The sequence below is a fragment of the Glandiceps talaboti genome, chromosome 15, assembly GCF_964340395.1.
Source record: "Glandiceps talaboti chromosome 15, keGlaTala1.1, whole genome shotgun sequence".
In the NCBI taxonomy this organism is placed as follows: domain Eukaryota; kingdom Metazoa; phylum Hemichordata; class Enteropneusta; family Spengelidae; genus Glandiceps; species Glandiceps talaboti.
The window spans coordinates 19,756,033-19,987,150 of NC_135563.1; the positions used below are offsets into that span (position 1 = coordinate 19,756,033).

The 231,118-nt window shown below is 34.5% G+C and overlaps 7 protein-coding genes across 20 annotated transcripts; 3 read left to right on the forward strand and 4 right to left on the reverse strand.

Moving 5' to 3' along the window:
• Window positions 1-5,081: 5,081 nt before the first annotated feature.
• Window positions 5,082-142,686, reverse strand: LOC144446168 (myoferlin-like). Of its 14 annotated transcripts, XM_078135904.1 has the most exons (54): window positions 142,479-142,686; window positions 142,263-142,318; window positions 141,805-141,896; window positions 115,687-115,792; window positions 112,890-112,962; window positions 99,000-99,038; window positions 92,846-92,966; window positions 90,097-90,349; window positions 88,800-88,997; window positions 81,095-81,135; window positions 68,525-68,607; window positions 64,900-65,003; window positions 64,051-64,119; window positions 63,560-63,603; window positions 61,924-62,003; window positions 58,059-58,159; window positions 57,269-57,685; window positions 56,347-56,453; window positions 54,043-54,213; window positions 51,018-51,219; window positions 50,754-50,906; window positions 49,963-50,109; window positions 48,559-48,588; window positions 45,602-45,682; window positions 44,225-44,304; window positions 42,545-42,659; window positions 41,390-41,492; window positions 40,506-40,630; window positions 36,353-36,373; window positions 34,409-34,582; window positions 33,689-33,743; window positions 33,161-33,238; window positions 32,452-32,633; window positions 31,935-32,084; window positions 31,489-31,749; window positions 30,797-30,965; window positions 26,142-26,231; window positions 24,017-24,111; window positions 22,306-22,347; window positions 20,210-20,242; window positions 18,761-18,796; window positions 17,423-17,527; window positions 17,054-17,179; window positions 16,739-16,894; window positions 15,577-15,668; window positions 14,616-14,786; window positions 14,213-14,358; window positions 13,607-13,835; window positions 13,271-13,366; window positions 12,763-12,901; window positions 11,399-11,498; window positions 10,940-11,121; window positions 9,708-9,817; window positions 5,082-9,351 (listed from the first exon to the last, which is right to left on the reverse strand). In XM_078135904.1, exons 1-54 carry the CDS (start codon window positions 142,570-142,572, stop codon window positions 9,171-9,173), a joined length of 6,504 nt encoding a protein of 2,167 aa, XP_077992030.1. In that variant the 5' UTR covers window positions 142,573-142,686; the 3' UTR covers window positions 5,082-9,170. The 14 variants fall into 14 exon arrangements, with proteins under 14 accessions (XP_077992030.1, XP_077992034.1, XP_077992042.1 ...); XM_078135908.1 differs by lacking the exon at window positions 99,000-99,038; XM_078135916.1 differs by lacking the exon at window positions 54,043-54,213.
• Window positions 142,687-143,705: 1,019 nt separating this feature from the next.
• Window positions 143,706-145,564, reverse strand: LOC144446309 (normal mucosa of esophagus-specific gene 1 protein-like). The gene is made up of 4 exons (XM_078136057.1): window positions 145,520-145,564; window positions 144,962-145,050; window positions 144,431-144,497; window positions 143,706-143,821 (listed from the first exon to the last, which is right to left on the reverse strand). Exons 1-4 carry the CDS (start codon window positions 145,562-145,564, stop codon window positions 143,735-143,737), a joined length of 288 nt encoding a protein of 95 aa, XP_077992183.1. The 3' UTR covers window positions 143,706-143,734.
• Window positions 145,565-146,420: 856 nt separating this feature from the next.
• On the reverse strand, window positions 146,421-150,770 carry LOC144446777 (normal mucosa of esophagus-specific gene 1 protein-like). The gene is made up of 5 exons (XM_078136611.1): window positions 150,658-150,770; window positions 149,879-149,939; window positions 149,070-149,158; window positions 148,443-148,500; window positions 146,421-147,442 (listed from the first exon to the last, which is right to left on the reverse strand). Exons 2-5 carry the CDS (start codon window positions 149,936-149,938, stop codon window positions 147,353-147,355), a joined length of 297 nt encoding a protein of 98 aa, XP_077992737.1. The 5' UTR covers window position 149,939; window positions 150,658-150,770; the 3' UTR covers window positions 146,421-147,352.
• Window positions 150,771-154,758: 3,988 nt separating this feature from the next.
• LOC144446310 (catenin alpha-like) lies at window positions 154,759-165,705 on the forward strand. The gene is made up of 15 exons (XM_078136058.1): window positions 154,759-154,893; window positions 156,286-156,432; window positions 156,936-157,094; window positions 157,638-157,760; window positions 158,066-158,245; window positions 159,107-159,238; window positions 160,337-160,483; window positions 161,206-161,436; window positions 161,986-162,115; window positions 162,490-162,699; window positions 163,262-163,459; window positions 163,932-164,135; window positions 164,418-164,612; window positions 165,191-165,365; window positions 165,681-165,705. Exons 1-15 carry the CDS (start codon window positions 154,813-154,815, stop codon window positions 165,703-165,705), a joined length of 2,337 nt encoding a protein of 778 aa, XP_077992184.1. The 5' UTR covers window positions 154,759-154,812.
• Window positions 165,706-166,113: 408 nt separating this feature from the next.
• LOC144446964 (uncharacterized) lies at window positions 166,114-170,222 on the forward strand. The gene is made up of 7 exons (XM_078136827.1): window positions 166,114-166,257; window positions 166,688-166,892; window positions 167,515-167,743; window positions 167,994-168,159; window positions 168,551-168,650; window positions 169,036-169,236; window positions 169,969-170,222. Exons 1-7 carry the CDS (start codon window positions 166,171-166,173, stop codon window positions 170,118-170,120), a joined length of 1,140 nt encoding a protein of 379 aa, XP_077992953.1. The 5' UTR covers window positions 166,114-166,170; the 3' UTR covers window positions 170,121-170,222.
• Window positions 170,223-170,450: 228 nt separating this feature from the next.
• LOC144446311 (uncharacterized) lies at window positions 170,451-181,334 on the forward strand. The gene is made up of 7 exons (XM_078136059.1): window positions 170,451-170,547; window positions 171,072-171,618; window positions 172,278-172,307; window positions 174,656-174,920; window positions 179,019-179,119; window positions 179,520-179,709; window positions 180,673-181,334. The coding sequence occupies exons 1-7, from the start codon at window positions 170,451-170,453 to the stop codon at window positions 180,865-180,867; spliced, it is 1,425 nt and encodes a 474-aa protein (XP_077992185.1). The 3' UTR covers window positions 180,868-181,334.
• Window positions 181,335-190,992: 9,658 nt separating this feature from the next.
• LOC144446312 (D(1) dopamine receptor-like) lies at window positions 190,993-192,234 on the reverse strand. The gene has a single exon (XM_078136060.1). It carries the CDS (start codon window positions 192,232-192,234, stop codon window positions 190,993-190,995), a length of 1,242 nt encoding a protein of 413 aa, XP_077992186.1.
• Window positions 192,235-231,118: the final 38,884 nt, after the last annotated feature.

The following is a 231,118-nucleotide window of genomic DNA, read 5'->3' on the forward strand; positions in this document are numbered from 1 at the left end:
AGAAATTATCGACCATCTGCATTTTATTATTTCCGCAACTTAAAATGGCCGACAGTGGTTGGGATTTGAAAATACATTTTGGACGGAGGTCAAAAAATACAAACAATCCAAAGAATGAAAATTATTGAAAAATTAAAGGGTGCACTTTCAATGAGTTTTTCGTTTCATTCTCACACACCTCCTAATCTGATCTCCGCAGAGCACAAAAATGTACTGAGTCGACAAAAAGCACAGTCGATATGCCTAATTAAACCATCAGCATCGGCCATGTTGTGTAAACATCCAGTGTACCCGAACGTGGAAAAACCGAAATAATCAATCAATCACAGTATGCTATTTCAGTTTCCGAATTATTTACCTAATTAAAGTTAAACTTAAAAGAACATTAGACACAACACAGTCCCTTTCCAGAAGTTTTTAAGAATATCATACTTTTGCAATTTTTAAGTCTCTCGGCATATACATTTATCATATCATTATGATAACAAAATCAAAATTATGCCAGAGAATAATGGGGGGGGGGGGGGGTGAGTATCGGGATAGACAATGAAAGAAAATGTAACGACTGCATTAAATTCTCGAATAATGTATGACACCCTACCTGTTGGTATCTTTTCCCGTCACCTTACTGTTTGTAAGCCAGTAACGTTTATTAGAAAGGTGAAATGGTGATGTGGGGTTTCATTTGATGAAATGCCTCCGCTGTGTAAACAGGGTGGACCTCCATGCAAATCTGAAACTTTCGCACTGGCACGTATTTTAACGATTTACTTGAACAGATGATTGCACCGCTGTTAACCAACCAATCGAGTCTTCTGGAAGCCAACCATATATATAGTTTGATTTGTGGCATGGTGGTTTGTCCCCATGACCTGCGGTTTCGGCGACAGGTATGTCAAAAAATGACATACCGATTGAATAAGACAATATCTTTTGGTAACTTACTCGACAACTTGTAGTTTTTATAGTGAAGGCAGAATTAACCCAAATAAAACAAGTATGTAAATCATAACAAAAAATCTTAACTAGTATACATCATGATTCCATTTTACGGTGAAAGCTGTATTTTGGCAATAAACCAGGCATGTACATTTTATACGGTCAATATCAGTTCAATCGTGGCCAGCACGCACCGTGCCATTTCTGAATAACTTCCCACAGCCATGTGTGTGTACCAATCGCAGGATGGTACTAATGTGGCCAAGGGCATGTTGTATTGAATACTAGCTTGACATATACGTTTATTTATCTCTATACTATAGTCGTGTAATAATTTGATAGATATACATTAAACTGACAACAATCGCGTACCCTGTAACGGAAGAATGGTGTCCAGGAGTGCGTGACGTGTGTAGGAACTAACTACCCATCAATCAGTCAATCAATCAATCCACTAACGACAGATAGAGCCCGCATGTGTTGTTCAATGGCAGTGGGCATCTAAGCTCCTGACTGGATTAGCTACTTCACTACGTTCTATACAACAATTTTTACCAAATTTGGCTGAATAGCAGCCATTTTTGATTGTCATATAAGAGATTATTTGTACAGTTTATACTTGCGTACTATAAATTGTCATTCTTGTACATAATTCTTTCAAGTGTTATATTGCTAAATGTAAAATTATCAGCTCATGCGACGTAAAAAATTAACGTTAAGCATTATTTTCCACAAACTTTTCCTGACTGGTATTTCTAAACTTGTTGATTTACGTATATTGTCTGAAAACCAACACAGTAATGCAGCCTACGGTGTGGATTAACCATCCAGCGCCCCTGAACAGAACTTTGCCTGGATTTTGGCGCTCTACAAATTATTTTGATTGATTGATTGATTGATTGATTGATTTCAATTATCCAATGAAGCTGAAAGAATCACTTGAATTATTGTATGACTTGCCTCATTTAATCCGACATTTCCTGACAGACATGGTGTAGTGAAGATGTATGTGTTAGGTACGTTGGTTCACACATGTTCTTGGTATGTTGGGTCATCACGTGCTGATTGTATCACGCCTATAATTCAGACCATTAAAATCCACAGATGTTGTACCAATTGTAATGTAGTAAATAATGCATAAAAAGTACTTTAAAAAAAAAAAAATGATTTTTGGGGGTTGGGTTATCGATAGGCAAGTGGTTAAACCACTTGCATTGTCTGTTACCACTTCCACTGGAGTCGGAGTTTAAAGTCAGTGACATTTGGGTAAAATAGTTTATAAAGTTGGCCCACACAGCCACGGTTCCATAGATATAAAGTGAAAGTAACCTTTAAACGAAAACGAAAACGAAGTGCCAATGTTTAGGTGCGTTGCTAGTGAAATTCCAAATCAATGACTATATAATCCCGTGATGTCCCGGCCGTGACGTCACAGTCCTATAGTTTTGGTTTCGCTCTACTGTACCTCACATAACTAGAGGAATTCTCTATAGTTGCCCGAGACTGTACTTTACAGGAGTTAACAAACAATCATAAAAGGGGAGGGTTGGGGAATTAAACCCGTTCTACGGCGTAAAATGTGACCCTTCTCCCGATTCCATTTTATACGTACTCCCTCAATTTCCCTTCCTTTAAAACTTGACACTCTTTCTGTATGGGTTTAATACCATCAGACGTGGAAAGGAAGACAAGGCCCCCTAACTTACACTTGTATTGGAATGGCTGCGCCCTACTTTTAAAAATGTGTCAACGTTCCATCTTATCCAAATAAAGTCTCCAGACTCAACACAATGGCTAGAACTAGATCAATTGTATTCATTATAAACTCGGGAATACAATAAAAGTACAAATGAAGTGTGTCCTATATATACCGGATTATTTGTTTTTTGGGAGGGCAACATGGGCGAGGTTACCGGTTTGTATTGTACTAAAACTCTCAACGTATAAGATACTCCAGCCTATGATCACATCAACAGGTGGAATGCTATATTTAATACATACTTCAACATTCAAATTAAAAGTTGAAGTACGTTGGCCCACACGAAGGTTGGTCGACGTTTCTATCAGCCAATCAAAAAACAAAGAAGTATCAATTAAAAAAGAAATACACACAAGTGATGTTCGGTATTGTCAAATATATCCCTCGTCAGATCAGTGCAGTCACCCCTTTTATTTAGTACCTTATTGCCGGTACCATCTATGGAGAACCACGCCGTACTCGATGTCACTCGATAAAGTTTAGTGGGTTTAAACGTTTACCTTGAAAATAAGATGTCCGTGACATGCGCCACAATAGTAAATTACGACCGCTATATGTGTTCAAAAGCTTTTAATGTCAATCCGACAATCGTCGCGGTATACCTCTGACGTTACTATCCTTCACGGAATTTGACCATTTTATACATTTATAACTCATAACTTTTTGGACAGTCTATTTGAGATCGAAGAATTTTTATTGGGGACGATATATCGATCTAAACTTGTTTATATATATCGGGACAGTATATTGTGAGCAATGGTTTACTCCACAAGTGCCCATAAACCTGATATTTTACGCTCACCCTAGCTCTAGATATGGATGTATACGCTGTGGGGTTTCGACACGTCTTCTTCCCTCCAAGACGTGTGGAAACCCCACAGCAGCGTATACGTCCAGGGCTAACGCTCGCCCTATCCTTTGCAGACAGAGTTGCTACGTTGGCGTGTTACCATGTATGGCTTACTCTGGGTGAAAGGCGTACTGTCAAGTTGTGTGTATTGTATTGAGACTTCGAATAGATGTGTATACCCAAGTCTAGGAAAAGGATAGCTAATGACATAGTCTCCAATCTGATTACATGTAACATCTAATGTAGGAATAGCACAGGGGACTCATGCCCAGTTTTGTTCATGAAAGCAAACAGACAAACAAACAAACAAACAAACAGAGTATGTAAGTGCAATTATGGCTACTTTGCATATAGGAAACCATACAGTGAAACATTCATTATTATTGATACTGATTTGTGATTACTCTAATGTTGATGTTTGTCAGTACTTATTGTTTGTTTGTTTATTTTCGTAAACAAAACTGAGCCCGACTCCCCTGTGGGAATAGGGCTAAATTTCCTGTCTTTTATTTCCTTCGTATCTTTAGTTTTTTATTTTGTCCTCTTAGAGTGATCGCCTCTTCGTAGGTCAGTAACTTATAGAGAAAGGAAATTGAGGGAGGGAGGGTCACTTTTTAGGAAACGGAATGGGGGGAGGTAACATTTTACGTAGCAGTCCGACTTGATTTCCCCCGCCCCCTGTAATTACTGAAGGCTCCCTCAAACCCTTACAAGCAGGTCATGTAACGGTCTTTGCTGTAATGTACGACTATGTGTACCTAAAAGAACCAGTTCGGATATAGTAAAAAGTTGGTCCAGAACAAAAGAATGGCTCCACTGATAAGATAACACTAATGCAAGAATCTGGGATTGAAATTTTAGTCTTTACTTTATGGCAATATATTGGGGATAATGAGGTGGACTGGAGATATTGACCTTGGTTCTGAGGTTGTCAGTTGTGTGCTCATCTAGTCTTTGGGAGTTCCATCCTTCAGCTCAGCCAATGTTATAGACCCAAATACAGGCAATGATTTAACACAAACACAGACTTACTGTGGTGGTAATAGTGGGAAACAACAAATACCTTTAAAAACTATCAATGTGGTGGGGGTCTTACTAGAGAAAAATTCTTCGTCTTGAGTGGGATTAGGACCCAGGACCCCCTGAATACTAATTTTGAGCTGTAACAACTATGCCACAGGGAGATGGTGTTAAAAAAATTAATTGAGATGTTTGAACTGGGGAGGGTCATAGTTTACAGACACAAAATTGTGGGGTAACTTTTTAGCACAATGGACTGGGGGGGGGGGGGGGGTTGTCACATTTCATGATTTATAAATACTGAAGGCGCCCTTAGTAACACCATTATATGTCGTGAAGGCTATTCACACACCACCCAACCATTCACTCTTGTTATAATGCTGTCATATTTTTTTGAGAAAAAACAAACAAACAAAAAACCCAGTAACATGTGACATCCACAGACAAAACGAGACGATGACAAGAAAAGACAGATCCACACTTTATAAACCAAGTCAGAAATAAGACAAAGAATTGCTTTAATATGTGCATATGTTATTGTTTATTGATAAGAAGTAAGTCTTTCCTCACAGTACAAGGAAAGATAGATTTTTGTACATTGTTAGTATAGATATGTGAGCATAACATGTTAATTACAAAATATCAGTTTTCTGTTACATAGTTAGTGTCTAGCAGTATGTGCAATAGAAAGATGTTAATTTGAAAGAAAACATACTCATATCTACAATATATTTTGACTATCTTTGTGTGACCACCCCTTTTTCATGACTTTAGTACTATTCAGAACAGCAAGGCTATTCCATACTTGATAAAATATGGGGGTGGGACCGATATAAACGGACACCATTATTCAGTCAAAGCCTCTTTGATTTTCTGTCCAAGATGATGTACAGTAAAGTGTCGTGAACTGGAAGATAAAGAACACTTGTTGCTATGCAACTGGCACACAAACAGTACTTGTAAGGATGCAAATATCCCTAAACAGGCAGATATAGGCTATTCACTGCTATGCAAACAATTCTAGTTATAATGCAATTATCCCTCAACTCTGTACAAATAATTATATATACTTGCATATATAAGATGCATTTGAAAGTATCAATGCCTCTAGATATGACAACAGGTTCAAACTTGTCAAGACATACTACATGTAATAGAGTGTCACAGATATTGAGTAAATCTAGGCACATACTTGATCATTTCTAGACTATGGCAGACTTTTACAGCAGTTATATTTCTTGCAAAATATTACAGAATTTGAGAAAGGTTGATAGATTATTAATATTTACAAGATTTGAATTGTTATTTGCCAATGGCATGTACATTTTAGACACTCTGTTATACACCATGATAAAATTTATGGGCAGTTGACAGTAAATGGGTGTGTGTTTTCATGTAGAGCTATTCTTTCCCACACTGTGTTCAATTCAGCCATTCAGTAGTGTGTACTGCAGCCTCTAATGTGAATATCAGAATAAATGGCCAGTAAATAAAGTAACTATTCATACAGCATGAAAAACTAACCTACATTATTCCTGTTCAGAGGAAAACTGGACATTTTTCTACTTTGACAAATAAATGATTTGAGTGGAAGGCCTAACATCTATGCTTGTCAACAATTGTTTCAATCATTCTTCCTAAGATCAATTAGCCAATCATACTGCTTCAATCAAGCAACCAACCAATCAAATGGCTTCAATTAACCAACCAACCAATCAGATTGAATCAATTCATTTACCTATTAAACTAATATCATTCTCTAAACAGTTTAGTTACTTAAATTTTGTAAATATCTTAAGATTGTTCGTAAATTAAATTTGCTTTCATTGATTTTTTATTGATATCTGTACATGAGAATTTATTCAAACTTTTAAACACCTGAACATAGTGCTCCAAGTTTATGATTATGTACCTTGACTAGACTTCAAAATCTAAAACTGAAATACACAATACATGCTATTTCTACTCTGTTCTATGCAAAATGTAAATGTGTTCATGATGCTGCCAGCCAGTCTGTCGATTTTAAATAAATTGATTTACAATTCTGTACAACGATTAGTATGCAACAGTGGTCGTTGAAATTTTGAAATAATTAGAAAATGGTATTTTGTACATAGCTAACACGAAATTAATAAAATATGACAATAGTATCATGCCAATTAATCTAAGATAACAGCATTTAATTGCTACTAAACGTACAAACTTTGTGCACTAATCAACTAATTCTCTACCTGTGCTACCTTAACTTAACAGCTTGTAAACATCGTGTATGAACATATAAATATATGAAAAGTATAGAAAAAGATTTAGTAAATGAGATATGATAGAAAACAGTTACACTAAAGTTTGAAACGATTACAGTATATTAGTAAAAAGTGCATAGAAAGAGGCTCAAGATGCATGTTGTTTCTTTACTCCAGTGATTGAATTCAACTTCAGCAGCCACACACTCCTGATACAATGACAAGGTAAATTGCATGGGAAAATTTCAATATTTTTTGCACTTAATGCATGGCAGATGCATGCAAAATAAAATGTCTATCCGAACTGTAGCGAAACATGTTGGATTTTGTTGAAAGTGCACCTGATAAATATTAATGCTAGTGTTGATGTTTGGTGCAAAATTTTCAAGCAGAAGTATAGGAAGAAACATAGCTTCCATTCTAACTATGTCTGATGTCAACCTCACCAAAAACTTGGCTTTTTGACTTCCAGCACTCAATTTCATCAATACACTACACTACATTCACATGGATTTCACTCACAAGCTCTTGGAAAGAGAACAAGTAAATAATTTCTTGAAAACTTTTAATAAACTAATTTCCCATTGTTTTCCATTTCATAACTTTGATGCATAAATTATATCAACATTTCACTTGTCACAAATGACATCATACCTTATATTAATTCCATTATTCTATAAATACGATGATTGGTCACCATTTCACTCACGTTGGATAAATAACATCACTATTTCAATTGAATCTTACATCGACGGCAAATTTGCCATTTTTCTCGATCCCAAACTTACATTCCCACTTATTCTATTTTAGATCACAGACATACATATCACAAGTGTACAACAATAATATGTTTGGCAAGTTAGACTCTTTGGTTGTTGATATTTTCAAATCTGAAACCTGACATGGATGTTTACTTACCATACATTCTACTCTAAAGTATCATATACCTCCCATACAAAGTACTCTCAAAGGTCATATATTTCAACTTCACCTTGGACCAGTTTCTGGGGCAATTTGTTGACCTGATTATTGAGATACTTCATGTTATTTGACCATGATCCACTCCCTCTATGCAAACATCTAATAGATAACTACCATCTGATAATTACTGATAATAGAAGCTATTTTTAGCTAATACCAATAGTTACTGATTATTTATAACAAAATATTTTGCTAGTGATCAGTAAAATTTGACTGAACCACCACCCCCTCATAAAGATAGCAGAATAGTATTATCAGTGTGTATGTGACCTTTGCACAATTTGTACATGGGCATTTTCAAAAAGTTTTGGCTATACAGTAGGACATATACTTCAACCATATCAAATAATAACAGCAGTCATGCAAATGTTTTAAAGTTAACTGAGATTATAATTGGCACACATAAAACTCCTGTTTTGGAATGATTTTTGCAATTAAGTAAACTTAATTGTAGAAAAACAAAACTTTTATAACTGTATTCCCCGTGATTATAACTTCAGAGATACTTTCCCTGTACCATATCATACCAATATTATGCTTTTTTAATAGGCTGGCTGGATTACTAAATATAACATACAACTATACATATCTATTGGTCTGAGGACAAAGTATGGTGTTTGAACCATTGAGTGGCCCACGTCTGCTAATTTGGTAGGGTCAATGCTGAGAAACTAAATACTAAACTTTAACATTCAATGTTTACAGTTATGCAAAGTTTTCTACCCAATCCTATCTCTGGATTAACATATATATGCTAGACATCAATTCATAGAAGTTCACTTTTTCACTCTGAAACCTCAAACTACCTGCTGCCTTTAATTTTCATTTTCATAAATATCCGACTATCCTCTCTGGCTTTTTTGTCCAGTTTGAAATATGACAATTTACAACTAGACTTGTTCTTACACTGTTGCCATGGATACAATCAATCAAGCACACTGAATTATTGCCACTATTTGTCGATAGAAGCCCTTAACAGAATTCATCAAAATTCATCTACTGATAGTTGCTTCTGGGGTCAAAGGTTGCAGGAAGATGTTTGAGGTTTCAGACCACAAATTTACATTTAGTTTTATTGCAAAAAAATCTCAGAAGTTTTCTCAAAATTTCTACACACTCACCTTGTATTGTTAGTATAAAAAAAAACTGACCATATTGTGCAATACTGGTAATATTATCAACTAAGTATATTTCAGCCGTGATTACATATATAATTATGATTTCAGAAATGGCGCATTACGCAACAGAAAAAGAGCAATTGATGTTGTTACCGACATTACCATGGCTACAAAGCGACAATCTTATGCTTGTACACAAATTATTCATTCTATAACAGATCAACTTGTTGCCATAGTGACATTACCATGGTTACAGTGAATTATACTCCTACAATCTTGTTTGCCAGGGCACCAGGGAATGTATAGAAGAAGAGGATGAGGATGAGAGCCAGGAGCAGAATAATGAGGGCACCAATGATGTACCACTTGAATCGTCCCCACAGGATAAATCGTAGACTTTTCCATGGTGATGTCAACCAATTGAAGGATGTTTGTGGACGACTGCACAGAAAATAAAGGCAATTGTAAGGGTATGATCTTGGCACAAATACTTGCAAATTTTTTTTTTATTCAATAAGGCCACATGCTTCTTGAAACAGATAGGAAAACAAAATCACAAAAATGATGTCACAATTGTACTTAATTTGGTTCACTGAGATAGGGGTCATGTTGGGGTCATTCTTACTTTGCATGTAATGTTAGGGGTTCATGTAGGGGTCATATTTTGGTTTATCAAGATATAGGGTCATACTTGGGGGTCATATCTTGGTTCATAAGGATAGGAGTTCATGTTGGGATCACACTTTGGTTCATCTTTGGGTCATCACGGTAGAGGGTCAAGTTGGGCCCATACTTACTTTGGTTCATCTAGATGGGGGTTCATATTGGGGTCATCCCTAGCTACACCAGCAGGTTTTTCTTCTGCCTCTTCAATTGAGAGTATTTCTAACTCCATCTCTACTTTACCCTGTAATCCAAACACATAAATCTGTCACCAAAAGACTAGACCAAACAATACGATAACAACTGATTTGATGTAACCCAGTCATTGTCTTTCATATCATTGCCAAATTCATTTAGTAAAACTCCACCTGTCTTTGCCAGATGTGGTGAAGTATTTGGCAGAATACCAGATGAATAACGATAACTGGTGTTTATCAACACACACCTCAAGGACACTATAAGTCAGATAAAACTAAAATATATACTAGTTTTAATACCAATGACCCAAATACACAACATAAGAAAAATTACACACATGGCAATCTAGCCTCATCCTTTTAAGAACAGTTAAAAAAGTTGTGGTCAGAGCTGTTTAAATACGCGAGAGAACCACAAATTGTCTTTGATTGTTATGGTTTCATTTTGTTGTTGTGAACTATGTTGGAAGGGCATCATAACAATAACAGAGTCGGAAAGTAGGACATACTCCATCTAGAGGTTGATTTAAAGTCAAGGGTACCATAATATGTTTTGAACTTTCAAACTTTTAAGTCATCCGTTTCTCTATAACTGTAATAAAGGACCTTTGTACTGTGACATACACAAAGTTTGGTCATTTTCTAAAAGCCCACATCAACAGGAAAGAGGGCTATCAAATCTACAGCTGCTGAGATTCAAAAATTACTTTCCTTTAATAAACTTAAAAATATCAACACCTGTCGCTTACAAAGTTTGCAGTGTTGTCAAAATGACTACATCACTATATTTGTACAAAGTTGACTGACAGACACTTGAAACATTTCAAACCTGGTAACGGCATAGTGTCTGCATGGAATTTTCATTAACTTCATAGGAACACTCCCCCTACCTACTTTACTCACTTTCAAACCTTCTAATGACATAGTGTCTGCTTTGACTACTTAAAAAAATCTGGTACTGTGAACCTCCACTTCCACGTCTTGTAATGGTGCAGTGTCTGTGTGAAATATTCTATAACCCCATGTAACCCCTCCCCCTCCCCCCAATCCAGTAAACAGTATACTGTCTGCTTCAGTACTTACAAACTCTCTGGTACTGGAACCACTTCCCCCACCCAACATTTTAAAAACCTACAACAGTGTGCACTGTGTCTGCAATTAATACTCACAGCTAATTCTCTAGCACCAGTTTCCTCATTCGCACATGGCCAGAATCCTTTGCTTCTCTTGGCCTCAAACAATGACAGCATTTCTGGAGCATTGCCTTGGGCATCAGGTAGCATGCTAAGTTTACATTTGCTGGCTGACTTGGCAGGTTTAGGCATATGGTTCAAGTTCAATTCCAGTGTTCCTGAAATCAAAGAAATACTCTTTACAACTGACATTTTTTTCCTGAAAGTGTACCCTTTGTAAAACTTTCTCAAAAACTTTTTCAGAATACTTTGTACAACTGTGGCCAGCATTTTTCAAAACATTTTTTTCTGAACATTTGGGTAACACTTGCTTCACTAAATAATCACTACACAGGATCAACTTTATATAAAACACGCACATTGATATTAACCTCATCTTGTTTGGGTGATTGCACTTTTCCTTTATTTCATGAAAGATGAGGATGTTTAACTCACCTAAAAAGTCATCAGGTGAGAACTGGTCGTTGTCCCAGATTTGTATAACCAAAGTTGGGGGAAGTCTTTCTTCAGTTTCATCTAGACTCCAGAAATGTTCCTTTAAAAAATATTTGATATAAATAAATGTGGTTTAGTTTTTATGAAGGCCTGTTATATATATATCTATTTGTTTGTATGTTTGTATGTGTGTATGTATGTATGTATGTATGTATGTGTGTGTGTGTGTGTGTGTGTGTGTGTGTGTGTGTGTGTGTGTATGTCTGTCTGTCTGTCTGTCTGTCTGTCTGTTGTCGCAACACTCATGTGGGGTAGTGGTTAAAGTGATGGACTTTACATACATACATACATACATACATAGATACATACATACATACATACATACATACATACATACATACATACATACATACATACATACATACATACATACATACATACATACATACATACATACATACATACATACATACATACATACATACATACATACATACATACATACATACATACATACATACATACATACATACATACATACATATTTTAATGAATATCTGAAAATAGTCTAAAAACCCTGACGTTCAAAATTCTATAAAACACTACACCAAAACATACATACAAAACATGTAAATGAAAATAAAAGTACCTCTATGTATTAGACTCATGCCACTCAAGGATATATGTTACGTAATGTGTGCATTTATGTTTTGAAAGCACATAATGATTACGATAACTTGATTGTAGCGCAGGATTGTCAGAAACACTTGAACAGTAGACAGAAAATACTCTACTCTACTCTACTCTACTCTACTCTACTCTACTCTACTCTACTCTACTCTACTCTCTAGGCTTAGGTTTTGAAGTCCATGACTTTAACCACTACCCCACATGAGTGTTGCAACTACATCATACATACAAACATATTTCAATGAATATCTTTAAAGCCTAAAATTTTTTTTTTAGCAGAACACGAAAAGTTATCTCACGCTCACAAACGTATTATCTCGTTCGCTTAAAATTTTTCTTCTTTTTTTCTTTTGACATCTAGTGCACACATCACATATATATATATATCTTTGCTTTTGTAGATGGCACTAATGGGCTTTCATAAGTCTTACTGCATTTAATTTAACAAACTAAAATAGCAAATTGTTACTTTTTTTCTATATAGAAATTGTTTTCTCATGTTGGATTTACACTTATTTTCTTACACATTTTCCCATTTACTTAGTACTAAATTAATACATTTGCACTGAACTTCAACACCAGAGGGCGCTGTACTTGATTGACACTGGTGGGCACTAGTGAATGGCAAGGAGAGTATGTTTCTTTAAAAATTAAAATGATAATAATAGTAATACCTTCTTCTTGACTACCATGGTTTGTTCTGGTGGAATGTAATCGAAGGGAAACACAAATCTCCAGTTGAAATTGCCTTCACCGTCCAGTGAACGATAATGAACGTCAGTCTCTTGTTTCTCATCCTGTCCCATCAGCCACCTATTTGGCAAGAAAATAAGCATTTCAGCTATTGGATCATTGGACAGATTTATTTGCATATTAATCTCATCTCTGCAGGTGTAAAGGTACAGTTATCTATACACACTGTACATTGCACATTTATGATACCCATATCAATTCTTTCAGAATACATCATTCACTAACGCTAAATAATTTCTATCTGTTACTCTAATAAGTTTATTGTCAACATTGCATGTAATAGAAATACTGTAAAGGTGTGTTGACTGAAGAATTTTTTCCAACAAATTCAATAAAATCAATCTGTAGTCAAGCAGATTTTGTGCTGTTGTGCTTACTGTGTCCAAAAAATCTCTCAATGTTTGCAATGACTTGGCTGTAATAACTCACCCTTTGACATAAATGTCACTCATCTTCTCACCCAGTAATGATGTCTCCTCCAATACTACATCCTCAGTGTTCCAGATGATACATCTCAGTTGATATCTACAAGATGGAGTCCATCATATGTGTTTAATACATGGCTATAATCATACACTTTACGCTACATGATCTACAATTCTTTCATAATATATCAGAGCAGTTTTGAGTATGATTTTCATTTTATCAAGAGAATGCTAAGAAATTACAAGACACCTTTGTTACATTATTCAGGAAAATCACAGTGTTAGCCAGATACAAACCAATGAAGAATTTCACATGGATGACTGTCTGATGACCACTTACTTCTTTGGCTGCCGTGGTGTGATTTCACATGGTGGTCCAGGCTTTCCTAGTTGTATAGGGAATACATCTACCCACATTTGAAGTTTACCCTGTTCAATATTTGGCAGGAGTGGACTGAATAGAGGTCTGGTTTCTATGTGTTCTTTTACTAGTGGTTGTTCCCGTAGTGTGTACAATGCCAAACGTTGGTCTGCTGGGCCTTGGTATTCATTATGGATGTGGCTCACCTCTGAAATAATCAATGTCATATGATCATTCAGACTTGAAAAAATTGTTATTGTGCAGTGCACTATATGTATTCGAAGTTCATTGCATCTCATACATGTTTGGGTACAGAGATTTTGTGTGTGTCACTTTTCAGTTACTGTATAGCTCAAATATCATGTTGTCCCTGACGACCGATCAATGTAACCTGGTACTTGAGTGTGAATGCAGGTGAATATGAGAAAATATGGATCACATGCCTCGTATATCATTTACTTACTTATTCCAAGATTCAACTGTCGAGACAAACTTTGCTAATTTCAATTTGCTCCTGAAATACACTGTATCCATATTTTCAATCACTTATTTTAAAGACTGCCACACTTTAAGACATAAACTTACCAAAGTCAGCTAAGTTGTACATTTTGCCTTCAATAGCCAGACTGTTATTACCATAGTAACGTGGTCCTCTCAGTAAATTGGATTTACAGTAATCTTCAAGGATTTGTTTGGGTGTTTGGATATCACGCCATACATTTGGACCAGAACTGTATACAAGAAGATGATCAAACGGTTGAAATCATATCAAAATCATAAATAAATATTTTCTCATTTCATTAATTTCAGATCTAAAGAGTCAGGTATCAATTTCTAGTCCACGAAATCTAATGTTGTTTCCAAATATGAAAGATGTGCACAGAGGTCTCATGAACAGAAGATATATAGAATATCAACGAATATCAGAGTATTAAAGTTGACAATCTGAGAGAACGGTCTGCTGAATGTAATGATACCGGTAACTTACGTGTTGTATGTTCTTGGTAGACCACATGTAGCCCTACATTTGGTGAGTAGTCTGTTCTCCAAGTCAACAGTGGTCTCCCCTATCACATCATCACTACTAAGTCTATCATAGTCCATAACTGTTACCTTCAAGTCTTTGTGGACAGGTATCATGGCTTTCAATTCAAACATTCTGTTGTCATAAAAATATCCATGTTAAAAAAAAGTCATAATTCTACTACAAAACCAGTGTGACTATAGAGTTTCAATTGGGAGGCATGATGTTTTGGACATCTCGTATGTTTTTTTTTTGTTATGAATTACATAAACAAACTATATACACTGATAGCATGCATGGACATAGAATGTTACATTTTATCTCACTGTGAACACAAATAAACAGATTGTGTTTAAATCTTCCTTGTTTAATCTGACAGAGATACAATGTATCAGTTTATGTGCTTGTGTGCTATCAGTGTCTGTATTTTGTTTTAGGTAATTTGTAACAAAAAATATGTATGTAAAATATGAAACATTGTCCCACCTATTAAACTGAAACTCTATAGTCTCTCTGGTTTGGTAGTACTTTCTTGTATGATCAAGAATGGAGAAAAAACTTGGAAAAGGCTGGTTTATGTATTTCTATGGAGATGGGGGGTGGGGTTGCAGTATTAACATTGTAATAATGGGAATAATTTGTAGTAAAACTTACACTTCTGTCTGGCAGCAATACAAAATAGATATTGAATGAAATAAATCACAACCTATGGATTGTACTTTTCTTGTTACAATTTTTCATTATTTTATTTCCATTCCACTCTGTATATATTTTTGATACTTTTTTAATAAAACTCATTCACAACGACAGAATGTGACAAAAAAGTATAAAGATTTATTTTTCAGCACAAAATGGATGTCAATAAAGAAAAAGATTTCTAAAAATAGCATGAGTATTATGATTATTGAGTGAAAAATGAGCTTACCTTCCAAACGTAGGATTAAGAGTATTGGGTATGTAGTTATCCTGATCTTTGATGTCCTTTTTACCAAGTTTGATTTTGATGTAGGGATCAGCCTGTAGTCAACACAAACATACAAATAAACAAACGAACTGTCATTCCTATCTGCCATCAATTTCTGTTAGCTCAGTACTTGCCTTCAAATGACTATCTACATATATATGCCTAGTTGGTTGATTGGTGCATACAGTAATTTTAACTGACCAAAAATAGTCATCATTTGGTAGATCAAATGAATTACAAATATTATAATGCACAAGAAGTTCAACTTACTAATTTTAATTGTTATGATGAGATCTTTGTATATGTCAGACTTTGTTTGTCACTTATTTTCTGGTCTTGCTTATCGTACAATAAACCTAGTCTATTGTTGTTCTGGGTACAACATCACTCTCAACATAATGGTGGTATATCTTATACCATGTGCAAGCCAAGTTGAATATGTTTGAACAAAAACTACTCAAGTCACTCTATGTCACGACAGCACATTTCCATATCATTAGCTCTGCTGAGCTCGAAATATAAGTCAAAACATTTAAAATCGCCTGCGCTAGCTGTAACCGGAGTTTTATTTTTTGATCAGAAAACTAACAATAAATTTGTTAAATAAAATACCAATAATTAGACATTGTACATGCTATAAACTCGGGGTCAATTGTATCAAGAAATAGTTTAGGTGTAAAAAAAATAATTGTTTGGTTCCGGTTACCCGACCCCACCTAGTTTTTCACTGCTGATCCTAAACTTTTTTTTGAGAAAAAAATTTTGAAGTCTCAGGAGAAATAGTGGATGCGGAAACTGACATCAATTCAAAAAGACAATATAAAACTGTTCTTCCAATCTGTAATGGCTGTACATCTGATAGGAAGAAATAAATAAGACCATTTGAAAACAATGGAACACCTGAACTAGACACTGACACATGAAAAAAATAAATAAAATGAGATAAGAAATCTACCTACCCCACCTTTTCTAAAATTGAGCGTAACCGGAAGCAAACTATTTTTTTTTATTTGGCCTTATGAGTAGGTCATTATAGCTAACAAAACAGTTTTAGAAAATGTTACAGTTACAGTTAGTGGAGCTCTAAGTGATAACCTCACAGCATTGTATGCAAATAACTTACCAATCCTGATGGATCCTGTGGTTGGAGGTCTACTGCCTTGATAACATAAACTCGGACTATACATTCCACGGGATCACTCTTAGGAAGGTATCTAAGATGTCTTGGAGGTAGTGGAGCATTGGGATCACCTGGCAATGGATATAGCCGGAATGTTCCCTGGAAAACATGATACAAACATTCACATTAGTAACCAGTGTTTCATCTGTTTGGGATCTTGAAATGTCAGTATCTTGCATATGGTACCTCTAAGATAAGATATGTTGACTATTAAACCTTGAATATGGTACCTCTAATATAAAGATATGGTTGACTAACCTTGAATTCACCAACGATGTCTGATTCTTCATCTTCTTTCACTTTACCACGTTTCAACTCAAAGCTGTCACAGAAGTCCTTAAAGTCGCCATTATTATCGATCTGTTCCAAGGGTTTCTCATAGATCTATATAAATTGTACAATGTCAATGTCAGAGAGGGTGTATTTTGTAATACCACCATGTTTAATCAAATTACTTTGACAGTAAGTTTGAGGGTAGATATACTATAGCTGAACCTATGATGGGTGAGTTAAAGTATGGCATACTCTGGGTATTTGCATGAGTTATTGTTATGGTCTCTGCAGCTGTACTTTCAAATCTACCCCCCCCCCCCCCCCCCCCCCCCCCCGTGTATGCTGACCACCTACCTCCACAGTATCATAACCCTTGTCAAGATAGTCACCACTCTTGTCAGTCTCACCAAGGGATGCATAGTATTTGGACCACCAATCTATCTCATCTGTGAGAATCTCCTGGTAAGGTGAGAGACAAACAGTATTAGAATACTAATAGCAGATCACACTCTGCAGTGAAAGAAGACATGGACACACTGACACAAAGAACGACAGAAAAACAGGTATGAGCAGAGAAAAGGAAAGATAACATGTCAACAACCACTTCACTTTTTTTTAAACAGAATACTATCATGTTCAGGAAGTTTGCACCACAGTGCCTGACAAAAACAAAAGGTGGAATTATTTCCTACTACGCCGTTGAGGGCGTATGACTATAATCAGAAAGATAATGATAACATTTGGTTGGTGGAGGGGCTATGATTTGGTTGAGGACTATAATGCTATTTCGGTCACATAGTATTCATTATATTACTGTTACAGTGAAACACCTAAAAGTTAAGATAAAATACAACACACAGTGAGTACATTGCCTTCATAATTGCAAAACTGATACACATAATATCTACTATATTCACTTACTACCTATTCTAAACATATAAACATACTGAATATATTGTAACACAATTACAACCATCACAGCATTTATATATTTTGTTGCCAAATACAATGTAAAGGTATCAGCACCATGTTCAAAAATACAGTTTTTAAACACCAACAATTGGAAACATGTTATCCTGGTTATAAAGCAAATGCTACATAAAGTTCTGGAATGGTTGCAACAATGTACAGTAATAATTGCAACACAATTGAAACATTTAACAAGTAACTTTCATCCTAGCAACAATGTAACCTTCACAACTACAGTACTACAATTTTACAATTACAACACAATACATGTTGCCACTACAATTAAAACCATTGCAACTGTTTCATTCTATCCTGACAACAGTTTACCAGTGGTTGGCCAATGAAATACTTTTCACATTGTTGAAAGAAGACAATTGATTAGTCTTGGGAAAAAAATCATTGCATTTATCACACTTTGCATGTACTGACACTGAAGTGACACACACATACCAAATGTAATACAATGCATCTATTTATCTGAATTGATTCACGCCTCTCGTTGGCACCATCAATGAATATTCCAAAGCCCCCAAAACTACTTGTAAACTGTTGTCCAGATATATATTAACAGGAAGTCAGGGCTGCGATGCTTATAATAAATATCACTTCTAAGTTCTCCTTGTAGCTAACACCAATGCCTAAATTACAGCTCACACATAGGAAGTGGTTGTATCATGAGAAATAAGAGATAAAAGACAGATCAGATTGGAAGAATACACAAACCACATTGAGAAATCTCCTAGATCGTGATCGAGAAACCTAAAGGAAACAGAAGTAAGGTGGAAAATAATCAGTTATAAGGAGACAGAAAAGAGCAGAAAAGTAAAGATACACCACCCAGAAATTTAAACAAAACAACCCCAAAATATATAGATATCAAAGTTAAAACTATCACAGCCAATCCAATGCAGCATTTCAACAAAATGCATACCCAAGAAATACATCCGTCCTCCAGTCTCTACATTTTGTTATTTGTGACCAATGCTACATGCAATAATACCCCATGTCAAACAAAATTTTAAAATCTTTGTGGAACAAATTGAGGCATAAAGAAGCCCATGGATATGTGATACTCATTGAAAATCAAGCCATTTTTGTAATTATTTTCTGATTAAATAAAATTTGTCAAATTCAACAATGATGCAGAATTTCAAGTTTGTCTAAATAAACAGGTAAACAAATTTTCAGTGAAATAGATTGGCAGTGATACACAATGTAAATATACATACATATTATAAATTCATATCATAAATGGTAATAACATAAAGTAGTGAACATAAACAGGCAAGCAGGCAGGTGAGCTATGGTAATAAAGGCATCTTTGTTGTGAACAAAATCCAGAATATGTATAAACAAACACTGAACTGCATTACACCAAACACACAAATACACAGACAAAACAATAACTGGGATACATAAACACAGTAATGATATAAAAAAACACATGAAATAAATAGCAACTTTACAAACATTCAAACATTTAGATATCAAATAGCATCCATAAGTCACAAGTTAATTAAAATCTGATGTAGTGGTCTGCTATTTTCCACTATTACCTTCAGATTTTGCTTGAACTATTCTTTGTATTACATGTTCACATTTTTGATCTCCGTCATCACCCCTGTAGTAGGGTTGGGGTGGGGGTGGGGGTGACCATGGCAGAAATGAGAACACATAAATTGATACAAGCAAAAGCAAAAGTAATAGATCAAAGCCAATACCTAGCTGACCACTACATTTTTAGTCAGATTGTTTTACTTTGGTACAAATTGCATGCTGGGATGTGCAAAATATAATAAACTTCTCTTTTAATAGTCTTATACAATGTACATCAAACCTTAATACAAGATAATTATAAAACTTGCATGCTGGAGGTAAAGAATATAGGATAAACTGGGGATTTTATCTCTGAATTATAAATTATTAAAAAAGTGGATGATAAAAACATGGTGTCTTCATGGGGAAATACAACACAAACAAACACATGAACTTTGAACTCTGAATCAAATGCAGATATGACAACATTTAGAAGTTTGTAAGCAGGCATTGTATACAAAAAATAACAGGTATGACAAATACTGTATAATTTAGTCAAAATGCAGGCAAAAAATTCATGAACAATGTGAATCGCATAGCAATGAGGATCTGTTGTCATGACAACCATGGAATTACCTGATGTTCATGTTTCTCGTTGGATACTGACAACTATTTTTGTTTTAAAAGAGGGGGGAAAAAAAGGGAAATAAAGGACGCAGACATTAAATCTATACACAGGCCAGAGAGTAATGGGATAGGAGTATTGTGAACCCACAAAGTGTCTGTCACCACAGATCTACAGACGAATCATTTGAGTTACGTCAACTGCTGAATTTACGGATGAATCAGCTTTAGCATTTACTTACAGATGAAAGTGTTTTTTAAATTAGATTATGACCATTGCACAACTTTTCTCTATTTTATCAACTGTGTACATTTTGTAAAAGTGGCAAGGCTCTGAAAATTTCCATGACAATGCCAACAAGTCTATTGTCTATCTTTTCACAAAAACTCAGCTGAATAAATCGATACACTGTATCACATCACATACACTTGTGATGGAATATGATACAATGTATCACTATTATCAGAAATGATTTTGTAAAATGATAAAGATAGCCATAGAGAAGTTGGCACCAAAGATATTTTTGAAATTCACTCCAGTGGTATATGGATGTAGAGAAAGAAGAGAATGCAAGATAAGTTCTGCAATGGTTGTATCTGGTGTTGTATTCTATCGTTGGGGGGAAATAAAAATTTGGTAATTGTTCATTTTTGGAAAATTAAGTTTATTTGCTGCAATGAATGATGATGCAATTTCCACCATCTTTAGCAAATAATACTGAAAATGTTGAATGCATGCTATGCGGTATATGTGAAAATTCCATGATAATTCCTAGACACACATTGTGGGCTCACTTGGGTATGACACAATATATGATGTAATAGTGCATGACGTACAAATTGGACATTTGAATCCAATAAAACGTGAACATATACAATACATTCAGATGTGCAAGAAAGTAAATATAAAGTGAGTGGAATACAGATATCTCTTGACAATTTAGATATTTGTCTCTGATTTGCATGTATCAACACCCATTTTTAGATCCTGATAAAAATTGTCAAGAACACCTGGTGTGACATCTGATAGGGTCATGGAGGTTTTATTCATTCATTGTTTGAAATAGCAAGGTTGATTGGCTTATTTAAGTTACCCCTGGTTTTATGCTTACATGGTTTGAAATAGCAGGATTGATTGGCTATTATCTAAATTACACCAGGTTCTTTTCATCTGGAATGGCTTGATACATAAAACAAATCTGAGAACTAAGAAGTCTAGTTGTCTGGACACTGTAATGGTGTGTGGTGCATAGTGTGAAGGAACCCATAGTCAGGCTAAGTTGAAATTCACCAAATTTAAAAAAAAGTGAGTCCTGTTATATAGAAAATGTATATTAGGAGCAGTGATTTTGATTAACTATACAATTGATCCTGATTGGTCAAATCCAAGCAAACATTGGCCAATCAGTGGTTTTCTTGTCAACATAGTTCACAAGTAGATTTTGGCAAGCAAACTAAAGTCCACTATGGCAATAATGCCACTGACATTTAAAATTAAAATCTGGCAATAGGTGAGAATTTTTTTTTTTTTTTTTTTTTTTAGCGATGAATGACGTTTAGGACTTAACTAGAAAAGTCCAGAGAAATAATTTTATAAATCGTGAACTTCATACCAAAGGAAATGTATGATGTGAAATCAGCTATATTATTCTTCATATTTATACAAGAATATTTTCACCTTGATTATATATTATTGATATTATACTAATATATATCAGAATTGTTAAAAAAAAAAAAGAAAAGAAAAATTTGTCAACATAGCATTATAAAGGTATAGATTTTTAAAGTACGATTTGTAGCCTCTGTGAACCAGTACTGAGAATGTGACTAAGTGAAGTACTGGTTGGAAGTATACTGTGTGTACAAGAAAACTGTAGTTTATCTTAAAAGTGAAACATAGATTATGGTGTGCTTTCTGTTGTAGCAGCATATAGCTTGCATGACATTAACACTGAGCTGGGACAGACTTAGAACAAGAAGTAACGTACGATACGGAATTTGAGCATTATACGAGACATTTTGTAGGTTGCACGTGAGACAGTAGATAACAACAAGTGACCGACACCTTTGTAAAAGGGAAACTGTAATGTCTTCAATGGTATACAAACCTTGAAATTTTTTACTTTTTTTTTACCAAATCCTAATTTACCCTAAGATTTCAGGGTTTGATTGAAAAAACAGACAAAAATTAGTATTTTTTGCAGATGAATGATCACCTAGAATGATTTGGTCATGCCTTAAACTAAGGAAATCATATTGGGAGGTGGCAAGCACAAGGGAATATCATGCTTTTATACAGCCGTAACCACCCAAACCATAGTACCCTTAAGATGCATATTGCTATTTATTCATTTTCACAGGTACAATAACAGTGATTAAGTATCAAAGTTAAAAGGTTTGAAAGAAATCTAGCAGAACTAAGTCCAAAGATGTTGCCGACTGGAGTAATTTACAGTGTGGAAATAATGACAGCTTCATGTCCATCTGATCACTATAATCTCTCATTTTTACTGAAACACCTTGCTTGAAGGATAAAATGCTACTGAGAAAACACCCAAGTGCTTGCTAAGTAGGGATAGACCTTCTATACCTGCAGAAAGGGACCCTAATAATAGATATACTGTTAACAACCCTTCACATGCAATAAAGTGACACCACATTGCTAGTGAGTGTCTGTGATTTGCTGAGGCATGCTGGGATGATCAAATCGATGTATTGTGAAGATTGACCGTATTCAGTGCATACATATTACCCAAACAGATCTTAGCAATATCCTTTAACCACAAAAATGTATCACCAAATAAAGAAAGCAGTTATATCCTCTACAAATTATCGTGACAAAGTCACAAGTGTGACATTTCCCTTTGTTACAGTCAAACTTTAAATTGTTGAAATGTTGAGAAAAAAACAATGATTACAAAGAAATAATGATTTGGTGTATATATTTGAAATTATGTGTTTGATGGATATTTACAACAGGCAACAAATGAAAATAAATTATGGGAAAAAATATTCTGACAAGTCATAAAGACAAAGTCCATCAGATAAAACATCATGTAATAAAATTCCAAAAATTTTTACACCACAGTAACCAAAGTAGCTTGACTACTTCAATACATAATTTTACCAGATTGTAGAATTATACAACTAAAAAAGTTACCAGCTTTCCTAAAATTGTTATCGCTAAGTTCAAACTAATCATAAGTGTTATTGCAAAGGTCTGGTGAAATTGTTTGGTATTGAAATGGTCTAACTACTTTGAGTTCTCTGACTGTTGTATGATCAGTCTCGATTTATATTCTCATGTTATACGATCTGCACTGACATGAATGTTGTTAATTGTAGACTTTCAGATCTAACGTCACTATCTCTAGATTCATGACTGTATCATCTAGTGGTCATCATGAGTAGAGCTTCATCTGAATTGTCAGTTACATGTAAACAAGTATTGAAATTGCTGTCCCATTTAGGACAAACCTGATGATAGGCGGTAATCAAAGTCACAAAGTATGACATTGAGATATGCAGCTAACATCATTATTGTCGGGGTTCATCATAAATTTGTCATCACAAATGTATTTTTGGTAAAAGCATGACTACACATGGTTGTTGAGAATACCATACTTGTCTTACTACACAACTGTCAACAAATAAGCATGTAGTCTCTGTACAGAGGTACTATAATTTTAAGTAGAATGTTGCCACTTTAGATGTTCATTTTGGACACAGATTAATAGGGTTATCAATATTCGGATAAAACTTTACCAAATGTTTGTTACTATGGGGTGAATGCCATTCTGAGGCAAAGATTCAACTTACCATTTGCTTCTTAAGGCCTTTCAGTGGACCTTTTTGCTTGTCATCTGGCACATCCACAATGTGATCCCCACTTCCACTGACTGAGCCTTCAGCACCTAGAGGAAAGCATAGATAGCAAAATCCATAAGGAGGCCATGATTGATTCAACAATCTCAATGTTTCTGAAATTCAATGATTTCATGCAGGATAACACAAGGTGGCACAGGGTACATCATTACATCTTGGTGGTGATAGTGTTTTCAATGTGTAAATAATCACACACGACACAATAACAAACATGTGACAGTGCCAGCTAAAAGTGTGAACAGGTAAAAACACCATCAACATCAAACAATAGTCATTTTCACCATAATATATTAGAAATAACATATTCCAAACATCTCCAAAGATATATAATAACAATGCAACAGTACAACTTATATTGCTATCCTACAGCCATGGCAAGAAATCTGCTAATGTTTGATGAACAAGTATATTTAAAAGGAGCCATAATCAGCTGGGCAGGATAAGAAAAGTCTCTTTCTTTGTCAAGCAAAATGATTGCAACCAGATGTATCAGTCATTTGAATTTTGTGATCATCTTTTTTTGTATTAATTAGGCTGTAACTATCCATGGAGAGATTATACAGCCCATTGCGACAGCTTTTGTTCATTTTTAATACACAGCTCTATGTTACTCTTTTAACATGTTTGATCACCAAATGACACCAGGTTTCTTGCAACATCTGTATCAATCATTTGCATAACATTTATAATCCTTATCTTGATTTTACATTTATAATAAATTATAATATCAAATCAGGATCTCAAAACACATATTTGACATATTTTGAATATTACTAAGCATTTTCAATCTTTGTTCACATGATAATATATTCAATCAACAAAACTGATTTCTATTGATAAAAAAAGTTAACAGATAACCAACTGTGCCACCAACAATAAAAGTGACAATAAAACAACAAATTTACATAATAATTTATCATGAATTTAAAAAAACATTTTTTATATAGTTTTCTGACACAGTATACAAATACATAAGTATTAGCATGACTTTATATCAAGCACTGCACTACATTTATATACATTATATTATATGGAGAAAGAAATTACTAGTTAGTTTCATTATTTGGTTAGTATTGTGAGATATAAGTATCTACTTAACCATGCATTATCAACTACAAATGGAATTAACTACAAGATAACTATAATTGCATGTATCTATTACAGAACAATAAGACTGCAAAGTGTGCAAATACTGTTGGAGTTACTGCCTCACTTCAAGCATACAGTTAGACTGCCAGTCGTGTATTGAATAGTAAGATTGGTCAATAGTCATGTAATACTCAATCACAGCTCACTTATTGAGTTAAGTTACCTTGACATCAAACAAACATTCTGTTGTAAAAGTTGAGGTTTTACAATCACATCAGAATACATGTATTCTGACTGTTCTCATTTCATTACACTCCACATAGCATGAGAGTATTTTACAGTTAGCCAAGTTGGCATTTCAAAAGATACCTTGGATTTCCATTCAAATTTTGAACCCTCAAATTAACACAGGTCATTATGTAATGGTCTTGGTTAAAGATACAAAAAAAGAGAGAATTACTTTGAATACCTCAAGTTTGAAAACTCCATCTGTTGACAAGAATTAACTTGATGCACATTCCTCTAAATATTACAGTAATGAGAACCTCTGTGAGTGTGTGTCTATATCGATCAAATTATTGTAGACTAGCATTCATATGCTGTCTGGTTTACTAAAACTACCCAACCCTGTTTACAACCATGCACTTATCTGTACACAACCCTAGGTACATGCACGTTTTCCTACAGTACTCTTCCAATACATGTATATCACATCATGTCTTCCTTATACAGAGAGTGAAGAGTACAGAGAACATAGTCTGATTAGTATTTTAGTATGCACACTTGAAGTGTTTACCAAGTTTATTCTGTAAAGGAAGACAGTGGAACAAGAACTGTGAGACATTAGTAATTGTTATTTTGTAGAGAACTGGACACCAAGTTAGGGAGAGTGTTACTAGCAATCAGCAAGCCATCACTATACCCTGTAACTGTGGACCACTTAAGCTTCTTGTTAATGTTTTCCACTGACCTCCTGATGCGACCATGAGCTTGACTGACTCGTCCAAAGCACTCTGTAGTTGCTCTGTACCGCCTTCACCATCAGGTGAAACTTCCTGAGCTTTATGTTACAAAAAGATCACAGCACAGAGGAAAACGAGAGGTAAATCAAAGATAGGGAAAGGGTGGGAAAGAAAAAAACCATCACCATTACCATCATAAGAGTGCAAGACAGATTACAAATCAATCCAAAGGTGTCAAAAGTTTTCCAGTTGATAGTGGAGTAGAAGGATAAATTATAAGTATAATATGGAAAAAGAAAAAAAACAACACTGGGGTTAATGGAATGAATAACTGCTTTTCTTCCTCAAGGAAAACAAACAATGGGTAAAAAAGGTCAATGGGTTATTTCACCTTAAACCCCACCTAATATTTAAATTCATATAATATCTCTGATACCAACGCTGACCATGGAATCCATCCAAACTACATGATATTTTAGAAATTTAGTCACACATACAAATCATGTATGTAAAGCCAACAATCACAGCTAAGTTTACAAGTTAATTTCTGTTTGGGTTTTTAAATGAAAAAAACATTATAAACTGATTTAAGTGCATGTTTACAGCTCTAAATAACACAAAAAAATGTTGCCCCAGTATATCAAAATTTGTGTTTTTATTCCTGGAAAGGGTCTGGGAATTTGAAACTATACTTTGTATACACCATACAATAGGACAGTATGGATGGATTCCAGGCTATATTCCATCCAGGGAAACTGAACACTACTACCAGATAATACTTTGTCATAAATAACACTCAGCTAATACTCAGGGTGATAAAAATATCAAATGATATTAGTGAGTGGGGAACTGTTTTAAATGGTGCTATATGAACTGTGTATTTGTTTTAGTGGTTTTTGTGTTTTGCAATCATGAATGGTTTATAAAGTGAAGTGACTAGAGTGATGTTAGAAAACAGATATTTTCATTGGCTTGGTTTCACTAATTTGGGTTGGCCTTTCAGAATTATAACGAAAAGATAAAATCTTGTCAAGCTCTAACTTATTTCCTTCAATGTAACAATTGTCTTTATTTTGTTTTTCCAAAATATCACCACTCATGCCTTGGAACTGTGAAAATGTGTCTCTCTGGCCAAAGAAATTGTGTATATTCCAGTAAATCAAGGATACTTTGAAATACAGTATGTTTATGTTTATGTTTATGTTTATGTTTATGTTTATGTTTGTGTTTGTGTATGCAGTCTGGAATAAGTTTTAACTGAAGTGTTCATCTGTAATTGATGTATGCTAATATGTTAAGTATTAGTAACCAATAAAATACATGCATTACAAACATGTAACATGCAGACCTGCTGCAAACTGTTGCCATTACATCAAAGTTGATCAAGTACAACAAGGACAAATTTCATCTAAATTGGTTCACCGTAAGACACTAAGTTTAATCCTATTATCATTTGACATACATCATCATTAGGTTGTGTGTGTGTCATTCTGTTTATAAGATTTCTCAGTGTCATCAAAAGAGAAACAAGACCCAACTATTAAATTTGTCCTCTCAATGTTCTAATGTTAAATTCTAATGATAGGACCAAGTCAGGTCAATTATGATGAGGCCCTTGCTTCTCTGCTTCATCCCACATGAGTCAATACTGTTCTTGTCCTTAATTGTCAGGTCCATCCTGTTCAGGTTCTGACACTTGTCAGGTGCATCATTTCCTAAGATGGATCCTGGTTCCATCCTATCCAGATATAACTTGTCAGGTCCATCTTGTCCTTAGATGGACCCTGGTCCCATCCTCCCCTGTCACACCAATTTGTCGAGGTCCTCAGTTGACAGGTTAATCCTGTCCAACTGCTAAGATGTTGGTGCCATTCTGTCAAGGTATGGCATGGGATACTGGATCAATCTTGTCCATTTATTAGTTGTCAGATCCACCCTGTCTTAGTCCTTAAATACCAAGTCTTCATCTGTCAGATTGATCCTGTCCAGGTATGGGATACTACTACTAGGTCCATCCTGTTCGGTTGTAAGGGCCATTTGTTCTGGTCCATCCATGTCAAGTCTTAGCTGTAAGGTTGATCCTGTCTTGGCTAAAGCCTGACAAAAGGCATGGGATACTTGGTCCACTAAGTCCATTTATCCTGGTCTTAGACGTCAAACCCTTCCTATCCAGGAATCACTTCTAGATTCATCCCATTAAAGTGGCCTTGATGTAAAGATTAACCTGTCCTGGTATCAGTTGAAAGACAATTCTGTCTGAGACATTGCATCTCGGATCCATCTTGACTGTCCTGGTCCTTACATCATCAACTCTGTCTTGGTCTTGCATTCATTATATGTCATATCTGTCAGCATTCTTTGAATTTACCATGCATTGAGATTCATGTGGTCTTAGTGTCAACTTTCATTTGATATCCCCTTTTCTTAGTTACTAATCTGCATTTATCATTACATTATATAGTTATATATTTGGTAATAAACATATTTTTTTCCTTGGTATATTTTTGGGAGTAAAACAAATTTCCTATATGACTCATGTGGTAATCATGACATTTATTGACACTGTTAGTAATTAAAAGGTTCATAAACACATTTTCATAACTATACTTGATAAAGTATTTCATTGAAACAAGATTATGAATCAGGGAACTCAAATGCATAATTAATAATTTTATTCAAGAACTCATCCACATATACTAAACATAAGACAAAGGTGACAAGTGCTAATTCAAACAATCAAATTTCTTCCTTATGTATCTGGATTATCAATTCCATACTGTATTTATAACCATTGTACGTCAAACGATGTGATCAAAATACCATAATTATTCACCCTATTTTCATCATATCTACAGCCAGTAAATCTACCAAGTGTCTCCTTATAGACAGTGAACCTTGAAACATCGACATAATAAAAACTGAACACTGCAACTCATGATTACTATTTTACATTCCAATACATCATCGTGGTATTACAAAGAAAATTCAACATTGTCACTGCTAGGTGTCCTTCAAGTTTTGGCTGTTGCAAGTAGACAAACCAACACATTCAAACAACTATCATAAAACTCCAACACCTGTTTACTACAGCACTCATTACAACAAGAACATCTAAACACATGCTACAATGTATATAAAACTACAATAGCACTACTGACAGTAAAAGTATATAAATACACAGCACTACATTAAGGCAGTCAAAGCATGAATTAAAAATCAGTGCTAAAACAAAGCACTTGCATCTATATCAAAATCTACTAGTAAGCAATAATAACAGCAGTACTTCATGACAGCAAGCATGCATGTAACAAGTTGTTAAAGCAGATGTACATTGGGTTAGTATGCAAATTGAGTTAGTTAGTTTACATATAGAGGAGAAGAAAGTTTGTGTTGTGAATTGTGAGTTCAGCAGTGACTGTTTTGGTGTTAGTGTGTGCTTGTTTACTCTAGCTGAAAGCTAAAATATTCACTATCAGTTCACACACTCACAATTAAAACACAAGTCATTTTGAATTTCGAAATATTCAAAATACGGTGGTAAATAATCTGTGTATGCAATATGGTAAATGTGAATTATGATAGATCCAATAATGGCATGCGTTATGTTTAATAAACATGGCAATATGGATGAGTATGGTGTCATTTTTCATCAATGTTATTTTGCTTGAAATGGTTAAGATAGTTCTTGACAATATGTAACTGTGAGATGATAAATCCATTGAATCTGAGAACTGGTCTAAACTGGTCTAAACTCTAGTAGATGCCATATTGGTTTTCATTTCTTTGAGGAGCCCATTGTATTTCTGAGCCAAAGAAACATTTCTTTGAGTTTTAGATTTTGTCTTCTCAATGTTTCCTCATATACTTTATCAGTAGTCAAGAGACTATCCGTTTTGTTTGAATCTGAAGTTAATCTTCACCCCAGGTCTTACTCAATGTCAATGAGGAACTGAGATGAAATTCCAAATTCAAAAGAAGCCATCCACTCGGTACTTTAACATAATGTCTTTGTTAATCAATCACAGAATGAGTTATTTTTATTGTGGACAGTTACACAATGTCCAAATATGGCACATTTGTCAGATCAGGATGCTACTTATACATTTTTTTTACACAAATTCGAACAGTTGTGGTTTAATCATTTCAATTTACATGAACAAGTTTTGGTTCATGATTCCTCAATGGGCTAGACATGGGGTAAAGATATCTTCAGATTCAAACCAAACATAGTCTCTAGATTACTTTATAATAGCATAATTTACTAAATATGAAACTACATCATCATCATCATCATCATCATCATCCATATTGGTTGTAGACATTACATAAGAGTACAATGCACCTCAATTCTTGATTTCACACAAATCAATATAACATACGTCTCTAGATCTTATGACATTTTAAACCACAATCAGGTTCTAAAAATGAGAAAAAATAAAGGTCCATCCATCTTGTATTTAAGTTTTTAATACCGACATTCACTTTTTCCTAAAAAACATTTTTAATAATCAAATTCAAATATCAATAAATTTGAGAATTTTGTGATGAATTTTATGTTTTGTTTTTTCTAAGACGTGCATTGTACATCTTATCTTACCTTAGCACCCAAACACCTTTCAAGTTGAATGGCAAATAATATATGAACAGAGAAGACAATACTTACTGTCAGGGGGAATTGGGTCCTCTATGTCCAATTCTTTCAGAGGTTCAGTGCGGAACCTTTGAATTGTACGCAAAACAGATAAACCCACAATTGGTTTGCGACCAAAAGCACGGTGATCACGCACAATGATGTTCATTGGTGGAGTGTACAGTTCTTCCTTGGGCAACATCTTTTCAGAAACAAAACATACAGAAAAGAAATGTCACCTATCAGAGTTTAGAGTTAAATAAAATATGGAAGTGTCTTAACATGATTGAATATCATGCCAATGGCGGCCCACAATGTGCTCTTTTTAGATCTGTTTTTCTTTCAGTTTTAACACTCACAATTATCAGTCAAAGTTGTGGGTTGTGCATGCATATGTTGGCAGCACTAGTAAGGGTTAAGAGAGTTAACTTATAAAGGGTGTAAAGTAAATAAAGATTGATTGAATGATTGATTGATTGATTGATTGATTGATTCATCAATTCTTTCTTTTGTTTCTGCAGATTTCATTTTACTTTTCTCCATTGTACAACGGAAGACACAACTGCATTCACAAAACTAATTTCTTGTGAACAGAGAAAGAAAACAGATTCAAAATCATCTGAAAGCATACAGCTACAGATTCAACAGTTTTACAAGCCATCCCACCCTACCATGTTAATGAAAGAGTAATTTTGCATAGTACATAAAATGTAGTGTTATCTTACCACATCAAAGAACAGTATAGGGTCTGCGAAATTAGGATTCTTGACAGTATTCTTGATCTTCTTAGACTCTAGGATAGTACCACCACATTCAAATTCAATACTTGGTGATGTGACACTTGCTAGCTGATATTTCTTCATGTTTCTGACTCCCCAGCATAATACCTCTATGGCTGTTCTCTGCATGACTGGTCGGATGCCACTTGGTACGCGGTACAGTTTGCCTTCCATTGGTGGCATGAATGGCAAGTCACCATTCTCTTTCTGTGTAAGTATACAGGTATAAAAAATTATGAGTGTATGGCTTATTCCAGTGTTGCTTTACTCCATTAAAGGCCAATACTTCAATCCCAGGTTCTTGCTTTAGCATTATGTCTAGCAGAGTTATAGAAAATGTTGGCCTTGAGCATAAGAATGTTCCTTTTTTAGACAAGATTGAGCATACTTACCAAGAATAATTCAAAGGAAACGAGGACCTCTCCAGCTTCTTCATTACCTCGTCTTAATGAATACCACATGAGTCTTGGTACTCTAGGATCATTGCCTTCTAGTTTAACCAATGGCTTTACCATCACTCTACCCATGAACTCTGGACTTCCCTATTAAATAACACAGTTTTAAGTTAACAGATTGTAAGTCCATATGTGTGTGTGAACTATCAGACAAGTTGTACATATAAGAGAAATGACATTACCTTGCTCGTTACATTTTACATACACACAGACACACTTACACACACACACACACACACACACACACACACACACACACACACACACACATACATTCAGACAACTTCTAGTGATGTGTTCATTATCTTTATACTTCTTGACTAATTTCTATCGTTAAGGTTTACAAATTACTGTGTAATCTGTCAATTATAGAATTATTAGGTGCTTTTATGCATGAACTTTCATATAATTTGTGAAACACTTGGGTATGCGAGTGTAGATTGGTCCAACTTACCAGGGCATCCCAATCAAAGACTTCAACCACAATATCTGGTGGATTATCTGCTAATCTCTGTGGATCTCCATAAATCTCAAGATCATCTATGATCAATGACTGATCCCAGCTTGGACACAGTGTCTTCTTTTTTATTTCTGTCTTCTGACTACGTGTCATCAAACAGACATAGGCAAAGGGATCTAATAGAGAGAACACAATTTGTGTTATCAACCATACATAGGCATAGGGATCTATTAGAGAGAACACATTCAATTTGTATTATCAAACATACATAGGCATAAGGATAGGGATATATTAGAGAGAACACAATTTGCATTTAATATACTATAGGCATATGAATCACATATGTGTCACTTAACACAGTATACAAATATAAGTCTGTAAAGTATGCTGTGATGGGGGCGCCCTCACACATTCAAATACTGCCCACCCACACTATGTAAAACTTAGACATATTGATACAAGCTGAGCTAGCTGTGTAGGTGAACTGTAAAAGACACAATGTAAAAGACACAATCAAAAACATTCGTGTAAAATCCCACATCAGTGTTAGGAAATCTCCATATACACACTCTTAAAAATTATGGTTTGCTAACTCATAAATAGTCTTTTACATTTCATGTATCAATTATGTTGGATAAGGGTATGTAAATCTCAGTATGAAGTGTACTGCAGAAGTCACAAGATCAAAATGCTGTAAACTTACCAGAAAAGCTGTCTGAATCCATTGCTAGTAATCCTCTACCTTGATACACATAGGCTCGCAATTGGTATTGATGAGGAGCTAAAATGACAAAATACACAATGATCAAATTTAATGTTTATATACCATGTTACAGTTGAATTTTCACAAATAAATCTATTTCTGTGTAGATGTATCTTATTTTGTGGTGAGGTCTTCTCATCTTTGGTAGTTTTTATTCATACAGAGGTCATCTAACTAATTGACCTGGTTTGTTCAAGTCTCAATCAATATTGAAGTGATCCTGCCTTGCCATGAATATTCAATCTATTTTCTTTTCTTTTAAATGTCCACTTCGGATTAGGATTGAAATTTGACTGAGAAAAACAGTTATCTGTCAGAGCTATAGAAAAACTTGATCCTGAACAAATAAATGATCCTATGTAATCCTTGTGTGGGATTGACTCATGGGCCTTTAAGGAATGGATTCATACCTAGAAAACTTCAGGTAATTAAGATTTCTAACTTATTTATCAACAAGAATCACTGTACCTTTGTACGTCAGGAAGATTCTGGGTGAAGCCATCACACTGCCTTCAGCATCTGACTATAAACATAAATCAAAATCAAAATTACTTTTGAGAATTTGACTGCTGAAAAACATACTGAGAACTGGTGATAGATTTCAGATATAATACCAAGTATAACCCAGGTTGGATGTGTTCTAATAGACGATGTGGGGTTTTACTTCCTGGTGGTTTGACATTACGACAATGCATGTCTACATCATGGATCCGTGGTGTTCAGACGGCGAGTCAGAAACATTCAAAATTGCTATTATTTTCACCACTTTATCTGAAGTTAGGGGCTTGTGCAATCCAACCACATCCCCTCATAGAGGTTACAATGCTTTCCTGGATGTATCACATGAAAGTAGAGTTTTTATCATATCATATGTTGAATGATTTACAGTTAATTTAAATTTAATATGATATCTCTCGGCACTGATGCCAAACTAAACATAAAATGATACAAACTTAGGACTTTTATTAAGATACAACCAAAGACAAAACAAGTGAAATTTGTCATCTGACATATTTTACGAGAGTGATTTTATGACGATGTATACATTCAAGTAATATAAACTGTGCTAAATTTACAACTTGAGGAGACATTGTATATTCTACATTCGTTTCTTTATCATCATTTTTGCTATACTGTTTCCATGACAACCTAACAAACACTTTCTGATGAAATACCTGAAAATCTTACCTGTTTCTTTTTGTCCATAGAGAAAACTGCTGATGCTTGTGCCCCCTCCGCAATCATCTTTCGATGCCATCTACGACGTCTTACTAAATCCATACGTCTCTCCTTAGTGTGGAATTTCATTGTAAACAAAGGAGCATATTCCCAACCTTCTGCAAGTTCAGCTTTTCTCTTCTCCTGTTATTTCAAGGTTAATATAGAATAGAGTCAATGGATTTGATAAAAACACACAAGTTTATATCTAGATTTCTAATCAGATTATTACGTGGAACTTGGTGAAAAGTGGGCCAACGTTAACAGTAGTAAACTTCAATTATTTAAAATACTCATCATCTTTAATATCCAAAAAAGAAACCCCTCATTGAAATGTAAATGCAGAACTCACATGTAATTTTATTTTACTGAAGAAAAACACTGAAAATGAGATTACACGTACTTTTGGAAATATTTACATAGAATAACACAAAATGGCAATAAGATGACAAAGTTACATTAATTAAATTACAAAGTTTCCACCGAGACTTAATTTCTTGATTTTAAAAGAAAATTACTGATGACATAAAGTACTGTGTATATATTCCATATGTCCTGTGTTGCTGTACAGTTTCAGATTGTAGAATTAAATCTCAGTGAAATGTTGTAAATTTATATACTTACCATCACCTATTTATCATAAATTAAAGATACATGAATTATGAATATATTATTTCAATAACTGTCAGAGTGATACTGCCATTGTTAATGACATTTCATTTCAACTCAATTTTTATTATGTTTTTTTTTCCTGACAAGTATGTATAGTAAACACTTGGTCAGAATGTAGAACAGTGGACTAGCTGTACAAAAGATGCATATTTGTACTAATGCTAGGGTGTTCAAGTCAGATTTCAATAGTTTAGACCCCCTAACATTGTTGGAAAGAAATTGACACTGTTCTACACTAAGAACAAACACAGTTGACACAAAGTACATTTCTGTCCCCAATGGCAACAACACAGTTGACACAAAGTAACTTTCTGTCACCAATGGCAACAACAGTTGACTTTCTGTCACCAATGGCAACAACACAGACAGTTGTTATTTACAATAAGAATGAAGGAAACATTGAAAGTGAATGAAATCATATTTATGCAAGCACAAAGTTTTAATATTCAGACACGAAAACATATATTGACGGCAATGACATAAACTGGGTGCCATTGGAAAGCATGGGGAAATAAACCAAACAATTCGCAAAGGATAAATTTGGGATAAAATTATGGAGACGAACCACAATAGTTACGTACTAAGAAAGTACATTGGATGAACCAATGGTGGACAAACGTATGAACCAAATCAAATGACAATACACCAATGCAATGACCACCAAATTACACAAGGGATTACATAATACCAAATGTACAAGAAAATGAAATGGGAGGTTGCACAAGGTTAATAAAGAACATCAAGAAAAGGGAAAAAAATAAGTACAGAAAGTGAAAATTTACAATATAATGTAACGATAATTATTGTAATGATCCCACCTGAGAACTGCATTATGGAAAAAATGAGAATATTTCAAGTTGACATGAGAGATGACAACACCATATATATATATATAAACAGAGAACCAGTAAAGTGACCAAAATGACACATGCCACACATAAGAAATATTTAAAACCAGTGAAGGGAAAGTAAGAGTATTTGTGAAAAACTTGAAAATCAGTGAAAGACGAATAAAATAGTTAAGAGATTTGATATGAAATATGATATGAATCCCATCACCTCCTCTGCATCAACCTCAGTGTAACTAACTGTGGCCCCCTCAGATATCGATTTTCTACCACCAAATGGTGAACTTTCAGTGTTAAAAAGTCCGCGGAATGGTTGCATAAACTGTTCACCCCCACTGGATAGAAAGCCTGACAGAGGCTGCATCACTGATTTATTAGTACTATCTGTCTGTACCTCCTCCTGTTGTTCCTTTTCCTGGTAGTAGTAGTAGTGGTGGTGGTAGTAATAGTAGTAGTATGTAGGCAGGTAATAGAATAGTGGATAGGAAGATGTGTGTTAGTATGTTAGTTTCAAGCAAGTTACAAAGCAATTACAAATGTGCTAGATAGAACGATACATTGTATCATTCTGCCCTAATCTGATAGGGTGGCATGACAAGTCATATAGACTATACATTAACATACACTAATACATTAATAGCAGTATAACAGGGTTTAAAGAGACATTAAAGCTGAGTTTACATGTTATTGTTGGCAACCTTTGCTGCATATTTTAAAGGTACCTATTCATTTAGTGAAGCTTACTTCATCATTTGTGGCTGGCAGAACTTAAAAACCTGGTATTCAGCCACAATATGGACGATTTGGTGATGTAATGTAGTATACATATAGTATTGAGGAAATCCATAGTATTCCATATACTGTGTTGTTACCTGAAGACTGTTTTTTAATGCCATCAAATGCATACATTAGCATGAACATTACATGAGAATATAGTATATCAATGTTTTATGTCTTCAACTTGCCTAAGTCAAAAACATTGTAAGCTCAGCTTAATGCCACACTAATACTATTAGTAATAGCAGACTTCCACACTATTACAAAGATGAATGTTAACTATTCCCAAATTACCAGTTCTCATAATGTGTGATTATAAATGTATGATGTTTAGAACTAGATGAAAATGATAGGCCATGTATGTTGTGGAAAACTTATTAATTATACCAAAGTAAACAGTTATCAAAATGTCTAGGAGTGCATCATTTTAGGTTTCAAATTAGAAAAATTTTTGAATAAGTTTTTCACATAATGAATAACTTAAGAGGTTCACTAGTAAATACTTATCTGTGATATACACTTGAAGGTCTTGGAACAAGAGAATTACAGGCCTGGGGTGAGGTGGCAGAAAAACATGGGTGGGGGAGGTGGCAGTAAAACATGGGTGGGGGAGGTGGCAGTAAAACATGGGTGGGGGAGGTGGCGGGAGATATTGGTAAACTTCTAGACCATGAACTACAAGTTCGATACCTTGGTAACATAAACTTTAGGAACTCAAGTTCACTTTTCAAATAATAAGAATTTTCAACAGTTTACATCTGAACATTGTATAAATTTCATTTTCTCAGTGTTTCTACGAGACAATTACTTTTTTTGGAGGATTTTGTAGGAGTAACTTAAAATTCCAAGACATTCAAGGATGACATATAAACCATGAACACAATACTGAACAGTCAGCTTCACCAAGCTAATTTTAAATTCTGAATGCATGCACACTTTAAGAACTTTTTACCCAGTCAGTCAGTACATCACTATTTGTCAGGGTCACGGGGTAGATTCAAGAGCTGACGCTTTGGACAGATTTTAAACTAACAAAAACACTAACAAACATATATAGTAATAGTTTTACAACAATAAGACTACCAATTTCAATTTTACATGATAGTGTCAATACCAACAAAATTGCATACACTCATATAGACTAAGAGTTCACTGCAGGATGCATGACACAGTAAATTTTTGCTTAGTTTTTAGAACACTGATAAGAGTGCACGAATTAGGGACCTTCCCATACTTTTTTCATGAGAAGTTTGATGGAGGACACTGGTTGAAAGTATGAAATATGATTCACTACTAACCAAGTACAGTAGTTTTTCTTTTTGACTAACTTTAACCCTCAACAAACAGAATGTGCAAGCTTCTTGGGTGAAAAGGTTGGTTAAAACTGAAATATTACATCTTACGGTTGATGTCATGCATGTTGTGAAAAGTTATTACTGATCTGACTATTATGGAGAGTATCAGTACCATTTCATGGAACCATAAAGTCTTTTAGGCCAAAAAAAATATATCTGGTTCTGGTCAGGGTAAAGTGGTGCGACGATGCGAATTTTTTTATATTTTTTGACACTTTACATACTCTGTTCTATCATATTTATCTCTTGAAAAACTTTCTTTTTCTTCGAAGCAGTTTAGGCTTTGTATTTAAGCAGTCTTGGCATGTATGGTAGATTTCAGCTGCTTGTTCTCCTGATATCAGGAATAAATAAGGAACGGGAAAGCAAAAAATATCGGAAAAAAGGATCGACCCAAGGGTATTCAGGGCACGCACACTCTGACCAGAACCAGATATTTTTTGGCCTTATCTGGTTAATTTGTGATGGTATGAAATGAGTTGTACTTTACTATCCCTATAGAGATGAAGACAGTCCACTCAAAACACAACATCAAACTGCCCGAGACCACAAACTTAACCGAGAAATTCCTGATTCAAGCATGAATTTCCCACACATGAAAAATGTTTGTCAATATGCAAATATAAACAAATCAAACTGTAACCCTAAGACATACCAGTCTTCAGTTTGACTAGTCACCGATGCTATATTTGCCTAACTCTACCATTTTCCTGTCAAACTGCCTAACTATAACCATTGTCATAGTTCTACCTAACTCCACCCATACATGCAGCAATAATACATGCACGACTGACAAGGCACAAAACAATAGCATAACGTAATAAACATTACATGTACATACAGTCTAGTACAAAGAATGTCACAAACATAATTGGGGGAAAGAAAAGGAGAAAGAATGGAACAAACAAATCAGCAACAATGCATCAACATGACAACATAAAAATACGACATGACATACACAACTCAGTATTTTCACATCTGATACTATTATTTGATGGAAAATTAAAAGCTTTAAAATAAATGCATATGTGTGTGTGTGTGTGTGTGTGTGTGTGTGTGTGTGTGTATGTGTATGTGAGTGTGTATGTGTGTATATGTATGTGCATGTGTGTATGTGTATGTGCATGTGTGTATGTGCGTGTGTGTGTATGTGTGTATGTGCGTGTGAGTGTGTATGTGCATGTGTGTGTATGTGCGTGTGTGTGTATGTGTGCGTGTATGTGTATGTGTGTGTGCGTGTATGTGTATGTGTGTATGTGCGTGTGTGTGTGTATGTGCGTGTGTGTGTATGTGCATGTGTGTGTGTGTGTGTGTGTGTGTGTGTGTGTGTGTGTGTGTGTGTGTGTGTGTGTGTGTGTGTGCATATGAGTGTGCACAGGTGATGTGGAGATTCTGATCTTCACCTGCACACCTCCAACTACATGTACACAGTATGATAAAGTCACATGACGAAAATAACCACAAATTATAAAGGTCATAACAAAACCCACAACAAAATGACAACTGCTTGTACTTCAGCATATAAATCTAATAAAAGTGATGCAAAATGGACTATTTGTTAAAAACTTTTTCTAGACGTAGTAAAATTTCAGAGAAGATAAACTAATATCTAGCGCAGTTTCAGACCAAATATCAAAACCTACTGAATACAATTAGACATAGTTTTAGACAAGATCTCGGACTAGAATGATTTTAACTTTACATTGACTAAACACCTTACAATTCTGTCTTGTTTGCTAGTATTCAAAATAGATAATTTGATATGTATTGTCAGTGTAAGCAAGGACAGAAGAAACTTCTCACTGTCTATGGTATAAGGGTATGTAAGTAATGGAACGAAAAAGGGTAGTGTTCTGGGTTATACAAAAACATAATGCAACAAGTACAACATAGAGGGAAACATAAAAACATCATATTGTGAATCCACTGCAAAAAGAACAGAATCATCACAAATAATGTACATTGCACAATCCAACAATAACAATATAAATTATACACATACATGCACCCAATCCCCCGGTACCCTGGGTAGAAGGAAAATTAGCACATCTATTGTCCTATTTTATTGGTCAATTCAAATCATGTGACCTCCATGTGACATAGCAGTACATGTCACATATCTTGGAAGTGACTACTTGATAAACAAAACATATCTGAAAGAGTTATTTTACAGATTTAAAAAATAAATAAATACAAGCATACAAGAAAACATAAATCAAACATATTTTCAATTTGCATGCAACATAAACTCATAATGTATCTCTCTTGGGGGTGTTATTTATTGAGAGGATGTAATGTTCTATTGAACCAAACAGTTTGCAGCAAAGTACCTCTTGAGGGCGCTGTTCATTAATGATATACTCTTCTGAGACTGACAAGAATAACTGAAAAACAATAAGCAATAACAAGACTTACCATCATAGCCTTGGGATCAATAGACAGTGTTCGGGCTCTAACCCATCGTCTACGTCGACACAGATGATAAGTTTTTTCAACGGGGGTAAATCCACCAAGAGTGAACTCCACACAATATTCAAAGCCTAGTGAAAGAGAACAAACAAGAATAATTAATTTTTGTACAGTACAATACCGAAAGACAGGAATTTTGATAATCTTAGGAACATGAAAAGATTACGTTTTATAGTTTTCTTCTCCTTTTTTTTGAAGAATCAGGGCTTTTAACAACAGATTTTACCATTTCTGTTACCTGTGGAGTAACTTTACTGTCAGTACTTTTAATATGATTAGAAAAGCATTTGCTCAGGTTTTTAGGAAATTGACCGGTTTTAAACATTCTGTTATTCAAAGCAACCGTGCATTGTTTGTAAGTTTGTATGTCTGTACTTTTGATGAAGTTTTAAGAAAAAAAACAAGTGCTTTTTACCAACGAATTTCGGCATCTCAAAACCCGATTATTGCGAGTGTTTTATATAACACCTTTGTCACCAAAAGTACTTTGTGGAATGTGTGGGGCCAGAGGATTTTTTAATCCGTCTTTTTTCCCCTTTTCTATTTTTTCTTCAGTATATGGAATTTTTTTTTTTTTCTATTCCGAAATAAATAAATAATAATAATAATAATAATAATTTCTCTAGTTCAATTTATATTCCTAAGATTCAAATATTAACTTCATCACACCTTCTAATCATTCAAAGTTATACAATAGTCTTTAATTTTTAATAAGTACACTCTGCAGATTAAACTTTTATTGTAAGAGTTTTGATTTTATCAAATCTTGGATTTCTAAAATTGTCAACTCTGTGCCTTAATTTCATTCTTATTGTACAAGACTGTCTTACCATCCTCATCAACACCTCTATTTAAATCAATCTGCCAGTCATCATCCCATTCCCAGCCTTCAGGTGCTTCTATTTCATCTCTAGGGGTGATAGCATCACCTCTCTGAGGGGAGAGATAATAGAGTAAATAATTGGATTAAAAGGTGATCAGAGCTGGCTACGTACAAATTCTACGATAATATACCTTGGCAGTCTTCTGTATGTAGATCTGACTTGTAATGTCAGGTATTGAAAGAATGGACTAGTATTTCAAATACTACATGGTAAAAACGTCTTCGTTGACAACATACATTGAACTTACACATTCACATCGACTTTTTACAACAAATATGGCTTTCATTCAGTCTTGCAAAGGTCATGAAATAAAGTGATGTACACAACTGTACTACAGTTATGAGTATCTGACAGTTGTGCCAGGTTTGTTTGAATCTGTTCTATGTATGTCAGCAGTATACACGAACACTGAATATTTTGGGTCATTTTACTAAAAATATGGGGTAGGACTATAGGATGAACCATACATTATTTTGATGAGAGTGACTGATAAAGCAATTAAGCAATAACCCCCGCCGAAGGCGGGTATACACGAGATTTTGGTACAATTCGCGACATATAGCACGAGCCGAATGGCGAGTGCTATATGGAGCGAATTGTACTAGCTTCATTTTTGTGAGTACTATTCTTATGCTAGTTTAGGGGCCCATTTTACCACTGCCAGCCGTGGTAAAATGGGATTTTACCACAGTTATTATCCAATCAGAATGGCGCATAGTAGCATGATATAATATAATACCATTTATACTTCTCCTAATAACTGATATTGACTAACAAGTGAGAATTCACACAATTTTGAAAGTGCACGTACATTAGGTAGACAGCAAGATAGTGTTATTGGCTGAGTTCATTGTTGAAGGGGAAAGTCATAATTTTAGAATCCAATATGGCCACCCAATAACACATTACCTCTATGTGAAATAAAAGTATCAATTTCCTTAAAAAGAAGATGAACCTAACTTTTTTCTTATTATTACAAAAGGACCAGGAACAAGCTTTCATATGATAAAGTTTTGAAAGATTTGAATAACTTTGATTTCCAGACATATCACGCCTTGATATGAGGCACATTTTACCCTAAACACACATAGCTGTACTTACCACATCTGTATAGGGAGTTGCTGCTGCCTGCCATTCCCCAGCTGGGTATCTCTGCTGGCATTCAAATGCATCTTCAACAAATCTTTTATGCCCTGCATCTGTGTCAAAGGTCAAACTGAAACAAACAAGTCATTGAAAATGACATAGTCCCCACTATAATTGGGTTTTAAGGAATTATCACTACTCTGATCACGCAACAACATTTGTGAATCTAAAACAAACAGACTTAGATATGTTGTGTGTGCTTGTTGGACATGGAATATGCCTCCAACAATAAATGAATGGTTGGGTATGGGGGATCATATCATGATGAAAATGGAGTCTGAGTTATGGCTTTGGACATGGAAAATTCACAAAACAAAATGGCTGCCAGGCAGCCATATTGGATCTTATCACGACGAAAATGGATATGCACATGTATGTTATAGAACACTGTCCTAATACCAACTTTGAATGAGATCTGTTTAAGCATGTCGAGTTATGGCTTTGGACATGGAAAATTCACAAACAAAATGGCTGCCAGGCAGCCATATTGGATCGTATCACGACGAAAATGGATATGCACATGTATGTCATAGAACACTGTCCTAATACCAACTTTGAATGAGATCTGTTCAAGCATGTCTGAGTTATGGCTTTGGACATGGAAAATTCACAAACAAAATGGCTGCTATGCGGCCATATTGGATCGTATCATGACAACAATGAATATGCACATGTATGTCATAGAACACTGTCCTAATACCAACTTTGAATGAGATCTGTTAAAGCATGTCCGAGTTATGGCTTTAGACAGGGAAAATTCGCAAACAAAATGGTTGCTAGGCGGCCATATTGGATCGTATCATAAAACAAATTGACGTGCATATGTATGCCATAGCATGTTGCCCCTGTACCAAGTTTGAAAAAAATCCGTCCAGGCATCTCCAAGAAACGGCTGCGGACGGACGGACGGACGGACGGACGGACGCACGGACAGACGGAACCCAATCCATAAGTCCCCGTTCCGGACTTCGTCCGCGGGGACTAAAAATATCGCAAGGCCAAAGGTGAAGCCAAACAATAACAACAAGGAATTGACTCTGATATTATCTGGAATTTAACAGAATTGAACGTCAATCAAGTGAGATTTAGAAACAAAGTTAGCAATGTACTAGTTGGTATTGACAAAATTTGTGTGACACATATGCTAATGAGAAACCCCTTGTTACAGGGGCATTTGAAGATAGTAATAATAATAATAATAATAATAATAATAATGTTAGTTTTTAAACAGTGCTTTCCCACTGTGTGTGCAAAATACTCTAATTATTACCCCTGGTATGAATCTATAATGACACAGTGGTCCATTATACTTCCTCAACTTCCTGGGAAGCATGCAATCCAGTGCAGCCTTACAAGCGTATAGGATTAAAGCATTCACATTGCAACCTCTATCCTACCAGGTCCCCAATTATACAGCTGGGTTGACTGGGGCACAGTCGTGGTTTAAATCTTGCACAAGGACTTATGGGGAGATGCAGAAAAGCAAGAGTTGAAGGATGACATACTTTCAAAATTATTGTTTCCCAACATTGAATGAAGTTTACACCATCAACCCATACACTTTATGAAAGGTTTTCAATAGGATCAGACAAACACACTGTAAGACAACCACTGTGATCAAAATGTAACTTTTACCTGAGTTCAGGACTAACAAACCAATCACCTTCCCATCTCCAACCAGGTGGATTGTCAAAACTGTCTCTGTCTAGACGCATCTAATAACATACGAAATCAAATTTTCATTATTCTGTGATCAAGGTAATCATTAATTCATCATTCTGTACAGGCACACTGCAGTGATATATATCTCAAAGGGCACTAATGGTAGAACTTTGTTAAAAGCCCTAGCAGCTTTGTTTACTTCAATATTTTCCTACTGTTGAAAAATACATTAAAACTACATTGAAAAGAAAATCAATACTTGTAATCAGCTGATACCTGTCTAACATTTACCTATGGTGACATGGAGAGTTGAAATATGTTGGTGCACAGACCTCATTGGAAATTGACTGCTATGAGTGTTTACAAGCTAGTCAAGACTACTCACACGATACAATGCCACCACTTAATATGCAAGACATGCAGTAACAGTCCTCTTGCATGTGATTTTGATGTCAACAATTGATATGTATGTAGACAATGTAAGTAAATATATATTTGCAGTCTTATTGTTTGTTAACTCTCAATATTTGCTACCACAACTCCACTGCTTCAATTCAAGGCAATGCTTGTTGAAGTGACTTTTGGGGTTTTTGTCGAGGTAGTTATAATTTGCTATGATTGGTAGCATGGTACATCAATGGAAATTTATGTCTACAGATATCTCTTTCCCCAGGTGCCAGGGTTTGAAACTGGCATGCAGACTGAGTAAAAGCAGACATTTTACCCTCTCTCTTACTACTACTACTACAACTACTACTACTACTACTAATAATAATTTGGATTTTATATAGCGCCTTCCTACTCTGTTCTCAAAGCGCTTTACAATTATTCCCCCCTGGTATGGATCTATAGTGGCACAATGGCCCTTAATACTTCCTCAACTCCCTGGGGAACATACAATCCATTGCAGCCTATGTAAGTGCATCAGATTAAATCATTCACATTGCAACCTCTATTCTACCAGGTCCCCAATTATACAGATGGGTTGACTGAGGCACAATCATGGTTCAAATCTTGCCCAAGGACTTTAGCAATTCAGAAACAATGGCAGCGATGGGGCTCGAACCTACAACGTGCAGATTCCAAGCCAGTCACTCTAACCATTCACCACCCATCATGACTCCACAACCTGCAACCTGCAGATTCCAAGCCAGCCACTCTAACCATTCAACCATCATGACTTCACTTACAAAATGAGATGCATACCATCTGTAAATGGGGCTACAGCAGAATTGAGAGACGACACTTTGTGGATGTACTTGACTACTAGGACACTCCTGGTAGTTGTTACTGTGCTAATTCAAAACTGTATTATTCTGTTCAGGCACATAAAGAAATATAACTACTTACATTTCCAGTGGTATCTGACCATTTTGGTCTTGGTACACCCTTGGTGGTCCAGTTTCCAAGCACATTGATTTGGTTCTCATACTATGAACAAATCAAAACATTGCAAATTAATAATTATTTACTACATGGAATAGTACCCTCTGTCCAACTCTTCTGTTGGACTTTTGATAATTTGTTAAGAACTGGGATTAAGTTACTAGTAATAAACATACACAAAGAACTTCTGTCATGCACATTACCAAATACAAAAAGACAATTATTACTTGAAACCATCAGTGCTGAGAAAATTAACTTGATATAGAAATAGAATATCATAGATGCTATTGGTACTACCTGATAGACCAATCTATCAATCAATAGATAAAAAAACAACACAATCAATCAATCAATCAATCAATCAATCAACACAGCAAACTATCAATCAATCAATCAATCAATCAATCAACACAGCAAACTATCAATCAATCAATCAATCAATCAATCAATCAATCAATCAATCAATCAATCAATACAACCAACCAATCAATGATATATTAATCTCTTTGTCCCTTCCTCTTTCTTTTAATCTTTCATCCCCCACAGATATCTCTTCATACATCTGTCTCTTTTCTCTCTCTTCATCTATGTTGTTGATAGTTTAGTATTACTGAATGAATTCCCAATGATGCATTCAATCATTTCTCATCAAAACATACAGTATAATATCTCTTACTTCATGAACAATTCACTCAAAGCCAGGCAAACTTTCTCTAAATCATAGACATCTTGACCAGCAGGAATACCATTCTGTAAACTCTTACAACTGGAATACACTGCAACTACACTCATTCAAATAACATATACTACCACATTTCTCATCACACATAATTTTTATTTTGCAACGATATGACAATTTGTTCATAAGCTGCATCAACTCATAGCAGCTATCTGTGACAATTTTCAAGTTCGTAATTCAAATATGTCACCTATCTATATACACAATGATACAATAATTTTGTGATGAGAATTACTATACGGAGCTGTAGAAAAGATATTACAGTTAAATGTACAACATGAACAAGGTGGATTAACATTCACAGTGACAATATCAATTTTACATTCTAGACAGACATTTGTCAGGTGTTCTGAAAAAGTTGTGTTGAGAAGTCTTCAGTGTATTAACATCAAGACTTTGCATGACATTAGTGAGGTGTGCATGACATGCTGCATTTCAAGAGGACAGTGAGACTGGGGGAGGAGTAGAGTGATGCATGTGATGTGTTGTTGTTGTTGTTGTTGTTGTTGTTGTTGGGTAATAAAGGTGCATTTATATGGTGACTGTACGAGGTGATGACTGTAAAAATAACTAATCAAATCACTTCACAAGTGTTTCACAACAAATACCTGATATATTACCACACAATAGGTACATTATCAAATATACATCATATTTTGTTAACATTTTTTTTAGAATCAAACTTATGACTGCATCTTGCTGGTTCTGCAGTCTTTTTTACTTGCAAAGCTAGACTAGGATAACAACTGAAGTGCTGACGTCAAAAACAATGTACTGATTTTCTGTAAATATACAAATCTGTACACCTCGAATTGTGGTTGGAATTATACATACTTTGGAAATTGTATGTTTCATATTGGAAATTGTATGTTTCATATTGGAAATTACATATTTGGAAACGGTACATGATCTAAATTTTAAGCAATTATTTTTCCTTTTGATAGAAAGTTTGGCAGCATTATCATTATTACAGGGTGTGTCCATTCAAAGTATGGAATTCTGAGTTAAAGTCGGGTTACACATTAGTCACTAATATCTTGAGTTTGCCCAACTTTTATCAATGGTTTGATAAATAGACATAATTGTATAGAAATGGTCACTTTCAACCATCTTTGTACGTGTGCAAGCAATGGCAAAATATGATATGAACACACAATATGGTAGAAAACATTTGGTAGGATTTTGTTTGAACATTTCCAAGTGATGCAAAAATGTTACAAAAATGATAGTCTGGCTTGAGTAAAACAAATGTACACATTTGATTTCAAGATACTATAAAAATACTCAGTAAATTTGAACAGAAATAGTGCATATCATTTAAATAGTGTAATTCAATAAAAGAAGAGAGAAGGATTGTCTATCATTTTGTAGAGGCAAATTTTAAAATACAAAAATTATTCAACATGCATTACTTGGTAGGGTGGGGGGGGGGGTTGTAGGATGAATCTGGTGTCATGCAAATTATTGTGAAGATTTACGAACTCATCTTTTGCATCGAAATAATGTGCATAAAAAGAGTAAAACTATTCTAAACATTCTGTATTTTTGCACTAAATATATCAAGTAAAAAAATAATATAACATATGACTGGGATATACAGAATTGCAGTAGCTATGAAAAGATGGAAGCTATGAAAACATATTTGTACTGTATTACATTCAAAAGCAAGAGGAAAGACACAGCCAGCAAACAAATTGTCATATAACAAACAAACAGACAAACAGAAATCTTGAGTGACATATTTTAGATATTAATAAGTAGACAGTGGTTGTTAGCATCAAACAATTAAAAAATTCACAAAAAAAGTGACTGTAAAAAGTACCAAAGCAGAATATGAAGGAAAAATGTAATTAATGTATAAAATAAAGGCAGAGATTAGACTGACGATGAAAGCCACAGAATTACAGCACACTACATGTTAAAACACAAAATGTTAGTTAACTTACAACTTCTGCATGCCGATTGATTTGAGCTTCGGGCTAAAACAATGATGCAGAGTGCATGTAATATGTCATATTGCAAGACACGATATGGCACATGTAAACATCACATTACATGCAAAGAAATGAAGAAAATGACAAAATAACAACACAGCAAAAAAATACAAACAAACACATACAGCGATGCAAGCTATGAATACAGAGATGTAAAGAAGACAGCTGCTAGTGTTAAAAAAACTTACAGTCTCAGCTAGTACTGAAACTTCTGTGTCCTTTAGGTTGCCAATGGGAAATGAATTAGTACCATTAATATAATATTTTATATCAAATATTAACAATAGTAACCGAATTTGTCATTAATTTAGACAATCGGAAAAATATAAATGAAAAAAAAGTAGAGAGAACGAGACATAAAAAATGAATCCTTTGTTCAATAATGTAAGTGTGATATCGGCATGTTAGAACACTGAATACAGACTGAAAGACAATGTCATATGTGAGTGTTTTAACAGAAACATGTATTTTGAGAGAATGTGAAGAAAAAAGAACAATGTATGACTTTCTTTCCTTCAAGAAAACATTTCATGGGCATTAAGATTTGTAGAGAAAAGAATGATACAATTGTATTTCTGTCAGGAAAAAGAAACATTTTCAGAAGGTGTGAAAACTTGTATTATTACATTAAAAGGGATATAATACGGATTGAATATAACCATTAAAGTGTTGGAGAAACGATGCATATTTACAGAGATATTTTGATCTGCTGTCGGTATTATTGTAGGTACATGTATTTGAGAGTTATTGCTCCACACATGATGACATTATGGCCTTGATATATATAGACCATTAACAACTCTTTGTTGTAAACCACAGCCTCTTTTCCAAGACACACCACCAAAGAGGTCGTTATTTTGCAGTGTAGCTGAAGAAAAAACAGCTCTGGTTTGCGAGAATGCAATAACTTTGTTTGACGGTTACTCTAAAATTATAATGATGTACAGTTGAACACAGAATATGGATAAACTTGATCAGTTTTTAATTTGGAATTAGAATCATGTACAATCATCTACGGCCCATGATTCAATCCCAGGTTCTCCCATGTGTTAAAGTTTTACTGTTATTTTCTGAGTGGAGACACAAGGATTACATGGTTATTCTTTTGTTCAGGTCCAATTTTTTCTATAACTCTGACAAACCAACTTTTCATCCTATCGTCACATGGGCCTTTAATACAAGTTGACACACAGGTTTGCATGTAGGGGAGATATTGTTCGAGCATATACACAGTGGTGGTCTCATGAAAACAGTATTGTTAAAGTTAGGTAAACCAATGACTTTTACTTGCTTTGTTTGAAGATTGCACAAGAACAAAGGAGTTGATGAGTTAAGGCAAGAACAGATACTGTGAGGCATAGACAGAACTATTTTACTGTATGTATGTATGTGATATGTATGGTTTGCTTGACAAACAGTAGCTGTTGCATCTAATATGTCTACATTGTATGATGTTTTTTTTTGAATATTGTAGGTAAGTTATCTATTTTTGGGGTGGGTTGTTAATATTTTCAGTTGTCTATTTTTGGGGTGGGTTGTTAATATTTTCAGTGGTCTATTTTTGGGGTGGGTTGTTAGTTTGTTCTACTTACAGTCTCAGCAAAGACAGCCATCACACCTTCACCATGCTGTGCAGCAAACTGTTCGCCATGTTGTTCCAAACCTAACCATAATTTCAAACGTAACATCGCAGGAATCTTCTCTGCTCCCAGAGCAGAATCTGTTTTGGCCCCAGGTTGCTGTAAATAACAATTCATTTGAAAATGAGTATTATGTTGAAATCAATCAAAATATATGATGTACATGATATGTTTGATAATGAACAAGACACAGGTTTCATGGAGGACTAAGTTGTATCTTTTATTCAACGTTAGAGCAATGTAGAGGCGTATGTTGCTAGCTAGGTAAAAGCTCACTTCTACCTCTGTTGTCATAAAACTTGGTGTATGGTTTAATCCATATGTGGTTATTCAGCATTTTGAAGGAGATGGTCTCCAAAAACATCTCTTAACTTCTAAGACTGTTTCTGCCGACTCAGATAAACACATTCTTTGATGTGGTCTTGTCAGAGAGTTAATTGTTCTGTTGATTCCCAAACATAACTTTTTGGATCAGGAGTTGTGTTGGACATCCACATGCTAAGCTTTTAATGACAACAAGAGTAACATATTGTAACTGAACAATGTACTCCAACAGAAGTATTACTTTCTACCATATACTCAGACAAAAAAAGGAAAACAATATCTGAAGACAGCATAAAAACAAAAAGATAATTCTAGTTAGGTATTCCAATAGGTATGACATATGACAATGAACAGTTTCATCTTTATTTCACCTTTCCTCAGCATAACACAATAAGAGAAACTGAAAAAAATGAACTTACCTTCAGAAATACGGTTCTGAATTTATTGCAATACTTTCCAGTAGCTTCTGGGTTAGGAGAGTAGAGAACATCATAGGCAGGAACACGGAAGTAAGCGACACGTTTCCTAGCACTCAGTAACCATATAACTACATCAGGCAAACTGTTTTGAGGCTGAATATCAAATATATAATGAAAATGAAGTCAGTACAAAAATTAACTTGTCACAACACGGGTTTAGGAGAGTAGACTACATCTGTGTTTGTGGTATAATATTTTACGTACCTCAATCGTCATACGTCGGAGACTCTGCAAATAGCCCTCTACCTCATTGACAGCTTCGTTGACATCTGTAGCATTCTCTCTTAGTTTGGTTGCATCTTGTTTGATTCTCTGTAACTCCATCTCTCTCATTTCCTGTCTTCTCATGTCCAGGTCGTTGGTTTTATACTTAGTTGCAGTAGGGTCAATTTGTGGCATGGGTTGACTGAAGCATAACAATGATATACATTGTTAATTTATACAAGCCTACAAGTACACATCTAAATGTCCTATAGGATTCCTATAAGATCAATAGTATTCCTTGACTATTGACTTATCCCATCATGTCCTACAGGACTGTCCTATAGGATTCTTATAGCAATGAGACCAACAATGCATAATTCTGAGAAGACTTATTTCTGTACAGAATGCCATTTTTAAGACCTACAGTATGCCAGTTCAAGATTTATATATCGAACTATATCCCATAGGACTATACTTTAGGATCTGATGGGAAAGTAGTTGAAATACCATAGCACTTTAAAGGAATCCTACAGGAAAACGACCACACTAGGACGAATGATTGAACATATTGTGAGGTCTTATAGGAATCCATTAGGACTTGTTCCTATGGAAATCATATAGCTATTTTTTTCTTTACAGAAAGCATTGATTTCACAGCATATAAAGTGACATGCAATGACCTCATCTGGTAACCTTTAACCTTTACAAGCTGTACAACTGATATTAGTGAGATAACAAGCATGATGTGACTGTGTAATGGCTATATTTATGAAAAGAAACATTCATACATTAAGTAATGAAGCATTTACCACTATTAACTCTACAGTGGACCAAAATTACAATTACATGAACTCTGACAGGAAACTTATGTTTACAGTCCAATGTTATATAAATGTGTTGTTGACTTTGACAAGTCTTTGTCCATTGATTGGTCACCTTAAATGACCTTGAATAGTTGATGACCTGCTAGACCTCCTAGACAAGTTCTGATTGGATTGAAGCATTGATGACCTAAAGCTGTATACTAGACAGGTTCTGATTGGATTGAAGCATTGATGACCTAAAGCTGTATACTAGACAGGTTCTGATTGGATTGAAGCATTGATGACCTAAAGCTGTATACTAGACAGGTTCTGATTGGATTGAAGCATTGATGACCTAAAGCTGTATACTAGACAGGTTCTGATTGGATTGAAGCATTGATGACCTAAAGCTGTATACTAGACAGGTTCTGATTGGATTGAAGCATTGATGACCTAAAGCTGTATACTACACAGTTTATGATTGGATTGAAGCATTGATGACCTAAAGCTGTATACTACGCAGTTTATGATTGGATTGAAGTGTTGATGACCTAAAGCTGTATACTACGCAGCTTCTGATTGAAGCTTTGATGACCTAAAGCTGTATACTACGCAGCTTCTGATTGGATTGAAGCTTTGATGACCTAAAGCTGTATACTAGGCAGTTTCTGATTGAATTGAAGTGTTGATGACCTAAAACTGTCAACTACACTTTTTCTGATTTGATAAAAAAGTTTACAATAGCCTGAAATGGTAAGTTTCACCACCAAAGTAAAACGTTTATGTGTCAAGTGAAATCAACTCTTCAATTCTCATTAGCATATTCATAGTACAACACTGAGAACACTGTATTAAAATTATTGTCATATTTCTACAAATGAATGTGAAAACATGATTGGTTCTATGAAGCATACAGTGAAACAAAATGTCCTTTCTATCAAAGGACTAAAACTTATGTATTTATTTATGTATGTCAAGTTAAGAACCTGCTAACATTGCAGTCATCACATTCTGCTTTCTGGCATTGTTACAGACCATTCCATTGGTCAGGTACAATCATAACTATGTATCAAAGAAACACTAACTCTGATTGGAAGATTTGCATTGACCTCACAAGATCCACACAAAACATAGCAATACAAAAAACACTCAAAAAGTTAGTATTGAAGTCAAACTTACATTCACACAAATTAATTTTCAAAACATTAGTGTTGAAGTCAAACTCACATCCACAAAAATTAATTCTCAAACAGAACAATTTGCTCTCTCACACTGAATTCTACACAACTTCATTTTCATTGCCTCTACGCATGGCACAGGATAGTAGTTACATATATGGCAGAGGGCAGTGTAATTAAATTTTAATTTTACACATTACGCTTTTCAGTTTAATACACAATAAACTGTATATCTAGATGCCCGGATAGGTGATCAATCCATTTAAAGTCATTATGGATGGAAAGCTATTCCAGACATCTGGAATTACTGTCGTTAATGGGATTAATGAGTGACAGTCAATGGAAGTATGCTGTGGAATGATGTAAGGTCGGAAGTACACAACGGAATGATGTTAGATAAAAAAAATTAGAGGAACTGGGAGTCACTGACGGCGATTTGATGGCTTGGTTGAATGATTGATTAGGGACGGTAAGGAAATAAGGAGCACTAAAAATGAATTGTACCGTTCATCTCTTCATTTGTAAGCTAAATTTCCACTATCATTTATAAGATGCATTTTTTAGTTTGGTATGGTAAGACCTTTTCTACCATACTGAGTGTTACTTGTTGAATGAGCTAGGTTTTGTTAGTACAGTACTACTGGTATATATTTTCCTGTACGTAATATTTAGTGTAAAAATCATCATGTGATATTATTACAGAATACAGTTAAAGGTGCTGTGTTACAAGGGGAAAGCCACTGCTGAAAATAAAGGCATTTTTCATAAAAAATTGGGTTTGACATCCTTACATTATGTGCGATTACCGAGAAACACCAAGTTGATCAACTGTACTAATGACTCTCCACAACCCAAAGTTCATGAAAATGTCTTTATTTCCTGCATTGACGTTCTCCTTTCAGGATATAAAAATGATTCCCAGGAGTAACATCATTTTGTCATGTTTTCAGTCCAACAGCTTGCTTCCACTGACATGAACTTTACACCATGAATGAACATTTATATTAATTTCATTAGTATTGCTGAAATACATGGTTAAAATACCCTTGGATTTGAAGTACAGGAAGTGTAGGAAAGTATTTGGCCTTGACACCGTCTCTCACTTGGGTTGCTTCTCGACAGATTCTAGCCACTGTGTCATTGCGTAGTTCTTGTCTCAGATGATCAAGTTTATTTGATTTGACTGTGGTTAAGTCAATCTGTGGCCATTCTTGGCTGAGACAAAAGAAGTCAACATTACGTCGTACGGTTAATACAGTTCTGTGTGAGGGCAGGTGAAGAACAATGACCATTTGTGGTCAATGATACGAATCAGGTGTATGTTAGGGGGTGACAGTTGATTGGCTAACCTAAGCATAACTCCCTAGCTGGAATAAAAATAACTCTTCTGTTCATTATTAGTCCATTGTTCTATATATTGCGTAAGTATGTATTTACAGTTACCTATTGATGTTCACATTAGGACAAGTGTCTAGACATTTTTTATGCAGGCTAGGCTGGTAACATTTTTGTACCAGATCAGACAGTACAAAATTAACTTTATATATGCTGCCACATGTTTTGCCCAGGAACTACTGGGACAACAGTGCCATGAATTATTTTTGTATCAGTAGTTATACTGTACAAAGATGGCTTGAATTATTTTTTGTGAATATGTTTGGTCAGTCAACATCTGAATACTGCCTCCAACTTCTATCAATATTACACTATTTAATAGTCAGTGACTTTTAGCTACAAATGACAAAGTCAACCATATGGTCCTTTTGACTTTTATTTCTCTAGGAGTCTATTTCTTAGATACACAGGTTTATCATTGCAGGTAGTCCACATCATGCAAATGCTTACAATAGCTTATTATAGTGTCGAAACCAATAAATAAGTATGTCATCTCCTTGCAATACTTTTAACTGGTAAGTATTAATAGTAATAATACACATATATTGTTATAATTACCCAATATATAAAATTTTGATGCAAAAGTAGAAAAGTCGATGAGTGCACAATTTGAATAGTTGGAGAAATCAATCTTTTTGTAAATTAGATTTAAAAAGAAGATATTTTTGAAATTTTATTTACATAATTATCAAACAGGCACTAAATAAAAGTTTCTGCGAAATTAAGATATCATTTTCATTTATCATCTTGGTTGACTTTTCATAAAATCACTTCAAAACTTGACAACTGACTATAGAAGCTAAATACTGTGGTTTAAATAGAAATGCCTTAGGCCTAAGTTCTGACTTGAACTCTGACAAAATTAACACATGAGCTGTACAACATGCACTTAGCAGTACAAAGAAACACCTGATATTGAAGACATTCTTCATGAAATTAACAGATTTTTGAGATGCAATAAAATAGACATGCCTGGAATAGATACATGCCACAAACTTAACACATTGGTAGAGTTGAGTAACACCTACATTCTACACAGCCATCCGTTATAATTAGTAACAGTGTATAAAATATATCAGAAAACTATGCAAACTGCTTGACAAACTGCACACAGTGTTACTACCATAACATACAATTACTTATAGCTTTGTCAATACACTGCATACCAAGTCACTATCTGTCTTTTAGGATTGTAAGTTTAGTTTTATATTGTTAGACATTGGTGCAATTATTACTGACATTTCTTTTACGGTTTACATGTTGTCATCATTTCACGTTACAGCAATGGTGTTAGTGTGATTGGGGTGAGATTATTATATACTGGTCAGTTTGAGCAGGAAAATATCCTACAGTAACTATATTTATGTAGTATAGGATAAAACATTGCATGCTGCTGAATTCATCCAAACAATCACTCGCATTCCATCAAAATGTGATCTTTCCTTCACTACTCAGCTGAGCTATCAGACAGATTATTGTGGTGTATATTGCTAGGGATTGGAAAATGGGACTGTGCATGAAGCCATTAAAACTTGTTATTCAGTTCCAGCCAATGGCTATACCTTGCACTGCCAGCTGATGGCTATCACCTTGCACAAAGATGAGACATCAACAACAATTTTGCACAAAGGTGACACATCATTTTACAGGACTGGTATACATCACATCATTTTTGTCATCTTGTCAAACATTTTCATGAAGCAAATATCCTAAACACACAGTAATGTATGCATTTATTTCATCACATAATTTTCATTTTACTCTGATATACACTTTGCTATTATCACTACGTCAAAATTTCGTGATTTTTCAAGTTGCAAAATAAATTGATTGTAATCATAAACTGGAATAAGTTTTCAGTACATTTTATGTCATTGTTGATATTTAAATATATATACTGGTGAAAATACTTCACAGTTTTTGGCTTTCTAAAGACAAGAACTATGCACTCACCTGCAGTCCTTTATAAGGAAGTCGAGAAGGGCTATGATCTGAGTTGCAATTTCTGCAGTGGGAGCAGCTGCTCTGATTGCAATTTGTACTTTCTTTAAATTAGATTGCTGTGAAATAGTTACAAAAGAACAGAGACATTATCAAACATGCCAAGATTCAATCTAATACTATGATATAACTCTTTCTGTAGTATATGTTTCAATTCTATTGACAGAAGGTGTTCTTTTTTTCTTTTTTTGAAATAATATGCACATGTGAACAATAGCCCTCCAGAACATACGTGATGCTCCAGTAGGCCAATCAAATGGTTCACTGCAGCTCAAATGATGACAAATAAAAAGAACCATCAGTTATGACCTAGTCTTGCACAAGAGCTTTACTCTTAGTAGCTAATATCATGAGAACAAAATGCTACTTCAGCATAAGTCTAAATTTAAGTATAACCTTCTACATGTTCATGTCTTTTTTTTATAAACCAATGTACTGGTATAAATCTTACCTTAGTTTAACATCCCCACCCCAATTCAAAATCATAACCTCAGGTATAAATACCTGACAGGGATGTAGATATTAAAGGGCTGGTAGCTGGTAAAAACAACCAGTTTCTTCACAATCTTTTGCTGGCTACTTTTTCAGAAATTTGTTTAAAATTTCTTTATTTCAACCAGCTTCTTTTCATATACATTGTAAGCTAAATCCCTTGGGGTAACATCTACCCAAACCCTACAATCCACTTTACAGGTGTATCAAAATCTGAACTAGTCTTTCCCACATAAATTCATTTTTAGAGTTAAAATGTTGAAATTTAGTTTTAGTTTTGGTTCTCGGATCAAAAATGTGACACAGACAGTTTTGGTTCTAGGATAATAAATTTGATGCGGACAGAATAGAATCACCAATCAAGTATTCTGAGGAAACTTACCAATCTTTCTACCATCTTCAACAACATGTTAAGAGGTTCCAATCTGAAACTGATATCCTCCCAACTTGAGTTAACGATGACACAAGGTTTGTTATCTCCCCATGGTAGAAAATAGTAATTACAGCCGTCAAACACTGCATTGGTTGGTTGAGTTGTTGAAGCTTGGGGTACAACAGTTGTATCTAAACGGTTGCCATAGTTACCAATACTTAGTTCAAACTGCACAGGACCGTCGGTAACACTGATCATGGTAGCTTCAGCAAAGGCACCGTAGAGGAGGAACTTTCGACGTCGTTGAAATTTGTGAACTGCTAGGACATCATGGTTATGAATTTCATCAACAGGAATTTCTGGATACTCTCCAAGCTTGGTTTCCAAGGCAACCAAAGCACGTCCACGGTATGCAACACCTTCACCCTGTCAAAACAAATCAAATTTTGAAAAGTTGTATCGCAGTTTAAATTCAGCAAATTACATACACGTTAATGTATGTGTATGTGTTGCAACAAGATTACTGTGAAGTATTGATAGCAAGTTGATAATTATGCAGAGTACACCATTACCTTTGATTCTTTCCTTGTGACTTTTCAATTTGCAGTACGTTCTCAGTCTCAAAATTTGAGATTGGTGTATTACATTTACATATGAAGCGGTTGTAAAAGACATGATCATATCATTTTTTGTCTTTCTTCTGTGAAATCAGCTAAAATTTGTCTCTAACCGAAATATTACAGTTTACAGTAGTTGAGCAGACCATACCATTCACTAGGAGGGGGTGGGAAAAGCCTACCTTGCCAAGATTGAGGTCTTCATACTCATCGGGCAGATCTGAAAACTCTCTTGTTGAGCCATAAAAATTAACGAATGTTGGTCCAAATGTTGGTAGAAAACCTAAACAGAAACCAAGGGACATAATCTTAGAAACAAGTTGACCTTGAGCTCTAAGACGACTATATGAAGTGACCCTTTAGATATTTAGAGAAAATTACCCATTTTTACTTTATCATACACCATATTCCAATTACCTGTCTTCGTCATTTTTTAAAGTGTCACAATAGGGCACCCCATATTTGGAAAAATGAGAGCTAAAATCACATGGCAGTCCATGAAACAGTCAACAAAATGTGGCTAAAAGAACTGTGCAAGTTCTGATCTGAAACAAACTTAGCCAATTTTTTTGATCTGGTTGAGAATGACATCCACTTGCTGTGAAATTTTGGGAAATGATGAGTTTTTCCAAGAGGTACTCAACTACACTGTATGGCTTTCACTTCCAATCCAAACACTGCTTCTGGACATTCTTTTGTCTGTCTGATAACCACAATATGGTGTACTGTGTGAACTTACTACAACCATTACAGGGTGCACTATATCATTAAGGACAAAACTGTGGTTCAGTTTATTTCACCTCACCATAACAATAGTTGGTTTCCTTGGCAACTGTTTCTCACTATGATGATCATTTCGGTGAATACTGGTTTGAGATTTGAACTACTTTTATTTTGAAGAATTCATTAATGTGTATGATGACTACAGAAACTGACATTAGATTATACGGATTTTATGGAAAATAAAATGTTCATGAATACTGCACTTTTGCAACTACGGATTCAATGTTATGATTCTATTTTGCCTCACATGGAAACTGGACATAATTAGGTAAAGAAGGTGGTGATACAAGTGCACAGTGTAATGCTTTGTAATGATCAAATTCTGAAATTTGAAATTAACACACATACCAAATGGAATCCTTCTACAATGTTATATTTACAAATGATTTGTAAACATAAAATTTTAGAATGATTCCAGAATAACAGAAATTTCACCACTAAGCAATCGTGGAAACCATTCAACAGTTTCAGCTCTTAGAGTTAGAGAAAAGGTACACTCAATGGATAGCACATTAATGTTATTAGTATTTAACAGTAGAAATAATACAGATGGGCAGATCACTAATCTTGTTCAGATGAAGTGTACAACAGTCTTCACCCTTATGAGTGCTGCCAACACGTGCATGCAAATACCACAACTTGGCATGATACTCAGTGTGCAAGTCATAGTGATCATGATCCTTACGAGTATTACCAAATGAACAGCCACAGAACCAGAAATTGAAGGAAAAAATCTTCAAGTATTTCTAATTTGCCTTGCACTAACTGATGTCACATTTACAGCTTTATTGATGGTCTCAGTTGACCAGGTCTATGGTAATGATTTCATATTCTTGTTAGTAACGACCACAGTAATGACTTCACAGTCTCGTTGGTAACGACTATAATCTCTTTTCACTCTAATTTTCAATGCTGGTTAGAAGACTTTTGGTAGATCGTACATCAAAATCACAATCATTTGGAATTTCAATTTTCTATTTTTATCATAAAACTATGCAGTGTCATGTATTGTTATGTTAGTAGACTCCATGGTGGTAATATCTAGACAAAACTTTGTCATTAGTGCTGCTTATGATAATAGCAACATAGTGGTGAAGTAAACACTTGATGTATATAATCAGCTGGTTTATAAGTGAAATCAGGAGACCTTGACTGGAAATCATTATTGTTCTACACGGAAAGCTCTGTTTATAAACTGTAAGACTGCTAAAACTGTCATCACCAGTGATCATAAAGGTCAAAGGTCGCTAGTACAGTAAAATTTAGAGCCTAATTATTCGAAATCTGTGAGAGCTACCACAATACTCAAAAAACAATTTGGAGTCCAGTCACCAAAAATCAGCAGAAATTTTTGTTTTGAAAATGTGATATGCATATCCTTTGCCGATGACTTGGGGAAAACATTCAGTCCAATTTTATCTTTTTTCCCACCCATTTGAAATAGGGTACATGTATGTTGCTTTCATTAATTTTAGTACAAAGCTGTTGAGTAAAATGATAAATCCCAAAATGAACTGCTGACATGGTTAATCCTAATCTTGCCACGGCCATTATCTTTTATATTAGAACTAATTGAGCTGAGGAGAGTTAATGAAGCAATTTATAATATCTCACACAGCAAACCACTCAATTAGGTGTGACCACCACCTTTACCATTTAGAAATAAAAGCAAACTCTATGCTAATGAAGTTTCTACTTTTGCATAATAATGTTATGCATTATTATGCAAAATCTGAAAAACAGGAGACTAATAGTAAGTCATTGAGTTAGTACAGCAACTGCACTATACCCTCATAGGTAGCCAATATAGAGGGGTTACATTCTAATATGTAGCAAACATAGTGAAGGGGGCTATAATACCCTCATATCTGGCCAACATTGAGTGAACTATTCACACAGATGTATAGCCAACACTGAGGGTTATACTACCCCATATCTGGCCAATATAGAGGGCACCAGGCCCTTATATGTAGCTAACCCTCATATTTGGCCAACATTGAGTGAGCTACATACAGGAGCAATGTCTAGCCAACACGTCGGGTTAATACTACACAATAAATGGCCACTATAGAGGGCGCTATACCCTTATATGTAGTCAACACAGAGGGTGCTGTTGCTGTTAAGGAATATTCTACAGGACACACTGCTTTAGCTTTGTTAGATAGTAACTGCTGGTTAATTTTTAAAAGACTGTAAGATACGTCGTCTTTTCAGCCCTATCAGATAGCTGATAGTGTGGCTAGAGTGTCGTATCTCGCAGACAACACTTCTACTTCTTGTATTAAAAAGCCAACAGTTTACTTATTTAATGCTTGGTTATGTTACCTCGATCATCTGCAACAAGATTTAGCAAAAATAAAATACTGCATAAGTATAAAACAAAAAATCTTAAAGAATTCAATGTTAAATGCCTTTAGTAGAAATAAAACACAACAATTCATTATTTAAAATAAACACTGCCCTCACACAACACAGATTAGAAACATTTCACATACAAAGCAGACGTGTAAAATAAATGTTTTGTTCTCCGTTTTAAACAAATTGTTTTTGCTAAGGTTGGAAACCTCGGTAACAGAAAGGGAGAAAGGGGTAAAAATGGCAGTTTTCCCCATAGAGTCTATGGTAATTTTGTTTGGGAATCCAGGTAAAATGACATGGGAACCTAGGTAACACAATGGGAGAAAGGGGTAAAAATGGCAGTGTTTCCCAATAGAGTCTTTTTGATTTTGTTTGGAAACCCAGGTAAAATGACATGGGAACCCTGGTAGGTTTTACCTGCTTACTGCCCTTAGCAAAAACACTGGTATGAGACCCAGGTAAAATGACATGGGAACCCTGGTAGGTTTTACCTACTTACTGCCCTTAGCAAAAACACTGTTTAAAACAGCATACATGTTTACGTGTATATATCACTTTAAAGTGTTGCTAAGGAACACCATGTGTAGTAATTCTACAATAGGTATCAAGGTTACCATGGAAAATATGATTTTTAAAAATATGACTGATCAACAATAACGTTGTCATAGTATGGTAACAGTTCTAGTGACTTTTCATCATATTGTCTCTATAGCAACATATTTGTGTGAATTCTGTTATTAATTTGAAAACATCAATGATTTTGATTCATCTAAATTTTAGAAATATGTTCCAAGTAGTTGACAGCAACAAAAACAGTGCTGGAAAGTTTGCAAAGTACTATAATATCCATCAAGAATTCCTTATCTCAAATTTGATGGTTTCCAAAGCATTACTAAGGTAACTTACCATCTTCTTCTCCTGGTGACGATATTGCTGATAAATCCACGTTAACTGTACCAACAGTGTCATCAGCTGACAAACGATCCCTATAGAGAAGAAAATAAATAAGATAAATATTCTCTCTCTCTCTGTCTCTCTTTCTTTCCCTCTCTCTCCTCCCCTCAGTGTGTAACACTCTTTCTTTCTATTAGGGGGCACACAACAACAAATCATTTAGTTTAATCTACTATCAAAGCTTACTCCATGTCTTTTTTGAGTCTGTTGTTTATTCTGCACATCTCCATCTCCCCGGTGACACGATGCAATGCTTTTATCTAATATCCTACTCTGCCTGAGGGAGTAGAAATCTTATCCAAGGGTATTCTATACAAATATTGTTTTTTTTCTTTTTGCATAAATACCATGTCAAACAGTTCATATTATCTTTGTCATCATCACATGGGAATCAACTCTCAGTTTTATTCAATTTTGACTGTTGAGATACCGTGCCGTGACTTGTTACTAGGTGACTTGCATAACTATAACTTTACCAGCATAAGAAAAAAATGAAAATTGAACACTTTCTGATAAAAACGGTTAGACTTTAATAAGAAATCCAATTTTATCATTTCTTATTTTGTAGTATGTGTGAGAAATTTAAATTTAACTTGGGGCAATATCTTTTCTTAATTGTTAAAAAGTGTTGATTCCCCAAGAGTTTTTCTAGCATTCACCACGTCAGTGGCTCCAAAACCGTGTCTCAGATTTTTGATTGCGTCTTTTGTTCGAAAGTAAGACGGATTTAGATGAGACATACATGGTTTATTTGGACACTATTTATTATTATTTATATATCTTCGTTACAAAAACAGATAGGAAAAATCTGAGACACGGTTTTGTAGCCACTGACGTGGTGATAAACACTGTGCGTCGTTTTCTATTGTTGGTCGAAATTTGAAGGAGCTAATTTTTGATGAACCAAACATGCAAATTATCACGTATGTAGAGGTCACGTGATCTGAAGTACATAAAACCAAATTTTACTAATTTCATTGTAAAGAGTGGATCAAGAGCTTTCAGAAAATGTATAGTTATGGATGTGTATAATCATTACTTTCTTAACTGCAAACCAATATCAGCAAGGGACATTGAACGTGGTCTATAACCTTAAGGCTTTAGAAGTTGTGTCAATGAACCTACTTATATAACAGAACCCTATGACATGTCGAGTGCAAGTGTGGTGTACTCGGGGTATTTGCAAGAGTGCTTGCAGTGTTCTCTGTGCCTGTACTTGCGAGTGAAAGTGCAGCAGAAAACACTGCAAGCATGAGTGCAAATACCCCTGAGTACCCACACAGGAACTCACATGGAATGGAGTCCTGTTATTATTACACATGTTTATCTGAAATGGTCAATTTCCATAAAAATGATAAAAATCATACAGTGCAATCACATGATTTTGTATGTAGTGAAGGATTGCATCCTTATTTGCATATCATTTGCATGCAGGTATGCAATAATGTTTTCAGTATTGCACTGCAGTGAAAATACCATTAGAATGCGATTACACCACTGCAAGTAATCTCTGGTATCTCTGGTACATACGTAATAATCAATGTTACTTGGGGGACTTGTATAGTTTTGAAATCCAAAGTTCACTTACCAATCTCGAATCATAAACTTCATTCTTTCACACATTGATGGAAACTGAAAAATTTGAAAGTTAAGCAAAGTAATTAGTGTACACATATATCAGTTTCCAGACTGTGAAAGTACTACATTTAGTAAACGATAATGCATTCAATTTGACTCTTCAAAGTGTCGTCAAAATTAACTGACTCCATTATTGAGCTGGCCCCCATTATATCTACTAAGCCTTGTTAATAAATAAGATTTACAACGGTACGTGAATGATAATCATAGTCATTAAGTTTTATCAGTACACAGATTCAAAATCATCAACAGGTACAAATGGCATTATTGAATTGTACCAACTATTACACACAATAATATACTCTTCCTTGTAATGTTAGGACACTTAACACCCAACTACACATTTACGAAATAAACTTGTAAGAATTTTCCAACATATTTCTAATCCCAGCCTGGAAAGCTCACTGCAAATATTACTAAAACCACAAGTAGTATACTTACTCTGATAGCAAGTCTAAGTTCTTGATTCCATTCTGGGTGATCGTTGGTATATATGGTCTTACTTTTCACCTGTAAACAACATAAACAGCCACATTATGAAAATTTAAAGCCATGGATTTATGTGAGTGTATGAACATTATCAAGACTATTGTACTGTAAGATGGTTTACTCTGACTTATAGTAAAGTCTACCTTGTTGTCCTTGTTGTTCACTTGGTGAACTTGGATTTCCATGACTTGATATATTACTTGCTAATTAAAGTTTGAATAAACCATGGTGTCTCATAGTGACTTATCTTTGTGTAGAATGTACATGGCAATGTCTTGTCTCTGTGTTAAGTTTAAATGAAGAAATGCTGTGACTCATATCTTTGTGTTAAGTGTAATTGAAGACATGGTGTCATTGTATTACCTTTGTGCTAAGTTTAAATAAAGAAATATTGTAAGGTATTTTTGTACTAAAATTAAATATAGAGTGATAGTTTTTATGTGAGTACAAAAAATGTACACTGCCTAGTCTGTGTGCCAAGTTTGAAAGGAAACGGTATCTCATCCCTGTGCCAAGTTTGAAATGAAACAGTGTCTCATCTCTGCCAAGTTGCAATGGAGATATGGCTTTACATTAATCCCCCTTTTTTTTGGGGGGGGGGGGATGTATTTGTTTGTACCCAAAAAACTACAAGTTGGGAAAACCAGGATTTAAAGTTTGAGTGCATTCATTCCATGAATTATGGACAAATGTTCCCTTGATAAGAATAAGCTGCACATATTTTCCCAATCTCTATCTTGATAACTTTAAATTCATTTTGTTCATCTATAACCCGTTAGTGTTTACAATTACAGTACTTACATTTTTACCAGCAAACTGGAAAACAAAATATGGATCCACCAGTTCTTTCTGCTCCTCACCAACACCAAGAACTTTCTTGACACCTTCAAAATAACCTGGATCCACTGCAAGAATAAATGTAGATGAACAATTTTAATCATTGTTCTACTTCATTGTGTACAAACAAATACCTGAGGGAGAAAGAGGATTAATTCTTCACAAATATAGTTTATACTGAACTATATCCATTTGATAATGAGTCACATTGTATAACCTTGTACTTGACACCCGCCATTCTCTGACTTGATACCTCTGTGGATGAACAGTGGTACACATCACACTTTCACTTAACACCCTTCCTATGAATGTACAACCAAAAGTGACAAAGTAACAACTCTGTACAGTCACACCATTCATCATTAATTCACAACTTCTAAATCAGACAGTACCATATAGTTACTTTGGAATGGTAATTGGAAACGAATGTGATGTTTTGATAATATCTTACTCCGTGTCAGTAATTGTCCCCGACTTTTTGAGTCATTACTCTGCAAGTTCCCCCAAATTTGAATTTGTTGATGATATCTACTATGTCTACTAAGGTCCGTAGTACATGTAGATGAATTGAAATGCCACATTCTTTTCCAACTTACCGTTCCAAAGTAACTATATTGTACTGTCCTATTGAGTTTTTGAACCATGAGCAATATATTCTCCAAATTCTAAATCGTTTACTATGTGATGTCAAAACAGTTCATTTTTCATTTCTAAAAAGTCTCTTTGTCACCTTACTATTCCATTATGACATCAAATGTACATTTCATTATATTGTAAACAGAGGTGACATCCTAGTTTTGCACTCTATAGAACCAATTAATCTGATTAAAAATCTGATGTGGTGAAAGTGGCTAGATTTACCTCTTTTTCCATCACTTTGTGTCATTTGTTTTGTTCCAAGTGAAGGCTGAGATCATCCGGAACAAAACAAACAACACAAAGCCATGGAAATAGAGGTATAAAATCAAGACATCTAACCACTTTCACCACATCAGACTGTACATTGTAATCAGATTGAGAACCACCCATTTCATTACACAACAACATTCAATACTATTATAATATTTGCAAAGAGTTATATCAGACTAGGAATACAATTTAGATGAAGTAAACAGTTGTCTGGCAGAGGTGTAGAAAAAGTTCATCCTCACCAAAGGTCCTATTCAGATGTAAAGAGATATCTTTCCAAAGTGATGGATACCTCAAATTGAAGGATTTTATTCACCATTCTAATAATCTTGGACTAAATACATTAATTTTATTTTTCACGCCTTAGTTATAAATTCCATATTTTCAATAATTAATTTCTGTATGGTTGTCAAACTGTAGTTTTGGAGACTGGGTTGAACAGGGAGAACTGTACTTCTTGCACTTTGAATGATAAATCAGAACTCAATGAGACTGTAGTAGTCAATATACAGATGACTATATAGAGATTGTATCTATAGTTACTGAGTTTAATACTCTGTAGAGAATTGAACAACACATTGTATGACATAAAGTAGTCATCCAGTCGGCACTTAAGTATGAAAGATGTAGTGTGTGAAATATGAACTTTGATCTGAAATACATCTCTGCATCAGCACAAATTTAGTGAGTGAAATATGAAATGCGTGGAACCGTGAGAAATGTAAAAGATTCAGTATGGATAATGCAATAAGTTTCAGTGAATTGTTGCAGAAACAGCCAAATGGAAATTTCACCTAGGTATATAGGTATATAAATATAACTTTTCATAAAGCCACATACGCAATGACTGATGGCTCAAGTTTTATATGGTCTGCATTAATAGTTACAGTTCTTCATTCTTATTTTCATTGTAGAGTTCTGATTCTGTTAAATTTGGAGTCAGAAACTCACACACGGATTGCATCCTAATACTGTATGCTACAGAAAATGGTCTCAATTGACAAATACCAATGTTACCTGAAACTTGTACTGCCCAATGACAGTGTGAGTATTACATATTTCATAATTAATTATGAAATATGGTTTACTAATTAAAACTGTATGGTGACAATGTTTACCTCTAGGGTAGGAAGTGATTGTTTACTAAATTGTATGGTGACAATGTTTACCTCTAGGGTAGGAAGTGATGGTTTACTAAATTGTATGGTGACAATATTTACCTCTAGGGTAGGAAGTGATTGTTTACTAAATTGTATGGTGACAATGTGTACCTCTAGGGTAGGAAGTGATGGTTTACTAATTTGTATGGTGACAATGTTTACCTCTAGGGTAGGAAGTGATGGTTTACTAATTTGTATGGTGACAATGTTTACCTCTAGGGTAGGAAGTGATGGTTTACTAAATTGTATGGTGACAATGTTTACCTCTAGGGTAGGAAGTGATGGAAAAATGTACAATACATCTGGAAATTATTCCCTAATGCTGTTCTTTGTTCAGCTGAGGAAAGCTAAAGGGGCCTTGTCACTACGCGTTTAAAATGAGTCTAAACCCTTTAATATGCCAATTATTTTTCTGCTGAATGAATAAAAACATTGGACAATAATGTAATCATAGCACTGGAAGCTTAATCATGAAAAAAAAGTTGTAAAATAACGGTGATTTTAAACATATGACTAAAGCACTGCAATACCAATGATATAAATGTGTGTTGTTATGACACAGAACAACCAGAGTATAAAGACAGTATTTTCTGTTCAAACATTTGATTTTGGCTTGCACATGGTAGAATATGGCATGTTGATATACTGTGGATTGGAGAGCGGTGGATCTAAAAGCAATCAATGGATGGGATACTAAGACAAAGAATAGAGTATACGCTGTTGTCAAACACATCAATAATTCATTTCCTATAATATAGTTTGTGCATGACTGGGTTTTCTACTACCAAGATGAGTCAGTGATAGCAGGTGAAATTTCAAGCTCAGACAACGAGAGGAAATTTGTCTCTGTGTTGACAGTGATGCGACTGTTTACAGCAATCAGAAACAGCTTTCATATCGTACATGTTGGAATGTTTTGTGTTGAAATATGACAACTGACTCATACTTGTATAAGAAATAATTTCCCTCATATATGTTTCTAAGGTTTAGACCGACAAGCTGAATCTGGTGTTATATGCATAAGGTCAAAGTTCACTTTCAGATAAGTCCCTTCGGGTATTCCATTCATCACTTTGTCATTGAGCTGATATTTACAAGACTCCAACCTCTACAACTTACATCAAATATGATGAATCAGTCGGAACGTGACTAGGAGACAGGTGTTTATTGCACAGAATGCCCACTGAATACTAATATAAAGGGGTCATATTTGAGTAGGGGTGCGCTGACATGGGATTTGGGTAGGGAGGGGTGGGGTTACAATGAGTCATGTTGCAATGAGGACAAGATTGACTACGGCATTGTGAGGGGGTTGATGGGTTGCGACAAGTTGCATGGAGTTGAGACGGGTTGGATAGGGTAGGGATGGTTCAGATAGATGGATCAAGATTAGTGTTCATGGGAATGTCTCAAGGTGGGGAATGGTAGATCCACGATACGTTTGGTGTAATGGAATTACTAAATTATGTACTGGGACAAAAGTATGACAAATTAGTGTAATTTAATCAATATGTACTTACTCTGTGGTATGTCTTCAGCTCTATATGCACGCAGTATAAATGTTCCTTTCCTTAGCTGGACACCAGCTGGACGCAACAAATTACTAAAATAAATGGAAAATAAAGAAAACATATTAAATTTAATTCCATATAATAATAATAATTAATAATGATAATGATGATGATGATGATGATGAGATGATGATGATGATGGCGATGGTGATGACGATGACGATGACGACGACGACGACGACGATGATGATGATGACGATGATGATGGTGAGGAGGAGGAGGAGGAGGAGGAGGAGGATGGTGGTTGCGGTGGTAGTGATGACAATGATGATGATAATAAATAGTGGTAAACAACGAGAAGCAACACCTTTCTTTAAAATTAAGTACCGAGTAATGTTGGTGATATTTTGACACAACACAGTTGTATCATAAACAAACATACATTAACATTAAAAGGTTGGACTTTGCACAAAAAATTATAACCGTTACACTGTGTTTCTCTCTAATAACTGTGGTTCAACTGCAAAAAAATTGCATTCAAAGCCATCATATGGTTTGTTCATTTGAATGTTTTATTGGGTCTTCACAAATATTTTCATGTTCTATAAAAATGAGAGCAAAATAATGTAAAATTGAACAAGCTGTCAGAATGTATAATTTGTGTATATAATGTTATCAGAATGTTAATCTGAATGTCAACGTGGTCTCTAAATCAAAACGATACCATATAGGAAGTAGAATATCAGAATGTTGGAGTAGCAAACTATGAAATGGGGTGGCCTCTTTATGATTGTGGCAACTCAGCAAAACGATCACCAAATCAGAATGACTCTGTCAAGTCTAGCATTACTGCAAGAAGGTAAGACAAGACATAAATTTAACAGACAGCTTATTTTTACGACGTTTCAGCCGATACACTTGAATACAGCAGTATTGATTGTATCAACAGTTATTTACGACAACAACTAGCAGTGAAGCTATTTGTGTAAGGAGTATTTTACAATCCCAATGGGACTACAGTGATCAATACTTGAAATACAACTTTTTATAACAGTGTCAAGGTTGCATAGTTTACAATCAATGTCTGAGATTGTATGGTCTAGTTTCAAAGTTTGAGATCAAGGTTATAAGGTTTGATAGCAGCAAAGATCTGATATGTATGCAGAATCTCTCCCCACTGGAGTAATATTCGTGATAAACTGAGGTGTGATCAGAGTAGACTACTACAGATTTAATTTACGGCTTGGCACTAAATCTAGTTACTGACAACCAGGATGCTACCTACTACATGCAATAAAGACAGCAAGTTCAATATACTTTTGTTGATGTCTTTCTATTTCCATTGTAAACTATGATGCTGATATAACTCTATTTATTGCCTATCACTTCAAGTCAACGTGTTTCCCTACTTGTTTTGTTTTAAAGTTTTTAATCCTGAGTCAGAGAAGGGTACATTTCTTAAACTTGAAACATATTCCTGCAGATATTTTTAATGGAAAAAAAACCATGTCAAAACACCTTTAAAACTTCAAATCTTAAATATCCAACATTAACAAATGTACCGGTATTTGACCTTACTGTGTGGTATACATACTGAGGCTTCTATGTGGTTTAATGTGTGTTTGTGTGTGTGTGTGTGTGTGTGTGCATGCGTGCGTGCGTGTGCATGTGGAGTATATTTATGTTGGCATTATCAGTTTTTTGTCTGTTTAATGTCAGTTGTAACAGTGTCTTCATCAAGTCCTGGTGACATATATCAATTCATAAAAGCTAGAGGACAATGAAACTTTCCCCCTCATAATTCTACCTATATATAGTATTATAATTTTAATATTGTACTGCATTACATTTCTACATATTCCATGTACATACAAACAGACACACATTTATGATTTCTAACACAGCATTATGTCACATAAACCAATATATAATTACAATCTACTCATCACAGGAAACAACCAAACTTGTTATCAATTACACCTCAGCGGTCCACATTGTTTTCCATATCTGATATCCGAAAACAATTCAACATTTTTTTAATGCTTCTTTCTGCAAACTCTTACACTAAAATAAAGTAGTAACATTTTGTATATCAAAGCCATCATAATTTACAGGTTTCATGGGAATCATCCAGATCCTGTTAAAATTGTACACACCCTTTATCAGTGTCAGACAACATGAATAATTTCATACAGGATACTCATCTATTCTTGTGCCTGAATTCATATTGGAAGATAACATAGAGAGATAAAGAGTTTGAAAATCAGCTGGGAATACTTTAACACTGTAGAGGTCATACTCAAGGATTTACACTACATTACATTAAACATGTCGTTCTGACTGAAAACAAAACATTTATCATCTAAGTATTATTCATACTGGTATGTTGAACTAGAGTACATCAAACGGAAGTCAGATTATTGCATTTGTTTGTATACAAGTTGAAAGAAACAGGATTAAATATCGTATTAATAAATACAGTTTCATAATCTTTTTCAGTCTTCTCTTTTCAAAAATATTGCATGATTACCCATTCCTTTACATCTTGATTTTTAACTCAGAAGGGTTTGTATTTTCTTGAGCCAAGTAAAAGTACAAGTTTCATTCTTATATTTCTAAGGTGTGTACGACTTTTAAGCACTTTTTCCTTTTTGATTTTAATACAGCTGATGTGATTTTTTTGTTTCTCTTGTATGTGTTTTTAATACAAATACTTCAAAACATGGTTTTCTTTGAGAGGTGTATTATTTCTGAGCAAGTTTGGTGAATTTTAGTTGTAAACAAATGATTTCCAATATTACCACACTTGACTGCCAAGAATGATGTGCATGACTTGACCTCAGTATAGTTAGTGCGCCCTCTATCACACACAATGGAGATGGCTGTCACTAATTTCCCATGGGTTAGCATGCTATTGTGCTTCAAAGGGTTATCATGTGTCACTGTATGGTAAACAATACCCTGAATGTAGACAACTATTCTTTGTACTGACAACATTCTATTTACTTAGCTCGTAGAAATGATTTAATATGCCCCTATGCGACAGTGTCTGTATGTATCATACTGGTAATGGTTCTTGATGTTATTTATGGAATAAATAGCTTGTAGAAGTAATTTAAATTTAACCCGATAAATACATGTGTAGACATGTTTGACAGAGTCTTTATATTATTAAGTAGTTTCTGAGATACCTTATATGCTTTTATTTACGATAAAACCATTCCATTTGCATACACAAAATATTAATATTCAGGAGCAGACATTTGTGTTGAGTCATACATTGATCCCTATCCTGATTCAGAAACACTATTTGAAGAGTTGATGGCTTTCAAGAAAGTCACCATAAAAGAGGCCCCTTCACTAAAATTTGTAAAACCAAACTGACATGCACACGTATGCCCATATTGTAGTATCTAAGTCTACTTAACAAGGCTGATATTGGCTACAAGCTACTATGCAACAACTTCCATCACTTCCAATTTAATAAGTCAATCTACAGTTGTTTTCCTGACTAACCTGTGTCATTTTCCAGGACTTTCTGGTTTCATATCCTATCAAGACAATGTCATTGACGCTTTATGAAAGACAACTTTACTTATCTAAAAATAACATATTCATATTAATTTATGACAATTTGTCAAGAAATCATATTTTTCATTAGTTATTCACTTTGTTCCAGAGTGTTCAAGGGTTGGAAATTATAACTGGTCTTGCAAAAGTGATAGCCTAAAGAGTCAGCTATCTGGCATGACATAGTATACTGTTCTGATGAATGACATTTCAAGCTAGAGAGCCAAGTCTCTGGGCTACAAAAATGTTATGTACTCCATCAATGCCAATGTTGGTTATGACTTCATCATCATTCCACAACAGGTTACACTGCACTGGTCTATCTTTCTACTATTCCTTGTATGCAGTTTTGCTAAACGCATACAAGATTTTATCTGGGTTTCACGTTTTAATGCACATTTGGTGAATCAAATGAAGCTGAAAACAAGATAATCCTTCACATTAATATACTAGTATTTGCAGATTATCTATATTGTACATAAATGGAAGCTAAATTGATATCTTGACCTTATTTTTACGACAGACACCTTATTTTTACGACGTTTCAGCCGATACACTTGAATACAGCAGTATTGATGGTATCAACAGTTATTTACGACAACAACTAGCAGTGAAGCTATTTGTGTAAGGAGTATTTTACAATCCCAATGGGACTACAGTGATCAATACTTGAAATACAACTTTTTATAACAGTGTCAAGGTTGCATAGTTTACAATCAATGTCTGAGATTGCATGGTCTAGTTTCAAAGTTTGAGATCAAGGTTATAGGGTTTAATAGCAGCAAAGATCTGATGTGTATGCAGAATCTCTCCCCACTGGAGTAATATTCGTGATAAACTGAGGTGTGATAAGAGTAGACTATTTACAGCTTGGTACTAAATCTAGTTACTGACAACCAGGATGCTACCTACTACATGCAATAAAGACAGCAAGTTCAATATACTTTTGTTGATGTCTTTCCATTTCCATTGTAAACTATGATGCTGATATAACTCTATTTCTTGACTATCACTTCAAGTCAACGTGTTTCACTACTTGTTTTGTTTTGTTTTAAAGTTTTTAATCCTGAGTCAGAGAAGGGTACATTTCTTAAACTTGAAACATATTCCTGCAGATATTTAAACAAAAAAACAACATGTAAAATACCTTTAAAACTTCAAATCTTAATATCCAACATTAAAAAATTTACCGGTATTTGGCCTTACTGTGTGGTATACATAGAGAGGGTTTCTATGTGGTTTAATGTGTGTGTGTGTGTGTGTGTGTGTGTGTGTGTGTGTGTGTGTGTGTGTGTATGCGTGTGTGTGTGTGTGTGTGTGTGTGTGTGTGTGTGTGTGTGTGTGTGTGTGTCTGTCTGTTTGTCTGTCTGTGTGTCTGTCCTTCTGTCTGTATGTCTGTGCCTGTATATGGAAGAGTATGTGTGGTAAATACATGTGTGGGAATGTGTACAAGTATGTGTGTGCATGTGCATACATATACATGTATGTGTCTGTTCTACATGTGTGTATGTGTACAATGAAACTTTCCCCTCATAATTCTACCAATATATAGTATTTTAATATTGCACTGTGTTACATTTCTACATATTCCATGTACATACAAACAGACACACATTTATGATTTCTAACATAGTATCATGTCACATAAACCAATATATAATTACAATCTACTCATCACAGGAAACAACCAAACTTGTTATCAATTACACCTCAGCGGTCCACATTGTTTTCCATATCTGACATCCGCAGCAATCTAACATTTTTTTAATGCTAATCTTTCTGCAAACTCTTACACTAAAATAATGTAGTAACATTTTGTATATCAAAGCCATCATAATTTACAGGTTTCATGGGAATCTTCCAGATCCTGTTAAAATTGTACACACCCTTATCAGTGTGAGACAACATGAATAATTTCATACAGGATACTCATCTATTCTTGTGCCTGAATTCATATTGGAAGATAACATAGAGAGATAAAGAGTTTGAAAATCAGCTGGGAATACTTCAACACTGTAGAGGTCATACTCAAGGATTTACACTACATTACATTAAACATGTCGTTCTGACTCAAAATAAAACATTTATCATCTAAGTATTATTCATATTGGTATGTTGTACTAGAGTACATCAAACGGAAGTCAGATTATTGCATTTGTTTGTATACAAGTTGAAAGAAACAGGATTAAATATAGTATTAATAAATACAGTTTCATAATCTTTTTCAGTCTTCTCTTTTCAAAAATATTGCATGATTATCCATTCTTTTTCATCTTGATTTTTAACTCAGAAGGGTTTGTATTTTCTTGAGCCAAGTAAAAGTACAAGTTTCATTCTTATATTTCTAAGGTGTGTACGACTTTTAAGCACTTTTTCCTTTTTGATTTTAATACAGCTGATGTGAATTTTTTGTTTCTCTTGTATGTGTTTTTAATACAAATACTTCAAAACATGGTTTTCTTTGAGAGGTGTATTATTTCTGAGCAAGTTTGGTGAATTTTAGTTGTAAACAAATGATTTCCAATATTACCACACTTGACTGCCAAGAATGATGTGCATGACTTGACCTCAGTATAGTTAGTGCGCCCTCTATCACACACAATGGAGATGGCTGTCACTAATTTCCCATGGGTTAGCATGCTATTGTGCTTCAAAGGGTTATCATGTGTCACTGTATGGTAAACAATACCCTGAATGTAGACAACTATTCTTTGTACTGACAACATTCTATTTACTTAGCTCGTAGAAATGATTTAATATGCCCCTATGCGACAGTGTCTGTATGTATCATACTGGTAATGGTTCTTGATGTTATTTATGGAATAAATAGCTTGTAGAAGTAATTTAAATTTAACCCGATAAATACATGTGTAGACATGTTTGACAGAGTCTTTATATTATTAAGTAGTTTCTGAGATACCTTATATGCTTTTATTTACGATAAAACCATTCCATTTGCATACACAAAATATTAATATTCAGGAGCAGACATTTGTGTTGAGTCATACATTGATCCCTATCCTGATTCAGAAACACTATTTGAAGAGTTGATGGCTTTCAAGAAAGTCACCATAAAAGAGGCCCCTTCACTAAAATTTGTAAAACCAAACTGACATGCACACGTATGCCCATATTGTAGTATCTAAGTCTACTTAACAAGGCTGATATTGGCTACAAGCTACTATGCAACAACTTCCATCACTTCCAATTTAATAAGTCAATCTACAGTTGTTTTCCTGACTAACCTGTGTCATTTTCCAGGACTTTCTGGTTTCATATCCTATCAAGACAATGTCATTGACGCTTTATGAAAGACAACTTTACTTATCTAAAAATAACATATTCATATTAATTTATGACAATTTGTCAAGAAATCATATTTTTCATTAGTTATTCACTTTGTTCCAGAGTGTTCAAGGGTTGGAAATTATAACTGGTCTTGCAAAAGTGATAGCCTAAAGAGTCAGCTATCTGGCATGACATAGTATACTGTTCTGATGAATGACATTTCAAGCTAGAGAGCCAAGTCTCTGGGCTACAAAAATGTTATGTACTCCATCAATGCCAATGTTGGTTATGACTTCATCATCATTCCACAACAGGTTACACTGCACTGGTCTATCTTTCTACTATTCCTTGTATGCAGTTTTGCTAAACGCATACAAGATTTTATCTGGGTTTCACGTTTTAATGCACATTTGGTGAATCAAATGAAGCTGAAAACAAGATAATCCTTCACATTAATATACTAGTATTTGCAGATTATCTATATTGTACATAAATGGAAGCTAAATTGATATCTTGACCTGCAAAAACATACAGTAAATTTAGTCTATATCATTTAAATTTCACCTAACAACATGGAAATGTTATGATAAAAAATTAAAAATTTTAAGTACATCAGTTTACGTCCTAAAGATAGTGTAGTCCTGTTGATTAGTATGACTAGCAGGTCTTGTCCAATCATTTCTACTATACAGACTACTATCAAGTATCTCTTGGGATGACACCAGTACTATGATAATTACAGAGATACAGATCCGTTGATCATCACTGGCCTATGTGATGGCTTATTTACATGTAACTACTACTACTTCAAGGTCAGTATTAGAATATGCTACAACAGAGCTGTCAGCAAGGATATACATTCATTAATCAGTCTAAGGATTTACACCTGTTTAAGGAACTTAAAGGTAATATCATTTGGTCATATCGAGTAGGTCTACTTTTCATATCAAGTAGACTTGATATACTGAATTCCTCCTCCCCATGTAACCCATGTAACCATGAATATATATCTTTCTTAAAAAGGGGAAGGCAGGACAAACACCCCCCCCCCCCCCCAGCATATCTTGCACAGCAATGGCTAATCAAATTACTTTGGATGAAATTCACTGAAAAGTTCCACCACCCCCCCCCCCCCCCCAAAAAAAAACACACACCAAAAAACAACAACAACAACAACAACAACAACAAAACAATGTGAATGTGTTCAGGAAAGTCTGGTCACACCAGCTGCTAACAATATTATATGAGATAAATTCTCAAGAATCTTTGAACCCCTTTCTTTGTTATCAGAATATAATAATTAAGGATGTACATGTCTAATTAACCACAATAAATGTGTAATCTCTATCACAAGTTAAATATCAAAGTAGTATATTCTACTAATTGTGCTGGGAAGCTCTCATGTGAATCTTTAGACTAATTAATGTCTTCTTATTTTTACAGTATAGACACTAATAGTTGAGATCATTTTGCTAACTACAATATTGTATAACTTCTCTACATAATGAGGCCCTATATAGCTACACATTTCAATGTCATTTAGGAGATAATATGCCAACAATTATTATGACATAAATTATAACTGACAACCAAGTGTTGACAATGTCAATTAATTTCTGCTGTCAGACACTTTTAAGTTTAGGTTGACCTGTTTTCAGATATTATTTTCACAATGTCTTTCCATAGTGACATACAAATACTTTACATATTGGTTAAACACTGAACTGCCATAAGAAATGAAAAACCACTTTCTATTAATTCTTTTAAGACCCAAATGTAAAGTCTATTGGCCTATATGTAATTAGTCCTTGACCCAATTTTATTTATCTTGATCCAATTTTATTTATCTTGACCACTCTCAGCATCTGTTTCTCCATGAGAATTGCTTGGACTACTACTTTAACTTTAAACCCATTGTGGGTGGGGGTGGGGGGTGGGGTGGGGGTAGGGATGGGAGTGGGGTAATTAAACATCTTGTGACCTGTTTGCAATGTCTTTATTTGTACTTGAATTTGTCATGACCCAAGGTTGATTTTCTTGACCTACTTCTCTTGACCCACCTTCAGTATGTTTTCCTTAAGAATTTTTTGGATGTGTATTATGTCTAGTGACCCATTTGTATCCAATTTGTAATGACCTACATTATAAATTCTTGACCTATGGTAATTTCACTTGACCTACTGTCAACATCTGTTTCTTCCTAGCATTTCTTTATTCATACTTTCACTTTATCCGAGGACATCAGATTAGATGTCTGGTGACCCCATTGCAATTTGTCAATACCCAAGGTTAATTTTCATGACAATATATCTATCCACCCTGTATCTACCCTGTAGAAATGTTATTTGACCTACTTGTATTTCATACCATCCAATTTTGATTCTTTTTCTGGCAAGCCCAAGTATCACACCTGGCTCTTTGCAGGAAAGGGACATTGTCAGAATGAGTCCTGACTTATTCCAACTGCAAGCAGGACTATTTATTATCCACACTGTAGAAATGTCTAATTCCATGTCATCAAATGTTAATTCTCTAAACCTAGTAATTTATCATACAGTTAATAACTCATAATTATATCTCTGCAATAAATTTTAGCCATCAGCAATAGTTAAATTGTGAATTAATTCAATTTTTGTGTTCCAGGGACCTTAAGTCATAATTTGTTATTGTGACTGTGTTGAGTTCTTGACATGAATTATAAAGGTCGGAAATGAGTCTACTTACACGGGATTATATTCGTATCATATTACATTATTTTACTACAATTTACAAATTGTTTATCGTGTCATCAGAAACCGGAGATATTTCAGACGAGGTTATAAATTTGTCAGAAACAGCTGTACTGAAAATGAAAATGAAATTTTAGCGGAACTAGTAAGGTGATAGATTACACATTACATCAGACTTGGAAACAATTATAAAGTGACTCTGGCCAAATAAAAAATATGGGGTGTTTCCAAAAACCCGACCGACCCTCGTTTAGCCCTGACCCTAAACACTTTTTTTTGCATACAAAAAGGTAAAATGATAACAATTTACTTCTATTTCCATGTACAACTTCATGCCTTTGCCTCATCTGTAGTCACTTTTTTTAATCGTATTCCAGAGAGAAGCCAGATCTTTTAAGACTACAACTATATAGTCTGCATAATGTGTTTTCAGCTATTTAACTTATAATTGTCTTCATATACTTCATTTATACCTCATCAAAGTTTCATGGCAGCATTGTGACCAACGAGTATTTTATCTTGGGGTCGAAGTAATTTTTAAAAGTTTAAAGTAAAATAAAATTCTGATCTATACCTACCTTATTTTCTGAAGTCATGTTATCGGAAACAAACTTTTTTTATTTTGCCTCAGTATAACATGCAGCAACAAAGTAAATGCCATGAGGTTATACTTGTAATGAATGTACTTGTTAGAACACACCATGAGTCTAATGAGACTCTATTCACTTCAAGTCTCACAAACAGGACAGTATGCATTCCAGGCTACTAATCGGCAAATTAAAGCCCAACGCAAGGAAATCAAGAGATGGTCAAAAAATTAGACAGCAAATTTACAGGTTGGGATGACATGTTTTTTAATCTAAAACACTGTAGGTTCAGATCCAAAGGATACCTATCTAAGTTTAAAGGCCACATAGCAGCTATAATTTCAAATATGTTTGGCTATACTTCAATTCATAATTTATTTCCAACTTGTAAATATTTCTATTATTCAAAACGTGTTTAATTTTTCATGTTACTAAAATTGAAATTACCGAGTCTCTATTTATCGTACTATATATCCTGTGATGACACTGCTGAATTAACATACAGATAAAGAAGAGACCACCCTCTCTCCCATGTCCAACCTCCCAAACCACCTACCCACCTTCCCCAACTAACCACCCACCCCATCGATGTTCACAATACATATTTTTTCTTTGATGTAAAATTTGGGAATTTCAAGGTTACTGACTCATCAACTATGTCCATTCGTGGTAACAGCTTGGTAACATTCAAGGTGTTTTCATGAAATGTGATGATTAATCTGCATTATTGCAGATGTGACAAAAAATGAATCGTTGCCAAACAATGAAGCTTACAACACAGCCTGATGACAAGTAGGAAACATATGGAAAGTTTGCTATTGTTCAAACAATACACCATTATTCTATGACATTTCCATATTTCATAGTATCATACACAGTATTAAGTCCTTCCCTCTCATAGATATTGATATGAAATGTTTATTGACAAACATACATGAACCAAATCAAGCTAATATGAATATGAATATCAAAGGATTGTGAATTTATCAAATTTGATTTTTGAGATGAGTTTCCAAAAATACATGAACCATATCAAGTCCACTTGAATATAAATATTAAGATGAATATGAATATTAAAGGATTACGAATGTCAAATTTGACGTTTTGAGATGAGTTTCCATTTTCACAGCAAATAGGCAAACTACTATTTTGATTTCAGAAGGCAAGGGTGATTTGGTAGACATTTGTCCCTAAATATATTTACAACAAGATACAAACGATAGCTTAAAATATATCCCTTTTAGTCAACCCTACTTTTAACATTATCAGAAGGCAAGGGTGATTTGGTAGACATTTGTCCCTAAATATATTTACAACAAGATACAAACGATAGCTTAAAGTATATCCCTTTTAGTCAACCATACTTTTAACATTATCTGTTAAGTCAACAGAAAGCCAGTCTGGTATATATATCCTGCATGTCTTAGGAAGCAGACAGTATGGAGTCACTGATAAACTTTGTAGATTTTCCAGTTACCCTACGTTCCATATATCAAATTACTGAGTAGTATCCGGCATGACAAAATATGACATCAACTTGCAGTTCACTAGTTCTATTCTATTTATATCGTAACATATACTCAATACACCACCTGACTATAATTGTGATAATTTATCACGTAATATACCGCCTTATTACTTATGATATTGTAGTCATGGTACAAAATATTAATTCTTAATCATATATCAACATCTTCTCATTCCACCTCTTGCATTACAATTAATGATTTTGTCGTCATGGTACTAAGCTGCTCGCCATAATTTGTTTTCTCTACGTCAACCATCACCTTATGGTAAATTCATGACTGTTGCCATGGTAACAGTATATTTATGTAGCACTTAAATGTCTTTTCTGTTCACATTCTGCTGGTAGTTGGGTTCGGTGTGGAGCTGAAACTAAATATCAGTTTCCTCACGAAACAATGCGGTCCTTACATTTCTTTTTAATTTTAACCGGTTAAGAGAAAATTACTCCACACCATTTCAAATGTACTGTTTGAATTTTTAATGATTCATGCCAAATAATATTTCTCTTAAAATTTGCATGCTTTCTATGACATCCCAATACAAGTTTTCAGCCAATTACATTTTTTTCACGTGTACTAGAATACAGCATGTCAATTTTTTTTTTTTTATAAACAAACTAAAATGATGACTGCCAAATGTAGCATATGTATATTACACTATTATGCCATTACTGGGTAAATGGTATACTTGATAACAAGTGTGGTGTGTCAAAAACCACAACTTGCAAACAAAATATAGTAATTAATTCAAAACGTGTGTGTGTGTGTGTGTGTGTGTGTGTGGGTATGTGTGTGTATGTATGTATTTATGTGTCGGTGGGCGGGTGGTTGTGTGTGGGGGGGGGGGGCAAATAAACATCAAAATTGACATGAACTTACGATTCTATGTCATCATTATCTCCTTGTGACTTCTTGAATGTCTGTAAGAAAACGATAAGATAAAATATTAACAGTTGCAATTATTGTTTGTTTGGTTGAGGTAGATATATTTTTTTCTAGACTACAACAAGGCACTATACTACAAGGAACCATCTGTGGCATGCATAGCAGAAAACAGTGATGGTACCCTAGAAAATGTCAGATTAACGTGTAAAGGAAGATCTATTACTCGGAAATATCTATCTACAAACTACACTAGCAGCTGTAACTGGAGTATTATTTTTCTTGATCAGACAACCAACAATATACCATGCACAAACCAGGTTCAACAAAAAATATGGAATATATACTCTGGTCGTTCTATGTCACAACAATGTGTGTCTACCTCATTAGTTCTGCTGTGTTCGAAATATCGGTCAAAATGCTCAAAATTGCTCTTACTTTCCCCGATTTTTTTTTTTACATTGCTGGCGCTGGTATAATTATATTATTCTCCAATATTTTTCTTCATTCAGCTGGAAAACACTCATGACCTAAGGGTTGTCAGTACTTGTCTAGAGACTCATAGTGACAAGGGTCCTTTAGGTCACTTGTATTTTCCTTCACTAAACGAAGATAAATATTGGTGAAAAGTATCTCAACATATTCACTGGAAATTCTTAAAATGCTGAAGGTTGATTGTATCCATACATAGTACAACAACAGACTGAAATCATGATCACATCTGAATAGTACACTGATTTTTTGTGCAGACCCAAAAATATCAATTTGATTAGATTTTAACTTTAACATATTATGTGTATAGCTACATACATATGTTTACCTGTGAATGATTCAATACTGTTCAGGGTGTATATTATTATGATTATGTCATTATATCTTACAAAACAGTTTTTAAAAAATATTCTAATAGTAGCTAGTGCTGTTTTCAGTTATTTACAAACACCTTATCTTGGTCTCTATTTTTCATGAATGTGTGTGAAATCAGGTTTGCTCATAACTGATAACAAGATCCAAAAAGTGAAATCTTGCAAAAGATGCATTATTTAGGTATGATAGCAAATCAATGCTTGGCTATCAGTTTACCAAATACAGGTACGTTTCTAGTTAAGTCGTAGGGTGTTCCAAACACACGTTTATTTTTGATATGGAGCCGTTGTTTATATTTCATATTTTATCTTTCTGATTTAGAGGCCTGCTATTGTACATCCTGTGAGTCTGTGGGTGGTACTAGTTATGCTCACGTAAGCATATTTCCCATTGAATTCATTGTAACAGATTAAGAGCTAAATGTCACTTCAGTTGTAACACCTGTACATAACATTCATACAACCTTTACTATATATGGTTCTATTACACATCTTAATCTATTTGACTACGTTTTAAGGTATTTAGTTCAATTAAACATCTACCATAATTCACTTTCCTACACTGTCAGGGCTTGACATTAAAGCTGGTAGACTGGTAGCCCACTCCCGCTACCACTGATTATGTGATGATTTAAAGGATGGAAGATTTACGAACAAAAAAGTATTTTTATTCACACACATATTTCCAATCGAAAAAAATCTGTTTTCAGTTCAGGAATATAGGACTATTGGGCTACCACTTTCAGAAATTGGTAGCCCACTAGGACTACCAAAGAAAAAAAACTTAATTTTAAGCCCTGACTACTGACAATAACCTGCATACTACACAAATATCACTGTGATAGTGAACAAGTGTGGCTGAGTCACAGATGCAGCAACATACACAAACATATGTTACGTTTCGCCCAACACTACACATTATTTTATTGATGTTTTAAATTTCATTTCATTATTTATATTGATTGTCAGAGATATTATTATTTTATATCAAATTACAGTTATCTTTTTCAAAACTACTGTAACAGTAGCAGTAATTGTAAGTATTACCAACTATACTATTAATCGCTAAGGACAACCACCTGTGTTATATTTTGTATTTATCTGCTATTAAATCCTCTTTTGTCAAATTGTAATGCAACATGTTTAAAACATAAATGAATTTAAATACCTTATTAAATAATTCAAGTACTAGTATTACTAAATCCTATCCATACACTGTACAGGTGCAGCCAATGAAGTTGTTTTTTACCAAAAGCTGGTCATACACATTTTTCAGTTGGTGGGCAAGTTAACAAAATGAGAGGGATATCACTTGATATCACTTCTGGATTATGCAAAACTATATTTCAATGGCCCAGTTTGAATAAGGAGTAAAATCTACATGTGAAAAACAGTCGTGTGGAAGAATTATAGAAAAAATTGGTCCTGAACAAAAACAATGACTATATGTGCAAACCTTTATTATTGACAACCAGCAATAATTTTTTCATGTACACATAGATGTGAAACACATTGAATTTCATGAATTTTTCATGTACACATAGATGTGAAACACATTGAATTTCATGAATTTAATGTAAACATTTTTTTCATGTACACATAGATGTGAAACACATTCATGAGTTTAATATAAACATTTTTTTTTTCAACGACTGATGAAAATTTGACAAGTATTCATATATAGAATGGACTAGTGATGGATGGACTCCTACAATGTAGCTGGATTGCATCAGTGGACTATCTACAAAAGGAGAGTATGTCATGTGAAAACAGTGACATATTAGACTTCTAGGTACAAAATAGTAAATGTCACTCTTTTGAATAAAGCACATTAGGAAATTAATTTAGGTAAAGGATGACTCCATTTACAATTTGTCATTTAATGAGACATCTACTTTAGCAAATTAAACAGGAATTGCTGGATAAACAGAATTGCTCTTAATCTGTGACACACCATCTGCCTACGATCCAGTCATGTGGGAAATCTTGGCACTAGCCTTTCCTCTACCACACCTGGTATTTCACTAGTAATCACTGGTATTTCACTAGTAATCATTTACTGTAAGGGTTATATGATGTAAACATAATTACCATATCCAATCATTGCTGAGGGAAATCATAATCTATTTTTAGGTTTGAATAAATGGCCACTAGCGAAATACCAGGTGTGGGCTAGGGAAATGCAAGAGCTGAAAATCCCCACATGGCTGTAGGATTCTAGTGTTAATACCAATGTTATGATGACTGGGCTATAATATCATTTTCACTTTACATAGAACATTATTTTGATAATGCCATTTGCATATCAGAGAAGTGGGGCTTCATTTTGTTCATAAACAATTATGCATCAAAGTTTGTTTTAATTTCCTTCAAAGATTCACTTGCATAGATTATTCAACTGATCAATTACATTACAAAACTGATGATATTTTCATCCTGTCAGAGGATCATATTTTCTGTGTGTTTCTCACATCAAATTTAGGCTCACATATAAGCTGTGAATTTTTACAAAATAATGACCTTTCGTGGTAATATCATTCAATGCAAGACTCTGTGTACGTGTTTAATATAATTACAAATAAATGTAAATTTTTACTCCTCCAAAATTCTCAGGTTGAACAGGTAGAATTTATTCAATTATTCTGGTATTTAGGATTATATTAAAGTTTAAATCTATTTACAATAAGATGACTTGTATTCTTAAACAGACAGTATGTGTTTAAATAGTGCTTTTCATTCCCCCCCCCCCCCCCCTTTTTGTTTTATCTGACCAACAGACCAATTATTTCAAAGGTCTTAAACAACAAAACATAATTTCAAAAGCTTAGAATATTTCTACCATCATGTTTAATTCATGTCAATACTGATAAATAAGGATAGACAGATGGTCATGGTATAAATAAAGATTTTGAAAGCGTCAGCTTTCTAATCTTTTTAATTTGGAATTTACTAGAAATAGTATCCGATTAAATATATTCTTTACAAAGTATACATATACATGTATACAGTTTATATTATAAAATTTATACAGACAGCAGTTGATATCACATTACTGCGTTTCCATGCAAACACTCCACGCAAAGAACATCTTGGTATATGGAACATGCAGTGTCTGTAAACTCACATGCCACTCTCTAGACTACAGTTATAACTTATACTATATAACCATGCAGTGTCAGTTTGCACATAACGGACACACAACTACCTGGTGAATGATTAATACATGGGTCATTTGTTTGCAAATGTGCAGGTATGTCATTATCATTGTGTTTCCATCAAGTAGATTCCGTGAATCATGAATTCCATGTAAGATCTAATTACTTAGGAATTAATTTCCTGGAATACACTCTTTACAGCTCGTTTTCCAGGATAATACATCAGGAATTGATTAATATTGGTTTATAGGAAAGGGAGCAGCTTTCCCTGGATCAAGTATAACCACATTTTAGTATGTTCAAGTACTTTAGATTAAAGCTTCAACGAAATGAGCAATATATCAACTTGAAGGCTTTCAACGTGTTTCCAGCTGAGTTTAATTTAAGGTTGAGATGGACTTTCATTTGCTTTTCTATGTTTTCTACTCAATTTTTCACAATAAAATCATGATCAATACACTATGTATTACTTTTTTTTTATTGACTATATCTGATGTGATGGTTTGGATGAATTTCTTTGTAATTCTGGGGAATCTGTCCAGTATCCAAAGACTTGTGAATAAGATTTCTTGCTTCACTTAATAACCATTACCTATTCATTGAAAGGTCTTCACTGAATCTAAAAAGAACTGTAAATTAATCAACACAATCCAGAATACACCCCAATTTGTCTTATGCCACATAGGGATAAAATGGGATAAATCCAAAAATTAATAAAACCTTCTCTTATGTATCTTTTTCTTATCTTTCATTTTTTTCCCAGTTTTCATAATTTCATGCTGATATTCGTTTTATGATCTCAGTTGCCTGAAACTCTGAATGGACAAATTTATTTCAATATGCTAGCACTTCTGTGTCTTTCATTTCAATCATATTTTTAAAACTTTACGATGGATGTAAATCATCTTTACCTTTGTAAAGATACTGGTAGTGGGAACTTGTACGGCCTACACAATGGTTAAAAATTTATGACTTTTGGAATAAAAATTTGATGACAACCAACTCTGGAGCTAACAATAGAATAAACCTCCTACAAAGGTCAGGCTAACCATCAATTCATTAGTTGTGGTTACAAACTATGTAACAACATAGTTTACAATAATGATCGGCTGATATTTATTTTTATATAAAAAATTCATGTTTTTACATATTTCCCATGATGCAACATTCAAGATGGCAGGTTTGCAAGTTCCCTATTCTTGCCTAGTTTAAATTTATTTCAAAGGTGATGGTGTCAGAAGAATAACTTTTCTTGTATAACTTATAAACACTGTATCTAACAGTCAGGTAAAGTGAATGCGTGCTAAGTTTAATTAAAATGGCCATTGAGATGCAAGGTGAACTGTTTATTGCTTGTCGTGTTGATATAAACCACACACCAGTAACTTTACAACCCACTAGGATGTTTGGTCAAGTGAGTTCACTTTAATTTACTATGCATCTGACAAGTACAACCATTCCACATTGAGTAGAATTGTTTGTAGTCGCTTCAAAACTTGATTCCACAAAGGTACACTATTCCATGTCATTTCAGGCAAATTATCAAAGTATTCATTTTGAAATGTCAAACTTTGATTTGTGTTGCTATTGACAACTGAGGACAAACAGTATTCATTTTGAAATATCAAACTTTAACTTGTGTTGCTATTGACGACCGGGGGTAAACCTGTCTTCCTAATCTCACAAACCAAGCTTTGTCATGGTAAAGGGTAGGAAAACATTGTCCCAGTGATGTATATTTATATAAAGCTTTGAATACCGTACTTGAACATTTTTTCAATAGGCCAGTTTACTACTACTTTGATAATTCTTAGTTTGTACTTTTTTCCTATTGTTTCTTGAAAATTTCAAAATTTTGATTCACATTTTATAAATTATATGCTGCATAAGTATTTTCTCCAAAATTCATTCATACCTAATCCCACAATTAAAGTGCCATATATGGTAATTCAATAGTATGATTGGCAACTTGATCTAAATCACACCATATATGGTCATTTCAAATTTTGACTGTCATCTGCATTTCTAATAGCACCATATATGGTAATTTCAAACTTTGATTGACACATGCCTCCCCATTGGTGACATATATGGTCATTTCAAAATTTGATTGACACTTGCCTCCTCATTTAAATGAAACAGTTTTTTTCAAACAATGCATGAAATAATAAATATCTTTGGACCATGTATAAAATACCTTTTTTTCTGAACTAACATTTTGATGATAAACATTTCTAAAATTAATTACAATGTTGGAAAAAAATGACAATGACATTAACCTTCATATTTAGCAACATACCCCTGACTACAGTTGACAGCCAACGAACACAAACATCGACCGGCATGAGAACATCAAGGTGAGTTGCCATGGTTACAATGGTTTGGGTAAGAACAATTGAAATTAGGGGAAAACGGGAAACACAGGATAACAAAACAGAAAATGGTAGAATACATCTGGTATATGAACCTTACATGCATGCGGCATGCAAACAAGAAAAGACTTGATATGATGATATATATACCAAACAATGTACCTCGCTACTCTAATGGATTTCACCAATAATTGTTGAAATTTTGAACGTATCTTTTTTTAAAGGCACCATCAAATAAACTCTTTGTTTGCTGTCTACACACGGACAGGTTTGACAACAGATTTACAAAAGGAGAAACACATTTCGTTTGTTCAAAATTTCCACACAAGGTCATGTATTTCATACTATTGTAAATGGAAAGAACATTAAGAATAACTACACATATATCTAAATAATTGTTTATGACAATCAAACATTTTGACATTTATATTTCAACAGTGTAGTAGATTTCAACAGAAAAGTGAATTTTACATGACATGCTAGCATTGTGTGTTTTTTTCTGTTTTTTTTCCCCTGTTTGCCTGGTAGGTTTTGGGAAATTGAAGGACGACAAACAAAGTATTTAATTGATGGAGCCTAATAATTAGACTGGAGATACGTTGTGCCACTTCTCACTAATTGACCCACTCTTTGAGTGCTGGCTAACACAGACTTATTCTATAATGCACATATACAAACACTGCCATTCACAGCATATCCATTCCACAATGCGAGACAGGCAAATCAACAACATTCAGCCATAGACAAAAACTTAAAATATGACAGGGTCACAGTACATAACGTTTGACATATTACAATACATTAAATACATTCTTAAAATAAAGAAAGCATAAATATGCAGCGACAAAACTATAGCAAAAAATGATAAATGAATACCATTGTAAAATTATAATCTAAGAATTATATTACACCGTAAAAACAAGCAAATGAAAGTGTCCACGAAAGCTGCTAGCATGACATAATTCACACCAAAACTGTCATTAAAAACACATGTATGATAAATGTTAGTACATAAATAAATTTTTCATACTCAAAATTAATCACAGAAATTGAAATTGTTCATGAAGGATGCATCAATCATATCGCAATTTTGCAAGTGATAATAACACATAAATTAATAATTTATGCAAATGTAATGATTAACATAATTTATGCAAATGTCATGATTAACATAATTTCTGCAATGCTTGGATCACAATACAGTGAGCAGTATAGTTTTGACATGAATTTATGAAATAATTATAACTGACTAATATATATTTAATACACAAAAATGTACATTAAATAAACACAATAGATTTTTGCTTACAGGTGCTTCATCTCCAGCGCCAAGGACACAGATGCTGATTTTGATGTAACCTTTGACCCCAGCCTGAGCTTCGTCTGTCCCAGTCAGAAGTAACCATTTGTTAAGAAAACAATGGTCTTCTTGTTCGTATACCATTCCAACATCAAAGTTAAAACTACCAATCAAGGCATCACTACGAAGCTTTCTAGAGTTGAACACCTGTGGATTTCAAAGAGATTCATTAGAGATTTGTGATACATGTGTATGTGAGGCTAAAATTACCAATCACTAAGGAGTTATCTATAGTTGAACACAGGTGAATTAACATTGAACCCATGAGGGATGGCCCTCCCTGGACTTCTTCGGCGACAAGTATTGATATACCTAAAGAACTATCCTGTATAAACAAAGATTATTCTTATAAAAGATTACATCATTGTAGAGTTAATTGCAATATACATGCATGTTCACAAAGTTAAAACTACCAATCAAACTGTTACTATGACATTTTCCAGAGTTGAACATCTGATTATACCATTTGTGAGTGAAGTTCAAAATACATGTACAATATACTCTGGTCATTCTATGTCACAACAGTGCATGTCTCATAACGTGTGTGTACATGTATGTGATTGGTTCTGTTGTGTTCAAAATATGAGTCTAACATTCAAAATTGTCATTTCTTTCCCTGATTTTTCTTTGATATTACTGACACTTGTGTAATTATGTTAAACATCTAAATATCAACAGATGACTCTCATTTATTTTGTGATCTAAGTATGTAAGTTAAAATTAGTAATTACTCTTGGGTTTTCTAGAGTTGAACACCTGTGAATGTTAACAGACAACACTGTTAATACTTTGCGATACTGTACAGTATCATGTACAGTTAAAACTAACAATCACTAGAGATTTCTCGAGTTGAACATCTGTGAACATCAACAAATTAAACCATTTGAGAATGCTTAAAAAGTCAGGAAGTGCTCCTAGTATTTCTATGTTAACAAACTTCACTATACAAGATTTCATGATCTTGTTCAGATGTCTTTCAGAAGTTAAATTTCTGTCTTTCTTTCATTTTTTTGAATAAAGTATACCCCAACCTAATACTTTTTTAAAAATAAATGTCCTGAATAATTTTCTGAAAATAAGTGGACCCCATCCTGCCTACTTACTACATTCTGATATAAGTGGAACCCCTCTTCCAATAATATTCAGAAAATGACAAACAATAGAAATGAGAAAATTCATGCTATAATTCCATTTTGTGTGCCTTTCCACAAACATGAAATATGATTAAAGTAGTAATTCTCCTTACCTGCACAAGGATCACTTCATCAAACAACTCAGCAGGACTCATGTGAAAGTTGTAGAAAAAGATTTCTTGCCAGACTGGCGTGTTTGTAGAATGTTTAACACGAGTCATCTTAGTTTGGTTAGATACAGTAACTTTGGCAACGGGATGAATGTTGGCACCTTGGAGTTGTCTTGCGTCCCATACTTTCACTCTCACTTGGAAATCCTCAGGTTTGGTGGATAGCTCCTTTCTTTGAAGTTTGGACTTTTTCCGTCTGAAATCAAACAAGACTATGTGAGTTAATCCTCTGACAGTTTTTTAAGTATCATTTCATAAATTGATGAGTAAACCACTTAAAATGTTCTAATCTCTGCCAACACAACACAAAAATGTAGATCTGGAATGTTAGAGGTGTTATCAGTACACATACCAAAAATGTTCTACTTTAAAGATAAACTCCATAAATCGATATTATTCCTACATATAATGGGGACATGACAGTCAAAAAATTTAAAAACAGATTTGTAACAAATCAACTTACAGATACTGAGAAATATTAAGATTAATTTATGTCGGAAGTCCAAATATCTGAAATCACAATTTTCTTGCAAAATCTTCATCTGTATGGGCTACAAGCTAACACTATAATTTCTGTCACTAATGTAATGACATAAATTGTCAGATCGTTTGCATGGTCACACTTGGATATTGGACAACACCCAAACTACCGGCCAAACAGCATATTTGCATTTTCTCTAATGGTTTTGACCTTCATGGCGTATCAGTTATTTTCAGTGTCTTTGATATTAAAACATGATAAGGATAAACTGTCTCTGTTCCCCAGTCTTTTACCAGGATCCAAAACAACATTTTAGTACACTGAATGAGAAACTTTTGAAGTTTCACCTGATTTCACCTTTCTGTTATTTGAGTTCCTAATCCTTGATACAGTGAAATACTTACGCTTCAGATTCAGTGTCCGACATTATGTCTAGCTATCCTTACACCAAATTACACAAAAATTTGCATTGTTACCACTAACTACAACATCCCCAAACTAAATTCACAAGCGAACCAAAATCCACGGCATCTACAGCAACACATCATATTAACTTGTAACAGTAACTACTCCCAGGGACTAATGAATCCACCACCGGTTTCATGTTTATTTTAAATGGTGTAATCATGTGATCTATAATTTGCACAGATGGGGAACGTTCCATATATAAATACTACAGTTTGTTTATATGTCAACAACCATTGGACTGGATATGAATACATTCATCAAATTCATCTGTCAACTAGTCAGGTCATGACCTATGAAGTGACGTCAGTGTGTCACAACACAGGATGCCACCAATGTCATGTACTCATACACAAAAGCAGCCAGGGACTTTCCTTGCATTTATGGTCACAGTTGCACCTGGTTGACTTTTCTTTTGCACAATTCCAGATTTTGGAGGCATGCTTTGTCATGGTAATGAACAAGACATTATAGTTGTGATGTCATCACCAGATGTTTTCCCATAAACCCTTGCAGTGAATCCCCAAAATGGCTGAACACATGTCAAGTGCAGTTGGGCTTCTTAATACAAGATTTCAAAGTTCAATAGGTCATTTCAGAGAACCTACACTACTACCAAATTAAAATTTAAATTCAACTACCAAATTATATGAATTCAATATCCGTCCAGCAAAGAAGAGAGTTTTTCTGTTCAAAAATCAATTAACTGATAAACAATCTCTATCCAAAAATTGTTCTGTAATTATCGTGGGGTGAACACTACATCTGTCTCACATTACATATCTAGGGGCAAGTACCTATAATTCAGTCAGACATTGATGACTATAGCCAAAACAGTGAATATTAATGTCATTCAATAACATTGCCAATATAAAGTAATGAAAATTCCTATTCACAGAGTTAAAACAATGTCTTGGAAGCAAAATTTTCAGGGATGTACTACAAAAAATGTGGGATTTGCTTCCAAGAATTTTTTGACTCTGTGAGTAGAATTTTCTTTACTAAGTATGGACCCAGAGTCCATGAACCTTCATTCTCACATTGCCAATATAATTTATGATATTTATTGTGTAACATATGTTTCGATATTTTCAAAGATATTATGATTTAATGACCAGACCATCATAAAAAGAGAGTAATAATATTATTATAGTTTATGCAAATTACAGTCAGATATTTTGTGTCATTTCCGGCTAAGTTTTATTGTTAATATTTCATTTCAGGAAATTAATATGGAGTAATTGTCACTATTTTGGCAAGTGTTTATTTAGCTAGAATACAGCCGTGTTACCATGGAAACCTTTCAAAAGTAGTGAAAATAAGTTTTGGCCACATCAACCAGATGAAAATAAATGCCTTGAAAATATAATATTTCAAAGTATACAAATAAAAATATAACTTTACGTTATGCAAAACATTTGGACATTTTTACCCTTTTATGTCAAAACTTAAATATACAAACTGAATAGGTATGAAATTTGTAAAAACATCAGAATGTTATTAACTAAATGCTCAGGGAGTGCACATTGCATTATTAAGAACTTTTGCACCTTTATGAAAGTTGTAGTTTTTGTGCCACTTTGGGTAACATTGTAAATCTTTATAGTCTTCAATTTAAAGAAAGAAAAATGTGCTGGTGCACAAAAGTTGTAAAAAATATCAGTCGTTTAACAACTTTTCAGGGTCTTTACATTATCAATAAATGTTACACCTTTATGAAAGTCATGTCAGTTTGTAAATAATTACCTGCCAGATCCACCAACTATACCACCTCCCCCTCCGCCGCCGCCACCACCTCCACCCCCTCCATCAACCTCATCCATGTCCCCATCTTCATCACCACCTTCCATGTCTGATGCATTGTCAACTACAAATCAAACACATTTTATCAAAGTTAATGTCATTCTTAATTAGTTACAATGTTATACATTATAGCCAATTAGTATCAATGGAGGTCTTCAGATATAAGTAGCCCTAGAGTTTTGCACACTTCTCTCTCATCTGTCAACTTTTGATGCTAAGAGTATCACAATCCAGCAAACCAATCTGAAATATGTTGAAACTAGGGAGCCAATAGATTTTCAGGCCACCTAGGTTAGTATTATTGTTAAACTGTGGACACCACTGAACCTACACTACAACGGTCCACTCAGAGATAAACAACCTTCAATATCTGACAGATGAGGAATAAGTTAAAGAGTCCAGAAAATCTAGACCCCTTGAGTTAGTCAAAAAGTGTGCACTTTTTATCAACTGTCAAATCTATGTTTCAAGCATCATTCTTGCCGACTTGACAGATGATGAAGAGTCTAGGGGGTTTAGAAGGGTTAGTACATTGACCCCAAAACACAAGTGATCCTTTAAAGTGCCTGAAAACAAACTAATGCAAATCAAAAATGAAAAATTAAATTGGCATACAGCAGGACAAGTTCATGTATATTTTACAAAGTAGCTTACAACATGCTATAAAAGACATGACTAGGTGTGAGTACATTAATATTCATAACAGTACAACATACTTATATTTCATAATTTAGTACTATATTTATTGAAATTACTACTTTTAACAGGATATTGATCCTCTACCACGACCATGCATTGTAAAGAAGCAAGCACACAGACTAGTCATATTCAAAAAGTGCTGTCTAACTAATACTGACTACATGCTACTAGGCTGCAAATACACTTTCACACAGGCTTAATCTAAATATTACTGTGGTATGTTAGTAGAATTTATAAATTAATGAAATTGTTAAAAGAGAAAATCACACACATAGTTCTACAACTATTAAACACTCTTACAATGTAAGGTCAAAGGTCACAGGTTTACAACTATTACAAATCAATTCACTTCAAAACCTCTCGTTGATATAGAAGTTATAAAAGAAATAATGAATGGATAAATGAATGAACAAATGAATGAATGAATGAATGAATGAATTGATGGATTGATGGATGGATGCATTAAACAAATTTTGGGTAAGTTTTGGTCAGAAGGATATGTCCTTAAATTATGGATTGGTAAGATGCTTCAAAATGTTCATCTCACTTTCAGGTTTACTACATTTTCTCTTAGTTAGGAAGCAGGGTGGGAATGGAAAACTTAGAACTCGCATAGTTGTTTACAAGTAACACTGAGAAGCATTTGTTAGGTGGAAGCGTAGTTCAACTTCATCAAGTTTATAAAGTAAAGCTTATGAACAATTTCTTAGTATTCAGTTGACATTTCATCTTTAGTGGTATCTTGTATTTTGATATGAACAATGTTCAAGAGCTTTCTCTCACTAAAGGAGTGGGGGATGGGGGTGGGGGGAGCAATATTAGACTTAGTTAGTCACCTATACAAAAGTGTACGTACACCACTGTTCTGGCCAATTGTCTCTTATCATGAGGTTTTGTAACTGAATAGTCAAGCAGAACTTTAAAGGAAGGAAAGACTTGGTATATTGAAGTCTGACATCAAGTATAATATTAGAAGAACAGGTGCAAGTTCTACAGAAGTGGATAGGGGGAAAAAGACTTTAAAGAAGTGAAAGTTTTACAGGACTGAGTCACATTTATTGGAAAGAGGATTTCAAGAAGAATAAGATTTACTACGAACTATTCACACTGACTGAAGAGTTAGACAAGTGTATGTTCACACAGAATCAATTCATATTTATTGGAAAAGTTGGGGGGGAGGGTTGTTAAAGAAGTACAAGATTGATAGGATTATTAAGTTTAAATACCAAGTTACATTCACATTCAAAGGTATACTTTATAATTCATACCTTCACCTAGGCATTATTAGAACCAGGAGAAAAAGGCAGAAAAGACATGAAACATTTTGGTTTTAGTATAAAAGACAATGTTAAAGACATTAAGTGTTTATTTCATGCTGATGCCCCTATCTCAAATCTTAAGTATATTAATTAATTACTTAATACTTTCCAAGATATGTATATGGATTGCCTCTTAATTATTATTGTAGTAAAATACAGTAATTGCTATTAATGTGTTGCTATTTGATATCCACATTAAATGTTCAAGAGTCATACTCAGAAGTAAACTTTTACAAAAATGGTGATATATGGCTGAACCACTTCTCAAATACACTGACTGATAAACTTCAAAGGGTGGCTGTAAACTAATTCCGTTCTATATTGTTTGAATTTCAGACCAAGTGCAAAGTATTGATATGGATGCACACTAGACTATAAGATACGCCATATTGTATGGGTTGACCGATGCATAAGGGTTGAGGGCACCCAATCACGGCGTACCTTATAAACTAGATGCACACATCTACAGTTGTATAGCGGTTCATCACCACACTAGGAGCTTCAACAGAGATTACTTGATGCGTTTTTCATTGATTTTGCTTTACTGAATGTGACTCTTGTTTGATCATCAAATGGTAACACATTAATAGAAATCATTGTATGAGATATACGATTTGTACTATTACGCATTAATTAACATCACAGTACAAGTAACAGGATTCAAAATGTGCAACAAGAACTTTGATAATGATAAGATTGATGAAAACTTTCATAAAATTATGATTTGTGAATGAACATGAAAAGTATCAAAAATCTATACAAAATATCATATGCATGTAAAATTTGAGAATAGCAAAAATTGAAATTCAAAATTGCAAAAATTGGAAATGGCAAAATTTTGAAATTGAAACTTGCCTTCATGCACATGGTTCAAAATGGGTGATTACATGCATAATGAATTTCTTAAGATTTTTTTCATCTTTAAATAAATTTGTTGATTAAAATCTTATCAATATGTACACTTGATTACTTTCAAAGATACATTCAATTGTATATACTTTAATTTGATATTAAGGACGTTTTAGTTCCGAAAAATTAAAAATATTATTTTTTTAAAATATTTTTTTCTGACTCATTATCTATAAGAAGAAAGACAGGTTCTTGAGACTCAATACACACAAAAGTATAAGCACTTAGCTGAACATTGGTGCATCCAAGATATAGACAGTAAGCTAACAGTTACTTTTTCATTTTTTGTACTTGCATTGCAGTGAAAATGCACACCTGTCACAGTTAGTTAAATGTTGGTAATCTGAATGCATCTCATAGTTACTGTGGAGTATTACTACCAACACATTTGGAAAGTTCTTTGAAAATTTTATTTAATGCAAATATTCAAAGCTAGTGATCAAACTGTTATTCTATGCATAATAATTAACAAGAATAGTTTCTCTGTATTGGTTTCAAGGTGGCTTTCAGAGAGAGAAAAAGAGTTCTTCATGTACCAGAAATTAAGATAGGGATAAGTGGACAGCTATGTAAAATGGTAGTATATGGACAATATTGGTCAAATGTGGGTTCATATGATCAAAATGCAAATGAGCCACAAATTTTGAGGCAAATAGACGTGCATGTAATTTGATCAAAAAATTTGTTTCTGAAATATTTCAAGATGTAGTGGTATTTGTACATGGACTGTACCTTCGTCATGATCATGTGTATCATGATCTACCCATAAGGAGATAATTATCAGGTGGAAACAAAAGGACACACACAAAAAAAGATACACAAACAAAAGACACACACAATACAAATGTACTATTAGTACTAGTAATAACATCAACAGCATACTACTATATTAGTGTACTCCAAAAAAAAATCAAAGTATTGGAAATATGCAAAATGAAGAGTAGTATTAGCAGTTTGTTTCATAGTTATGGAAAATATATCACACAACACACAAGCAGAGATGAATAAAATTAAAGTTGACAATTTTTGAAATATAGCAAGTCTTTGAAGTATATACACCATAGCCACCATGTAACAAACTTTGGTAGAAGTAATAGTCAGCCTCAACAATATATTAGTATGTCAATCCACCATTATCATGTCCTGATAGTGAAATCATCAAAAGGAATAGGCATGTAAACATTTACATCTCAAGTTTTGTTAAAAGGCGGCTATATATGTGTGTGTTATATATATGTATATATATATAAACCTAAGGAAGATTTTTTCACAATGCAACATAACCTAATTCCAGTGTTCACAGCAGCTGTTTCATATGATATACAGTCCTGTCCGGATGGTAAACAGCTGGTTCTCCAGCTTCCTTGTCATGGAGTTGCTATAGTAACACGCCATTCATATGGTATCCATAATTGTATGACAGTTTTAATGTATCGGTTTTGTTTTCTACTATTTGTTGCTATCTCATCCATGAAATAGGAATGTAAGATGTTTGGAGCCTGGGGTTTCAATCTCATGCCATGTGGACTATTCACTGTTGGATCAATTAAACTTGTAATACATACTGTTGGCCATATTCTTTGAATACCTTACAGATATCTATCACTCTTGCTCTTGGTAATATGACTGTGTATGTGATGACAAATACGTATCAATCCTAAAGGCTATGGTAACATAAGCTACAATTCTACCATATTTCATTGGCAACAATACCAAAAGCTGAAACGGACTACATGTACAGTCCAAGTTCAGATCCTAGTTTCTAGGCATAACTTCATTAAAATAATGAATCAATACATTATGATAATGGTTGCCTGATTCCTTTTCCTGGCTCGCCAAGGTTGAAACAGTTAAGTCATTAAATATTCAGCAGTTTCCTGGGATTTTTAATTTTTTTTCCAGAGTTTTGTTTTCAATAAATGTCACTTCCAAGAATATTACTTGACTGGTGCTAGAAAGTCGACATGTCAAAGAATGGAAATTTTAACATCTTATCGTGGATAATTTCATAAATTTCATTTTCCAGGCATTTCCAGGAATATCAAAAAGTAAATTTGGCAGTAAAGGAGCCTGAAATTCAAGGACTTTCCTGGAAAACATTAGCCCTGCAATTATATGCTTTTACAATTCGGATAATTTCCTTTCTGCCTACATGAAATATAAATATAATGACTTTTGTGTTTTTATTGATATATCAAAACATACTGTATCAATAACAAACTTATTCCTGACCAAGGTCATACATTTCAAAAGTAAAAGAATAATTAAAACAAGGCATGAATTAATGTACTCGGCATTTAGCACGATAAATTTGAAAGGAGTCCCTTTAACTTGTCAATTAAAAAAGATAAAATTGAAAATGTCCATACACAGTAATATTACTGGCAAGGTTGGTCCTTTAAATATAACTACTGATGATACACTTATGACAGATGAACTGACTATATGACACCCTTAACCTGTTTCCTGTTAATAAACACTCGCTTGATCAGGATGGGCTTGAACAGTTTCAGGATTACATTATACATTTCATCTTTAGCATATGACATGTATTGTTCTCATCCCCCACCCTCAAAAAGTGTGTGACCATTACTCATGATAAGTGTCTTTTGAAAAAAGATGAAATACACTTGTGTGTGTCATACACTTGTTAATGGTAAGGTAGTTCTGGGTTGTATGATTCCTGTGGTCAACCACTGTCACATGACTAACATGTGACAGGCAAGGTACATGTATATATGACATGGCCGACTTTACAAAATCAACCAGGTCATTCACCATCACATGGTCATCACATGACAGACGTGGTACAGTAGACAGGACTGACTCTACTGTCACATGATCACCATGTGACAGTACACCAGACAAGTGTGATTTTCCAAAGTCACTCTGTATCAACAAAAACACATGCTAATTCTACATGAAGTAACATATTTGTATATAATCTATGTTAGTATGAGGATAACTGGTATTTGAGTCTAAATGATTTGGGAGGAATGGATTGGAATTAGTACTTGTTAATATAAGCAGTTATAAGGAGAGCTGAAATTAAATTAGAAAAGCATGCTGAAAAGAGAACTGAAGCAAGCATGGAGCAACATTGACTGACAAGAAAAAAGTACACAATTTCTACATAATACTGAGAATAACAAGAAGAAAAGTTTTTATACCATCATCTCCCACCACAGTGACACCTCCGCCAGTATCATCTGTACAAACAGAAACATTTGTGAGGTATAAATCAGTGGTCACTTGACAGTAGAAATTTACAAGAACACAGTAACACAACAATGGTTATATATCAAACATGTACATGTATACATTGTGGAATTTATTGATGGGATGACAACTGAACATAACTTGAATCACAACAATGGTGAAGTACATACAAAACAACGAATCAAAAGAAAAGAACCACATTGAATGAATGAATTTGGATGTACATGTAGGTATAAGGAGGATTTTTTTTTGACAATCAATACAATGCTGCTTAGAGCAGTTAAGGTTATTGGCACGGGACAGCAGGATAAAATTATCACATCTTTAACAAGTATATACACATTGCAGGCAGTTTTTACTCCAAAGAGTAATATAAAGGCAGTAGTTACTTCAAATTGTCAGTATATGATATATCCAGAATTATGGCATTATGCATACCACCGGTATGTACCAGAGTATCTACCGCAACACCAGAGTATAGGAACACATTCAAATTACATTGCTGTTAATATATATGCAAGTGGGAAGGATACATAAATTGGGGAATTTTAACATCAAATTTACAATATTTGGTAGATGTAAATTTGGGTATATTAGGATGAGATTGGTACTATTGTCATAATGATATAAATGTGATGAACACTTCACTGTGACTCACAATACGTGTACATGTACAGTAGCCATACCTCAGCTGCTTGACATTGTGTTCATAAAATCTACAGATAGCCTCTGAGATAGAATCACATACATGTACACATAATGTGAAAACTACATCTGTTTCAGTTTAAAATATGAAAGTATCTGGGGAAAGGTTATGACCATGGGAACAGTTATAATTAGTGAATTTTAGTGAAGGCATGGTCAAATATGACATCGCACTGCAAAGAATAAAACAGCTGGTAAAAATCATTAATTATGATAACTCTTAATTGTTGCATTACATATTCAGAATAATGAAAATGTGACCTCAGAATGCTTACCTCTCAGTATAAATATATTCCAACCCTATTAATAATATTAGTCTATTTTCTCAAAATTTTAAGAAAATAACACAGAGAAGCAATAAGAAAGTTTATTCATCATAATGTAAATTTGTATATTGCAGGAGAGTTTTAGCTCTTTCACCACTGATTCCCACTATTGCAGGAATATGCAAGCACTAATACAGTGCTGGCTAATGCTATACAGAGCCATAGGGATGGGAGTAGTGGAAGGGGTAGGGGAGTAACAGTGCTGACTAATATGCTATACTGGAAATGTGAGGGGGAGGGGGGGGGGCGGTAACATACTTGTGTAGAGTGTTAATGGATGCAATAGAGAATTCCATTCTCACAAGCCAAAGTATATTTTTCTACTCAAGCAATGTCTTGGATAGTCTGTAAGATACAGACATTCATGCCACGCAATCAGCCAGCACTCAGGGCTGTAAACAGGATATATCATACACTCTATATCTTGGGCTGTGTCCTCATTGTAAGAGGCTTGTGGTTTATGACAATGTAGAGAACAATACTATAGTAGCTAGAACTTGGAAGGGGGTGTGGCAGTTCCTGCAATGTTCTTTATGCAGTAAATATACCACCAACCAGTCTCAGTGATAGCAACCAAATACACAATCTATACAGCTAGTACATATCATGTCCTACTTGTCAAACTTCAAGAATAGATTCATTTCACAAAGTACAACAGATCAAAGGTCTTTAACCCTAGAGGAATCATTAAACTAACAGTCAATTGATAAGTCTACACACTTTATGGTTTCGTTATCAACTTCTTAAGTTTTTCACCATCATGTGAACTCTTACAAGGAGCCCTTGTACCCTCCTACTTGCAATAGAATGTCTTAACTTAACCTTGGCATACATTCTCCACATATTATGTAGGTCTGTGCTTCCATACACAAAGTACAGTACAGAAGAATTTCAATGAAGTCACTTGCCCGAGACATTTGTTATCGTTGTACAATTGTTTCCCACCCACCAACCTACATGTACAGTCCATTTATCAAGTCACATGAAGTAGAAGTTGATGCTTACAATAAATTGAGAATGGTTTCAAGTGAAACAGAAAGGTAGAATTTATTTGAGTTCCCAAGTATTTTAAAACTGTATATAGCATATAGTAGGTTATCATCTATACGACATTGTATATGGTACATGCAATGTCATGAAAATCAATGTAAGTTTAAATGACCGGTTTCCACTCCTCAATTCTGTGGTTTCCAACAAAAAAAGTACTTGAATTCCTAAGTATTTTACTGTATATAGTGAGTTCCCACCCACAATACATTGTATATCATATGTCATGCAATGTTATGAAAATCAATGTAAGTTTAATGACCGGTTTCCACTCCTAGATTCTGTGGTTTTCAACAAACAAACTTACATTAAATTTGAGTATTTTACTGTATAGGTGGGTTCTCACCCACACTATATTGTATGTCATGTAATGTCATGACAATTCATTATACTTTGACCAATTTTCACTCCTAGATCATACGTTTCCACACATGAATAAAAGGAAAAATTAGGGTGAAACCTGTTAAAATTCATGGCACCATACAATACAGTGGCTCTACAGTACTGCTGTATACTAGACATTATAAAGGTGACACTGCATGTACATGTATTACAGGATCAAGCATTCATCAGGCACTCAACATACTGATAAAGGGTAAACACCCTGTTTTGTTATTTTTATGACCCTTGACACACCACATACAAGTATAAATGTCAATAAATTTCACTCCTCATTTACAGTAAGACATGCCTGCCTATTAATAATTCATAAATCAAGATGTTGGGGCATCGCATCTCTCTAAAATAACTTTCGAAATATTTCCAAAAAGTTTGTGAAAAGTTTACATGAGTTCAACTTCTAGAGACCATCGGTTTGTATACCTCTAGAGGTCAAGTTGTATGCAAGTATTATTTTAAATGTTGTAGTGTTGTGGTAATAAACTGAAATATTTACAGCAGGTCTCATTTCTTTACAGCAGGTATATAGTGCTTGAATGTGTAAAAGTTTAAGTACCTCCACGTCATGAAATAGCATACAGGGTCAATAGAAAGAACAATCAGGTCTTTATTGTACAATACATTGAACCAGGCAGAGTTAAAAACAGTGAAATCTACGTAACAGTCTATGCTCTCATGGAATGAGCTACAGTGTCTTGAAATAGATATGGTACTCCATGACCTTGTATCTGCCCTTCGGAGTGCAGTTTCTAGCCCTTAGATCTAAATGGGGTCTGGGATTTTTTCGAGCTAAAGAGTCTAAAACAAGAGAGCCAACACTATATTATTTTTGATTTTGCTTGGTCTAAAGTGTGGTCCGTCCTTTACCAAATCATAACTATGTCATTAATTGCCCCAAAATGTTGCCTCACGAGGACAAAAATACAAGTGAGAAAACTACATTTTACAATCCACCATTTTCTTAAATATGGAACTACTACAAATATATTTTGGTTTAAAATTTGATCTTCTAAAAACCTGTAATGGACTAAAATGGGATCTTGAATTTTGGTCAAAATAGGTCAAAAATGGTGTCTGGGGTTAGCAGTATTGGTCACACACCCTTAATACCAGAGCTGGCCACTATAAGTGTGTGTGTGGAGTTTCACTAGCTCCCAAAAGGTCAAAAATTATCACACAACTAGATACTAGGCTAAGTACATGCTATGAATGATACAATCAATCAATGCAGAGACTACACTAATAATATATTCACATAGTTTAGTTTAGGGAATGTAAACACGATAAAATTCTTCAAGAAACAATGCATTTTTTACACTAGTACAAAACATATGGACTACTAACAGTATAGAAATGTATCAACTTCAGCCAAAATAAATCATATTTTGCAGAATATTTAATTTTCAAGTTTGGCGAAATCAACCACATGCAAACTGTATCCTTATCTATTGACACTGATACTTCTTGTTGACAATTGTGTCTGTCTTTCAGAAATTTTGGACATTTGTGATAATGGTCATAGAATCTGACCCATTCCTGGCCCACATGAACATACATGTTAAAAGGTTATAACGCAAATAGGATGCACCTCAATACAATGTGTACACTGTCACACCAACTTGACAGATAATAGCAATTAAAGGTACCCATATTATTACATAAAATAATAGTAATATTATATTCATTGTGCATACATGCTGGTACCTATACAAATCTTTTATAACTATCAAATTTCAATGTACACATATTATTAAAAATGTAGTTGTTAACCACAATTGATCACTTAGCTGTCAAACCAAATCAAATTGAACATTTCCATCATTCCAAAGTTTCACTAGTTTTCTCATAACTATGCCAACACACTAACTTCTTCATGTGATATCTACAATGCATTCAGATTCACATGTAACTTGTTGCCTTGCTTTTTTTGACAAAGCATTGTCAATGAGTTTTTTGACCTTTCACATGTAAGGCCAACCATCTGAAAAATATCAATTACTGCTAAGACTAAAGTTTCTGTTTTCAACATGCAAGTGTTATCCTCCAACACTAGCAATGCACTTTACATTTTTTTTTTAATAGAAAGCCTCGGCTCTCTTGGCATTTAACCTAAAACACAGACACACCCATGGTCTTGTTGTCATCTCATTAGGGGTAAACCACTTTATTTCAGGGGTGGGCTAGAGGATTTTTGAGAAACAAAACTTTGTTGTAGGCTAAAAGGGAAATAATTATTGACAAACTCGAGACAGAACAAAACTTGGCTTCCAGGGTATGAGCTAAAATATTTGTTGTGCTGTTATAAGGAAACTAGCTACAAATGTCGAATTCCAAAGTAAATGGGTCTCTGGCTGGCTAAAGGGCTAGACGAAGATTAGACAAGGCTACTTGACTTCACATACTGACTTGTTGTTTTCTAGTCTGGATGCCAACATGGTCTCTAACTAAGGTGTAAATCAGCACGATACCGTATAGGAACTAGACTAGACTTTTTCAAGCCAGTCTAGCAGTCTCTTGGCTAAGAAAACAGTGATAATGGCTGAACAACATAACATATCTTAACCCCATGCTTACATATAAGACTTTATCTGGATTATTGACATCCACTATATGAGTGAAGGAACATAAATGTTATGCAGACCTCATGTCCCAAGTTATAGCCTACTTGGTGTATAGTTAGAGACATCCAATAACCTCTAGAAAGTCATTTGTCATTGAACACCACCATGATTTACAGGGACCATTAATGCAGACAATATTTAGACTATGCATGTACAAGACCAAGTAGCAATATATTACACTATTGTAGTTTGGAGAAACCACACAGTCAAGAAGGTCACTTATTACAACCACAGAACATGTATAAATTACAATCATTAAATATAATATTTGACTCATTTGACCAATACTAATTGGCTCCAGAAAACTCTCAGGTATTTTGCAATTCCCATTCTTGTCATGATAACAGCAATGAAGGCCATATTGACTATAGTGTCAGCCCTCACCCCACCCAAAACCATACCCAAACCCAAACCCAAACCCAAACCACTTCCCAACCCCATATATCTCATCTGCTTCATTCATACACAGATTGCTAATAACTTCAGAGTGTTTCTTCTTAAAAAATCCATGTATATACAGAAGATTTAGTTACTTTTTTGTCTTTATATTTTTAGTGCTATAGATTCTTTTGTAGTCTAAGTTGTGTATCTTGCTGATTCAAAGGTCAATAATTATCATTACATTTAATTATTATCACTTGAGTATACTACATTCTCTTTGCAGGAACAAGACTGCATTACAAATGATTTATAGTGAAACCTTTTCTTCAAGCGACACAATTTCACACCTGTTCTTTTTTTTAATTACAATATATTGAGAATGATTTCGCAATGAGAGGGCAGTCATGCGTACTCTATCCTGTTCATCAATTTCTGATGAGAATGTGTCTGTTTTAAACTGTCATTACATTGCACCTTACACATTTGGTTTTCTGACCTCTGACCTCTGACCTGTAACCTGTGCTCATTCCATACCCACAACTTTTGAACTTGATCAACCTACAAAAGCAGGGTTCAGTGAAATAAAATTCCAGGACTTTTTTATCAGTTTTCAACTTTAGTCATACTCCAGGAGTGTTGATCAGCAAATTACATTATATCTGTCAATGCATGTTATTAAATACATATTTCTTACTATTTAATCGGCACTTTACAACAGTAATGTCACTTGTTCAGTCGATCAATTTTCAAGGAGTTTGTACGAGTCAATTGTACTTTCCCAGAAGTTTCCAAAAAGTCCTTTCTAGGAGTATCCAGGAGCCCTGCAAATGGCACAAGTACATGCTTAACATCTATTTCCTATGTCATTGTCAGTTTTTAGAGATTGTAGGTGAACACTACAGAGTTTGGTGAATCACAAGAAGTGACTGGACTGTATTATGTCAGTGCCATGTCAAATTAGTCACTGTGGTGCCTACTTTGCATGTCAGTTCTACACTTGTACACATTCCATTGCAAATTCATTCAATACAATAAACAGATGAATATAGGTCAGATCCCTTGTGGCTCATCACATTATTACAACATCATTTAGTTCTCTATAAATGTGGCTGGTTCAATGACAGTCACATGTCTTAGTACATTTCTTTATGACTACAAGATTATAACCACAAATTTGACACATGTGATCATACTGCTGTTACTAAAGGACATAATTCTTCTCACAGCAGACTACTAAAACATATCCAACACAGCTGTGTTTTATACTATTAATCTTAGTACCTTTTACATGAACTTTGGTATTCTAATTTATCCTTTGATATATTACTCAGTTTGTCCAAATCATTAATTATGTAAATTACAATGTAAAGTGTACATGATCTGTTTAACAATTTATTGTACCTCCTGCAGACTTCATATCATCCTGAACAACGCACTCAACGTTATCAGGCTGAGTCAATTACTACTGTGATACGAGAAGATAATATTATGTTGTAATATATGCCTTACATTTTTTAATTTACAGATGCAAATATCAGACACATACAATGACAGACAGACAGACAGACAGACAGAGACACACAGAGACAGACAGACAGACATGCACACAATGACGACATACACATACACACACATATACGCATGCACGCACAGACACACGCACACACACATACACACAAACACACACACATTACATACATACATACATAAATACATACATACATACATACATACATACACATACATACACACACACACACACACACACACACACATACATACATACATACATACATACATACATACATACATACATACATACACTTAATGCATACAAGAACAAATAAATTTTGTCTTGTATTTTATTTATTTATTTATTTATTTATTTATTTACAGAGATTTTAATAATAATAAGATCATACTCAGATAACCTGTTTAGGTAAGTGCTAGAGTCGTCCACAGGGCTTCTCTATATGATTACAGGGCCAAAATGAGAAATTAATTTATCAAAAAAAAAACAATTAACTTTAGTTCAATATGTTTCTCTACATCAACATAACAAGTTGGGTCATAAACGTTCATGTGTGTTGTATTGTACAGATCGTTTTAGTCTTTCATTTGTATTAACCACAATGCTTGAAGTTCACTTTTTCAAAATATCCAAAGTCCATGGGGAAATATTTATACATATACAATGCCAATAGTTCAACTACATTTTGTTTTGACATTCAATTGCTTATCTTAAATTACATCTCTCTATTTTCTGCATACACAGATAACTCTTGAGAATTTGCTGGAATGTGCTCTGTTCCTGAAATTACACATCCAATTTTTAAAATTTAACAAGAGGAATGATAGTAATTTCAGTTATCATTATTTATAATTTTTCAAAGTAACCTTTGCAGCTCCAATTTTCTTTTTTTAAATATCTACTTATAAATTAATGCGTTGCACGAGTCACGCATGAAATCCTATTTTAATAGCGTTAATGGACCTCTACTGTCGGTGTACAAAACAGTGTCACCAAACAAAACTCTAATAACACAGTAATTACACAAAATAAACACATACTACTATTGAAATTAGTATTCTAATATCTGAAGCTTATCAAAATGATATATTTTCCACAAAAAGCACCATGCATCGTAAGCCAAAATACGCATAATTTTCTTTCAAGCAATGTCCTGATATTTAACACTAAAATCTTTTAAAGGTTGGTGATAATGAATACTAGGGTAAATTTTGACAGTGAAATCTTTTAGTTTTACTGAATGGCAAACTGTTATTTTATTTATGCCTGGACTGAATTTTTTTACTGACTTAGGATTGTTTGTACATATGATTTGAAAGAAAAGAATTTTTATTGCAATCTAAAATTGTGATTCATCATTTTGGCAATAGGACTCTAAATTTTATTTTCACCACATGGAAAATACTTTCGAATTTGTGACTTTTGTGAACGTAAAGATGAACACTGATTTTATTGTACTCGAAAAGGCAAGTTATAGTCCAGCAACTTGGCTATCTAACTCAACATACTGGCTTGACAGTATTAGCCATAGACTTAGCTATCTGACTTGACAGTATAGCCCAGAGACTTGGCTATCTGACTTGACAGTATAGCCCACAGACTTGGCTATCTGACTTGACATACTGGCTTGACAGTATAGCTCATAGACTTGGCTATCTGACTTGACATACTGGCTTGACAGTATAGCCCAAAGACTTGGCTATCTGACTTGACATACTGACTTGACAGTATAGCCCAGTGACTTGGCTATCGATTTGACATACTGGCTTGACAGTATAGCCCAAAGACTTGGCTATCGATTTGACATACTGGCTTGACAGTATAGCCCAAAGACTTGGCTATCGATTTGACATACTGGCTTGACAGTATAGCCCAAAGACTTAGTTCTCTGACAACATACTGGCTTGACAGATCTGACAAATAACACTGTCAACACAGATATAGCCCAGTGTTTTTTCTTGAGAATGACATTGCCAAATTAGGCAGCCAAGCTCCCTATCTGCAGCAGTTATGTTTTTGATGTATAAATTGACACAAATATTTTTCAAAGTTCAAGTACACATTAGTATTCTAGTCACTTACACTGTAAAAACTAACAACACACTAATAAATCAAATACAAGTTTATGAGCATGTTTCAATATGGAAATCCTGGATACACACAGGATAGTATTCTTTAATAGACTATTAAATATAAGAGTCTCCTTGCAGGAAGTTGATGAACAATGTCTACATATCAAATATGGAGTAAGTCCATACAAGCACCTGCTAGTACAACCTACATGTACATGGTCAATCCTATGTCAACAATTGATGTGTAAATCTCACCAACCAACCAACCAACCAACCAACCAACCAACCCATGCCAAGATGTGAACATGGTATCAAATCATCTCTGCCACCATAGTTTGAGATTTGATGCAGGATAGCATTAGACTACATGCTAACAACTAATGTGCAGCATTCCTTCAATTTTTGAAACGAGACAAAGTCAATATTCAATATTACATGTCGCCAATGTCACCCAGCATTGCCAGCAACTGACTTGTGAAATATCATCATGCAATATCTGTAGTAGTCTAGTTCCTATACACTATCATTATGATTTACACCTAGTTAATAGAGACTACGCTGGCATCCAGACTATATCAGCAACCAACATTTGAAATCTCGCAAACCAGTGCCAACATATAACTGATGGCACAGTGTAAATTCTCCCTCAAGTTTTTAAAAATAGCATCACAAACCGTAAATGTTACACTCTTTCGTCAATATTACACTTTCATGTGACCTCGTCAATGATTCAGACACATATAAATGAAATAGTACAGCTGAGAGTTATAAGACGTCCCTACAGACTCCAAGACAACACACAGAAATGCCGTAATGCTCAGCTTGACATAACACCTGTACAGGTATCTAAGAGATAAATCTGATCTGAGAGAATCAATTCCCAAACCACTGACACAGTCATCAATCATACATCGTCCCCTGACTATAACTTTCACAATTTCTTCTTGTGCTATTCATAAATTCCATATGACTCTACATGACACCTTTGACGATGATCTAATGGACTTGAAGGGAACAGACAGCTTTTTGCATGACACATAAATGCAAAAATTTTTAGACATTAAACTGGCTATATTACTCAGTAATGCGAAATGATTAATCATACCATGAAAACTATTACCAGAGTAAACCAACTATTATAAACAAAAGTTGTACATTCAAGCTCTTTCACACAATATACAACTTATATAATAAAAGATTATCACCTCCAGAGTTGTTACCTTGAAATTTACATGGTATGCCAACTCATATTCCAGAGCCATAATGATTATGCAATTGCCAGTAAAGTGGATATCTTGTATACAGTATGCAAACTCATACTCAGCTATCAAACTCATATTCCAGGGCCCATAATGATTATGGCCTTGTCAGTAAGGTTGATATATGGTTAGTAAACTCATAATCATGGGCTATCAAACTCATAGTCCTGGGCCCATAATGATTATGGCCTTGTCAGTAAGGTTGATATCTTGTATATGGTAAGCAAACTCATAATCATGGGGTATCAAATTCATAGTCCAGGGCCCATAATGATTACCGCCTTATAAGTAAGGTTGATATCTTGAATGTAACATAGTATGCAAATTCATAGTCATAGGCCATTAAACTCAAGGGTGACATCGTGAATGTTATATGGTCTGCTTATATCCAATACTTCTATTCAATGGCTGTACTTAAATAGTATCACCTTTCCAGTACGGATAACTAATATCCAGTATGTTATGAATAATATAGAAACTGCCTATCACTATGCAAGTAATTGACTTTGTTGATGGATAGCTAGATAACTACATAAATTTTGATAGCATTTTAAATAAATAATAATTCTGATAAAAATGTATATTTAATCATTGATGTATCATCTACCGGTACTTCATATTTTCACGTACATCGAAACTCAGAGGATGTACTCCCTAGGACATTTACAATGTCTAGTTAAATGTCAGGGAAGGACTTTTGACATTCAGAAACTACAATTATTACCTTTCAAGTCAAATATATGTTGTTATACCATTTCACATCATTTGAATAACAATAAGTTTCAAATACAGTTTTTGATACATCAAAAGGGTGGAAAGAAATTGCTAGATTAAGTTATTTCTGACATCAAAAATTGAATACATAGACACTCAGGTCTCACAGATTACAAAGTAAGTTATTTCATCAGATGTCAGAAATTGAACATAAGACATTCAGTTCCCACATAGTTTGCGAAATAAATTTATTGCACCACATGTATGAAATTGAACACGGGATGATCAGCTCCAACATAGATTACAAAATAAAGTTATTCCATCAAATATACAAAAATGATCACGACACACTCAGCTCCCACAAAATAAAGTAATTGCAGCTCCCATACACAACTGTAGAATATAAAATAAATTTATTTCATCAGACAACTACATGTATCATGTAGTTAATTTTAAATTCACTCTCCACATCTACCTGACGTTGTATTCATGAATAAGGATTAACATACACATACACAGTGCTAGATGATCACTACTGAAACGTTGAATGATTTATCTCACAACCACGCCATGATTTACCCACCACTATTCACTGACTTTCAAATTAAATGTTAATTGTACCCTGTAACTTTTTATTAGTTGATTTCTTTGAGCCAATCTTCAGAATTTATGTTCTCACTAGATTGGTGATTTACTCCTGTGTAAAGTCTCACAGATGATCAGTTTTAGCTCATAGTGGGTTGAATCATAGCGTTACTTCTTTCCACATTGTGATCAGTATTTTAAGTGGTGTTTGAATTCGGACATAATTGTGGTTGATAAAACTGATAGTAAATGGTGACAGTAGTCTAATTCCTATACGATATCATTGCGATTTACACCTCCACTCACAGTGGTTTAATAGAGGCCAAGTTGGCATCCAGACTATGATGACAGCAAATCATGTACAAAATCCTATTTTCATCCACAATCAAAACAAATTACGGTGATAAAAGTAAACCTATCAAAATCAAATCAAGGCTCAATTCTATATGCCATTAAAAGTACATCAAAATATGTACATGTACTGAAATATTCTGATTGGACATGTTGATATGCGAGGGAAAGCCATGATCAGGTGTATACCTGTACATGTATGTGGCTATTAGAATCACAAAGCTATAATGCTACAATGTATGTGTTTGATTTGGGAACTCCAGTACCAGATGACGAAAATCTGATAAAATTTGTAAAGATTTTCATGCTATGTACCATAATTATAGTAGGGAACTTCAGTACCAATTGGGGGAAATGTAACACTGGCATGGATTTCCATACATTGTGCTGTACTTTTACTTAGTGAGGAACCTCAGTAACAGGGAAAGAAAGTTGATACAAAATGCATAGATCTCTGTATCATTGAATCATAATTTGGAAAGGAACCATTGTAGCAGATAGGCGGAAGTCTGGAAAATTTAGCATAGATATTCATATACATGTATAATGTACCATAATTTTGGTGGAAAACTCTGCTATTAAACAGAGAGAGAAAGATCCCGGTATCATGAATAATAATTTTGGAAAGGAACGTTGTATCAGGTCGGGAAAGTCTGGTTAATTTTGCGTAATATTCAATAACATGTACCATAATTTTTGGTGTGGTACCCTTGTCAAAAACCCTGTGATTTTTACCAACTTAAAGGCCAACCTAAGATAGAACAAGTTGTTTTATTACAAGGTGTACAACATATACATGTAGGAAACGACGGACATTAAAAGAGGAGGACTGGAAACTGCGGCATGACATAAAAGGACTTCCTTTTACCATGATTACTGAAATCTAACTGTTATGTTGACACCTAGATATTGATAAAGGAAGATGTTACTAGTTATCCAAGCCTACACTTCCGCTACTAACTTTTACTCAACTTTAAAAAGTGTGGTATTTGTCACCGAACTAAATACATTAGTCTAGACACGGTCGGTAGATTTTAATATCTTTTCAGAACTTGAGATTAAGCCACAGATAACCTCTAGATTAAAAAATCAAAGTGTTGTTAAAACACAAGACAATGTGTTACACGTAACTTTGGCTAATATTAAGTCAAACGTCAACTGACTGCTCTCATTTGCGGTAATATATGTTTTCCAAAGGACATCACTTCAGATATGCTTCACAGATAATGCAGTTTCCAGCTTTTCTCATCTTCTTTCATCAATGGGATTCTAAGTCCCATAATGAACATTCCAGATAATTGCACCATATGATATTACATCAACAAAAGATGATGAAGATTGTATCTACAAACACTATTTTACCGATGAGAAAGTAATAATTTTGTAATGGAAAAGCATGGTCAGCACTATACTCAGGGCAATACATACATTGCTTGTTATTAATTCCATGATTCCTTGATAGATGAACACTGTTTGCTGTATTTATTGCATGATTCCTTAAACTGCAATGACACTGTTTGTTCAGAAGTAGGAGATGTGTCACACTGTCAGATCCCATCATACCCATAATACCTCAAGGTACTGGGACAGACATGGCGCCTGACTGAGATTACACAGATGTGTAGTTTCAAGTTGTGACCAACTTAAAACTAACAGGTATTTGGGTCACCAGAGACTTCCTGCTATATTGAAGGAGATACCTGTATACACAGTAAATACATACTAATCATGGCTTAGTTGAAGCTGACAATAAGTAGCTAACACTGAGGTCATGTCTGAGGTCACATGAGGAGAGAGATTGCAAACTGCAAAAGAACAGAAGTCATAACGATATCTAAAGTCGATCTTACCTTCATCTCCACCACTGTCACCCATACCTGCTTTCTTTGGAGGCTCATATTTCAACTGGAGAGTTAAGTATGCCTACAAGCAAGTCCAAAAGAAAGAAAAATCCATTATACTTCAAATAGATCACAATGATAAATTGTCTACAATCTTCGAAATTAAAAAATAAACCATAAGTATGGGCAATGAAAATATTCAGGTTTTTTGCATTAAATTTTCTATCCAGTTACCTTCATTGATTAACCTGAAAGATCCAGATATTGTTTCCACTTACAACTACCGACATCAGACTGTGTATGAATGGAACCTGTTGCAAACAGTACAGTAACTGTACTGTACTAGCCTCAACTCTGTACTGTACTAGCCTAACTCTGTACTGTATATATGCACCAGCCTCAACCCTACTATACTAGCCTCACCTCTGTACTGTACTAGCCTAACTCTATACTGTACGCACCAGCCTCAACCCTACTATACTAGCCTCACCTCTGTACTGTACTAGCCTAACTCTATACTGTACGCACCAGCCTCAACCCTACTATACTAGCCTCAACTCTGTACTGTACTAGCCTAACTCTGTACTATATGCACCAGCCTCAACCCTACTATACTAGCCTCAACTCTGTACTGTACTAGCCTAACTCTATACTGTACGCACCAGCCTCAAGCCTACTATACTAGCCTCAACTCTGTACTGTACTAGCCTAACTCTATACTGCATGCACCAGCCTCAACCCTACTATACTAGCCTCAACTCTGTACTGTACTAGCCTCGATACTGCACTAGCCTCAACTCCAGGTCTTATTCTCAATTCTGGAAAATAAAACAGACAAGCACAGACAAAATACTAGTTATTGAATGAATCCCTCCTGATAAAGACTACTGTTGTCAAACAGCTGTCATTTTCTTCATAAACATGAACTGCTACATTTATCTAATAATTACGTACAAAAATGGAAATAAATGATATCATATCAAGCATTCACTATTCAAATTATTGCTCCATTACTTTTTGTGAATGACAGGGTATGTTTATGCAGATTTATGACATTTATTTTAACATCCACACTCGCGCAAAAAGTTACGATTTAATGTTGATGTAAGGTTTCATTAATGCCGTACTTTATAAATACATGAAAATAATATGACCATTATAACAGACGACAGTTCCTTACATACAACGATATATCAATGTATAAAAACTAGTAAAACTGTCAACTACTGGTATTCACCAATAAATTCATCTCATGTGTTTTCATCAATGTTATCTATCTTCATGATGGATTGACGGCACACTCAGATACTTTCTGATTTACTGCTGGTAAATATATACAGAAGCTGGAATTGAATTCCACTTTTGGCTCTGACAATTTCAGTGCATTCTATAATACACTGGTAAACTTACATTTTACTGTGTGCAAACCAAGCTGTACACATTCCAACAAAAAATACAAGATTTACTTTCTGGTTGTTCTGTTTAATGACTGCACACTTACGTCATCGTTTCTAGGGTGCTCAAAATATGAGTTGAAACTTTCAAAATAACCATACATTTTTCCCCTCAATTTGTCATAAATTCCAATGAAGGCTTTCACAGGTATAATCATTTTATTCCCAACATTTTTTCTTCATTCAAATGGAAAATCCTCGTGACAATTTGTGTTGAGTTGCTTGGATAAACATAAAATATTAGAGAATAATGTTATGACAGATTCATACCTGGATCACAGTTTATGTTTTGTTACCAGTAACATTTATCAAGACCTAGATTCATATTTTTCCTGAAGTATCTGTTACATTGCCAATAAATTTATATAATTCACTTTTCACTCCGATTGTTTGTCTTTTGTTTATATGCCAGTAACTTGTAGAAGCCAGGAGAGATTGAAATATGGTTCAGATATTATATCTTGCTACCAGTAAATAATACAGAAGCTATGAGGAATCTGTACTTTGCTCAGGCAATTTCTATTTGCTTGTCATTGGATAAGTTTATGTCTGACTCTCATTGAACCATGTACACATTAACAGCTGATGAAAAACATATCAAAAATATGGAATAAAGAATCAACACATTAAGTTCAGAACTGCTATAGAATTTCTATTGTGTTATTTAAGTAAACATACATATGTTGTGATATGATTCATGTACAGCTCATACAGTGTCTTTGGTTGCAAAAACTTAGGTACTCTAGCAGATTGATTTCAGTTCCTGGAGTCTGTTTTCATATAAAATAAACTTACAGATATCACAACAAATTTACCTACACATGTAGAGTTTGCTATTTGACCTTGAATACGGAGGTCAAAGTCAAAGGAACTCAATGTGAGAGTCCCCTCCGGGTGGTGCCCACTGGGGCTAGATATCATTACTTGAAATGTTTGATAACACAAATTTGCCTATTTGACCTTGAAGACTTTCAAAGTCAAAGGGCAAGGGCTTAAAAGAAAGCTCATATTTGATAATGTGGGTGTAGGCAATTGAATGGTGTCACTACGAATTCAACATCCAAAGTTATGATAGATATTGTGAAATTTAATGACAAATATGGCTGTAATTCGGCCAAATTTTGATTCAGTACCAAAAAAGTGACCTGCATATCCCTCACATACCTTTGTGCCAAGTTTGTTTAAAATCAGTTGGTGCATGCCAGGGATATGAGGGTGAATGCAAGCATGGACATATAGTCATAGAACCCAACTTACTAGCCTCCTCCTGGCGGTGCCCATTGGGTGCTAAGAAACTTGATATCATATTTCAATATTGTTGAATATTATACTAAGTACATACAAACACTTACCTGTGTGGCACGTTTATTGCCATCAAGTAGATTGACATTAGCATGGGTTGCATGACTTTTTGATTTAATAAGATCTTTTAATGGAACTCTCGCTGTTCCCAGCAATCTACAGAGAAACAAAAAAAAAATAAGAGAGAAGAAATACGTTATTAACATATCAATGTAATAATTCAAAAAGATAACATTAGAACTGTGAACATTGATAATTTATAGCAGTTGTACAGGTACCCCTACTGCATTACTTGTCTCATATGAATGCTTCTTCAGGAAATGACAAGAATCTCCTTTGAATTTTAATAACCATACCATAATGTACATGTACTGGTGTTGAGTTGTTCGTATTTGAGGTGGGGATTTAGTAAGTGCAGGTTTTGCCCCAGGAATTGTTTATATTGCAAAATTCATTGATGCAACATGTTTCTTACATGGATACAATCATAAATAATGACATCAGTGTGTCATCCGGTGGGCCATGAGGGACAGTCTCTCTGAAAACAGGAAACTACATCACTGCCATTGATGCCAAGAGTGATGAGATCTATACATCACACACATTGCTAATTGAAAATACTTGTACTTAGACATGTACTAGTCTGTGACCATCAAGTGATATGAAATACATAAACATAATTTGCATATTTGACATTTGTCATACCATGCTAGGAAATATGGAATATGTATTTACAGCATTGGAATCTAACATACTATAACACTCATTTCCTATCAGGGGCCATCAAGCAACATGAAATACAAGTACATAGACATGTACACAATAATTATTTTATGTGTGGCATTTGTCACATTTTGATAAGAATTATTAAACTTTAGAATATGTACAGCATTGAAATCTAATTGAAAATACTCGCACATATCAGTGACCATGAAGCAATATGAAATACATAAATCTATAATACTTTTTTCATTTTTCATATTTACAGCATTGAAATCTGACATATACTATTGAAAACACTCATATTTCATTAGAATCCATTGGGCAATATGAAATACATACACATGTATACAATAATCTGTATGTAAAAGTATACATTACTGGGACAAGCCATTAAAGAAGCAAGTCCACTTGTTATCAAAGAGTACCAATATTTACACATGTGATGATGGGCTCTTACATAACACAAGTAAACAGTGTAGTTCACAGCGTAAGATCATTTCTAAGGAGTGGGTCAATTGAGGCAAACCTTATCTCCGTCTTATATCAGTTGTTATCAATTTATTAGGCTATTATAAGTAACACTACAAACAGCTTTAGAGATGCAAACAACTTTTATGACACCCGTTTTGTTTTCGTCAGGCAAGCCCGCGGGTTTGTTGCACTTGTATATGTATGACTTTTCATGTTGATGTACGCTCATCTATGTACATGTATGTTACTGTACATATCAACACTGATATATAAACTTTTGAGACACTATACACTATTGATAATTAGTAGAAAAACTGAAACGTTCATCAACACCTGTCATTGCCTGTGGACTTGTTAAGTTTTGTTTCCACTAAATATCAATGATGTGTCAGCCCTCAGGGTTTCTTCTGATAGATATATCGCCGTCGCTAGCGACCTCCGATTGACTTCACAGTGAGCAGAATAGCCTGAGGGGTCTAGCAGGAATACTAAAGTTTTGATGTCTATGTATGCAGAGACTTTTTCATATTATGCTCAGAAATTTGGAGTACAGATTTAAAGTACTGAACTTAAAGTCTGACATACAATGTCATGTATGGCTAATTTGCATGTCTTAATTGACAGCAGTAAATGTAATTGTCAGTACCATCAAGTGGTATGAAAATATACATACATGTATACACAAATACAATAATCATAGTACAGACTCAAAATATACATTAACCTAGGCTCAAGGCTTGTAGTTGACGATAATATTAGCCCAAATCAATTTTAAGATAGTCTAGAGGCTATCTGTGGCTTCAATCTCTTATCTCCTCATCTTGAGATTTGAAGCCACAGGTAGCCTCTAATCTAAAACCAACTACCCCTTGTACAAACGGTGAGCCTGGAGTCTAGGGTAAATATACATTTACAGCATGAAAATCCTGCCATGTTTATTTAAACCTGATTATGATTTTGCATAGCGACATTCAACCCAAATTGAATCCAGTAATCATGTATACATCATAGCTCAACCCTTAGAGTTGGTTCTAATCACATAATGATGCTATTGACATCATCTCACTGGGGGGAAAAAATGTAAAACCTAATATTAGAATTTGTGCTTTCTTTCTGGTCAAACATTCAAAGTAAACATCTGCTAGTGAAATGCTGGGTGTGGTAGGGAAAAGGCAAGATTCAAAAATATACACACGACTGGGTTCGATGCTAATCTCATCAATATTTCTTTGTATTAAGACAAATATAATACTGTACATTGTTGATCAACTACCTGTACTATATTCCTTTTTTTTAATTATTAACTTTTCTATTCTTCTTGTATTTTGACACCTTTGTAATTAGTTAGTTTCACAAAGAGCTAACTAAATGAATAAATTAATTACATAATGTTTTACAATTGAAGACATGGCATTAATATTGGTAAACTGCTTTCAAGTAATGCTTTTAAACCTTACAATGGTTGCTGAATCTTAATGATCAACAGTACAGAATGATTCAAACTTATTGAAAAAGCTTGCGATGAAAGGTGCAAATAAGTCGAGGATTCGGACTTGAATTTTAATTCAGGTTCTATTCAGGTTTTTATATTTGCGCATTTACTAACAATTGAAGAGACCTGCTAAAAGACTTGCACTCCTTTCTCTACCTTGCACCATCCATTTGGAGTAGAATGCTGATAAATCACCTGGGGAACATGTGTAGATTTAGTCTACTTCCTATACGACGTGTTACAATTACTACAATCATCTCCACTCATGCATAGGGAAAGTCGTTATTCTAGCACGGAAATCTGTGCTACCCTCACTGGACAAAGGGTAAATGACATATGTCAGTAGTAATCCTTCACAAATTGACAGGCAGTTGCAATTGGTTAGTTCCCTCAGACAATTGAACTCCACCTCTCCAGTCTGCAACTAAATCATGTGGGGATGTGATAATGTCATCACGTTTATATAAATGTAGTCTAGGGTAAGCACAGATTTCTGTGCTAAAATAATGACTTTCCCTACACATAACGTGTCGTATAGGAACTAGACTAGTCTAAGACTTTACCTACTTTACATACCACTCTTGATAAAACACTGGATTATACACATAAATTGAGAAGAAAGACACACAAGCTATCAATCAAACCTAACCCTCTATAACAATAGACATATTTCAAACTGCTAATTCATCATCCTAATCAAGTACACAATTTTGCAATTTGTCAAATAGTTGAAACTCAAAACATGTCACTGTAGGTTATCTTTATCATCTACTTGTAGATTATTTTGACATATACAGAGAAAATATACATTTTATATTATACTTTATTTACTTAAATAACTACATCAACACATAATATTGTTGACTTTTTAAAATACAATTATTACTCTAAACACATATGTCAAAATAATCTACAGTACTTTGTACATTGTATTAAGTTTTAAAACGCCCACAGATCCAACCTGTTAGTGTACTTACATGTACCTACCACTCTACCTACATGTACCTCAGTAACTAGTCTATCTGTTAGACCTTGGATGTTCTTCCAATTGAATACGACACACGCCCGAACATCGCTATCGAGGATGGAACAGCCCTCACTGCGAACTTTGTTCGCTTATAGTATCGAAAGAAAGCTGAACGTCTAGCAGCAAGACTACTCAGTAACCTGTTTGTCTGCCTGCATGTATGCATACAATGTACACACATACACACACACGTACACACACACACACACACACACACACACACACACACACACACACACACACACACACACACACACACACACACACACACACAATAGTATTCTTCCACAAGAAGAATCCATTATAACATTTGCATTTGTCATGTCAATGACGCTTGACTTTGTTAAATGCATGCTGACATAATGGTGTCAGAAATGTAAATATTATTAGCCCACACACTCCCTATAGGAATGGGTTGTTGGCTGGCTGACAAAAAAACGCTTCAAATCAGTAAAAATAAAATAACTGGACTTAAAGTTTAGAAATGTCTTCCCTTCCTAGGGGGATTTAGAGAACTACATGTACGTAGGATAAGTGGATACTTAGGAGAAAAATGGAAATATATATAATCTTATCAATTTTAGTAAAAATTAAAAATTTAATGAAACAATTAACAAATACACTGTTGCACAATAAAATATACTTTACTATGGAACGGTATTTAAGAAATGAATGCAATCTTTCGATTTGTCTACTACAGATATTGATCATATATATTTTTATTTCCTACATTTTATTCTCCTATTGATTCTTGGGACCATGAACAATATATTTGCCAAAAGACATTGTTACTAAGTTAAATATTAGTAAACTCTACACTTAATAGGGGTTTTAAATATGTGAAAGCTATTCTAAGGCTTAACTAAAACAGATACTGTAATAATGTGCAATGTATATTTTTATAGATACTGTGTTACAATGCTGGGGCAATATATGAATTATTGTAATGCTGGGGTAATATATGAATTATTGTAATGCTGGGGTAATATAAGAATTATTGTAATGCTGTGGCAATATATGAATTATTGTAATGCTGGGGTAATATATGAATTATTGTAATGCTGGAGCAATATATGAATTATTGTAATGCTGGGGCAATATATGAATTATTATAATGCTGTGGCAATATATGAATTATTATAATGCTGTGGCAATATATGAATTATTGTACATCCTTAGAATTTTAGTAGACCTCACAACTTACAAATTTTCATACTCATTTTATTATAACTATTTCCTTCGCTAAGAATTTGTAACTGCCTAACAGGAAAAGCGGATTGAAATTCAACTAATTCAAATGTCAACACTTTCTATTAGTAATAATTATTTCATCAAATTAATTGCTTTGACAGCATATCAATACTATTCTATTTCTTTACCCTTTTCTATAACTCTGCCTTCATTTTTTGCATTAAAAATGATTGTTTTTGAATATCCAATATTTCATATACTATTTATTATCAATTTACAAAATGTATTTGAATGTTTTATTGCAGCCACACTCTGCAGACAACTGTTTCTGCCATCCAATACATACAAGCACACACCATTTGACCTTGCCAACCATCTATCAATTGTTATCATACAATTCACAAAATATGAATTAAAAGTTACAACCTATAAATAATACATTATCATTCCTATAATAGTAAACGTACTATGCTATTATTCTGAAGTGTAAGTCTGGTTGAGTCATCAACATGCACCTGATGCGATTTAGTTTCCCCATGGGTTTCTCTAATCTTATGCGGAATTAGTGTACATTAAAACTGTGCTTCTAGGGAAAGGACTCGAAAATTCTGCCATATTTGATCTTAAAAAGTAACTATTTGGATTTTCTGTTTTGAAATATTTGTCTTTGAGTATACGCTATTGATTATTTCAATATTTTATGGATTTGTATATTCAGTGGGGTTTTGCAAACAGTAAAAAAATTTAAAGCTCTTATGTTTACAATGGATATATATTCAAAGTCTACTAAACATACAATACTTTACAAATCTGGTACATAAACACCATAGAATTGAGATTATGGGGATAATTATGCAATGTTTGCTTAATATTTTAATCATTTTATTTACCATAATTCCATTTCATATATAATATAGTACCTATACATGTACAGTATCCATCTATGTCAGTATCTTTTATTTACCATAATTCCATTTCATATATAGTACCTATACATGTACAGTATCCATCTATGTCAGTATCTTTTATTTACCATAATTCCATTTCATATATAGTACCTATACATGTACAGTATCCATCTATGTCAGTATCTTTTATTTACCATAATTCCATTTCATATACAGTTCCTATACATGTACAGTATCCATCTATGTCAGTATCTTTTATTTACCATAATTCCATTTCATATACAGTTCCTATACATGTACAGTATCCATCTATGTCAGTATGTGTCATAATTGTTTGGAATACTTCTTCAGGATGTGGATCACCCTTTGCGGTTATTTTTTCATCATGTTTGCTTACATTGAATGTTCTTCTATTACTTCATGTTGTCGCCATTCTTAGTTTACAGAGAAAGGTGGCAAAATAAAACATTTTTACAAACAAAAACAATACCAAGTGGAATTTATTTCACGGCACAAGCTGAGTTTACAAACTTTTTTACTCGAATGAAAATACAGCATAAAATTCTAAAGTATTCTAGTACGTCCATGTATGTCGTCTACAACATGACAACTGTCATTTGACATTGTTAGAATGATTTATTGCAGAGCAGGGATTTCCTTGATATTTTATATACGTATAAAAAATCTATGTCACCAGAACATTTATAAGTCATATCTTAATATCAAGGTTGATTGCAGTCAATTGCAAATAAAGGTTTAATTATACTTTTAATAAGTAGAGTCCTGCGAGTGCCTTTTATTTTTCTTTGCAAATATTATAATGAAATTATCAACACTGGAATTTAATTTATTGAAACACTACATGCCAATCATGAAATGTGGTGGAAATAAATTCAACAAAACAAGTCAAACCATTTTGAGTTAAAAAGAGTGAATTTTCTTTAAAAAAATATTTTTTACAAAAATTATGATGAAATTATGTCAACATACATTCAAATTTCAATAATTGAAAAAAGACACATCATTGATGAAACATGATGAAAATATATTATATGAAAGAATTCAAAAACTGTCTGAAAACTGAAAAATAGCAATGATTCTGATATTCAGGGTGGATATGCTATTATAAGTAGGAGCATCAACTAAAGCTATTTTGACACATTTTCTAGCCAGGTTTCCTAAATGGGAGACTAAATTAGCAAATTTAATTTACAAGGCAGACAATGTAAACGAAGGTACTCAATACATATTACATTCCTAGACAGTTTACATCACTGACCAAAAAATTAAAATATTCAACAATTTAATGGCGGAAAAAGAATGTACAAAAACTATCCTATTCATATGTAAATTAGTTGGTATCCAAGGAGACCAGATTCATGAAACAGTTCTCATAGTCAAAGGTCTTCAAATTCGTAAATTATCTAGAACATAATGTAGGTATTTCAATAATTTATGTTATGTGAAGTGGATAAATGACCTCGAAATATTTCATCAAATATTAATAAAGAATGCACATCTTTGCATAATCTTGTCATAAGTGATTTGCATGTTATCATTAATTTTAGCAACAGCTGTTAGTTTTTAGGATAGCCAGTATGTGGCGCCCTTTCTTGTTTATTTCACAACAGGTAAATAATATTGACACGCTGCACAACTTTACTAAGTTCATCAGACGACCAAAAGTCACAACCAGGGTTTATTTAAAATTTGGTGGATGAAATAAATAGTTTTTAATCAGTTTTTATATCGCTAAAGCTATATTCCTAACGGACATGTACATTGTATGTTTGTTTGCCCATATAAATTTGTATGGATTTATGAATTTTTCCATTCATAATATTTATAATCATACATCATAATATCATAAGTGTGGAAGTCATAACTCATATTCATTCCTATGAGGCAAGTCAGATGTAGTGATGTAGTTTGCAGTAAAATTTACTATTTCATTCTATGTCAGTATGGTTTAATTGAGTCTTATTAACCTGATAGTAGTGAATGAAATTTCATTTCATGATGAAATTTAAACTTTTCAAAAAAAATTCCTACTTCATCCAACAGAACTGAAATTTTCTGTCTATTCCTGGACATTTCCATTTAAGCAGGATGCAGTACTATAAACAACAAATTCAAAGTTTTGGACAACCTGCAATCTTTCACATTTTGAAGAGAGAGAAAAAGTTTGCCTGGAAGGTATGGAAGTTGGATATTGGACCATGTACATGATCAATATACCGACATGATTACATATTTAACTGTGTTGTTCATATCATAAAGACAGTTTATAAGGAAATCAGGATTAGAAACAGCAGACAATTCTCAGTACTTACAATGGTATTTCACCTCATACTAAAGGGTCAAAATAGAACAAGGTCGATTTATTCTCATACGCACCCTATAGTAATGTATGTATTAGCAATGTATGTATTAGCGTGTAGAGCGAATGTTATGGTGTTGACCAAGAAATTGATTGTTCATTATTTTTATGATGCATCTAGGCAGTATTATTCTATTGCAGGTACTGAGAATTAACACATTGCTGAATATAAAATTCCTAAACTTGTATGTCATATGACAAAAAGTGTATTTATAAACTACATTAATTTAATAATCACTGACATGGTGGTTGAGATTTATAGGTTTTTATTACTATACAAACTCCCATCCTGACTATTATTAACTAATCTGACAAAGACGTCCAATTAGTTTAGTTTATTTCTACTCTTTATGTAGCTATTAAAATAGGTTACAATTTTTAGCTGAATGCCTTTCTCTTGATCTGATAATCGTCTTCAAATACAACAGGTTGAATGCAAAGCATTGTAGAACTCTAGATTTTACTCATTGTTTAACAGGTATTTTCTTAAATGTTCCATACTCCATCCATCCATCCACACTACCCACCCTTTAATACAAATCCATCCACACTACCCACCCTTTAATACAAATCCATCCATACTACCCACCTACCCACCCTTTAATACAAATCCATCCCATACTACCCACCCTTATCTGTGGTCTTACAATACCCATACTGTATGTATACTGTACTTCGGTTGGGTACACTATTTGTGCAATACCCATACATATCCTTTACATTGGTGTACCCAAATGAAGTACAGTATACTTACAATAAGTACAAAATAACATTCATTTATTTGGCACAGATACTGTACAGCTAGAAGTTCATGGTCCATTACACACAATTATTATTCAGTTTGCAGGTTCAGTTGTGATGATAATTTGGCTGTAATTCAAATGTTAAATGTTGTATCTGGCTGTAGCATATGGTTGTAGGGAGATATAAAAACTAATACTAATACTAGTACTAATACTAGTACTAGTATGGTGTATAATTTATTTCAATAATTTTCAGGATCATCAAGCATGCTCTCTATAGTTGCCATGGTCTGAACTGTGTAAAGCATTTCTTCATCTGTAAGTGTTGTGTCATATGGTTGTCAAGCCTGACACATCATGTGTACTGGCATACAGTCGACTCTAAGTACTTCTTATCTCAATTCAGCCACAGGAAGGTAACACAGTACTTTCTATACAATGGTCACCATACACAAACACATGTAGGTACTGGAAATATCGATGGCATCATACATTATAATATACATGTACATGTAGTTGGTAGGCAAGAATTGTCAACATATTTCTTTATTCTTTTGTCATACCGTGGCATTATGTGTCTGCTATATATCTATCTAATTCAATTTAATCAATCAATCCAAATCAATCCATCCTTCTGTCAATCCATACACTTACTCAGCAATCAAACCCATCCATCTTTCATTCACCTATACACCGATCCATCCATTTATCCCCTTCCCTCCAATGATTGATTGATTGATTGATTGATCCCTCCATCCATCTCTATCCTTTCATCCACATATAAACATCAGTCATCATTCATTTCCTGTATCACTCATTTTATTAATGAACACTGTCAGACTACAAAGACACATTTCCATAATCAGACACAATATGACAAGTTATGTAGCAATAAATAATAAATCCATACATTAATTTCAAAATCAATCAACAAATTCATAGAAGTGTAAGATAAGCCCAAGTTTTATATGTCATATCAAATTTCAAGCCATGATTATTCATCATGTATAAAATCCACTGTGAGTATGATCATTCTTTAAGAACATAATTAGAATTCAGACGACTCAAAATTACATGGTTCCGATTACTCTCAATTTTAGAATAGGTGGGGTAGGTAGATTTTTTATTTTATTTTTTTTAGAGATATTTTTTTTTCATATGCAAGTGTCCAGTTCAGGCAGTTATGTTTTCCATATGGTCTCTGTGTTATTGGTCTCTTCTCATCAGATGTACAGCCATTACAGATTGGAAAAACAGTTTTCTATTGTCTTTTTAAGTTGATGTCAGTTTCCGCATCCACTATTTCCTGCGAGATTTTCACAATTTTTGCCATTTTATTATTATTTTCTCAAATACGAAAAAAGCGTGAAAAACTATGTATGGTCGGGTAACTGGAACGAAACAATCTTTTTTATTAAGTGAATATTTGACATAGATGTAATATCTCATTAGCCGACTATTATTAATGTAACATAACATATACACTCATACCCAACTTATAACACTACATCGCCATGGTTCAATGTCACATACACATATATAATTTAAGGAATCTACATTTTTTATTAAATTTAAAAGGTCAAATATTTCTACAAATTAGAGCTGAAATATGACATATCTCATATTAAGATGATAATTGCATGGTTATCATAATACTCTACATGTCACGTTTGTTTGTTTGTTATAAAGTATGCAGCACTGAATATTATGAGTATGTATAATATCATGAATTATGAAAATATTACACTCCAGGTGGTGACATACACAGGTGTTGTTCTCTGTTTATTTTATATCATTTATCTGTTTACATATCCATTCATGCATTCAACAACTGTTTTTTATGTACGAAGGGGCTTAGCAAGAGTATTAGGAGAAGTACACAAAGTCATATGAACACATACACATCAGGAAAACAAACAAATATAGGAATAATATCTGGTAGAAAAAAGAACATTCAAATGATAACAATACTACTACTAGGTGTTTGCATGTATGGTTTTGTTGTACATAGCTTCCACAGCAATTTACAACCCATAACACCAGAGTAAAGCCATTTTCTGTATGTACCACAATCGTTTACAGCATTCATATGAATTGTAAAAGTATATCTGACCACATTAGAAAGGCCACATGCTAGGCTTGTAAATAAACCAATTGAATTAGTATACCTTTAAACCTGATATGAATGCCATAAATGAGTGTAGCACATAGAGAAAGTGCTTTACTTCAGTGTTACTTGTTGTAATGATAAAGCATGCACATCAAACCAATGCAATCATCCAGTTGACTATACCACGCCCAGGCACACGTTGTCCACATAAAGTGCTCATTGATATCTGTTAGCTTAGTGATTTTGCTTTGATTTTTTTTTTCAATATCTTTACATTTCTGCAAAGGATATATCATAAAAACTTTACAGCCAACTTTACATCAGTAGTACAGCATGTTATACATGTCCTCCTAAAGTGAAAGTCAGGCCCTTCCGTCATACAATCAGTCTGCAAAACCCATATAATGATCATTCATAGTATCACAATACAAGTGTTGTCAAATTACTATTCCCTATTTCACTTCTTTTCTGATGGTGGCAAATCCAAAGGGAATTCAACCTAATTAGTATAATTACACATTGAATACTATGCAGTTTAATCTCATCCATTGATAATTTCTTTTTTTTGTTATTTTTTCAAACTGGAAGTAATTTTTTCTGTCTCAATTCATCTGTATGTACATGTATGCTACATGAATGAACAAAATATTGTGGACGTATCCAGTCTGTAAAATGTACAGGTCTGCATTTACACTGTCTACAGTTGCTGGGTTGACACCATACTATTTGAAAAGGGTGTGACATTTTCAATTAAGAAAAAAGTTGAAAAAGACAACGATTAAAGTGTATATTTTTCTACGTTGTTTCTTTTGAACTGGAATTGAACATTGAGCCTAAAATTCTTCCAATGGGAGTGGTTAGCCGATATTAACTACAAATTTATAACACTGTACAATGTATGGCTATTGAATAGTATCCATTCATAACAAATGGCTAATTTGAATACAGCAGTAGGAATACGCATAAATGTTATTAACATAATATACATGTATTATTATTAAGTTCACCCCACATTTGGCACTAGATGACATAGCCAACATTCCAGGTTTTTGAGCAGCAATTCATTTTCATTTCCTATTAAATGTTCTCAGCATTATTCAGTACTATTGTACTACTCTACGGTATCAATTTTCCATCAATTAAAAGTATTTGTGTTTGATTGACAGCTTTCTATTTAATATAATTTGAACAGTTTCAGTAGTAGCAGCAATATTAACATGTAGCCACACGTCTATGATATGTTGAGTGAAAAGAATCTCTATGGAATGAAATCATGTAGGCTGAATCATATTATGCTATACTAGTATCATGTATTTCATGTCACAACAGGTTCCCAGTCATTTTACATGTGTTCAAAAATTATGGTGGATGTATGGAAATCTTTTGCAAATTTTTACCTGATTTCCACCTTTCAGAGTTACATAATAACAACCTTTATTCATTTACTTCTGCCAATCCATGACCAATCTCATTAAAATCCAATGTAGTATAAGTTTGAGGCTGTTTGTTCTTTTGTGAGCACTTGTTACATACATCTGACACAATACCATAGGTTTTCCAGAACCAAACAAAAGCACTGAGTGAATTTACTCAACCAATGAAAAGACGTAATGTGCCAAAACATACAGGTACAGTACTTCAGAATGCTCTGTTTGAAAAGAGCATGAGCGCAGACAACGATGTTATCGTTATTGTTTGGTGGTTCCCTTTCTTTCAATTTCGAACACTGAGTGTTATATTGTACGATGGATTCTGGTTGGCTACTTATAAGTACAAGATTGGGTTCGTGAAAACCTATGGTGTTGTGTCAGATGTATGTAACAAGCACTCTCAAAAGAACAAACGACAGTAAACGTAACAGCCAACATGTACACTACATCGGATTTTAATAAGATTGAGTCTTGACTAGTCTAGAAGCTATCCATGGCTTTAAATCTGGAGATACATTGCATCTTTCATCACAAGTTGAAATGCATGGATAGCCTCTCTATAGACTAAGTCCTGACAATTCTAGCATTATCTCCAGGGGAGAAGACTATTCTATTCATCTGATCATTTCCTTTCTAGTTTCCATAACTAATTCTTTTCAACTACATCATACAGGGGAGGGGAAGGTTCAACCAAGATAATGAAAGGTTTTACAATATTACATACTGAAATTTGTTGAAAATTAAAATTTGAAAAATATATGAAAAGATCGTTTGATAACTGTCAATTTTACTCATACAACAGGCCAAATATATTCATTTTTATTATTTTTTTATTTATCATAATATATTTTTTTATATCTAGAAATAGTGCACAGACCATGTATTGCTTGCTTGTCTTTTCACATGCATTCTTCTTGTAAAGAACCATAAATTATTTATTTCTGAAGAATACCAAACTAAAATTTAACTACCTCTTCAGATCATGAAAAATTAATAAGTTTCAGCAATTAACTGGAAAATAGCCATAATAATAACCTTGTGAATATTTAAATAAGCCGCTGTCATGGCCAAAATTCAATACGAGTCCTTGACTTATGACTAATTAATAAGTTTCAGGATTATCACATATTTTGCTAACATATTTTTGTAAAATTGATCTAATAACCTTATTAATATTTGATTAAGCTGTTACCATGGGTAAACTTTGAGTTGTGAATGGCACATACAGTGATGTATCTCTTTGCATAACTTATATTTCACTTATATATGAGGTAGTTACACATCTCCAAACACTTAAAATACACATTAAGAAAGAGAAAAAGGGAAAAAGACAGGATTTACAACAACTTGGTATCGAAAACTATCTACAAACTTTACCAGAATCCTTATTTACATGTATACTGAATAATTCTTTAAGTACATCGCCCAAGAAGTCAAGTGAGGGCTATCCCTCATGAGTTCAGTGTTAATGCAGGAGGAAACCAGAGTACCTGGGGAAAACCTGCGTTGTTCGGTAGAGTCAAACTGAATGACACTCTTCTTACTTACAACATGGTAAATTAAATCAAACCCTGAAGAGGTTCGAACCCCGACAGCAGTGGTAGGCAGCAAGTGGTTTAACCACTTGGCCACGGACACCCTAACTGAATAACGAACACCCTCTTTCAAAAACTTCAAAACCTTTGCATAAACGCTGAGAATGCAAAGGTACATTGTAGATGCACACAAACCAGAAGACTGTCAGTCACTTAAATCTTGATTCACAATTATAAAAGTAATCTAACAAAACCTATCAAATTATTGACTAATTCTAAATGGAATTCACTAGTAATAATTGCTGTAAACATCATTCACAATAACTACTATTCAGAGGTTTCTCATTATATGACATTCCATTTTAATGAAACTTTTCTATTTTGGGATCTTTTAATCTCATAATTAACCAATCAAAAATGACAAGTCACCCAGTTTTTTTTTTCATTTTCTTAATACATAATTTACAAAGGAAGACAGAATACAACTTGTTGGTACAGCTGCATATACAAAACTGTAATCATTACTGAATTCTCTCAAGTTTGCTTCTAGCTTGACAATATATCACCAGTGGCAAGTTTGAGAATTTCTTTGACAGTACTGGACAGTACCAACAAGTCCATAGTCTACAAGACTATCCGTGACTTCAAATAATCTCTCCTCACGGCTAGCGCAATGAGGTGCTGAGATGAAATTAAAAATTCAAATGAAGTCACCCACATGCCATTTAAATATTATGTAACTGCCCCCAGTAGACACTAACTTATCACTGGGCACAATAGCTGTGACATTCTGTCTTTAGTAATTACAGAATTCTGCCCAATGATAAGTTAGTGTTTATGGGGGGGGGGGTTTACATAATATCCAAACATGGTGCATTTGTCAGATCAGGATGCTTATTTGCTGTTTTCATCATTCTAACAGTTGGGAGTTTACTCATTTGCATGATCACTTTGGTCCATGATTTCTCATTGAGGTACACAGGGTGAAGATAGATCTTAAGATTTGAAGCCCTAGATAACATCTAGACTAACAAGCCCATGACTTATTAGTTTGTTATGATACTTGTGAAAAGGAAAGATAACTAACTTCTGTACTATTTGAAGAGTTGTATTTATCTAACTGTAATAAATAAATAAACGTGGTATATTTGAAGAAATTCAATCATTCAACCTTTGAAATAAATTAATCTATAATGTCATACCACACAACTTAAGTGTTATTCTATTTTCAGACAAATTCCATGAAAGGGATGACTTTCAAATACTTCTTAGTCACCACACAGCTAAAAGTGAAAATCCACTCGGCCTTTTGACATCCTGTTTCCTTTGAATGTACAGACTGGTTGAAGATTAGATTTCACGATAAAAGTATTTTTTTACATGTGTTTATTACTTTCTGTTAAAATATTGCCAGACTAAATACATGTGTAACATTTCTTATAGTAAAAAAAGTCTACATGTATATAGTGAAACTGGACGATTTTACTTTCTAAAGTAATGCTATTTTGGTAGTAAAACCTGTGGGTTTGTAAATTGATAGGGCTTTTAGTAAGAGGTGAACACCCTGATGGATGTTGTGTCCCATTCCCCTATCCACAATTACACATGGAATGAGTGGGTAGTTTATGAAGTGTTGACACCCCATCTGTTTTGTGTCAGTTAATCTCATCAAACATTTATCAGCAGCTGGGAGTGTCACCAGTAGATTCAAGAGTCATTTTCAAAAGTGACCACACTGCTTGTCTTTAAATGTAACCTCAAAGGTTAAATTGTGGTATGCTATACAAACTCAATTTATAATCACAATATTCCATTTTCTTTTGACTACAAATTAAATGTATGAAATTCTGATGGCCACAATAAAACAGAAACATGAAGTGTTTTTATCTGTCTTAGTCATACACTTTCATTTTTAATGAAAACAACCATATCTGGACAATGAGGACATAACTACATGCCATGTTTACACTAGTCTACATGCTACATGTGGTATTGTAAAGAGAGGTCTGGCGATTTGAAGCATGGATAGCACTAGACTATGTGTACACATGTTCTAGTCTAACACAATTCCTTTCCTTCATAAAAGCTTTATGCATTGTACCAAAGCCAAGACAAAACATTCATGTACAACATATGACAGTAGGTACGTGTACAGCTAGCATGCATATATAAATACTGTAAACCTTGATATTTTCATTACTAGAAAATTTGGGTGATTTTACAGTTTTCAGATAGTTTTCAAAGACTAATTTTCACTAATTACCAGACTGGTATACTGTGTTCATGTACAAGAAGGCATTTCAGTCACTACTTATTTTCATGTTTTTGTTTTCCAGTAAAATTAGTGAAAATTAGTTTTTTAGTGAAAATTTCCAGGTTCACAGTATACAGATATAATACATGCACAATTGGTGTTAAAGTGTATTAATAATAATATTGTCAAACACATGAGAATGAATGCCTAGCCTGTCTACATCACTGGATCTGTAGTCTAGTTCTTATACAATACCAGTTATGATAATTTATATCCACTCTCTTGTATAGTCAAAGTTAGAAACCCCATGCTGGGCGAAGTGTAAATGTCACATGTCAGTAGTTACCATTACAAATTTGCAGACAGTTGTAATTGGTTTCTTCCTTCAGACAATTGCTCATTAATAATAATATTTAATTAGTACAGCTGTTTTAACTATTGCATGAATTTAGCATGTAATCGAACTCCAACTCCAGTCTGAAACTAAAATCACATGGGGACGTGATAATGTCATCATGTTTATATGAATGCTGTCAGGAATAGCACAGATTTCTGTACTAGCAACTTTGACTCATGAGAGAGTGGAAGTAATCATAACTTGTGTAGGAACTAGACTTCTGGATCTGCTACACTTGTTTGTTTGACAGCAAATACAGAGTAATTTGGAATATACAGCGGAAGATTCAAACAGGTAGACATGTCAAACATACACCAACAAAAACAAATCTAACTTTCTCTCAATATTCAATTGACGCTCTTCTGTACTTTTTGAAAATATCGAAAGGAAAATAATATTTTTCAGGCAGGGTTAAGGCAACTAAATGTACCACGATCACTAATAATACGGAGTTCATGATGTGTTTTCTCCCCTAGAAATAATGATAAAGTCCTAGAGTATTTGCATAACAATTCAATGCATTGTTATGTTAACGTGGTGTTAGTGAGATCATAGGGTGGAACCTACTACATGTAAATTTGAATTCATACTATCTATCCCACAGTTTCACAAGTGTGAAGACTTATATTGTACATACATACATACATACATACATACGTATGTACGTACGTACGTACGTATGTATGTATGTATGTATGTATGTATATATGCATGTATGCATGTATGCATGTATGTATGTATGTATGTATGTATGTATGTATGTATGTACGTATGTAATTTTCTGTCAATCTACAATGAATGTATGTGATTACAAAATACTCTTTATCCACAGCAAACCTTCATCTTTTACCACAACTATTTTCAAACCTCTGATAATCCAGATTCTCCTACCAGCTATTATAGTTATTCTATTGTAATGGAGACATAAATGTAAATGCTATACCTTCATTTTTACAATCTGTATTTCTAAATATACATTAATCTGATTAAAATGTAACAGATGTACGTGTTCTGACTAATACTGGTACACAACACTCACAAACAACAACACAACCTTCAGCTATTGATTACGCCAGTTGTGAGCTAAAAAAAAAGCCTATGAAATCACTGCGAGTGAAAACTTCAATATCCTAAGTTATGCAGAATATAATCATGCACAGAATAAACCAGGCTTTGGAGTAAATCATTGACTCAATACACATGGTTTAGTGTTTATTTCCTCTTGATTTTTTTTTAACATGTCTTGTGAAAGACTTTCTGAGGTGCTTTCAGTTGAAAGACAGGAGTGTTTCACCCCCAATCACACAACTCAAGAATGATGTATATTGTTACTATACCTTTAGAACAAATTGTTTGAAAGTGGTTCCTGTTTTGTTATATTGAATTTATTTTAAAAGTCATTTGAATCTACAAATAATATTTTTACAACCCTACAGTTGGTTTCTGTTAGAAATTAGTAATGTTTTGTCTTTATTTTTTGCAAGGCATGAAGAAATCTAAAACAATAGAGCTTACATTCCTGTTCAATGAACTCTGTTCTGAAACTAGGCTGGGTTTTTGTTATTCAATCATAATGCAAAAATGGGCCTTACACTGTTGCTGATCATAAAATACCATATGGACAACCTTGGCTAAAACCTGTTGGTCAAGATCAAGGTTTACACATGCTGACAGTAAGAATACCAAACTTGTTTTTGTACATTTATTTAAACACTACAAAATCCCCAATTCATGATTCATTATCAGATGTCCAAGAGAATCACTGATAATTTTATCCATTATCAAGGTCAAAGGTCAAATGTGTTACCTGGTTGCATGTCAAAAGCTCTTGGAATTGAAGGCCATTCCTTCCTGTTAGGCCTAACAAAAAAGTGTGTGGTTCTGATTATGCTCAAGTTTAGAATAGGTGGGGTAGGTAGATTTTTTATTTGATTTTTATGTATACATTTTTTTTTCATATGTGAGTGCCTAGTTCAGGTAGTTCTGTTTTCCGTAGTTTTCTATATAGTCTCATTTTTTTGGTAGTTTCTTCTCATCAGATAAACAGCCATTACAGATTGGAAGAACAGTTTTATACCGTCTTTTCAAGTTGAAGTCAGTTTCCGCATCCATTATTTCTTGCAAAACTTCACAATATTTGCGATTTTATTTTTTTCTTCTCTAATATGTAAAAAAAAAGTTTAGGGTCGGCATGAAAAACTAGGTTGGGTGGGTAACCGGAACCAAACAATTTTTCTTTTAGGCCTTATCACTAACACATAGGATAAAGAAAAGTGCTGTAACAGATACCCTGGAGGAAATAGTTAACAGTAATGTGTAATTTTAAACTTTTGAACATGACAGGCCAAGTTTGGATGAACTGCATGAAGTTTGGCCTGACACCAAAACACTTGTCTATGTACACTGTATGTAAGTAAACACATTGTGACAAGATAACAAAGATTGCACAACACACTTTTAGAGATAACCAATGTTGTACTAACACATAAATGTATATGTATTTTACAAATTCTCTTGTTCACAATGATATACTAGACAGACATTTACACACAACTATGTTTTTGTAACTTGTGGTATGTATGAACTCAAGTCAACCTGCAGGCAGGCCTTGCCATCCATGGTGAGTATACAGTACAGTGACTGTATATGAAATAATTCAAACTTTTGTGATGGTGAACTTCTTCATAAACAATTCAAACACTGAGAAATAGTTGACAAATTTGGTGGTGTTGGACTTTTCAGAGTGGACAATTTGCTTCCTACGTAAACAGACAACAAAGGAAAAGCTGTCATTTTATTTTATAAATAACAACCATGACAACCATTAGTGTTACTGATCAAAAACCAACAATGGCATGGGTCTTTGCTAACTATAAAAACAGTTCATACCAATATTCAGAAAGTTACTAAACTTATAAATAAGCACACAAAATAATTCAACTTCATTGTCATTTTTATTATATAGAAACCCTTTTTTTCAATAAACTCATACAAACACATTCCATTAAATTTACTATTCATATGGTATCTTTTGTTCCATTTTACAATAGTGCCGACAATATCACCTTTACTAAGTCGACATAATGAAAGCTTACTTACACCAATTCCCATTGTAACTTGAAAACTAGTTAAACAACTTTTTAAAAATGTTATTATGATTATAATTTTATGAACAATACATGATAGGTAACATTATTATAATGTTTCCTGCCTTACTATTTCATTTCTGGTACTTTATTGTCCTACATAACTATATTCATTCCCTTCTCTCTTTATATACATTTTAATGTCAATACGCATTCCTTTTGTATAAGAAAACGGCACACACAGTGAACACAACAACACTGCCATATTGTAAGGCTACATTATTACAGGCATGTGCCCCCGACAAATTTTCAACTCGACCCAATTTCCACCACAACAAAAAAGTAGCATTATTACATTTTTATTATTACTCAAATCATTAATGAACGATATAATACATATAATATTATGGTAATCATGATATTCAACCTGGTCCATAATAATGGTTTCATTATAGGTCTGTATCACACCCATTTAGGTTAGAAAATGATTGTCTGTCATGTCACATTCTGATTAAAATCTGATGTAGTGTACATGTCACGATTTCGTTTTGGCTGTTACGTTTACTGTCATTTGTTACATACATCTGACACAACACCACAGGTTTTCCCAAGCCACACAAGAACGCTGAGTAAATTCACTCAACCAATGAAAACGTGTAATACACTGAAACATACAGGTACAGTACATCAGAGCGCTCTGTTTGAAAAGAGCATGAGCACAGAGTGTGGACACTAAGTTATCATTATGGTTTGCTCGATCTCTTTCTTTCAACTTCGAACATTGAGTGTTATATTGCAAGACGGATTCTGGTTGGCTATTCGTAAGTATGAGCTTAGGTTCGGGAAAAAACCTATGGTATTGTGTCAAGATATATGTAACAAGCGCTGACAAAAGAACAAACAACAGTAAATGTAACAGCAAAAAAAAAAATTGTGATGTGTACACTACATCACATTTTAATCAGATTTAGAAAACGTTGTTCTTGAACTATGATCTTATCTGAAACCTTATGGCTTTTTTTAGTGAGATTTATATCAACATTTTTTTTTTAAATATGAAATAAAAACACGGCTTCACTGATAAAATAACACTTGTGTAAGACAAGAGTATAAGATTCAAACAGACTTATAGAGAATGTTTTAAATCATGACATTATATATTTTATAAGAATACATTTTTTAACTCAATTAAAATTCAAATAAATATGTGGGATTCAGACTTTGGCTTTAAAATAATGCGTTAAATTATGACTATTTCAAATTTTATAACAAAACTAAATTTTTAAAATCTCATCAACTAGATAAATACCTGGGATACAAACACTGGCAGTAAAATAATGTGTTTTAACTTTAATTACAACATTTCATATTTTATAAAGAAACTAAATTTTTCAAAATCCCATCATCCATTGAAATAAATATATCATGTGATTGTAAACAACCAGTTAAAAATACTGACTGACAAAGTGACTTATATGCATAATTCATGTTGTACTCTTTTTGAAATGGGATGAAAAGTACAATTTAGAGTCCATAACTAAATAGTTTCTTTTCTCACATACAATTCAGAAAAAGAATAATAATAATGTTCTAATTTTCAGTAAAATTCATTAAAAAACAATTATTCGTTAACATTAAATAAATAATTAATGTGACACACTATCTTCCAATATTGTAAAAAAGGAAAATTTCGAGGCCACCACAAAATGTTTTTTTTTTTATCATTATACAACAGAAACAAACACCTAATTGTGTTCTATTATAAAAATGAGAAATCTCATAAAAAAAAGAAATTATATTATAACAATCGTGTATTTGCCTGGTGTCAGTCGCCATGGAAACAGGGTACATGGGGAGGCCCATCTCTTAATTAACCTGTTACACATCAAAATGCCTTGAGGGTTACAATGCAATTCACTGATGTTACACGTTACAAACACACACTGGTTTTAATATTAGTGACTTTTTTTTTTACATAACAAAAGATCTCTTGTTTTGTATTTCTGTCATCATGTCTACCATTTCATGTGACACTTAGACAATCAATGTATTCATAGTCAAATGAAGGATGCCATCCTGGCCACTCCATTAGCATTCTCAGTTTCATTCACTAGTAATACCCTACTACACTGTATCACTTCTCATCTATAGTGTCTGATAATGTTGACTTCTTTCTAGATCTACATGTAACTGTAGAATGCAACGTTATCACCCAGTTGATGTGCTTTACCTTATTATCATTACAATTGTGGAATTCAAACTGTCTGACATAATGGCTTTTGTACATCATATAATACTAGTGCTCATCTTCATAGCTTTTATTTTGTACGTCTGCAGCTGCACCTGTATTCAAATTTGTCTTCCCTCAATGTTTATTTTGTCAACAATTATCTATCAATCTATTGTGATTGTTTAATGAGTTTTATCTGTCATTATTTTTGTTGTTCATTGTTTTCAAACAGGACATCTCCTGTGTCAGCTGGTATCAAATCTGTCTTCCTTACAATGTAAATCTTTCTATGGTGAAAGTGCAACTGATTGCCTATCAATTTATTAGTTTTTTTTACGATGTTCAGGTTTTTATTGTTATTTTTGTTTTTATTGTTTTTCACACACATCTACTATGTCAGCTGTTCTCACTATTTTCTTACTAACTCTAATCAACCAATCTATCATAGCTTTTGTTTGTGAGTTTTAGCTTTTTATCATTCTTAAAAGTTTTTTATGGTTTTTCTCAATAAATCTGTGGTGTCAGCTTTTTCCCAAATTTCTCTTCTTGAAATATGTGTCAATGTTTAATAACTTTTTAACATCTACTTTGTCAGCTGGTTTCAAAGTTCCCTTTCAGCAATCTTTGTTTTGTAAATTGATTGCTTATCAGTATAAATTTTTTTTATCAATCAAGTTTTTTTATGTTTTAGCTTTTTATTATCATTTAGTTTTTAGTTGAAAAACAACAGCAAATGTTTGTTTCCGATAACATGACCTCTGAAACCAGGGTATGTAGGTCGAGATTTTATTTTATTTTATTTTAATTTTCATCTTTTTTATCATCGTTTTTATTTTTTTGATATTGCCTTGACCCTAAAACAGCCAAAATGTTGGTCAGAATACCTCTTCTGTGATATTTTGACGAAATACGTACAGAATTGACTAGGGAAAGAAAACCAACGTGCATGACGGTCAAGATGACAAAAAGAAGTTCTTTTTGTTTAAATTTTTTTGAAACATTTAGGGTTGGCGGCTTAAACCAGAATCGGTTGGGTTATCAGAAATACAAAATATTTTTTTTTTATTTTGCATTATTGTTTCTCACACAGTAAATCTACAGCATCACCAATTCTCAAAATATTTTCTGACTCTTATCTTTGTTTTGTTTTACTTTCACTATCTGTTGTTGTCTTCACTTTCAATTGCTACATTTACTGTGTCAGCTGTTTCCAATATTGCCGTTTTTCTAATCTTTGTTTTGTCAATACACAACTGATGACCAATTAACTCTGTTTATGACTTTTAGTTAATTATCTGTTCTTTTTTTTCCCTTCATAGTAAATGTACGGCATCAGATGTTCTCAGATTATCTTTCCTTGATATCTTTGTTCTTTTGTCAACAAGTAACTGAAGACCAATTTATCAATCTATCATATCAGCTGAGCTGGTTATAACTTTAATTAACTATCATTTTATGTCTTCAAATGGTACATCTACTGCATCAGCTGTTTCCAAATTCTTCTTTCTCTTAACTGTTTTGTCAAAATGCAATTGGTTACTTTTCAATACATTACAGAATTTTAAGGAGTTTGACTCATTACCACCACACTTATAGTTTTGAGCGTTTTCAAACACTGCAACAATACATCCACAGGGTGTCAGCTGTTCTCAATTTTGTCTTTCTGAGATAATCTTTCTTCACTAAAAACATTCAACCTATCACTTCCGTTAGCAACCCCCTCTTTCACAATGCATTCTTTTGAAAACCTGTCATGGCAGAATTGATTCTATACATAGAACAGACCAAAACATGACTTTTAGTATATGCTATGCCAGATCTTATAATACAGATAGGCTGAGTATTTGACATGACAACATGTACAAGTCAACAATTTCAAATTCCTGTCATGTTTTTTCTAATTCTAAGTTCATTCTATTACACCAGCACTGGAGACAATGGTAATTCTATCATCCATCATTGCTGACAACCTGTACATAGGAAACTAGGTATGTATACCCTAGGGTATACATACATGTTAGTAGTCAACATAAAAGCATATCTTCTGCATAATTGATTATCATATACAATATGTAGATTAATTTATGGAAACTTTAAAGATATATTACACTTCTACAATACCCTGTAAATATTGTTAGGATAAAGTGAATTTCTTTCTTCAAGGTGCTCTTAAAAGATTAATTACTTAAATTTTTCACAAAACTAGCACGGATGTTGCTATAGTTGACGGATTGAACCTAGAAACTTGGCTGTCTGGCTGGACAATGCTATTCACTAAATTAGTCAGTAACTGTATGTCGAGTTATATACTAGTAGCCAACTCTGAGGACTAAACTCCCAGATTTACACAGGGTGCCGTTCCAGGTGTCAAAAACCTACAAATTTAGAGAGATGTTCTGACCCTAAGGGGCAACATCAAAAGTTCAATATGATATATCTAACTTAATTGCTTAAGTTAGGTCCCAGACCCCCCCCCCCCCCATCTAACTTAACTGACCTAAAATTGAAAATCGTTTCAGACTCATACTGTATACTTCCACTTTTAAACAACATACCAATATACTACTGAATTATAAATAAAAACAGAAAACCATTTTAACCGCGTACCGCTGATAAATCGGACCGAGTGTACGCAGTGTTATAGGTAAAAGCAGTCTTGAAATCGTACCAAATTTGCCAAGTATGACATTAAATCGTTTTTGACGGTTGAGAAATTAATTTGGCCACCCCCCACCCCACCCCACCCCCAAACTTAAGCAATTAAGTTAGATATATTATATTGAACTTTTGATGTTGCCCCTAACAATAGCATAACTCATTGTTACACCTGTAGGTGTACTTGAGAGGTGACATGTACCTATATATATGTCAAAACACGGGTTAGGTTAGGGGGTAGGAATAGGACTGGACTCCCTAGCATAAACCAGATTTGTGTCATCTGCAATCAAGGGACACTTGTTCAACATGTTTCCAACGACATCCTACATAGAGTTTTACCCTGAAGATAACAAATTAGCAGACTTGATTTTTGTAGATTTAGGTACATTAAATATTCTATGATTTACTTCAGGTATTCTGACTTACTTGGGAGGGAGTGGCAATAAAATTGAATTCCAATTCAACAAGTACATTCCTAACATTTCTGATCAAATGACATTCTTGTCAAATTACCTGCATCTCATTGACAACAATGTAAATACTAAAATTTAGCATGTTTCCTTGAAATATGATAGATTGTAGAATTATTTTGAGATAGTTACAGTATATATATATAACAAGAAACGGGTCAAATCATGTGTCACTCAGAGAAATCCAGTCAAAACAATCTCTCCACTATCATTTCAATATTATCATTTAAATATTTTCAATGTTTACAAGACAGCTTTGTCTTCAAACATACCACCCATTCATTTTTAATTTCCACCACCCCCACCCCACCCCACCCCTTCCCACTTGATGTTCAACTCAAGGAAGTGGACCCCACCCACCACCAGAATCAATAAAAAGTTTATGAGTTCCAGTCTTCAGATTTCTACTTGTATGCTGTTTCTCCCCAACGTACTCAAAACATATCACTGTCTTACTGTCATACTAAAAAAAGAAGAAGCAAGAAACTCTGACAAGAGACCTGTTTGTGACTAACAAACTATCACCATTCAAACACAATCAAATACAATAGTCCTTTAGAATCGGTTTGTGCACTGTGCCACTATTCAACCCTGGCAGGTCTTAACAATAACTATGATAAAACACTGCATTTTACAGGGTTATATAATATCAAGGCCTTAGGTTGTCTTTTTAGTGCAGTGAATTCTCAAAATTTTACGTTAGAAATTTGAAACTAACAATGAAGTGCTTTGGTAAAAATCTATGAATGTAATTTTACGGACTTGTTTTACAAATTTTAACTGATTTACCAACTCTGTTTTTGGTATTACATTAACATGTATTTTTGCTCAGTTCACTGTCACACCCAGATAGATCCATACATTTACATATGTATTTATTTCAATGCAAAATAAATTTGTCACCTTTTTAACAATTCACATATTTCAAAGCGATATATTTTCTTGTTGTTATCAGTTCCTCTGTATTTATTATTTGACAAAATATGTTTTGCTGTAAACAACGCCCGCCAGACAAACACATGTACACGTCAATATTTATAATGCAAATCACAACACGACCTACCTGTTGCGACCAATTCTTTCCCAATCTTTGACAAAAACTTCAATTTCATCGTGGGGTGCGAGGGCCTTATCATTCAAGTCCCATTCTAATTTCTGCAAAGAGAAAATGCAGCATTCGTGAAAAGCAGTTCTTGGAAGAAGTTATATACCCCGAGCACTGTGAGGTCATCCGGCCGTCGTCAACAAATATTCGATGGGCAGGCGAAGACACCCACCACTGATTTCAGTTGGTCACCCCGTGCCTTTGAGCTGTTTACAAATTTTTACATAAACTGATTTCATCTCTCACACCGTTATGCATTGTTCTTGAGGTGAATCGGTTTGTCGCATGTCAGGTGTTCACACTTTCTTCAAAGTGTTAATACACTTTTCTTCAAACGAAAACCGAAAGTGTTACAACATTTCATAGTACTGACACATACATGTGTGGAAATATCAATTTACTAAAAGTTGACTTGCCTGATTCCATACGGGGTTCAATTCCTCCTTGATAACTTCAGTTTTCTTTGAGCTTCCTACAGACGCAATTCACAATAAAAAGGTATTAGAAATGCGTTGTTGCCATGCATTAACACCCTTACTGTTCACCCAAATGTGTATAATGTATGGTGTACCGCGAGTTTCACTATCGGCCATTGAACCGACTATCCAAGTGGGATCTAATCGTGTACATACCTTGAAACACAATAGTTGTTTGAGGATCAATTTTCCCAAACTTCTCAACGTTAGGTAGGTTCGTGGCATTCGCCACGGTTACTTGCAGAGACATCTTCACTTGCTCCTGTTCATAGCTTCCTCAAAAGTAAAGCGAAATATCCCCGTCTTGGTTCTCTCCTACCAGCTTCCCGGTGCACACACCCACGTAAGCATATATCGCTACAGGCTGTGGTGGGACATGTATACAACTTTGCATATGAAGAACGGACTGTTCTATACTACAGAAGGGGAGGCAGCTACTACAAGCAGTTGGGGAATTTGAAAAGGCGTTAATATTATTGGTTCACATCCAGTCTTTTAATTAATTAACAACAGTGTACTTCAATTGGTACATAATTTGTTACGAAGCTATACCAACAGCAGATATCATCCAAATCAGCAGACGGGAAATGATGAACAATTCATTATAAGCTTTTATTTCACTTTTTCTCAAATTCAGCAGGTGGTTACTCGTTTTTCAACGATTCCACAGTTTAATCATTTTTCATTTGATGCCGAGATATGCATATACATTTAAAGCGATGAAAGACAAGGGAAATTGGGACAAACAATTATTGATGCAGTGGGGAATAATTTTCTTCTGAGCACGCAATCAGTTAACTTTCGTTCAAAGAGGGCGCTCTTCGTATAAGTATTTCGACATGTATTTCGACGACTCGAAGTTAAATCGTGTGCGACTGTCTGTCTGTCTGTCTGTCTGTCTGTCTGTCTGTCTGCTTATTGTTCAACAGTTGTCTGCTTCGGCCGGGAATCGAACCCGAGCCTGCTGCATGCAAGCAATGGTTCTACAACTGAACCACCGATATTCATTTTTATTTTTTTTAATGGTATCAAACACAAAACCTATGCTGGCTCCCACCCACAAATGTTATCCACGTTATCAAGAGTTACGATACGTTAAATCGTTATTCTAAAACCATTAAAACCATTCACAGTTGCAGCGGGTCTCACCAGAAATCTTCATACAGTAGTTTATTCTCTTTTCGCATTGTTCAGTATGTTACTTTTATTTGAAAAAAAAAAACTGTAATCACTGCAATCATCTCTACCTGTGCTGATCAATTGACAAACCCTTCACGTTAGACGAGATATACACAGAGATAACTGATGATATTGTTACCAGTAAATGGTTGGTTTTATTCAATGTTTTATTGAGATTATAACATCATATTTAACTGGTTCGACCACACTATGATCATCTCACATCTCAGTTCTTAGCGAGGGGAGTAGGCCTTTTCGATTTCACGTCGTAGTTTCAACACTTCAACGTCCGGTTGGTATTTCTGATTGACCGTCATTAACTGCATAGTAGGTAGAGAATAATAACAAGAAAATGGATTAGTTAACATCATGAAGACTGGATTTAAGCCCCCCCCCCCTTTCAAAAAGTGCACCATTGAACAGCCGAACTTTGGTCAAATCACAGACGAGGGTTCATCCTTTTAACGACATGTCTTGTCTCAGAATCACTGGACTGCTCACTCGTACCAGAAGATGATCATTAAATACGAGCGAACGATTGCTTTGAAGAAAAAATGTACTGATGATATTAGATATTTCCATGCCGAATTTGTAGATGACTGAAACGACCCTAGATACAATGTATAAAGATCTATAAACTTCACAGTGACACTGTTTTTATGAAAAAATACTCTTAGGAAAGACCAAAGTGCGAAAAGTATAGGTCATACAAATCTATATATCCATTCACCCTCAGACCATTATAGAAAAGTGGCCTGAGATTCATCGGATCCATTCACACAACATCGGATTGTATAAGTAACTTTGATTCGAGCCCTCACATGACCAAATCCATGAAGTTGCTATATATGGTGTAACGATTGTTGACATGTTCAGATGTATTGTCATGCTTGAAACGGGCTGTATGATGTAGGCTCTATCTTACCCACCTTCTGAGGTTTGGATGGGTCTACCACGTCCCAGGGTGCAGATAGTTTGTTGCTCCAACGGTTAAACCTATGGAGAATTAGGCATTGAACAATAATAATAATTACATGAAATTGAGAAAAAATTATCAAATATAGTAAAGGACTAATTAACTAGAGACACACTTGAGTAAATAGACTGACATAACATAGAAGCATGAGGTAATTGATTAACATTTTGCAACTAAAACAAAACTAAATAGTAATTTAACATTTACATAAAGTTGTCGATAAAATCCATTAAATACCAAAATGAAACAATGTGTATGATATTCATCGTCTTGATAAGGGTTTGCAAAGTCAAGATTGTTTTAAATGGCTAGGTACTTATGTATGGTCTATTTTCAATGCATTACTTTCTATTGATTCTGGTATGGTTAATCGTCATCCGCGTCACTGCAAAACCTAATCAGCATATCAATTGATTTCATCCAATATCGTATGAGATTGTTCATGTGTGCTTAAAACGATAATTTTTTTTGGTAAATCACTTACGTTACGTCTGGTTTTCGTGATAACATATAGTAGACATAACTGCCAGACATACAGCATACTGCACCCGTAAAGAATACCACGGGTATCAGCTGTAACAAAAATTTTAATATGATATCAATCATAAATATACTTCAATTACATGAAAAAGTTACTTGTGAGTGTGACTAAAGTGTTATTTTGTAATAAGCTATAAACTTTCACCTTATGAAAAGTTGTTATCAAACATGACTCGATGTAGCTTGAACATTTACCTATATCACTACATGTACTCAACAAGGTACACACACACACGCACTTACATACACACACACACACACACCCACACATACACACACACACACACACACACACTCTCTCTCTCTCTCTCACACACACACACACACACACACACAAATTTAACAAAGGCAAAAACAAAACATGGAACTGTCTGAAAGCTGGTACATTAGTTTCCACCGAATAAAATGGTCTGCAATGTATGCAGCTATTCATCGTCCCTTGTAACTTACAACAAATGATCAACAATGTAGCGCACACAAAAAAACATATCGTTAAACTTACCTCGTAATGTTTCTTCAAGAAAGCTAACGTTAGGAGTCTGCTCATTCTGAATGTGTGCTTCTTGAGTTATGCTAAATTTGCCGATGGCCTAAAGAAAATGCAATAGTAGTTTGTCCTTGCATCATCATAGACTGTCTATGCTTGCATCTAATAAATTAACAAAATCTCGCTGTGAAAACGACAGGATCAAATCTTGTCACAACTTGTGACGCACTTTTATAGCAGTTAATACTATCTCAGACAACTATAGTCAATTTTTAAATTGTAGTTCGTGATACTTTGCAAGTAAAAACTAACATGATCCAAGCAGGCAGGTATCGGTATAACTCGAATAACGATATAACTTGTAAGCACAGTAAACCACACAGAAGTACATGCATGTCATACTTACGAAATTCGACAAATTAGTTACATGTATTTATCTGCAAGACGGATAACACATAAGTTGGTCTATGGGAATTTTGCTGAATTGATTCTCAGAGTGTTTGTTTCCATTGTTTCATTGTGGCTCATAAGGAAAAGACGACCCGTGTTCGATTCGTTGCTACGCTGTATATAGCGCCCTCTATCGTCCGACTGTGTCAATTTCGGATGCTGGAACTTTTAAAATTCTTTTGAATACTAGTATATAGAAGAAACCTGCCTATTCTACTACACAGCGGGGTCTTCACTCGGATCAACAGGAACCATTTAAGGCACACAGTTTACTCATTTTGAGTGATAAGATAGTACCTCAGTTTTAAACTTACTCAACTGAAATCTTGCAAAGAAGTTCTACTGCACTTGACTGTGTTCAGTCATTTTGAGGATTTCCTGCAAGGGTTTATTTAGTTAACTTCTCTATACTCTTCACATCCGTCCAACTCATACACACAAAAGATAGAAACAGAATATAGTAAAACTGATTTAATCTAATAATAAAATGAAGTTAGTCTCCTGAGTATATGGTATAACATCCAATTGTTATAGTCCTACTACTAATACAGGCTTTGAAGGTCAATAAATCAAATAGTATGTTTCCAATAACCTGACTGACCTCTGACCCTGACTGACCTCCGACCCTAATTTTTTTCCAAAACAAAAAGATAAGAAATTCTTTGTGTTCTTGACCTTCATACACGTCTGTTTTCTTTCCCCAGCGATGTCTACTGCATCAAATTATCACAGAAGGGATATTCTGACTGACATTTTGTTTATTTTTGGGTTGAAGCAATATTTGTCAAATATAAAAACACTTAAAAAGATCAAATAAATTAAAGAAAATCCCAACCTACCTACCTTATATTTCTGAGGCCAAGTTATAGGAAATGCAAGTATTTTGTTAGCCCAATGAAAAATAAACAAGTAATAATTTTTTTGACTGTTTTTTTTTTTTTAAATTTGATTTGTGAATATGTTGCTAAAGCTGTAATGTAGACAAGAATGTTACAATATGTAATATTTCTTTAGGTTTGATTTTTTTTAACTTGTCCTGTTGTTATCTAATAATGTTGTGACTTGTCAAGTCACCAGGTGATGAGTTAGATTGTAACCTACCAACAATGAAAATATACAAATCACTAATATTTACATAACAGGGTAGTTTATTTCAAACAATACACATGTAACCAGGCAGTTGAACATTTGCAATTTGATGAATGGCAAGTATCATGAGAACAAATTTCAAAAACTTTTTTTTTCATCATTTTCATCACAATATTCTTTTGGAAAATTTACAATACAAACAAGGGAATATTTGCTAAAAAGTTGACAACAGTATCCCTAATTTCATGTTAACATATGAACATAACAGATTTCTCAACACACCATCATCTCTTCACTGTTAGCCTTGATCTAGTTACTGGGTTTATAGGCAGCATTCAGTTCATCACGCAATTTGGTAACTTCAGTGTTCGGCTTGTATTTTTGTGAATATGTCATGAACTAGAGAGGAGAAGAGAATAACATATGAATAAAGTGGATTATTCATAGTGACAGCTTACTGTATGTAATACACCATACTTGTAGTGTGGTTAGCCATCTTGTTGTCATTTTCAAGAGAAGTATCACACGAGGGCGCCCAAGATGAGGACAAAAATGAGAGCTATATGGCATGATGGTTGTACATACATGAAACAGTCAACAAAGTCTTACAAAAGTGACTCATTGAGGTTCGGAAAACTACTTTATGTGAAATGAAGCTAGCAGAATCTTGAACTGTTTGAGAATGCCACCAACTTGCAATTGCACTTTGAAACACAGGGACATAATGGTTTGTTTAAAAGGAGACTGTATTATACTCAATTATCATGGCCTTGTTATGAAAATGCCTTATATCCTGGAGTGGCATTCCCCAAACAACATAATATGTGTTAAGCTATGTTAGACTGACGACAGAGATATTTTCATATTTTATATTTTCTTCTTCCATCAAAATGTATATTCATATTCATTGCTACAGCCATCTTCATTCAAATGTATGAATTGATGGCCCACTGTGTACATTTCAAATCTTGATGTTCAGTGATCCACAGTAGTCCAAGCATGAACAAATTATAATTTAAACCCTAACTATTGTGCTAGTATTACAACCAGTGTAGCCATTACTGTAATCAGAACTTTGTTTTAACACTAACTGACAATTAACTTGGCTTTGAAGATGGCAGAAAATCTTCTCCTTTGATATCACATATATGTATATAAATTCTCTTAATATATACAGAACCACAACACACAGCTGCAGCCATATGCAGTCTGTTAGAAATATAACTTACTCTATGCTATCTGTTTTAACAGAGAAGACTTGAGTATCGTGTGTTCAGTGTGTATGACTATGTTGTATCCTGCATGCTGTGTGCTGTGGCCGTAAGTGTCTGTCTGTGGATGTATTTGTGGTACTTTGATAGTGTCTGTCATAAGGAGAATTACTTCAAATCCTACTCACTTTCTGCGGTGTAGATGGGTCCACTACATCCCATGGTGCAGATATGTTATATCTCCATCTATGTTGTAAGAAAATTAATTACTTGTAGGTTCAATACTAGATTATTTTAACAAATGTAGTCACCATTATATCACCTTTGATATAATTACCCCAGAATGATTTCCTGTTATAAGTCCCATATTATGTATGTTTCCAAAAGATTTTAAAGAAATAGTTCACACTAGTTGCATAGTATTAGTACATATACTACAAAGACAGTGAAGAAAGAGTTGATTTTGACATTTGACCCTGAAGGTCAAGATCTAAATCAAATCTAATGATACTACCAGAAAGACTATATCTGATCTAAATTTGTATATTCATGAACTGAGTACCAGTTTGTTAGTTTATTGTGCAAATACTGAAATAAATTCATGGGCACAATTGGATCAAATTTGATAAGGTTTATGATATGTGTAAGTTTATTATAGAATGTCACCTTTGTGCCAGGTTTGAAAGAAATTAGGTTATGCATGTAAGGCATATGGTTGGATATTCACACTCAGGTGCGTGTACAGAACCCATTCCAATAGCTCCCTCCAATTCTGTTAGCTTGTTTGGAGCTAACAGAATTACACATGTACTCACGTGATATCTGACTTGGTCGTAGCCATATAGATCATATAACTTGCTGCACATGTACCTGTGGCACCAGCCACAGTACACACTGGGATATACTAGGAATAGAGTTAACAGGATAGGTAGTGCATTTTCTGTTGCAAAGGAGGGGGGGGGGGGAGGTGGTGAGGGCAAGGGAGGGGGAAGATACTTATGCATTTATAACCATTCAACCATCATAACATACAAGTGATGTATAAGGAAGGAGTGGAGGGAAGGGGGGGGGGAGGGGAGGGGAGGGGAGAGGGAATATGCATATCTACTCATAACCATTCCACCATCCTCATTTCCAAGTTACTTACACCTGATAAATCTGTTCAGTTTTCAATTCAATATTTCTGTGCATATATAGGCATGATATATACAATTTACAAACAATAATTTTGTTTTTTAGTGTTGGAACTTGGACTGCTTTTCAAAGTCTAAGCATGGTGATTGTCATGAACAATGTTGGAGAACCACATGTATATTAATACAATGTTTTTAATTTTAACCATACTTGGATTTTGTCAAGTGAGTTTTCACCGTCTTTCTTCCCAAATCAAGATATTGAAATGTTGATACTGGCAGTTGTCAAAAATTGTACTGCAGCCATTAAAATATAAGTTGTCACTCGATCTATAAAAACGTTTACATTCAACACATTTCATTAAGGAAAGCCACTCTGGAGCAAAGTCCCCGAATCAAAGTTATTCAATTCTATCCAAATTTTTGCCATAGATGAAAGTTTGTTATGCAAGTGAGCATAATGGCGTCACTTTCCACAACTTTGAACTTACCTGTGGGTGGTTGATCAAGGGTCTGAACATGACCAGTCTTGTGGTTATTATTCCAGCCATCCTTCAGAAAAAAAAAAATAGTTAGCAAGTCAATGTAATATGTCATGAATGCAACATTAAAGGTGATGATGTATGCTTTTGAGATATAACTCTCGATTTCTGCCAGGTGTTATCCAGTGCAGTGCAGTGGTCCGGACACGACATAAATGCGACGTTGTCTCACTTGCGATCCGAAAACGACGTATTTTACCGTATTAACTATCATGGGATATCATTACATACAGATAACAAAGCAGTATTACAGTAAATTATTTCATATTGAGATTTGATATCAACATTTTGAGGAAATATTCGATTTACGTTGCCAGTGACACATTGTACATGTTGTACTTATATAAAATGGTTACATTAACGTTAGGCACTCTCTAATTTTACATGGCAACGACCTAAAGCTAAACATAGACGCTAGACGCTCACTTTGTAGATAAACATTTAGTTTACTAATTTGTACGATTACAAATTCCGACCTCTCAAGACCAATATTACTCTTCACAGTCGACAGTATTCCCAAAGTTTCACTACAAAACTGGCAACGGACCGGATTTAGGGACTGAAATTATGGGTGGTGCACAACTTTGAAAATACACCGAACGGTCTATCGTACGAGACGTCAACATCAAATTTTCGATTTCTAAATCAGTGGAGAATGAAACTGGTATCATAAATTCTCGCATATTCAAAAATTCTTGGACGGAAATTAATACAAATAATGGACTTACGTGGACTTATTCCCTCAGAAAATTCAAGCAGGTAAAGATTTGCGAACCAGTCAACTCAATGTATTTTAGTATCTCCAGACGTTCAAAATTGTTTTGACCCGATGAACTTTCTGTTGTTCTGTTTTCAAGGTAACCAAGTTGTTACAATGTTAATAAATGGCGTAAAATGTACACGAACTGAACACGTGCACCATATACGCGAACATATCTGGAAAATGAGGGATGCATGTCAGGGTGCAGTGATGTATAATATGCAGTCCACAAAAAAAATCACACACATTATTTGGTAAAATACGTTATACACGGTCACTTTATGAAAGAAAATGTTGATATTCATACTATTCTTGTCACTCATTATTTTTTTTCAAACTGTCAAGTATTATGATGTTCAGTAAACTACTAGTTTGAGGTAATGTGTGTGTGTGTGTGTGGGGAGGGGGGTCACAAGGCGGGACTGTGTAAGCACCGTCGGGCTCTAGTACAGTGAAGCTTGGTGCTAGAAAGAAAGAAGGAAATGTCCAGAAAGAATAAAATATATTGAATTTTCAATGAGAAAATGCTTGCTTGACTCTTGGTACTAACTAACACCTACTCCGTGTATGTGCGTGTGTTATAGGGAGCCCCCCCCCCCCTGATTGACAGGTGTGATATTGCGGTACCTAACACTAACCCCAACCTTAATCATTGTGGTAAATATAGTGAGTCAAAGTAAAATGTGACCCTCCCCTTATACACCAATGGCGACTGATGTAAATACCACAGAGTGCCTTTTAAGAAGGGTCAACAGATTATCGAACCAGAGGCATATCGTCACTTGCATGCATCCCTACACAAATCAACCAAACTTCAGGGAACACAAATCACTATCACCAACTTCCTTTATTGATTACAATGTACTAGGTATACAAAGTATGACAAGTTCATTGATCAAGAATACTCGTAATACCATAACAGCAACTAGGTGTACAGTTAATTTTGTGTAGACAATTTTATTGCATTTTTACAACGTTTTTCAAAGATTTACATACAAATATCACATGTAACCGATGAAAACAACAGACCTAGAAAATCACATGAATAACCTTACGTATTGCATTGAGACTCCGGATTGACACCTTTCTTAGACTTTGAATCCGTGAAATCCGTAAGAAAAACATAAGGGACACTGTTTATTGCATGCACCATTCTTATTTGAACATTTGCAAAATACAACTACATTTGATATAGGAACAGTTTAGTGATGTAAACGCATACTCTATATACTATATAGTTGGAGTGGTATGTAGGATCTACCGTAGGGGGCGCCCTCATGCATCCTTCACCCTCTTTCACTACCTGATAGACATGGCATGATAAAAATGCATTGCGCTTGAAGAAGAAGCTTTATATAGTTTATATTTTATGCTTCACAATTTCTTCGTAGATTGGTGTATCATTTTCAATGAGTTCCTTGATTCGTTGTGGCAAATTGTCGTCGTCTTGACTTGCCGATATGACTTGTGCCTTCTTTGGGGGTAAAAAGCAAGAACTTTCGATGGCAGACTTGAATGCGAACGAAAAGAATGGACTTTTATGCGAATCATGCCAAAAGTCAATGTTACCCGGCTTCCAATTCAGCATGCTTTCATAGAATTGAATTCCAATGGCTTTACAATATCTCTGTAACACATCACGTGGATTCTGTGCCAAATCATCGGACTCTATGACAACGGGTTTCTGACCTTTCTCGTTGACGATATGATTATACAAATTATACAGGGGTTGAAATGAACCCAAGTAAAGAGTGAAGTCGACGACATCTACTTCCAATAAACCCCTCTCCTTTAATTCAAGATTCATCTTGTACAGGGATCGATGTGCCAGACGTGGGTGACGTACAATAAAGGTATGTTGGTAACCATCCGGTAAGATCCCAAACTGAGATACGACATTCGCAATATCTTTCAGTATAACTGCTTCTTTGTCAGCATATTCCGCTTCCAATCTCTCTTTCACTTCCTTGTACGAATATCCAGGAATCGTGGACAATCTGGAAAATGGTCCCGGCATCCTGTCTTGACCTCTCATCGTAGCCAATAAGAATTCTTCGTGGAACATTTTGAAACTCGGAACAGATGCCATTGACAGTTCAAAGACAGTTGACCGTGCCCGGGGGTTACACCATATCACAATCCTCTTTTGGTCCATTTTTTTTTCTATATATCTTTGAGATAAATCGTGATAGGAGTTTAATAGTATGGTTTAATATACATAAGCCATATGAATTTTGAATTCTCAACGAAACAACTTCATTGTATGATTGAAATACAATATGGCCAAATTGTTTGTTGCCCAGAAATCAAAAGTCTAAGAAATGTGTGAATCTTTGTTATTTACATATTTACAAGGAATTTTATGTAAATAAACCTGTTAAACACTAGTCTGTAATTTACAGACATTCATGCATTCGGGTCACGCTATTAGCCAGCCTTATAGGGCTGAACAACACGACATATCCTTACATCTGCAGTCTAGATACACACACGTGATCACTACCCTGATGATCACATTCAGTCTATACGTATACACGGTTTCCCCATGTGTTGAAATCACCGTTCGATTACAAGTGACATGTATTACTTGTATTTTACCCATTGTATTTACAAATCACTTCTTGGACGTAAAATAACAAACTTTTTTTCAAACCATTTTTTTTCTCCTTTTTTTTGCGATTTATTGTGTTACAGAGGCGGACTTGGTATACGATTATTTCGTATTAATTTTTCATCTAAAACATCATAGTAAAGTTGATTTATTAGGCCTAGCGATTACAAATCCAAACTAAACCCCATTTTATCATACACATAGTCGTTTTATTAATCAGCAATTAAGTATATGAACAGTGTCGACATTTATATGATTGAAATCAAACTACAAACAATATAGTTGAGTCATGTAATACGCACATAGCATCGCCTGATCTTGTGTACCCAGAGATCAACCGAGGTCAACTTTTCAAAAGTAAGTTTACATATTGACTTGCGAGTCGTGACTTATGAATGATCCCAGTCCGGGGCCGACTAGACTGTAAGATACGTCGTGTTGTTCAGCCGTAACAGGCTTCTTAACCACGAGTGCTGGCTGATAGCGCGAATGTCTGTGTCTTGCAGACTAAACCTTCACAAAACATCGATCGTCACTCCTCCTGCCTCCATGTTATGTCTATATTAGCTAGTGATGACTAATTGTTTTTAAAAAAAAAAATAATTAGTAATAAGTGTTTTTAGATAACCACTTTGCAAATATCTTGTACAGGGACCATCCAAATATATCTCTAACTCACAAGTGATTTTCCAAAAAAAGGCACAACACCACTCTTTGCTGAAAGTGATTTCTGCTACCCCTATACAGTACACTGTATTGTTAGTTCTGATTGTACAAAAATGGTAACGAGTAATTTTCAACACAATGGAGTTACCGTCAGAATCTAGTCATACATACCTCTCCTCTTGCTCTTTGAAATCTCTGAACAGAATACTCGATCATTTGCTGTGGAGATACATGAGATACGAGTCTTGGTAACTTGCCTGGGGTAACCTAACCACAAATTAATGTCTGTCTTTAAATTGCATAGGATAGAATGACCCTTTACCCATTGTCACCATGGTAACGGCAATAGGTTATAAAATAGTGAAAACTACCTATAGATTAGAAAGAAGGTTATCATATTCTTTAATATGTAACCGGATACGTTGCATATATCACGTACTTATCAGCATCGTTGTACCAGGTATTAATCTGTCCCACATCATGCACATGCACTTTGTTCGTGTTAAATATTGTAAAACCACTGGCAGGGCCCCCGGGGCAGGGATGTCAAATGTCAACATAAGTTACGCCATTTACAAATCAGCTTACCAAACAAAAACAGACAGATCTTTTGCATGAGTGAGTGCGCCCTCGACGGTATTTTTCAAATTGGACTGCGCATGCTCATTGACTCCACCTGTTGATGTTGATAGTTTACATTTCAGTTGGAAAGTAATATTGCTGCTGTGAAATTTCTAGGAATACCACCAGTTTATGCAGTAATGACGTAGTGCAGGTGACATCTAGAGACGACTTGGCGTGCATTTCGTTCATAGGCATTGAGTGGGATGCTAAGATCCTGCCACAATGGACATGCCAAATAATATTCTGACGTCTCTTGTGCAGACGAGATCGATTGAGAGAGTTCTGGCACCCATAGCAGCACAGGTAATCAAATGGAAATGATCATAGTCCAATATAATACACAGTTTGTTGATATTGTGTAGTAGGCAGCTGACCAAGCCACTGCATCATTTTGTTACTACTTTGTATTTGCTTTTCGTAGACGGTTTCCTTTTAAATTTGTGACCCCGAATGAACCGTGGTCCCTAGCCATACAGGCACTTCAAATTGAGAGATCAATTTGTATGGAAAATGAAAACAATTGTATACACTATAGTCTATAATTTTTTAAAACAAATCCATACAGATTAATGCAAGTGCCTGTGTTAGCCCAATCTTTCAAATCAATCTGTAACGGTACCCCAGTTTAGACAAAAATTCCGTCCACCTTAATTTTAACAGATATGGCAAGTACATGTACTACATAAGGAACATGGAAGTACCACCCACATACTTCCATGATACTTGATAGGCCCTCAAACCACTAACGAAGGCCTGATTGTGTCCATCCTTGCATTGTCGATGTTTCAAATATGAAACCTAATCCTTACTCTCTGAAGTTTTGGTACAAATAATATACATCTTTTTTACAGTCAGTCCACTGTTATGCACTCATGCAAAAGAAATAAAGTTCACCTCATATTTTCGCTGTGGGGTGAGGGTGAGGGTCATAAAGAAAGACTTGCCATCTGATAATCATTTATCACACATCAGTATTGTATTGAGCGTTATCAAAAAATGGGGACAAAGCGGAAGAATTACATAAAATGTGAGTATTTCAAATGAAATCTCAGAGGTTGTGATTAGTCATGGGGCCATGGTGGTTAGACCCCCTGTTTTGACCATCATGCAGAGTGAGAGTTGGGCAGTGGGTTTAGGTAGTCCTGCTTGCAGACAGTGTACAGGATGTGATGATACTATGTCCCTCAACACCAATTGTCAGAATCAAGTTCCGAATTACTCCTTTTGCAAGCACGTGAAGGGAGGGACAATTGTCAGAATTGAGTCCTCAAGTACTCTGTCTGCAAGCAGGATTTGGGATTAGGTGATTTAAATCTTGTTTTTTTAGGGATGTTTTACAGAGTAATCAGACAAATGGTGTCAAATTTCTCGTCAGTTTTTAACATACTATAAAAACATATACTGTGCGAGGTCAAATGTGATGATTTTTTACTAAGTCTGTGAACATATGGGACACTCTTATCCATATGCTACAGTTAGAATATTTATAGTTACTATTGTACAATAATTTAGTCTGTATAATACATGTCATCATGTATCTGGTTTTTATGTGGTATCGACAAAATCCTTAGTTCATATAACATAATTAGATAGAACAGATTTGTAAAGATAGGATACATTACATATATGGTAATATCAATAACTGATGGAATTTTTATATCTTTTGATATTTTTAAATTTTGGATGTGATTGTAGGTGTCACAGTTGATAATTCTGAATGACAGCAGTCAGAGGAATGGAGAACTGTTACCAGATCTGGTTCCAAATGCTGAGGCTGTGATGAGAGCAACGGAGGATCTGATACAAGTCAGCCAAAAACTTGCTACAGAAACTGCAGATGAGGTAACGAAGGACTTGATTTTATTGTTGAGTAGATATGTATTTTATGCGACACATTTTGATTAAAACTATCTCAAAACTTAACTTCCTAAATGATATAGAATTGTTGATATTATGTGAAGGTAGGGTTTAATTGGACAATAATGCACGCCACAAATTTGTATGTTTTGATAATTTTGAGATGTTTCTATTTTTCATATTTCATATTTTTCATATCACTGGAAATTTTCACTGTTTTTAGTTGAAAATGTATATATAATATATATATATATATATATATATATATATATATATATATATATATATATATATATATATATATATAATCATAAACATACAAATTTGTATCAAACATAATGTCACATCATTATATAGAGGAAAAAAGTGAAAATATGTACATGTAATCATTAGTATGCTTTTTACAATATACAATGTCTGTTTATATGTAGATAATGTCTACTTGTCAGTCAGTCATCCGTATAACAGTCTTTATGTCATTACTGCAGGAATTGAAAAGAGAAATACCTAAAGCCTGTGAAAGCATAGGTCTTGCAGGTAAAGGTATGTTACTAGCAACACAACGTTTACACATGGAGGGACAATCAATGGAAGCTAGGAATGAAATGGTAAAAACAGCTAGAAATGTATTGCAAGGAACTATGAAGGTAGGAATTATACTTTTGAGCTGGGAATGATAATGATAAATTTTAGTGTGTTCACTTATAACATTTCCTTGAAAAGAAATAGAGTGCCTTGTTGGATTTCAAACTACATAACAAATTTAAAATATGTTTTCATATTTGGCTGTATGCTACTCAGAATTATGGACAATATATAATAAAGTGGCACAGACCAGGGTGTTAACATTTTGCATGGTTGTTATGCTTTCAGTTAAGAATTGTCATTCTTTATTTTGTGTAATGTTCAAAACATCCATATTTACATGTACATGTAGGTGCTATCAGATGTCATATGATATCCCCACCCCATGCTGTTATGCAACAAATACATTTTGTACATACAGTCCTATGGGGTACTAATACTATGAATAATGCTATACTGTCCTCATGGCTGGCCAGGCAATACCCTGTCAATGTAAATCCTCTTTCCCCTGGGGTGGGGAGTATTTGTTTGTACACAAAAAAACTACAAATTGGGAAAAATGAGATTAACTAGTATATGATACTCTTGTTAAATTCCAACTCTAGGTATTACTGGTGTCAGATGATGCTGAAGTCAGAAAGATAATCAAGGCATCCCATTGGTTACTAGACAGGTTGACTTTGCTACAGTCAGTGCAGACAATGAAAGCATTGGTTACCTGCTTCAAGGTAGGTAGAACAACAACACATCTGATTGGTTATGAGACAGGTTAATACAGTCAGTGCAGACAGTCAAAGCAATGGTTACCTACTTCAAGGTACTTTAAAGAACAACAGATCTGATTGGTTACTAAACAGGTTGACATTGCTGTATTCAGTGCAGCTATTGATGTCATTGGTTACCACATTGTCATAACCTAAAGCCTAGCATATGCAAAATCCCCCCTTTCACTATCTATGGTCTAAAAATACTATTTCTTTAAATCGTTTGACATTGTTTTCTTTATTGTCCAACTCATCACTTGTTTTTGTAGGGATTTACAGAGGCTTTGATGTTATTATCTAATCTAACTGACAAGAGACAGAAAGAACTAACCAACCCCAAGCAGAGAGAATATGTCCTCTCCGCTATGACAGCATTGAAGAAATCTGCCCCAATGCTAAGTACCGCAATGCAAACTTATGTGAAGTTTCCAAACAACCCACAATCTAAGGTAATTTTTCTTTTCAAATCATGGTAGTGTCATGGGTTATTTATTTACATATAAATTATATGTATTATAGTATGTACATGATCTACACTATAACCAAAATGATTGCATCACATCTACAATGTCAAGAAAAAGAGAGAAGAAATACACCGTAAGAAACACTGTATTGTTAAGCAAATTAACTCTTTGTAAATATCCTGCAGCAGAGATACCAATGTTGAAATGGCCATTGCATATTGATAGAGGTGATTCTGTACTACTGTATCATCTTGTTATGCTAACACATTCTACTAACCATTGATAGAAGGGATTCTTAAAGTTTACTACTGTACCATTTTGTTATGCTTACATACACATATTTTACTAGAATGAAATGTTAAAGAGTTGCATATCTGATGTTTTAAGTATGGATTTTTGAATTTTTGTGTAAGCCCCACATTAGTTTGAGTATTATGCATAGAAGTCAGTAAAATTAGTGTTAGTAGGGAGATTGTTCCAGATATGCGTAAATACTAATTTTGAAGGAATGAATGAGATAACTTATAAGGTATAGATCTGTTTTTACCCATGGAAGAAATAGGGATGTCCTCTTGTTACTCATTTGTTTTCCTAAGTTAACCAGTTTTTAAAGAACTTGATCCAGTATTATTAAGTTAGTGGGAAATGTTTTGCCCTAAAGTTGGAAATTTATACCTTATTTTGTTATGTTGTGTGATGGAACATGGCAGCATGTATTTCAGTTCATGTATTTAGAATTGATGTGTGATGGAAGCATAGACCCTCCACCAACTGATGGAAGTAACCCATAAAACTGATACTGTAGAACTCTATTAACTAAGCCTTTCTGGTTTGTCTCCTCAATAGACCAGCAAAGACTATGTAGTTGGTCAGGTGATTACAGCTGTGGAAGATCTAATCAGTGCTGTCAAAATGACAGAAAATACAGCAACAGAGGGTCTTGAAGAACCTGGCATGTTTACTACTAGGATTAGTAAGGTGGGTGTCGAGATCACTAGGTGTCAAGGTCACTGGAAGAAGACAAAAAAAGCTTCAGTGGAAACATATGATTAAAGTAGTCTACTTTCGTGATTTGAAATTGTTCCATTCAAGTAGTTTTGAGGCCTGCTCTGTATATTACTAAAAGGGGTCGGATTAAGATGACACTTATTATACTAGATGACTTTGACATTACATGGCATTCTCAAAGAGCTCATAGAACGCCTGTGCCATTTTAGAGAGAATTAGTACTATTGCAGATTGTTTATCATGCTGGGCTACGGTATTATGAATATACAGGAAAGAAATCTTATGACATGCACTACTGCTAATTATCTAATGAATTATAGTTTCGTGTGGCAGCAAATAGATATAAATATGAAATAGGGAGTTCAAGTGGCTTTCAAACTGTATATCAGTTGTCTGCAAGACAAGAACTCACCTCTTTACATGGTAGTGTCCTGTTTGTGTTGGTGTAGGTTGAGTTCCTGGTGTTGAATGTAATATCAGTCCAGGCAGTAGCACAGAGTAGCCAGCAAACCTGGGAGCAACAAGTAGTATCATTCAAATAAGTTCATCCTTCAGGCCTTGATGTTAGGAGAAGCACATGTCCACTGGTTAGAGAGTATTTACAGGTGTCTGATGATTGGGTGCATACAAACCCCACCAGCTGTTTACATGTAGCTGTCAACATGTAAATTAGCAACCTGTCATCACAAAAAGGTCCTTGACCTATAACTGTCATCACCATTGATCAAAAGGTCACTAGTACATTAATATTAAGACTATTTATTCCAAATTATAATCTCATGACACTTTCTAACTTGTGGAACTCACCAAACTGATGATTATTTAATCCGTGTACAGTATTCCACAAAGCTATAATAGACACTATGTTTTTATTATTTTCAATTCAAAATTTTCCAGGACACATGGAGTGGGATCTGTAATATATGTACATATATATTTATGTGTAAAAGAAATTTTGACCATGTATTGATTCCAGATTATGTAAATCTACACTCATTTTGTATGCCTAATGATTTCAAAGTGTATCCGATTTGTTTATAATTTTGTTATAATTTCTGGTCTATACAGGTTTGCAGGCATCTTTCCCAGGATCATCGTATGATGTTGAATTCTGACTTTGAAGCATTGATGGAATCTATTGTCAGGCATAGTATGGCTGTAGCTTCAGTGTCCAGAGAACGTGTCAGAAATCAAATAGTGGACACCTGTAAAGAGGTATATGTGTAGTGTGGTTTAGTAATTGTTAGTTTTGTTTTTCAATGATTATTTATTATTTATTATTGATGATGAAGTCAGATCCAAAAAGATACAATATGTGCTTTTATAAAGTATTGACATTATTGGTCTAAGATTTTTTATAAGAAACTCTCACGAAAACAAAAAGTGAGACCAGTGCTGCCAGAAGATGACACCCAGGTGACAATATTCCCATGTCTCCTTGACAGACGGACCTTGTTCAATAATGTTTCCATTTCCACTTATGTAATCCTCTGTAATTGTACATGATGTATGTGATGTAACAATGAGAGTCACACTGTAAGAATTGATCACAAAGCTGGCTTTATGTTGAAAGTCCCCTTTAACTTGCAAAGGAGTAACTTACTGGAAGTTTTTGTGATGGTGATTTTTGCCCTAATTAGTCTTCTTCCTTTGAAAAGCAAATGTTCACCTCACTTACTAAGTTATCCTCTGGTCAAAAATCTTGTTGAAGTAAAATGTACACAGTCATAATAAAGTTATCAGTTTGAGAGTAATTCTTCTATGACCTAATGCCTAAGACTACTGAAAGTGTAGGAAATCTATGATGTTATGATTTAAATGGAAAAGTAAATACAGGTAAAGTTTGCCGTCTGGTCAGTTTGTTTTCTCTCATTATTATCATACATTTGTGGTCTTCAAACTTGTGATACTTAAATAGATTTATGTGTTTGTTCTAGATTTTGAAACAAAGTAATGATATCACCAGTCAAGCCAAGTCTCTGAAAGAAAATCTAAACTTTCACCAACTGAAAGAAGATTTCAACAAAAGTTGTGATGTGTTAATTAGTGAGTTTAAATCACTAGAGAAACATATCAACCAATCACTGGGATACCAGGTTGTGGATACATTGTTGGAGACTACAGAACCATTCGATAGACTAGTGAAAGCAGCTGTAGTACCACTACAGGTATGTACGGTAGATGTTTAATATTGTATGTATGGTTATACTAGGTTGTGGATACATTGTTGGAGACTACAGAACTGTTTGATAAACTGTACTGGTCAAAGCAACTGTAGTACCACTACAGGTACATGTATGTAGGCATTCAATAGTGTATGTATGGTTATACCAGGTTGTGTATACATTGTTGGAGACTACAGAGTCATTTGATAGACTGTACTGGTCAAAGCAACTGTATTACCACTTTAACTTACTACAGGTAATTGTATGCATTAAATGCATAGTTCAGTGTACTTGCTAAGACTGGGAACCTTGGTAATAAAATGGGATATCAGGTAAAGTTTGCATACTTTCCTACACATTGTACAATGTATATCATTTATTTAAAAAATCGCTCTCCATAAATGTATGTGGGATTGATTAGGTTAGAGCACTTTGATACATTATAAGTATGTGGGATGTGAGGAAAGCAGTAACCACCACAACAACAACAAATCTGTCAGTCTAGGAGTATTTGTTCTAAACTTTCTCGTATTCTGTTATCTCCAATGTTAGGATAAATCTGTCCTTCGAGAGAAACTATGCATTGATATGTTACAACCTTTGGAAGAAGCCTTTCATGACTATTCTGATAAACTGATACAGTTTGGAGGATTTATTGCAGCTAGCTGTGCTGATAAAAGGAGTAAGTATTTATCCACAAGTTAATAAACTTGGTCAGCTGTTCTTTTCCATTACATGCTTACAATGGATATCTCAAAACTATAATTCATACCTCATTTGCAAAGTAATTTGAAGTGTTCATACTAACATGAGGAACTTGACATGTTATGATCTTATGTATAAAAATATCCAAGTCTTCTATTATTTACTGTGATAAAAATTGTGCTGCCCCCCATGCGTAGCAGTATTTGTGTTCTTTTATTTGTATTTGTTCCTCCAACACTATAATTATTTCTTGTGTTAAAACATCGATGTGACCTTCATAGACAAGTACAAGCAAAAAATATAAATCCCTCTAACCAATGACTGATCATATTACCTACGTTTGCATTTCAGAAGTACACTATCTACGTGCTGTACTCAACAGATTAGAATGCTTGGATCCTGAGGTATACCCTGCATGTCTTGTTGCTAGGAGGGATGTCCTGGATAGGGGAGCATTGGAACATGTCAAGTTACTAAGGAGAGAATGGCATGATGAAATATCAACACTAGTTAATATCATTGATGACATGAGTGATCCATACACTTTTATTGAGTTGTCAGGTAAAATAAGAATAACATATGTAGAGTTGCCTTTATCCTTGAATAACATTAGCTGAAATACATGTTTTGTGTTATTTTTGACACTTGTACTCTTATTTAATGTACTTTATGTGAAGTAGTGGATAACTAATGGAATGTTAGTTGATGTTGTTCACTTTATGTGCATAGTGGATAACCTACAATAACCTTTTTTTTTTGGGGGGGGGGGGAGAGCAATTTATGCTACATATTGAAGGTACCTGTACATGTGGTATTCTACATACTAAAGTATACTAAAACATGTAACTGTAGTACTTGCTATTGACGGAACTCAAACGGTTTTCAAGTACATAAAGACAATTTGAAGACTTGATTTAGTATATGTACAGTACACTAAAGTCTCAAGGAAATCCCTATGTCATTAACTAACTTAACAACACTAGAAGATGATTTCAAATGCTATTGAAGGCATACTAGATTAGTTTAGTTATGTTTTATGTAAGCCTTTTCACTTGAAAAGTTTATAAAGTTAGTTTGTGCCCCATAAAGTTAACATTTATATTTGGTTCAACTTATATTACAGAATCCTCTATGAAGTCTGATGTAAGAGAGTGCAGAGAGGCTATCTTGATATCTGATAGTGATATGTTAGCTACTGCTGCTAATCACTTACTGGGGAGAGGTAAACGTGTTGTACAAGTTGCCAACAAAGTAGTAGAATGTCATATAGATCCTATCTACAGAAATGGACTACAGTCTTATGTTAATCAGTTACAAAAAGGTGAGCTTTATAGTACATAAAATTACTACTGCAGCAAGGAGTGATGCTTAAATACAAGTCTCTAGGATCTTATTATCCTGGAATGTCCTGAAATTTCAAACCCTTTCCTGAAAATCCTTTAGTCTCTTAAAATTAAAGTCACTCCTGGAAAATGACATTTATAGATGATAAGCATTTTGAAATTTTCATTACCTGATAAATACAATTTTCAAGTAATAATGACAAATCAAATGGCAGTGTGATTGTTACCATGACAACTGGAAAAAAAAACTTGAAAACTGGAGATTTGAATGATTTTGTGTAAGTGAACCCTAAAGCCACTTTTTACTCATTACGAATAGTGATTCTTATTTAGCTTGAGATGGCTTTTATTTTATTGGTAATGAGAACTTGAATGTGAAAATTACCAAAATAATATTTATATATACAAAATATACATGTCCATGATATGCACCATCTGTGTTTATTTCAGCAATACCATTGGTAAAGAATGCAGCGTATGAAACTGTAAGTTTGATTGACAACTCCAGACTCCATGATAAGTTACGAGAACGATGTGAAATACTATTACTGTGTGTGTCCAGGGTTAAGGAAGGTTTAGATGAAGACACTCATCCTAGTATACTCAGTCCTCTCAGGAATAACGTCAGACCAAAAAAGAAACCCATGGTTACAGGTTAGTTAACCTTGTGTGATTTACTTAATTTGCAAGTTGATCTTGTGTCTTTATAGGCTATCTTTGCTGTGGGACATTGCATCATGGGAATAAGCAGAATAATATATTCGTGATTGCACAATGAATATTCATGAGAGATGTTTATCACTGAAAGAAATAGACACTTGGGAGTCATGAATTTTCATAATTTTTTCATTGCTGCCCTATGTTGAAAACCATTCATGAAAAGCATTTATAAGAAAGAAAAAGTTGCAAGCATCTGTGCATTTCTTTTACTTGTAGATTATCCTGATTACCCATCACCACATGATTCAATGAGATCAGGTGATCATAATATGTATCTAAGTAAACCTGTACCTAGTATACCAGATATAGCAGCTGCTGCTAATCCTACAAACATGTCTATGTATACATCCATGAACAGACCAAGGTCTGCCACACATCATCCTGTTACATCACCGAAGTCAGCTATCATTGGTAAGTTTAGATATGTATGATATAAATGAAGTATTTTATTTACAAATAGTTTGTTTTTGTCTACTTTTGCCCTTTATCATTAGGACAAAGTTATGCATTTGAAATGAAGAGGTTCTTTGTATTGTTGATATTTGAAGTCACTTCAGATATTAACTAATTATTAATTATGTTTATCAAAGTCCATTCTATAAGCATATTTCTTTCTCATTTTATTTCTCTTTTGTGTACAGACAAACACATACACATGTGCACACACACACATGCACACACGCACACAAGCACACTGAGTAAGCATGTCATAAAAATCATACTCTAGTGTCTTTCTCATTGTATGCCATTCATATTCAGACAATCACATGTACTGCACACACATGCATGCACACATGCATGAATACACGTACATGCACACATGCACATACACACACACACACACACACACACACACACATATATATATATATATACAGACACACCCCTACATATCCCTTCCATTCACACTTAGCAGAGCCTATCATAACGTTGTCCTACCTGGGGTTCATACTAAAGTCTTCTTCTGTATGATTGTCTTGTACTTCCAGCATTAGATGTGCCGGTAGAGTTTGTGAATCTGATCACAGATTTATTGAAAGCCATAGAGAAAGGAGATAAAATACAGATAGAAATGATGTGTGGTGTTATCCTGACTAGAACCAGTAACTATAAAACTATGGTAGATGTTATAGCTAGATTAAGTGAGGATAGTACAAAGATAAGGTAAGTAGAAAAAATAGATAGGCGATCTTTATCATTTTACTTGAAGCATGGCAGTTTTGATATTTTATTGTAACACAACAAATATTAGTTGGTTAGATAGCCCATTAGGCCACAGGATGTGTTTGTATCTTCCTCTGACTTTTCAATTCCCCAAAGTAGGAACTAATTACAATGGGCTCTGTCCATCCATCTGTGTGTGCATCCATATTCATCATTTCTCAGACATGCATTAGCCAGTTTCTTTCAAACCTGGTAGAAAGATGACATGGAACATATGTACCTCACTTTGTTTCATGATATATTCAAATTTGACAGAATAGCAGCCATATTTCTGGTTTAAAATCAATATTTACATCATAACTCAAAAACTGTCATATATAGAGACCCCATTCAAGTGTCTACCCCCTATCATCATGTACAAGCTTTCTTTTAAGACATTGACCATTCAGTCACATGTAAATATTTGAGTATATGAGGGGGGGGGGGGGGGTCTGTGTCTTCTATGAAGACTTATCTTTTAATGCTGTATAGACAAACTTCAGACACTGAAAGTATCTTACATTTTATCGTACTGTGTACATATATGTATATCAACATTACTGTCACTTAGAATAAACTTTCATCGTTATTTCCTTTTTATCCATGCAGTGCTCTCCAGGCCAATCTGTCTGAAATGACTGCAATTCTCCCGGAATTGTTTGAGCTTGCTAGGAATACATCACCAAAAGATGAAAGTAACAAAGCTCACTTGTTTGTACAAGGACAAGAATGGGCCAGGAAGGCCAGTATTTTATCATCAACCATAATGGACATCATAGGACCCTGGTCTACACCAGCTGAAGTTGTAGCTAACATTGCAAAACAGGGTGATACCAATCGCTTACAACCACATGTAAGTTTAGCTTTTTGATCCAAAATAGGTTATGGTAATTTAAAAGTGAAGTTTGACAGTGTATGTATTTATATAGTTTTAATATAGATGTAGCTGTTATTTCATGGACCACCATCTTTATGTGTATCATATCAACACAACAACATGGAAACTATAGATAATTATACAAATTAAATAAATGTATGATTGCACACTTTTCATTCACTCTTTGTTCAAATATCATGTTTTTTAAACCATCTGCTCAAATTTTCTTTGTGCACAAAGTTGAAAAAAACCTGATTTACAAGATTTTGATTAGAAAGAAGAGGGCGAGGGGAGACTGTGTATCTACTAAGTAATGCATGTTTAACAAATCGTACAGCTGTATGATCACAAGTACAGCACCTCATTTTATATAATTGATCAAGATTGTTTCCTCTTTTAATTTCAGATTGAAACACTGAACAATCACATCGAACAACTCCATCAACTAGTGTCGCTTGCAAATGAGGTGACAATCACCCAAGCAAGATTCCAAGCTCATAAAAGGTCAGAGTTGATGGAGCATGCTCAGGTACTACAGGCACATGCAAATGATTTGAGTAAGGTGACACAAGAATTAAACAGTGCAGCAAACCATGTTGTTTTGAATACAGGTATGGTATTCGTAGATTACTTCAAGTCATTACAATACAGTCTTGGTATTATTAGATATGTGTGTCATAAGTCCAATTACTCAAAGTAGCAATGAATGTGATAACATCTATATAACACATCATGTTCATAGTGATATAATAGCCTTTAGTGATTGGCTCAGATCGTATCACAATTTGCATATAGGGGTACTATTCGCATTCTATTTTACCTAGAGCAATTTTCATGCAGCACAGAAGTCTCTTTCGGGATTTTCTTTGATTATGAAAACAATATGTGCCTGAGAATGGTATGTGTTGTAAAAGACTTAGTGCCTGGCCTTATTTGGGCACTTTCAGCCTAGCTTAGAGAAATAGTTGCTACTCATGGTAATAGATGTCTACTAGTGCCCTCATACATGTAGCCAGGCAGTAAGTGAATAAGAGGAGCTGGTCCAATTTATATTAGATTAAAGTACATGTACCATCTTTTATATATCCTCTGTTTATGATCTTTGTATATTTGATTATGGTATTCAAGTGGTTATATCTGAATATCCATTGATATTGTACCTGTAACAATTTTTAAAAAACCCCAAGAAGATGACTGCTAACAATGATGATTGACTGATTACTTGTCTTTCAGTGGATAAATCCAAGTATACATTATTGCATAATAAAGTTCAGCAGTGGTCACTGAAATCATATGAACTCACCCATGCCCTTAATAACTTGAATGGTGGAAGCCCTGTCAATGGACTACAACTAGAAAAAGCTTTGATAGAGAACCAGACAGATGAAATTTACCAAGACATCAAAGAATTAACTAGCTATTCAGACAGGATAAGAGATTTGACTTGTAAAGTTCTTGAAGGGTAGGTGTCTGTTTTTAAATGTATGGTAACTTGTAATTAAAGTTGATACGACTAGTTCTAATATCTTTTAGTTTTCTTCACACTTTTGTTCAGCCCAGAAGTTCAGCGTGTGTGAGTTTGATAAATAGATTTTTTCACCCTGAGAATTGGACGCGCCTATACTTACTGCCCCATACTTTAATTTGGTTTATGTGTTTCTTGAATGCTAAAATGCTCAACTCTTGAGTTTTATGTATTTTTCTGCCATCAGAAGTACAGACCAGTCCAGAGTTGACTCTGTACATGGAGTGTGTGACTCAGTACAGAAACTGACAGAAACACTCAAGAGTATTGTTACAGCCACACCAGCAAACTTGTCAGAAAAATCCACCCTTAGTCTAGAGGCAGCAATGGTTCATAGACAGTGGGCATTGAAGGTATTGTAACTATTAACATATAGACAAAGTAAACATACAAAACTAATTATTTTGGAGATATAGAAATTTTACCAATACACATGACATAATTTGATAAGCTTAGAGATTTTGACAACAGAACTGTTTAATAGTCTTGTTCACTCAAATAGAGGATTTAAACTCTTAGATTAATGTATTGGACAGGTTATCAAGATCAACTTTTTGTAAAGTTCTACCAGTCAGTTTTTCACATCCAAATTTAAATATGAGTCTGACATTGGCCTCTGTAAATACATTATCCTATGTTTGATAGGTATACAAAACACACTGTATCATGTGCACTTGAGATTGTATGATGCATAATATACTCCCGGTATATGAAAATATGAGTTTATCAATAAATGTTTTACAGGTGAAATTACTTGAAGCTGTTCTTGATGAAATGAGCAATGAAATGGCCATACCAATAGACAGACTAGCAGGAGCTGCATTGGCAGTTAGCCAAGCCAAAGGTAGGTCTTATAGATAATATACATTTAGGGTATATGCCTTACTCTGTTTATTGAAAAGATGAAAGATTGAAAATTTGGCCACTGTGAGTGTTATTCAGAAACAGCCTTTGTTGACCAAAAGTAAGGGCTGTGATTATTGTTTGGTTTGTTGTCTCCTTTGAGGTCATCATGTCCTAGTATTTCAGGTGTGTGTGTGTGTGTGTGTGTGTGTGTGTGTGTGTGTGTGTGTGTGTGTGTGTGTGTGTGTGTGTGTGTGTGTGTGTGTGTGTGTGTGTGTGTGTGTGTGTGTGTGTGTGTGACGTGTGTATGCATGTGCATGCATCTATATGCAAACTGCATGTGGACTTAAACTTCTGACTTGATTGTGATATGTATACTTTTACAGGTAAATCCAGAGAGAGTTTACTGGATGAATATCAGAACTATGCTGATGAGTTGTCTGCCAGAGTGTCTAAAGCCAGACAGGACTGTAACAGAGCTATGAGAAGTGTACCATCATCTACACCAAAATATGCTGTGTTTTCATGTGTGGATACTCTCTGTAAACTGACTCCCCAGATTATTGCCAAAGCTAGATGCATTGCAGGTAAGTTGGGTAATGAAATAATGCTCAGTGGCAGTGCATTATCAAGTGTAGAAGTCAAAAACATCATCTTGGTGAATGGGTTTGTTTGGTGAATTGTGTATGGTTAATGTCCCACATTGTTAAAATAGTCTGCATATGTGAAAAAAAATCAAATGTGTAGCTCATTCAAGATATCCCATAGGTTGTAATTTTGGAACAGTTAGCAAGTTGAAAGCATCAGGGCTACATGTAAGTCTTCCCAGTAAAATTACCAACCTAACGCAGACACAAACACATACACATACACATACACATACACATACACATACACTTACACATACACATACACATACACATACACATACACATATACATACAGATACACATACACATACATACAGACACACATACACATACACATACCCACATGCACATATACATACACATACACAGATACACATACACATACACACATACATACATACAGACAGACACACATACACATACGGCACACATGCATGCATGTATGCGTGTGTATACACACACACAGACATGTGTATACATACATATATTCACATACTCACACATGCACATATACATGTAGACACACAGGCACTCAGCGATTTAACTTATTGATAATTATATTAGTAATTTAAAAATAAGAGTGTGAAATTTAAAAAATAAGGACATTAAAGATTGCATCTTTGAAAATGTAGATCTACATGTACATTAATTATTATTCTACTTTTTCAGATGATTCTGTATCGTCCTTGGATGAATATCAAGACTTGAAAAGAGAATGGGCTTGCATTGCTCTACAGCTAACAAGATTAATACAAGCAGTGCCTAATGCTGACAAGAAAGCTGTAGCAGGTATAGTCACCTTGCCAAAAACACTGACTTAATTAAAAAAAAATGATAATGCTAGCAGAAACTGATGCCATAAAACAAACTTTGCTATGGCTTTAAAGAATTTAACTAATGCTGCTGAGTGTACTTAGTTCTTATTGTGAATATATATGCTTTCTTTTCCAAGTTTCATATTCTGGAGAGAAAAAATTATTAAGCAGAAGATTACTGCAAAGTGAATACAAAAAATGTACCCCCGGTACACCATATTGGTAATAGACAGTGAAATATAGTTACTTTTGAACAATAAATTAGAAACAATTGCATTGCTTCAATTCATCTACTACTAACCTTAGTCATGCAGTGATATTAGTTATTCAGCCTTCATGTCTCTGAAACTGGCAGAATTACATGTTGTGGTTACCGTGGTGATACTCACTTTGCAGACATTTCCAAAACAAGTGTGTGATGGTGTCACACTGGGTTTAGTTAGGGTAAATGCAGGAAAGCACTTTTGACATATATGCAAGTATTGCTGTAGGTGAAGCAGTCAACAAAATAGTTTCTAAAATTATTATCAAAATTGATAAACAAATTAACAGAACTATTCAAACCAGCTCAGAATACAATCCAACTTAGCCTTAAACACTGGGAAAAAGACTAATATGAAAGGATGCTTATGAACTTGACTATTCTAGCCCTCACCTCATGTTCAAGGAATGGTTTGAAAAAGTACCCCTAGAGGCCAAATAAAAAATATTTTGTCATTCCCATACTGGAATATTGTTTATGTAAATATCACTTTCCATGTTAGGAATTCTACCTAGCGACGGTTTTTGGCCTCTTTACACAGTTATGGTTGAAAATCTTATTTTGGTCATGTAGGTCCAACTAAATATGATTTGATTAGATTTGATTCACTCCACCTGTCTTGCCCATGATTTGTTCCTGGGAGCATAGACATATCTTAAAATTCAAATTCCAAATACATTTGTGTCCCTTTACAGATGTATTAGCAGCATTCCAAATATTGAAAGAAACCACACCACAAGATGTGACTCAAGCACTTGAAACTAGCATACAGTCTCTCCCACCGGTTGTTATCCATTCTCCCACTAAAGTGCCTATTATACCACCACAATCTCCACAATATGTATCTCACTCTGTGCCCTTGCCTCACGCAAATATGCAAATAAGCACTCAGCTACGCTCTGCACCAATGGCACCAACAGCAACACAGTATCCAGGTGCCAACGTATTTAACCAGCCAATGAGAGTGGAGCATACACCTGTACATTCTGTAACTCAACCAATCAGAATGCAACAACCACAACCACAACCACAAGCAAATAGACTTAGTCCTGTAGAAAGAAGTAAATCACCAAGTGGAAACAGCAGAAAGAGTTCACTTGGCTTGGCAACCCATCAACCACCAGAGTTAGTATCACCTCCCAGGATATCATTGTCTCCTGTGTTATCAGCTAGAAGTGCAGTAGTTTCACCAGATATAACTCTTGTTGATGTTATCAAACCTGAAACTAAGCCTCTTGTTAGGTATGTATATCTACCTTATTTAGTTCAATTTTGTGACAGTTGTCACTTTTTGTTTTACTGTCTTTTAGATCTCACTACGTACTAGTCTGTAAGATACAGACATTCATGCCACACTATCAGCCAGCACTCATTGTAGCCTGATAGGGCTGAACAACATGATATATCTTACAGTCTAACCACGTACATGTATAATCAGGTATGATGATGTAAACACACACAGTAAAGAGACATCATCATGTTAGGGCTTGATGTTGGAAAGAGCACATGCAAGTGTGTATTTTGATGTTAAACTGAAATTGGTCTCTCGTCAGATTGAATTATTCACATTACAGTTTGCATGTCAAGGACACAAGGAATATACCACCTTTGACTAGAATTGTGTAGACAAGACCAGCAAAGCCAAGTTTAAAAACAACCCAGATTTAACAAAATGTTGTGTATAGTATGACTACACTTTCTACTCCTATAAATACTTGGTTTCACATTATGAATACATGTAGGTGTTGGTATTGTCCTCAACAAAAAACCTCAGATATTATTTAGAAAAATTATGTTACATTAGTGCACTTCTTATGTTGATGCCAAGTTACTTTGAGTATTGTTATATTATTGGATAAATCAATCTGTTTAAATCTATAACTGTGTTCAACTCTTTCCAGCCCACATAGAACAAGACCTCTGACAATAAGGTGAGTTCAGTTTTAATATTGATATTATGTTCAAGCTTTATCAATATGTTTGTAATATTCAAGAAATATTGTCACATTACTACCAGTAATTACTTGCACTGGTGCACCTACATACTACGGTAGTGATATTTGCACTGCAGTGCATTATACCGAAAACATTATAGCATATCTGTATGCAAATGATATGCAAATAGGACATGATCGTTCATTGTACATTAAAGTGCATGTATGCACATTATAATTTTTATGGAAATTTGCTGTTTTGGATAAACATATAATGTAATATAATAGAACCACATGCTGTGTAAGTTCTACTGTGGACACTCTGGGATATGTATATGATCCTGCTTGCAGAGTTTTCTGCTGCACTTTTACTCGCTACTCTTGAGAAATAAGGCCACAAAGAATACTGCCATCACTCATGCAAATATTCTTGCACTCGTGTCATGGGTTTCTGTCATAGCATTGGATATAGTAAAGTGTTATGACAACTCTCTACAGTTTATAGTAAATCATTGCCTGAACTTGTATATCATGTATGCAGTATACTATATGGATACTAGGGATAATGTATGGTAATAACAATACTTCTAACTGTAGCCAATTATATGTCATCTAAATTAGTTACTTTTCATACAAGAACTGTACAATACAGTGTCAGTACATTGTCTTGTACACTACTAGTATAGTATACATACATGTAGATTTCCTTATTTTGGAGCATATTGAAGATGTTCAATCTAGAAGTTATTACTTACTTTGCATACTTCTTATTTTTGTAGGCTACACAATAGACAATAGATCAACTAATATAATCCCCTGCTTGCATATTTACACTTTTTTTTTTTTTTTTAGAAAAAAACAATTCCTTGTAAAAATACATATTTACACTTGCACGTATTTAGCTGCTGCATTACTATAACCATGTTATGATTTATGATATTCAGTAACACTTGCTGCATGCCTTTACCTCTACAGTAGTACAACCTCTACACCACTGTCCTATCAATCTACCATCAGTACATCAACATACTATACTACAGATACAGACCAAGCCAGGCAGTCATCAGGGTAATCATGTCAATCTATGTACAGTGTCATGTGGTGGTGTCGTTTATCAGTGTTCATGTCACAATTTCTCCTGTACACATGGTTGCCATGGTACAAATTCTCATGTACACATGGTTGCCATGGGACAAATTCTCCTGTACACTTTGTTGGCATGGTACAAATTCTCCTATACACTTTGTTGCCATCGTATAATTTCTCCTATACACTTTGTTGCCATGGTACAATTTCTCCTGCACACATTGTTGCCATGGTACAATTTCTCCTGTATGGTTTGTTGCCATGGTACAGTTTCCTTTATACACTTTGTTGCCATGGTACAATTTCTCCTGTATGGTTTGTTGCCATGGTACAGTTTCCTCTATACACTTTGTTGTCATGATACAATTTCTCCTGTACACTTTGTTGCCATGGTACAGTTTCTCCTGTATGGTTTGTTGCCATGATACAATTTCTCCTGTACACTTTGTTGCCATGGTACAATTTCTCCTGTATGGTTTGTTGCCATGGTACAGTTTCTCCTGTGCATTTTTGTTACCTTGGTATAATTATTCATATGTACTAGGTCTCCATGTTTTACCTATTTCATAATTACCCTTCCCAGTTGTGAATAGAATGAAAAGCTTGTGCGCTTTGTGAATAACATTTTGTTGTGATGGCTACAATCTCAGTTTTAGTTGTTTGCTTTTGTTTGTTTGTTTATTTGTATTGAGTGTATTAAATCCTTGTGTACTTTATACATCCTTACACTGATAGTATTGGTGTTGTCATTTAAGATACTACTTTTGGAGCTGGTGAGACAGCATACTGTGTATATTTTGTAATTTGAATGAATTCTTGGAAAGAATTATAACTGATAACCTGCTGTAGTCCTTCCCCTCATGATGTACACAGCAACTTGAAAGAAGAAGGGTGGGCTTCTGTGTATAAGCAATGATATTTTCTCCTGATGGTGCTACAGCATTTAGCCCACTGCTTGGAGATATGGGAACTGTTTGGATAATTGTGAAATTCAATGGTGGGGAAAGTCATCCATCATGCAAGTGGAGTGGCCATATCAGGAAGGGGTGAGGGTGGTTAGTGGTGTATATACCTGCATACCGCCCACAGACAAATGCAAAAATAGAAAGATAGCCCGATTGATTGATTGTTGTTTGGTAGAATGCTTTGATCCACATTGAATGGTAGCCTACTGGTGATCTATATATTATTCTGTAACAGCTAGTAAATAATTTACCCTATTACATCAAAATGGTGTAATTTCATAATTTTCATTTCAGTGGAGGTCTTGACGCCACCCCTACTCCACCACCAAAGCCAGAATTCTCAGCAAGTGTCAGCAGTTTATCACCTCCTGATGGTAGAAAATGGGAGTCTTTCCTTGGAAACCGTTATTCCAAGTCACTAGCTGCTGCAGCAATGGTGTTTCAACAAGAAACTGATAATTGGGAAGATGAGAACAATGCCATTGTAAAAGTAGCAAAGACAATGTCAGCACAGATGTATGATATGGCTGATTTTACTAGGGGACAGGGCCCTCTCTCGGTGAGTATATCGTACATAGAATGTGATGTATGACTTGGCTGATTTTACTAGAGGACGAGGCCCTCTCTCGGTGAGTATATTGTACATAGTATGTGATGTATGATATGGCTGATTTTACTAGGGGACAGGGCCCTCTCTCGGTGAGTATATATATCTCGCGTGATGATGTATATGATATAGCTGATTTTACTAGCCTAGGGGGCAAGACTCTGTCTCAGTGAGTATATGTTGTGTGATGTGTGATATCCCTTCTAAAACTGGACTTGTTATTTACCAACAACTGTTGTTGTTTGATAGAGTCAAAGTGAACAACATCCTTCTTGCACATCTTTTCAAAGAACATTTCATGCGCTATTGAACAGAACTTATCTTTTGGAATTTGGCGCTATAGAAATTCTATATGATTGATTGATTGATCGATTGATTGCAGCCTGGCATGTTTAATCAATCCCTGACCAGGACCTGAACCTTGACCACATGGACATATTTATGTTGTATTTTGATGCTATGGTAACTGACCAGGTCAACATATGACCTTAGCTGACCTAGGTTCTCATGGCCCTTTGACCAGTTTGTTGAATCATTTAGTATAATGTAGATGGTTGAATTACATGGTTTCATTAATCAGATGGGGAAATCTTTGTCACGAATCTCAAATACCATGAAATGGTTTGGGTTAATATGTCTCCAAATGGAATCTTCTAGTGTAGTGTTAGTTAATGTTAACTTAAACCCCAATGTTTGAGTTCCACAGTTTTGGATTACTGCTACACAATTATCTCATCAGTAAAGTTTAAATAGGAGCAAGACCAAATATTTTTATACTTCTAACAGTTGTTTTTCACACCCAAATTGTAAATATCCTAATATAGCATAGGCTGTGGATGTCTCTAACAAATTTTGAAGCTTTGTATGCTAACTGACCTATTACCTGCCATGGACAACCAGTAAAGACATAACAGAAATAGTATTTTATTACTATTACATATTTATTTCATAAAAGTTCAGTTTTCACACATTATATTTACATAACAGTTAACAGTATGTTGAACATAGTGGTATATTTAACAGTATATGTTCATGTGAAAACAACAGCACATTTTCCCTTCTGTCTATTGTGCAAACACTTTGATACAGTGATTGCCTGTGTCAGCCACGAAAATATTTGGTGGGTCATCTTGTGTTACTGTTATTCCATGTGGACAGTCAAGCTTATCCTCATCACTATTAACATGACATATCAAGCAACCTGATGTATCAAATTTATGTATGCCTTCATTATCAGTGACGTATACATATCCTGATTTGTCCACACATATTCCCTGTGGATTTTGCAATTCATCTTTGCCAAATTGGTACAGATACTTGTTGTCTTGTGAATTGAACACCTGTACACAGTTCCAGTACCCATCTGTCATATAAAGTTGTCCCTGATTGCCAAATGCTATACAGTGGCATTCTGTCAAGTTTCCATCGGTAGAAATTGATTTCTTGTACTTCCCTTCCTGTGAGAATATTTTAATGTTTGAGCCTGTGAACTGGCAAAGGTTTCCTACGTACACATTTCCATTCAAAGGATTTATCGCAATACATACAGGTTTATCCAAGTTTTTCTCTCCAAAACATTGCAGTAATCCTTTGTCATTTGATACAACAATTCTTTTGTTATTACTATCGACACTAAAGTATTTGTTATCAGCTGATACTGCTACATCACATGGCTTGAAATCTGTCATTTTCAAACTTCCTTTGCATTTTCCATTGGTATCCATAACTTGTAGTCTGTTACTACCAGTATCAGCTGTGACAATATCACCAGATTTGGTCATGTTAATTCCAACCACCCTTCTAAACTTTCCATAAGATGACCCTGCTTTCCCTATGGATTTTATGAGTTCTTTCTTGACATGAATGTTGACAGGCATTCCTGGTAGTAGTTCACTTCCTACTCTGATTTCAAGTTTGTAATCACCTGCTTTGTGTCCATGTATTGTTGTAGTGTATGTACCATCATTGTTTGATATCACCTCACAGTCTTCCAAGGTTTTGTCTGGGTATGTATCATCATCATTGTTAGATACCATCTCAAAGGTTTCATTTGAGTTATTAAGCAGCTGAACAGTGACTTTCTGTCGTGAGACTACCTGTTTTCCTCTACAGTCTTTAGTTCTGATGATCAAGTTTACTGTTTCTCCTCTGACTAGGTCCTTTGGGATGTCTTCAACCTCACAATTTGATGCATGGACATCAGATTTTAAGTCTCCCACGACACCATGTCCAGCAAAAGTTCTAGACGTGAATTCTGTGAACACCATAGGCTCTATGTCCATGGTTTCCTTAATAGTCATGTCTTTGATCTGGCAAAATGTTTCTAGTTTTGTTGGTAGCATCTTGGCTGTATTTCCACTTTTTTGCAGTGTACTTAACTCATTATGCATTCTAGCCACAGTATCTATTTGAGTGTTCAATTGTTTGGATGTCATCTGTAGCTCCATCGTCTGAAAACCATACCCTTCCTCTAGATCACACACCAATCTCTTTTCTTCTTGCTTGACCTTTTCGATGACCTCATCAACTCTGTTTCGTATCTTCCTTCTCTCCTCTTCTAAATGTAAATGTAATTCACATTGTCTTTTTGTGATCTCATCCTCTCTAAATTTCTGTTCTTTCATCAAATGTTCAAGATCTTTACATAGTTTATTTGCTTCATGTTGCAAATCAATCTGTTTGCATTCTCTATGTGTAACTATGGTACATTGTGAACAAATGCGTTTTTTACAAGGTACACAATAAAAAAAAAGTTCATACTTGGTGTGGACATCGCAGTGATCTACGCTTTGTAGTCCTGTCTGTTTTGTGAACTTAATGGAGCTGTGTTCTGCAATGGACAACAGGTGGTGTTTCTGCTGGGTGTGGTCCTGGCTGTGTTGGACATGTCTGTACTTGCAGCCTTCACAGTAGAATTGTTGGCAATCTGTGCACGTATCAGTTGCTGTCTTCTCACAAGATTTACACCTGGTAGTGTTTTGTTGCATTTTTTCCTGAACTGCCATGATTTTAATCAAGTTGACCATAAAGGTGTTTGTTTTCAGTCCAGAAATCCTGCCATCCAGAAGTGGACATAGTTTCTTACAAATTGGACACTCCAGATTCTTATCATCTTTGTGAACTTCAACAGAGTACAAGCAGTCTTCACAAAATGTGTGTAGACATGGTAGAATTTGTGGTTTCCTGTACTGTTTATCACAAACAGTACAATTCAGAAGTTCCCCACTTATAGTATCAAGAAATGGGTCAAGATTTTGCTTTCTGTCAGATGCAGCCATGATGATGTCTGGTCAAGTCTTAGAATGTGAGATGATCCAGGGTAGTAAAAAACAGGACTCCCTGGTTACGCTGACAAGTGTCTATTATTTGACCTATGCATGGCGTACTGCTTTAGTTTTTTGAAGTAAAGAATCATTTGTGAAATGACCTAAGTGGCATCATTGACATTAGATAACCTCTCCATCATCAGTTAATGATTTTGATTAGTAACTTGTAAACTAAAATGCAATTGTAATCTGGATAGTATAAACCATACATCTGTGTTTAACTTAAAATACCTAAACAGTTCAGTCCACAGTGATGTCATGGCTTGGTTATCTTGTGTTTAATATATTTGTGACAATGACCAGAAACTCCAAGTTTAGTTATTCTGTGAAATAACAACATGTATCGATACTTGACAACAATTAAAAGAGATAATTGAATCCAACTTTGATCTGATTAAATACCAATTCCAGTGTGTGTTGTGTGTGTGTGTGTGATTGTGTATGTGTATGTGTGTATCTGCTGTCTGCCTGTCTCTGTCTGTCTGTCTGTCTGTCTGTCTGTCTGTCTGTCAGTCTATGTATCTATGTAGGTATCTGTGTGTATATTAGCTTGCATATGATTTCAAATATTTTTAAAAAGTGGACACGAGGAAAGAAAATAATATTACAATGTAATGAGAAGCCATACACTTTTATAATTACAAACTGCATCTGCTGTATATGACATTTTACTAACCTAAACAATCTTTGATTTCCTTTTCTTGCATGGCTTTATCTAATAAAGAGTAAAGAAGAAGTAATCAACACAGCTAAAGCTATAGCAGCTAATGGAATGGTTATAGTTAAGTTTGCCAGAATTATAGGAAAGTTTAGCTTGGATCAAAGGTAAAATTATCAGTCTTTTAAACTAATATTGCACAGATTTATCTTCTATTTTGATATTTTCAGTGTTTCGTCTTATAGTATTTAACAATATAATTATTTTTAACAATATGCCACGTACTAGTATTTCTATCAGATGTGAAACTTGACAAATTGTTGTGTTTGATAATATACCAGAAGAGCCAACAAATGATGTCAATCCAGCTGATTTTTAAAGGTCCAATTACACTTTTGACATTAGAAACACATACATTTACTGCAATTCACATACTGATGAGTTGATCCATCGGTTGACCACATGTACAGTGCACTTTTAGGACTATAAGAACAAATATATCTTATAGTACATATCCACCATACATACATTGTATATAATTCATGTCTCTGTCACACAATGTTACAGATTTTCTGAGGAGTTGTTACATTGTGCCAATCAGATTCCCTCCTATGGTAAACAGTTGAGTATTATCGCCAGTGTGAAAGCAGCCACTCCTGAGGATAAAACTACAGATGTTGTACTTGTCAAGAATGCTGAGAATCTTATGGAAGCAGTGATGAAAACACTGCAAGCTGCAGAAACAGCCTGTGTCAAAGTAAGTAGGGATAATCCATGGAAAATGCAAAATAGAGGGGAGGTCTTCAGAGAAAGTATTTCAAGGGAAAACCTATGGTATAGGCAGGGCTTGAATCTAACTTTTGGGTTTGGTTGTCAAATTTATCCAGGTGAACTGTTTCAGGTACAACTTTCCATTGGTTTCCATTGGTCTAATAGACTATTGCATTATAAATTTTGTAGGCAAAATATGATGTTATATTGACTACTGCTTATTTGGAGCCCAGTATAGGTATCTTCTCTATCTACTTATCACTAGATGTTGATGTCAATAAATATTTGGTCATTTAGAACGTACAATATATCAGCCATATCGTAACATGAAAATGTTATTGATATAAATAATACACAATTTTATGAATATGTTATTGATGTATAAGATATATGGGAGCATTCTCTATGATCACGTCGTCACCTTGGGACGTGATCATAAATAACTACATCTATCGCGAGTTTAACAAGATTGACTGTTTGCAGTCTAAAGCTCTCAGCTCATCAAAAGTATGTTGTGTGTATTGGTTAACATTTTAGTACTCATTTTATTGATGTAAATTGTCAAAGTATATTCTGCTAGCTGGCATTTCACTGAGTTCTTGCAGAGTAATGGATTCAACTGTGCGTGTATTATTTCCTTATAGTAACTACAGTTAACTTACACGTACATTATAAAATTGGTATGCCAAGTTTTAACAACATCATCCTAGACCCAGAATATTTTACAGATGTAAGGTGACATACAAATACACCTTTGGTTGTCTACATTCTGGGGCTACACTCCCCAACATATTTACGACTTTGTGAAATAAGTGAGGCATAAATCTAATCAAAGATTCAAACTATTGTTTGTACCCATTTATCACTGAAAAATTAAATTGATACCTTGTATTGTTTAAAATTGCATTTTCTGCTTTGATCCTTTAACTAAATGTTTTATTTTATGTAGGGTTTGAAGCATCCATCTGATGAGGATACAGGTGACGAGACACAAGCTACAGCCTTAGCTATTCAATGGAAGAGGAAATTACAGAGACATCGTATGATAGAGGCTAGCTCTACAGAGACTGATGATCTAGGATTAAGAAGAATTAATAGAAATATATCAGCTCCTACACTTAGAGAAATATTCATCCATAGATAAAAGAGGGACTAGGTTGAACATTACAATAGTAATAGAATTATTGTATAAACTTTAGTTTTGTACAACTCCTCACACTCAAGTAAAACGGTTGCATGGTTTGCCACAATCACTCATAGCATCCATATCCAGCGTAAAATGTTTCAATTCAGTCCAGTATGCGGTGTTTCTCTATGTAATCAATCTGTTAATAATGCTAGGTGTTCAAAGCATGTAAATAGTCAATGACTAGAGTGTAAGCATAGATACCATAAAAACATTGTCTAGATTTCACTGAGAGCTAAATCTGATCACAGTTGACAGCTATCATTCACTCAGTGTGATGTTTACAAATTGACTATGTTAGAAAGGCCACAAACTAGACTTTGTGAAAGTTATTGAAAGGGTATTGCTATAAATGAGTGTGACAAATACAGAAAATGCTTCACTTCAGTGTTAATTAAGGGTTGTATAAACCTCTTCCTCGCTGAGAAATTTTCATTTATATGCAAATAAGACTACAATATTATACAATTATTGCATAAACCATAGTGTTGACTGTCTTATCATCTCTCCTCCTCTCTGCCCTGTTGATTTTGACTTCTGATAACACAGATAGCTGAAAAGCAAATGATTTTTCATATTTGAGAATTGACCTTGTGTGAGAATTGATTAGAAATATTTGTTTATATATTTTTTATCAAAAATATTGATATTATATTAACAAAATGAATGTTACCTATATTATCAACTTCTTTGTAAACTCACTATAAAGTTGCCTGTCATTGGATGAGTTCATATTTAACAGTTTATGTATATTATTAGTCATCTCCCACTAGCCATCATATTTCCACTCAAGACAATACGCTACGTTACTTGTTGTCCATGTAGCTTTTCTGTTCAAAACACATTTCTCAGTAAAGGGACTCAGAATTTGAACATATCATAGGTATACATGAAATCGCTTTCAATAAATAAAATATTTATATCATTTTCCATTTGCTAAAACTCTAACAGCTGTTTTTGGATTTATTTAGATGTCAGTGATGTAAAATTGTAAAACACAAACCCAAGTTAATTTTCAGCACTTTTCAACTATCAATTGACAATCTTTAGAGAGTCTCCTGTTAGTGATGTTCTCACTACACCAAGTAAAGCCAAGTTTGTAGTAGACTATCTCTTGGAATTTTTTATTTGATTTGATTTCATATTTGCCTTGTCTATAGGACGACATCTCAGTACAATCACATGATAAATTATATATCTTGTCACATGAATAAAAATGTACTACTTTCATTGTTTTATCATCTAGTCATTAATAAGTTCATAAATTAGACAGTTTGGTAGATCCATTTATTTGATAAATAGTGACTGTTTTAGTAAATTTTTCTACGATATGTGTTCTTCCATGTCATTAATAACAATCCTTTTTATGTAACCTTTTTGATATAAATTATTACAATACCATGTATCTATTGATGACAATCATGTTAAAATCAAGACGTGTGTCTGGAGTTCATATCACAACAGAGAAATCTAATATATAAATTGATTTTGCAATTTCTTTATCTAAAGTTTTGGAGTTCTGTTTGTTATATTATTTGCTTTCTGTTTGCATGCTCACACAATCACACATATTATTATGACAAGAGCACCATGCGATTATAACTCAATTATAGTGATGGAGTCTAGACACAGGGCACTTAAAAATCAAAATATATACGATTAGTGTAAATAACATTTGTTGAGTCAAGAGTAAAACATACAATCACATACAATTATACTTTTAAAGACTGAGTTATTTAAACTTTACTGAGATGTTTTCTATAAGATTTTAGATTTGTGTAAACTTTATGACGATGATTGAAGACTTTAAATTTCTGTACAGACTAAGGCTGCTTTGGAATATATGCAACTTGGTTTACTATACAATCACTGTTATTTAATGATGGCTTGAACTCTGCCGCAGACTTTGCTATAGTTTGGTATAGGAGCATACAAGTCAACATTTGTGAATGGTAAATTATAAGTAATCTTTTACATGGAAACAAAAATGGTGAAAGATACTTACAAGTTACAGACCATGTCACTTTAATGTAGTCATGTACTTTCATTGCAGTGTAACAAATAATATAAGTAAGTATTGTATTTACTTTTAATCTAGGGAGGAAATACCACAGTAAGCTTGCTGACACTGTTGATCTTTTAGTGTGTATAGCAATACCATTATGAACCAAACCCTGTCTAATCCATTGCCAGGAAACCATTTCATAACCTCTTGCCAAGACTTCATTTATTTGAATGGTTTTCACCAGGGTTCATATGCTCTTGAAAAGTCATGGAAATTCCTAGAATTTCAAAGGACTCCTGGAAACTCCTGGAAAAATGCCATCAACTCCTGGAAACTCCTGGAAATATGCCATCAACTCCTGGAAACTCATGGCAAATCGATCGATTGAACGATCAATGTTACTGTCATAAAGTGTTAATTAGATAGGTTAGAATATATTCCACTTGTCAACACTCCTGGAAAAATGACCAAAGGTGATCTAAATACTCCTGGAAAACTGATGACAAACTTCTGGAAAATTCTGGAATTTTATTTAACCCTGATTCATGAACTGAAACTTTCTTTGATTGTCTGTGTATAGTAAATGAGAGGTTACATAGTTTAGTGTATTTTACTTTGTCAAGACTTTGCTAAGATTTGTAAAAATTTGATATATACAGTTATGTACATACTGTTTTTTTTTCTTCTGATATTCTTATGTTAGGCAGCTAACTGTTTCTTAAATGTTTGTATATTTTCATTATATGCCTAAGATTTTTGGTGATAAATTGTAACTTGTTTATATATTTTCTATTTTATTTATTTACTGAACTGTAAACATATCATGGTGATTTGACTTTGACTTTGAGACAACCAGATTTCACAATCATTTGGTGTTTTATGGGATCGGATAAGAATGATTTTAGCATATTTTTACTTGGTATGTAATTGACTATGGTAAGTCTTAAGTTTAAAACTGAAATATTTCTTAAAAGATGGAATAAATGGGAGTGTGTCTTACTATTATTACATGAAGGCTGTTTATTTCATGGTTATACACTGTATCTTTTGCAGGTTTGATTGTGTGGTGTTTGTAATGATATATATGTGTTTGTGTTGTCATGGCAAAGTGGTTAGCTTGTATGCCTACTACAGTCTGGGTTTGAACTCATTGTCAAAATCCCTGACTTTTTTTTTTCAAACTTTCTATTCTACGAATTCATAGGATTCTAAGAATAACAGATGTTGTTGTGTTGTTTTATATGAAAAACAAATATACAAATAAAAACAAAATAATTATGGCATATACCATACTAAGTATGAATAAAATGGACGGCAACAAAGCAGGTTATAGTAGCGCCACCAACGGCCATATTTTAAAGTATGCATACGCTTACATCAAATCTGCTCCCGGGCACTCCTATGTAATTCTATGTCTCTTACCGTAACACATTAAAATGATGGGTCTGTCGGTTAAAAGTAACAAAAAGTAAATATGGGTTCATGTTGGTGATACTTTCAAATCATAATTGTACTTTGATAGTCTGAAATGAAATAAAAAATGACTAATTTCACTAAAGTAAGAATGAATCTTTGAACCATGTAAGGTGACCCGTTTTCAGTCTGTCTTTTGAGATTTGAAGTGTACTCACAGTGTCTATTTTGACAAAATACAGAGTCGACATTTTTATGTCAATGTTTTGTCGCACATTCAACCCCGTCTGTGTCAGGTCTCTCTACACTTTCGTGTGATTATTTCTCTGATGCTAACTATTCCTGGCCAGATATTTCCCCCCTTTTTCGTCTCATATATTACAGAAAATACCGAGTATCTCTCTGGAAAGACATGTTGCTATTGCGCGCACATGTACGTCATACACAGTGTAGTGTCTGTAGTAGCCTATGAGTATGTGTAGAGGACTCGGTAGAGGGTACATGTGTGTGTGTGTGTTGTTATAAAATACGGTTATATGTTTATCCATAAAAAAATATGTAAGTAATAAGTTGAATTGTATTGAGTGTTTCTTTTGCCGTAATTTCAGGGAAAAGAACCCAGTTGAGTTATGATGACGAAGTACCAGATGTAAACTGAATACGTGGTTGTAATGTATCACTATAGCAACATCAACATTAATAGTTCATAGATACTAGACGAAATAACTGTTACCATGGTAAAAGTAGCAATATAAAATTTAAATACTTCTCCATTTTACAAAATAAAACGACTAAATTTGTAGACATAAAAAGCCGCTATTGTTTTCAGCTTTCCGATTGCAATAATTCTTTTATTTCAAACATAAGGTCCATTTCAAACTTGTCAATTTCCACTCACGATTCAATTTTTCATCGACTGCGGCAGATTATAGAGTGTATTGAATCCGTAGCCTGTTATATGTATTTTATAGAAATGTTCTAGCAGTCATTAATCTTGAAAGTAATGCTAAATTGGTTACCAAGGAAACGGATGGCCTTGGACCAGCTCATCTAATTTGGATAACGCATTAGTGTATATTGTAATAACTACCATATCTGTTAGCAGTTTGCAATTGTATTTGCGCCATAATGTTGTATTTGAAAGGTTTGTTTTGAAGGTCCATAAGTAATGTACACATTTCCGTGATGACAAATCCCAAAGTCCATTCTCTTTAAAACTTTGACGAGAAAATGTAAAGGTATCTAAATGAAACGTCATTTCACAATAACAATAACACCACAATAACAGTGGTATTTCCTTAATTTACTATTAAACGCCTTTAAATAGCTGTGGAATACACTCGTTAGTATCATCGAGAGTCCAATAGACAACTATAGTTACATTTCAATACTTTCATAACAAGAATAGGGTATTACATTCCTGACTTAAATGGACCATTTATTGCAAGAAATAAAGTCATGTTCGTAGTCATTGGGCCATTTCTTCATATCATGATTATATCATATATATTACGTACGAGAGTCGCCTTCCATTGCTCAGCATAGGTCGCCATGGTCACGCTTTTTTTCATCAAAGTCTTTTGTTCTTCTATTATATATACATTCTGCTGACCCCCCCCCCCCATGGGACAATGCATGTCCATGGCGAGAACCTTCACTAAACAGTAAATTAGGAAAATATTTCAATTCTGTACGTTTCTCGGCAATCGCTAAAAATGTTAGTCCAGGTGTAAAATTATGGAAATGCTAACAAGAATCAAAAGTTCACGAAAACTAGCAGTGCCAACCTAATGCAAAAATGTCGTCTGCTTTGTATTGGGCGCACATGCATATTGTCGCCTAGTTACAATCAGTTTTTCACATTAGTCGGGACATAGTCGTCAATTCACTGTCGAGACGTCAATTAGTGGGAGGGACAACGACTAGCTTCCTTCATTTTCTGATCATAGCGAGGATTCATGGATATTTTTGTTTATAGAATAGCTTACCAAGGAAAAATGAATGGCATTTGTGAACCCCCTCCCCTTCACAATTATCGAATGATTTATATGACAAGATATAATCGTCACATAGTGTATCTACACAACGTTACATTATATTTTCTACACAACGTTACATTATATTTTTTACAAAACACCCTATCCAACAGCAGTATAGTATTACATGTATGTACTGAGTAGCAAAATGGGGCATCGACCTTTCTTAAACTAAGTGTACCTGGAACATAAAACCACTGCAATGCTATAAGTATCCATCGATTGAATAAATGGGATAAAGATTGTATTTCATCACGTCCATTACAGTCTATGTCATGCAAAGGGTATGCTATGATCGATGCTTGCGTGCGTGGTAAATGTCCTTCTGTGTGTCAGTGTGTTAGTAGATTAAGTGAAGTGACATGTATTATTAAAACCAGATTAGGAATTATCATCATTCATGCATTCCTTATGAAAAATGAGATATTTTCTCTGTGATCAGATCGTTAACATCTTTTCATCTACATTAACTGCCTCTTACTAGATTAAACTCAATCATTGAGTACTTTAAAACATATGCATAAAAATATGGACTGGCTAATCGAATATTTCGCTTTCAATGACGTTTCGTTTCTTTTATTGCTACCTGTTGGTTGGCTATAAAATGATTGACTATCTCATATATATGCATTCAAAGGGTATACTTTCCGTTTGATATTTGGAATTCAAAATGTCTTCAACATTTAACGGTTGATAATTACTAATGATAGCATAAAAGATATTTTCAGTAAAACTGTTGTTGGAAAATCAAATTCAGATTTCTTGGAAAAATATACAAGGCCATTTATTTATATGGCAGTGTAGTTTATATTATTAAAGGGAAAATAATAAAATGTGTTGAGGTATTATATCGAGCTGGTGCTACAAATACTGCAGTGGACTAATGATATCGCAACCCTATAATGAAATGTCCACGATTAACCAAGTTAGAATATATTAGATTCAATAAAGCGTAGCGTATCTAAAATGACGGTATATGAATACATTGTTATGTGCAGCGGTTTGAAAGTCACACTTTCAATTGCTACACATTGTCAGAAACGTGCTGCCCTATTAAGCCTCCTTGAAGAAAGTTGTATAGCTTCTGTTATCATACCATTCACACACACATATCATTGAAATAAGTATAACTCGAAGAGGCAGAACTGATTGCTCTAAATGCAATTTGTGATCTATCATGGCAACGGACAATTTTGTATGCACACTCTCCCACGAAGCAGGAAACTACTTTCTGACATTTCGCATTAGATTCAAATATAGTCTTCTTTTGTAATGTTTGGTCTGATTGCCAATGAAATCGATGTCAATGGAAGTTAAATTGACGATGACGACCTAGAGTAAAACAGAGTTGAGAAAACACTTAAGCTTACTTAATGCTTTCTAACCGGACGCTTCAAACTAAAGCACTTTTCATAGTTTGTGTTGTTGTAAAGATTCCGAGGAAATCTGTCATTTAATATAGATAGAAAGCTGATTCTAAATTCTCATTTGACATCAAGGATCTATAAGACGTCCTCTTCCTATATGGCAATCATCTGTAAATAAAGACCTACCGCAACAACTCCATTGTGCCAATAATTTGACTGTTTTTAAGTCTGGTCTAAAAACTCATCTCTTTTAGAAAATCCATATTGTGCAAAGCATCTACTCGTATTTCAACATAACCTTTTAGTAATTGATTTTTGACGTTCTTAAATTGTACTGTTCATTTTTTCCTCACGTTTTTTTTGGGTTCTGATTTGAGTGATTTTTACTGTACCCTTTTTTACTTATGTTTTACGATTGTGTTGAAAAGCAACTTGAGATTGTTTTTACATGGAAGATGTTTTTTTAATAAATAAATAAATAAATAAACATTATTATTATTGTTATTATTATTATTATTATTATTATTATTACCGGATAGGTGAATCAAAGTCGAACTTCGAATCTTCACTTGTGACGTCACTGAAAATGTCTCTGAAAGTAATGCTAAATGATAAGCTCTGAGGATGAGACAACCTCGCTTCCATTCGATTATAACGTTCTTTAAAAGATACTTTGATAACTTTATTCGATGATCTCTAAAACACTTTCACTTTTTCTAAAAATTACCGTGTCATATATATACCACTACATGTTCACAATATAAATGACAAAATATTAGTAACATTAAGTTTTCTAGCATTTATCATATTAACGCTATCTAAAGAATGATTGGTTCTTCAACATAGTGGGAGATATCAATCGGATTAAAATCCAATGTAGTGAATTTGGCGCGATTTCTTTATTTACCTCCTACTTTCATTGTAGTTTGTTTTATTTTGTTAATCTGTGAGCGTCTTGTACTCTGACACAATACTATAGGAGTTCAGAAATACATGAATGTTATAAAAAAAGGTTTTCTGTTCCTAGGTCCTAATCAGACGAGTAAAAGTACTACGTGTGACGTCAACCAATAATTGTTCTGTATCCTCCATTGGCAGTAAAAATTATATGACAAAATCTTTGTCGCAGGTTTTTTTTCCATAAAAAACGTTATAAAATCGCAGATAAATATTTAATAAACGGCGACCATTGTTTACTGCCGACATTATAACCCATTTTCTCGTGGCCATATGGTTGAAATTGATAATTTATATTTTTATTAATTTTTTTATTGATTTATTTAATTGTTAAAACAACTCTGCTGCATTTTTCAACATTTGACACATTTTTCAATGTTTTGCAATTTATTGAGTTACAAACAAAGAAATGATATTCTTTCACATTGTAGGAAACATAGCAGAGTTGTTAAGTGAATTAAAAAACAAACAAAATAAATATCAATTTCACACCCACAAGGCCACGTCACTGAATACATCGGTGATGGCACTGATCACTGTCTATAAGTGTACTCATATTGGCATGATACCTACATTATAGAAATATTCACTTGAAATTGCACGCAGAGGAAACTATAAATATTAAATAAGACTTGTCATACGTTATTTGTCACGTTTCTTATCTTATACAAATTCATATCCCATGACATTGATTCGTTCTGTTATTACCTTTATTATATATAAGTATGTTTAAAGATCTTTTGATATGCGAGGTTGTAAGTCACAAATAAACCATATCATTAATATAAACATAGGGTAACCGTAAGTATCACACAGTGTGAAAACATAGTTACTGTGGTTATTAACGTATATCTATTTTCATTAATTTTACGATCAATTTAATTTGATGTTGATGGCCTACATGTAATTACTTTATATACAAATTCGACTAGTTGATCAAATCTTGTTTCGACATATCTCAAATAACATTACAACCTCCGTTCGATATCCGTGCAGTAAAGCAAGACAGTATTGACTCAACATGTCATTACATCGATCGATGAAAATTTGTTCAAAGTAACTTTTATGCAGCGTCATCTTCGAAGTGAATTTGATAATACAAGTCTATCTTCTATTTATAAAAAAATATTATTTTATCTTAGTATAACATTTCGCCAATTGCGTCGTTGCGTCAACAATTTATGTATGTCACACAAATAATAGGAACGAGAACAGAATAAAACATATGTAATGATTCAGAAATATCTTTACATTTATTGCATAAAAATTGATACAACTGATTTATGACCTTGCATTACGGAGTAAGCATTACTGAACAAACAGAATAAAGATAAAAGATTACAGGCAATATCAGTACTTAGATTGTCAAGTTCAAGCATATATCATCCACTATTTTCAAAATCGTGCATTGTATCAGGGACGTATAAACATATATACGTTCCTGATTGTATATATAACATGTACATGGTGTGGATACGTTTGATGAGTCACTGTGTTCTATTGTTACATATAATACATGTACTGGGCAGGAGAGGGTATTTACTCTTCATAAGATTGGTATGTTTTTACAACTCCCAGTGTATTTTTACAACCTTTCATATGCATCCAATATTAGATCTCATAACAAATGCAATTTCACTTCATTCCTGAAGGCAATATATAAGAAGCAATTTACTCATATATGAGGCAGTATATCTTAGTCATCGTTATGTTTTATTAGACCGTTATTTCCTGCACCCTTCCTACAACTTATATGTTCTGGCAAAATCGACCGACATGGTTAATATTCCAATCGTAAGATCTTCATATTTTTAATGAAATTAGTACACAATCCACCTTTAGAACGGTCAACTGTATTCTCCAGAACTCGTGTCAGTTTTGATAAAATCACAATGACACAATCAAATGGTACAAATTCAAATACAGTAGATTAAACTGTTGACCCTCCAAAAGTTATGTTCGTTGGTATTATTTAAAAATATTATACACAAACTTAGACGTTTTCATTACTTTCAAAGGCACTGTACAAAGAATCGTATAATGTTGTAGAACATATGAAGTTGCAATTCATTTTATGCACAAGTATATTGTATATTTTATATGTTACATTTGAGAACATGACACACTCGCAAAAAAATATACACGCAACCACCCATCCCCACCCATCCCCACCCACCCATCCATCCATTTTACCATGCATGCAGGTACATACATACATACATACATACATACATACATACATACATACATAAGCACTGTGGCATTGTACACTAGTATTGACTAGTGTATTGCAGATTGTATTTACTTATGGTAATGGTGACGACAGAGTTAATTGCCGTAAGGCAGTTCGTGGAGTTTGTGGAGTTGATGTTGAATCCAATACATCACTAATAAGCGTTGATCGGTTGGACGACATATTTTGTGAATTGTTTGTCAGGGAATTTGAATTATCATCAAACACATCAATATCCTTTAAACAAAAGCAGAACCGTGAAAGGAAAGAATAAAATACCCGACGAAATCCGGAATTCAGTTTAATGTACAGCATTGGAATAATGGCTGCATCACATGCCGCGAACCAACATACCATTTTGAATATTGTTGGACTGATACAGGAAACGCAATACGATCTTACACTTTGAATAATGAAGAACGGCGTCCAACATAACAAAAATGCTCCCAAAATGATTCCAAGCTTTTTGCAAGCACGAGCCTCTATGGATTTATTTGAAGCTGGAAAAGTCCCCTCGCGGTTGTTTCTGCCACCTTCTGATTCCCGATCTGCTGACCCAGGTATTCTTGCCGCTGGCTCTACGACAATGTGAATACGAACACTTCTTAATCTTGTTGCCCGAATTACCTGGCAATATACTATGAGTGCCAAGGCGTTCGGTACCATGAACGATAAGACGGCATAACAAAGAGCCGCATCACTGCTCAATCGAAGAAAACACAAGGTGATGTGATCAGTTTGTATGAAATTTGTTTGGTCATTTGCCAAGTTGTTCCAACCTGCGTAAACAGGTGTAAAGGCAAACACAAATGCAGTCACCCACAGTATGACGATGGCTGCACATACACGAGTTTTTGACATTAGAAATTTGTATCTGAAAGGCGATTTAATAGCCAGGCAACGGTCGATAGTTATCAATATTATGTTCAACACGGATGCGATACTACATAAAATATCAATTGATACCCATAAGTCACAAAAAATGGGTCCGAAATACCAATGTCCTGAAAGATCAGTTATTGCTCGGAAGGGCATCACTATAGCTCCGGTGAGGAGATCAGAGAATGCCAGACTTGTGATAACCAAATTAGACGGTGTTCTTAGACGTTTGAACGTAAAGACGGCATAGAAAATGAGGATGTTCCCGATAAGTGTAAACAGAATTATCACCAAAAGCAATGTACCGATGGGAATCCTGAGTTGAAGGGTGTCTGAAGTTGCGTTAACTGCAGCCAACTCAGGGTCACCAAATATATCATCTTCACCCTGTCCAGGTGAGATTGGCTCAGACTCCGGTTCGCTGATAGAATCCATTGTTTGTATGTCATAGAGAGTTGTACCACACTTAGTCAATGAGCAGAATGGCAATACTACTATCAGTCATGTTAGCAAAGAAATCGTCACTTGCTCTTTAACCGGGAAAACGTAACGCAGATGGAAAAACTGCGGTTAAATGGATCGTGTCCAATGTTAAGACATGGTGTACCGTTATCACCCTGCCTTCCTTTCATCGGCAAACTCAACGCAGTGGTTTGAATCACGGGATCACCTAGTATGATTGACAAGGTGTGCACATTTCAAAGTGCTCACAATACTTGCACATGTGTCAGCATTCCGATTCGGTGCGGTTGTCAAGGTTACAAGTGCATTACACGTCTGTCTCGGTCCAGTCGGTAGTTGGCATGGTTTGTTTTATGAACAACGCGTATTGATACATTCATATGAGATTGGTCCTCATATCACCATGGAAATGTGACACCTTCACTAACAGCTCTAGAGTATAAACTAACAAGTCCACGAACCGAAACTACAGTAAAAAACATTCAGAATTTGAATGTGCGCATGCGGTTAAGAATGACCAATGAATTAAGAAACTTGATCTGACATAGTATACACTTTTGAATTGGATGTATTTGATGCGTTCTTGGAATATATCCCTTGCGGATTTTTTCATTTGTGGGGTCTTTCACCATGATTTTGGTGCTATTTATTCAACACACTATCACTGACACACTGTGATGAAATTCAAATCCTGTGATAAAATGATTCCTAATGGTTGCAGTTTTCGGTCAACCACCTGACCCGTGTACTACAGAGTTACTGTATTGTTAGATTGCCTTGGGCATAACTGTCATTTTATTCATATTTTACAAGTGAGAAAATGAAAGAAAAATATTGAAAATCAGTAAAATTTAATTCTAAGGTTAGTAGAATTAAAACAGTTGCAGTATAAATTTACGACACAAAGGCTACACAAAATTAACCATCATAAAGTTGTCACTCCATTCAGAGTAAACTATTTACGAATTTTGTGACGATAAGGTCATTGTGTAAAATTACACAGGATACGAACAATTCTGAGTTCAAGATTACTATATTTTACTGTATTTAATAATATCTATGTTATAGGTATTGGAATGGATGGATGTTTTGTAACGTGTGACCCTCGGCTTTTGTGTCAACCTACATATGTAATAATGGCATGACTTTGTGTCATTTTCGGGGGTGGGGTGGGGGGTTTACGATATCCAGTCGCTGAATACTTATCATGTTGTGCACCATTGAGTATCATTCTTAAATAATTCTTGTTCCTCTTACCTTTCTGTTCTCCTTACAGTTTTCAGTTGATAAAGAGGTAACTTGTTTATTCTTAGATGAGCTTAACAAGAACTGATGTCCACTTAAATTGAAGCAGCTGTTCATTTTCTGTGTTGATCATATTGTCAGGGTTGCCTGCCTGTAAAAAATCACTATATTAGGTTTTGATAATGTACGATGTTGGTTAGAAATTTTGTAGGGTTGGGTGGAAATAGATTCCTGTAGAGTATGGTACAGATAAGTGACGAATACTACTATACAAAATATGTGTCTAAGCAAGGGTAGCTAAAGAACTTCGGACGAATGGGTACGTACATGTAAATATACATCTGGATTCAACAGTACACAAAATGAGCATTTCTATGGTAATGCTATCGAGGTCTGTTCAATTCGGTGAGAAGGTAATCCTTGTACTACGACACAATCAAATTATGTTCACAATATTATGCATTTGTAATGAGTTCATATTGCGATTGAAAGAAGTTCAACACTCACACTTGTACTTGTGTCGGTAATTGAAAACAGATTATTGCAGTGGCCTTTGCTGGCTGAATTCTATCAAAGCGTCAACGGCCGTGAAGAATGTAAATTTACACTGTTAATTCGACGAGCCTCGACCAGACTCAGCTGTGCTTTAGAATTGAACTCTGTCAGTATTACATAGCAAGAATCAAATATCGATAATTGACAGGTGCCACTAGCTAACTGGGTGTATTGTGTTATTCTGTCTCACTCGCACAATTTTACATCTAAATCTGGGGATGGTGATAAAATGTTGAGGATTGTTGTTATTACAAACACATAAGCAGAATACAAGTGTATCGTCGTTTTCAAACAATAACTTAACAAATTATAAAAACAATAACAAAACACATTTTGTGAATCATAGTTTGGCCTATGATATAACTTAATTTGGTATTAATTGAGATGCGTCTCAACACATATTGACTGTCAGGGGATACATTGTATGTGATTGTGAGCATTCATCATTGGATTCTTCATGTACAACCAGGAAGGGAGGGGATGGTGTAACTTCTTGATTCATTCACGCATGGTGCTGTAGTAGTAACAATACTAGTAGTCTGTACAAGTGGTGGAGTACACACTAGTCATATAGCTGGTTTGATATTTATTGACATAAGCACACGAGTGTCACTCGATACCTTAATTTACATGAAATCATATTTACTATTGCATTCTTAATACATCTGTATATCGGGTCAATGACCACCATTTTCTAGTTACTAGAATGTATACATTTACTGGTAAGGCAAGTATGCCGGATGTTTTTTTATGCACGGGTCTGTAATAATTGTCGGCTTTTACCGAAGTAGGTATTTAGGATTTATGTTGCAATAAGATTCGTTGACAATGTCGTCATTTATTTTTTGACAACGTAGCATTAATGGCTCTAATCACACACACACACACACACACAGACACACACACGCATGCACGTACACACACAGACAGACAGACACAGACACAGACACACACACACATTCATCCATATATTTTACAATATATATATATATATATATATGTGTGTGTGTGTGTGTGTGTGTGTGTGTGTGTGTCTGTGTCTGTCTGTGTGTGTATGTGTATGTGTATGTATGTATGTGTGTGTGTATGTATGTGTATGTGTGTATGTATGTGTATGTGTTGTGTGTGTAAAAGCACTCTTCTTACTTGTCTGTGGTAAAAGGCAGATTTTATTCACACCAGGAAAGAATTCGAAGTGAAAGGGGTGTAACAGAAGGCAAATCTCAAAGTATAAATGTTATTTTGTTTCACGACTTACACATTGAACGAGTGAGAGATTTTTTCATCGTACAATTTCACATGTTGTACTAGATATACATACACAGAGACTATATCTACACATTGTCGCTATTCATATTAACGCTTAGACTTATTCTATATTGATCTTGACCTTTGACTTCAAGGTGAAATGTCAGCATCATATTCCCAATTTCCCTTCAATATAAGATTTACCCTGGAAATGTCACGTATTACCGATGAAATAACTACTATAGGCGTTACCTGATAAAATATTGAATGCTCAATATATACGTTACCTTGCAAAGTCCATGACTCGATATTTCTAACCAGGAAACAATCTCAAATTAACGTGGTTCGTTGATTTCTACCAACACTACCAACTTTTAATATGTTACTAAGCATTTGATAATTAGTTTTAACGTGTTACTGCTATTAAAAGGAGGATTAGAAAAATATGAATGTACATTAATTTGTGACAAAGAAAACAAGGCTTGTATTTTATTAACCTAATCTAGAAAACGACAAATCTGAAAGTTGTAATCATATTTTATATTTCATTTTTGGGAGATTAATGTGCAAAATATAGTCTTCTTCAAAGGTTGACAATCCTATGCTGTGAAATGCGACAATCGTGTTTATCTTCATTTGGTCTGAGGATTATGCATGTTAAGTTAATAAAGAGAGTTGTTTTTTTCTAGGTACTTGAACACCCTTCGTCGGTTTTACTTCAGTTTGTTAACTGATGTATATATACGTATATGGCACCTTCACTTTGTTTAGCTAGAAGCAATTCTTCAATATCAAATAGTGTTATGAGCTTATGGTATTTTTATTAGTTAGTGTAATTATAGCCTGCAAACATCCCAAACACTAGACTAGTATGAATACGTACAACGTTCACAGAATTATGACAATTAATGTCTTACACCTTTCAATATAATTCAATCAAGAGCTAGTGTACGTATATTTTCCTGCTTGATAAATGTCTAGGGAAATTCAAGCAAATGTAACAATTTCGTGTACTGCCATGGCAACGTAAAATATGTCATTTTGCCTTCACTCATTATCAATAGAAATCACCCTGTCTTTTTACCTATAAGTCGTTCAAATCCTGTTTGCAATTATCGTAATCGTATTTCTGATACATGAACCATGAAAACTGATCATATGTTTGCCAGAGAGGCCATCGCCCTTACGTCATATTAAGTTCTCAAATGATGTCATCATATGCGTTGTTAGGGGTGTGTCAATGTTTAGGGTTAAATGACTGCCACGTTGAAATGTACGAATGAGAATTTTGACCAAACCGTGAAGATCGTCTTATTGAAGGGAAGCATCGAAATGCCGCCAAGTGAAGTCAAGAGGCGTAAGAAACCCTAGATTACAAATAATCCATGGACATTCAAAATGAAAATGTCTGAATTCCCAAGGAATGGTCAATAATGTGAAATGGTTCATTATGTTAGGAAAAGGTTTTTACAATACCGTTTCTGGAATACCAACTGTCGACGAAAGTAAAGTACAAATTCACTAGGCGATCAACGATAATGTCACTGCAGCTGGAACATTTTTGATCATCAAATAACCAAAGATATATTCATTCAAACTTCACCAGTTACTTATAAAATGGCATTGTAGTGTAGTGGCAAGTTTAAATCCAGAGCAAAAGTTTGGTTTGAATCTGTCACCGTAAAACTGTACAAGTTGTATCTAGAGTATGAATTTTTGATCAGACAACCACAATATATTCGCTGAAAATTATTAAAATACAATAATTAGACATTGTATATGTTAATAAGAGGTTGGTTTTATCCATAAGTAGTACATAAACAAGTTTAAATTGTGATCGCTGTTGAGGGCGCTGATTTTTGGGTCCGCACCCAAAAATCAATTTGATTTAATGTGTATACATCTAAAAAAAGTATGTTTACCCACAGGTCATACGATACTGTTCACAATATTACAAGTAAGTTGTTATACCTAGCAAAAGTTTTCAAAAATTGTTCCAATTGCAGCAAGTGCATCTTTAAATATTCCTGTCGTATAAGACCAATGACGAAGAGTATATTTGATTATCAACATGTCATCAAACGCTCTACATTTTCAAAAAATGAAATGTTCTCATAAAACTGAATTGAGTCGCGTAAGTAAATATCATTTTGTAATAATAATTCAGTCGTTGTTGCATGTCTAATGTCTTTATTATTCCGTGAATGGTAATTTTCCGGTATCACCGTAAATGAATGACTACTGTACAACTATACTATTTATTTCCCTGTCAGACTTTCTCCTTCCTTTACTTCCTTCCATTCACTTTCAATTGTATGTGTTTCTTTCCCCCGGAAACCATTAACTGTGCATTCATTAATTTTCATTAGCAATACGTTTTAATCTGAAAGGCACCGTTGCAAATGGTGACATTGATAAAGGGAGCCTTCAATAATTACAAAGATCGAGGGGGGGGGGGGGGCTAAAATCAATAGCTGTCCGTTGCATGAAACCTCTCTCAATTCCCTTTCTGCTAAAAAGCGACCCCCCTCGAATTCCGTCTGTAAAACATGACCCTCTCCCTGTTCAGATATAATTTTTAAAAGATGGTTTAAAACGTTCTCCCCGTGGCATAGTTAGAGCTCTGGATTAGAATATGAGACGTCGTGGGTTCGAATCCCACTAGAAACGTGAATATTCCGTGACCTACCCAAACCCAGGATGAGTATTCTATAGGCTCGATAGGTAGGCTGTATCACTTAGCCGTGTCTCAGTCGTGTTAATTTGGGGTGACTCATACAGTACACACATGAACTATGTTGCCGGGTCAGTGTGACTATGAGATATCCTCTGGACTCAGTCAGGCTGACTGGGAAAGACTTGACAGTTCCACAGCAATGTACAACATATAGCTTTGTCATGTAGTCCAAAACCTAAATGGATTTCTATAGAACTGTATGGTTGGGTTTATTCGTCTGCATAAAGAAGAAAATCGCTGGGATTAATTCTACGGACAATTTTTTTATTAAAAAATCCTTAAAAAATATGGTTTCAACCCTGTCAAAAAGGGACACGATTCCAAGAATCAATGCAAGGACTTGATCCCACCGCTGCCACCACTTGACAATTTCAAAGGTTTTACACAATGTAAAAGCATTGGTTGTTTCCCACTACTACTACTACCACCACCACCACCACCACCACCACCACCACCACCACCACCACAGTGAATCTGCGTGAAGACACGACATTAATCAATACCTGTGTCTGGATCTAATAGACAGAACTGAAGATCGGAACTCCAAAAAACTAGACAAGGTCAACATATCCATTCCCAATATCTTACCACACTGTTCCCCCTTTACTCCCTTGAGTTTCACTCCTCTACTCGCACCACAACTAACAATTGATTCACTTCATGATTGTCTGCAGTGATGTGACTGATATATACTCTGATATTACCTTAATGACAAGGCAGAGAGGGGATGTGGCAGAGGTGGGATGTGGAACCGGTGGCAGTAATGAGATGCAAAAATCTCAAAATAATGCAAAGCTAGATAATACAATGAGTCAAAGTAAAGTGTGGCCTTCCCCTAATTCCATTCTAAAACATTAAGTAAAAAAAATCATTGTGGTGGTGGTAGTAGTGGGAAACAACCAGTGCCTTTAAAACCTTTAAATTTGCTAATGCGGTGGCAGCGGTGGGAGCAAGTCTTTACCATAATTCTGGGAAACATGTCCCCTTTTGACATGATTTAACCCTCCTCTGAGGACCGATTTGCCTGCCTGCCTTTCTGCCTGCCTGTCTGCCTGCCTGTCTGTCTGTCTGCCTGTCTGCCTGCCTGTCTGTCTGTTTGTCTGTCGACAAATTGGTTAAACGTTTCGACATCATGCATGCATAACAAATGTTAGTTTGCAAACAATCAACCTCTTCATCATGAATTCCGTGCGGAGTTTTGCATGATACGTAGACTAACTTGGACAGCGAGACAGGCGTGATGTGAGTAAGAGTTTTGCATGATACGTAGACTAACTTGGACAGCTAGACAGGCGTGCTGTGACTAAGAGTAAGAAGATGTCTTGTCGAGTGTTTATTACCATATCCTTCTGTTACAACGTTGGTGTCTTGACACACATTACTCATGGGTTCAAATTATTTTTATTTTGACCTTTCGCCTTGACCTGCATTACAAACATAAAAAATAAAGCCATTTTCTACATCAAGACATCATAATGCGGTATAATACCTATCTATGGGTGCACTGCTTGAAAACTTGTGGTACAAATGTAAAACGTTTGTCAACACCTCAAATTACTGACGTCCATGTCAGTGACCAGTTGACAGGGTGAGTTGTTATGAAGTAATCGTACATGGTGTATTTGGAATATAAAACCCCGAGCTGATAGCCTACATACATTGTAAAGTACATCGGCGACTTTGTTGAAACTATTTCGATTAGCTGTGTCCATGACGATGACCTTCGGAATTTTACATTTCCTAATAATGTTATGTGAAGTTTTGACCGATTTACTCAATCCGTGAGATGTTTTCAATGTAATATAGAGAGTAATTCAGTATAGAATATTATAACATTGTAAAAGAAGGATTGACCGTTTTCATTGATTTAATAATTTAAATTATAGAAATGAATTGATTTACGTTTAAGATATTCGTACACATCTAGTTACCAAAACAAAGTTCTTTTAGATTGAGTCAGTGCGCCTTCGTAATTTTTAGACTCATTGTTTATGTTTTGTTCAAAATATTACCAAACACTGTAAACACATGTTTAACAAAGTCATCAATAACCGCCTTATCAGAATCCTGGGAAATAATACAATTCATTACTAGTATAGTAGTAAGTATATGAAGGACGTTGCCATGGTCACCAATTAGTGTCTATGACGTAGAAGACGTCATGATTTGTAGCTGTCAGCCTTGGCCTGTTAACAAATATGAAGTCTATCCTGGTAATTGTTTCCTCGTTCCGTCTTTGGTTTGACGGCTATTTGATATTAATCCAACCTCATGGTCACATGTTACTTTGGGTTACTGAACTCCTCCTTATGTTGATACGGAAGTACGACCTTTTAGGCACTGTACTGTTCTGTCATTCGCTCAGCTCATTTGCATGACAAAGCTATTGTCATGTCATGTCATTTCCGAGAGTCATTGAAAACATGTATTCCAATTAAAATGATACTTTACAAGAATATTGATATGCAGAAGTTATCATGTTACAAATTAATGCATCGCATTGATATTCCCAAGGCGAAATAACGTTGTTTACAATAACAATTGAGAAAGTCCCAGAGGAACAAAAACGAGAGATGCTGTTGAGCTTTTGAACGAGAATAATTTCTACGTTAAAATCAAGAAAACACGGGATTAAAAAAATGTTTGAACACTCTAATCGAAAAAGAGCTATTCATGTTGTCATGACAACTTATCTTTAGAGAAAGATTGACCTTCTACAGAATTCAAAAAATATCCATCGCCTTAAACCTGTGTAACTCTAGAGGTTAGAAAATCAAAGATATTACATTTCATGACTTAAAATGAATATTCATATTTCATTTTAAACCTTGTTCGTACAGTTAATTGAGAATCACCTGGCTATTTAGATTAGATATAGGTACACATTGGCCTACATTATTACATTACTACTGTCATTTTGGTTACCTGATGACGTCACGTTACAAAACAATTTTCCTTGCCTTTGGCAATGTTTTGAAATTGTAAATTTACATTTTAGTTTGCATTTCAATCAATCAATCAATCAATCAATCAATCAATCAATCAATCAATCAATCAATCAATCAATCAATCAATCAATCAATCAATCAATCAATCAAATTTCTTCCTTCTTTGTCTCGGCGTTAATAGATATATAAAACATTTATACTTTCTATTCTGTATGAACCCTGTGTTCGTTCATTCGAAAGTCACACATGCCATGATAAAATTGTTTTTATAATTACTTGAAAACAATTGCAAAACTGTTGCTCATTGGCCAAAACAATACGAGTACTTAAATCAAAACCAATCAAGAATGGACTTACAAACCAATCAGGTATGGACTTATAAACCTATCAGATGACTGGCAATTTGTTTTCCTGAAAAATTCTTCACTGCCGTTAAGTTGGTGGCTTGTGTATCACGAAAAGGCACACTGAACTTCTGTCAGTTTCATTTTGAATAACATCTGACATCTCAGTGTTATGGCTATATACAGTAACTCACTGCTTGCATTTATTATTGATTTGCTAACATCCGGGTCGTTGGGTGGCATATAAGAACCACAATTGAGATCCCAATTCAATGTACATGTAGCATAAATATATTGTTAATGAAGATTGCATTCCCAGATATGTGCCAATTTTTATGGGTTCAACATTTTACCATAAGAATTTCGATTTCATAAGTATATAAACCATATTTAAACTGAATGCCTTCCATAAGGGTATACTCTTGCAATTTCATGATTTTTGCAAGAAATTTAGCTCTATATCTGTGATTCGTCAAGTCTCAATGAAAGTTAGTTGTCAAAAATGTTGTTGAAATGCCGCCTCGCCTCCTATTCTCAGCACAGGAAAGCTTGCCATCCTCGACTTCACTCGACTTTCGTGATCCCCTACATACCCGGGATATGGCATGTGCGTGTTGGACTTCCTTCTGTCCCACCACGAGTTTACACATTTACACACTACGGGAAAATTGTCAAGATTTTATTGAGTGGCGCGCCCTCACTGTACACTAATTATATAGTGGTCAATGTATAGGTCACCATTATTGATACATTGTCGCGAAACTTTCTTCGTAGGCTAGGCGAGGCTTGGTCTATTTTCCATATTTTGACCACACACATTTGGGTATAAATTATAGATTATTACACTTGATAAATATGTGAGAGTGTATTTATATCCTGAGATACAGAGCTCGATAAATGATTATGTACAAGCCTTGCATCAAACAGCGGTAGTTTGTTATCGAGAGAAATCAGAAAAGAACATGGTAAAAAGGAGACGGTTTGAGGTCAATGTAATACTTCCTAAACTTCTAATCGAAAATCTAAAAAGACACGATTTCTCTTTATTCATCTGCGTTGGGTATAAATTATAGATTATTACACATGATAAATATGTGAGAGTGTATTTATATCCTGAGATACAGAGCTCGATAAATGATTATGTACAAGCCTTGCAACAAACAGCGGTAGTTTGTTATCGAGAGAAATCGGAAAAGAACACAGTAAAAAGGAGACGGTTCGAGGTCAATATACTTCCTAAACCTCTAATCGAAAATCTAAAAAGACACGATTTCTCTTTATTCATCTGCGCATTAGTGTGTGAAATTTGAAAATGATATAAAGTCCATATTTGACGAAATTGAAATGATGATAAATATTTCACCTGTTTGTGAACTCCATGCTCATTGTAAACCTATTTTAAAAATTGTTTTCTGGTGAGTTTGAATCACATACCCTGCCTCAGTCTTCTTTTTTCTCATGTTTGTCCAGCCAATGCAGAGTGCAGATCCCAGGGAAACACAAAATAAGGTTGGCACGAAACCCCTGAAAACAGAGTCTTTCTCAGTGTAGAGCATGCGCATGAGAATAAAGTTTGCGTCAGATTCAGATTCAGGTAGCATAATATTGAGCGTCATATAGCCTCAGATCCGAATAAACCCGACGGCAGTGAAGCAGAATCCTTCCCTGTAGTCTCAACAGTATTATTTCAGGCTTGAGTCCATCGGGTGTCTTTGGATCTGAGGCCATCTGACGCTCAATATAACTTTCATAATAAGATAATGCTACCTGAATCTGAATCTGAATCTGAATCTGATGCCAACTTTATACTTGTTTGATCGATTAATTACTCAAATTGGTCATTAATATTCATCGGATTATTACCAAAACCTAATCAGTGTTGGCCATTACTCTACGGAACATGTCTATGAAATTTCCATTTGAATTGATGCAGCCGTTTTTTTGTGAAATGGTGATACAGACACAGACACACAGACACACACACACACACACATACACACACACACACACACACACACACACACACACGCACAGACACATACTTCATCGGTATATTATAACCTTCCTTACGGAAGGTAAAAACAAAAGCTCATCATGTTCTCTAAGAAATTCATGAGGGCGCAATACTCAATTTACTGGCTAAGAATTGCATTGTTTTTTCTTTCTAGAATTATAAACCAGAATTTCACCATGATAGGTAGAAAATGAGCAAAGCTTCTGACCTCTTCAGACAATCTAAATCCCAAACCCAGGTGGGTTGAGAGGGAATATCCCACAAGAGCTGGGGAATTTTTGTTGTACGATCCGCATCAAATCCTAAACTTGTACGAGATATGCCATGTTCTCATGTTCTCTTTATTCTAGCAAAAACAAAATTTAACTCACGTACCGATACAGAGTGTGGGCTCAACTCGTTCCCGCACTTATGGTCCTACATTCTAAGACAACCAGAGCGTGGGAATGACAGTGCTTCGTTCTTGACGAATACACTTTAGCAAAAGATTAACAAGTGCGCCACTTACGACGAATCTTGCTGACTGTCATCATTTGAAGAATATACTAGTTTGATGCGACACATTCTGTTTCAGAGGATTAACTATATTCTAAGAAAACTAATGATGTCATTATAATTTGTAGAGATATCTGGGTAGACAGTTTTACTCCATTCTACCATCTTTTATATTATTTTTATAAATCATGCTATCATAAATTCAAGCTAGTTACGTACTCAGACTGTGTGATATCATCACTCTTACAGTAGAAAAAAAATCAACTCCTCACATTACATAAGTAAGTTATCATTTATCCTATTCAATATTTTACTTTAGCTTCAAATCTTTGTCACAATCAGTGAAAGCGAGTGTCATGGCCAGTATTACGTGTTTATCAAATTGCAATTGCAGTAACTTTCTTACGATAACAGAAGAGTAACTTACATGAAGATTTTGAGATCCTAATATACCGATTAATATCATACACAATTATCTAATTACAGATTGTAGTCTGAAATCCTGTGTGTCCTAGGTCAATGTCATTGCTCCTCAGTAGATGTTGTAGGCTCTCTGTAAACAAGAGGCGAAAACAGATTCGTAAATTTTATAAATATTAAGTTTTTAAAAACTGTATTGTACGTACTGTCATTGTTCTACTGAAGACAAATAAAAGTTTTAAGCATTCAAAAACGAAAAAAACAGAAAACTTGTACAGATCGAGAGACCGTTTTATCTCCATATAAGTTGATACAGTACATTAGTTCAGATAATTATACATCACGTACTTAGGCTGGCAACAGTCACGCACCTTACTTAAGTACTAATGTGTTCAGTTTTACTTAAACCCTAGAGTACTTAAGATCACATCCTATATCCGGCAAGCCATTTCTTCCTTGTTTCATCTCCAGAGCTTTATACACAACATTAACTTGGAAACAGTTTGAGGTGAATTTCAAAGTTTAAAGCACTATGCTGCGATATCGTAAGATCAATTCTTATCTTGCAATTAGCCATAACGTCCTCGCTATCTAACATCAATGGATTGAATCGCCATTAATATAGTCCCTGTACATGCACGGTATGCGTTTCATCTGATTAGATATGATCACTTTAAGTGAAAAGAATTCTCTGAAGTCCTGATAACAACTTCTAAGAAGGACAGAACAAGTTTTATTAGAAGACAGGTGAGGAAATATTCAACTAGGAATTTACAAAGTTGGTTTTTGTTGAAAATGGGAATAAATTCCCTGTGTATTTTGGATTAAACGGAGTCCCAGGTTATGATATAGTAATGATTTATTGCAATCTTGATTAAATAAAAGCCAATCGAAACCTCAAGAGATGTACCTCGCGGCACAAGTTTACTTACTTTATTTATGTTTTTGTATGACTATCCACGGTACAAGTACGTTGAACGCGTAAAACCAAATTTGTGTTTCACCCATATCATGGAAGTTTGGCCTCATGAGACTACGTGGTAACGTAATTAGTTGTGTGGCTCAAATATTAACCAGACGTTCAAAATCAAATGTTCATTGATAGCTCAGGTGTGATTATAGTATTCTTGATTCATGCTGTCGGAATATACATAATTATGACAAGGGTTTTGTCACTTTTCGTCTTCAGCTTGTACTAACAGAGTATCTTTGTACGTACTTTTCTCAACCGATCTAAAAGTGAGGTGATTGTTTTACTCCAAAAAATATTCCATGCAAAGCAGTTGAGTTCAATATACTCAAAACGTATTGTATCGTGCAGTCGTTAAGTTCTGTTCACAATTTACAAGTTTACCACCTTAAATGTATTTTTTGAGGTGAAGATAGCTTTAAGACTACAGTGGAAGGTCAAAATTTTAACGTTTGTACCGAATACAAAAACTAGCCACTGAGGCCTAAAAAAATTGCGTGGTTCCGATTACGCTAAATTTTAGAATAGCTGGGGTATGTAGATTTTTTTTCTTGATTTTTTATTTTTCATATGTAAGTGTCCAGTTCAGGTAGTTATGTTTTTCCATTGTTTTCCATATGGTCTCTGTGTTATTGGTTTCTTCCTATCAGATGTACAGCCATTACAGATTGGAAGAACAGTTTTATATATGAAATAAATGTAGCATCGTTATAATTTGGTTAATACATGTTACCGTGTAGCAGACAAGATAAAATAGGTCAATCTGAAATTTACCTAAAGTCCAATCTTCCCTTCTGCTGTCTCAGCTATTTTCGGAAACTACTCGTTGTATCGCAGAGGATTCTTATTCTTATACAGTGCTTTTATTTTTTTTTACGACTTTGAGAGTTATTACTTCGTATTTGCAGCCGCTCTAAATGAACTGGTTTAGTCAGGGAATTATCTATTGCTCTGAGCTATGACAAATGAGTTTACTTCAATTGAATACGTTGAATTTCTTTTGTATTATATATTGTGTTCATAAATCGAAATCGGACTAATAATTGGGACAAAAATTAATTACAAGTTTGTTTCACTGCAGTCTCCCCAATAGCCTTAATTTTGTGAAAGAATAGTCTAACATCCCGTTACAATCAAGCATTTCCCGTAGGTGTCTACATAATTAATGATTCTATAGAAAATTTATACCTTTACCAAGTACGATCATATCCGTTCTAATTGTCCTCGACAATTTAAATGTTTTACTGCTGTTCATTTGGAACAAAGAAATTCAATAACTGCCATTACAATAATGAATAAAGCTTGTGGCACTAGTCGTTAAAAATTGACATTGCTGTTTCGCGTCATATCGCGGTTCCGTTGTCTTAGGTGACATTCTGAATAAAATATATATACGAAAAGAAGGGAAGCACATGTGTATTTAGGGTATGTCCAAAGCATCTGCCGTATTATATGTAAAGTGACGAGGGAACTAGGGAACGGAAAGATAGTCCGAGATCATAGACAGTGACATATATTACATACATACATACATACATACATACATGTACGCACGCACGCACGCACGCGCGCACACGTACGCACGCACGCACATACACACACGTACACACACACACATACATACATACATACATACATGTATACATACATACATACATACATACATACATACATACATATTGACAGACATACAGACAGACAGACACCTAGTGCGACTGTAGGCAGTCAAAGTTGTCATTTTATCAACAGCCAAAACGGCTACAGAGTTAATTGTCGTCATGTTGTCTCCACACTCTCCAAACAAGAAAGAACGTAAATGCCCTTAAAAACAACAAATCCCTATATGGACGGGGGAGTGGTTGGTTAATAGACCGCAGCAAATCTAAAATCTCTATCTCTGCATATTTCCGCCACTGACGGTAAAGATGAAAGAGATCCTGAATTTATTGATCGATTTTATCATCCAAATTTTGTCTAAAAGGACAAATAATGGGTGTTGTAATATGTAATGTTGGGTACAATTTAAGTGATGGCTGCACTACCAAATTATTGATGAAGGCTTAACTTGATCTTATCGGGTAAATTACACAGGGTAGAAGCTCTCTATCCGGTTCGTAACAGGATAACATTACCGTGTTTGAGATCATTATCCACAGTAATGTCTCTGTTTTCCTTCTGATATTTACTCTGTTTAGATTAAAAATCATGTTTGATTACCCAGTATCCATCATAATACTAGATCGACGCCATCGATAGGCAAGATTGAAAACAATTCTATGGTTCTTACTCATATGATACTTGCTCCAAATATTGGTATTCACTGCAATAAGCTAAGAACGGTAAGACTTGTATTTCACATGAACAGGTGGTCTGTTTCTTCTTTTGAGATACTTCAAAACAGTTAATCAATCTAAGATAATGCATTATATTGAAATTAATTAATTATTAATAATTTATCATATGAATACATTAAGATATGTTCTGGATATATAAGTGTTTCAGTCACTAGAACAGTAACAAAACGGGAGTTGACCTTACTTTAATTCCAACACGTCCAGACCAGCAGAATGACTCCTCCAACGACAGTGCATTTGAGATGGCAACATTATTTGGTTTTATATGTTATTGTCAGTATAGTCATGTCGTACATTCATATAAGTGCCTAGACGTTGAAAAGGGGTCCATTTTGTTTATTAATCTATATACATCAAGCTAACTGAAGTTTTTTCTTTCAGTTTCAAAAGAGAAAGATTTGACCTCGAACAGTAATAGAAACATATCGGTTTCTGTCTGTCTGTATGTCTGTCTGTCTGTTTGTCTGTGTGTGTGTGTGTCTGTCTGTATGTCTGTCTGTCTGTCTGTGTGTGTGTGTGTGTGTGTCTGTCTGTCTGTCTGTCTGCCTGTCTGTCTGTCTGTCTGTCTGTCTGTCTGTCTGTCTGTCTGTCTGTCTGTCTGTCTGTTTCGGAACGTTAACTTGTTTCATTATCAGTGCGTCGGATTTCGTTTTTCCCCATGTATCATAGCACATACCTATAAACCACCCAATGACTTTCTAGACGAGCCTTTGGAAATAAAAATCACCATAAATATTTGATATGTTGTTGTGTGGTGATAGCGTCTTTATAGTAGCATTGTCTTATCACAGCATAGTTATCAGAATGCTGCGGTGTTTTTTTGGCGCTGAATTTTTTTACGACATTAGAAAGCTTTAACAAGTAAAAAAAGTACAGATCTGATAAAAATTATTTCCTCTTTAGTTCATTTTTTCAAAACATTTTTTTCTGGCAAGGGGTACAACATTTGTATTTCTTCATATATATTGAGAAAGAATTAGTGTGCAGTTATTCGAGAAAGATCTTACGAATCCTAATGCAATTCAGAAGTGGTATCAAGTGATATTTATACTACAACTTATTTCGACAATAGTACGATGACATTGTAATATCTATTTACTATCACATGTAGTTTTCCGACATGTTTGGATATTGGCTGATTCACCGTTTCGCTGGGAGACGCTAAATCTCTCTTTTTGCTTGTATCTGCTACTCTCAATTTATGCCATGTAATGCAATTCTCTTTAGTCATATGTTTAGTCTGTATAACATTTCTATAAGACAGTTCCATCGTTTAGTCTGTCTGCCTATCTGCCAGTCTGTTTGTCAAAATTTCTTTCTTGTAGACATTCTTTCATTGAGCGCAGATATTTAACGTTGGATCGCAGTGAAATTGCGCCCTCTGGAGTGGAAAACTGGCAATTTAGGATTATACATTATACGTGTAGTTGAGATACTCAAAAGTGTTCAGAAATAGTGGTGTTGATGATATTATATATTGTAACATGTCATCTATGTGACGTGGTAATAAAAATACAGTGCTTTGAAACTTGACATGGCCTTGAAAAACTTTATTTTATGATGCAATATTTCATTAAAAAGTGATTTTTGTTGTAGGCAAATTTGATATCTATATACAGTATGCAACATATCATTGATGAGTTAAACATAAAAATGATAAATCATATAGAAGTATGCATGATAAAAGGGCCCAAGAAAACCCTATATTGAACCCTGTTTTTATGCAATTCATATTGGATTACTGATACTAATCTTTGACAGTACAGTGTACAGGAATTGAAAAGGTTCATATAATAATAAAAATATGTATGTCAAAATGACATTACGGAAATGAGAACAATATCCTATATCTAATGGTTCATTAATGTCGTAATTGTAAAATCCAACAGCACGTATTAAACATAACAGATATGGTGATATGGCCACATAAAAATAAACTTATGTTTTATCGATAACGTGAAGTAACTTGTGTAAAATTTGTCTTTCCCTTGTGTATTTTTTAATTGAATTTAAAGAATAAAACAGATATAAAAGTTTACTTGTTTTTCATGTCATTACATTGACTATATATTTCACCACAGTTGAATACTGTATATTGCATTGAACAAAACCTACTGTTGGTTGAATCAATGGAGTTTAACATTCACATGCATACTGGACTGTTAGTCAACTATAATATTATTTCATGTTGTTTCCATTTTTTTCTCCTTAGGTTGTGTATGCTGTCAGCGTACTATCACTGCAGCGGAACACTAATAGGACTATCTAGACATGTTATTATACAGGTTTTGAATAATTGATTACGTATATTGCTTCACTCCTATGGTTCCAGACTGTACACATACAGTGCATACAATGCGTAAGTTGTACTAAATGATAGCTGTACGGCTAATATTCTCACATTTGCTGTTTCAATTTGTCAGATACAATGTAAGATTCAAATATTAACACCTTCCTTGACTAGTAGTTGAATGATCCATTGGCATCAATTATTCATAATATCAGTAATTATTCATATCAAATTTTCATTCATAAATACAACTCCAACTTGACGACTTTATAAACTGACCACTATTACTATACTCTATCTGGTTGCTATTTACAACCAAACCAGAGTGACTATACAGATACTTTTTACCTCTCACACAAAGTTTTTTGTTACGAATTACATTTTAAAAACAGAATGCAGTCACAGATCGCTGGCGCGCTTCAACTTCATGAAACACTGGTATTTAAAGAATGTGAAAGAATATCACGTGATTGCTTAATTACTTACATTTATTTTATTGCAATAAGTTAGTTATGTTCGTAGAAGAAACTTTTAGCCCCATTTCTTTCTATCTTGTTCTTTTTTCATTCATTCATTCATTCATTCATTCATTCATTCATTCATTCATTCATTCATCCTTCCTTCCTTCAAATTTAAACTGAGATAATTTCGAGAATATTAAAGCGATATGGCTCATAAGATTACTAAATTAAAAATTAATGCACGTGATTTATCATAATCTATCACGTAAAGTGTTTTATTGATGACTACAATTATTAAATGATAAAGAAAAAAAACCCCATTCCTGACATTGAAATGGATCTTCAGAACGTGACGTGACCGATAAATAGGTGACATGATTATGATTAATCATACTGTATGAATGATTTATGACCAATCATATGAAACGTACAACCAAACAATGATATATCATTGAGTGCTGATTAATTAGCCTGTGTGACGTCACTATATTCATGTCTCTTTGGATGTTATTAACCGATCTGTGAAATATGAGGACAGCTGAATTTTACTGATGTCGTTATCCTGTACACATAATTACAAAATAGTTCCGGCTCAGGTTAATATCCGGCTATTATTATTTGATATTCCTCACAGAGAGAGTTACTGAACGATTTTTATAGTCATGTTTCTTATATTCCAAATTAAAAGTATTTTATGAATATTTACATGATCTTGTTTGATCTAATTAATTAAGATTGGTCTGGTATCGTTCCATCATGAGGTTGATAAAGTTTGAAATTTGTAACGTAACATAAATTCGTATTTTGATCAACGTACATACAAATACATAGGGATACACCATGCCCAAGCCAAGATATTGTCCCCGAACAGAAAATCTGTATTATACACCCTGGTAGCTCTACGTCACGATAACTCGTGTCTACGTCACTGGTTCTGCGGTCACAACGTTTCAAATAACCATTACTTTCCCCTGATTTTTAAAAATATATTATGTTTTTATAATAAGAAGGTGTATATTATTTCCCATCGTTTTCTTCATTCAGCCGGAAAATACTCTTAACCTAAGGTTTTATCAATACTCGTCTATGGAATCATAGTAACAAGGCCCCTTAGGTCACTGTTAATTTCTTTGGTTGAACGAAGACTGATATAGAGGAATAACATCTAATAACTGGAAATGGCATATTTTGTACAAAACTAAGGTATGCCGAATTTAATTTGTAAGAACGATTGTCAGAAGAATGACGACAATCTCCAAAAATAAAATTACATTTGACAAAAAAAATTGCATTTGCTCTAAAACCACACCACTAAATTACTATGGTTATGGTTTTATCCACTAACTTGATGAATAGAATTAAGTAAATGTATACATAATTAATACTTGAAAAAATAACATTAACAAAAACAAACTATTTTGTTCTGTAATTCACACATTGTATTACGTAGAGTTGGTTGTGGTTTACTTGTGGATAACATGAAATACGTCATACCAGATTCAATACCTCATTGTGATTAATACTGCAAGGTGAATGTATACTACTATGAACTTTTCTATGTTTGGCTAACGTGTTACTGGTAATCCCTAGTCTAACTTTTATGTTTAACTTATTTCAAAACTGTGCTTTTATTTGACGTCAATCGATGGAACCTAAATTTAACATAAGACACGCTATTCTTTTTGGTGATCACGTGACCTAACTTCAAAGGTTTGCGTCATAGTATAGGTCATACATCTTGACGTGAGATTCCATTCATTAAAGTTTCTTTAGATTGTATTATCCCTCGGTTTCCGTTTGGAAATAACTTTTTTAAACGATTTTAACGCGGATGTGCAATATCCCATTTCAAGCAGGAAGCGAACACACATGAAACTTGTTGTATCGAGGATATTCCATTTGATCAATTATTCATAGTTTGTATACGGGTTATGGAAACCCGCTGATGAGGTGTTCACAGATGATAATACCGTATGTAAATGAGCCATGAAAGGCGAATGACACTCAATATTCATGTCAGTTTCCAAGGACAACGCCTTTCATTAGTTTTCAAATATAAAGCAGTGTTTTGAAAGACAAATGAAATATTTTATAAATTTATGATACCTGTTAAAAGATGAATGCAATATTAATTTTCTGGGCCGACTCCAACAAAAAAAATGTTTCATGGGTGAGAAGAAAAAAATAATTGAAAATTAGATTGCAATGGTTTCTTTTGTCTGTGAGCAGCGATCTGAGACATACATGAAATGATTATCATCAATAAAACACTTCTTCTCTGTGGTCAGTCATGTGAATATATATATAACATTATCAAGATTAATAAAATATTGCTTCGTTTTCAGTTGAGTCTGGCATACTGCGTACTGCCGTTCGAGTGCACTTTGAAAGACAATACTGGCCCCTAGCATGTCTAATTATTTGTACACCCTGTGTTGACAGACACGATATAAACACGTGGAATGTAAGGGGAAAAGTGGGACATCACGTGGGACTGGAAGTTTCCATTCGATAATCTTATATAACCAGTTAAGTTTGATGACGTCACCATTATATCATGGTCATTACATTATTGAGTAATGTGAGATATCTTCTTCTAGGTGATGGACTAGCTTGTTGACTGAAAACATGTGTAGTTTATTGCATTCCTTTAATTATCAAAGACTGGTTGATTATTTCCAGTAATTTTCGCTAACCTAGAGTGCCCTTGCTGCACTTTCCGATATAATTCCATATCTTTATCCTCTTTCTTTCTAATTCTTCTTCTTTTACAATGTAATATAATCTTGACCGTGTAACTCCGTTATTTAATAAGCTAACATTAATCGTATAAAAGAGTCGAAAAGCTTCGAAAGCAGGGTAATTTTAAAAAGTAGACTCGATTTCAATGAGATGCAGTTGGAAGCTTGGAATATCGGTTATGGGAGCCTTCAGTAATTGGGGGGGGGGGGAGTGATGGGATGTCACTTTGTTCAAATCAGTTCGGAGAAGGGCCACATTTTAGAAAATGGGATAAGGGGAGGGTCACATTTTACTTTGACTCATTATATTGTCTAAATTTTAAAATTGTAAAATTTACTTTTTCTTCTTAAACACGAAACGTCCTTACACAGTAGTTATATGATCATATTTTAAAAAAGGGGATAGGCGTGTTGATTTTAAAATAAAGTTGATCAACGGAATATGGATCTGACCTAATATCTATGCCTTAAGATTTTGCATGTTTAATCTCTGTCAGTCACGCAGATATGATTGAGTTGAATTCTAATAACTTTTGGGAATAACATTATTATCAACATATTATCACATAATAGATTAGAAAAAATTTCTTACATGATTAATCTCGAAGTTGCTCAGAGAGTTAGACGTGATCACAACTATGACAAGATGAGTGATCGTAATTGTATCATAAGTTTCTGTCTCAACTTATGCTCAGGACTCAGAAAGAATTCACAAGGGAGAAAATCTGCACTGGAATAATTAAGTAAACGTATATTCATGCACAGGGTGTCGACGGGATTGGTTGTCCTCGTTCACCTGCTTTATGTTACCATGGGGATTACACCATGACCCGAGACCATGTTTTTCTGCGATGATTAACCCATAACACAAAATTATGATCCCATTTTTATAGCCGCAATTATCTGTTTTCATTAGCAATCTCGTTTTGAAGGAAGTTTTCTTGGAAATATTCCAGTAACAGGCTGCGAGTCAAAAAAGGGAGCATCTGAAATGAAGCGTGATATCCGAGTGACATCGTACATTTGCATCGACAGTCGTCGGGGAATATAACATAAAAACGGCACGACATATTTCATTCTAGACCACTCGAACCGCATTCTGTCACTTGTCAAACGTAATATCTCTACGAATCATTAGTTAATTTCCGCTTGTGGACAACTTTATTTCATATTTGATTGGCTTGTATACGCACAAGTTTCATTTCAACTTGACTAGTTGTCTAGTTGAAGCAGTGATACCTTCATTAGAAATCACATGGAAAACGTAATAGCTGGCAAATTCCATTTCCTTTCCTAAATTAGAATAATTCCCACTTGAAAGTGTATCACATGCCTTTTTAGAAACACACAATGCATTCTAAATTGAGTTATTGGGAACTAGTGTATACTTTGAAGTTTTTATTATCGACAATGGCAGCTATCATCATTGCATTTTAGACGTTAACAAATAGTACGTATTATCGATAAATTAGTAGTCGGCCTCCCTCGTATGACTTAATATTATCATTGTTGCTACTGACGCCTTGGTGATAATAACAGTTGATTTGACGATGGCTTGTCAATACAATATAAGGTTTTATCGTACAGTTGAGATGATATTCTGAATACCGCTAGATCAGCTATTATTAGTAGTAATAATTTCAAGAAAGAAACCTCACATAACGTATATGTATGATTACGAGGATTTGCTGCTCACTCGTCTGAGCCATGTCATTTGGACTCTGTCAGATGCACATGAAATTCGTCCTCTGTTGTTAATACCTCATTTGATAAATACATTTCTAAATAGATTTATGACATGTCCATGTTACAATAAAATAAATAAATATTATGCACACAGTCAGGTATGGGTGGGGATCCGGACTAAAACATAGCAAGTGATATATGCCAACTTTTATAATTTCTCCGATTATATATAATAAAATCTTACATTCAATACAATCATGTTTTTTAACTATCATATTAATAAATGTAAATACATATTTCATCTCCAAATAATGGTAAAAGCTTTGAGCTTTTAATTATAATTTTATTAGTTTTTGCTTTAGTGGTTTTTATTTTCTCGTCAGCGGTATGGACATAATTATCAACGGGTGATGAACGTTCAAAGTATATGACATTCATATAATTAAGAATTCAATCGTCAAGCTCAACATTCGTTGGATATTCAAAAGGCAACTTTATTCTAAAGACTTTGTCCCAATAGGGAAATTGCAATCCATACTCTGACGCAAAGGACTATGGGATTATATGTAGTTATCTTAATACCTAATCTGGAACTTATAAACAATTTTATGTTTACAATGCTGATTGATTCATATTTATCATCACATTTCCCATGATGCACCATTCAGGATATTCAAGATGGCGGGTTTACAAATTCCTTGTTCAACCTGGCAGCACACTAAGTGCATGTCATACTGCGTGATATACTGATTATGTGTATTCAAATACAAAACAAACCCAACCAAATGAGTGTACACAGTAAAAATGATAGTATAACACCAAACACGCCAATGAAAATTAGGATCTAGCGAAACTACCATACAACATACAGCCCGTTGTAAACTAGTGTGTACTGGCACTGTTTCATACAGCCACTCAGAAACCACTAATTAATTTAACATGCTACACTTTAAGAGGGCAAGATTTAATGTACAGATTCTTGCGACTTTTGTCTAAATAAAATGAATTAATCTGCCTACCTGCAGACATCAAAAGCAGACATCAAAACATTGGTGTCCGATTGTGTGCATCTAATTTCAGTATGTTTTAAATGGTTTATTTATTTAGACAAACTGTAGCAAGAAATTGCTGTCTTGCTATCTTAGAGTGCAGCATACGTAGTTTCTTATTGGTTTCTGCGTGGCTGTATCAAACAGAGCCAGTGAACACTAACTTGCACCAAGCTGTATTAAGTAGCATTTCTAGTCAGAAAAATCATGATACACGTGTACTGCAGTGACTACCAAGTAGTCAAACCACCACATCACAACCGAGACTGTAACAAAATATAGACCCATAAACAGACATACTAAAACGACTATCATATCTAGAAGCAACAGAAAATACAAGACATTGTAAGGATATCTAATCCTAGTGGATGTCTAGTAAAAGACTTAGTACTAAGCCTTATAATAAAGGAAATTATTTATTTAACAACAGGAAATTTGATCCAAAATAGGTTGAAATCGATGCCAATGCTTTTCCTCTCCTTGAAACGATTTATTTCTTCTCTGTTATGGATGGCCGATTTATCACCCAACGAAAGGCAACACTCAAAATCTGAGTATTTAGGGTCCTTCCAGGCAACTAACTTAATATTTCATAACATAAAACAATGGACCTACTATTCTCTGCTATCTCAATCTTTGAAATGGTTTGTCAAGAACAAATCACATGAGGAAAAACTAGAATGACGTAATTATAATAATAGTTTTCTTCTATGACGTCAATGTGTAATCTTTTGTACACGTGCCAGATGATGTGTGATGACGTCACGCGTCACCACGTCATAACATTGTGGTGGTCACAATGTACTTTGCCGTCCTAATAATGTATTTGGACTCGTTTGGCAATTGCATCAATTAATAAAAAATCCATGGACCTAGAGAAAACCTGGGATGAGCTACGAAAAAAGTATATACAAACAAAAAATGTTTGGTTGCATTTTTTGGGACATGTTTGATTATAGTCATTCACTCCTGTACATTCTGAAGTATGTAAATATATTGAATCGTCTGTAGGTAAACATATGCGCGGTAGACGAATTTGGAAGACTTGTTCTTTTATTTTTCTCCAACATCTATATTTCAAGTAAACTGTTTCAAAATCAGGCCTGTTCATTCACCCAAGGATATTCATGCACCATGGATTCCAAGTTGATGTTATCAATGATGAACATGTCGACTTAAATGCCATCTACAACGACATAGAATTCTGTTTTTTTCCCAGACAAATGTTGTTCATCGTCATAGGTTATTCGCCGTCAATCTTATCCCGAAATGTCAATGTGTGAAAGTACTCGGGTTTGGAGAATGTACAAATGAAATATACACAGCAGACATACTATGTATACTGGTAAGCTTTAAAGACGAACAAAGGCGAAACTAGTGTTACATTAAATGCATTTCTTTACGTTATGAGGCCACAGGACCAATTTTCCCCAACCCTGCATCATGCGACCTCTCTAAATGGAGTATAAAATTGGCATATCAGGCATACAAGAGGCGGCCTGCTGTACACCAAGGCAACGCATTATTGGAAATAAACAGCTCAACGAGCTTAACACCTGTTCAAAGTGGCCACACAATGCTGTGATCAGCTGAGAGAGAAAAATAATCTCCTAAAGCACACTATATTGAAGAGTACTTTTGAAATTACAGATAGAAATTGCGTAAAATTATCATCAGTTTTGGGTTCATGTCAGCTGTGACAGTTGGCGGAAGGGTCATACGCCCCCAACGCCAGTGAGAGTCCATCTTATTGTATGTTTACCTAAAAACAAATTCATGCTATGGTACTGTACTGGTATTATGCCTACCCAAGGTTTCTAAATTTAGTTTATTTACATCAGGTATAATTTACTCGAGGACAGTTCTTTGTAAATTTCTATTCGAAGAAGACAAAAAAGACCAAAAGTCTCTAGTCGAAGATAAAAAGACAAACGCATTACACAAAATACTTTTCCGCGAGAAAATGCCGACTTCATGCCAAGCAAAACTCAATATGTCGGTAGGAAGTTGACAGCGTGAGTACAAATGTCACTACTTTCACACGCATGCTAAATCTAAAACGTTCGTAATATACTATACCATTAGTAGTGAACGCTATCAAATATCTACTTCATACAACTGAGATATGCTTGTTTACTTTGAAACAGTTTTGCAATGTGAGAAAGTGCTCATTGCGAGTGTACACAACGTCTTCGCTTACTTGCTGTGCTCGACACTTGTTGCCTGCTGTATATATATGAAATGTTACGGTCGAGTTTTTGCAGTCAAAGAAACATACTTCTTTGAAGTGACTTATTTCAGCTTCAACGGGGAACTGTCTGGGACGATTTTTTTCGTCATTATTGCAATATTGGTAAGTTTACAGTCCGTTTGGCAAATAAAGATTATAATGGAATTATCAAATTATATCTGCGTCTGATATTTGATTTTCTAGGTTGGTAGAAAAGGCCCTACATGTCACTTAGGTGAAATACGATACGAAACGTGATATTTTATTACAGACAGCGACAGATTACAATAATAATTACCATCAACATGTCACGTACTTGTCTATTGCATCACATCTTTCACATTAAAAAACCCACATACTTTGACAAACGTGTAATGAAAATGTTGATATTTTTGTGCCATACTTTGACCAAACCAAAAAAACATCGCCTGACGTACTGTTTAGAATAGTATATTCATGTATCGCGACCTCGTTATTAATTTGGATAAAATTCGTTTTTAAAATGAAATATAAATGAGCTGCTCAATATGATTGGATTTCTTGTCAACGAAAATACACACCACGTTAAGGGAGCTTTCATTAATTACAAAGTTGAGGGCTGGGGGAAAAATCAGGAACGGGCTGTTGCGTAAAATATGACCCTTCCCGATTCAGTCGTGCTAACCCTCAATTTAATTTTCTAAAAACTAACCCTCCCCCTGTTGAAATATTTCAAAAAATGTTGTTCCAATGTCGTCAGACATGGAAAACGACACTGATCCCAGAATCAATGGTTTAAAGGACTTAATTCCACCGCTGCCACCAGTGAACATGTTGAAAATATTGGTTATTTTCACAACTACTCAATAGTGAATTTATATGAAATTGGCACTGCAATAATCAGTACCAGGTGTGAACTGAAGGCCAGAACATTAACTTCCAAAAACTAGGTGGGCACATGCCCGACGATAACCGAGGACATCATCTCCACAACATCATCACTAAAATAAATTCTTACCCAACTATTCCCGTTTTACTCCTGTAAGACCCATTTCTCCCCTCACATCACAACTGACAATTAACTACATGGTTGCCAGTAGTGATTTGATTGATATGGTCTGATATTACAATATCGAACCCGAACCCGAACCCGAACCCGAACCCGAACCCTAACAGATGTAGCCGTGATGGCATGCCCAAATCACGAAAATAATACAACATTAGACGATATAAGGAGTCAGAGTCAAAAGTAAAATGTGACCTTTCCCTTATTCCATTTTCTCAAATATAGTTCACCCCGAGAACCGATTTGTAAAAAGTGACCCCTAATTCCCCCCCCCCCCCGCTTGTAATTACTGAAGGCTCCCTAACACTGCTGTTATAGCAATGGATGATTATAAGACAGACAATGAGATTTGCCAAACGGTCACTGAATATTGTATGTACCGTTTGTAGAATTATTTGTAGCTATAGAATATACTCGTCACAACTAACCCATCTCTTCATGCTTGTCTGGTTCGAAATAATGATTAATCACGTGGTTTCTGTTTATGTTAACTCGGTAACACTTAGTATAAGTATCCCACCAAGTTGTGGTTCTGACTGCGCATGTGGGCAGTACTAGTATTGTGAAGACAGTTGATTTGTTTCTATACTTCTCTCTGAATATTCCAATGGATGGAACACATACTATACAATGTTATATGTTCCATTTATGTACGTTGTTAGGATAAAAAAGAGTACCCGTGTATGCATTTTGGTTGATAAAGCTTAGTGTGTGAATAAGATTGTCTGGTTGGTTGTTCTACGTTTAAAGTATTGATCTGGATGGGACGGGGGGGGGGGGGGGAATCAATACTGCAGTGAGTGCTTAATAAACTATGGTTAGTCTGAAACGTGTTTTCCTGTTTTGTAATGGTTCCCATTGTAACTCCCTTTGCTGTATCATTGTGTTTAACGTGTAGCGTTGGAAAATAAAGAGATCCACTCGTTTCTGAACCATTGGACTATGGATAGGAGAGAATTAGTACAGGCACAATGACAATGTTGAAAAGCATATTACCTAATGTGACCAATATACATGCTGGGTACTACATTGTCATATTATATCGACGTTTCTGCATTTATGTTTTTATTTATTTGATGGCCTGTACACTTTGAATATATATATATATCCTATCCTATATAAACAATGTAATATTTGCTTTCCATTTCAGTTTTATCACGATGGCATTTACATTTCAAATACATCATTTATCATTACAATCTACATTTGAAAGATGCATAGCACTGCGAGCATGCTGAATCCGAACGGAAAAGTGGATAACATGCCAAATACAGTGTCCTTATGATATGACAGCTGGTACTATGATAACAACATGAGTTTGCGTATAGTGAAGTGTGAATAAAAAATCCACTTTGCTGACACATATTTAGTTTACTTCCTACATATATATGATATTTGATATATGATACATAGTTTAATGCCAATTTGACATCTTGCAACACTTCTATAGGATACGATTATTCCAATCTCCTTTATACAGTTACGCATTTGGACAGGAGTTCTGTACATTTACATTGCAGTCTAAATCTACTACAGGGTATCATGATTTATTGCTTCTCGAACCAGTGTATGTTTTCCTGTTTTTTCTAGATAAGATCACATCTTATCCAGCCTTCGGTGTAAGCCGATACATTCATTTGTTTTTCCATTATATTTAGTGCTAATATGATTTATTCATAGCGATGGAAAAGACGGATATAGTAATGTATAACACGTTGTGTATGCTACAATCTTCTTCAAAAACATGTTGATGAGTATTAGAATAAATCTATTTCAGAATATTTCATAAATCATTCAATTTTTAAAATATTCTTAGCGTATTTACTACTTGCTGTAATTTATGATTTTCCATTTTTTGCGGAACAGGAAATATATTGTGTGTTTATAGCTGCTCACTGAAAAGAACAGTGACATTAAAAATGTATTTTACGAGAGAGAGAGAGAGAGAGAGAGAGAGAGAGAGAGAGAGAGAGAGAGAGAGAGAGAGAGTGCGCGCGCGTGTGTGTGTGTCTTAACTTGAATCTGTCAGTGTGAACAACCATATTTATCATCTGCATCTTAAATGACTAATGGATCCAATGCTATAAAGTACACCTATCGTATTTCCGGAGAAACACTTACATCCGAACCCCATTGGGTTTAAACAGTAACACTTTTCATCAAAATACTAATAGAGGGTGAGCATCTGGTATAACTGGTAGCCTGGATCGATATGCAAATTTTCTCAGAACAGGTTGTCTTCTGTAGGACAGGGTAGTGGTGTTCGATTGTAACACAGTATGATACCACTCCAGTCTCGTCTCCACTAAGATCGATCGGTTTACCATTTTCATCCATACACACAGTTGTTATTGACATGTGAGCCCTAAGCAGCACTTGGGTAATTTCTAAATGTGCACATTTGCACTCCATTTACGTCAGCTTTCACTACTTAAAGAGTTCTCCCTGCCAATTGGATTCTGTTTCACATTGGCAGGTACATTAATCATGGGAGAGCAGACGAGACATGTTTATCTGTCCTGTTGTTCACCAATGTGTGCATTAAAACACAACCGTAGGTACCACAGGATATCACTACAAAGGCTACTTTTAGGCATGTCACGATACAGTGGACGTCAAACTTCCTTTGTCCCTACGGGGTTTCTAGCAAACACGATATATGTATTAAAAGTTAGACCAGTCCGTCACCGTGTGTATTGAAACAATGAACCATGTACTCTTGATAGCGTGTTGTACATGAGATTTTATTCAGTTTAACGTAACGTGTCTCTTAATGGGGTATTCTAAGCGGACTTCATGTCTATCAAAATGGTGTATGACCGTCCTTGCTATATACAACAGCGTCTGATGTGTGTGTGTGTGTGTGTGTGTGTGTGTGTGTGTGTGTGTGTGTGTGTTTGTTTGTTACTCTCTAGTCTGCATTGAAAGCCATTTACCTGTATATGAGACGTCAGTTTATATACGAGATCTATTTATATCATGGTGTAAACTGAGTAATGTTAAAGATAAATGTCAGACTGAGGCTATCACAATAAATCATCTCAAGTCTGAAAGTGCCAGACAATGAACTTCTAATAGCAATCGGGCTAAATGACATCTCATCAAAGCGGAATCGATTTTGTTGTCGCAACCACTTCAGTGCATCTCAATAGTTCTCTTGTACCATGCAACGTTTATACTTAAAGCATGCACTTCATCATATAAAAAGTTAACAGAATTCAGAAATGTCAAGTAACTGAGGATAGGTTTGTAAAGGAACATGAGCTAACTTGAGATACTGTCTAAATGTTAATATAAATCAGTTGTTACATACAACTCATCTAATAGACTTATCTATGCCACCTGGGTATAAAGTTATAAACTCAATATATAGCACTGACAAGTTAATACAGGTCCCTGGGTAATTTTCCCTGCCATTCTGATGTCCACAGCGATTTCTGGTTGCATCGAAAAAGTTCCATCGTAGACTAAGTCATTTTGTTTGCCTAACTATGATCAGTAATACATAACTTGTAGTTATTGGTGATACTTGTAATATATGTAGTTATTCAAAACGGACAACACAGACTATGCTCAGCTCTGGTCAATTTCACTTCAAAATTGTTTGTTAGCATTAACAGTTTTCTCGAGAATTGTATACGGGGAAAAGTTAATGAACGTTTCTTTTTCTTGACAACATATATAAGTTTCCAATGACCAGATGTATTCAAATACTATATTTACCTATTTTTAAATCTTTACTAAACAACATTGACGGCGACTTTGCTACAGAAGTCTATTTGTTAGAGGCTTGAATTCAGCTTTGTGGGTTACCACAAGGTATGTTTCAAAAGAGTTCTAACTTGAATCTGACAGACAGATAGGATTTCTACACTTAATTCACACGAGTTACACTGTTACAAAACATGCTGTGTAGGAGTGATAAGTAATGGGGAAACCTGTCATCTTTGACATCACGTTTACTGTTGGTTTGAGTTGCTCGTTGTTAGTTTCAACAATTAATCTTGATTTAAATCCACACTGTCATAGCAAAGACATCGTTTTAATCTCCTGTTGTTTGTAACAAAACAGGAAATCATTTAACTCATCGTAGGATGAATTACTTATAGGTTTAAAGTTCATGTATTGTCGTGATAAATGACAACACCATGGTGAGATATCAACAAGATGCAGATGCATTACGGTAATTACTTTGCATTCCAAATAAGAAAGCTGTTTTTTTTACTGTGATGGTAGATTTAGCTTCTTGGAGATTTATCATGTTGTTATCATGAGTAGTAATGGATTAGTTTGGATTAATTCGTTTGTAGGTATACACTCTGTAATACAATCCTCTAATGTTCCATTAATAATTTATCCGTATTCGTGACAAATACAAGTAATCATTATACCTCTATCTCAATGTTCAAGCACACATATATCGATTTCACTGCCTATTCATCTGTCTGTCTGTCTGTCTGTCTGTCTGTCTGTCTGTCTGTCTGTCTGTCTGTCTGTCTGTCTGTCTGTCTGTCTCTCAGTCAGTCAGTCAGTCAGTCAGTCAGTCAGTCAGTCAGTCAGTCAGTCACCCACTCACTCACTCACTCACTCACTCACTCACTCACTCACTCACTCACTCACTCACTCACAAATAGACCGCAGATCGACCGCAGTACGTGAAAGTTTATCCAGATGTGCTCTCCGACAGTACTGTCTCCATTTCTATTTTCCTTTATACACAACCGATTGTAGAAATTCGCACGAGTCGTGCCCAATTGCTAAGTTTGCTGACGACACTGGACTGATAACAGACGATAACGGCACATCGTATAGACAAGAAATAGGTACATTTGTAAACTGGTGTGACCGGAACTGTCCAGAACTTAAAGTAGGTAAAACCAAGGAAATGATTACAAATAAAAAAACAGCATTATTGATATCCCTTTCTCTTGCAACTGGACTGTGTTTTCACTCGTCTGTTTATATCGCCCTTCATGCCATGGAAGATTCTCGGTGAACGTTTTGATATCATATCCCTCGGGACAATTTTTTTTCTTTTTGTTTTCAAACTCGAGTATTTCTGGTAGTTATTTAAATGCAGATTCAAACATGATCTGTCTTTATTCTGACTGCAGACGACTCTGTCTAAAACTATATAATTACCATATGCCATCAATCGTTTTGAAGAAACAGCATGTGGCTTGCGCACTGTGTTACAAAAAATTAGCTTACAACTCGTGTTTTCAACATTTCATCATTTGATATTATGACCTTTACCTTTAACGCAGTTGTATATTTCCATTCTTTAAAGCGTGATAGAGTCAAAGGACTGTTCCAAGAAGGCCAAGTAATTACACACACAGCACACACATTTTTTAAACAAAGAAATACACTCGCATTGGAATCCCAGTCATTCTAGAGATTTACTGCATACTGTATTTCTATAAATATAAACGGGTTGTTCATGTTCTGAACTATTAATGTTTAATATCAAGGATTTCAATAGGAAAGCCTTGTTACTGGTCATATGGCAACTTATGTGTGTTGCCATTGTTTGCTTGGTCTCTCCTAAATAATCCTACAAGTTTCTTGTCTTAGCAATTGCATATTTTTATCTGTTGATATAGTTTACTTTTTGTTAGTTTTTACATAGTCACTGTATAAATCTACAATCCATGATAAGTATGTAGTTTCTTAGGATATCTCAGAAGACGGCATGAATATACATATGGTTGGTGTGTCATAAGTATCTGTATGACAGTTTAAAGGTTACAGTTCGGAGAAATGCCAACTGACTGAAATGATTGAATCTTCTGGTGATTCTATGGTCTTTGTTACCTGCTAAGTTTGTTTTAATAAGATATGTCATATATATAATGTACATTTTAAAATACAACCTTCTGTATATGGGCATGATGCTACCCAAACTCTATACTCAATGTAAGAGTTTGGTATAGCTCTACCGTGCCTGTAAACTTGCTTTACACGTGACACCCTTCTTCAAGTTCCGTTTCCCAAAAAGACCTACCCTCTTGTCGACTCTCAGTATAAGTACATCTTGATCTTGTGTTCCTCCGAAGTTAACAACTTGATATCAGTACGGTATGCGAGAACAATATGTACACACTAGTATACAGCGATACATTGGTATTAGAAGTACATAATGATCCAGTGACATAAGTAGTAACTTTTGCAACATTGTTGGTTAGATGCATAAAGATCATTCTACCTATACTATTGGGTGGAAGTTTCAGGCAAGATGCAATTGTTAACATTTATTGCCTTGATTACTCTGTTGCATAACTACAAAACAGAAATATGAGTTATCAGACTGTCTTTGATGATATTAAAAGGTCCATTGTAGCCTATGTAATTTGTCATTTCAAGACCTTGCCAAAGACATATTACTTGCATGGGAGATTGATAAACCGTGTATATGCTAATTATGCTAATTACTAATTAATTAAGAATCTTTGATACATTTTACATGAAAAGTGTTTGATGATGACAAGCACGCTAAATTTATTTCCCACTGTACTGCAAATCAAATGATATATAACCTGCATACATTTGTGTTAAAATGTTATCAAATTTGAATATGCTGATTATAATTTTTCATAATTTACATATTAATTATGCTGATGAGATGTTGAATCATCATATGATGGTCCTAGTATGCTTTTTCACCCTTAGACCTATCCATAGACATGTTACTTGCCAGGTTTTATTGCGAAAACAGCATTTTAAGAATATAATATTCTCGCTAATTATGCTAATTAATAAAAACCTTATTTTCACCATGTTCCACCACTTAGATTTTTCTAGACTTTTGATATGTTGTTCAGCACAAAATTCTGAACAAGATACACTAAAATTATTTCTGTTGCAATTATGTTTGGGTCAAACCTTATTTTGACTGGACTATGAAGACCTGTTTAAATTTCTAAAATGACTCCGCCAACCAAATCAACACCCCTCCCAGTCATTGAAGGGTGACCAACTTTGTAACAAAATCTAGATATTAAACACATTTCATGGTTACGGGAAGTAAAACGAGAGAGAATTTTATTAAAAGTTGAATGACCACTTGTTGCCGACGATCAACGCAAATCACACAGTCAATTACACTAGTACATTATTCTCGATGACTCGTCAATTATATACAGTGTGATGTTGAATAGTGCTTGCGGTCATCAACTTTCAAAATAAAACATACTGCCTCAAGAGACTGCAATTAACGGATAACAGTATTCAGCAGTAAACTATTAAAGCAAATAATTTGCGCGCACTTCAAAAGAAATACCATTGGACAGAAAATATTGAATTTTTAAACAAACCTTTCTGATTACCTCAAAAACGGCAAAGAGCACGTCGATGGGTTTATATTCCCGTAGGCTACCCTGCTCTAAATCGTCTCTCTGAATTTACCTAATTTGATTTGATTAGGGAAAATCTAATATAGTATAATTGCGGCGTCGGTTTTGGTAACTACTAGCCAATTCAGTTGGATTGAAATCAAAACCAAAGCTCTAGGTCTAGCAATTATCATCTCACATCAAGCCGACCAATTTTCTTTCTATGAATCTGATTACAGTAATGTTACCTATAAACTAATTTGTCTTAAACAAGGTTTTGTCAACAGACATGTGTTCGCATTTCAGACATAAACGATCGTGGACCGTGAATGTTGAGATAGATAGATTGTTACTTAGTTTCACACAGGCTCACAGTATGTATTGATATCATTATGCTGTTTAGTATCCTTGGTTACACAATTAATACAGTTGTCTTGGCAAACTGACCTACTTTTAGAGAAAAAAATGCCTGGATTTAATGAAAGAAAGAAAGAAAATGGAAATCGTACATTCAGAATTCCGATGGCAGACTACACTCTGCATAATTGCCATCATAAAGGTGAACACTTATCTGTACCATGTCCGCAGCAATGACTACCAGTGACATTTGAAATATGACATCATTTTATCTGAATTTTATCTGAATTAGAAAAGAGCTGAGGGAATAATTTATGCTCTGTCCTACAACATATATGTAAGTAACTGTAATACAAGACCTTTCGATGACTTCATAGCTTTAATTTTGCTACATTCAATATCTACTAAGGCATTGAATTCGGCGTTTATACAACCAACAGGCAGACAAATTTATCGGCTTTTAAAAAAGTGCGTGATGAAAGCAATTTTTTCTTTAGACACAAGTCGTCAAATTCGATAGAAAACGTGTCCAGCATTTTATTTATGCACGTTCATTATATAAAATATCACAGTAAACTCGCCGCTTTTCCTAGAATATGATTCCGCCGATTAAATTAGTTGCGTGCGTCGGTATCTTTCAAGAAACAAAATAATGCACGCTCGTCGAGATACAGCTCTTACTCTGTGTTGTTACGTTTTACCTAATACCCTCTCATGTCAATTTGATTACGTTATCGATTTGAGCTGAATTGGTGAATTTTAAAGCTACAACTCACTTCCTGCAATGGCGCCTTGCTTCACTTCGCAATTAATCCGTCAGGCGACGAACATTTGGCACAATATACAATTGACAGCATAGTACATTACACCGAAGTACATCACACTGTCTAGTCGAGAAAATTGTATTCATGATTACAAAGACTAGAGGCCATATGCTAAACTTACGCGGTAGTTACAAGTTAGAAATGCGGACATTTTTATTTTAGTGAAATGTAAAGCTCTCAACGTAAAAGTGGTTACTTGTAATCTAGGCTCCCATTAGAATAGCATGCTGTTTACGCTCCTTGCAACTAATAAGTATCAATGTAAGATATACAAATGGCAAACGCTACACCCATCAACAATTATACTAGCACTAGTTCGAAACTCATAAACTTTGTTAAAGCCAGATGAAAACTTCAGACAGAGGCCAGCTATTCATAATTAAGTACTCCCAATAAACCCTAGCAATTCTATTGATCTATATCAGATTATGATGTCTGGACAAGGCAGGCCTTGCTTATCAATTGGCTCAATACAAGGTATTTCAATTATTTAAAAAAAAAGTAAAATAAAAACCAACTTAAACATAACTGTGAATGTACTCTATATTGGTTTGCAATAGATTGTTTAAAATTCAGAATGTCTGCTATAATATGACAAGACTCAAAATGGTAATATGTGTTGTCGTAATTCCATTATGCGTGCAACACATGTACAAATGTAATAAGAAACACCTAATCCAGCTGCCAGGTAGGTCTCCTCTTTGTCCCTAACATACATAGTTTGATTACAATTTAAACTTAACTAATTAGCCGAGCATGCGCACAACCTGATAATTATGTAGACTAGTTCAGAAGAAAAGTTGGTCATGATCCAAAGAAAAGATGCAATCGAATCGCATATGCATATGAACTTTAAAAAAAAAAAATTATGTAAACACTAACTCAACGATTCATAAATTCGTGGAGGATGTTTTTTTCATCAAATGGTAAATATTTTAGTCGAGGACGTAAGATCTTCAGCTTGAAAATAAGTATCACACAGCTCTCCGTTTACGAAAATACTTAGCATAGTTTCTTTGAATGCTTCCGTGACGTTGTTCGAAGCAACTGTTTTTCTTACATCTAGACCATAATATCAACTGAATGCGATTACTGTATCATAAATTTCAAAGGACGAAAGCTGAATGATTTCATTGACACTATAAAAATGAATCCAAAACGTTAACGTAAATATTTCCTCTATTTTGTGGTACACTTTCTGAAGAAAAACAAGAGTATGTCACGTAGTCGCATGGACTTGTCTCGAAACAGCTATTCCCTGTGTGCCTATAACAGTTGTTTCGAGAGAAAAATGTTGTTTGGGTAAAATTGCATGATTACTAATGTGATCCACAAGTCTTCAATCACTTTAGAAAATTGAATACGTTGGATACAACACTTGGCGCCTTGTCCATGGAGACTGTCGCCTTCACATGTATTATCATGGAGGCATTCGTCAGAGAGTAAACAAAGTCACCTACATCGTCATGAACCTTAGACATATCTGCCAAATAGCAAACGACTGCGCCCAGTCTGGAACCTGGCCTTGGAACAGCCTGTTATTGACAGTCTAAAACAGTATGCTACATTACACGTTAATTGTGAGACCTTGTTATAGGGTTATTGTCTCTTATCAAGTCTCTGATGCTTTGCTTTGAGGTTTGCGATGTGGGGTGGGATGAGGTAGTTTGCACGATATTTGAGGATGGGGTGGGGTTTGCACGATATGTGCACGTGGGAACAGCCAGTTGTTTTAGCACGATATGTGAGCGTTGTATATTAATACACCAAAAACAATACGAATTACTGTCGTCATTCTTTGACATGATAAATAATCAGTTGGTAATTTTAAAATAACATTGTATTGAGGTAGAATTATAAACTACATAAAGATTTGATTGTGTCATAGTTCATCTGAGATGACAAGTGCATTAGAAGAGAAAGTGTTGTCTGTTTTCCATTTCCCTTTGCCACGTAAATCGTTGAGTATGCATTGATTATGCAAACTCGTGTCAAAGACAGCAAGGATGACAAAAAATCAATGCAAAGTCAAGTTTGACCGGATATTATCTCCCGCATAAATCCCGGTTGGAGAGCTGGTAAATGGAATTCTTGTTTTGTAATGCATTCGCTAGTGGAACATCTGTGCCATAAAGCACTTACCAAACAAAGTCCAAGGGAATTGCCCATGATAGATTTATGGCATAGCTTTAATTTGTTCGGTGATCGATAAAATAGTCTGTTGCTTTTTAGAAGTATTTCATTCGGTTTTTCAGATCGTACATACAGAGAAATCTACCATGGGGATCATATAATCCGATTGCATTGGGGCTTTTTACAAAAACGATTTATTTGGATTGCTAGCTCCTCGCTAATTTTCTATTTGAAATAAGAAGGGGAAATGTCTCTGTCGGGTATTGCAATGAGACCTTTGTTATTGATAGATCTTTACGTCAAAATGAAAAACCCATTGAGACTTTCCGAAAGGGTTTTACAGATATAAGTGTACCCTTTTTATGTGTTAAAGTTTGAGTGCTCTTGCTTCTATTAGAAAAAAAAGCCTTGAAAACATTCATCCTGGGAAGAAAAGAATGTATTCATTGATGCATACAGGTTGTCTGTCTGAAGAACGATATGCATCTTTGAATTGAACGTATTGCCTCTGCTTCGAGTTGTTTTTTAAAATGGACTGAACATTTACAGACAAAATGTACACCTCCCTAGCCCATTAAAGATGGATTTATAGTGTAATGTTGCTACGGCAAAACATTTTGTTGAGTTTATAGAGCGTTAATTTTTTTATTAGATGTGCAGTTTGTTTTAAGGAACACGAGCTGTAGCTTTTGAAATGCAGTTCGTTACAGGGACCTAGGTTGTAACTTGAAAGTGAAATTTTATGAAAGCTCGAGCTAATTTATGTTGGGAGACATCAATGAATACATTATTGCAACTACTAAATCACGTGGAAACATGTATCAGACTGACATCGAGTGGCTTTGAAAAAAACACACCACAGTTTTGGTCCCAAAGCCTTGTTGTGCATTAATTTATCTATTAATTATCCCGTTCTATCACACCGTGTCGGACTTAATGATTTGCTTCTAATTACTGTCTAATGTTTATTGACAATGTCTATTTTCTCTCAAGTTACAGACTTCGTCAAATTTACACCTTGCAAAGCAAACAGGTGCATATTATATTTCATAAGACAGGTGAAAGACAATCGTTCGCAGCTGTACAATAGACATACAGTGAGCTGTAACAGTTGACGAACACGTTGATGAGTAGAGGCTCATTTGCATAGCTAGTTTAATACTCTGATCTGGTCCCAGTGGCAGATTATACATGGTTCTTTTATAAATGGTTTGGCATCGATGTCTTGAGTTTATCACTAAAACTTGCAAGGTTTACTCACCTTACTTGGGAAAAAGTCATGATTTATTTCTTTACCTGTCGGCATCTATTTGCAAAATGATAGCATCTATTGTGAATAATTAATACCAAGAAATGAAAGATTAACAAAGTATACGA

Bases quoted from the DNA above. Each gene is read 5' to 3' on its own strand.
- LOC144446168 (XM_078135904.1), bottom strand. From the start codon at position 142,572: ATGTCTCTGCAAGTAACCGTGGCGAATGCCACGAACCTACCTAACGTT. The intron at 30,966-31,488 runs GTAAGATAACAC...GTTTCTGAAAAG, and splicing joins CTATACTGTTCTTTGATGTG to ATGTTGCCCAAGGAAGAACT. The intron at 15,669-16,738 runs GTAAGTTATTTG...TGTTGACTACAG, and splicing joins CACAGGATCCATCAGGATTG to GCTGATCCCTACATCAAAAT.
- LOC144446309 (XM_078136057.1), bottom strand. From the start codon at position 145,564: ATGAGCAGACTCCTAACGTTAGCTTTCTTGAAGAAACATTACGAG. The intron at 145,051-145,519 runs GTAAGTTTAACG...TTTTTGTTACAG, and splicing joins TCTTGAAGAAACATTACGAG to CTGATACCCGTGGTATTCTT. The intron at 143,822-144,430 runs GTGGGTAAGATA...CCTACTATGCAG, and splicing joins ACCCATCCAAACCTCAGAAG to TTAATGACGGTCAATCAGAA.
- LOC144446777 (XM_078136611.1), bottom strand. From the start codon at position 149,938: ATGGCTGGAATAATAACCACAAGACTGGTCATGTTCAGACCCTTGATC. The intron at 149,159-149,878 runs GTAAGTTCAAAG...CTCTATTCCTAG, and splicing joins CCTTGATCAACCACCCACAG to TATATCCCAGTGTGTACTGT. The intron at 148,501-149,069 runs GTGAGTACATGT...CTTACAACATAG, and splicing joins ACGACCAAGTCAGATATCAC to ATGGAGATATAACATATCTG.
- LOC144446310 (XM_078136058.1), top strand. From the start codon at position 154,813: ATGGACATGCCAAATAATATTCTGACGTCTCTTGTGCAGACGAGATCG. The intron at 163,460-163,931 runs GTGAGCTTTATA...TGTTTATTTCAG, and splicing joins TGTTAATCAGTTACAAAAAG to CAATACCATTGGTAAAGAAT. The intron at 165,366-165,680 runs GTAAGTAGAAAA...CAAATTTGACAG, and splicing joins GAGGATAGTACAAAGATAAG to AATAGCAGCCATATTTCTGG.
- LOC144446964 (XM_078136827.1), top strand. From the start codon at position 166,171: ATGGACATCATAGGACCCTGGTCTACACCAGCTGAAGTTGTAGCTAAC. The intron at 167,744-167,993 runs GTAGGTGTCTGT...TTCTGCCATCAG, and splicing joins ACTTGTAAAGTTCTTGAAGG to AAGTACAGACCAGTCCAGAG. The intron at 169,237-169,968 runs GTAAGTTGGGTA...CTACTTTTTCAG, and splicing joins CAAAGCTAGATGCATTGCAG to ATGATTCTGTATCGTCCTTG.
- LOC144446311 (XM_078136059.1), top strand. From the start codon at position 170,451: ATGTCTCTGAAACTGGCAGAATTACATGTTGTGGTTACCGTGGTGATA. The intron at 171,619-172,277 runs GTATGTATATCT...AACTCTTTCCAG, and splicing joins GAAACTAAGCCTCTTGTTAG to CCCACATAGAACAAGACCTC. The intron at 172,308-174,655 runs GTGAGTTCAGTT...TTTTCATTTCAG, and splicing joins ACAAGACCTCTGACAATAAG to TGGAGGTCTTGACGCCACCC.
- LOC144446312 (XM_078136060.1), bottom strand. From the start codon at position 192,234: ATGGATTCTATCAGCGAACCGGAGTCTGAGCCAATCTCACCTGGACAG.